Below are 243,793 nucleotides of genomic sequence, written 5' to 3'. Positions count from 1 at the left end.
TATAATAATTAGATATAATATTATGATTGATTATATTTAATATAATAATTATTATCTTATATGATCTTTTATTATATTTATATAATTAATTAGGATAAAATATCATATTATTTTCATAATTTACCCACATGGATTATGAATTGAAATATAATTTGATAGTTTTATCATAAAGATCATTTAAATCTATTTGAATTAAAATTTTAACCTATGAGATTCATTTTTTTTACATGTTTCACATTGCTAAAACATGCAATTTAGACTATTAAACCTTAAATTTTGACATAAGCATTTTGGATTTTATATAATTTCTTAAATTATTAATTTCTTTGACATCTGATGTGACATTCCCAAACTTAGGAGTGATAACCATAAGATATAGAATAAGAGGATTCTCCTCCATTTAGAGTGATGGATATTGATTATACTATTAGGAAAAATAAACCACTTGTAGTCACTAATACCAGTACTCTAGCTATGATCGTGCTATATAAGTAGTGGGAGCAATCCAATCGGCTCAGCGTGATATTTATCAAGAATAAGATAACTGCTAGCATACATAGTTCTGTTGACCGACATGAAAATATTTGAAACTTGCTAAAAGCTATTGAGCAATTTGTCACTTTGGAAAAGGCATTAGCAAGTACCCTAATAATGAAATTTTTCATCCCTCAAACTCACCAATATAAAGAGTGTGTATGAGAATATAATGTAAATATGAGATATTGCAGCTCAACTTAAGAAACTCGAGGTTAATATGTCAAATCTTTCCTAATACACTACATTTTGAACACCCTTCCACATCAATACAAACTTTTTAAGATATCATACAACACATATAAGGACAAATGATCAATCAATGAATTAATGACCGTGTATTTAAGAAGAAAAAGGTTAGTAACGAAGCTAAGTGAAAGTGGATTGGTAACCACTCTTGAGAAGAATAAAACTGATAAAAATCAAGTCAATCAGAAAGCTAATCAGTAGGGAAACCACCCCAAGTTGATATTAAGAAGAAGCAAAATGTTTCTTTTGTAAAAAGATATCAGAGTAATCCAGATATCAACCATTGGAGAGCTACAAAAAAAGTGATGAAGTATCTTCAAGGAACCAAAAATTACATGCTTATGTATAGACATATAGATAATCTGGATGTGATTGATTAGTCAGATTCAAACTTCGTCGGCTATGCTGATTCTTGTAAATCAACATCAAGATACATTTTTATGATAACTAGTAGAGTTATTTCTTAAAGAAGTGTCAAGCAAACCTTGACTGCTACTTCTACCATAGAAGCTGAGTTTGTCTTTGGTTTTGAGGCTACTTCACATGGTGTATGGCTTAAAGAGTTTCATTTCTGGGCTTAGAATCATGAATTCTATTTCTAGGCCATTAATAATTTTCTACGATAATTCAACTACTATCTTTATAATTAAAAATAATAAAAGTAAAAATCGAAGTAAACATATCGACATTAAGTATTTATTTAGTCATAAGAGGACATGTAAAAGAAAAGAAAATTGTCATTGAGCATATTAGCACTAAATTAATTATTGTTGATCCTTTGACTAAAGGCATACCACATCTGAAATTCAAGGATCATGTAGAGAAAATAGGACTTGGTTCCACTTTGTAATTGTATTGAAACTTTTATATATTATGATATTTTCTCATTCATGTGCATATTAATTTAAGAAAATATATTTGTTTTGGAATAAGAATAAACATATGGTTTATTCATTAAGTAATATTATCATATTAAAATTAATTATTAAGTAACTAAATACATCGTGATACATGATGATAATACTCGCTCTTAAAAAACTTATTGATATGATTCATGTATTTGTTTCTTAAGAAAATTATTTGATAAGAGAGAATGCAATCATTCTCATTAAGTTTCTTATTCATTATCATTTTTTTTTTAGAGAATGTAATTGTTCTTGTTAAGTTATCATTCATTATAATCAATTTCTTCATTTATTGTAGTCTAAATATTTTGATTTTTCATGCATTATGAATGTAATCATTATTATTAATTTTTTTATTTAGTATTATTAAATTTTTTTATTATGATCCAAACGTTATAAACTTAAATTAATTTTTGAACGTTACAAAGTTGATAATAATAAACGTTCTTGATGGGAGAACGTCTATATAAATAAGATTTTTGATCTAAAGGCTCTATATCTCTTTAAGTCTTAAAGATTTTCTATGTCATCTAAAGCGAGAGTTCAAAACTTAGAACTGTCAAAATATTAAGAGAAATCAATGTTAAAATTCTTGATAATAATGACTAGAGATACATAATTTTATTAATTTTCTTGTGTTTGGTTTAGAAACATATTTTGATCTTAAAATTTTTAATATTATACATAATCGAGGACTACTATGGGAAACACATGTAACATAATTAGCCTGATTGTGAGAGATCATACATTAACACGAAAAAATTAAAACAAATGAAAAGAAAAGAGAAACTTTTTGCATATGAACATTGTAAGAGTACATTTAAATGTTTGAATTCCCATTGTTATGTTCCACAATCCATAAAAGCTTCCCGAGTTTCAGTAAAATTATTATTATTATTTTTGTTTTTGTGCTTATAATTTAATCTCATTCGGTTGAACTTTAAGAAACGCATTTTATGATAGAATATTGAAGATACTAACCAAGGGTTTAGCGCTGCTTTAGGTTTCGTGTTTGCTGATGTAGCCGGTGGGACCTGCCAATCGCCGGGAGCCACACATAGCATCTCATAAAGATAACAAAAGAAAAGCTCGTCCGACAAAGAATCTTAGTATCCCAGTGCTGCTGGATCACGTAGTTCCCGTCTGTACCACTAGATTACGTCACTCTCATTTGCAATTCCACATCAAGGAAGAAGACAGGTAGCTACGAACAGACTTGAGACTGCGTTCAAACACTTATTATTACCTGCTTCAAGAGCAGATGCTGCATGGACTTCAAGACTCATAAATTAAACTCGAGTTCAGTGACGAGATGACACACAGAACAGGGACGGACTTATTTAGATACCATAGTAACAAAACTACCAATCCACTTGCGGCAGACCGATCGGATCATGATGCCCTGGTCGCCTTGGTGTCAGCTTGTGCCATCGCATCGATGATCACGATACCAGAGGTCGGTGGCTGACACTGAGGAGTCGATGCGAGGGAGGGAGTGGCCTGAGAGTGGTACATCTGAGGGCGGCTTTGGTCGGCAGCAAATTCATAGCCGTGGTTGGCCACCGTCGCAGGGGACTGAGAGACATGGTGGTGCTGCACCACACGATACCCCATTCCGGCGTACGAGTGGGGTTGGTCGGCCGCCATGTGAATCAGCTGTGGTTGCAGTGCAGCGGTGCGATACAGACTCGCCGCCAGTTCGGGCTTTGCAGGGACTTGAGGGACCGCCATGAGAGGTTTTGCTGCTGATGTTAGGGAATTGGGATCACCCATACCGGGCTGCACAGCCGCCAAATTGTATGATGGAGTCGGCTGAACGGGGTAGTAGTACAGGGGAATCTGGGGATCGTGCGGGTGAGCTTGAGGCGATTGCTGGATCGTGTGGGCGGCTATTGGAAAGTACGACGGAACGGGGATGACACCGCCGGCGGAAGGGTGGTGGATGTAATGGGGATTCCCCGGAATATACTGCTGCTGCAGCTGCAGCTGGGGGTAGAGTTGTTGCTGCTGAAACCGCTCCGGCTGCATCGAGGGCAATCGGTAGCTGGCAGCATTGGTGGCCGGAATTGGAACGCCATAGCTTGGATCCGAGAAGACCGAGAGTTCTCTTTTTTGATCAGACGTCGCATTCAAGAACATCGCTCTAGATAATGAGATCAAAGTAAAGTCGCCTTTCTTTTAGGCATAAACGTACTCAAAAGTGAATTTTTTTATCCGGAGGTTAGGGAAAGAAGCGATACCTTGAAACAGGATCGGAGATGGAAGCGTCGATCTCGGTTGGTTTCGGAGGCTGCCGTTGCGGTTTCCAGATGGCGCCACGGTCCGACTTCTCGTCGTCAGAGGCGGAACCTATCCTACGGTATTCGGTGGGGGAGGTGGAGGCGGAGGAAGCAGAGAAGGGGATCAATGGATGGAGTTGCAGTTGGGGTGCGTAAGATGGCTCCTTGAAGTCGTCTTGCAGCCTCTGTCCGCCGGTAGCTACGGAAGCGGAGAGGTTAATGTGGGCGAAGTGGTCATCGAGGCCCGCGATCCCGGGATCGCATAGGCGGTCATCGGGACGGACGCGGATGGGCGGGAGATTGGACAGAGAAGGAGCGGAGGAGGCCGATCCAAAGGAGGAAGTCGAGTCGAGCATCGGCGAGTCTGGGACCGAGTATAGATCCTGGCCGTGGCGGGCGAGCTTGCCGGACGAGTCCGGGCTCGGGAGTGCAAGCTGATCCGGTGGATCCGAGTGGGAGCCGCAGGCGGCGATTGCTGCGCCGCTACGGGAATGCACAGAGGAGCCTTCCTCCAGACCGAGGAGGCAGTTAACGGAGGCGGAGTCGGAGGAGAGGCCGCGGGGCAGGCCGTCAACCTCCATCCCTCCCATGACGCTATTGAGCGCGTCCACGAACCAAGTCTCCGACTTGGAGTCATCCAGCAGCGTCCCGATCGAGGACGCAGGTGACATCTCAGGCTTGGAAGGGAACAGGAACAGCCGGAGGCGGGAGGAGCCGGATGAACATCCGCCCCCAGCGCCGCCTGATGACGTGGCCAGGACGCGGTCGTACTCGTCGATCATGTTGTCGAGGTCCTCGTCAGTGGCGACGGAGATGAGCGAGTCGAGGTCCTCGCTGGGAAGCTGGTACTTGAGGGAAAAGGTTCGACCGCCGAGGAGGGTCCGTGAGAGCTTGGCGCAGATGTCAGCGAGGGCGGAGTGACGGTCGACGACGACGATGCGGGTCTCGCCGCCGAGGTAGCAGAGGGACTTCTCGGTGGGCCGGGGGACGATGCGGCCGCCATAGCTGCACATCAAGCGGAGGCGGCCTGCGGAGGAGAAGGGGGGCTCGTCGCAAGAGTCGAGCGAGTCCGCGTATCCGAGGCCGCCTCCTTCACCAGCGGAAGCCTCGGTTTCCGCCATGGAATCGAGCCAACCGGAGCGGCAGATGGATCCAAAGCGGAGCGGGGTTTGGGTCGTGGAAGGAGGAAAAGCTAAGCTGGGTTATGTAATCTCGTCTTATTTTCTTTCCTACGTGTCCGCGCCTCAGAAAAAGAAATTTTAGCATCATATATATATATATATATATATATATAGAGAGAGAGAGAGAGAGAGAGAGAGAGAGAGAGAGAGAACGAGGTTTCTGGGCCCGTTCGCCATGGATGCGGAAGCAGAGAACTTCTCCTATACAATGGAGGCTGAAATATATATCACAAAATATCATACAAGCATCGAAATCCACGTATTTTCACGTAGGTGCAGATTAAGAACATCTTGGGCTTGCAAAAGTAAGCACACAGATAGAGAGCTTAAAATTAAAGCAACCATGTTCATGCACATGAATTACCGCAGAGATGTAAGCTAGCAGTGTACCATCATCATGTGTCATTTGTCCTATATATTACTATTACGATGAAAGCTTTATTGTTCCACGAAGATCATCACCCATCGGTTCTTGCTAGATCCGAAGACACGCGGGCGAACTCATTCAGCCATGTCACCTATACATCATCTCTGGTCATCCCTGCAGCCGAGCTTGGATCTTTTCTGAGCATCTTATTCCCTCTGAGATCCGAGTACACATGCATGAGAAAAGGTGTGGGATGTATTCCCTGTTAGCTCCGAGACTTTGCTTGCATCTGCTCGTTCTGTAGCCAAAGCAAATCGTTCTGGATCTTGTGAGGCATGTCAGCTTTACGTCTATCCATTGCTTGGGACTATAATGAGAGTCATGTGTGGCATGAAAAGTGACAACCGTATCCTTTTCTACACATCTGTCTAACTCCTTTCTCTTCTCTAAAGAAAGAACAATGAGAGGTATACGTATATGAGAATGACATCCTTACATATGTCTTCATTTGTTTACCCTCCTCGAGGAGAGATCAAAAGGTCGAAGGTTTAAGTCGATGTTGGTAAGGGAGAATGAAACGCAGCAACCCAGGGAACTACAGAAATCAACAGCAAAGATTGCGAGCTCCAATAACACCACTCCTGTCTCATCCTCTTTCTCTCTCTAAGTTGGAAATAGGTGCAAATGCCGCGTGCCACCTGAGACTTCAGATGTCGGCAGTAGTCCTTTTTATTCTTTCTTATTATCCCAACTATTAGTTTTTTCATTAGGTTGCTGAATAACTAAGTATGTTATGTGATTCAAAGAAGTTTTGTGGAGTGTCATGTGATTCCTGTTTCAGTACAGTATTAACATAACAATTGCGTTCGAGAGGGTCATAAGAGAGAATGAAATTTGATGGGGAATAATCGATCTTTAATTAGATTTGGCTTGTCTTAAAATAATTCCAACGACAGTCTTATATATATATTCCTAAAAGAACTTGTCTTTTATTACTCTCATCAATTATCAGAGTAATCTTAATTTTTATATTTTCGAAGAGGATGCTAATATCAATTTGTGTAACGTTATAGTCACTCTCTCTCTCTCTCTCTCTCTCTCTCTCTCCTTTCTTTGAAGGTAACCCTCGAGTGGTCTAAATAGCCAAAGGAAAGCACCATAGCCCGTCAGGGGAGCAAGAATTCATGTGTAAAGTTGAGCAAGCATATAACACAAATGACTAACTCTACAGTGATCAATGCTTGACTACTTTATATGAGCAAAAGGCATTTCCAAATAGCAAAGTCTGGTCAGTGTTTATCTTCATGGTTTCAAACACAACCTCACGGAGGATTGGAAGTCGAGAAAAATGTTGTTCTAATCATTTAACTTCCACGGTGAGTTACTCGAGTACGATAAGAAACCAGCAAGTGGATACAGGTCAGGGATCTGATGATGGCAGATCCAGAGTAGGGTAGAGTCACCTCAGGCGCCGCAGCCTCCACCGCAAGCCGCACCGCACTCGGCCGAGAACCCGTCGCCGCTGCTGTGTATGTGAGTGTTCCCTGCCGCAGAAGCTTTGCCCTTTGAGAATCCATCGGCGCAAGAGAAGATGACAGCTGAGACTGCACACAGAGTTGCGAGAACAATAGCAAACAGCAGAAGAACGCTACCACTATCACCACCACCTCCTGTTTCCATTCTCAGCCACTTCTCATCTTCGAGCAGCGCAAGAGAGGCAGGCGGACGGATATCATGATGAGCAACGCTTGGTGGTCGAGCAGAAGAAGATCGTAATCTTCCCGCGTAAGTCAAATGGACCAGAGCACAACGTATGGCCAGCTGCAATCCAAGGGGTCAATTTGGAGACACCGTGGCGAGTGCGGGAGCTGTTCGCGATCCCATCGAAGGCTCTGCCTCTAATAATGCAGATCGTGTCCACTTCCTCTTCCTTTCGATGGGCACTAAACACAGCCTCCACGGCGCCTCCAGAATCCAAACATATCTCTTCGTGTACGCTACTCGCGGCTTATTGGCGAAGACAGAGGAAAGGCTGCAATCTGTATAAGCACTAAACAAAGCAAAGTTAGTAGCGCAGGATCGAAGGTTCTTTGTATTGGAAAGGAAGGTCACTGCGAAAGAGAAGACATGAGGTAAGAGTAAAAAGAGGTTCAAAGATTCAGATTTATATGAGTTTATAGCTTTCAAATATTTTTTTTTTATTTTTTTAATATTCATCAAACCTTTATAAGATTTTCTAACATGATAACAAAAATGTCCTGTTGGACCTCCAAAAAAAGTCAAAACTGTTATAGCTTCAACTCCATCTCTGTCTCGAAGGGATGCTTTAATGGAACAACACGTCCATCACAGAACAAGATGCCCTCTACGTTATCCGGTTTAAATGATGCTAGTGGTGCTTTCTTTGGATGCCGCTTTCTTACAATGGAGAAATATAAAGCTGGGAGTCACTGTTCATGACAAGACCGAGGCACTTGTGCTGCATGACCAGAGATGTACAGTATAGATCGAAGGGTTCGGTTCGATTTGGTTTCTAATTTTGATTATAGACCGACGGTTCGGTTCTAAATTGGTTAAGTATATATATATATATATATAATAAAAATATAATATTTTTATTACTTGTGGTATGTATAATGGTTAAATAATTAGTTTTGAATCTAATAAATTCGGGTTTAAATCTTTATAACATTATTTATTTGATTAATTTTTTTTATAATTTACATTTTTACATCAATTTTTTTATGTTATTACTCGACAACTCCCCCCTTTCAGTCGAAACCATCTCTCTCACTATTGGTTTTCACTCCTAGGGGCTTCCTCCTCTCCTTCCTTTAGTATAGTATGATCATTGCTACCTTTCATGTTGGTCTTCTATGGGTCGCCTCCTTTTTCGAACTTTTAATCTTATGCTTCAATCTTATGTCGATAGAACGAGTAAGTTGTATAGCATTTACTAGCTAACCTTCCTCTGCGGAAGAGAAGAGAACAATCCACCGATTCGATTACCTTTCGCCAAGCTACAACTCATTCCTATCCGTTTTAAAACTTAAAAGATAATTTTATTTATATAAAAATTATAAAATATAATTTTATTTATAAAATTATAAAAAAATAAAAAAATAATTTTATTTTATATAAAAAATTATAAATTTGACATTTTTTATTTTGAAAAATCGAAACTAGAGACTTTAAAACTGAAACCAATGTTTCTAAACCGTAGATCACATCATATGATTAGTAATTTAGACCGGTTAATTAGATAGGAAAAATGAGTGATCTCAAACCTTAAGGGGAGTTCCAGCGCATGAGCTCCCATTAAGAAGACATCATAATGGACGTAGAGATGACCTGATATTTCTTTCTGCTGAAATGACCTTAGCGGACGTAAGAAGACATCATTGTAGAAGGAAAGATGCAACAAGCAAGCATGTGGTAGTGTGCCTCTACTTTATTCCCGGTGAGGCAGCAGCAGGTCTTTCATGGAATCACGGCACATTAGAGGAGGCCCAATAAGGCCCATTTTAACTTGCTTGCAGATTCAATATCTCAACCTACAAATCAATAGAGAGCCATGCGGTCTCCAGTGGAAATGTGACTCGATCATGTCCTACCACGAATTAAGACGTCGATGGCGACCACAATTAACTATGGCTCGATAGTTTCAATTTTAAATATACTCTTTATAATATAAACCTTAAAAATATTCCTTAAGCTCATAAAAAATGTTTTCCAGAGTATTATTAAATTAGATTAAATTGCTGTAATTTAGGACAGCTGTCGTGGGTTGGGTCCTTCTTTTCCCTTCTTTACCTTCGACGTTTACTTTACTGGTCACTTCAGTCCACTGAACTGAGGCCGATGAGCGATGTTACAGGAGGACGACAACGATCGCTCCCGCTGCTCTTATCCATCCACATTTGCCTGGGATTCCCTTCTTTATTTTGTTTACTAGTAAATGGAATTTACCATTCTTGTAATAGGAAAAAAGTTAATGGAATGTTAGGGTTAATCGGACGGAATCGTGCCATTATTAAAGAGGAAGGAGAAGGCTAAAGGTAAAGCCAAAGGAAAGGCCCTCTTTTTTCTGGCGATCTGTCTAACTGTGGTGGTGGCAGCGGCGGGCATGGCGGGGATATCGGTCATAGTGGTTGTCGTCGTCGCTTTCCTCCACATCCTCGCCTTTGTCCTCGCCATCGGCGCCGAGATGCGCCGGAGTACCGTACGCTGCTTCTACTTCTCTTGCTCCTAGTTCTGTTTCTGTTTCTAGTTCCTCCTGGTATCTGAGGCGGGGTGGTGATGACGAAGGGCAAGGTGGTGCCGGACGAGTACGACGAGCGGACGTTCTGCGCGTACGACTCGGACGCGTCCACGGCTTACGGCCTGTCCGCGTTCGGCCTCCTGTTGCTGAGCCAGGCGGTGGTGAGCGCCGCTACCCGATGCCTCTGCTTCGGTCGGGGCCTCTCCGCCGGTGGCCCAAGGACCTGTGCCATCGCCTCGTTCGTCGTCTCCTGGTGGGTCATCCCTCCCCCTTCTCTCTATAGCATAAAATTTTACCTTTTTGTGGCTGTTGCTCTGGAGATAAAATTTTTCACATCTGACAGTAGAATTATTCTACTCGCTAAGGTAATCGAAGTTGAAGAAGAAGAAGGTGCCTTGTGATTTCTCTAATGGTTTGGTAATAGTTTTAAAGAAGAAAAAAGCCGAAGAACCAACTCACAAACACATGGTGTGCAGAAACCTTCACTTCGAGTGCTAATTACATATTAGCCCCTGTAATTAGTTATCTTTAGCATCCCAATCTTTATATCTTTTAAAAATTATATTGGGATCCCTATATTTACGAAAGTGAAACATTGAGATCCCTATATAGGGTTATAAAAATAATTTCACAGGGTTAAAAAGTAAATAAAATTTTTGGAGCAACGGAGTTAAATGTTTTACTTTCGTAAGTATAAAGATTTCAAAATAACTTTTGAAAGTATAAGGACCGGGATGCTAAAGATAATTAATTACAGAGGGTAATATGTAATTAGTCCCCACTTCGATGATTGTATGCAGACGCAACAAACTAGCGCTGCTTGGGCATGGTTTTATTATTTTAGTTAATGGGGTTATATGGGATCTTATTTAGTAGCTCATGTTCACTCCACAAACAAACAATGCCCAGGTTATAATAGCTTCCTTGAAAGTCAAGCAGCAGCAATTAATGGTTCTGTTGGTAGTATCTTCAATCAAAATCAAGTGATTTATGTAGGATTTGTAAGCAGAATCCCACAACTACATCCAATGATATACATATCCAATATCAAATTCTAATAACTGAGTTTGGTATCAGATAGCTGTTACATAATATTGTAGTGAATCAGTTGGCACATTTAAGTTTATTATTCCTTAATTAGATAGCCAAACAAAATAAATTTGTGAGATAGTGTAAAATACATCTAGTTAGTATATAAGATATATGTATAAAAAACATCGTATTAAGTGGAAGATGGGAAAAAAAAATCTTTCTTTGCATCCTTGATTGCAATATCAAGCTTTTGTGTTAGTTTATGGGCATTTTACTAGATATCATTTTCTGTATGTTTCCCTTGATATAATGATTTATATTTTTAGCTTCATAGAGTAAATCAGAACATTTTGTGTTGTTACTATAACAAGAAAGGTGTTACATGTATGTCTTGCAAGCCCCATTAAAATTTTACTGCTTTGAGGTAATCATAGATAAACTTCTCTAATCACAACTATCAATTGACAAGTGGTATATACACACGTTTGCGAAATTTGTCGATGGTGTTTACTACATTTAATTAGACATGGATGGATGTCTTTTGGTCACGAATAGATGTGTCCATGCAACCTCACAGAAATTGTAAATCAAAATAAAATCAAACCTGTGCATTTGGTTACATTTTCCATTTTTTTTAATCCTGTCAAAAGAGAAACCAAACCTAAGAAATTATACAACTTTCTGTTCGACTTTAATTTGGGGCTAAGAAGCTGCCAGAACAGACATGAGTTAAATTGTATGCAATCATTTATAAAACACTCCTTGACGGCACCAATTTATTAAATTTTATGCCTACAAATATTATGTTGTATGCTCATAATTTGAATGGGATGTCTTTGGTTTGGTTTCTGTATGATTTTTTTTCCTGTAGTCACTTGCTCGTGTGACTTTGGAGCTTTTTATATAATAAGTTTCTGTCTAGTTTGGGTTCTTGAAGTCAAGGCAATCTGATTCATGCTCTTCCATATTTAAAAACTACCATGTGATATTGTTGTATTAATCGCAACCAATATCTTAATTTTCTGGGATAACTACAGATTGCCCCCTGTAGTTAGCTGTCTTTAACATTCCGGTCCCTATACTTTAAAAAGTTGCATTAGCATCCTTGTAGTTATGAAAGTGAAACGATTTCGTCCATTTACCCTAACAACGTCAGTTTTTATCGACGAAAATATAAAAATAAAGGGTAAACAAGTAATTTTAAGTTTGATGATGGACGGTGTTGATGGCAGGATGGTGACGGACGATGGCGTTGCTGGCGTTGGTGGTGGCGGACCCCTCCCCCTCCACCCCCTCCTCGTCCCCAACGTCGAGCAGTCGCCACCCTCCGCTTCCTCGACCACTTCCTCGTTGCTACCCCTCTGCCTCCCCCCTCGTCCTCCCCTTCTTCTCCACCTTGCCCTTGGCATCGTGCACGTTCGCCACCTTTCCTGCTACCATCCTGTTCATAGCTTCGGCCTGAGAAGATGAAGAAGGTGTCATCTCTCTCGGAGCTCAGTTTCGCCGATAAAAAGTCACCTACCCTCCTCTCCAACTTCTTCATCGACATGAGCCACCACTTTGTCGTCGACCTCAGCACTCCCCGCGTCCTGTTGAAGTTCTCCACCAACCACCGCTTCAATGAGTTCTTCGCCTACTTTGACATCTTAAGCGTTGACTTCCGGATGATCGATGAGCAAGAACTTGAAACGCGAGGAGTTGAGGTTGGTCCCCGACCTGATCACCCTGTTCGGCGAAAGCCTCGACAACTTCCATGCGATATATATCAACACCATCAGATTTGACACCACTAGCAGCAGCTTCCCCGACGAGTACCTCGCCAGCGGCGACACGATCTCCTTGAATAGCGCCAAATTGTGTTGCAGCAGGTTTAGTTGCCGACCGTGTTGATGTAGATGTCCAAGTTTTGCCGTCACTGTGTAGTCCAGAGATGCTAGGATCCATGTGCGCGGGAGAAAGGCCGTGGTGTGCTGTAGGTCCAGCATCCCCCCTGTAGCTTGTCGGGTTTGGCATCCACAAGCACCAGCTCGTTCGCCAAGATCGTCTAGGCAATGGCCATGCCCACATACTCAACATCGATCACGGATGTTTGACGTTGAGTGAGAGACAACGACATCGCCTGCCAGATGGGGCAAAATAGGGTCTTGTGTATGTCATCAGTGAAGCTGAGCTCCGAGAGAGATGACACCTTCTTTATCTTCTTAGGATGAAGCTATGAATAGGATGGTAGCAGGAAAGGTGGCGGACGTGCTCGACGTCGGGGGTGAGGGGGGAGAAGGAGAAGGGGAGGATGAGGGGGAAGGCAGAGGGGGTAGCGATGAGGAAGCGATCGAAGAGACGGAGGGCAGTGATCGCTTGATGCCGGGGATGAGGGGGGAGGGGAAGGGATCCGCCACCACTGACGCCAATGACGCTGCCGTTTGCCACCACCGATGCTAGCGACGTTGCCATTCGCTATCGACATCGTCCACCATCGAACTTAAAATTACTTTTTTACCCTTTATTTTCATGTTTTCGTCGATAAAAACTGACGTTGTTAAGGTAAATAAACCTAATCGTTTCATTTTCGTAACTACAGGGTTGTCAATGCAACTTTTTAAAGTATAAGGACCGAGACGCTAAAGGTAGCTAATTACATGGGGCAATCTGTAGTTAGCCCTAAATTTCTTTTGCATTCTAGAGCTACCATGTGAGATTGTTGTATTGATCATTCCAACCAACATATCATAATTTTTTGTTGTACACAAAGTATACACGAATCTTGTTTTCATATATCCTTAATCACTTGCAAGCCCATCATGAGGCAATAGATAGTTTGATCCAACGCATCGGGTTAGGTTTGCCAAAAACTATATGGGTCTTGAGTATTTTAGTTAATTATTCTTTATCGCATCTTCTCAAGGTTAAGCAATTCACATGTTAGAGCTTAGTCAATCTATATTGACTCGACTTCAACCTAGCTTGTATATATCGATTACATCACATAATTTTTAAATACAACGGTATAGATATGGTTCCAGTTTAGTCCAATAGTATTTTGGCATATTTACATGTGGAGTAGAAGTGAATAAATGTTATCTCAAAAAGACTAGCTATCCAGATTCTCAAACGTCATCAATGTGTAGATGGACAAAACGAGGGTCAAGTGTATTAGAATAAAAAGAGACTCTGATGTTCCAACTCGAAAGGTTTGGGTGCACTACATCATGCAGATGTCATGGTGTGCCAGTATATATTGTTTTTGTATTAATCATCAGTTGGAGCAAATTAATTGCTTCATGATTTGAAATGAGTATCTCTACTGTACATGTAGCATGAGCTGCAATTGAAGGATGCAATGAGTATGAGCACACCTCATAGTTCATGGCATTGATTGTACATGTGAGACATGTTCTGTTTGAAGAAATCGTGATTTCATGATTTAAGTATCATATCCTGTTATGTTGATTAAGTTTTACTTATATAGGTGTATCATGGCTCACATTATTAGCTTCTGTATTAAATTCTGTTGACCCTCAGGATAAGTTTTCTGGTGGCCGAAGTTTGCCTGTTGGCAGGATCTGCAAGGAATGCATACCATACTAAGTATGTGGGTTACTTTGCCAAGAAGGACTTGTCGTCCTGCACAGCGCTCCGTAAGGGGGTTTTCGCAGCAGGAGCTACCTTCGTGCTGCTTTCGATGATATCCTCACTTCTTTACTATTGGAGCTACTCCAAGGCTGACATGGGCGGATGGGTGAAGCACCAAAACGAAGGCGGTGTGGGGATGGCAGAATTTGGTCCTGAGAAGAGAGGGCTTGGAAACACAAATGGTTGAAGGTTTCGTCTCTCATTGTGTAATTCTGTCTTCGTATATCCTTGTCTTCTAAGGAACCATAGTTTGTTGGATTTGGGATAAGAGTAAGAGAAGGGGTTTAACACTTCAGTTTGTCTTCTAAAGGTTCTCAATAGTTTCTATGAAAGTTTTGCAGGTCATATAGTACCAGCCATCTCTGACATAAGCGCCAAGACTTGCGTGGGGGCTGAGGTACTATGCTGAAAGTCCAAGTCCAATAACGTGACTCGTCACGGTATCCTCCACGAGCAACTCATCTTGTGAGATAATGATTTAGTTGTATACTTTATGGATAACGATAGAAGCAGGCTTGTCTTCGATGTATTTCAAGTTCGTCAAGTTCTGGACAGAGATGTCACTGTCAGCTCACGAGCACACCAACAATTCACTGCGAATGCTTGCATGCTTCTTTTGCCTCTCATCAGGTTTGAACTCAACTTGTTGTAGCTCCAAAACTTAATGCCTTGTTTCTTGTTTGTATGCAGCAAATAGCTAGTAAGATTATGACGTATCTCTTGCTTCATTTCTATCCATACAACTGATCACTGGAATACAGGAACCTACATGTCCTCATGTCTCCATATCTCTTTCAGTGGTACATGGAACTTAATCAACTTTTGTACTGTGACAGCTCTAATGTGCACTATTTTCTGAGTGTCATGCGAACTTAGCAATACCCCATGCGCTGCACATTTTTTTGTTTCCTAAGGAGACCAAAAATGCATCCCCGTCCATCCTGCATTATTTATTGCATGCTGACAGTTCACCTGTTTTCCGTCCTTCCACTAATGTTTCTTTGATATCTTGTGCCTCACGTTGATTCGTTTTCCATCAAACCAAGATTTTGATTTAGTCCTTTGGTTTGCATGTAAGTTTATCTATTTGGAGTACAAAAAAACATAAATATTATACTAGTCTATCAAAAAATATTAAAATTAAGGAATTAGATTTACCATACAGTAATTAAGGATTTTCCTACAAATAATCAAAGTATTAATTACACTGCTGGAAACCTTTCCTTCATCTTCCTCTCTCGTGCGTCGTCTTCCATCGCAATCCCCGTGGCCAAATCAGACACCTGCTTCACGGATGCGACCAACCACCGACGCGAGCGAGGAAGGCGAAGAGGTGCTTCGCGAGCTTATTGTGGCACGTCAGCTTGCTGTTGGCAGCTCTGACTTCGCCGGATAACCACTCACCACGTGGCGTTCCACCAACCCGATCCGATCCACTCCGTTCGCTCTCTCTCTCTCTAAAAATAATCGATCGAGCTGTTGGCAGCTTTGACTGCGTTCCAATCTCGTCGGCGTCGTCATCATCATCGTCATCGACACTTCATCAGTGACCTAAACCAAACCCATGGATCGATCGCCGTCCTCCCGACATCGATGCGTGACGCGGCGGGGCCTCGCTGTTTCTCTCGTGCATGCATCAAAACGGAAAATAAATATTATATTATTGGGGATAAGGAGGAACACTAAAATTAGAAATAGCTTAAGCATTGAGATCTTTTGAGGGCCACGTTTGCCTCATAAACATGTCATTATAAAGAGGCTGATGCACGCCCCGGTAACACCAAGCAATCGAGGAAGCGAGAAGAACGGACATGGGCTCCCCTGACCTCTCCACCGTCCTTCCCCGCGTCCTCATCGTCTCCCGCCGCTGCGTCCGCAAGAACAAGTTCGTCGACTTCGTCGGTGCGCAACCCTTACCAACGATCCCACCTCTCCCCTCCCGCATCTTCTTGTGATCCTTCTTCTTGATGTGTTGTTGTTGTTACACGCGTGCATGCAATCAGGGGAATACCACCTCGATCTCATAGTCGGGTACGGGGCGGTGCCGGTGATCGTCCCCCGCGTGGCCGGCGTCCATATGTTGCTCGATAGCTTCGAGCCGATCCACGGCGTGCTGCTGTGCGAAGGGGAGGACATCGACCCTTCCCACTACGAGACCGACATCTCGGGGCTGTCGCCCGAGGAGCTGGACGAGATCCGCAACCTCCACACCAGCGACACCGCCATCGACCGCGAGAAGGACTCCATTGAGCTCCGGCTCGCCAAGCTCTGCCTCGAGCGCAACATCCCCTACCTCGGCATCTGCCGCGGCTCCCAGATCCTCAACGTCGCCTGCGGCGGCACCCTGTACCAGGACGTCGAGAGGGAGCTCTCCAAGAAGGACGACGGCGGGGGCAGCACCGCCACCGTCCACATGAACTACGCCGACTACGACGGACACCGGCACGCGGCGCGGGTGGTGGAGAACACGCCGCTGCACTCCTGGTTCCGGGAGTCGCTGGACGAGGACAAGATGGAGCTGGAGGTCAACAGCTATCACCATCAGGGGGTGAAGAGATTGGCGGAGCGGTTCGTCCCCATGGCCTTCGCCGGGGACGGATTGGTGGAAGGGTTCTACGACCCCGACGCGTACAACCCGGAAGAGGGCAAGTTCATCATGGGTTTGCAGTTCCACCCCGAACGAATGAGGCGCTCTGAATCCGACGAATTCGATTACCCAGGATGTCCCAGGGCTTACCAGGTACATCCATAGCTACGCGCATGCAACATCATCTCGATCGAGATCAAGTCTTCGTGTTCGTCTCAACATAATGGCATGGGCTTGGGATCGTGTAGGAATTTGTGAAGGCGGTGATCGCGTACCGGAGGAAGGTGAATCTGAATCGCGCACCCAAGATGGATCAGGAACTGGAGAAGAAAAGGAAGACCATCGTGAGAAGCTTCTCGATTGCCAAGAACTTGTACGACGCGAGGCTCGACATGCCACCCTCGGAGGAGCAGGATCTCGAAGCCGGAGCCGAGTTCCTTGAGGTACTTTTACCGCTCATCATCCGTCAGGAGGAGGACGAGCGTCGACCGTAACAGGCGGTGTTTTGGATCGTCTGACCTTTGGTTCTTCTCTTTTGCCATTAGTCGAACACGGCGTTGAGCATTCAGCAGGAGCAGAGGCTGAAGCAGATGGGCGCGACGGTGAGGAACGCCTCGTCCTACTTGCAGAAGCTTAAGATGAACGAGGGGAGGGAGATGGTGGCGAGGAACGTGATGCGGAAGATGTCGGTGGAGCAGCTGTCGGAATTGCTCTCCTTCTACCACATGATGGGGCAGATCTGCTCCGATGTGTTGGAGAGGAAGATCAAGGCCGCTTGAAGGTTGTTAACACGCCGAATTGGGTCTCCGCCACCGATCTTATTTTCCGTCTCCCTCAGATAAAATTTGTCTCCTGATGGAAACACATGGGATAGACAAAGAACACATTTCAAGATTACATCATTATTATAGAAGGGTGTAAACAGTATGGTGTCTTCTTCTTCTTCTTCTTTCAAATGAAGGCTCTCCCCCCCGCAAAAAAATAAATAATGAGGAGCCCTTTATAATATTCATAATTCTTTAATGTGTTAATAATATAATAACTAATCTGAAAGATGTTGTGTTATGTGCTATTACAACATCTAAATAACTTTAAAAATATTAAATTATTATAAAAATTATTTCTCATCTCTTCAATTTTTATCTTTAATTTAATTTATTTTTTTTCCATCATTTTACATCACCTGCGATGATTAAAAGAAGAAGAAAGAAAATCAAGAAAAAAATTATAAATAAAAAATAAAAAATAAAACATAATTATAAATTAAGAACATATATATCTATTCATAAAAGAATAATATAAAAATAACCTAAAAGGATTACAGATAATAATCTCAAATAATAATTATTTTTGCACGAGACACTCAGACATTTATGTGGTCTCTCAAACAAAAGCATGCGATCTTTCAAGGAACGGGGAGACCAGCTTTGAAGAGAACAAAACGTACCGACAACAGAACACGAGCAGATACACAGATCCTGTCATCAACCTATTAGAAGTGCTCATTATGCTAAAACACAACAGTTTGATTTTGGTGGGCATCGCGAAGGTATCATTGTCAGACATGCCCAGAAAGTAAGCTTATGTTACGGACCAATCTGGACATGTGAACAATAAAATGTCCTTTCAGGTAACCATTCCAACAAAACACACCAAAACATACACCATCATCATCCACCAGGTTATATGGATGAGAAATTATCTCCTTCATGGGCTACCTTTTTTCTCGGTCTGATCATCTTTTGGTTCCTCTTCACAAATTATACCTTCTCTGATCCTTCTTTTTCTTCTCACAGGATTTTGCCTCCTATTACCCCGCTTTTGTGCTTTCACACTTGCTTTTTTATTTTTTGTCATTACTTGCTCCACAACACAGTAGATCGAAGGCCACTGCTAATGTGCATCCCGACTTATTGCCCATGATCCAATTTGAGCACAAATGAAACCAGGGTGATAGTAGTTCTATCTCCTGAATGTGCCGTGCGAAGTGAAGAACCGGTAATCTGGGTGATTAATATTTTGGAGTCGTACCCAATCGTCGGCAGCTTGCATCAGGGAATTCACAAGTTGCATCTCGGTGCCACCATTAGGAGTCCATATGGAACCCCGACACTTGTAAGATGCAAGTCCGAAAACAGGAAGGGAGACCATAGGAACACCATTAACCCCTTGTAAAATTGAAATTGAAGGGCCGGAGGCACCACCATCATCTGCAATAAAACCAGTAAGCACAAGGAATAAGTAAACAAGATTAATATTATAAAACAGCAAAGTAGTGTACTCTCAGGTCTGAGGTCACAAGCAAAACTTTAAAAGCATCTATTTTTAGCATGAAAAATGGTTCATCACTCAAACACAGCTCATTATAGTTGACAGAATCAAACTACATCAATTTTAAAATAAGTTACCATCTACAACAAATCTTCTTCAGTGGATTTCATCAGTTTTAATCAAAATATAGCTTAGATTGATTCTACAAATCCATCATCAATGGATCAGTCCAAAGAATAATAAATTTGAGCTTGAGCCCATGTCCAACAACCCTGAAACAAGTTAAACATTTAACCTTGAATTAAGCTTGGGCATAGACTGAATGAGGCTTCACTTAGATGCAAATTATCACTAGCTAGCCATTTATTATAGGTAGATGAATAGCTAATCTAAGAATTAAGCTTGTTCAATTGATAAATTGTGCAAAGAGGTGAAGTCAACAAAATTTACGCTTAATAATTTTTCAGTCATCGAGTTTGTCTTACAACTTCTAAAGGTCAAAACAACAATGCCAAGTAGCAGCATTGCACATCAATCAATTTAGGACAAAATCATCAAGCCAGAACAAACCTAATTTTGATTAGACCATATTTATCTCAAGCATAATGTATTGTACATGTCCATCTAGTAAGGAGAGGAATAAAAGACAGTGCAAAAGATGATATTTACCTTTCATCAGTGTGGAAAGAGAATGAAAGGTCAAAAAGCAAGCATCCAGATCCTTCAATGTAGGGCCATTAGGAATTCGATATATAGGATACCTTAAACACAAGCAAGCTACACAAAATCAATATTTATTTTTTAAATACAATGTTTTTCAGTCGATCTGAATCTCACCATGCAACTGATATCCAACTGGATGGCAAAAGATCACAACTTCGAAGGGACTTCAATGCAGGGAAACACCGTGCAAGATCTGAAATCTGAAGGAACATACTTAAATAAACATCACAAACAAGACCAGAAAATCGAATTTGTTTTACTTGTGTAAACAAGATGTAAACACCTTATCAGATAAAGGTTCACGAATGAATGGTGGATCCTGTTCAAGAAACTCAAAGAGCAAGTGACCTCGAAAATGTCCAAAATCTCCATCACCACTTGAAGATCCCTTTTGCTGATGCCCATGTTTCTCTCTCAAACATAATTTATCAATCCTAAGATTCAAGGTTCCAGTGACATGATTTGAGTTCCATTCTGTTGAACACCCAAGGCCCTTTTCGTGTTCATAGTCACTACATCCTTCACTACTAGAATCCTGGGAACAGTCACCATCACTTTCCTCACCGTGTCCCCTGTTAGATGGATAACGAAAGTAACATGTTAATATACCTCAACTGCTAGATAAAAGTACCAAAAGATCAAGCATACACTGCAATCAAAAGTGAAAAGTGAATAGTGTATCTCATCCAATATACATATCAAATGACAAAACTTTACATGTTGCTTCCCTGATGATCCATTAAAAAGACAACAAAGTTGCGGCTAGAAAAACAGAATACGTAGAAAGCTACCTGAACAAAGAAAATTGACTGATAGTTGAAAACTTGGAGTGATCAGGACCAAAATTTTAAGACTACGAGTAGTTGGGAAGTCTATTTTTCTCCACCAACAAAGGTTTCAATTTATACCTCAAGTTAGATTATTTGACTGATGCAGAAAATGCCACATCATTTTCATTTAACTCTTTCCACCCTTAACTGCAAGAAATTTTTTATAGTTCTGAGAGCATGTACATGAAGCTCTCGCCAATGCGGGATCTAGAGAGGATCAATATATGCAATCTTTCGTTTAAATATTTAAAGAGATTATTTCCATGACTTAAATCCTGATCTCCCAGATCACAAAGGAGCAATCTTACCGTTGTACCAAGGCCCACCCTCATGGTCAAGACACCAAATACAAAATAAAAATTAATCCACAAAACATATATGCAATCTATCCCACATAGTTCTCAAAATAAATGGATCAAATCACAAGTAAAAAAGCTAAATTTGATTCATAAAAAAAGAATGTAAATCACATAAAACACAGTCCATGCTGAGTCCTGTAGATCATATTCAACAAGGCCCTGCTATGAGCATCAAGAGACTGATCAGCTTCAAATACACTGCTTTTCATTTTCATGGCACACACACTTGACTCCCCGCAAGGCTGGCTCCCCAATCTGAACATTTTCCCAAGCTCTCCAAATAGAATTTTAGAGCTTAAGTAGTTAAAAGATAATACTAGAAAAGTGTCTTCTGCATTTTAGGAAAAAAAGCAATTTAAACAGACCAAATAAATGCACAGTGACCTAGTTATTATTACGATGCTACATGTCGAACAGTAAACAAAACCAATAATTTTTATTAGGAAAATACTAAAAATAACCAATTTTGAGTTGCTTTTGAGGTTGCATTTGCTGAAATGGTATCACTCATTATTGAAATTACTTTAGGAATGTAAGACAATATAGGGGGTTTGATGCTAAACCGCTCCAAAGAAATTATTATTCGGAACCATTGAGATAGAGGTAAGCAAAGATAAACTGACAATTGGTTCTTATTGAAACCATTTATGTTCAACAAATCCTACGCTTTTATGACAGATGATACAAACAAGGCAAAATATACCACCGAGAAAAGTAAACGGAGTTTTTATAAGCTAAGAACATTACGACACGATAGCCATCGTAGACGTATCAAGGAAGCAATGCATCAAGGAACATTCAGAACTTTAGGGTGGCAAACAAAAGCTGTAGTAAGAAAACATACAAAGAAACAAATTAGTTGTTCATGTCAAATTCTGTGGACCGAGATATATTAGAAAGAAAGCATCCGGCAAACACTAATACCTAGAATCAGAAAAGGGCCTGTTCGATTCACCATATAACTGGATTCCAGACAAGTAAGGCACGTAGTACTGGATCACGCTGCCCGCTCCGCTCAGAACCAGCGGAACGCCAGCACCATACGCGCTCCACTCCGTGAACGAGACCCAGAGATCCGCCAGCGCAAAGTACGGCCGGCACTCCTGGTCAGAAGCCCTCCATCCCCTCTTCTCCATCTGCAAGCCAATCAAAGTCAGTCAATCTCCAAGAATCCCAAAGCGACAACAACCAAAAGGAGGAAACTTTCTAAACCTTGGAAGGGTACAACGCCGGGACGGACGGAGTTATGGACTCCAAGAATCGTTTCAAGTTACAAGAATGCGCAACAGAAGGACCCCAAGATGAAACGGACGCGATCCCGGTCTTCGGACAATCTTCCTCTGTTCCTGCTCGGTTCTCCTGCTCACGGGTGCCGGAGACCGACACAACAGCCTCTGCGGAGCTCCCAGAAGCAAAGGAAGGGGCGGGGTAAGTTCCGGCGGCGGAGGTGCTTGAAGACCTCCATGGACTCTGCTGGTAGTGCCGTTGGTGGCTGTGGCGGCTCCACCGTGCCTTATCGGCGTAGCAGACGCGATCCTCCCCATGCCCGCGTCCCAACTGCACGCTACTCCCCAACATTTCCACCAAACTCCAATAACTACAAGGAGGAGCCCTACTTCCCGGCCCAAGAATCCTAAATTCCCAATCCAGAGGGATGAAAAACGGGGGGGTCTCTGGATGCAATCAACCCAAAAGAATCCAAAGGAAAGCACAATCGTATCCAAAACGAAAGATGCAAGAGAGAAACGAGATCGTAAATAGGTGAAGAGAGTGCCCTTGATGGAAAGGAATTCGAGTGACGCAGAGGAGACCGAAAGAAAACGAAAGAACAGGCGAAGGGAAAGAGAATTAAAAGAAAGGAATTAAAGCGAGTATTTCTTTGACTGCCACTCCAACGTTTCTCCGCAAGGCACCCATCTATAATTGGAGGGAGCATTGTGGCCCTCACCACATGTTTCCAATCAACAAGAAGGTAGAAAATGGGCCGCAGCGGCTAACATGGGTAGGACAAGCGAGGTTAGGGGCAGGACGCGGTATTCTTTTTATATGATGATCCTCTGAGACATGTGAGCAGTTGGGGAATGCGCGTGATGGGACAGCACGGGAGGATGACGACGGACGAGGAAACACCACGTGGATGAAAAGAAACGTGTCAGCGTCAGATAAAACGGGGAAGCTACTGGATGGATCGCCCATCCTGTGGAGGAGACGACCCACACGAGTAGCGCGTCACGAAGGCAGCAGTGTAAGCATAAAATCTATATTCATGACATCTGTAATGCGAAAAAAATTTATGTCAATATTGAAATCAATTTTTATTAGATCTAATATATATATTACGATACATATTTTTTATTATTTAAAAAAATAAACTTTATTTAATCACGAGCGTCCCATCCAAAGAGAACTAAATCCTTCTCCTCTCTTTCTATTTTCACATAACCACCTAAATTGATCGATCAAGGGAGGAAAGAGGAAGATTGAGAGAAAAATTTTAATCTCTTAATTGTTATACTCAGATATGTACATGACCCTTAGAGGTCCTGTCTATCAAATACACACTTAACCCCTAGAGGTCCAGTCTATTTATAGACGAGACCAGAGGGTCTAGGATAAGTTATTAGGAGAGTTCCTCCCATCAAGGTTATCTCATAAGGAATCCTACTTTAATTGAATTTTTTTTCTATTGACCAATAACCATAATCAGAATCCAATCATATCTATAATATATCTTACCTAATTAAATAGGACCATATAATCTAATATTCTCTCACTTGACCCAATAATTGATAAGATACAAAAGACTTAAAAATCAAAAATAAATAAATAAAATTTATTTAAAAATAATTTGACTCAATTGGATTCTGAAATTTTAGAAAAAAACTATATACACGTGCGCAAATTTTAAAATAGGCCAATAAGTTCAATAATTATAATAATGCTACATTAAGTCTAACTAATAATATGAGTCATAGCGGTTGTATGCTATTAGTGTCACACTTCCTTCTATGTACTATAATATTGTCAGTCTTTCTTAATGCAGTCCAAAATGACCCATATAATTTGTCTTGTCAAGACAATCCTGTCATCACATTCAACCATAATATGTACATACATAATTGTGAACAGGATAGTAGAAACAAATAACTTTAAGTATATAATCAAGAATGTCAATTATAGTATCCACTCAAACATGAATCACCATATCCTTTATGGGTTGCTCACAAACCCAATCATAAGAATATGTTCTTTCAAAATACTTTAGATCGTAAGTCCTAAGTGAATGGATCAGCAATCAATATAGTGGAACTCAAGTAATTAATTGACATTGGATGTTTTTGGACTCATATTATCTAACCATAAAGTACTTTATATCATAATGCATATAGATGCAATAGTACTTGTCATTCTTAGAGAAGAAAACTACTGCAATGTCATAAAATATCTTCAACGACTTGGTAATTGAGTCTAACTACACCAAGTCTGAGATAAAAATTTTGTAGTCCAAAAATTTGATTAGTGGCCTCAAAGCATACCACAAAATCAACTTCTATTATTAATAATAATAAATTACCCCTCTAATTGATATAGATATTAACTCTAAGGTGGACTTCCTATTATCGAGGTAATTTATACAATTAGCATTTGAAAAATATCATTATTTCAAGCTAATATAATTTCATACATGTGAGCATATAATCCTCTGTCCCTTCCGGATATATTTTCTCTGTAGTCCTTTAGTGTTTTTACTTCTGGATAACTCCAATATATACCCAATATTTTAACTGTAAAAAACTGATATCTTTTCTAACACAAGCTTTAGCATAGACTTCCAACTGCGCATATACAAAGAATATCTTCTTTATCTAATTCTTTTCAAGTCATTTTCAAGCATTTATTATTGACTAGAATTTTGCTTTTATGAGTTACTGAACAAAACTGGACATTAAATCTTTTCAAGACTCGGTTGATATATCCTTTCTAAGACAATCTTTATAATCATTCAGGTCTATCCTTGAATTACTCAATGTTAATAATATAAGATGTCTTATTCATATCAACTATATTAAAACTCTTAGTGACAAATTTCTTGATTTAGTATAATAAATCAAGATCACTATTAGTAAGACAAAATATTATCCTTATATAAGACCAATATAATAAACTTGCTCCCACTGAAATAAATACTGATTAATAGTATTTATCTTAAATATGAAAATAATGATATTAAAAACCTTTATATATCATTATCTTAAAACTTGTTTAAGGTCATAAATGGATTCTTGAATTTGCATATCAAACTTTATATTTTTTTTATTTTCTTTGTAAATAGTAACCCATATAAAGCTAGATCTTTAAAAAAAAATATTTTCATATCATTATGATATAACTCAAACTCATAATGAGTCACTAATATCATGATAATTCTTAACGAGTTCATTAAAAATCTCGTTATAATCGATACATTCTTTATGAGTAAAACTTTTAATCACAAGCCTGACCATTATATCGTTCGACATTGTCCTTTGAGTTGAGTCACATTTATATAATAGACTCTTTTACAATTATTAGACAATTCGATAAATTTATCAGACACTATTCTGGTTATTGATTTTAACTCTTTTTTTTATTACATCATATTACTTTTCAGAATCATTACTTTTCATGACATATGACAAAAATAAGGGAACCATTCTGATTCCTATATCATAATATAATTCTTGTAGATATGCAACATAATAATCATAAATGACATGATTCCTTCCCCTTTCAGATATTCTCAAAGTTGTCAATTATGATTGTTCTACAAGACCATTAATAATGATATCAATGTAATATGGGAGTTTAGTAATGTTATTTTGTTGTTCACTTTTAACAAATCATTTAATGATTTGAGTAACAACAATCTCTCGAATAATAAATGAGTATCAATTTATATCTCCTTTATATCAAAATTAAATTTTGAGATTTTCACTCCATTGATTTGCTATTTTATAGGAATCTTACATTACCAGATTTAATTGTCCTCGTACTATGATTAGAGCAATAAGATATGTACCCCTTTAAACTTTTCTGAATAGATAATAAAATATGCAAAAATAATTATTAAATTTAATTTTCTTTTATATGAGTTGAAGATCCTTATCTCCATAGGACAATCTTAAATATGTAAATATCTTAAGTTAGGTTTCCTATCATTTCATAACTTAAAAGAAGTCATGTAATTTACTTACTAGGAATATCATTCAAGATATCAATAATTGTCCTTGGAGCTTCTTCTCACAATGATTTAAATACAAAAGAATAACTTATCATTGCTCATAATCATATCTATAAGGTACGATGATACCTTTCAGCAACCATATTCTGCTATAACATATTTGGTAAATCATATATCTTATTTTTCCAAGAATCTAGCAAAAGAATTATAATTGGGTTTATCATAAATACCATAAAATTTATCACCCTTGTCAGATATGATAATCTTGACTTTTCTATCTAATTGTCTATCAACTTCATTTATATATACTTTAAGAGTGTAAACGGTCATAGACTTTACATGAATTAGATATATATAATCATATCTTAACGGATTATTTATATGGTGATAAAATGTCTTTTTAACGAGACGAAAGCATAGAGTGATAAACATAACCTCAAGGAGTTTATAAAACTACATTTCATTTCAATATTTAATTGTAGGATCATTATAAACTTATGATTCATATTAATTATGTACAAACTATCATACAGAATTCAAAGGTTAATTTTATTGAATCATAATAAGTTTACAACCTCCAAAAAGGAAAATAATATTCTAATAATTATAGGTAACGAACACAAATTCTCATAATTATAAGAACACAAGAATTTTCAAGATTTATCAAATTGAATCGTCTTTAGACATAAGCGATAAATACAAACTAATATCGCTTTCACTTTAAGATGATTCCCTACATTGATAAATATCTCATTCTCTTTTGATTTTATCTCTCTTCATTTTTTTTATTTTAATAAATATCTATTATTGGTAACATATGTTAAAGCATCAAATTAATTCATCAATAATATCTGTAATATTTTATTTGAACCATATAAAAAAAAGGTTATATGTATACCATTTTCATTTCAAATCAAATCTTATAGTATATTTCTTCTTTACGTAACTTTATTTGTACAAAAGTAACACTTTATTGTGAAGATATTCTTTTATGAGTTTATATAGTAATTATAATGGACTTATGCTTCATCCTTATTTTAGTGTTATCTACTCCTTGAGTAGTACTCAAAATATTATGAGTCTTGAGCTTACAGCTTTATCATTTATTTTGAGGATATAATCTTGAATTTCTCAAATACTATCATAGGTATCAACTAATGACTTATCAGAAAATTTAAATTGATTTCAATAATTTGTGTTCTGTTCAATTAATCCGATCAAGGTCTCACTCACTCAATACAATTTGCATATGCTCAAGCCATTTATTTCAGAAAGTATAGGGACATTTACAAAAATACAATAAATGAAGTACCACTATAATAATATAATATTAATGCTTTGAGTTTCCAAAATATGATGAACTATTGATATCATCTATATTTCACCTTTGGGTGAAATATTGACATATTTAATGTTCACTTAAAATCACTTATGGAGGACTGATACTGTTATGGTAAGTACCTTTTTTAGCCGTGACCTCGGGATCAACGCGGTTGGTTCAGGGGTCCGAATGGCTGGGATCAGGCGTGACTCTTCTCGGGATCTTGGGGTGGCCGATTGCGGGGGTCTGGCTGGAAAGTTCCGCAACGCTGGGTTGGATCGGCTTCAGTCGAGTACCTGCACACAGGTCGGGTCGGCGGTTCGGCCCGACCCCTCCGACGATCAAGTCAGTAGAAGGTTGTAAGGGGGTTTGAGGGTGTTTTTGTGTTGTCTCTCTTCCTCCTCTGTTCGTTTGGAGCCCGTGAGTATTTATAGGTGAGTTCGATGTTACCTGATGTGCCACCCTGCCGAGGCAGGGCCGTACCTCCTGGCGCCTGTCGTCGTCGTGGGCGTTGTGTGGAAGGTCGAGCTGCCGCAGGGTATGGTGAGCCTCAGTCGACGCCTTCCCTTGCCTCGGCCGGTCGGGCGGGGTCAGATGATGAGGTCGTCTGGGTACGGTGAGTAAGGGAGCACATTATGTTGGTGTTAAGGCTCGCCCCCTGGGGCAGTGTGCCGTCCAGGGGTGGCTGACGTCGTGGTGTATTACGTCAAATCCGGTGTGTTACGTCAAATCTGTTTTTATCTCTATCATATACCCCACCCCCCCCCCCCCCCGAAAGGAGCTATGCGTCGGTTTTTGCATGTAGGGGGTCTGATGCATGGCTTCTGGCTTCTGGTGGGCTGGCCACGCGGATCCGAGGGGTACGACGCAGGTGGGCCGGCCGAGCGGAGTTGGACTCGGGGGTCATGGAGCCGAGGAGCACGACGCAGGCGGGCTGGCCGCGCAGGTGTATCCCGGGAGGCATGGAGCCGAGGAGCACGACGCAGGCGGGCAGTCCGCGCAGGCATGGTCTCGGGGAACATGCAACCGAGGAGCACGACGCAAGCAGGCAGACCGCGTAGGTGTGTCTCAGGGAACATGCAGCGAGGAGCACGACGCAGGCGGGCAGACCGCGCAGGCGTGGTCTCGGGGAACATGCATCCGAGGAGCATGACGCAGGCGGGCAGACCGCGCAGGTGTGTCTCAGGGAACATGCAGCCGAGGAGCACAATGCAGGCGGGCAGTCCGCGCAGGCGTGGTCTCGGGGAACATGCAGCCGAGGAGCACGACGCAGGCGGGCAGACCGCGCAGGTGTGTCTCGGGGAACATGCAGCCGAGGAGCACGACGCAGGCGGGCTGGCCGCGCGGGTGTGGTGACGCTCCCTTCAAATTTGGTGGCCGCGAGGATCAAAAAGCTACCGCATTTAATTTCTTTCCTGAGGAGGAGTTGGTTGCTTCCGCCGCACGTCTTCAGGCGTCGAGATCGAGGCGTCCGGATGCTGCCGCTTCGGCGGGGTTGCCACGTCAGGCTTTCATTAAGGCAGAGCGCCTTTGGGTGTTTTTCGATGCGGTGTGACGGTTACGCACGCGCGCAGGTGGGCTGCCGCCCACCCTCGGGAGGCGAAGGGGCACCGGTTCTGGCGGGATATCTCATTTAAATAGCGGACGCCCGATTTTACCTCTATCTTTCGCTGCTGTGTCTCCCCCTTCCGTTCTTGCCGTCTTTCTTCCGGTCGTCCTCCTCGCCTCCAGCGTCACTCTCCTTTCCCGTAGCACCCCTAGTTAAGGTCAGTGAGGATGGCATCCTCTCCCTCCTCCTCTTCTATACATTCCCCCGGAGTTAGGGAGGGAAATCCTCCTCCACCCCTCGTTGAATCATCTGATGGGGAGGCGGCGCGGGCCCTTGAGGTCTTGATGTGGCCACATGACCAGGACTCCTCTATGAGTGAGTCATCACTGGTGGGACTTCGGGAGCGTTACGGAATCCCGGGGGACTATGTTCTTGGCGCGCTTGAACTGGGACGACAGGCGTACGACCCGGTCCTGAAGGGTTTTGCCTTAACCCTAGATGCCCTGGAGGCGGGTTTGCGCTTCCCCCTTCACCCCCTCATCGTGTCCTGCTTGTCTTTCTGGCGGATTTCGCCATCTCAAGTGGCGTCGAACTCTTGGCGTTACTTGGTGGTATTCTTGGGGGAATACCACTACGCCAATATCGCCCCCACCCTCAACCTTTTTCTTTCCTGTTATCGCCTCTCCAAGGGTTCGGGGGGTTACTTTTTATCTGCTCGGAAGGGCTTCCGAGTCGGAGGGGCCCCTTCTAATAATAAAGGATGGAAGGGGAGGTTTTTTTTACGTCAGCCGCGCACAGGACTGGGGTTTCGGAGTTCGTTGGTCCGCGAGGGCGATCGCCAACACCACCCCGTGTTTGGGCGAAGCGGAGCGCCTCGACCTGGGGAGGCTCAGGGAGATTCTCCCCAGGTCCCAGGCCCTCCGGAACATGACCGAGGAGTAGCTGGTCGAGGCGGGTCTCAGCCCGATGCCTCTGGGTACGCTAGTCGACGTTGGGTTCGGGTATTTGCGTCGTTTATCCTTGGTGCTGACGCTTTTCTCATCTTTTGTAGAAATGGTGAACCTCCGGTCACTCCTCGGGAACGACACGCCGCAAGCCCCTCCTCCAGCGTCGCCGACCGACTCGTAGCCCGGCACGAAGGATGCCCCACTGGAGGTCGAGGCCGGGCGCCCTCGGAAGAAGGCGAAGGCGGCGCCTTCAAAGGGGGCTGAGGAGGGCCCCCGTCCGGGCAAGGCTGGGCCTAGCCGGCGTGCGGCTGGGAAGGATCTGCGGTCGACCTCCGTACGTGACTTGTGCTGACTACGAGCCGGGGACGGGGAGTCGTTCCTAATGCGGCTGGTAGGGGAGGTTCCACCCGGGAGGCCCAACGACCCCCTGGTCGCCCGCTGGGGCGGTTTGTCCCGAGGGGACAGGGTGTGGGCCGGAGGAGACACCTCCGCAACGTTCCTTCGTGGCGCGCTTCATCCCGACATGGCTCGAGATTTATACGTCCTGCCCTCGAACGCGTTGCTTAATAAGTCCGCCCAATTTTTGATCTGGGTAAGTACTTCCCCTCTTGCTTTAGTTAGGTTTGTTCGTCTGACGCCACCCCTTTTTAACCCATCCTTCCCTTCCGCAGATCCTTCATTATGCGACGGCCCTGATGGACAGGGTGCGTGACGCCGGCCGGATCATCGGGGGCCTTATCAATCGTAATGCCGAGCTCCACCGCCAGGTCGAGGAGGTCCGTGCCGGGTTGGTCCGGAGGCTGTGGCAACCGCCGAGAGGTGTGCGGCGGAGTCTGAGGCGGAGGCGACTCGCCTCGGGTCGGAGCTCGAGGCCTCGAAAAAAGCAAACGAGGAGCTCCAAAAAACAATAAGGTTGGAGCGGGCCGAGCTCCGCCTGTTGAAGTCGGAGGCAAGCGCCCTCAACAAGAAGCTGGAGGGGGCGAAGGCCGAAGCGAGAGCGACTTCGGAAGCATTGGCGGAGGAGGCCCGCCTTCGACCCGTCAAGGACAAGGAGCTCCTCGAGGCGTATAAGAAGTCCGAGGGGTTCAAGCTTGGGCTAACGCGGACGGGGCGGGTATCCTTTGAGTATGGATACCGGATTGTCACGTCCCGTTTCCGCGTTCGTCACCCCGGCCTCGAGGTAGAGGAGGATCCCTTCACTCCTTACCCCGAGGATCAAAGGGTAGACATGCCCGAGGAGGTCCCTTTTGACGACTGACTGGACGCCTCGTGAAAAAGGGGTTTTGTATTTTTGTTTTCTAAGGCGTTCCGCCTGATTTTGTAAGTGGGGGTCAGGTCCTGTAAGCTTGTTTTTTGAAATGAATGAAAAAGGCATTTTTCCACGCATTTGGCTCCTTACTTCTCTAGTCGGCAAACTCCCTAAACAAATTCCTTATGGCTGTACGACTTCCTTTGCTTTAAACAAAGAATTTCTTAAGGTTCTTAACGTTCCAAGTTCTTGGCAGGGAAGAACCGTCCAATCTCGCGAGTCGGTATGTGCCCGGTCGGATTACCTCGACGACCCGATAAGATCCTTCCCATTTGGGGGCTAGCTTCCCCCTGGCTCGGGTCGGGTCGCTGACCTCGGTCTTTCGCAGGACCAGGTCGCCTAACTTAATCGGTCGGGGTTGTACCTTTCTGTTGTATACCCTTGCGACGGCTCTCTTGTAAGAGAGGGCATTCAGGTGTGCGTCGGCGCGTCGCTCCTCGAGCACGTCGAGGCTGGCCCGAAGTCCCTCGTTCGAGACTTCCTCGTCATAGCTCCTCGTCCGAAGGGTGGGAATAGCCACCTCGGGTGGCAAAACAGCTTCGGTTCCGAACGCAGACTGTACGGGAACTCTCTAGTCACGGTCTTAGGAGTGGTGCGCAGTGACCATAGGACGCTAGGGAGTTCGTCGGTCCAGGCCAATCGGGCTGCGGACACCCTTCTTTTGAGTCCGTCCAAGATGGACCGATTGGTTACCTCTACCAGCCCATTCGTTTGAGGGTGGGCCACCGAGCTGAACCTTAGCTGGATGCCATGATTGGCACAGAACTCCCGGAACCTCCTACCGGCGAACTGAGGTCCGTTATCCGTAATAATGGTTTTGGGCAACCCGAACCGAGTCACTAGGTTTCTCCACATGAACTTCTCCATTTTAAATAATCCACTCCCACGATGATGTACTTCCGCTGCCCCGAAGCCAGTGGGAAAGGTCCGAGGAGGTCCAACCCCCACTGTGCGAACAGCTACGCGCACGCGATGGGGCTGAGCGGGATCGCGGGCTGTCGGGGTGCGCGGGCGTGTTCTTGGCACGAACCGCACAGCTACGCGTAAGCTTTCACGTCCCGGCACATGGTCGGCCAGTAATAACCTTGGCGGATTATTTTGTGTGCCAAGGTTCGCCCGCCGATGTGTTCTCCGCAGACTCCCTCGTGGATCTCGGCCAGGACCGTCTGGGCCTCGTCGGGCTCCAAGCATCGTAGGAGGGGGTAGGTGACGGATCGCCTATAAAGACGCCCACTCTCCTCAGTGTACCACGCGTGTGTACGACGTAGGCGCCGGGCCGCGACTTCGTCGTGGGGAAGGGTCTCATCCCGCTTGAAGCGTAACAGCTCTTGTACCCATGTGATTGGCGCACTGCTGGGGGCCGTAGCCGCTACTTCAATGGCGCGGGCAGGAAGCTCCTCGACCTCCGGCCATGCTTCGTGGGTCGGCTTCGACGCCAGCTTAGCTAGCACATCGGCTCGCTCGTTCTCCTCCCTCGGAACATTAGACAACGTAAAATAAAGGAACTTGGCAGTCATGTCCCTTACCCGTGTCAGGTATTTCGCCATGGTTGGTTCCCGAGCCTCGTATCCACCGCTGAGCTACTCGGACACAAGCTGAGAGTCGGTGAGGACGCGTATAGTAGGCACCTGCATCTCGAGGGCCAACCTTAGTCCTGCTAGGAGCGCCTCGTATTCCGCTTCGTTGTTAGTGGCTTTAAACCCGAAGCAGAGGGAGCGCTCAAACGAGCGTCCGTCGGGGGCGAGCAGAACCAGCCCTGCGCCGGCACCCTTCGAGTTGGCCGAGCCATCCACGTGAAGAATCCAGGCTTCGGGAGGTTGCTCGAGTTCCCCGTCTGCCATCTGCGTTAACTCCACGATGAAGTCGGCTACCGCTTGAGCCTTGATAGCGGTCCTGGGCACGTATCTTATCTCATGTTTGCCGAGCTCCACCGCCCATTTGAGGAGCCGCCCTGCAACATCAAATTTAGATAAGACCTGCCGAAGAGGTTGGTCGGTGATGACCTCCACCGGGTTGGCCTGGAAGTAGGGGTGCAACTTCCGAGCTGACAACACCAGGGCGAGCGCAAGTTTCTCTATTGGCGGGTAGCGCTCCTTGGGTCCGTTCAGGACATGGCTGACGTAGTAGATCGGAAGTTGTTCGCCGGAGCTTTCTTTGATCAGGACGGAACTGACTGCATGTGGGGAGGCCGTTAGGTATAGGCCTAGCTTTTCCCCGGGAGAAACAGAGGCGAGTCGGGGGAGGCTGGTCAGGTGCTGCTTTATTTTTTTGAAAGCTTCCTCGCACTTTGTCGTCCACTGAAAGTTTTTCGGGTTTTTGAGCGCCCTGAAGAAGGGGAGGCAGCGATCGCCCGATCGGGCGAGGAACCAGGACATGGCGACAAGCCTTCCGTTAAGTCGCTGCAGGTCTTTGATCGTCCGGGGTGACTGCATTTCGATGATTGCCTGAACCTTCTCCGGGTTGGCGTCAATTCCTCTTTCGTGTATAATGAACCCGAGGAATTTTCCGGAGGTGACGCCGAAGGCGCATTTTGTGGGGTTAAGTCGCATACCGAACTTGCGTAGCGTGGCGAACGCTTCGGTCAGGTCGGTAATGTGCGCTCCGGCCTCTTGGCTTTTCACAATCATGTCGTCCACGTAAACTTCCATGTTCCTCCCGATCTGATGGGCGAACATCTTATTCACCGTTCTCTGATATGTGGCCCCGGCGTTCTTCAACCCGAACGACATGACCTTATAGAAGTACACCCCTTGATCGGTGAGAAAGTCCGTATGCTCTCTATCTTCGGGCGCCATCCTGATCTGGTTGTATCCCGAATAGGCGTCCATTAAAAGAGAGGCGTGCGTGTCCGGCTGTTGCATCGACCAGCTGGTCGATATTCGGGAGGGGGTAGCAGTCTTTCGGGCACGCATTGTTGAGACTGGTGTAATCAACGCACATCCTCCAGCTTCCATTGTGTTTTTTCACGAGAACTAAATTGGATAGCCATTGAGGATATATGGCTTCTTCTATGAAGCCTGCCGCTAAAAGCCGGCCCACCTCTTCTTGTATGGCATGTTGCCGGTCAGGGGCCTGCCGCCTGGGTTTTTGCTTCACCGGGCGAGCGTCAGGTGGGATGTTGAGGTGGTGCTGTGCGACCCCTGGATCGACGCCCATCATGTCAGATGGGGACCAGGCGAAGATGTCGGCATTTTCCCGCAGAAGACCGACGAGCTGCTCTCGTTCCTGTTCGGGTAGTTCCGAACCAACTTTGATCGTCCGGTCAGGCCGAGCTTCTTGTAGTGGCATATCAACGGTGGATCCCCTTGGCTCGGGATGAGGGGCCAGTTTTTTTGTTTCCCGCGGATCTTCCAGTGGTGGCTCGATCCTGGCCCTCTTGTGTAATGAAACGACGGTCATGTAGCACCGCCTGGACTCTCGGGGGCTTCCCGTAACTTATCCGACCCCAGCGTGAGTCGGGAACTTAATGTTTTGGTAGTAGGTCGAGACGACGGTTCTGACCTTGTTGAGGGTCGGCCGACCGAGTATGGCGTTGTAAGTGTTAGTCATAGGTGCCCAACAAGCCAATCACATGAGTGATGGCACGTGTGACTTGATATAGAATCTTTTTTGCTTATTATATTTTGGCGTATATCACTTTATAACTATTGCATATGTGCATATATATATTGTGATGTCCTTGGATTTGTGCAATGGGAATCGGATCGTGATGAGATCACGATAATGAGATCGATTCACCTTTAAACACATATCCTAAATAATCTCGGTCATAGGTTACTCGAGAGGGACATCGTGATAACCGGACAGACTGGTGTGCTGTATACCCGTCCATTTGATGGATGCAGCTGGTCTCATAGCTGCTCGTGTAGGGACACTAGGGATACAGTACAGGTGCTCATTGGAGAATGAGTTCACTGATTGATCCGCTTACGGAATGCTGGATGGTTGATGATGCCTTATTGTCAGACAGCGATTCCGTAGTCCTAGTGGTATATCTGGTCCTTAGACTTGAGACACCAAGGATGTCCTGTATGAGTGCTCCACTCTTTGATACCAGGCTTATAGGTTTGGTTATCCCAGATCTAGTACAACTGGTCATTGGGAGTGGTAGTCGACCTTACGAGGGCTATTGAGTGTCGATAGAGGATCATCCACTCTCGGCGTCATGAGAGGAATATCCCATTTTTTCTTGCTCAGACAAATCCCTGACCAGGGTCATTCGGGTTGAGAGAGAAAGAGTTGTCCGGGAGAATCCGATTAGAGCGAGACTCGAGTAGAAACCGTATGGGTCTGACAGCACCATGCTCGATATATGGTCTCTGAGATATTAGATGGATGAGGGACTATAGGTACACGATAACTGAGGACAGATAGGTCCAATGGATTGGATTCCCCTGTATTGTCTGGGGACTACGGCGTAGTGGCCTAGTACGTCCATAGTCGATGAGTTAAGTGAATTATTACAGAGATAATAATTCACTGAGTCATGCTCGATATACGGTCTCTGGGATATTAGATGGATGAGGGACTATAGGTACATGGTAACTGAGGACAGACAGGTCCAATGGATTGGATACCCCTGTATCGTCTGGGGACTACGACGTAGTGGCCTAGTACATCCGTAGTCCACGAGTCAAGTGAATTATTACAGAGATAATAATTCACTGAGTTAGAAGAAGTTCTGACGGGTATGACTCACGGCCAGCTCGATATTGGGTCTAGAGGGTCACACACATATGGTAGGTATTGCGATGAGTAGAGGTTCGGATATGAGATATCCGACGGAGCCCTTGTCTTATTGGATGCAGATCCAATACCCACTAGGGGAGGACCCATTAGGGTTTGACAGGGGACCTCTATAAATAGGAGGGATTTAGAGCCTCATAGGCTAGAGTCTTTGCTTGCCTTTCCTATTCTCCTCTCCCTCTCCACCTCAGAGCAGGCCTGAAGTTTTGAGGAGCGTCGTCGCAACCCTGCTGTGTGGATCACCACTAGAGAGGAGGACGCTTGACCTCCTTCACCCTCTCCTAAGGATCTGCAAGGAAACAGGGATATACGATCTCCCTAGGTAACACAATCTACTCTATACGCAGTTTTGAGTTTCGCGGATTTTGCGCACCAATCTTCGCACGACGATGAACATCTTTTTGGGAATCGGAGATTTTGTTTTCTTGTTCTTCCGCTGCGCATGTGATGTCGCCCCCAAAGATTTCCCAACAGTAAGCAGTGGGAAGGTCGACCACCAGAAAAGTGGTCATCACCGTCTTCGACCTCGGTGGGGTCCCTAGGGTCAAGGGCAGAGTAATAGCCCCCAGGGGTGATATCGAATCTCCTGTGAATCCGGTGAGCGCTGAGCACATCAGCCTCATATTCTCCCTGGCCAAGCCGAGCTTCCGGAAGGCATCGAAGTAAAGTATATCGGCTGAGCTCCTAGTGTCGACCATGATTCTTCTCACCTGTGTGTTGGCTACCCTAGCCAATATCACAAGGGCGTCGTCGTGTTCGGGTCGCTCGGATACCCCGGTCGGAAAAGTGATCTCGGGGTTGGGCTCGTGTCCCGGGATTACGTCCGGAGCGGCCCGGGCGTACGCCTTTCTTCCGGACATGGAGCCCCCCCCCAGATGCGGGACCGCCAGCGATTACGTCAATGTGTCGCTCGATGGGGCCCTCTGGGCGAGGTGATCGCTCTTTGTCCGGCAGAAGGTACTGGCTGAGATGCCCTCTGCGGATGAGCTCCTCAATTTGCCTTTTCAGCTCACGGCACTGTTCCATGTCGTGTCCATGTTGCCGATGGAAGCGGAAATATTTTGAACGGTCCGTGAGCTCTCGCGGGTTTCTCATCGGGTGAGGGTCCTTGAGTAGCCCCTTCCCCTTCTCATGGAGAAATATTTCCGTTCGGGACGAATTCAAGGCGGGGAGGGGAGGCCTTGGGTCGGATCTGTTGCTGTCGGGGCGGCTCCGACTTGACCTTTTTGTGCTCTTCCCGCTTCCCAACCATCCATGTCTCCGCGGCGATGAACTGGCTGGCACGCTGAAGCATTTCGGGGATCGCGGCGGGAGGCCGCTCCACGAGAGACTAGAAGAACCTGGAAGGTCGCAGGCCTGTCATGAATGCCTGCATCAACAGAGAGGGGTGAGCCTCCGATAGCCCACGAATTTGCGTCGTAAAGCGGTTCACAAAATGGGAGAGGGGCTCGTCCTCCCTTTGGTTCAGTCCGAGGAGCAATGCCACGGACGGCTTTGGTCGAACGTAAGCTAAGAAGTTGAGCTCGAAATCTTTGGCGAGTTGGTCGAAGGAGGCGACGGTCCCGGCCTTCAGGCTGCTGTACCACGAGCGGGCTAGCCCTCGTAAGGTTGTTGGGAACGTCCTGCACATCAGGGCGTCGGAAGTCCCGTATAGCGCCATCTGGGCGCGAAAAGCGGCCACGTGGTCCGCTGGGTTAGTAGCGCCGTCATACGCATCCAGCGAAGGGAGGCGGAAGTGTGACGGGATCGCCTGATTTTGGAGCTCGGGGATGAATGGGGATCCTTGCTGTCCGTCTACCCCGAGCTCTCCTTTTGACTTACGAACTTCCTACTGTACTTCGTCGAGTCTTTGACTGACGAGGCGCAACTGAGCTCGTAGGGCATTTGTAGAGTCTGCAGACGGAGCCTCGCGCTCGGGGCGGCTCGCCGTGTCTTCTGCCTCCCGGCTCCCGGGCCGAGTTATCGGGTTTCGAGGCGAGCCAGGGAGCTCGGGAAGTGGTACGTGAGTCCGGACGAGGGTCTCCTGTTGCTGCGAAGGCCGAGTCGTATGCGGAGCGGTCCGCTGGGAGACGATCAGGATGATAGTCTGCACCATGCTCGTCAGGGCTCGGACTTGATGAGCGAGGTTGTGAAAGGCCTCGGGTGACACCGGCGATGGGCCGGCGGGTGCGCCGTCGGGAGGTGACAAGCCTGGGTCATTGAACAATCGTCAGTAACGTTCTGACGCCGCTGCGGGGCGTTCGTCACGGGTTTCATCATGCGGGGGGTGTTCCTTCGGGGTGGGGAGCCCGACGGCTGAGGGCTCGCCAAGGTGGATTCGCTGATCGCTTGACATTCGGACGGGCCCTCCTTCTAGAACCAATCTGTTATGGTAAGTAACGTTTTTAGCCGTGACCTCGGGATCAACGCGGCTGGTTCAGGGGTCCGAATGGCTGGGATCAGGCATGACTCTTCTCGGGATCTTAGGGTGGCTGAATGCGGGGGTCTGGCTGGAAAGTTCCGCAACGCCGGGTTGGATCGACTTCAGTCGACTGCCTGCACACAGGTCGGGTCGGCGGTTCGGCCCGACCCCTCCGACGATCAAGTCAGTAGAAGGTTGTAAGGGGGTTTGAGGGTGTTTTTGTGTTGTCTCTCTTCCTCCTCTGTTCGTTTGGAGCCCGGGAGTATTTATAGGCGAGTTCGATATTACCTGATGTGCCACCCTACCGGGGCAGGGCCGTACCTCCTGGCGCCTGTCGTCGTCGTGGGCGTTGCGTGGAAGGCCGAGCTGCCGCAGGGTATGGTGAGCCTCAGTCGACGCCTTCCCTTGCCTCGGCCGGTCGGGCGAGGTCAGATGATGAGGTCGTTTGGGTACGGTGAGTGAGGGAGCACATTATGTTGGTGTTAAGGCTCGCCCCCTAGGGCAGTGTGCCGTCCAGGGGTGGCTGACGTCGTGGTGTATTACGTCAAATCCAGTGTGTTACGTCAAATCTGTTCTTACCCCTATCAGATACTATCATTGTGGAATGATATTGTTACATTTGGGTATACAACCCTAAATTGTAAGAATATCCAAAACAATATCATTCTACCCAATTACATAATTATTTGAAATAGATTCTCCTTTAGGATTATCTAAATCTCATAATTATATGTGCGATCGTGAATATTATTTTATTTAATATCATTTAGGATGAATTCCATAATGTATTTTATAGATTATTGGTCCAGGTCACTTTGGTGGCTACAAGACCAATACAAAAAGATAAAATACAATCTAAAATATCTAATGAATGACATGAACTTTTTTGTAATTCATATCTCATAAGCCTATCATCCCAGGTCAGATAAAACTTAGGAAGATAAATTATAAATAATATTCACTAAATTTCTTTATCCTGATTCATGCTGCCATTACGAATATTATTTTATTTAATATCATTTAGGACTAATTTTATAATATATTTTATAAATTATTGACCCAAGTCACTTTGGTGACTATAGAACCAATACAAAAATATAAAATACAATCTAAAATGTCCTATAAATGATAAAACTTTTATTATAATTCATATTATAAAAATCTATCATCCTAGGCCACTTTAGCAGCTACAAGTCAGATAAAACTTATGAAGATGAATTACAAATAATATTCATCAAATTTCTTTAATTTATGCAAAGTAGTTCAATAATAAAATAACAACCATAATAATTATTGAACATTAATGCTAAGCAGTTCAATAATAAAATAATAATAACCATAATAATTATTGAACATTAATGCTAAGTAGTTCAATAATAAAATAATAACCATAATAATTATTGAATATTAATGCTAAGTAGTTCAATAATAGAATAATAACCATAATAATTATTGAACATTAATACTAAATAGTTCAATAATAGAATAATAACCATAATAATTATTGAACATTAATGCTAAGCAGTTCAATAATAAAATAATAACCATACTAATTATTGAACATTAATAAATAAAAGAAAACTCATATGATAATCATGATAATATATAAATCATGCTTGCCTTGATGAACATTATTTCACAATTTCAAATGTATACGTGTGAATAATTAAATAAATATTCAAGAATAATAATTGGATTTTATTTACCACATGTATAATCAATAATTCATATGAGAAAACTATAAAGTAAATCATAATTTATAATTTTTTTAATCAAAATTAAATCTAATCAAATAATCAAAAATATAATCATGATTAAATTTAATCATAATTATAATAAATCATATTTATCAATTTTATAATTGAGAATATAAACCAAATTTCTCAATTTCATAATGATAAAACTATAAATATTTGATAGGATATAAATAAAAAATATACGATTTATGAAGAGCAGAACTATAATTTGATAAAAATTAAATCCGAAGGTAAAACTGTAAATATGTTGGCAGAACATAAATTGAAATTACTAAATTTACAAAGGGCAGAATTATAATTTTGTAAAAATCTAGCCTCGAGGTCAAAATCATAATTATGCCAAAAACCCTAATTTGCCTTGTCGCCGTCGCTTGCGCGTGCGACGCATCCGCTGCTCGCCCGCGGCCGTTCCTGCTTGCGGATGGTGCGCACGACTGGCCGCGATTGTTGCCAGCGTGCGACCGTTGCCGTCGCGGGGGCTGCCTCTGCCCATGAGCGGCCGCTGCGACGGTTCTTGCCCGCGCTTGACCACCGCCTCGGCGCGACCACTGCCGTTGCCCTCTGTCCACGAGGGCAGCGGCTGCCGCCATCTGCGGCCACTGCCCTTCCGCAGGCATCGCGTTCACAAGCGGTGCGGGATTCCCGTGGTGCCGGCACAGCTAGCAAGCGGACTGCTGCCTACACACGACCGTGATGCGCGGCGGTACTCGACCCTTCGACAACGATCAACAGGGATGATCGTCTTAATAACATCGATGATAATAAACAGTAAATTCATCGATCAAATATATCCGACGAATCATTCAAACATAAATAAAAATAATAGATCTAATATATTTGATCTTAAGAATTTGGCTCTAATACCAATTGTAAGTATAAAATCTATAATCATGCTATCTGTAATGCGAAAATTTTTTTATGTCAAAACTATAATTAAATCTTATTAGATCTAATATATATATTACGATGCATATCTTTCTTGTTGTTCAAAAGAATAAATTTTATCTGATCTACAAACGCTCCATCGTCTGATCTGTCATCGGATCTGAAATATCAATATGTAAGGATTTGCAAAGAGAACCAGATAATCTGTAAAATTATTTCTTAAAAAATCCTATTTTAATTGAACTTCTTTTCTATTAATCAATAATCATAATCATAATCATAATCCAATTATATAAAATTCAATTATATATATAATATATCTTATTTAATTAAATAAAATTACATAATCTAACAAACAATAAACAGTAGATCTAATAATTAAATAAGATTATATAATCTAACAAGCAGCAAGCAGTAGATCGAGAAAAATTCGCCGATGATCGCGGAAAGAGAGGGTTAAGAGAGGGTTGCGAAGTTTCGCCGATGATCGCGGAAAGAGAGGGTCAAGAGAGAGGGTCCCGCACTTCGCAACGGCCCTTTGAATACGGAAAGAGAGGGTCAAGAGAGGGTTGCGAAGTTTCGCCGATGATCGCGGAAACAGAGGGTCAAGAGAGAGGGTCTCGCACGTCGCAACGGCCCTTTGAATATATGATAAACGGACAGAGGAAAACGGGCGGTGCGTCTCGTCTTACCCACAATGGAAGAAGATAAGCTTGCGGGGTCACGTTCTCGTGGATTGTGCGGTGCGTCACGTCTTACGCACAATGGAAGAAGATAAGTATGCAGAATGATGATGATGATGTTGTTTTTGTTAGCCAGTTGGTCATTCTTATCTGTTCATTTTGGTTACTACTTCTCTTCATGTCGAAACATATGAAACGACTAATATTTAAGGAATACTTCCATTACTAACGTCATCACTGCGAGAGCAAGGCAGAGTTCCCGAAGTTGAAACATATGAAACGGATGAACTAGACCGACTCGTATTTAATTAAGAAATACTTCCATGACAAACGTTATTACCGCGAGAGCAATGCAGAGTTCCCAAAGTCGACCGACTACTTGGACACAGAAAGACACGAACCAAATAGCACACTTAGACATAGGACGGACACACTCACTCGACTGCCACAGAGACTTATTTGGATAGGTCGCAAGCTCAGCTATGGGTTTCTCCGGCATGCATCAGAGCTCAGATCTCGATGGACTTCACGTCGGGCTTCTTAACTTCCTCCTTCCTCCTTCCTCCTTAGGGACTTGCCGTCGGGCTTCTTAACTTCCTCCTTCCTCCTTCCTCCTTAGGGACTTGCCGTCGGGCTCCTTAACTTCCTCCTTCCTCCTTAGGGACTTGCCGTCGGGCTCCTTAACTTCCTCCTTCCTCCTTAGGGACTTGCCGTCGGGCTCCTTAACTTCCTCCTTCCTCCTTAGGGACTTGCCGTCGGGCTCCTTAACTTCCTCCTTCCTCCTTAGGGACTTGCCGTCGGGCTCCTTAACTTCCTCCTTCCTCCTTAGGGACTTGCCGTCGGGCTCCTTAACTTCCTCCTTCCTCCTTAGGGACTTGCCGTCGGGCTTCTTAACTTCCTCCTTCCTCCTTAGGGACTTGCCGTCGGGCTTCTCAACTGTGCCCTCAGAACACGTCACGTCACGGCTACTGCTATACGTCACATTACACGAGAAACGAATCTCAAGTCTCTGTACGGCACGACCGGACTCGGTAAACCCGGAATGACATCGCACCGTACGCCGAGCCAGAACCTGCTCGTTCTCCGACTGCCGGAACCTCCTCTCCACGCTGTGCCTTTTGTCGTTCTTCTCCTTCTGCTCCTCGTTCCGCACGCTGCTGATCTGAAGGACCCTGCGTTTCTCCACCTCCTCCTTGTTCACCCCGGCGAGGTCGGCCTTGAAGATGTGGGCATCGAGCGTCTCCTTCCGGTCGATGCGGGTGTTGGCGAAGGCGGAGGTTTCGCTCGCGAAGCCGGGGAAGGTGTTGAAAACGTCGACAGAGATGGGATCAAAGATGTTGCTGCGCCTCACGATCGGCATGGTTGCAAATGCCTTTGAAGGATTTCTGGTGGTAGCGTAGGATGCGTTGCTAAGCTGTGGATTTCTTTTCCTTGTTCTTGGTGAGTTAAGGACGATGAGTATTTTATAGCGTCGATGCCGAGGCAATAAGTCGTTGGTCAAGGTCGGCAGGCGGATTCTGGAAGGTGCTCAAGTCTTCCAGTATATTTCACCTCTGTTCTATTCTTTATTTTGTTTTAAGCCGCCTGATGTGTCATCATCAATCGTTAGGTACCCAGAATAATAATTTTTCTTATCCCGTCTTGCCCACAGAATAGATACTGAATCCAGCGGTAAGTCTTCACCGGTGCATGCATCTGGCCTTGTACCTAATCGTGATCGTGGATGGATCCAGAACGATCGATTTTGACATCAGAATAATTTTTGATTCGGATTCGTATTGTTAGGAACCAAACCGTCGATTCGATTGGTTCGGAAGGTTTTGGTTCCGATCAGAGTCGTTAATTTTTTTTTATTTTTTATTATTAAAAATGATTTAAAATAGAAAAAAATGAATACTTTTATTTTAAAATTTTAAAAAATATATGATGAGTGTAATGATTTAAAAAAATTGATTAAAAATAAAATTATAAAAAATTAGGATCGGTTCGAACGGTTTCGATTTTGATTAGAATTGTTTTTTTTATTTATTTTTAATTAAATTTAATTATAAATATAAAAATTATAATTTTAAAGAATAGGCATATAATTATGACGAGTGCAATGAAAATTTAATCAAATTAAATGGTTATTTGAAGATTCAAATCCAAGTTAATTGATTTTAGACATAAAGATTTAACCTCCTAAGGTACAATGTTTTATGTGTTATTTTTTTTATTATATTTAATTGATTTAAAATTAAAATAATTGGTTTGGAATTGATTGATTTCAATCAAATCATAATAATATTAATAAATAATTCTTTCGACGATCAAGATTTCATCCAAAGAATTATCTTACTTGGTCTATCTGGTCCCACCCAAACTACGTGGACATGACAAGAAAGGCGTAGAGGCTTCTCGAAACGCCCGGAGCACCAATGTCTCGTTTATTAGTGGAATAGATATAATACCACGCTGGAAGCAACCAATGAGACACTTCCAGATGAAGGACTGATCTATCGCCAACGATAAATACACTCCCACCCTCACTTTGGACACCGGAGTTTGCTACATATCTCAGCTTCAACAAGCAGACGCAGCAGCAGCATCTAATATGTCTCTCGTCCACAACATGTTGTTGGGTCGTCACAGCAACATCTTCGATGCACTCCGTGGCTTTCCCTCGGATGACTCCGGCGCAGACGACATCCACATGGACTGGAAGGAGACCCCGGAGGCGCATGTCTTCAAGGCCGACCTCCCGGGGGTCAGAAAGGGGGACGTGAAGGTGGAGGTGGAGAACGGCAGGGTCCTCTCCATAAGCGGCGAGCGAAGCGGGGATCCGATCGATGACAAGGAGAAGTGCGAGTGGCACTGCTCGGAGAGGAGCCGCGGCAGGTTCTACAGGCGGTTCCGGCTGCCGGAGGATGCGAAGGCCGATGAGATGAAGGCCTCCATCGAGAACGGGGTGCTCACCTTGATAGTGCCCAAGCGGCAGATGAAGAAGCCCGAGGTAAGGTCCGTTGAGATCACAGGCGGAGCAGCGAGCAAGAAGAGGGGCAAAGAGAAGGACGTCGTTTGCTGCAGCTTTTGGCCTCTCTGATTTGGGTGCAACTGTTGCCTTGGAAGCTCTCGTTCAGCAGTAGTTTTTGCCAAGTACTTCGAGTGACTTTTGTGGTGTCATTTGCACGTAAATATTGGTTTGTGCATGGTGAGAATGTACAAAAGTGCTTTTGGAATTACAAATCTTAACGTGTTCTACGTATGCTTGAGCCCAAGTCCGACAACCCTGAAACAAGTTCAACATTTAACCTTGAATTAAGCTTGAGCATAGACTGAATGAGGCTTCACTAAGATGCAAATTATCACTAGCTAGCCATTTATTATAGGTAGATGATTAGCTAATCTCCGAATTAAGCTTGTTCAATTGATAAATTGTGCAAAGAGGTGAAGTCGACCAAAATGTACGCTTAATAATTTTTCAGTATGCTTAATAATTTGTCTTGCAACATTTAAAAGTCAAAACAACAATGCCAAGTAGCAGCATTCCACATCAATTTAGGACAAAATCGTCAAGCCAGAACAAACATAATTTTGATTAGACCATATTTATTTCAAGCATAATGTTTTGTACATGTTCATCTAGTAAGGAGAGGAATAAAAGACAGTGCAAAAGATGATAGTTACCTTTCATCAGTGTGGAAAGAGAATGAAAGGTCAAAAAGCAAGCATCCAGATCCTTCAATGTAGGGCCATTAGGAATTCGATATATAGGATACCTTAAACACAAGCAAGCTACACAAAATCAATATTTATTTTTCAAATACTTTTTCAGTCGATCTGAATCTCACCATGCAACTGATATCCAACTGGATGGCAAAAGATCACAACTTCGAAGGGACTTCAATGCAGGGAAACACCGTGCAAGATCTGAAATCTGAAGGAACATACTTAAATAAACATCACAAACAAGACCAGAAAATCGAATTTGTTTTACTTGTGTAAACAAGATGTAAACACCTTATCAGATAAAGGTTCACGAATGAATGGTGGATCCTGTTCAAGAAACTCAAAGAGCAAGTGACCTCGAAAATGTCCAAAATCTCCATCACCACTTGATGATCCCTTTTGCTGATGCCCATGTTTCTCTCTCAAACATAATTTATCCATCCTAAGATTCAAGGTTCCAGTGACATGATTTGAGTTCCATTCTGTTGAACATCCTTCAACAGAATGGAACAGTCACTACATCCTTCACTACTAGAATCCTGGGAACAGTCACCATCACTTTCCTCACAGTGTCCCCTGTTAGATGGATAACGAAAGTAACATGTTAATATACCTCAACTGCTAGATAAAAGTACCAAAAGATCAAGCATACACTGCAATCAAAAGTGAAAAGTGAATAGTGTATCTCATCCAATATACATATCAAATGACAAAACTTTACATGTTGCTTCCCTGATGATCCATTAAAAAGACAACAAAGTTGCGGCTAGAAAAACAGAATACGTAGAAAGCTACCTGAACAAAGAAAATTGACTGATAGTTGAAAACTTGGAGTGATCAGGACCAAAATTTTAAGACTACGAGTAGTTGGGAAGTCAATTTTTCTCCACCAACAAAGGTTTCAATTTATACCTCAAGTTAGATTATTTGACTGATGCAGAAAATGCCACATCATTTTCATTGAACTCTTTCCACCCTTAACTGCAAGAAATTTTTTATAGTTCTGAGAGCATGTACATGAAGCTCTCGCCAATGCGGGATCTAGAGAGGATCAATATATGCAATCTTTCGTTTAAATATTTAAAGAGATTATTTTCATGACTTAAATCCTGATCTCCCAGATCACAAAGGAGCAATCTTACCGTTGTACCAAGGCCCACCCTCATGGTCAAGACACCGAATACAAAGTAAAAATTAATCCACAAAACATATATGCAATCTATCCCACATAGTTCTCAAAATAAATGGATCAAATCACAAGTAAAAAAGCTAAATTTGATTCATAAAAAAAGAATGTAAATCACATAAAACACAGTCCATGCTGAGTCCTGTAGATCATATTCAACAAGGCCCTGCTATGAGCATCAAGAGACTGATCTGCTTCAAATACACTGCTTTTCATTTTCATGGCACACACACTTGACTCCCCGCAAGGCTGGCTCCCCAATCTAAACATTTTCCCAAGCTCTCCAAATAGAATTTTAGAGCTTAAGTAGTTAAAAGATAATACCAGAAAAGTGTCTTCTGCATTTTAGGAAAAAAAGCAATTTAAACAGACCAAATAAATGCACAGTGACCTAGTTATTATTACGATGCTACATGTCGAACAGTAAACAAAACCAATAATTTTTATTAGGAAAATACTAAAAATAACCAATTTTGAGTTGCTTTTGAGGTTGCATTTGCTGAAATGGTATCACTCATTATTGAAATTACTTTAGGAATGTAAGACAATATAGGGTTTTGTTGGTGTCAACAACTTTAAGCCGGGCCTCGGGGTCGGCACGGCTCGGTTCGGGTCGGAATGCGAGGGGATCTTCCTGCGAGGCCCGGGAGTCCGTCGAGTTGGATGGATCCGTTACGCGAGGTCGACGGCGGGACGGTTGTCTTTCCCGGGATGGCCGTCTAGCGGGGTTGCTCCGTCTTCGCACCTGCAGACAGGTCGGGTCGGGGGTCTCGGCTCGACCCCTCCGACGATCAAGTCAGTCAATGGTAGTGGAGGAATTTTCCTCTCCCTTTTCTCCTCAACGAGAGGGTTCTTATAAGGAAGGTTACCTGTCTGAGGTGCCTGCTCGAGAGGAGCAGGATCGTACTCCTGGTAGCGTCTGACATCGGTGTAGACGTGGCGTAAGGTATCGAGCTTGTGCAGGAAGTTAATGTGCCTCGGCCGACGTTCCAGTCTGTTTTAGCTAGGTGCTGTCAAGTCGGCTGAGGCGCGGGGCGTCATCCGGGGGTGCTGATGTCACCCGAGTCCAATCGCCATAATTGCCCTCGTCATATTCCCCCCCGAAGGAGCTATGCGTCGGTCGTAGAGGGGGGTCCGAGGCATGGCTTCAGTTTTAAGAGATTATCCCCACCGGGCGGTTGCCGGTCGTTCATTGGGGGCGCGGAGACCACGGAGTTCGATACTTGAGGACTGGGCCGACGCCACGGTGGTCTCGGACAGCGTGCGACCGAGGGGGGTGACTCAGGCGGGCAGGCCGCGTAGAGGTTGCGGTCTCGGGCAGCATGCAGCCGAGGAGCACAACTCAGGTGGGCAAGCTGCGCAGAGGTCGTGGTCTCGGGCAACATGCAGCCGAGGAGCCCAGCTCAGGCGGGCAAGCCGCGCAGAGGTTGCGGTCTCGGGCAACATGCAACCGAGGAGCACAACTCAGGCGGGCAAGCCGCGCAGAGATTGCGGTCTCGGGCAACATGCAGCCGAGGAGCACACGACCCTATCCCGAAGGGTTTTGCCCTAACCATAGACGCCCTTGAGGCGAGTTTACGCCTCCCCTTGCACCCTGTTATAAGTTACTGCATCTCGTGGTGGCGTCTTTCTCCGTCGCAGATAGCGCCTAATTCCTAGCGATATTTGGTGGCGTTCCTGGGGGAGTGCCATTACGCTCATATTACCCCAACCCGATCTCTTTTCCTCTCCTGTTTTCATCTTTCCAAGGGGTCGGGGGGCTACTATTTGTCCGCTCGGCCAGGCTTTTGGGTTAGCGGGGCTCCTTCCAGCAACAAGGGATGGAAGGAGCACTTCTTTTATGTCTATCGTCCAGAGGGATAGAGCTTCGGGCTCCGGTGGGCCGCGCGCGCGATTGACAACACTGCCCCGACCCTGAACGACGAAGAGCGGAGGGACCTTCGCCGTCTAAAGGAGATACTCCCGACCTCCCAAGTCATTCGAAGGATGACCGAGGCGTGGTTGGTCGAGGCGGGTCTTAGCCCGATGCCTCGAGGTATGCCAGTAGTGGGTAGTGTTAGGGCTTTCCAGAAATCGCGTTCTTGGTATTCTGATCGAGGTCGGTGTTTTCATGCAGAAATGGTGAACCTCGTCGCCGTGCGTGGGGGGCCTTCCTCGTCGGCCGTGTCGATTGGCCGAGCCGAGGGTTGGCTCGAGGGAGGCGTCGGTTCAACTTGAGGTCGGTCGACCTCAAAAGAAGGCGAAGACCGGTATCAAAAGAAAACCGAGCATGCCGTCGGCGCAGCCGGAGGATGGAGCGACCAAGCACGTCGGGTGCGACCGGCGACGGGACCTCGTTCAGGGCGAGGCCGGCCCGAGTAGGGAGGCGACAGGGAAGGCGCCTCAGGAGTCGTCCATCCGCGATTTGTGTCGCCTCCCTTCGGGAGCACCGGGCGAACCTTACCTAGCTCGGGCCATGGGCGAACTTCCGGAGGGCCAACCCTCCGACCCGTTGGCGGCCCGATGGACGGGCCTGACCCGCGGGGACCGGGTATGGGCTGACGGGGAGGCTGCGGCCTTATTTGTCCGAGGGGGGCTCCATCCCGATATGGCTCGGGAACTGTATGTCTTGCCCTCGGATGTTTTGCTGAGCAAGTCTGCAAAGTCCCTGCTGTGGGTAAGTACCTTGTTATTGGGTTCCTTTTTGTACCTGGGCCACAGTTGTCCTGACTCTACTTCTTTGCAGCGTCAGCATTATGCACCAGCGTTGATGGATCGCGTGTGTGACGCAGGTCGGGCACTCGGTGTTTTGATCGACCGTAACGTCAAGCTGCGAAGGCAAATAGAGGAGGTGCACGCGGAGGCGGCCTCAGAGGCGGTCGCGACAGCCGAGCAGCGTGCCTCAGATCTGGAGGCGGAGGTCACGCGACTCAAGTCCGAGGTACAGGCTGCCGAGCAGCGTGCCTCGGATTTGGAGGCCGAGGGGACCCGCCTGAAATCCGAGGTAAAAGTGGCGGAGGAGAGGAATAATGATCTCCAAGCGTTCCTGAGGACGGCACGGACCGAGGTTCGTTTGGCCAATAAAGAGGCGGTTGCCCTCACTCAGAAGTTGGAGGAGGCGCGTGCCGAGGCGAAGAGGGCTTCTGAAGCTCTGGCTGCCGAGATGCAGCAGCGTCCGGAGAGGGACAAGAAGCTGATCGAGGACTATAAAGAGTCCTCGGGCTTTCAGCTCGGCTTGGTCCGGTCGGGGCAGATCACGTACGAATGCGGGTACCGGGTCGCCCTGGCCCGCTTCAAGGCGCGCCACCCCGGTTCGGAGGTCGAAGAAAACCCCTTTGCCTCCTGCCCCGAAGACGCAAGCGTCGACATGCCAGATGAAGTCCCCTTCGACGACAGCTCTGAAGCCCCCAAAGGATAGGATATAAGGCTATAACGGTCTCTTAGGGGATTGGTCTGGCGTCGGTTGACGCTTGTATTTTGCCCGACCCTGTAACCTGGCTTTTATTCGGAATAAAAGGTTTTTGTTTCAGGTTTCTGTTTTGACCGTTTTGTCTCCAACTATACATAAAACTTCCTAAGGTTTTGCACGTTCCACGTTCTCGGCAGAACGCAACCTTGCATGGTTGCGAGCCGATACGTGCCGTCCCTGACGACGCTGCTAACCCGATAGGGTCCCTCCCAATTGGGAGCGAGCTTACTGCGCGCTCGGGTCGGCTCGCTGACCTCGACCTTGCGTAGGACTAGATCACCTAATTTGATCGGTCGGGGTCGTACCCTGCGGTTGTAGATCCTGGCGACGGCTCTCTTGTAGGAGAGGTCTTTCAAATGCGCATCTGCGTGCCGTTCCTCGAGGAAGTCAAGACCGGCGAGTAATCCTTGATATGACGTCCCCTCGTCATAGTTCTCGGTTCGAATCGTGGGGAAGACCACCTCCGGTGGCAGGACGGCCTCGGTTCCGAACGCGAGGCTGTAGGGAGATTCTCCGGTCGCGGTTTTGGGGGTGGTCCACAAGGACCACAAAATGCTTAGGAGCTCGTCCGCCCAAGCCGCTCGGGCCCTAGACACCCTTCTTCTCAGCCCGCTTAGGATGAAACGGTTGGTCACCTCTACTAGGCCATTCGTCTGGGGGTGTGCTACCAAGCTGTACCTCAATCGTATCTTGTAGTTCGCACAGAACTCCTGGAATCGCGCGCTGGCGAACTGGGTGCCGTTGTCGGTGATGATGGTCTTTGGCAGGCCAAACCGAGTTATGATATTTTTCCACACAATTTTTTCCACTTGGTGTTCCGTGATCGTTGCTAACGGCTCGGCCTCAACCCACTTCGTGAAGTAGTCCACCCCCACGACAATGTATCGTCGCTGCCCCGAGGCTGGGGGAAAAGGCCCGAGTAGGTCCAACCCCCATTGCGCGAATGGCCACGCACTGTCAATAGGGGCGAGTGGAACCGCAAGCTGCCGGGGCGTGCGGGCATGCCTTTGGCACGAGACACACCGTAGCATGTAATGTCTCGCGTCTCTGGATATGGTGGGCCAATAGTACCCCTGGCGGAGGATTTTGTACGCCAAGGTTCGCCCATCGATGTGTTCCCCGCAAATTCCTTCGTGGACCTCGACCAGAACCGACCGAGCCTCCTCGGGTTCGAGGCACCGTAGGAGGGGGTATGAGAAGGACCTCTTATAGAGCCATCCATTCACCTCGGAGTACCAAGATTGCACACGGCGCATGCGACGAGCCGTGGCCTCGTTAGTGGGGAGGATCCCGTCCCGCTTGAAGCGTAACATCTCCTGTACCCACGTAGTTTGCCCGTCAATCGGAGCCACTGCCAAGGTCGAGATGGCTCGGGAAGGGAGCAACTCGATCTTGGGCTGGACCTCGAGTTCAGACCTTGAGGCCAGTTTGGCCAGCTCATCAGCTCGTTGGTTTTGGGTCCTCGGCACCCTGGATATCAAAAAGCGAGAGAAGTGAGAGGCTAGGCTTTTTACCTCTGCAAGGTACTTTGCCATGGTAGGTTCTCTGGCCTCGTATCCGCCGCCGAGTTGCTCGGCCACCAGTTGCGAATCGGTGAGGACGTGAATGGACTTCACATGCATCTCGAGGGCCAGCCTGAGTCCGGCCAGTAGCACCTCATATTCGGCCTCGTTGTTGGTAGTCGGGAACCCGAAGCGGAGTGAGTGTTCGAACGAGCGACCGTCGGGAGCTAATAGCACCAGCCCCGCACCTCTCGAGGTAGCCGATCCGTCCACGTGCAGAGCCCATGACTCCCCGAGCTGCTCAGGACCCTCTTCCTCAATTTGAGCCAGTTCCGATATGAAATCGGCTACGGATTAGGCTTTGATGGCGGTCCTCGGGACGAATTGTATGTCGAACTCGCCAAGTTCCACCGACCATTTGAGGAGCCGACTTGCAACGTCGAATTTAGATAAAACCTGGCGGAGCGGCCGATCGGTGATTACCTCGATAGGATGGGCTTGAAAGTAGGGGCGCAGCTTTCGAGCTGTCAGCACGAGCGCCAGAACAAGTTTCTCAATTGGCGGGTACCGCTCCTCAGGTCCGTGTTAGGACTCTAGCTAGGAGAGTCCTAATTGAGAGGGACATTCATGTAAAACCTACCTAAGCCAACCCCTATTAAAGAGGTGAAGAGGCCGGCTAGGGTTAGGAGGTTGTTTCTTAGAGAAGAATTAGGAGTTATAAAATAATAGGAGTCTTGAGCAGGAGTCCTATTAGGAGTTGGTTAGAAGTAGGAATCCTATTAGGAGTTAGGGTTTAGAAACCCTATAAATAGCCATGTATTCCTCCTTTTTTCATAAGCAATAGATGAATATTTTCTGCAGCCTTTGAGCAGCAACTTGGAGGAAGGAACCCCTATAGAATCTGCAAGGGTTCTAACACCTGGTATCAGAGCAGCGTTCTTGGCATCTCGCTGCCCTTCCACAACCATCCATCAACCCTCCACAGCCGCCCAAAGCAATTCCTACAATTGCTTAAAAGATCGTCGCCAAATTCCATCGTCATCTCCACCACTGCAGATCATCTTTTAATCTCCCCGTGAATTGCAACAGGTTCTGGTTTCCTACCTTACTGCTGCTGTAATTTAATTATCCTTATTCGAAAATCCAAAAAAAAAATTTGTTCCTATATTGCTGCATAATCTTTTTATCGTAAAGTTTTCATCTCTACGACAAAAGATACATTGCAGAATTCCAACCGCATAGCACCGTCTGTTTGATCTCGCTACTGTGTTTTTTCTATCCAAATTTCTGCGAAATTTTTATGACATCTTTGACACTTCCTAACAGAAGATTTTCCTTTAGATTTATCAAAAAATTCTTAATATAAACCATTGATCTTTTACGTCTAATCTACAGTACTTGAAAATCTGCACTGTAAAATTTCAGCCGCATAGCACTGTTTGTTTGATCTTGATACTACATTGTTTCTGTCCAAATCTCTACGAAATTTTTATGATAGCTTTGACACTTCCTAACAGTGGATTTCTCTTTAGTTTTGTCGAAAAATTCTTAATATAAACTACTGATCTTTTACATCCAATCTGCTACACTCGAAAATCTGTGCTGCAAAAACTTTCAGCCGCATATTGTTGCCTTAACCTATCAATTTGCAATCTTTTTTGAATGAAATTTCTTATACGCTTTATAGATCATCTTGGCTTCCATCTAAGATTGATCTATTGAGGAATTTATCTCTAAAAATGATTTTGTGTTGCTACAAATTTTTGTCGTAAGTCGCTAAAATTTTTCGACGAGAATTCTTCTATCACAACTTGCACCAATTTTCTTGCTATTACTGCCGAAATTTTCTTGATTAAATTGGACATCCTTGCTGTCATATAAACTGAGATATTTCTATCAATTCCCTCCTCAAAGCTCTCAAGTTTTTGGCGAAAATTTCATCGAGAAACCATTGTTTCTTCGACAACAATTCTGCTCTTATAAGACAACACATATTTGCAGCAACTTCCACTGATTTCTATCGAACCTTTGCTGTCATCTACCATAGATCCAAAACTTTCATCTATAGCCCTAAAACTCTACTAAACCACACCCTCAAACTGCACCCAAAATAGCAACAAAACAAGCCTAAACAGCAGCCTACATCTACCAATCCACCAACCCTTTCGATCATCACTTCTCTCAACCTATACAAGCCTTTAACCCAACAACAAAAAAAAGAACTTAACATCACAGATTTGGAGGCATATACTATGGTATCTAAGGAGGCAATGAATGCTAAATTCGAAGCCTTAGAGGCACGAATGGAGGATAAGATTCGGATGCTCTTTACCGAACTCAGATTGGGCTGACCACTAAGCCCGAAGAAATCACATCAAGGAGAGAGCTTTGCCCAATCGTACCAAGCCCGAAGAGATGACTTCCAAGAGAGGGGATGCTCTATAACCAACCCCAACTATCCACACATGAGGGTGGACTTTCCTAGATGGGAAGAAAGAGACTTGATTGGTTGGATCTAGCGCGCAGAGCGATATTTTCGGTACCAAAAAATCGCGGACGCATCTATGGTGAAAATTGCAGCTATACATCTTGAAGGAGATGTCATACAATGGTTTGACTGGTTTGAACACACTCATGGAGGGCTTAAAGCCAGAGATCCGGGGAGAAGTTAAAGCGCGACAACCATACACGCTTATGGCAGCCATCTCTTTCGCACGATTTCAAGAGGAGCGATTGAACCATGAAGCCCGGAGGACTAGGGTTGCTCATCGACCAAGAATATTGAAGCCCTCAGCCCCCCCTACTATCGACCGAGTCCCTGCACCAAAAAGGTTGACAAGAGAAGAGCTTCGAGAGCGATATGTGAAGGGATTACGTTGGCACTGCGACGAGCCGTGGAGCCACGAGCATCGCTGTAGAAAAGGGAGACTTCTTACGATTGAGCCAGTAGAAGAAGACGTCATTGAATATTCAGAAGAGAGCATTGAACATAAAGAAGAAGATGCGGAAGAAGAGCCACAACTGACCGACGTTACAGTACACGCGCTAGCCGGCTACTCAAACCCGCAAACGATGAAAGTTGGAGGCCTTCTCAAACAACAATCGATCACTGTTCTCATCGACACAGGCAGTACTAATAACTTCCTAAATAGTAAGGTTGTTGTCCGGATGGCCTTACCTATCGAGAATTGCAACAGGTTTGACATTAAGGTTGCCGACGGGTGGATTTTGAAGTGTGATCGTAGGTGCCCGCAGGTGAAACTGTTGCTGCAGGACCACGAGATAATTGCAGATTTCTTCCTCCTCCCTCTTGACGATAATAAGGCCATGCTCAGAATTAAATGGTTGATGACATTAGGTGATGTTTCCTGGAATTTTATGAAACTAATTATGAAATTTTACAGTAAGGGAAAACAAGTGATACTGCACGGGAAACATGGGGGCAATGTAACGACGATTTGCACACGACAAATGGAGAAGGTTTTGCATAAGGCATGCAGCGGCTTTGTGGTACAACTCGAGCAGCAAACTAAGGGAAAGCTAACAGAATTTAAAGGTCCAAACCTACTTCCTTTGCTTGCTGAATTTTCAGATATATTTGACGAACAGTGCAACCTACCTCCTACTCGTCGGCATGATCATTGTATACCGATTCTTCTGGGCAAGCCTCCTGCAAATACTCAGCCATATCAGCATTCATATCTGTGGAAGGATGAAATAGAAAGGATTGTAAAAGAGATACTCGAAACAGGAGTTATTCAGCCAAGTTGCAGCCCCTACTCTTCACCGGTGCTCCTCGTACGAAAGGACGGAACATGGCGATTGTGTGTTGATTACCGAGCTCTCAATGGCATAACCGTCAAGGACAAATATCCTATTCTAGTAGTAGATGAATTGCTAGATGAAAGGGAGCACAAATCTTCACAAAGCTGGACCTTCGATCCGGGTATCATCAAATACGAGTGTGCGAAAAAGGCATACCGAAAACCGCCTTTCGAATACACAACGACCACTACGAATTTTTGCTTTCTTCAACAAAAGGTGGAATATCTTGGGTATATCATATCAGAGGAAGGTGTGATGATGGACCCCTCCAAAATAGAAGCAATGCAAAACTGGCCGACCCCGAGGAACATAAAATTGCTACATGGCTTTCTGGGTTTAACATGCTACAACCACAAAGCCTCCGCCACCTTCGACAAACTTAAGCCAGCCATGACGACGATGCCGGTGCTAGCACTACCATATTTCAGCCGACCCTTCATTATTGAGGCCGACGCATCTGGAGTCGGAATTGGAGCCATTCTCATGCAAGATGGTCGACCACTCACATACACTAGCAAGGCATTGTCTCCCTCCCATCAAAATATATCAACATATGATAAGGAGATGCTCGCCATTGTGCACGCAGCAACGAGGTGGAGACCCTACTTGATCGGTCGACGATTTCAAATTAAAACCGATCATAAAAGCCTCAAGTACTTTTTGGAGCAAAAGATATCATCCCCTAAGCAGGAAAAATGGGTAATAAAACTTCTTGAATTTGATTATGAAATAACTTACAAAAAGGGGAAAGAGAATATTGTTGCAGATACGCCTTCGTAGCTATCCGAGCAAGCTGAAATTTCGGCCGTTTCACTTTTGACCAACGACTTCCTTGAAGATATTAAGATGGAATGGTAGTAAGATTCGAAGACCAATAAGATAAAGAAAAAATTGGAGGAAGCACCAAGTTCCATGGCTCATTACAATTGAGACTCAAAAGAATTACGCTATAAAGGACGCATTGTGCTTGTGACAAATTCTACTTGCATCTTCATGAGCGGATTTTGGACAAAGTTATTCCATATGAAGGGTACTAAATTGCAAAGGAGTACGACATATCACCCACAAACCGATGGTCAGACGGAAGTTGTAAATAGGTGATTGGAGACAGCCCAAAGCCACCCACCAAATATGACTACTCAAGGAGAACTCCAAACCCAGCCAAGTGCCATTATTGATCGACGGATTGTGACTCAATGACGATGACCCACTACTGAAGTGCAAATACAGTGGGCGAACCTACCAACAGAAGATGCCACTTAGGAGAACTATGACGACTTGAAGATCAAATTTCCAGAATTCATGAATCGTCAGCCTCGAGGACAAGGCTGATTTGAAGAGGGTGGGTTTGTTAGGACTCTAGCTAGGAGAGTCCTAATTGAGAGGGACATTCATGTAAAACCTACCTAAGCCGACCCCTATTAAAGAGGTGAAGAGGCCGGCTAAGGTTAGGAGGTTGTTTCTTAGAGAAGAATTAGGAGTTGTAAAAGAATAAGAGTCTTGAGTAGGAGTCCTATTAGGAGTTAGGGTTTAGAAACCCTATAAATAGCCATGTATTCCTCCTTTTTTCATAAGCAATAGATGAATCTTTTCTGCAGTCTTTGAGCAGCAACTTGGAGGGAGGAACTCCTATAGAGTTCCAAGAAGGCCGATCCCCTAAAGAGATCAATCCCAAGTTTAGAATCTGCAAGGGTTCTAACAGTCCGTTCAGGACATGGCTGACGTAGTAGACCGGTAGTTGCCCACCGGTGGCGTCTTTAATCAGGACGGAGCTAACTGCGTTCCGGGAGGCGGCCAGATAGACACTAAGCTTCTCCCCGGGAGAAACTGAGGGGAGGCGAGGGAGGCTGGCGGGGTGCTGCTTTACATGTATGAAGGCCTTCTCGCATTCCTCCGTCCATTGAAAGCTCCTCGGGTTTTTCAAGGCCCGGAAGAAGGGTAGGCAACGATCACCAGACCGAGACAGGAACCGAGATAGGGCAGCAAGCCTCCCGTTGAGCCGTTGTATGTCCTTTATTGTCCGGGGGGTTTGTATGCTGATGATCGCCTGAACCTTTTCCGGGTTAGCGTCGATTCCCCTCTCGTGGATGAGGAATCCGAGGAATTTTCCTGAGCCGACGCCAAAGGCACACTTCACAGGGTTGAGCCGCAGGCCGTGTCTCCGTAAGGCAGTGAATGTTTCAGCCAAATCCGTCAGGTAGTTTACCGTCGCGTGGCTCTTCACGATCATATCGTCGACGTAGACTTCAACGTTTCGCCTGATCTGCCGGGCGAACATCTTGTTTACGGCCCTCTGATATGTAGCTCCTGCGTTCTTTAGCCCAAATGACATGACCTTGTAGAAATACGCTCCCCGATCAGTGAGGAAGGTCGTGTGCTCCTGGTCGTCGGGTGCCATTCTGATTTGGTTGTAGCCAGAGAAGGCGTCCATGAACGAAAGGCGCGCATGCCCGACGGTCGCGTCGACTAATTGGTCGATCCTTGTGAGGGGGTAACAGTCCTTCGGGTACGTGCGATTAAGACTGCTGTAGTCAACACACATCCTCCAGCTCCCATTAGATTTCTTTACGAGGACTACATTGGACAGCCATTGAGGGTACTTGACTTCTTCCACGAACTCTGCTGCCAAAAGTCACTCCACCTCTTCTCGGATAGCCAGTTGTCTATCGGGCGCTATGTTCAGGTAGTGTTGAGCGGTCTTCGGGTCGACGCCCGTCATGTCGGAGGGCGACCAGGCGTAGACGTCGGCGTTTCCCTGTAGGAAGCCGACGAGCTGTTCCCGTTCCTGTTCGGGGAGTTCCGACCCAATCCGGATCGTCCGATCCGGCCGGCCCTTCATCAGTGGCACGTCACAAGTAGGCGTCGTTGGTTCAGGGTGTGGGGCTGGCTTCTTCATTTCCCTAGGGTCCCCCGGGGGTTGCTCGGTCCGCGCTCGTTTGTGAAGCGAGACCGCCGTCAGGTAGCACTGCCTGAACTCCCGGGGGCTTCCTGACTTCCCCAGCTCCGGCGCGGATCGGGAATTTGACCGTTTGGTGATAAGTGGAGATGACGGCCCTGACCTTGTTGAGGGTTGGTCGACCAAGGATGGCGTTATATGCAGTGGGGAGGTCGACTACCAGGAAGGTGGGCATCACCGTCTTTGATCTTGGTAGGGTTCCCAATGATCACATCGATCTGACGCTCGACGGGTCCTTCAGGGCGGGGGGAGAGCTCCTTGTCTTGCTGGGGGTGTCGACCGAGATGCCCTTTGCGGATGAGCTCCTTGATCTGCCGCTTCAACTCCCGACACTCCTCAGTGTCGTGCCTGGTTTGCCGATGAAAACGACAATACTTCGACCGATCCGCTAGTTCCCACGAATTTTTCATCGGGTTGGGAGTCCTGAGTAACCCTTTGTCTCTAATCTGAAGAAATATATCCGTCCGGGACGCACCCAAAGAGGGAATTGAGACATCAATGACGATAGGTCAGGACGATCCAATCTGCGCCTTGGTGCGGCGGACTGTTGTCCGCGGGACGGCTCTGATCTGACCCTCTTGTGCTAGTCCTGCTTCCCGACCATCCAGGTCTTTGCCGCCATGAACTGGCTCGCCCGCTGGAGCATCTCCGGGACCGCAGCGGGGGGTCGTTCTACTAGTGACCAGAAAAACCTGGAGGGTCGCAAGCCTACCATAAACACCTGTATCAATAGAGAGGGGTGAGCGTCCGGCAACCCCCAGATTTGCGTAGCAAAACGATTCACAAAGTGCGAGAGGGGCTCGTCCTCCCTCTGGTTGAGCCCGAGGAGCAGAGCGACGGAGGGCTTCGGCCAGGCGTAAGCTAGGAAGTTGGACTCAAAATCTCTGACGAGTTGATCAAAGGAGGTGATCGTCCCAGTCTTAAGGCCGCTGTACCACACGCGAGCGGACCCTCGCAAAGTTGTGGGAAACGCCCTGCACATCAAGGCATCATAGGTCCCATATAATGCCATTTGGGCGCGGAAAGTCGCTACGTTGTCCGCTGGGTCGGTGGAGCCGTCGTACGCATCAAGAGAGGGGAGCCGGAAGTTCGGGGGGATCGTTTGATCCTGTATCTCGGGTACAAACGGGGACCCCCGGTGCGCCTCCTCGCCGAGCTCCCCTTTGACCTGCGAACCTCCTGCTGAACTTCGTCGAGCCGCCGACTGACGAAACACACTTGGGCTCGCAGGGAGTCTGTCGAGTCCGAGGATAATACCTCGGGTTCCGGGCGGCCCCTCGGGAGTGTTGTCATTCGATCCCCGGGCGGGGTCGGCCCGACCCGAGGGGAGGTTGGTACCTCGGGAGGCGGCGCGTGAGCCTGGGCTAGCGGGTCCTGTTGCCGCAGTGGTTGGATCGCAAGCGTGCGCTCCGGACGAGCGACGAGTAAGATGAGGGTTTGCACCATACCCGTCTGCGCTCGAACTTGAAGAGCGAGATCCTGAAAAGCCTCCGACGATACGGGCGACGGGTCGGCCAGGGGACCCTCGAGTGGTGATAAGCCCGGGTCGTTGAATAACCGCCAGTAACGTTCGGAGGTTGCGGCAGGGTGTTCATCTCTAGGTTCACCCTACGAGGGGTGTTCCCCTGGAGCCTCTCTCGGGTACGACCCTTCAGCCGTCGGTTCATCCAAGTCGACCTGCCGCTCACTCGACATTCGACCCTCCTTCTAGCGCCAAAATGTTGGTGTCAACAACTTTAAGCCGGGCCTCAGGGTCGGCACGGCTTGGTTCGGGTCGGAATGCGAGGGGATCTTCCGGCGAGGCCTGGGAGTCCGTCGAGTTGGATGGATCTGTTACGCGCGGTCGGCGACGGGACGATTGTCTTTCCCGGGATGGCCGTCTAGCGGGGTTGCTCCGTCTTCGCACCTGCAGACAGGTCGGGTCAGGGGTCTCGGCCCGACCCCTCCGACGATCATGTCAGTCAATGGTAGTGGAGGAATTTTCCTCTCCCTTTTCTCCTCGACGAGAGGGTTCTTATAACGAATGTTACCTGTCTGAGGTGCCTGCTCGAGGGGAGCAGGATCGTACTCCTGGTAGCGTCTGACACCGGTGTAGGCGTGGCGTGAGGTATCGAGCTTGTGCAAGAAGTTAATGTGCCTCTGCTGGCGTTCCGGTCTGTTTTAGCCAGGTGCTGTCAAGTCGACTGAGGCGGGGGGCGTCATCCGGGGGTGCTGATGTCACCCGAGTCCAATCGCCATAATTGCCCTCATCAGGTTTGATGCTAAACCGATCCAAAGAAATTATTATTCGGAACCATTGAGATAGAGGTAAGCAAAGATAAACTGACAATTGGTTCTTATTGAAACCATTTATGTTCAACAAATCCTACGCTTTTATGACAGATGATACAAACAAGGCAAAATATACCACCGAGAAAAGTAAAAGGAGTTTTTATAAGCTAAGAACATTACGACACGATAGCCATCGTAGACGTATCAAGGAAGCAATGCATCAAGGAACATTCAGAACTTTAGGGTGGCAAACAAAAGCTGTAGTAAGAAAATATACAAAGAAACAAATTAGTCGTTCATGTCAGATTCTGTGGACCGAGATATATTAGAAAGAAAGCATCCGGCAAACACTAATACCTAGAATCAGAAAAGGGCCTGTTCGATTCACCATATAACTGGATTCCAGACAAGTAAGGCACGTAGTACTGGATCACGCTGCCCGCTCCGCTCAGAACCAGCGGAACGCCAGCACCATACGCGCTCCACTCCGTGAACGAGACCCAGAGATCCGCCAGCGCAAAGTACGGCCGGCACTCCTGGTCAGAAGCCCTCCATCCCCTCTTCTCCATCTGCAAGCCAATCAAAGTCAGTCAATCTCCAAGAATCCCAAAGCGACAACAACCGAAAGGAGGAAAATTTCTAAGCCTTGGAAGGGTACAACGCCGGGACGGACGGAGTTATGGACTCCAAGAATCGTTTCAAGTTACAAGAATGAGCAACAGAAGGACCCCAAGATGAAACGGACGCGATCCCGGTCTTCGGAGTATCTTTCTCTGTTCCTGCTCGGTTCTCTTGCTCACGGGTGCCGGAGACCGACACAACAGCCTCTGCGGAGCTCCCAGAAGCAAAGGAAGGGGCGGGGTAAGTTCCGGCGGCGGAGGTGCTTGAAGACCTCCATGGACTCTGCTGGTAGTGCCGTTGGTGGCTGTGGCGGCTCCACCGGGCCTTATCGGCGTAGCAAACGCGATCCTCCCCATGCCCGCGTCCCAACTGCACGCGACTCCCCAACATTTCCTCCAAACTCCAATAACTACAAGAAGGAGCCCTACGTCCCGGCCCAAGAATCCTAAATTCCCAATCCAGAGGGATGAAAAACGGGGGGGACTCTGGATGCAATCAACCCTAAAGAATCCAAAGGAAAGCACAATCGTATCCAAAGTAAAAGATGCAAGAGAGAAACGAGATCGTAAATAGGTGAAGAGAGTGCCTTGATGGAAAGGAATTCGAGTGACGCAGAGGAGACGGAAAGAAGAACGAAAGAACTGGCGAAGGGAAAGAGAATTAAAAGGAAGGAATTAAAGCAAGTATTTCTTTGACTGCCACTCCAGCGTTTCCCCTCGAGCCACCCATCTATAATTGGAGGGAGCATTGTGGCCCTCACCACATGTTGCCAATCAATAAGAAGGTAGAAAATGGGCCGCACCGGCTAACATGGGTAGGACAAGCGAGATTGGGGGCAGGACGCGGTATTCTTTTTATATGATGATCCTCTGAGACATGTGAGCAGTTGGGGAATGCGCGTGATGGGACAGCACGGGAGGATGACGACGGACGAGCAAACACCACGTGGATGAAAAGAAACGTGTCAGCGTGAGATAAAACGGGGAAGCGACTGGATGGATCGCCCAACCTGTGGCGGAGACGACCCACACGAGTAGCGCGTCACGAAGGCAACAGTAGATCGGGAAAAATTCGCCGATGATCGGAACCCGATCGCCGCGGAAAGAGAGGGTCCCGCACTTCGCAACGGCCCTTTGAATAAATGATAAAAGGGTTCGGGACATAGGAAAACGGGCGGTGCGTCACGTCTTACCCACGATGGAAGAAGATAAGCTTGCGGGGTCACGTTTCTCGTGGATTGTGCACGTGGCCGGTTGACGGAGGGACTTCAAGTATGCACAATGCCGATGATCATGTGAGTTTTTGTCAGCCAGTTGGTCATTCTTATCTGTTCATTTTGGTTACTACTTGCTATACTTCCATTACAAACGTCATCACTGCGAGAGCAAGGCAGAGTTCCCGAAGTAGAAACATATGTAACGGATGAAGTAGACCGACTTATATTTAATTAAGGAATACTTCCATGACAAACGTTATTACCGCGAGAGCAACGCAAGAGTTCCCGAAGTCGACCGACTACATAGACACGGAAAGACACAAACCAAATAGCACACTTAGACATAGGACGGACACACTCACTCGACTGCCACAGAGACTTATTTGGATAGGTCGCAAGCTCAGCTATGGGTTTCTCCGGCAAGCATCAGAGCTCAGCCGCAGATCTCTATGGACTTCACGTCGGGCTTCTTAACTTCCTCCTTGGGGACAGTCACAGTGAGGACGCCGTTCTCCATGGAGGCCTTGACCTGGTCAACCTTGGCGTTCTCCGGCAGCCGGAACCTCCTGAGGAACTTGCCGCTGCTCCTCTCCACGCGGTGCCACTTGTCGTTCTTCTCCTCCTGCTCCTTGTTTCGCTCGCCGCTGATCTGAAGGACCCTGCCTTCCTCCACCTCCACTTTCACCTCCTCCTTGTTCACCCCGGGGAGGTCGGCCTTGAAGACGTGGGCATCGGGCGTCTCCTTCCAGTCGATGCGGGTGTTGGCGAAGGCGGAGGTTTCGCTCGCGAAGCCGGGGCGCGTCTCGCTCAGGGAGCGAAAGGCGTCGAAGGGGAAGCCCTGGAAGGGGTCGAAAACGTCGAGAGAGAAGGGATCAAAGATGTTGCTGCGCCTCACGATCGACATGGTTGCAAATGCCTTCGAAGGATTTCTAGTGGTAGCGTAGGATGCGTTGCTAAGCTGTGGATTTCTTTTCCTTGTTCTTGGTGAGTTGAGTAAGTACGATGAGCATTTATAGGCTCGGATGGATGGGTCCTGAAGGCTCCAGACTGTGCTCGTTGCTGCTTTTGTCGACGCCATGTCGTCAGCGGGGCTCTCGAAGGTGCTCAGGTCTTCCATCGTCTTCCAGTATATTTCACTTCTGTTCTATTGTTTATTTTGTTTTAAGCCGTCTGATGTGTCATCATCAATCATTAGGATCGGTTCGAACGGTTTCGATTTTGATTAGAATTGTTTTTTTTATTTTTAATTAAAATTAATTTTAAATATAAAAAATTATAATTTTAAAGAATAGGCGTATAATTATGACGAGTGTAATGACTTAAAAATGATATAAAAATAAAATTATAAAAAAATTTAATCAAATTAAATGGTTATTTGAAGATTCAAATCCAAGTTAATTGATTTTAGACATAAAGATTTAACCTCCTAAGGTAAAATGTTTTATGTGTTGTTTTTTTATTATATTTAATTGATTTAAAATTAAAATAATTGGTTTGGAATTGATTGATTTCAATCAAATCATAATAATATTAATAAATAATTCTTTCGACGATCAAGATTTCATCCAAAGGATTATCTTACTTGGTCTATCTGGTCCCACCAAAACTACGTGCACATGAGAAGAAAGGCGTAGAGGCTTCTCGAAACGCCCGGAGCACCAATGTCTCGTTTATTAGTGGAATAGATATACCACGCTGGAAGCAACCAATGAGACACTTCCAGATGGACTGATCTATCGCCAACTATAAAGACACTCCCACCCTCACTTTGCGACACCAGAGCGAGTTTGCTACATATCTCAGCTTCAAGAAGCAGACGCAGCGGCAGCAGCATCTAATATGTCTCTCGCCCACAACTTGTTGTTGGGTTGTCACAGCAACATCTTCGATGCACTCCGTGGCTTTCCCTCGGATGACTCCGGCGCAGACGACATCCGCATGGACTGGAAGGAGACCCCGGAGGCGCATGTCTTCAAGGCCGACCTCCCGGGGGTCAGAAAGGGGGACGTGAAGGTGGAGGTGGAGGACGGCAGGGTCCTCTCCATAAGCGGCGAGCGAAGCGGGGATCCGATCGATCACAAGGAGAAGTGCGAGTGGCACTGCTCGGAGAGGAGCCGCGGCAGGTTCTACAGGCGGTTCCGGCTGCCGGAGGATGCGAAGGCCGATGAGATGAAGGCCTCCATCGAGAACGGGGTGCTCACCTTGATAGTGCCCAAGCGGCAGATGAAGAAGCCCGAGGCAAGGTCCGTTGAGATCACAGGCGGAGCAGCGAGCAAGAAGAGGGGCAAAGAGAAGGACGTCGTTTGCTGCAGCTTTTGGCCTCTCTGATTTGGGTGCAACTTCGAGTGACTTTTGTGGTGTAATTTGCACGTAAATATTGGTTTGTGCGTGGTGAGAATGTACAAAAGTGCTTTTGGAATTACAAATCTTAACGTGTTCTACGTATGCTTTGACGTGTATTTTATTTCTGCTATTAGATGCCTTCACTAATGAATGCTAATTATAAATAATTGGATCTCCTCAAGAGTTTGTCGTGGACAATGTGATCTTCCACGTACACACATGATGTGGACGTACACGCAAGTATGAGTTCCGTATATTTAGGTCCAGAAAAATCTGGAGAATCCATCTGGACTTCAACATTCGTATAAACGTCTTGATGACCAATCCTTTACTAGTTGGTCAATTACGAATCAACGTTCTTCCAAGCGAATCACCAGCGAACGATCCAACATTTGGGTCTTCAACGTGCTCCACGGACCAATCCAATTGATGCTGAATTGTGGCCGTTCCAACACGCAAATGATCCCTTCTGCAGGAAATGATGGTGAGGTCAAGTCACCGAAAAAGAATATTATAATATTTATAATATGTGAACGCAACCATAATTATAGAAGAAAGAGTGGAAGAAAATAGAAAAAAAATGTTTTTTGAGGGTCAAAAATGTTTTTGGAAATATATCGCTGAATGAAAATAGAAATATCGAGGTATAAATATACCACCCGGTAGCCGGTGATTTGCAATTCGAAGAACAAGAAACAAACTGTTGTCAGCGGCAGCGGTCGATTCAGTCTTTCTTCTTTCCTTCGTCTCGCTTTGCCTCCTCCGTCTTCCGGAAATTTTTGCTCGAACGAACCCCTCCGTTTCGCCTCCTCTTCCTCGAAGGCTACCATGGCGCCCTTCTCCTCTTAATTTGATCCGTGCCTGCCATATAGCACTTCTCGATTAAGAGCTCTGTGGTTTGGAACCCGAAAGATCGAATCTGCTGCCGGTTGTTTAGCTGAAGATCTCAGCGTCATGCCGGGTGATCTCCACGGGCCGTCCCTTCGCGATCTCCTCTGCAATGCATGCGCTGGGGCGTCCGCCGGTCGGTTTTTCCCTTTCTTCCCTTCTTTCCCATGAGATCTTCCCTCTCCCCCCTCATTCTCTACTTGGAGTTTATTAGAGTGGTAAAATTTATTCTTTTGGATTTACAAATTGGAGTTCATTTGAGTATGATAATAAAAAATAATCGAAAATTTCCTTTTGAATTAGGGGTTTGAGGTTTTTCCTTTTTTGTCTGTTAGGATTTGAGAATCGGCTTCTTAATTTGTCTGTTCTAATAAAGACGAAGAATGGTTGCAGGGATCATTGCAGCGACGTTTGTGTGCCCGCTGGACGTGGTAAAGACGAGGCTTCAAGTGCATGGATTGCCCAATCTTCCACAATCTTCGCGGCGGGGTATGCTCTTCTGATTTTTTTTATTTTTTACTCACTGTCACTACCATTCTCTTGTGAATTAAGTGGTTTTCGATCTAAAGTTAGAATCTTGCTAAGATAATTTTAGCTAGTTATGGTCGAAGCAATTTCCTAGATTGGTAATATGGACGAGGGATTATTGCAACTAATTGTAGCCTGGCAAAATGTTGGGTGAACATTAACTAACACAGCTTTGCAGTAGGCTTTGTTGCTAACTTTTCACATGGTGATCAAAGCATGAATTAGGTTTGACGACTTCAAATTGATGTATAGTAAATCATGGCAATCGATGTCAGTTTCCTATTATGTAAGCTTTGTGGTCCAAGACAATGATGGTTATGTACAGTATAGTAGGATCATTACCCTCTAACATAAAATATTAGCACGATTAATAAATATCATAACATATAGATCAGATGCAGTTTTGCTGATTAAGTTGCTTGTGGACTTTGTATAAGACCAGTGTAGGTTGTCATACCACAGCTGTATGTTAGTGACCTGTCTAGGGAGCTTATCAAAATATGCTTTCTATTCTTGTTTTCATAATGGTTTTCTTCATGATCATGCTATTTTCCAGTTGAATTTTGATAGTAGATGATCTTTTCACTAGTTTTAATATGTTCTCCACCAGTATGTGTTTCATTGTTCTGGTTGAGGCTTGCAATAGATTATCATTTACTACTATTTGAATTATATCATCCTTGCATCCATCAAGTTCATTACTGGTTAAGATTTTGAAGTGTTTGATTTTTTTTATAATTAGGAAGTCTTATCATTTCAAGCTTAGAACAAATAATTAGGAAAGAAGGATTTAAAGGAATGTATCATGGCCTTTCTCCGACAATTTTAGCGCTACTTCCAAATTGGGCAGTGAGTATTTAATCTTGCTTCCAGTTCCTCTTCGTTTTGTTTATACATCTCAAACTTCTGAAAAATAAAATCCACGGATAATAGCTTTGATTTGTGTGGCTTCAGCTATAGGCTTTATTGTTATCTTCATCATAGATGAAGTGATTTATTTAGATAATGTTGTTTCAGTTATTTTGTTCTGATATCACTTTAACTTCTTTTCCAGGTGTACTTTACAGTTTATGATAAGCTTAAAGGGCTACTTCATTCACATGGTTGGTTTAAGATTTTCTTTCCACCATTTCCTTTGGTTGTAGTTCTGGGTTCTTAGAGATACAGTATGGTTTTTCTGCTATAGTCATTTTCATCATCAAAATTTTCCATGCCATGCAAGACTAACATGGACTAGAATTTCAGATGCAACTAAGGTAGACAATCAACTTTCGGTTGGAGCAAATGTTCTTGCTGCCTCAGGTGCAGGGGCTGCAACGGCAGTTGTGACCAATCCTCTGTGGGTTGTTAAGACCAGACTTCAAGTACATTCTCTTATCCCCTTCTCATCTGAGCCAACTTCATGCCAATTTTAGTCCAAGAAGCTTTAATTTGTTAAATTTAATGAGAAGAAAAGTATAAGATAGAACTTTATTTGTGAGTATGTTTCATACACAAACTTGTCTTACCATTATTTTGATGATCTTTCTCTTGTGAACCTTTGTACTTAATGATGCCAAACACTTGCATAGGGGGTTTAATCCATCTAGATTATTTGACTGTGGTAGTGTTTTCCGAGTTTAGCTCTTCTAGACTTCTAATATTTTCGGTTCAACTAGCAGCTCTGCAATGCTTGATGTTTCTTTTGTGTCTGGTGCTAGACTCAGAGGATCAGACCTGGAGTAGTTCCTTACAAAAGTGTAATGTCTGCATTGAGAAGGATTTCACACGAAGAAGGCATCCGAGGGTTTTATAGGTGAGTCAATTCTCTCCATGTACAACTAATTCATGAATTTTCTTTTCTGTTGGGATCTTAATTGTCATGTTCTTGGTGACTGATTTCATGTGGTTAACAGTGGTCTTCTTCCAGCTCTAGCTGGTATTAGCCATGTTGCAATCCAGTTTCCAGTATATGAAAATATCAAATTGCACTTAGCAAACAAAGGTAATAATATCTACCTGATAGTTATTCTTCTTCATTACATGGTGCTCTAATCTTAATTGTTTTCAGATAACACCACGGTGGATAAGCTCAGTGCTGGTAGTGTGGCTATTGCTTCTTCGCTCTCAAAAGTGCTCGCCTCCACAATGACCTACCCTCATGAGGTGCTCCTCCTTCCATCATTATTTCTTTGACATTTTCACTTTATTTTGGCAGATGCAGAATTCAGATCTAGAAAATCTATTTAATTCCAAAAAACTAGAGGGAAAAAGTGAAAAAAGATCTTCTTAAGAGAACTGTACATGAAGCACTGCCACTTTTTGAGCTGGATTTTCATTGATTTTATAAGAAGATTGGACTATTCCAGTCTGTCTACTTCCCCACCGTGACATACACAAGAAACACTGTGATGCCTTGACATCGTCAAAGTTGCCCTCATATAATGAACTGGATTTTCATTCTTCTTGACATGATGTTCTGTTTTAAAGCTACCATGACCAAGATGCCTTCTTTCTCTTTCCTTTTTTTCTGAATCATGTGGCATATTCTTTCTTCAGGTTGTGCGGTCCAAACTGCAAGAACAAGGACATGCTCGCAACTCTCTAACTCAATATGCTGGTGTCGTGGACTGTGTTAAGAAGGTCTTCCGGAAGGATGGCATATCTGGATTTTACCGTGGCTGTGGCACAAATTTGTTACGAACCACCCCAGCAGCTGTTATCACATTCACCAGTTATGAGATGATTCAAAGATTTTTGCATCAATTTGTTCCTTCTGAAGAAAGCCATCCAGAAATAATCCCAGATGCTGGAAGTCAGAAAATGAAGAGACTAGTTTGAAGCACCAGAGATCTAGTTGACAAAGAGAACACTTGCCGCAGGACACTGACTAATAATTCCCTTTCACCTTGACCTGGATCGGTGGCTCTACAATAGGAGTGAAAAGTCAAGAAAACTAATAAGCAGAAATGCTTAAGATAACAATTGATTTTGGTTGTATTCTTTTGCCACATTAGCATAATTGTTGTACTTTTTGTCTACTTCATAGAAAAGTAACATTTGTATTGATTAAATCATTTTGTTATGAGAATTCCAAGTGACAATCTTCACATGGTCACCTCAAGCGACCAGAGATATTGATCTTCATAACCCTTATGTTTATGTTCCTGCTTGGTTGCTTGTTATTTCTTCATTATGACCGGCTCCATTTGTATTGATTACCTAATTCTTTCAAATAATGTTGTTCATGAATCATTTCCATTTTTTCCTAAAACCAAATGAGGTGATGTGCACAACAATAATTCAAATAAATTTCTAAGGTCTCCAGAGTACTACTGTATGTATATCTCAAATTTGATCATCTAGTAGTTTCATTGGTCATTAGAATCATAATTAGGATGTTTCAAACTACATTATTTGAAAGAGACTCCTGTGCGGTCAGCATGCAACTTGTAAAACCTTCACCATTTAGAGAGTTTGAACACTTTCCATGGCATTTTGTCTTCCACAAAACTCCTGACAGCCTTCTTTTGGTACAATCAAGAAAGCTTTGATTGATTGATCAAGAAAATGGTGGTTGATGTGACTCTGTTTTGGCCATTTCTGTATACGTTTGGCAACACCAGGAAGCATGTCAAGAGCTTTCTAATATTCCTTCAACAGGATGATGGAAAACACAGAATCAAATTACAATTGGACTCGACAGATGGGATGGAGTGGGTGTCCAAATGCTTGCAAAGGACATCATTCTACTCCATCTTCCTCTCCCAAACTAATCTTCCAAGACAAAGTAACACAGAAAGTAAGATGATGAACAAAAGAATAGCCTCGTGTCTGCTTGCTTATTTTCCTATGTTCACAAAACAAGCAATCAGGGCAGATGATTTGTGCCTAATAAAACAACATATCGCAGCTCACACCCTATTGTGTTACTCAAAAGGAAGGCTGAGCAGGATCAGGGATTTCATAGTCTTCCAGCTGATACTCTATTGCATTCTCTTCAACTTCATGCCAGGGAAATGGCTCTATCTCACTTTGCTGCATCTGCACATCTGTCGATAAGCTAAATTGATTCAGAAACCCCCACAGGTAATTCAACCTATGCTGAAAACTAGCAATTTGATGTACTCACTCGCTGCAACAATGCTCTGGTCGAAGAATGCATCAGCATCTTCCAAACTATCCCAGTTCCGATGTGCTTCGCGAACCAGAAGGTTCACATAGGCCTGCAAGATAGTTGAGGCAGACTGTCAAAGATGATGAACTGCAGAGAGTATAGGCAAAGAGCTATCGCAGGAGTGCAGTACTTACTCTCTGAGGTTTGCTTAGGCTCTGCAATGTTAGTGTCATGTCGTCGGAGATGATCTCCACGACTTCGCACACGGCGTTGAAGACAAGGCTACACTGCGGGGCTCGGTGGACGTAACGCTTGTCGCCCACCTCGCATGTCTTGGCGTGAGCGACGGTTCCCTCCCACATCCGGTCGGACATCCCCACGCCCAGTATCTGATCCATGAGAGCAGAAGCGTCAGTAAGACTGAAAAGCACTTGGCGCGATGAGGAATGAGGCCGAGTTCGTACGCTGCGAAGGCGATGAGGGTCGACGGCCAGCAGCTTCAGGAAGTCTTGGACCGTGTTGATGTTAACAGCCGACAGCTTTTTGTGGAACGCTCCGTCCTTCCCAATCCTCTCCAGTCGCCATACCTCATCGCCGAGAGCTGGTGGGTAATGCTTCTTGTATACTGGGTTGCGATGGTTCCTTTAGTTAGCCTCCATTGGGAGCTGAATTGATGGTGCAAAAGCAGCAAGATCAAGGATTTCATACTCACGTTCTCCTCTGTGATCTTTGACCATGAAGGGCTCGGTGATGGCTTCTCTGATTCTTGGCGCGTTGTGGCTCCCGGGAACGACTCTGGCACCGATCCTGAAGTGTCGACTCCTTATCCAACTAGAATTGTCAGTGAAGCAGAGGTCGGAGATGGAAGCAGCGCCATCTCTCAATGTGACGTTGACGTCTCCTGTGAGCAGTGGCCTCTTCCCCGTCCTTTCCTTCACGATGTTGTTCTGGAACTCGGCGCCAGTCCAGTCCTCCTGATCCCCCGAAGGGAAATCTCCGTCCAAGACTACTACTTCTACCTTGAGAGGGGATGACAGAGTGGACAAAGGGACCTCGCCGGTGTGCACATCTACGACGACGATCTGGAGCGGCTTACTCTCGATGTCATCTATTTTGCTGCCGGTGAATATGGGAAGTGACAGCTGCTTGTTGAAGGTAAGCTTGAAGCTTGATGATTCTGCTGCTGCTTCGATTTGCATTGGGGTGGACCTGAGGAGGGAATCAATGTTATTGTCTTTGATCGGTCTCGCCATGAACAAAGATCAGATCTTGGATCAAAGACCAGTTGATTCTTTTACCTCTGAAACGAGCGCATGCTGTGGATTACTCCTCGCTCCACCTCCTCTTTCACCTATTTCGCATCAGAAGACCAAAACAAATCATTTAATCCTCTGTTTCTTTGTCATGAACAATCATTGATGCACTGCTGCGAGAAATCTTTCAACTGTTCATCGAGGATTAATTAACAATCGCTTGCATGAAATTAGAGAGATTTCAACGTACCACTCTGCGAAGCAGCGGCTCCAATGCGACGAAGAAGTTGTTCAGGGATTTCGCCATCATCGCCTCTTTGATGACCCTGTCAATGTTAAGAGGAAGAAGATGGTAACCATCAATCGATGCCACAAGATGCCTTTTTGAGGACTTCTTTGCGGAAGATGGAGGATATCATCATAGGCAAAAGCTTGCGCACAAATTAAAATCAGAGGAAGGCTCTCTCATATCAAAGAACCATTAAGCAAAAGTGATAAGAATGGTGAGCGGAGGAAGGCTCTTGAGACTACTAACGTCGAGAATGAAGGCAGGCGTCGCATCTGTTTCTCCTCCGACGGTTCAGACTCTTTGTCAGGGTCATCACGAAGCCTCTTAGCTGCCATTGCTGGAACAGAGTTGGCCGTGGAAGAGCTAAGGTTTAGAGGAAGAAGTCGTGAGGAGCAACCGAGGAATTCGGAGGTCGATGGCGGGGGGTGGGGGGGGGAGGGTGGCCATCAACTTATTGGGAACAGCCGCAACGGGGACGTGTGGAATCAAAGAGACAGTGGAACAGAGGAAGGTACCAGGAAACAACTCCGAAGTTAAGGGAAACGAGTTTGCTCCGTGAGAAGAAGAAGATGGCTTGTAATTAACTCCTGATGTGACGTCACTTCTTCCAACGGTCAACCGTCACGGCCTCTCTTTCTGATCTCCTCTCTCCGTTTCCCACGAACACGCGGTGAAGACCCGTTAACCGTCGCGGTAAGCACACCTCCTCAATGCAAAAAGGCTCTCAGATTAGAAGCTCTTAACGCACTCCGCCATCAATCGGCTGCTGAACGTTCCACCGAACCAATCGGATGAAGACATGAGGGCGTTAACTTCCTTGCCAACTCGCACAAGAAACAATTCGTGATGCAGAAGTGTCCAACGAAAACGATTTCATCAGTAGACTTCGTTGTAACAAAGACAAGGTGGAGATTCTTCTGCCGGACACGGTTTCTTGCATTGGCCTCCGCGTTGAGAGGAGCAGCAGCTGAGACGCGTGAACACGTCGGAGAAGACTTTGACGCCCCCATAGAGCATCGAAGACTTTTGGGCATCCGAAGGCACCGAGATCATACTGGACCGTTTAACGCGTCCGCTGGTATTAATTGTCCTCGTCCTTCGCTTTCATTCTGAAGATATCGCATGGCGAGACTTTTCAATCTCTCTCACTCTCTCTCTCTCTCGTGCTGCGCGTGTGAACTTGAGGAACCGAGTTGTTTTACGTACGTGGCTGTGTTTGACGTCTGCATGCTTGGACAGTCGCGCAGTGTCATCAAGTATTTTTAACATCTGATAGATCATTTTAGGCCCATGATTGCTCAGGTTAGTGAACACAAACCTTGTTTCTTGACCTAATTGTATGGTGGTGTGTGCTCGTTGAGACCTGGAAAGTTATCTCGACCAGTGTAGACTGCTTGCTATTTCCGAGCTTTGATGCGGTTGTTTGATATCCCGTTTTTAAGTAGAAGGAAGAAGAGTCAGATGGTGCGCGGTAGCCATTGGTTTGTCGAGTTCTTTGTTCCAGTGGCATCCGTATTATTCTATCAGTTCAGTTGGGGACATCAACTCTGTCCTCATCATAATCATTATACGTGATTTCTTTCACCTACTGCTACAAGAATATATTGAAATATTCTCGCTTAAGGATTCGTGCATTTAGAATTATAGAAAGAATGAATGGTTTCTTGAGCAATAAAGAGTATTATCTAAATGGCATACCCCTTGATGTTCCATAGGTATAATAAAAGCATCCAAATGAGGAGGATGCTATTAGCAAGGACTTGAGGCAATTATCATCTTGCACAATCCTTGATATATATATATATATATATATATATGTTCCTACGCCTTGGAATAAATACTGAAACCGTCCAACCTTCTGGAAGATGATCGATATAGAAAAATACTTTTAACAGCATCAACAAGGGAGGAAATGTCCCCAAATAGTCCCAGTGGAATTCGAAGTAGACATGTGAAGACTTTGAGGATTCGCCATAACAAGGGGGGTGTGTAAGAGCAGAGCAAATATCTTTCTTTTTTCTCAAAAGGTTTGGTAAATTAATCCCTAGAACAATTAGAAATACGTCCCCATCTCAGGACTTGTGGTGGCCTGCCTCTTTCCTTTTTCTATTACAATCCTTCTTGCATTACAAATTTAATGTTACCAGCTTCCTTGCCGATTATGTTGAGATCAACTTCAACCAGATATTAACGCTTGATTGTACTAATTTATTTCCAGTGTAAGAAACTGTTCAAATCACGTAATATTCTTGTTTGCATGGATTAATCATTGTCATGACGTTATGGCAACATCATAACGTTATCACAAAATTGATAACGGTCATTAACTGATTACCATCAAATTTTTTTTTTACAAAAAGTAAATAACAAAGATTAAATTCGAACTCATAGCCTTACGATAAATTATAAAAATCTTTACCAGCTAATTATGTCGGCTGAAACCTTCAACATTTCACTATATTAATTGATAGTAAAATTGCACAAACAAAAAGAAGCATAGCAGGAGACCAATGTGTAACGGTGAGCACATATATAACTCTGTATCACTATTTTGGCAGCGCATGACTATGCTGGGCTTAGCTTCATCCCAAAGTTTGTTCTGACAAGATATTTCAGATCGGAACATGATTGGTCAAGTATATATTTACACCACAATCTTCTCCGATAATAAAAATACCAACAAGCATATAGTTAATTTACAATCTGAGTTGTGGCAGCGAGTTGTTCTGACCACAAAAAAAAGCCTCGTTGCAGGGGTCTCCAGAAACCAACCTGGCAAAAGATCAACAAGAACTTTCAGGTCCAAAGTGCTACATGGATGATTAACAAAGCGCTAAGCACCGACATAATGTTATTGAAATGCTGAAATGAGATGGTAATTACTGACAACCAAACAACAAAATCATAAGATAGTAGACATGCCACACGGCCAGCAAAAGATGATTCCCTTTCTTTTTTCTTTCTGCAAGGGAGGGAGGATTCGTTTGCTTTCCTCAAGGATCCCAAGAGGAAGATTTCTACCAGAAGAAAGAACCATTGACTGGTTACACCTAAAGCATAGACTCGTCCAACAAAATTATCTACTAGAACACAAATTAGAACTAGGTAAAAAATGGTAAAAGGATATAATTGTGATATTCACAAAAAAAGAATAAAAACATCTGCAACCAACAGAAAGTAGCATGAAATTTATTACGGAACAAGGAAAAATGTGCATCTGGTATTCACACTAACAAGATGAAAATGAGAGCACAAGACAGGTACACGATGACTTAACTCTGTTTCTGCATGCCCACAGAATGTTAGTTGCCCATCGATAACTTCAGTCACCGCCAATATTGAGCCCAACGATGAATGGTCTCAACCATTTGAGGAAACAATGCATTAACACTGTCAGTTATGAGATCCTGGAAAAAATGGATGGCGTCCTCGTCGTCCAGATCCAATCGAAACTTCTCTTGAAGCTAATCACAAACATGACCATTTAATGAATGTATATAACATCTATCAGACTTGGATCTCATATTAAAACAATGAAACAGGATTGGAGTACCTTGAGAATCCCCTTTTCAGGATCAGAAGCTATGTCAGGGATGTTAGAACCAGCCATTAGGTGAAAGAGATTCAATATAAGGTTGCTGGACTTTCGTAAAATGTTGTATGCTTCACAACAATAAGATTTGAACCTTGTATAATATTGGCTGCAATGAAGGAATGAACTAAATCATGATGTGCATATTAGCTTCTAAATTGTAGCAAACTAGATGAAGATGCTGATCCAACAAAAAAATTTGTAACAATTAGGATATAACTTGAGCAAACTTTTAGCATGTAGTTTCATGCATTGATCAATATGACAGTTCATAACATGACAGTGCATTAATATAACATGCAGAATGATGCAAAGCACACGGGAGTTACACCTTTTAATGCTGGGTTTATGTTTTGCCAATGCATAATACTACATATAGCAGAAGCACATCCATTTGTGACTATATGATGTGTCATATATTTGATCATTAAAAGATGAAATACTGGTGAACTTGTAAAAGCCACAATATCTTATTTTATCATGATAATCATTAATTACATGTGCTAAGGGCCATCAGTTTTCTTATCTATTCCATCAAATATTTTGCTCATAATCTTCAGTCTAATACTTTCAGACAAAAAAATACACAAGATAAGAGCAAGAAAACATTATCTAGAGATACATGAATCATGCTTTTTTGATACTCATCCATTGTACACTACTAAGAGCAAGGACTGCTGTCTCGTACCAACCACATTATTGGTCCATGGCCAAACCGATACGTACATTGGTATGTACCAAAGGTTCAAAGAGGGCGGAGTAGAGGAAAGAATAGATGGTGACGTAGGAAGAAGGAAGGAGGAACAAAGAAGAAGAAAAAGGAAGAAGAGGAGGAAGAGGACGAGGAGAAGAGGAGAGAGTGTTCTCGAAATCAGCGGCAATGGGTAGTGATAGGCAATTTACAGCGAAGAGGGCTCATGAAAGTTAGCCCTAAACCTGTAGTTGTTTAATGGTTTTTTTTTTCTCTTTTTAATGGGTCAAACAGGACCATCAATATGGGGGCCTACTGGTTCATACCCCGACTGGTATATACTGCCCGTTTCATACCAGTCCAGGTGAAACCGCATTCCATGACTAAGAGAAAGTAGTTGTTAGTCATCCACATGATCTCAGCAATGTCAAAATGAATCAAACCACTTATAGTACTGCAGCAAACTGCCATAACATATAAAACAGTTGAGAGCAATTTGAATGACCATGTCACGAATTAAATGATGCTTTACAATATGTTCTGGTCCAAGCAAGATTTGTGCTCAGGCATATGCATGCACATGGCAGAGTTTCTCAGAATGAAAATGCACAAAACAAATTTATTCCATATATTTGTGGCAATCAAGAATTTTGGTTTCATCAGCATAAGCAAGGAGGTTCATGACAGTACAATACCATGACAAATTATATGCATTAAGAAGAATCTGCATTTTTATCATCAACTCTATAAAGCATATGTACTACTACATAAAGGTGACAAGTTATAAACAATGAATCAGTATACCTTTCTGCTCCACCCATGGCCTCGACCATTTCTTTGCAAAGCTTCATAGGCGGTGGAAATGGCTTGGGATCTCGACCCAATATAAAGGCAAAATCCACATGAAATAGACGACCATCATCTCTAAGGAGGAGGTTATCCAGATGTCTACAGCCATGATTAACACTTTGGTTTCATTATATCTCAGAAAATTGAAATTGCCATATTGTTTAAAATATATTCAACAATTTGATGAAAAATGATACCAGTGTCAGCATAAGAATTTAAATACAGTTCAAAAAGTTGTAATCACCGAGCAAATAGACAAGACTATTCCAAACATGGAAAAGCACTCTTCCAAGAGAGAAAAGTTATAAACAGAGACTTCTAGAATGGAAAACTAAGACAACACAGCAGACAGTTATTCCACCAGGAATTGTTTCATTACACTAAGTGAATTTTTACTACTCTTTTTGCACCCAAGCTAATGGAACATGAAATGGTTATCAGACAACTATGTGGAAACTGAGCGAGAAATCCAAGTTCACGAGAGTTGGGAGGATTTCTTCCCCTCTAAAGGGCACCTAGAAACTCATGCTTAATGTGAGAAGCCAAGAACCGCTAAGAGAGCTAACCGGCTCAAGAGATGTTTTGCTTGGAAAAGGCACCAGAGGAAGTATTGTATTCCTGTAATGTATTTGACCGTGAGACAGAAAGAAGGATTTTATTACTGGAAGTTAATGAAATATGAAATGGATATTAGAATGTCTGTAATTATTATCCTTAAGTCAGATGGTCATATATACCAAGGCATGTAATTTCGAATAGCGGGCGGTACGTACCGGTACACGGACCACCCGCTACCGGACGTAACGTGCTACAGTGCTATGCTATAGCAGTGCTACAGTAAGAGGAAGAAATATTTAAAACCGCTCGGTAACAATGATACAGTGCTCCAACGGTCAAATTGATCGTTGGAGCCCTTTCTCATAGTATTTATTATTTAAACTCTTCTTCTCTCATATTTCACTCCATTACATTCTCATACTCTCTTAAACTATCTCAAATTATTTTTTTTTCACATTTGTGCTCTCTTAAACTCTACAAAACAACGATTTGTGAATTAAATCGAGGTTAATTTGGGAAGATTAAGAGGAAGATCTTTCTAATCAACATGTATGTTTACATAAGGACAATCCATAATGAACTGAAATACGAACCTTGCACAAGATATTTTTCAAAGCCCGAAAAAGATATGTGATACTATTCTTACCTAATTTACATTGATTTTGTTAAACTTATGCTATTACTATATTTATTTCTAACTTAAAAACCCTATCCTAACTTTTTTTTATTTTCAAGTATTTTCGGAGGGTTTTACACCTAAATTAGGTGTACCGCTCGGTACGCCCTAGCATACCGCTCAGTACACAGTACCGTACCGAGCCAACCTCGAAACACCGGTACGATACAGTATTGCATACCTTGAAATATACAATGACAGCAACAAACATATAACACAAGTATATGGAATTAATTACAGGAATATTGGCTCACAATTGAGCTCTACTAAGAGCAAGTCACTAGTCAGAGTTCTCAAATTCCTAATTTTGATTTCGCATGAAGTCTTCATACCGCTTCCTCTACCACTCCTCTCATCACTTGTATAAGTTGACCCGCCATACTGAATTAGTTCATTTATAACTTTGGACAAGGTCCAGGACACCTAAACAGTTGCCCTCATTTTCTGTCCTCGATCAGAACTACCACTAGTTGGTCATGGACATAACATTTATTCTATTTTCCTAGTAACATTGAATCCATCTCAATATCATCAACTTTGCTACACAATTTTTTTATTTATGTTTGTCTCAGTATCTGCATGCAAAAATTTCAAAAGGCCTGTAAAAGTCAACAATAATCATCCAAGAAAACTCCTTGGTCAGAAAAAAATAAAGAGAAGTGACCAAATGATATACTGATGCCATACTAGCAGCATCAAATGGCATTGTCCTAAATAATCCATTGATTATACTGGTACCCCCTATATTACTCTAAATAAAAACGAAAACGGAAATGTCACTTGACATTGTCCTAAATAATCCATTGATTAGACTGGTCATGCTTAGAAACGGAAATGTCACTCTAAATAAAAAGAATTGCATAAAACACAATCAGATATGATGTTTTCACAAGAAAGGACATGACCAAAAAAGAGAAGCAACCTCACCTGTCACCTATACCCAGTATATATGTGATAACTGAGTAGCCTGCACAACTTTTTATAAATGTTTCAAGGCATTGAGCTGTTATGCCAAATGGTCCATCTTCATCAGGGTGAAACCGCTGTAGATAGCTCACAATACTACGGTGTTCTGACAAAATCTAATATACCATTACCCAGTCAGTGTGTGAAACTAATTATACAAATATACTAAATTCGAAATTAAAAAAATTGTCAAAGACTTAAAATGAATATAAAATTGGTACAATTGGAACAGATGAATATGCTTATTGAACCCATCACTCCAAAATAAAACAACAAAATTGTAGAACATGATACTTATTTGGACCACACCCACGTACTACTACATCAAGTACTCTATGATGCAATGACACCATTAAATTTTATCACACATTATCAGAATCTAAAGTTTGTCGAACACCAAAACACCATAAAGAACCATCTTCATTTTACCATGGTAAGAGCCAGAGAACTTCAGACAAACTCATATATACTAAAATGCTTTGGCATTATAGTAAAAAAATTTCACTTTGATGACAAGATCTTCTCTTGTGCAATGTAGCAACCTTCTTGGGCCATTTCTGCTCTTTAAATGTAAATTATTTTTGTTTGTGAAACATTTTCATAGTAAGAGTGTCAGGTTAGATGGCTTTAATCGGTGGGAAGAGAAAAGTTGCCTACTTTTGGACATATATTGGTATTGACAGCTTAAAAATGGATACATACCTTTTAACCTTCGGCAATATCTTACCTTGACTAAACATCAAAAACTAAAATTAATTGCCCAGGTAAGAAATCTGGTTTACTAGTATCAGCTCTAGATTAGTATCTGACCACAGATAAAGGACAGATATATACACAGGAGAACTCCCATTATTCTAAGGTGTTAATTGGACGACAAAGGATAATAACCTAGAACAGATTGTTGAGATACATGAGCACCTGACTTTGCAAATAATCTAATTTTCCAAAATGCAGTCAAAGGGGCCAAATCTACATATGCAGTCATGTGATAGGATTAGCTTACACATAAAGTTGATTTAATCTCCATATATGTAATTACCACATAAGTGGAATAGATGGCTCCACATAGATATGGTCCACATTAACATAAGCATACTGTCTAATATGTGGTTTATATTTCCTCTTCATCATTGCCTTGCCCCTCCAATCACCTGCCATTTACCATGTGGTAAGGCAGCAAATGGTTGAAACGAAGTAGGAGCCATCTAGACTGTTGGAGAGGACTGAAAACATTGTCACACAAGAAAATAATATTATGTTGTAGAACCTTCACCAACTATATGTTCCAAGAAAAGAATAACCAACCACAACAAGAAACTTCATTAGCAAAAGCATTGCATTTCATAAAAATACAAGCTTCCATAGGCAGTTGTCTACGCATTGCAAGAACTTCAAGTTACCTGTGCAAGGGAGCTGGATGGAATAAATTCTAACATTCCTTCATCTTGCCCAGTAGCAAGAACTTTGTAGGGGGTCAAATGTAAGTCAAGATTTTCCAACTTAAGCAACCGATCCATAAGAGAAACCATTTGAATAACCTGCACCAGTGCGACCAAATCAAATTCATACAGCACGTAACAGGTTCCCCTCGACCAGCATCATGACTACCAATATTAATTTACGGATTTCAAAGTCAAAGTAACACAAGAAAAAGGAAAGCAAATGAACAAAAAATAACAACTTTGTAAAACCATGTAGCTGGGAGCTCCTAATAGAAAGCATTCAATGTAATGTACTCTTCTAAATGTCAACTGTTCTGGACAAAGTTTGCCAATGTGTTTTGGACTAAGTTTAGCCCAAACGCAGGACCTCCCTTAACAGGTAGGAAGCATGTAGGGAAAGAAAAAATTAAGCACACATGGCTGTAGAAAAATGTAAATCCCAAAAAGAGAGTCAGAAGAACAAGTTTAGTTTTGGTTTACAACGTCAGAAAATTATTGTACCTTTAATTAAAAAGGCTCACTTGAATGACTGGTTTTAATAGCCGTGAAAAAAAAAATTGCATCCAAGGTAAAAATGTGACCACTTGAAAGATAAAAGAAAAACCTTGTTAACATCCATAAATAACAGGATGAACCAGAAGGCAAAGTACCAATTCCAATTCAGAAGTCAGAGAGGATAGAGAGAAGCCAAAAGATTGACTTCTATGGGAATTCTAACTTAAGACAATTTGATGTCGGTTTATCTGGCAAAAGAAAATTTTGAACTATGGTTTTAGCATGCTTGGTAACAAATACAGAAACCATAGAAATGTTTATCTAGATGATTTACTGCCAAAAAATAAAAACTAGTTTCACATTTATAAGGGAACACCAGAGAGACCATATGAAAGAACAGATAACCTATAGATATAACATTCCAGAGATCAACATCATAACCATGCAAAAAAAGGGCACGCACACACACACAAGAGTATATGAATATGTGCAGTTATTTTCTTGTGTTTGCCAGAGCATTGGAAAATAAGGAAATTTGAATCTCATCCAACAGAGAGTTGTTGCCAGGGACAAGAATGATAACCCTTAAAAAATCAAGGCATGAGGCTGAAAGGTACAAAATTCTCCTTTTTAGGAATACAATAAAAAAAGCAACCTACCAACTGATCTTGGCGGAGATCATCTCCCTTTTTAAAGATCACTTTACAAGTTCCACCACTGGCTGTCCTAAATGTAAGACGCAAAGGATGCAGTGCACTTTTGAAAATGGATGATTCTGTTGGCACAATACCAGTTATGAGGATGCCAGGAGCCAGTGGTGATCGAATAGGCTAAAACACATCAACAACAATAGAGAACACTAAATTTGTCAATAGAGGAAACAGAGCAATAAACAAGAGAAAAAGATATCACAGGTTCACAACCAACTCTAATTAGCAAAAGAGTAAACCTTGAAGCAAAAACAGCTACCTCATCAAAATAGGTAAGCTCACTAAGGAGTCCAGAAAGAAGCTGCCTTAATTTGTCTATTTTCTTTTGTGTACCACCACGTACATTTCTTACATCCCTCATAATTGAACACAACTGAGCTGTCAATTCCGTCTGACGGACCAAACTTTGCCATAACTTAAATCCATCTTCATCTTGATTTACACCAGCTTCCAACTGTTTATTAAAAAAGAAATTTTGAGATTTTAAAAGCTTAAGAAATAACACTTCATGTAAAAAAACCAAATCTGACCATATTTGTTGAATAAATTGAATCTGTTCTTTTTTTATTTTTCAAGACAAAAAAAGGCAGTTTAATGCATGAGACTCCAACCAATGTGGGGTTTAGGGAGTCGTATTTCCTTTAAATTTGCAATCAGTACTAATTCAGATCCATTTGAAGTATTTGTCATAAAGGCAATGAACTGCCAATAAAAGTTTATATGGGTCTGTCATGCAGAGTTACCTGTATTTTCATGCCCATGCTTCATGTCAGTTTATCAAACACAGCGTTGGACTCTTGTCAAAATCTTTTATTAAAGAAGAGCAACCAAGTGCAAGAGGCTCCAGTTGCTTTTCTTATTTTACATTTTAAATACAAACTATAACAATGATGCATGTTAAGCAACATTGAAATGACCATGTGGCTTTCTGTAAAGTTATCTAAAATATTTAACATTCACACAATATTTAAACATCGGTTTCAAATGTACAACAACAAAACCATAAAGTACCAACTATTTGGGAGTTTCAAATCTACAATATAGACAAATAAACTAGAGTTTTGAACATTAATTATAAGTTGCATATTCAATAATTATCATTGTATTATTAATGAACATAAATTAAAGTCTCTTCAATATTAATTAGGATGATTTTTTAGCATTAAATAGAAAAATAAACACAATGGATGGAATTCTTAAGAAAATGACATGTCATTAGTTGGTTCATAGATACATTGAAAAGGAAAATTCTATCAAAAAAATTGACTAACTTTCAACAGATATGCACCTAAGTTGTTCACTAGACAGTGATACGACAGAAAAAGAGCGAAACCAACTTGTACATCACGATGTGGCATAGAACATCCCTGATGATTTGCTGATGAATCTGATGTGACCAAGCCAGAACTCCCTACATTATGCAAAGGGACAATTGTCCAAGCATTTTAATGAGAGGCTTTCATCTCGATCTTCTAGGGGGCACAGTGGAGGCAAAATTGCCTCAAATGGATGGTCAGATGGGATAAAATGGAACAAGAGAGAGGCCATTTTGAGAAAAGCGACAAGGTGAAAGAGCAGGGAAAAGTAGAGACTGTCATTGAGCAGTGTTAAAGGAGAAGGAGGCAGTGGCCATGCAAACATCGTGAACGTTAAAGAGGTGACAAGCATGAAGTTGCTGGAGATGGAGATATTTGGTGAAGGCGAGAAAATAAGAGATAGCAGGTTAGGTTGGTCCCTCTCCTAAACTGTTCAAGTCTTTGAAGGTTAACAAATTACAAAAAGTGCTAGGTATTTCTGTAGACTTGAGTTGTTGCCTCTAATAGGTTAAAAGACATTCAATATTGTTTTTTAGTTATTTGATCTGATGACTAAATTATAGTACATTAATGCATAGTAGCAATTTTCAGTGGAGTTATATTTTTCCAATTTTAGTGGATCTTTGATATGGCACACAGGTGCCAGTCTCCCTATAATTTTTTATGTTTTTGCTAAGGCTCATTGTATCACAAGAATCCCTCATGTTGGCAAGTGAAACATGATGGCTACAACATCTATACATATATCACCATGTTCGTAATATGACAGACTTTTCTATTGGACCAAGTAATCAAAAAAGTTCATATCTATCATGAGGTTCCACATATGTTTCATGACAGATATGACATCATACCTGACTTGAGACCATGATCATGTAGATAATAACCCAATAAAAATGGTGGCCTTGGATGATATACGAGTATGCTACCAGGCAGAGTGCCAATTGACCAGCCTTGGAAGATTCTAGGTAGAGTGACAACTATGGCATCATATGCTGATGTAGTCTAGTAGGGATAGAGTATAGGCGTAGTGACAACTAAAGACATTGACCGAAATGGCCAGAAAAAATGTCATGTCCATAGCCCTATGATAATTTGGGTAATGATAAGAGATGGTATAAAGCCATTAATCATCTCCAAAAAGTAACTCCAAAGTAGTCCTTTGAAGGAACATCCATGTGCATGACATGTGGCTTCCTATTATGTTCTAAAATTTGCATTACATCATTAACAAAATAATTTGAGAAATAACAGAAAAGAAAGGCATTGCAAAGAAAGTTAAAATTATACTCTCATCATACTATCTTCCAGCATGTCGTAAGTACAATAGTAACGCTTTGCATAAGCAGGATCATGAAGCTCGACTGCTACATACCAACGAAGGAAGCTAGCTATCTCGATATTTGATAAAGCTGTAAAAGTTGGGGAAGAAACAGCACAAAAAGGTTAAATAGATAAAATAAAGGAAAGCCTATACAAATGTTAGGAAATAAAAATATGTTCATAGATAATCATCATCTCAATGATAACAATGAAAAACGTCCAATACCCAATAAAAGAAACGTTAATAGATAACCATTATCTCATAATAATAAAAATGAAAAATGTTCAATACCCAATGAAAGACACTAAGACCAAATCATCAAAGATCCTTGAAGTGAATGAATATTCATTTATCAGTAGAAGAGCAGCATGAAGGAATGTCAACAATCACTCAGCAGAGGAACGAGCAAAGAAGGCAACAATAAGTTGATATTAATTGAGCAAACAGGTACCTAGGATCAAGGATTGTAATCCCATAGTGGGGTACTCTACCGGTCGGAGTATCGACTGGCACACATGTACTGAAGACTCAAAGAGGAACAACAAAAAGGAGAAGAGAAAGTAAGAGGTGGTGGTGAAGGAGGAAAAAGGCGAAAGAAGAAGAGGATAAGGAAGAGGAAGGATGAAGAGGAAGTGATGGAGGAAGAGGAGGAAGGAGGAAGAGAAGGCGATGGAGGAAAAGGAAGGAAGAAGATGGGAAGATGAAGGAGGAGAATGAGGAAGGAAGATGCTGTGGCAGTGGGGGAAGAGGAAGAGGAGGAGGAGAAGAGGAGCATACCTGGTCGGTGATGTGTGGTGGAAAGCAGGGAGGTAGGCAGCGGCAGGGAGATCACATGTTCAGGTTTGCGATTAGGAAGATTAGTGTGAGAACTATTTTTTTCTTTTATATATGACCCAGACAAGACATCCTGAAATGGGTTGGGACCATGTACTGGTTCATGCCGGGACTGGTAAATACCAATCGTAACGTACCAATACAAGTGAAAAGAAGTTCTCTGGTTTAAATTACTTCACCTTCTAACTGTGCTAAGTGACATTGAATAGACAGTTGACATCTCCATCTTGTTACCCGTTATGGTAATCCCAATTCCCAAAATCCTTTAGTAGGGTCAATTTGTCATTTCATAGTTAAGTGATTTCCTCTCTTAACTATCACATGCCTCAATTACCTTTTTGTTCTCTAAGTTTTATATTTTCACAAACAAAAATCTACCAAATCTCAGACTACTTATCCTGATGACCTGAAATGCAAGGGAAAGTATAATTTTAAGTACAAAATATACAATATGCTTACATAGTTAAATATCCACAACCAAAAATGTAAAAAGCAGTCTTGCAACTGTTCTTGGTACTAATGGCACTTGAATTTGTAATGGGTTAAAATAACATACAGCGTTGCACAAGAAAATGTGACAAGCGAGACTTATCCGATCTCTCAAAACGAAGAGCTTGCACTAGCTGAAGTAAATAACATTTGAGTTCCTCATCATCAGCCCTCTCAAGAACACTCACAGCATATGCACGAACCTGTTTAGAACACATTGAACAAGAGGAATTTGTAATTGATAACTGAAGTATCATATCAGAAAATGAATCACGTGCAGTTGTTCATGATAACTAGTAAAAATATTTATGTAATTTAGGTAATTGATCATGTGTGTCAACTTCTCATCCATCAGGATCAGATGTGAATAGCTGCTACTTATCAATATGAAATCACCTCTAATACTAAAAATATCAGGAAGTGGTGTCAATTTGCAGCAACCACTGTCAGTTCTAGATTACATTAGTTGGTTTCAAGATAATCCATATATATGCTCTAAAAGATATTGTTAACATCGCGTATATCATAGAATTATGTTTCATCCATGTAACAAGATCAAATAATTATGAACTCCAACTAAAATGTACAAAGCACTTTTGAAGTCATTCATGGGGGAGATTCTTAGACAATAACGATGAGATGTTGACATGTATTAAGGTAAGCAAAACAAGTATCTTAAAGAAATCTTAAAATCATCAAATATTCTAATCAAATTAGCTGACAATTAGTAGATTGAAGATGAAAGGGCTAATCATGAACAGTACAAGGGATACCATGGTTTGAAGTTGCTTTACGGGTTATATGCGTCCCATATGTTGTAGGATATGATTTTAAGATACATATGCTACGTGTTGCACCTTGAGGAGAACATCAAACCTAAGTGAGAGAAACTATCATGCAAAAACTTATAATTTAACTGTGATGCTCCAACATTAGAAAATGATGATAAGTTATACTGACAAATAAATCTAGAATGGACCTGCCTAGCAAGTTTGTCAAGTGAGATTGCAACATTAAACATAATATTGAAGTGAATTAAAAGTCCAGCCTATTGAATACACTATTTATAAATGAGTACCATCCCCACAATAGACATATCAGATTATCAGATAATGTTTATTAAACTTTCAATGAAAATTGGACAAATATCACTAGTCAATGACACTAAGTATCTAGGCTAAACATTATACAGAAACAACAAAAGCTTTCTATAATCTCACTTCTTCACTTTCAAAAACAGGAGACAAAAGCTCCAATGCATCGGTGACATCAATGGTTTCCCACTTTCCCATCAAATCAATTGCCTGTTTTGCTTCCTGTGGAAGATTTATCATAAATTAAATGGCAGTTAAAAAACCAATGATGAATCTCCTAAATGTGTAATATAGCAGAAAGAGATATATCAGGAACATTTGGTGACGAAATTATACAAGTACAAAATATCAATCATGAAGACTAATATTGTTTCTTTAATGTGCCTAGATAATGCTGAAGCGTTTGGACAGTCATATAACACAAGTACATAAATTTTAAAAAAAATATTAATACTAAAATTTGCATTTCCCAAGGAATGTGCCAACTTCGATGGACATGATGAACAGCTGTAAGAATCTAAGTACCAATATGAAGCTAATATATACAAAAAATACACATGACAGATCTAAAGCACTGAAGCAGCATATTTTCAATGAAAAGATCACATTTAGTCCATATGACAGAAAAAATCTAGAGGTCCAAGTATCAGATGAATGTGCAGAGACCAAAAACTCCAAAATTCACTCTGAAATGTAATCCAACTCTCCTATAATGGGGAATGATTACATGCTAAAATAATTACCATTAGATGAAAGATATTAATCAGCAGCATATGCACAAAGTGCAACATTTCATGGACATATGCAAGATTAATTCACAGAAGACTCAGAGAAGACAAGGAAATACAGCAAATTTAAAAAGAAACAACAATATGATATTGAAGCAGCATCTGAGTGAGCTACAAGATTCTAACCTGAACATCACTCCATTCAACACAGCGTAGAAATTTGGTGAGGGCCTTCTTCTCTGACATCAAAGAAAAACGAAATTTCCACAATAATTGTCTCTCGTCACCAGTTAGTGCACGTGTTGGAGGATACTTCAGGATTCCCTGTATTAACCTTCATGCCAGATCATACATCATCGTAAGCTAGAAGGAAAGGGATAATATTGCCTTTGCATATAGAAGTGCTTTTGTGGATAAAGTTAATCATCATAATCCATACTCATTGGACAAAAAATAGATGACAGCCAGTACTTCCTACATATTTTTTCTGCCTTCAAGCCTAGGGGGAAATGCCTCATAACAGAAGTACAAGATTCATTTGGCATAAAAATAACCTGCTAGGAACTTTCTGTGGTGTAACGTACATAAACTATCTCATCGTCCCCACAACCATGAAAGTGCATTCTTTAGCCCATGTTTCCTGTAGGCTATTTGTTATTAGCCTAAAGGTTCAAGCACAAAGCATAATGAAATTCTTGTGTTAAAAATGTGAAAAAAATGTCAGGTATGGAACAATATCACAGATAGACTACCTCAGAAAAGCAGATTGAAAAAGGCCAGGTACTGAAGGTATAGAAATGCTACATGAAATGATAAATGCCATAATTGCAGTCTAAAATTACCTCCTTTCGTTAACACTTGGTTTGAGATCCCTATCAATAATCCCACGAGTCAAGCTTCTAGCAAGCTTTAATTGCTTGTGCTCTGAAGGATTTGTCCTTCCAACTTCAGGATCCCATACAGTAACAAGCTCATTTGTCGAAGATACAGGGGATGGTGCAAAAAAATTCGCTCCAGACTCCTGCAAGTCAAGCAAATAAATGGGTGATCTCAATTCACAAAACAATGATTCCTGAGTCAATAGATCATTGACAGATTGCATAAACAAATCAAGACAACTTCAACATAAAGGGAAAATTTAAATAGCAAGAACATTTCTATTCCTAATATGCTACATTACTAGAAACAGAAAAATAGACAACCAATTCTCAAGCCACTTTACTAAGGGGTTCAGTCCCTTAAGCCCAAATCAAATAACTAAATATAAATTATTGGATGAAATTCCACTAGTTCAAATTGAAGTTGAGAAAGAGAACCAAATAACATAAACAGATTTAATTTGCAATTGTGCAACAAATTTATGTAAAAATGTTCACCAACACTGAAATTCACTCTTCACCTAGAAACCCAAAAGTATACCAACTATTCCAAGACAACAGAAAAATTAAACCACGTACGAGGTCTTTAATCAGTGCCAAGTAAGCTCTTCCCAAACAATTGTAAATGGATCAAACAAAGAGCATATGGCCTATCAATCACTATTGCCATCATATTTTGCCAACCTCCCCAGCAACATTTATGATACTGAATTCAAGTTTTTCATGAATCAATTGCAGATGCTGGAAGAAAAAATTCCTTATTACATAAAATCTATGCTCATCATGCAGAAGCTATAGAATCTAAGCACCAAGACCTTATTCATCAAACAGCTTTGAAGAATCTAAACAAAGAGATGACAATAGTATTTAAAACAAGGACAGGGCATAGTTAAATCATGCTACGTGGCTAAGCATGCAACAAGCCCTTGAGCAGAAAGCAGCAATACCCAAACTTGTCATTTATTCCCTAATAAAGGATATAATTCTATGTTTCATCTATCAAAACTTTGACAAGCCACTGAACATGTTTGATGACACCCTCACCAGGATTCATATATCATATCCTGAAAGCTAGCTCGAAGAGTGATCCTAACAAGAAACCTCAACATCTATTCTATGCAATTTCATGGCATTAGTAACACAGAACAAGACAAACAAACTGAAAACAGTTACTTCATAACACTATGTAGGAGAAGACTAGATAAACTCCTAAACAGGGTTCACAGGATCAGAATCAATGTCAGGATTGGTGTATGGCCTAGGATCAGTCGAATCAGAATGAGCAAATATTAATCTACAAATCAAAAGTTCAAATAAAAGGAGAAAACAAAGAACACATAAAAAATATATTGAAGAAAATAAAAGTTTGGATACACAAAAGACTATTTTATTACAAAATCTAATTTTAAAATAGTTAAAACTAAAATATAAAAATAGAATGATGAAGGCAAAATTATGAACTCCAGTCTTCATGTGAATTCAAAGACACCCACAGATCCCCTCATCTATTACTATCTCTCTTGCTATCTCTTGCAGCAATAAGAGAAGAAAAAGGCAATTCAATGAAATATAAAGGGCAGCAACAAGACAGGTTATTTGTTTCCCCTTTTCGTCTTCCCTTTCCTCCGACATCATCTGCTCTCTCTTGTTCTATTTCTTAAACTAGCAAAAACATATTTGCTAGAATCCATTGAATCATTATCCTGGATCAGCCAATTCTGTTCAATTTTAAACTGATTCAGCTTGGTGGCCTTGGGCAATTGCCAGCAGTAGTTTAGAAAGTGACAAATCAGGTTCGCAAGTGGCTAATCAAGATCCGCATTAACTGGATCGATCAGATCAGAATTGATTGTTCCGAAGAAGCTGTTCCTTATCACTTGGGAAAAGACTGATATGCAAAACAAGTTAATTCCATAATCTTGTTAGATTATCTAACTTGGTGATGAATAAGACTTCTAGCGCTAAATTTGCATTCATACAATGGAAAAAATATTATGGCAATAAAACATAAAAAAAGAGTGGCCTAGCACATAAGACAATCGTAAAAAAGGTGTGACCTAGTACAGATCCTACCAATGCAAGGTGAGGGGAAAATAAAAAATTGTGCAATTTCATGACTCGAATTATGGTCATCCAAGTTTGTGAAGGATCAACACCATCATGATGCCAAGGCTTGGCTTAAGGTAGAAATAATGCTTTTTTTCTTTTTTTATGTGATGCACATGAAATCTTGATTAAATCACTTGAATATTCTCTGAGAGATTGTATAGTGGTGAAATTGCTACTAACTGCAAAAAGTTCATAGAAGTGATCAATTTCTAAAAGATAAACTTTTCCAAAGTTAACTTTGTAATTACTAAAAAATGATACTTCAATTCTGCCACCAAACTGAAGTTCTGATAAAAATTGCAGCAATCAAACAACAATGTTAATAAATATGTTTTCTGTGATTAGTAAAAAACCCTACAAGATAAAATTACATAATGCAAACAATTTGAGATATTGGCTAACAAATAAAAGCCACTGAACCAATGAGTTCTTAAGAACTAACCTGGAAAACAACCCTGTGCTCAAAGCTGCAAAAGTTTACAACCAAGCTAAGGTGGGAGTTTTCACTCGTAATGCTTTCTCTTTCCTTAATTTTATCAACAGTTTTAAAGGTAAGACGATCCAACCAATCAATCTGTTGTATTTGGCCCCTTTCATACTTGTTTACAAGCCTCTCCAGACGTTCTATCTCACCACGCTCATGCTTGGCGACCTGCCAATTTGTAAGCATTTAAATAGATACATAAATATGGAAAATGTCATGAATGTCGATTTGGTGTAACAAAGTGACAACTAGGGTTCATTGACCATTATTTACATGAAGAAAAGAATTCAACTAAAACCTGACAATAACCTTTCCTGGTGTAGTTGTCGGAATTGCTCCATCTGCCTCTTTTCCAGGCCAAAGTCGAAGCTTTTGCCTCCCTGTTTTCAACTGTTTTTTCCTATTAAAAAGAAAAACTGTTGCTCCACCAACTAAACCATTGTCATTACCACATGAGACATCCCAAACCTACAAGCAAAGAGAGCCATAAACTCGGCTTTTAGAACACTGAAGCCAATCGTGAGCTCAAGAAGATACATGAGGCAAAAATCATTGTAAAATCATAGAAATACTAAAAAAATAGAATTCCATGTGATTCATCAAACCAAAACCAGTGACTTTCTCTAAATCAGGAGAAAAGCTGTAAAAAACAAGTTAACTGTTGAAACTGAAAAATAGATAGTGAATAAGAATATATGAATTTAAAAGAGGGAACCTGGTAGTTTTCTCATTTTGGTAAAAGTTTATTCATATTCAACTTCTATAGTAACATCTTATTAAGGACATCTATGGAGGTGTTGGTACAGATTCAAGGTCAAATTTTTAAATCACATATAGGCAACTTAATATATTTGAAACTTGGAATAGCATATCATAAAGCTGTTATTTAGAAATCCAGGTAAATTTATCAAGGTTTAATTGCTTTGACACCTCGCATGATGAATAAAGTACAATTTACTTAACATCCAACCATATGCAATGCGATGGTAGGCTTTACAGAGGTGCACAAGCAGCAATGACAATATCAAGTAAAGGAACCTATCAACAAAAATTAAAATGAACATACGCTAGTGATAATCCAATAAGTAGTAAAAGAGGCTCTCATACTCCTGTCCTGTGGAGATTCTTGATACGATTGACTCACGATTAATAAAATCAACCTTAAAAGTAAACAGCTTTTGTTAAATCATATTACCCTTTGACAATCATAAGAGATTAGTCATGTGAGCTTCTATACAAAATATTAGCATTTAGCTGCCTCGAGTATCTTGTAAGTACAACAAGCAGTATGCTGTGTGCTGTGTGCTGTGTGCCACAACTCAGTGCCCCACTTAAGGCAGAGTTGCAAATGTAGCACACTTCCAAAAGCATGCCATCACTGATCCCGACCCCCTCTTGCCCCCTGAATGTGTGTCACATCAGCCAGTCACTATTCAAGTCACAACATGAAACAGAACTCATAGAAAGATAGTTACAAGTCAAAGTATAGTTTGTCTTTCTGATATGGTACAAGTTTACTGGGATTGTCAATAACATAAAAAAATTATTGTACAGTGAAACGCATATTAGCACAAAGTAGTGTTGTCATGAGGCAGGTGCTCACATAAGCACCCATGGAGGCGAGGCGAAGCCGAGCACCACAAAATGTTTCAGGTGAGGAGTTTTGATTGGGCTGTTATTTTTACCACTAAAGATGTTCAAAAGGATAATAATAAAGACAAATGCATGTAACTTGTGCCACTTTTTGCTCCAAAGCAGGACAAAGCAGACTTAGCATGCAAGAGGCGAAGGTACCTCGTAGCACATGTGCGATATATGCAGCCGCATATCCTTTGATGAAGAAAATTAAGAGCTCAAACTATGACAAGATGTTGTTTAGCATACCAATCTAAGGAAAAATTGTCCAAGAAAGTTCCTCTCAAAGTGTTAGCAGCAATCTAACAAATCAAATAATCAACCTCCAGAGAATATGGTCTTTAATAACAAAATACTGAAAAGGGTGATAAAAGAATTCATTATTTAAAGGTTGTCTTCCTTGAAGTTGAGGAAGTGAAATTTGCAGAGTAATGCTAAATATAATATGATTTTCTTTTCCTTTTATGTTCACCCAGAAAACTAAGCAAGTAAATAAATGCTTACATAAGTGCACGAAAATGATCTACAGCTTCTAATGCTGAAATCTGAAGAACTCACAGAATTCAAGTTACTATATATATATATATATATATATATATATATATATATATATTATAAAAGCAAAATGGACTGAACAACTTACAGTAAAAGCAAGTTGGGCACGTGAAGTCAGGTCCCGGTACTTTGCAGTCAATGTAATAAGCTCATTCCAGCAATATGGACATCCCGATGCTTCCAACCTGGCATGAGACTGACAAATGTCCTAAATCATGCGATGACTAAGAGATCAAAAAGGTAACATATATAGTAACTAATCATGCATAACATATGCCTGAAAGGTAAAAGGACAAGAAAACCTTGTTTTTGTTGACAATCCAAAAGGAGCCCCATCAATGTGCAAGGTGCACTCCACGAAAATCTCTGCATTTCTGTTCCCAGTCGGCGAATCAATTTCTGAAAAATTGGCAAAAATAGACATGAGACATCCAACAATGGTATCACAAGAAAGAAAACTGAAGAATTAATGTTGCTCAACTTACATGGTCCAGACAATAAAAAGAACAATTAACAAAGCTTTTGGAGATACACACATGAATCCTTTCTCATGACAGATATCTATTGAGGATAGTGTCACTAAATAATTTAATCATCAAGACATCAACGTGACCTTTGTTAGTACTCTTAACCAAGTCTTTTCTACACTCTTCTGTCTCCAACATATTAGATAAATCAGTTCACTTTGTCTTACTAGTGAATCTCTAGGTCCTATTTGGATTAGTTTAACCCTCATTAAATATTTTTATTTGATTATTGGTCGCTGTTACCCTCATTTTTCAAAATGTATAAACAGTTGTTATTCTATTTTTCCTAGTACCACAAGATTTTCATTGTAATATCATTATCTCAACTACAGTTTTACATATATCATTCCTGATCCACAAAACTGTGACCATAAATTATTGACATAGTAGCTTTCACATAAGTTTCTTTTCTGATATAAGCAATTTAATGATTACACAATATTCCGAGTGACTGTCTACATTTTAAACATCTCATTCAAATATATTTATGATGTCTGCTTGATCTCCCCTTTCTCTTTGAAAACCAATTCATACTAAGAGTTTCTAATTCAAAGATCCTCGACTATCGCTTTCAACTATGTTCAATTCTCTCTCCATATTATTTAAGTTACACCTGTGTTTAAAATTAGTCCTACTTAATCTAATATCTTAATCCAAGTATTGTTCTTCGATGGCATCAAATTATTTGTTACCATTCTAACCATGTTGGTCGTCAAAAGCCAGAAATTAGCCTTTCCAAAACATAGCACATGCCAATAATATTTTGGCACAGCACTGCATTGACAGGAGACTCATGAATGTCCTTTCGATGTTCCCACTTGGCCCAATGAGCATGATAATATTTCTTTTACTTTCTAAAGTTGTTTTCATCAATTCTAATTTTATAACATCCCTGTTCTACTCTCTGCTGGAAAAAATTTATATATCATCAAACTTCATATTGGCATGTATCTATATTTGCATTGTTTACCAGTAGATATTTTATGCAAACAAAAAAAATTGAAACATTCAAAATCATGAAACCCTAGGACAAAACAGAAATGAAGAAGACTTACCAGCCGGAGGATTAGGCAGACAACCTTCGAGTCTCTCAATCCGGAAGGTCACGGGAAGATTTATGTCACAAGAAAGGAAGAAACGGAACTCGTTTCCACCCATATTAGAGAGAAAGGTGGCCTATTATCATCGAACAAGAACAAGGGGATGGGATAAGCAGGCGAATTCCAGACGAACACACAAAAATTAAAGATTACCTTCAGGGCTCAGCAAAGGTCGACAAGATAACGGAAAGAAATCGAAGGGATTTCTCCAGATTTCCCCGACGGGAAAAAGAAAAGGACCGCCGCGGCGATCTACTGGAAGTCGTCGGAGATGAGGGAGGCGGCACTGTCGGGGCCGCTGGAAACGGATAAGGAATAGCTTACAGGTGGACTAGATTACTACAGAAAAAAAACGGAGCGCGGCGGCGATCTACTGAAAGTCGTCGGAGATGAGGGAGGCGGCACTGTCCGGCCCGCTGGAAACGGACACGGACCCACTTACAGATGGACAAAATATAACTACGGGAAAGAAACCGAAGGGATTTCTCAAAATTTCTCCCGTTAACAGAACACAGCGATCTACTGGAAATCGTCAGAGATGAGGAAGGCGCCGCCGGAAACGTACACGAAACCACAGGTCGACAAGATTGCAATGGAAAAGAAATCGAAGGGGTTTCTCCAGATTTCTCCCATTCAGGCGATCTATCAGAACCCGTCGGATGTGAGGGAGGCGGACCGTGAAAACGGACACGAAACCACTTACAGGTGACGGTCGATGTCGGCAGACGAAGGGAGATCGCTGACGGCAGAGGAGAGGGGCGGGAGATAAAGGGGAGATTGGCAGATCAGCGCGCGATGAAACAGAGCTCGTTGAGCCGACCCGCTCGCACCGATCTGGTTTAGTCGGACCCTGACTCGAACCGGACCCGAACTGGTTTCACCTGGTTGGGTCCTCCAACCGGCCCAGGCCCATCCGGTCCACAATTTACAGATCATATTACATAATTTAATGACATAATTTTAATTAGTGAGATTAATTATTTATCATCATATTCCTATATTTGAATAAATCCTAAAATTACTTGAACAATATAATTATTAAGATCTGAACAATTCGAATCTTAGCTTTTATGTGTCTGCATAATGTTGTGTGTCGTGCCGCATTAAGGCACTCGTGTAATGGCTTTATTAAATCCAGATCTCTGTGCATCCAATAAATTCTATAGTGCAAGATGAATGAGATAGCTCGACCAACCAGTTTCACTTGTTCTGGAACCACATTTAGTCCATCGTCCTGCGATTAAGCATGGCCTTGTCGGTGAGCGGCCAATGATTGAAGAGTGCTCTACGCTCGACTGATGAGCTCTCTCATGTCTTCTTCTCGTAAAGCAAGCAAACAATTTCCGGCGCACATATTAAAATAAGGAGCAGCTCAGACACTGTACCCAAGAAAATGGAGATAGACATGATGTGAGTCATTGATGTGGGACAACAGATGGAGGAATCTTAAGAGTCTGAGTTTGTCTGGTGTGTGCAGGAACAGTGGCCACCGAGAGTAGCCATCACCAAACCATGGTAGCAAGAGGTCCCCCCCAAGCAACTATCATGGTGTGTTCATCCACTCCGAGCTGCAGGAGGAGGAGTCGAGAGAGCCTTTGAGAGATGCCCGAGAGACGAATAATGGCATCTACCAACACAACTGTTAACGTCACTCCCCGCATGACCTGTAAATCCCCTGTTCATGGGGCCTTTCGTCTTCTGCATCTTTCCCTACCCATGAATGGCCGGCCATCTCCTTTTTCACCGAGGTCGCAAGAGTAAGAGACCACTTCATCTTCGTTCGTCCTTCTAACTTCAGATTATTGAGATGTTTACCTTCGGTTGCCCTCCAAATTCTCGGTAACTACGACGTGGATTCCCACACAACCCAATGATACTATCTCGAAGTTAAAAGAGAGGCTGTCGACGTTGATATCATTGTTCATCTGTCCGACAACGATGACCCGCGTCACAAATGTTCCAACTGCTACCATCCGCCGATTATATCGTTCCGGCGTGGGCACCGTCTTCTTGTCCCCTCTTTCGCCTGTAACCTACAGCTCCCAGTAAAAGACATGCAGTAGAACAAGTCACACTGACAAGTTCCCAACAGTTGGCAGTGCTATCTATATCCCTGCTCCTGATCTCTAATGGTTTCCTGAGACCACCAAGAGACAAAACAACTGGATCTTAAATGACACAGGACGCACGCAACTACCTGAGCATCCAAAGATGGTGTTTTTCCAGGGATTTTGTTTAAGATTTAATTCGACATTAAAGAAAACAGTGACTGCGTGAGTCGACAAGAAAACAACCAAACAAAGCCTCGTTTTTACATGAACACAAACCCCATCATCCAACGGCTCTCAAAGTCGAGTCCTTGCCACAGGAAGAGGAGAGAATTGGGATGGATTGGTGGCGATGGCTCGATCCGACGGTTCAGGCCGTATCCGAGACGGAAGTAGAGTCCGAGTCGAACGAGTCGTGGGAGGGCGAGAGGTCGCCGCCGCCGCCCCGGATGTCTTCGATCATCTTCACCACGCTGCCGATCTTGGGGCGCTGGTCCGGCGCCAGGGCGGTGCAGCTCATCGCGATCCGGAGCATGGCCACCATCTCCTCCTCGATCCCCTTGTACCGCATCAGCTCCAGGTCGAACACCTCCGCCGTCCACTCCTCACGAACCACAGATTGCACCCACCGCGGTAGGTCCGCAGCCGCCTCGCCGCCGACCCCGCCGTCCGCCGCCGGCTTCCCCGTCAGAAGCTCCAGAAGCACCACCCCGAAGGCGTACACGTCCGCCCGCTGGGACGCCCACGGGCGCCGCCCGTCGCCCGGCGCCTCGGGGGCCCGGTACCCGCCGGCCCTACCGGCTACAGCCGCCGCAGGGCACAGGAGGGCCAGCCCGGCGTCAGCGAGCCTCGCATTACACTCCTTGTCAAGTAGGATGTTCGTGGACTTGATGTTTCCGTGCGTCAGTTTCGGCGACCGGCTCGCCTGGTGGATGAAAGCCAATCCCCTCGCTGCCCCCATTGCGATCCGCATTCTAATCGTCCAATCCAGTGGCGTCCTCCCAGGCCCTCGATTCCCTGGAAAGATCAGATTTTAAGTCGATTCCCTGGATGAAATAGCAAATTTTTGAGGCAAATGGGTGCTTGGAGTGGCGACATTGCTTTACCGTGGAGAAGGAAGAACAGGCTGCCGTTGGGCATGTAATCGTAGACGAGAAGCTTCTCATCCCGAGCGTAGTAATAGGCTTTGAACGGGACGAGGTTGGGGTGCCGCAAGCGCCCAAGGATCTCCATATGGCTCTCGAACTCGCGCTTGCCCCCCACGAGGACTTCGCGGAGGCGCTTCACGGCGACGACGGTGCCGTCGTCGAGCACTGCCCTGTAGGCCGTCCCGTAGCCGCCCTTCCCCAACATCTCGGCTGAGGCCCGCAGGAGGTCCTCCAACAGGAACCGCTTCGTTCCCTCGAAGAAGACCATCTTCCCCCTCTCGAATCCGCTCCCAGCCGGAGCACCCGCGGCGCTGCCCTGAGCGGCGTAAGGGCTGGAGGAGTAGACTATCTTTTCCCCCTCGTGAAGGCGGGACGGGCTCTTCCCGGCGAACTTGCGCCAGAAGTAGCAGAAGAGGAAGCCGGAGACGAGGACGAGCACGACAAAGTCGCCCACGACGATGGCCACCATGGCCATTCGGTTCATCCCCGCACGGCTGGCGTCGACGGCGGGGCGTCTCGGAGGGGCGACCTCAGGCCGGGCGGACGGAGAAGATGCCACGACATCGGCGGCGGCGGCAGCAGCAGGAGGAACCGGGGCCACAGTGGTCGCCGAGGGACGGCTGGGTTTGCCTACGAGGACGCGGCAGGTGGGGAGGGGCCCGCCGCAAAGGGCCGGGTTCTCCGCGAATGCGGTAGCGGGGAAGGCGGCGAGCGAGGGAGGAACGCCGCCGGAGAGCAGGTTTGACGACAGGTTGAGGTCCTGGAGGCGTGGGAGGACGAGACCGGAGATGGGACCAGATAGCCGGTTCGAGTCGAGCCGGAGGGTGAGCAGACGGGATAGCCGGTTAAGCGAGGCCGGGACCGGACCAGTGAGGTTGTTGGAGCCGAGATCGAGCCGGTAGAGGCGGACCAGCGAGCCGACCGACGGCGGGATGGGACCGGAGAGCTGGTTGTGGGAGAGAAACAGAAGCTTGAGCGCAGAGAGCGAGGAGACGTTCGGGATGGTGCCCCGGAGGCGGTTCGACTTAAGGCTGAGTACCCGGAGCTGGTCGAGCCGCGTCACGGCCGGGAGGCAGGCCGGGCCGGAGAGGGAGAGGCCCTCAAGGACGAGCCGGTTGACGCGGCTGCCGGCGCAGGTGACCCCATGCCAGGACGCGCACGGCGACGGGTCGGACCGGTTCCAGCTCGCCAGCCTCCCGGCCGAGTCGCACGCGGCCTTGATCTCCAATAAGGCACCCAAGTCTCCGTCCAAAGTGTCCAAAGAAGAAGAGGAAGATGACAGTAGCACAAGAAAATGCAGCAGTAGCAGCAGCGGCATAGATCGAGCCAAATGCGACGAGGAAAACAGCTTCTTCTCCCCCATTTCCTTCCTTCTTCTCCGAGGAGGTTTGGGAAGGAGGAAGACTGAAAGCTGAAAGTGAAGACAAGGCTGTAGTAGTCCGAGTACAAGCAATGCTGCTTTTGTGTTGAGGGTCTCTTTTAGCCTTTGCCTTTCCTTTTCTCTATTCTCTATGATTCAGGGAGTGGCGTGAGGTGAGAGAGAGGGACCTACGAACACTTGGGGAATGGGGCACGAACAAAGCACGGAGCTCAGAGGCGAAGCCATTATTGCCCCGATCACCTTAACTCACTTCCCCCTCGATCTCACCTTACGGTCAAACGATCGCGGACGACGAAGTCAAACTGGAAAAGCAGAAAAAGAAGCTAAAGGAAAAGCCGGGAGACGGATATGTTTCGATGAGAAGATCTATCGTCGCACCACACTCAAAGATCATTGCAGCAGCGCGCAAGAAAAGGGACTGTTATCTTTCTTAGATCTGTAAGCCTGCTGCGGTACGGAGATCGAATATAAGCCAGATGCCTCTCAGATCAAGCCTTGGCTGGGATCCTCTTGGGAACATGTAATGCTGTCGTAGTGCAGCGAGTGAGCTGTGCCGGAGGACAATAATCCACTCGTTTTGAAGAATAAACGATCACGACTATGGAATCGATCCAATTGTGGTACGAACTCGTAGAAAAGCGTGCTAGTTAGGTGTAGATTGCAATACTGTATTAAGATTCGCGCAATCTAACACGAGGAAAGCATTCAGTGGTCGTGAGGGAGGGTGGGAATGTCAATTTTAAATTGAACTCGCTCTGTGCAGACTAGATCGAATCGGAATCAATCGATTTTAACCAGAGAATTGTGGCAAGTTCGAGTATAATTTTCATATGAGACAAATCGGGATCTGAATTAAGACGACATTAATTATCATCGTCCAATCTTAGAAAGAAAATTATTTTTTTTAATGGTAAATGATGAAAATAGAATTCAAATATTATAATAAAAATATTAATATCTTTAATAAATAAATATAATTTAATATTATGATAAACAATAACTATTATTAACTTGGGATCCACCACATGATCTTATGATCCTTTATATTACGTAAAAAAACATGTGTTTGGTTAAGTTCAGAATATTTAAATTTAAATCTATAATTTATATTATGATATTTTTAAATATTTTTATTATCCGTTCTCGTATCACTAACACTAATTATTTCATCTCTTTTGGTTATCAGATTTTCTAAGTATATGCTAATTTAAAATTTTGAGCATCATATCCGAAAATCTTCTAGCATATGTACATACTATCAATCTAAAGTGATTTTTTTTTCATCGTAAGCGATATCTAGTTATTCATAAATTAAAATATTTATTTATTTTATCTTTCTTGGTAACTTCATAAATCATATATATATATATATATATATATATATATATATATATATATATATATATCATATATCATATATCATATATCATATTACACAAAACTCTTGACGTTGCTCGTCATTTTAAATATTATGTTTTTACTATATGAATAATATCTTCATCAACATCTTCATCTCTTTGAATAATTGATCCAATATATCTAAAGCTTCGATTTAAATGGATTTATTATCAATCCAATTTAATTATATTCTCCTATTTGTCTCTAAAAGTATTAAAATAATATCTTATATATTTAGTTTTAATATGAAATATTTAGTTTGTAATGCTTGTCTCTATAGCTAAAATTTATAAATAGTTTAGTTTAGATTCTAATTAACTAAGATAATATCATCAACAAACAACATATACCATCGAAGTTTATTATATAAGTGACTTATAAGGTAATTCATTATTGAGACTTAACATAAATCCTCAATACAAACACGTTAATAGAAAATTCACTAAACATATTTTTATTATTCTAACAACAGTAACTACATTATCAAATATATCTTTAATAACATATTTATTTTCTAAAATTCACCATAATAAATATCTACAAACCCTATCATATACTTTCTCTATGCTAATAAAAAACATATACAATTTTTTTTATTTTCTCCCTATTCTTTTTTATTAATTATCTTAATAAATAAATAATTTGTATGATTGATCACAATACTTGCATACAAGTATAAGTTATTATTATATTACAAATATAACTATTATGCATGTTACTATTGTCAGGTATACTTATGTATATTATTTCATTTATTAGAATGGATGTGATACTATATCGAGTCCCTCGGCTTAATCTTAATACACGAGCAAAATGTGCATAAATATCGATTAAACACCGATCAAAAGAGAGGATCTAACATCAGCTTTGCACTCACAATCTATAGTCTTCAATGCTAAAAACCAAAGCTTTCAAGATTAAGTCCAACGAAGTGGCATGAAATGCAATCCAATCGTAGAGCCCAGTTAAGCCAAACTTGGTCTTCAGCCATCAAAACAAGTTGACTTAGGAAGAGCTTTAGGGAAATATTACAATGTTTAACTAAACAAGAAATTCTTAGATGTATCGACTTTACACACGTATTCCAAAGAAAGTGTACAAATGAAAAATTTTACCATTAACATTTCAAAAGAATGTAGTGATGAGGATAGTAATTACGATAAGACTCGGCTAACATCAACCGACGCCTCACGCCTCGATCGACGTGACAACACCCGGTCAAACGGACCATAACACCGGCCGAGGCGCATTAACGCCTACTCAGGCTCGGTTCTTCATGCTACCATCTCCCCCTGCAAGCGGGCACATCAAACAACAGCAAGCTTCCCTATAAATACCCTCGCACTCTGAACGAGCAGAGGAGGAGGGAGGAAAGACACACCATGAAGACACCTCACACTCTTCTTCTTTCTACCCCCTCCACCATCTATTGATTTGATCGTCGGAGGGGTCGGGTCAAGCCTCCCGACCCGACCTGTGTGCAGGACGACAGACGGAGCGCCTGCCCAACTGAGGAGCCCCGTCCGACGGAGACGGCTGATCCCGTCCTGATCGGACCGTCGTAGCCGACTACCTCGACGAACCCGAGGGCCGCACTGGGAAGATCCCGCCATCCGGACCCGAATCGAGCCGCGTCAGCCCCGAGACCATGGTTCCAAATTGTTTACCACAACATGTAGTAATAGAATTTTTAAGATTAAAAAAATAAAAAAATATATTTGAAAAGAATGAATAATTATTATTTGAAATATATGTTAATAATTATTATTATTAACATATGGTTCGTGCACGACCCCAATGATTCTTGGTTCACAAGAAAAGGAGCAGAGCTTGAGCCCTCCACAAGTCACCTCCCAAAAAATACACGGAGGTCAACTCATACGACGAAGATGATAAGATTCAATAACCTTAATTCTTACAACAGCTAATAATAAACACCATAAAACCTACGGCATGGCAACAACGACAACAGCTGACGAGTTATTTTAGTCGCCGTGCCTGTGGCGGCCACTTGTCTCCACGGACTCGCGTCGCTACGTCTTCCATGACGTCACACGTGACAGCCCTCTTCGCCCCCTGAATTCTTTGACCACCGCCAGTTCCCATCCGATCCCGTGCGGGCCCCGCGAGGCTCCCGCATTGCTTTCCGTTCACTATGCGGGTAGGAAAACGGGTAGAAAAAGAGTGCTGCCCGTCCTCCCGGCGTCTGCAAACCACGTGCCTAGAGGAGGGAACTCGCGCGTCAACTGTCAACGAAATCCGCCCAACACCCATCAACTCCATTGATCCGACGGCCAGGTTTCGTTGTCTCTTCCATCGGACGACCAATGCCCTTTTAAAATTGCCCGCTTCTCGACTGGTTAACCGGAAAGCGTACACCTGCATATGGTACGCACAAAACACCGGAAAGGTCGTGGTCCCACGGAAGCTCACATGACGAGATCACTGCCACTTCAGGGCGTAAGATACGTGCGTAAAGATTACGAGTAGTGTTATATTTTTCTTCGAAACCTCGTGCTCTCCCCACCGTCGGATTAACAATAACACTAACGCAGAAGGGGCAAGAGAGAAGGGATGGTTTTTTAGCTCGCGTTCAATGGAGGGATATGGCGATGAGGACGCCATTTACGACGAGAGAGGAGGGACAGCGATTCGAATCTATGGATCCCTCTTCTTCGTCCTCTTTGCTTGAGCGGCTGAGGAGCTCAGACGGGTCCTCGCCGCTGATCTTCTTCGTCTTCTTCCACAAGGCGATACGGTCCGAGCTCGACCGCCTTCACCGCGCCGCTGTAGCGCTTGCCACGGATGGCGTGGGAGACGTCGAGTCCGTCTCCAGGCGCTGCAGATTCCTCTTTTCCATGTACCAGCACCACTCCAATGCTGAGGACGAGGTGCCTAACCGTTCCTATTTTATGAATCTGGTCAATATGTGTGCTGTTTTATGTGATGCAGCGATATCCGTATTCGACGAGTTGCAGCTCATAGTGAGGTTCGTGGCTCTTGTATTTTGGGATTCGATCGAGTAAAACAAGGAAATTTGCTGTCGTTTAGTTGGGTTTGGTCAGATCAAGATATTTGATCTGATACTGAATCGAAATTGTCCACTAAGGAAAGGATTAGGACAAGAGAAATGCTTGTGAATTCTTAACTGTCGAGATGATTTCCTGTCTTGATAAGCGATGATGCGCCCACATTCATTGCAACTAATTTGTTTATTCGTTAAAGATTGTCTTTTCTGTTGTTTCTGCACAAACATTTTGTTATTGTCCAGTTCTTAAGGATTAAACTGCTCTAACCTTTCTCTCACATTATAAAGTGTCATTTCATGTAATAAAGACAACTGGGCATTGCTCTTGGCAGGTGTCCTATGGGCTTTTGAACAGGACACCGTCTGGGAAGCTTGATTTTCTTATATTTTTTATTAAATGCGGACTGTTATTGTAATTGGGAATAACTAATATAACTTGGTTGTGTTTTCTGATCTTCTGAGAAAGATATGTCTACAATCAAACATCTCATATCATGACAAATTAAAAAAAATGACATTTGTTTTCAATATGATCGCTCAGAAATGAACATGCAGAAACAAATGATCTTGAAACATGTACAATAAAGCTTTGCAGGACTTTTTCCTATGTTTATATATACCTGCATGCATTAGCAGAGAGATATGCAATTCTTTTATGTCATTAATTTTTTCCTTATATTTTCTTGTAGGACAATAATTTATTGGCCCTTGATCAGAGTCCTTTAAAAAGAAACTAATTTTGATAGGTATGCTTGTCTTTGTTTTTGTATTTGGACCGTTAAACTACCATGCCTTCTTGTGCAGCTATATGCCAATAAGACTTGAAAAGCGAATTAGTTAGTGCAGTGTTGGATGGGAGCATAGTTGTCAAATACGCTACGGGACTCTTTCCTGTAGCTGAGGTGATAACCCAATTACAAATTTTGCAAAATTTGTCAAAAATACTTTGACAAATTTATCACAAGGTCCCGACTCAAATCCCGCATTCATCATTTATCCTTTTTCTAAAAAAATTGATAAAATTTATTTCAGTATTTTTTGAGTTAATATGCAAGTAATGTTATTGATAATTAACATTTCAATAAAAGACAACTTTTATAGCACTAACACTAAAATATTCAAGAAACTTGAAATTATATTTCACGTTGCCTAGCAATTAGACTCAAAGTGAATATACAAGTATGTATATATCATCTATTATCTTAATTAAAACAATGTTACATGAATATATTTTCATACAGACACATATATTTGATTTTGTATGTTGTACATATGATGGTCCAGATGAGCATAGCCTAAGCATCTTGAGACTTGTTTAATGCCCAAGTGCTCATGCAATCACCAATGAGAACCAAATGGTTGTTGTCCCATGTCTTGGAATTTCTTGACAGAACATCCTTATCTGTAGGAAAAAACATGTACAGTTTAAATTATGGTTCTTCATAGGATCCTGTCATGTCCTTTAGTTATAAAGTTTTTCATTCTGTTGATTTTGACAACTTAAGTGGCAGAATTCAGAAGTATTCTACTTTCACAGTTATGTGGGGTATGAATAGACAGGCCAATTCTCATGCTTTGACGCTATGCCAACTTACTATCTGATGTGCTGCTGATGATATTTCTTAGCGTGTCAACACCAGTGCTTCATGTTTTTTAATTGCTTGGTAAATACGTGCCATACTGCAAGTTCTTGATGTTCCTATTAAGGATCTCATGTATCAGGCAGCATGGCACTTTACTACATGGTACAATAGGGAGCATAGCAACACAGCACTATGCTGGCATGGTGCTCATACTGGTTAGTACCTCTGCCATGTCAGCTCATGCTGACCAATGTGTACTATTCTTGCACATTCCTTAGGTCTAATGGTGCATGCCTACTTGGTTTCAGACTGTATTGTAACAAACAATGGTTGACAGCCCTTTTTTAGTATATGTGTCATCTTCTATATATCTGTGTCCCTCTTTAACTGACTGTACCCTCTGAAATAACAGGTTGTTTTTCCAGCCCTTGACAAACGTGTGAAGAATGTTGCAAGAACATATTTTCTTGAGCACAAAGGGGAACATGACCTTTTTAAACATTTATTTGATTTACTGGACTTAAATGTTCATAATGACGGCATTGCTAGAAGAGAACTTGCTTCATGTACTGGTGCTATACAAACGTCAATTATGCAGCACATATATAAGGAGGAGGAGCAGGTAGATATTTCTTTAGATATCTAATTGTATAATTGACGTGCATCTTATTTTTGTTTCTATCATATAACAAGAGATCACTGATTTTAAGGACTGGGCTTTGGTTATTGATGCACTATGAAAGATGTGCTCTGTAAGGTTCTGACTGCACCTAGCTGTTACTATACGTGCATTATATAGCTCCTTATTTTGCCACACTCTAGTAGTCTGTCAAAAATCCATGTTCTTAGACATAATTAAGTTGTATTATCGTTTAGTATGTCCTTTTTGTGTCCAAAGATTAGTTGCCAACTTCTCTATCAAAATATTTTTCTTGTTTATGATGGACTTGCTTTTTTTTCGAATTTAATTGGTTTTTTTATGACTGGTTCGTTTCTTGTGTTAGTATCTTGTTCTCGATAACTTGTTAGGAAATGATATCACCATGAACTTGCTTCCTTATTTGTCTGACTATTCTTGTCATAGATTAGTCATTTGCAAACTGGATTTTCTTAGTTTTCTACATCATTATTAGTTGTAATCTTATCATCTATGTTCTGTCCATATGTATGACTTTCTACTTGATTCAAGTTTTTCTCCATTATCCAACAAATGCTGATTTGGTTGTCAGTTTCTTGGTTGGTTCAAGCTCTACATCGTGTAAAAAAATTAACATAACTGTTTTGCTTGTCAATTTCTTGGTTTTGTTGTAGGTTTTCCCACTCTTTATTGAGAAATTTTCACTTAAGGAGCAAGCTGATTTGGTTTGGCAGTTCCTGTGTAGCATCCCTGTGTACATAATGGTAGACTTCCTTCCATGGCTTTCTTCTTGTGTCTCACAGGATGAACATAAGGATATGATGACATGTTTATGTAAAGTAGTACCAAAAGAAAGGCTTCTTCAGCAGGTAAGAATGTGAAACCAGTAGCATGATCTTTGAACTAGTTTACAATCCATTCTTAATTCTAGGCTCCAAAACCATTAGGTTATATTTGAATGGATGAAAGGGAAAAGTTTCACAAACCAGAGTATGAGCCATAATGATGTATCATGGTGCTGCATTGATCATGCCAATACCAGGAAGAGGAAACATGCAGAATCAGATAGCAATTTTGTTGATTCACCAAGGGCACACCCAATAAATGAAATTTTGGACTGGCATAATGCTATCAGAAAGGAGGTTAATGACATTGCAAAAGAAGCAAGACAAATACAACTTTCTCGAGATTTCTCTGATCTATCTACCTTCTATTCAAGGCTTGAATTTGTTGCTGATGTATGCATCTATCACAGGTAAATTATCTTCATGCTGATTCTTTTAATACCTTATTTCTTCTTTTAAAAAAATAGATTAGATTCTATGTCTAGTTTGAAAGCCTTCTGTCATTGGCATCTTAATCTGAATGTCTGGATAAGTTTCTTTGAATGACGTCTCAATCTGAATGTTTGAATTCGGAACACCATATTTTATTGCTCTATCTGTCACTTACTTTGATCTGTTCATTTTTTTTTTATCTTTCTCTAGATTGTTTGTTTTCACTTAGCTGCTTGTCTGGCAATTCATGATCACCATTTGGAAATTGTCTATGTCTAATGTTTTCGGCTTGTAGTTTCGCTCTTCTCTGATAATTTGTACAATTTCTTGTGCAGTATAGCTGAAGATCAAATTTTATTTCCAGCAGTGGATATGCCAGTCTCATTTGTGGAAGATCATGCTGAAGAAAAGAATCAGTTTAACAACCTCAGGTGCCTAATCAAGCGTATCAAATGTGCTGGTGTCAACTCAGTTTCTCCTGAATTTTACTCAAAGATATGTTCACATGCAGATCGTATTATGGCGACTATTCAAAGGCACTTCAATGTTGAGGAAGCTCAGGTATATCTCATATTGTCGGTAGACTACTTTTCTAAGGTCTCCTGAACATGCTCTATTTCATATATTTTTTACTTTCGTAGGTGCTTCCTATAGCAAGGATATCTTTCTCTCCTGAAAAGCAACGGAAGATTATTTATCGGAGCATATGTGTAATGCCACTAAGACTTATAGAGCGTGCTTTACCATGGTTTGTAGCAACACTTTGTGAGGATGAAGCTAGGTCATTCCTCCAGAATATGAAACTGGCAGGTGAAGTTTTTCATTCTTCCTTTAGTATTTTGATGCATGTAAGACGCAAGTGATACTAGTGGAAACCAATGCAATATTATGATTCCACTTTCTGTTTGTGGAATAAATATCACATTGTTGGTGTATGACCTGTCGGACTGTATGAGTGAGGACTGTTGTCATGCTTTCACAAAATAAGAGACCAGAACAATCTGTAAAATAAAATGTATGATTGAGATAATTGTTCAAGTTGCTTCTTACACCACTTCTGCTTTCCGCTTATGTTTTGCAGCCTCATCATCTGAGACAGCACTAGTTACACTTTTTGCTGGTTGGGCATGCAAGGGTCAACTGCACAATATCTCGAGATCTGGCAGGTTTACATGCTTGTCTTTAAAAGTGGCAGATGGTTTCATTCAAGAAGAGAAGGATAAGATAGAACAGAATTGTGGTCAAGCATTCTGTGCATTTGCTTCTCCATTAAGAGAGATATCAGCTGTCCATACAGAGAATGACAAGGATCCTGTTGACCGATGTTGCTTCCCACAATCTTGTAGAAACAATAATGAGGTTGGAAGTTTAGATATTTTAGTTCTCCAAAAGCATTTTTCCAATAAGCAAACTTGCTTTGCTTCTGGATTAGGACTTAACAGCAATAGCCTACCTGTAGATTCCATGTCTAAAAAATCAGAGTGTTCCTTGTCTTGCAATTCTTCTGCTCCTCATATAAACTCAAATCTCTTTTCATGGGAGACAGAAATCACCTCATCCAATTCGGCACATGAATTCAGGCCTATTGATACCATATTTAAGTTTCATAAAGCAATTCGTAAAGATTTAGAATATTTGGATATGGAGTCCGAAAAGCTTATAGGTTGTGATGACTATGAGGCATTTCTTTGCAATTTTAGTGGAAGATTTTGTTTGTTGTGGGGCCTTTATAAAGCTCACAGTAATGCTGAAGATCGTATTGTATTTCCGGCTTTAGAATCAAGAGAAACCCTTCACAATGTTAGCCACTCCTATATTCTGGACCACAAACAGGAGGAGAAGTTATTTTCAGATATATCTGCAGTTCTGACAGAGCTTTCACAATTACGTGAAACGAATAACAAGACATATAAGATGGCTGACACAACTGGAAGTGACTGCAGTTACTCTGTCCATGATATTTGTTGGACAAGGAAGCACAATGCACTTGCTATCAAGCTTCAAAGTATGTGCAGATCCATACGAGTTACTTTGGACCAACATGTTTTTATGGAGGAACTTGAACTCTGGCCATTGTTTGACAGCTACTTCTCTTTTGAGGAGCAAGACAAGATAGTTGGATGCATAATTGGGATGACTGGAGCAGAAATTCTTCAGTCAATGTTATCCTGGGTAACTTCTGTTCTAACAGAAGAGGAACATGACAAGATGATGGAAACATGGAAGGAAGCTACCAAAAACACTATGTTTAATGAGTGGCTGAATGAATGGTGGGGTGCAAGACCTATTTCTTCACATGACCCTGAAGAGGCAAATGTTCTTCCAAAAGGTTTGATGTTGTGTTATTAATAATTTGTATCATAACCTTATCTAGGTCAATAGAATAGTATAGAGACATTTGAAACTTATGTGAGTCTTTTGTCTTCTTTCAATTCACATTATTCTATTAGGAATGGAACAACAAGAGAACCTAGATCAAATTGATCAGACATTCAAGCCTGGTTGGAATGATATTTTTCGAATGAATCAAAATGAGCTGGAGTCAGAGATACGAAAGGTTTCTCGAGACATAACACTTGATCCACGAAGAAAGGCATATATTATTCAAAATCTTATGACAAGGTTTTCATGGATTATATTCATGTTTTTTATACCATTTCTAAACTTGGATCATATGTTTATGTATTTGTGACCTTTGAACTAATTACTGCAGTCGCTGGTTAGCTGCTGCTGCTAAACAGAAATTGCCACATGCATCTACCAGTGAGGACAAAAATGGTGATGTTCCAGGATGTTCTCCATCATATAGGGATCTGGAGCAACAGATATTTGGTTGTGAGCACTATAAAAGAAACTGCAAGCTTCTTGCTGCTTGTTGTAAGAAGCTCTTCACATGCAGGTTCTGCCACGACAGCGTCAGTGATCACACAATGGATAGGTAAATTGTTCTGAAAGCATCTGGTTATAGTCTCAACAACAGAGACAACAACACTTTATTGGTGTCAGTTATTTATTTTCTTTATAAAATACTTATCCTTATGTGAGAAGTTACGTTCATGTCATTATCACCAACATTTTCTATAGTTAACTGATCATTTAGCCAATGGTAGACCTGATGCAAGCCTGGGAGTCCTTATCTCATGAGAATGCTGTTCCCAAGCTTGTCACAGTGGAGGTTTGTCAAGGAAGAAACACCCATGCTGATATAGGTATTACCCATGCTAAGGTAGCATGTAGATGACTGGAGGGAAGATAAGGGAGAAATAAGGTAAGATAAGGTGAAACTATGGTCAACTAACCTGAACTACCGAATACTCCTATCAATTCAAATAACATGCTCGGGAATTTTTTTCCCAATACTCCTTTCCATTCCATGAGGGTCAAATCCTAGAAAATTTAATTTTTTTCTAAGAGTTTTCCATGTATCTTATCGGGCTATGTAATTCCATGCAGGCCTTGATCCAAGACATGCACCACTAACAAAGCTACAAGGTGTACCCTTCTAGCTAAACCTGTATCGTAACTCAGAGCATTTTACGTTCTAGTTCAATATAATTCTGGATATCACTATGATAGAAATGGTTGAATTCTTTGTTGATGACCAGCTCTGAATGTGCATTCACTTTGCATATTTACTTACAAGCGATTACTTACTGTATATAGCAACAAAGTTATATTGGCTCTACCTATTTTTAAAGTCTTCTATGACTGGTTTGCAGGAAAGCAGTGACGGAAATGATGTGTATGCGCTGTCTGAAAGTCCAGACAGTTGGTCCAACTTGCAAGACAGATACCTGTAATGGATTTCCAATGGCAAAATACTTCTGCAAATTTTGCAAATTTTTTGATGATGAAAGGTACTGCACTTAGCCCTAAAATATTTGGATGCATAGTTGATCAGAAGTTTATTCAGAAAACGAGCACGGTTTACTGATCATTATTTTATCTAAGGGTCTCAATGCAACTTTAGCATTGTTCTTCTTCATAGTTTGAACTTTGAACATTGATTTCTGGATTACATAGCTAAGCCAGGATTGGGCCTTCAAATTTTTGCTTGGCGGTCCCTATGGATTTAGTTTGTGTCTGCAAATTGTGTTGCTCAAATAAGTGAACTCTTCTTGTTTAGCCTACATTATATTTTCCATTCCTTTTAACTTCAAAGTTGAACCCATTGGAATGACATGGGATTCCCGAACACCTTTCTGTGAGAGTCAATTGTTTATATTAACTTGCTAGCATAGAATTGCCAGTCAGATTAATTTACCTACTCGATTGTATTCAGTGACTACTAGATATGATTTCCTTTCCTGATATATAAGATTTAAGAAGACATTTACTGTTTTTCTTTCGGTAGAAAATTTTTCATGCTCTTGTAACAACTTTTTAACAGACTTCATGCATAGGTGTGCTGAAAGTTGAAAAAGTCTGTCTGATCGATCGAGTCTGAGTAAAACAATTAGTGATATTGGCACTGATTCTGATTATATGAAGAAGAGCAAATTGAATACATTATCAATACAATAATTTCATATTGTGTTGTTTTTAAATTGGCAACAACTTGCTGATGAAAAAGATGTGCGGGTCTCTTACGAGGTATAACTTAATCATAGTGCTTAAACAAAGATAAAAGAATGGGTGGCCCAAGGCTTCTGCCAATCTGAGACGCTGCGAGCATCATTATATGCAGTCTTACTCCATCAAGCATAGAGCCTGCGCTTAAACATTAATGTGCTTAGACAAAGATGCTGGGTTTAAGTATCTGATATCGCTTACTGCTTGAGTGCAGAAATAAATTTGTATTACACGATAAGGGTCTCTCTGAATTATGTTGGGTCATATTGTTAGTTCAGTTCATTCATATACAACAACTGTCTGATCTTCTGACCTTGTAGCTCTTTGTATTATTTAAAACTTAAAAGAATGGTTTAGAGATGATTTCATCTAGGAGTAAAAGCTTCTCTATGATTCTTTTTTTTCTTTTTCCCTTTCTCTATGATTCTTTACAATGATATATTCTTTTGTTTATAACTGAACTCCTGAAATAATTTATTCTATTTCAGGACTGTATATCACTGTCCATTTTGCAATTTATGTCGCCTTGGAAAAGGACTTGGCATCGATTTCTTTCACTGCATGAAATGCAATTGTTGCCTAGGCATGAAGCTAGTGGACCATAACTGCAGGGAGAAAGGTCTAGAATCAAATTGTCCCATATGTTGTGATTTCCTGTTTACATCAAGTACGCCTGTCAGAGCTTTACCATGCGGCCATTTCATGCATTCAGCTTGCTTTCAGGTGAAAGTTTCTCTTGATACAACGATATGATTTCAGCAATCTTTCTTGTTTTCTTCTCTGATAACTTTTAGGATTGTTAGAGCCTAACTTGCTTTCTGACCTACATAGGCATATGCTTCCAGTCACTATACCTGCCCGATCTGCAGCAAGTCTTTAGGAGACATGACGGTAAGAATCATTCTATTTATTTTATCATCCTCAAGTTTAAAAAGGGCTTTTAGACTGTTATCTCAAGAATTAACATAGTTGTTTGGTTAATTTAAGAAATCTTAGAAAATTTAAGACCTCAATATCTTGAATTTTGCTATCATGATGAGGAAACCATGGATCCATGAAAGAGCATCAATTTCTTACTTGCTCACAAACCCATCAGACAAGTAGGGATGAAGTGTGGTGTCGGTTATCAGGGTGGCAGCTCATGTACCTAATGATCACATAGGCCTTCTTTTCAGGTTTAGGTTCTTTTGAGGATAACGACACATGGTCTTATCATCACTGTCATCAACATGTTACTTTGTTTTACATTTCTGCCTCTGTTTTTAATTCAATCGTGATTTTTCAAAGGTTAATGGCAAGATTTCAGGCACCTAAGTGCAGCACTTACTTCTTTGCTGTAAATGATGCATCTACATACCTTCAGGTCTATTTCGGCATGCTTGACACCTTGCTAGCTTCAGAACAGCTTCCAGAAGAATACGGAGATCGTTGTCAGGTTTGTCATCTTACTCCTGATCTTCTACTGCAGCTCTTCTTAGTATCTAAAACAACATTTCATTTTGCTCATTCCAAGTGATGTTCTTCGCCAGGACATACTCTGCAATGATTGTGATAAAAAAGGGATGTCTCGCTTTCATTGGCTCTACCACAAATGTAGCTTCTGCGGCTCATATAATACCAGGATAATCAAGAATGAAGCTAACTCTTGTCTCACATCAAGCAATTGAAGTTTTCTTTGGGAATTTCTATCTCAATTTTTCAGGTTCAAATTTTCTGTATAATATTATAAATTTTCTTTATCGATAGGGGAATCATCTAGGATTATTTGGATATGTCCAAAGCATACTTACAGATGCATCCATCCCACAGAATCAATTACCTCTAATTAACGATACAAGAGGTAAAGAAATATGTTAATGGGAAAATTTTGTGATAGTTCGGTTCACCTACTTCAACTAGTTGAAGTAGTATCATGCTCTAAAATATGCAATTTTATATTTGTTTTTGCAAAGGGTAAATGGTGAAAGCTAGTTTTGATTTTGAAAAGATATTAATCAGCTAAGTTAGCTAGCAAATAAAATGGTAGATTTTTTGATGTAAGAACAGGACATCAGGTGAAGTTGATGTTTTCTTGAGGCAATTGAACGGTTTATTTTCAACTAGGACAAAGCAGTGCGGAATGTGAATTTATCGTTTGGGATAAGTTCAAGAGAAAATTTTGAGACATCTTCATTGACTTTAATATTTCTATTGGCTATATTTTGAGGAGCTAATTATAGATTATATTATGTAGTTAGATTTTTTTAGTATCTTCATCTGGACTTAAAAAATTTATATTGAAATCCTTATAGTCGAAACATTTAACTTCATTTATTTTAACGTCGTCGGTTTTATCGATGGAAATACTGAAACAAAGGGTAAAAAGGTAAATTTAATATTTCAATTGATGGTGGTGGATTATGTTAGTGGTAGTGGATGACAGTGTTGTTGGAGATTGCAAATGGCTATTATAGATGAGGAGAATAACAACGAGAGGTGAGAGTCGTTTTATATCTCTATCGCTGTCGATACAAATGTAGAGTAGCGAAAGAGTCGTTCAAGTGGCTGTTGTAGATAAGGAGAGGGACGACGAGGGGTGAGGGTTGGTTTGCATCTGTGTTGACATCGACGCAGTTGCTGAGCGGTTATTTCGTCGCCCTGCATTTGCATTGACGACCCTTTCGTTGCTTGACAATTACGTTGACACCAATGCAGATGCAAAGCGATGTTATTTAACGTTTGCATTGATGTCGATGCAGTTGCCGAGTGATGAAAGGACTATCAATGCAATGTTAAGTAACACTTTTGCTACTTGGCAATTACATTGATATCGATGCAGATGCAGAGCGACTCTCACATCTCGTCGTCACTCTTCTCATCCACAACAGTCACTCGAGTGGCCCTTTCTCCACTCTATAACTGCGTCAACGTCGACGTAGTATTCAAGTGATGAAAGGGCCATCGATGCAAATGTTGAACGACTCTTTTATCGCTTGACATCTGTGTCGGCATTGATGTGGCCCTCACCTCTCGTTGTCGTTCTTTTCATTCATAATCACTCGTAGCCCCCAACGATGTTATCATCCGTCACTACCAATTTAAACATTAATATCTTTTTTATCATTTATTTTTATATTTTCATCGATAAAATCGATGACGAACTAGATATTTCACTTTCATAATTATTAAGATTATAATGTAAACTTTTTAAGTTTAAAAATTAAAATACAAAGATGTCTATATTGGGTAATATACCTCATTTTGATATATCTTAAAATTTTGCAGATGGACGTCGTGTTGTATGAATTTGAGATTTGGTATCGTTGGTGTATTTTACCGATGATAACACTTATAAATAATGGGTCTAAATTTGAGGCCAAATCGAACGAACTCATCGACAATTACTTATCAATCCATCATAATCCATCTCAATGTGCTCGAGTCGTTCGCCACCGTTAGTCGAAATATAAATAATACTTTCTAAGCTATGATGGCTGCAATTTAATATCTAATAATAACGAATTGGCGAAGAGACGTCACCAGTGAGATCGATCACGGATTCGAATCAACTCAGGCCCAATAACGATGGGGTCCAAAAGCTCCAACCCCTTTCCCGGCGACTTCGTCTTCCGTTCTGTCCCCAACGTAAGAACCTCCTTCCTATAAGTCCTCGTGGCTGTGACCCCAATGAGCAGTCCGAGACAAGAAAGATGGATGGTTTCTTGAGCATCAAAGGCTTATGCATATTGCCTTTTTATGACTTAACCCGATAGGTAGCCGAAGAAAGATGGTTTCTTGAATGCTTATAGCTTTGTTGTTTACCTTTGCTCCGTCGAATTCTTGGAAGACAACCATATTCTCCTCCTCCTCCGAGAGAGAGAGAGAGAGAGAGAGAGTAAAGCGCCTTGCTGCCGTTGCTGCTTCGCCTTTTTCCTCCGTTCTTAATACTTCTTTCTCTTCTTCCCTCGAAGCGGCCTCGATTAGGGTTCTCGAGAGGAGCAAGGAAGCATGCCGTCACGATAGCTCACGGTTGCGAGGTGGGATTCGACACCGTCCCAAAGCGATCCAAATAATGTACGAAGTATGTGTCTCAGTAAACATGCTTAATTACATGTTACACCTGTATAATAATGAAAGTAAAATATCTATGTTATTTATCATAATGTCATCCATTTTACTAATAAAAAAAAAATTTAATATTTCAGTTGGTGATAATGGACAACGTCGGTAGTGTTAGACAACGACATCGTTAGGGGTCGCGAGTGATTATTGTGGATGAGGAGAGTGATGATAAGAGGAGAGGGTCGCTCGATATCTATGTCAGCATCGATGTAGTTGACAAACGATAAAAAGGTTACTCGACATCTGCATCAATATTAATGCAGGTGCAAAGTGACGTCACTTGATAACTGCATCGATTCTGATGTAGAGTGACAAAAAGGTCGTTTGATAACTGCATCGACGTTGACGTAGACGTAGATGCAGAGCATCGAAAGGGTTGCTCGACAACTATATCAGTATCGATGCAAATGCAGAGCAACCCTCACCTCATGTTGTCTCTCTTCTCATCCACAACAGTTACTCACGATCTCTAATAGCATTATTTCTACCATCACCGATGTCGTCCGTCACTACTAATTATAACATTAAAATTATCTTTTTATCTTTTATTTTTATATTTTTGTTAGTAAAATCGATGACGTTAGAATAAATAAACCTAGATATTTCATTTTCATAACTATAATGATGCCAATATATCTTTTTAAAGTACTGGGATTGGGATACTAAAAATAACTAACTACAGAGGATAATTTATAATTAGCTCCCCGATAACACATATTACCTCTTGTACTTAGACCTTATTAGCATCGTGATCCTTATATTTAAAAAAACTATATTAAGATCCTTATAATTTTGAAAATAAAATAAATAATCATATTTACCTTAACGCTGTTAGCTATATTGACGGAAACCCAACATGTGACATCACATGCTAGATCAACAATGAAAATAATGAGTAAAAAGATGATAATTTCAATATCCCTTCCATTTCAACATATGAGATGTTGAAATTACCTTTCTGTCGGTAAAATCGTTAAAAACGAAAAGGATGTTAAAATTATCTTTTTACCAATCACCTTCGCAAACCAAATTAGCATGTGATATCACTTGTGTTTTCTATAGCCGATGGTGTAAACAAAAAAGTGATTATTTATTTAATTTTTAGAACCGTAGAGATCTTAGTTTGAATTTTTAATTAGAAAGATCGTGATGCAAATAAAGTCGCACTTCAAACCACTTACGATTCATCGTGCCCACCACCGTACTGTTGGGTTGGTAAGGAGACAGGTAACGATGGTTATAGGTAACGATGTATAACCATTCATATGTATTGTTCTTTTGAATGAATATTATTAAGCTTACGAAAACTTTTTATAAAATTGTCCCAACATTGGACAAGAAAAAATTTAAAAGCTCAAGAAAATCCTAAAGAAAATTAAAGATTTCTACGACTAAGGAAGCCACATACGCATGCAACGATCTTTATCGTTGGGATCGAGTACTATATTTATCCTTTCTCTCGTCTCATCGGCCATATTCTCCCTTGTCTTCTAATTAATAATCATCAAACCATATATATCATATCCAAAGTTTTCACCATGCGACCCGCAAGAACATGAAGAACGTTGAAAGAGCGTGAGTAACAAAGTCTGAAATGTTTCAAGAGCGCAAGTGACGTATCGCATGAATCCAAAGAGACATCCTAGTGGCTGAAATGTTAAAATTGCAATAGGCATAATATAGTCGATTTGGATATGAATGTGGATACAAGCTACCTTCACTCCAAGAAGGTAAGATCAAACAGGCAACTCAGGTGGATATGGAAAACAGGACAGAATGAAACAAGCAAGAAGCTTGCGAGCTTTCCAATAACTAGCTTGTATTACAACAAACAACAGTGAGAAAAGGACAGCACTTATGTACAGATTTCCATCGGCAAACCGAGGAAGCAGGTTTGCTGATTGCACAATGTTTTCTCTGCATTGCAACAACAAGAATGTGATGGGCAAAAACTTAATACATACGCCCAACTACGGCTATAACTGCAAAATGAATTTGGAATGCAAATCCTCTCTTGCATGCTATAGGATTTTGATTAAGCTGGTGCGGTGAAGCCTACACTAGAGACGGTGAGGAAGCAAATTGTACCTGTCCTTCAGGTCACTGAAATGAGTTCGAAATGAGAATAAAAGTGCACCGGCAGTGTTCATCATCTTTCACTACCTGCAAATCTACAAAATGAAGCAAAATTAGGCAAAGCTAATAGAAGAATCCTTTGCGTTAATTGAACTCATAGAATAGCAGAAAGTGTATTTTAGTTACATGCTGAGTTTGACAAACCCTTCCTTAAGTTAGCTAGCTTTTGCATTTTATTCCACTGCCCTCTGCCTAAGAAGTGGGGAGAAGAGACCAGAGTCATGATAACACATTGAGCTGTCTAAACCATCAGTCACCTGAAAATATCCTCAAACAAGTTCTATAGGATCTGTAGGCTTCTAGTGGTATGAGGCTCGGACTGATTATCCATAATCTAGATATCCTGTTTCAACTGTTCATCCAGCTTCCCATGCACCTGACAAAAGAATGGTTTTAACATCATGGGTTTGTTAATATGTATATCTACATTGAATTAATTTAGGTGTAGGCTCTCCAAGAATAAGTAAACCAGGCACTTCAGTGTCGCTGATTATGCCTCCAACTTGTATCTATGGCTACTGTCACATTAGAGAATCAGAAAAGAGAGAGAGAGAGAGAGAGAGAGAGAGAGAGAGAGAGGATGACTTTGACTTCAATGGCTAGCCCTAACAATGAAGCCAGTGGAGAACTCTGATGACGGGCAACGATTCCTGCAACAATGTGGATAAGACAAGCTGTGCCAAACTAATATGTGCTTGTAACAGCCTAATATTATGAATTTCTATGCTGCTCCATGCTCTTTCAGTTGTTGACCAATGTCTTTCTCAACATGCTTCCCAGCATATGATTGACCAACATGAGTGGCGTGATTTCTACATGTATAATTGGCAGGTGGAAGAATGAAAATTTTAAACCAAAGAAAATTCTCATCATATCACATATTTTGACTTTTTAATTCAAATTAAAAAGTATGCAATAATTTGAATCATAGTGACTACATTTGACTGTATATTACAATAAATTAGAGAAACTTAAACGATCAAAAAGATGACCATGAGCGGAATATGATCAGGTCAAGAGCATGCATAATAAACATTCTTAAAGCAAGAGTATATTCGAGTTCTCATGGTACTATGATTTGCAACTAAAAGTGATTCTTGCTCTCTAAACAATCCAAAAGCATTTGCATTCATAGACCTTTTCACATATATTAAATTATCTGGTCATTAATGTTCTTTACTTGTTTTAATCGATGAAATATACATGATTATCCTATGAAAGCACTTGGCTAACATCCTCGCTGTCTGGTTCACTAACTGTTACAACCCCTAGTTCAAGTGGATTGAACTGATTGTAATGACTATTAAGTTCCTGATAATTTGATTTCAATCAATACTATAGTACTGCAACATAAGATCAATATTTACCTGTACAATAGTGCTACAGCAGTTGGGGACCTGTTTCAGAATTGGCTGGTCTTAGTATTCCCAAATCACCCTGGTCCCAACTCTGAAGGTTGTGCATACAAATTGCTTTGAACCGTCTGTTGATTCTCATGCTGAGAATGTTGCTGCTCCTGCTGATGCTGAGGTTGCTGTTGTTGCTGCTGCTGTTGCTGCCACTGCCCCCCAACATCTTGACCATGCAGTGGCACACCTCCTGGCAATTGATGTGGTACTAAGCTCTGGCTGGAAGAAGGCACTAAAGCTTCACTCCCCACTACATTTTCCTGTGCTGACCTAACCATTTGAGCCGTTGGAGGCGGTGCATCTGTATCATATATTGGCTCTGGATTCCACAGGGTTGGAGATGAAACCGCAGGTGCACTAGTGCCTGAATCACTACCCTGAGTAATTGATGCACTCGGAACTGTCTTATTAACTGGGCCCTGATCAGTTGATGATTGCGCCCTACCATCAGAGTTCATCTGCCGATTTTGCTGAAGCATTATTCTTTGAGTGCTTTGTTGAGATTGATTCATATAACGCTGCTGCGGTTGTTGATGTTGTTTAGGCAAAGAGACTGAAGAAGGAATTGGAGCTTGCTGAGAAGTTAACATGTTATGGCTGGGTGAACTTTGAGCAGAGCCTTGATTGCAGGTATCAGAAATTGGTGATATTTGCTTTGTTGACTGTGGAAGTGGATGAGGGTAGATATTTGTTTGACTTCCAGGTTGATGCAATGCTGGGTTCAGACCTGGATTACCAGGAAAAAATCCTTGGCCCTGCTGCATCATATGTTTATCAGAAACTTGGTTCTTAGAAGTTGTTGAAAAGCCACTAATTTGAGGGGTGTCTGCTGATAAGTTATGATGAATTAACACGTTCCCCCTGCCTAATCCTTTCATAAGTTTGACTTGCTGTTGAGACTGTTGCCTTTGCTGCTGTTGTTGTTGTTGTTGCTGCTGCTGCTGCTGTCTTGGCTGATGATGTTGAACCTGTTGCCGTTGTCTTTGCTTCATAATCTGATTTGACATTCCAGGTGGTGGGTTCCTTGATATACTTTGCTGCTTCTGTTGACCTTGTGAAGAAGATACTGGAGTCACAGGAGAACATGGCTGTGATTGCGGTTGGATCTGTGAATTATTTTGAATAGGTGACACTGCATTTTGTACAGAGATATGGTGTTGTTGATGAGGCATCAACCGTTGTTGGAGTTGCCTCTCTTTAGCAACCCGGATGGCATATGCCTGCTGCTGAGGGCTCGAGTGGTTTGTGCCTTGTATGTGATGATGGTGAGGGTTTCCAAGCATGTGTGCTTGTTGCAGCATCTGATGAGATTGTTGGTGTTGTTGAACTGGAAATGTCTGAATTGGTGCAGGAATCACTGCATTGGAAAAGGAGGCGCCCAGACCATTGAAAGGTGGAACAGACTGCCCATTCGCTTGTGAGGCTTGCATCTGTATTTCTTGCATCATCATTTGCTTATGTTCCTCTGGATTTTGACCAGGCTACACAAAAATAGATTTTAATATCACTCACCACCAAAAGTGCATTATTCTTTATAAAGTATAAAAAGATTATTTCCATTTTTTTGTCTTTGGACCATGTTTGTGATTTCTAATGCATGTTTACAATTGTTATGGACCATTCCAAATCAACTCAAGCTAAAAGTCTAAAATAAATTTGAGCCAACAAGGATACAAATAAAAAGTATTCTTAAAATTGATTCTAAGTCAAAGGACTAGTGTAGCAATCAATTAATCTCTTAGTGTATTATCTTGCATGAAACAAACCATACCATATGACGAAAAAATAATCAAACCAAAGTATTAACAGTAGGTACTAAGTCCAAAAATATGGAAACATTATATCATTGTTTCCTGTTATAGAACTTTTGAGGTATCACAATTTTCTCACTCAAATTATTGACACCCTCACCAAAGCACTACTATGTAATGCCCATAATTCATGGTTTGCAATGTGGGACTAAACCAAGGAAATTCCATTGCCACATGTCAGCTCACACAAAAAGGCCTGCTGAAAGTGATTTGATACTACTTGTGATGATCCAAGAAAGTCATTAGCCTAATAACTATATGATACAAGTCTTGCCACACAGCTCAAAATCCTTAATGTAATAATAGCGCACCAAGTCCATATATGGAAGTCTATCCTCAAATTATTTCCTAATGTTAAAGTACAGAGATAAGTCTATCTACTTATTCCAACATATTAGGAGGAGCATTCAAGTATTCTACTAATATAAACATTCCTTCATCTATAAATGGACTATATTTATAAAATGTCAATATGATAGACCAAAAATATCTTCCCTCCCTCAGAACCCTAGTTTTAGTTGCAAAATTTGCAGCCCATCTACATTTCGGAGTTAAATTTGATGCCAACATCAATATAAAAACATAGAAGCAGGGGTTAACATGTTCATTGTACTGCAGGACTTATTGTGGCACATACTACACTGTCACAAAATTTCCATGTGGTAGAAATCCATGGATGAGCCAATCACAGATATGTAACAGACAGTATCAGTGGCAGGTCTTGGCATAAATACCACCGGGTCCAGCACTGACCCTCACAGAAAGGTCAGTATGTGCAGAACTCATAGGGTTCATCTGATACGTTTGAAGACTACTTCAACATCTCTCATTTTTTGTAGCTAATACTGTGCCTATAGCAACAAGCAAATGCCAGAAACAGGCATGAACAGGAGGGTAACCAATACATCCAGCAATATGTCAATGGTACCTCAATCCTTACGACGAGGCTAGTAGGTAAATGCTCATATCAAATGTAAGATCTGATGAACGAATACAATAATATAATGGCCAAGTAACTCATTCCTACAGGCAAATACTAGCTAAAGGAAAGGCTATGTTCACCCATCAAAGGGGAAGAGAAGGAACTACCAAGGTCATTCTAAACCAACAGAGTGATATGAGATCTGTTGCAAGTTCATATCTTCTCATGAAATGCAAGCTCAACATCACTTGTAGAAGATTACCCTTAATCTGGTGAAATGCAAGCTTCCAGAGTCACATAATAACATCACTTGTCTACTAGACACTTATGCAGTGCTTTATAAGATGTTATTTGTTTTCTTTCTAGTCAATGTTATTCATTTTATCTCTCAAACTATTTTAGGTCCTGATATGGACTGAACATGGACATACACATTGTCCCTCTGTGGGCTGATTCGTGAAAAACCATTCAGATGGCTAATTCATAAACTCTGCAAAACAAGTGATACTACATGGTTTTAGAATTGCCTTAGCATGGTCTTTAATGTGTCCCTATTGTCAGTGAAGTGCAAGTCATGACTCAAATCATCAAGATTGCAGTTACTATTCTAAAAATAGTTGACTAACACAAAATGGTTCTTATAAAAAATAATGATAACATATGCAGAAAATAAATCATGGTACAAATGTTAAGCGACATAAATTGGTGCAAGCAATTGCAAAACTCACCCGAAGCATCTGCAGAGGATCCCGTGGCCGCATCATTGAGTTTCCTGGGCTAGATACAGAACCTGGATGCACATTCACAGAATTTGGCACCCCATTTCCACCACTCGAAAGAATATTTCCAGTGGAAACTATGTTCAACATGCCTGGGGAACTTAATCCTTGAAATGCTGGCCTTGTCATGGGCATTCCTCTGTTCACCCCAGACATCATCCCCATACTACTAGCTACAGGCAACATTCGAACACCACGATCAACCCCCATTGGCAAAGCTCCAGGTAATGACATACTAGATTGCTGAAGGGTTCTTCCAGAAAGCATTTGGCTATACTGCTGCATTCTTTGTGGATCATCAACAGGTAAGCTAGATGGTCTTGGCACACCGTACCTCTGGGAATCCCTAAGGCAACATATTTTATTTATATAATCACTAAAAGTACCATGACAGAAGAAAGTTTGGATATAAACAGTAGAAAACTATTTTCAGAGGTCAACCAAAATGAGAAAAAGATTGGATACTCTGATTCTGAATACCTAGAAGAGGGATTCAATGGAGCAGAGGTTGAAGGTAAGCTGCTACTGAGGACCATACCAGGAGATCCTTGTAACATGGTGCTAACACTTGACGTAGAAAGGATAGAAGTCATAGAACCTTGATGACTTGGGACTGGTAAGCTACCAGTATGAGTACCCTGATATGCCATAGGAAAAACATCTGTGCTTGAAGAAACCGATTCACAAAAATCAAGTGGTCTGTGCAAACACCAAAAGAAATCTCAAGTGATTAAGCCAGCAAAAACATTAACAGGTGGAAAAAAATGAAAAACAAATAGGTAAGAATAACAAGCATAAAGCACATAAACAATTTGATACAACTTACGTTAGAATACCTCCACTCAAGTTGTTTGGGCATACAAGTGAAAGAGCAACTACATGGGAACTATGAATTGGAGTCATTTGTTTCCCTTCCTGAATATCAGTCTTCATGAAATACAAAGTCATAAAAATGAGGAACTATGATAGCATGCTTTAGTAAAGAAAGAAGTAATTTAAATAGAAAATGACATGAAATAAAAGGAACCAAAAACGTATTCTGCAGAGTAAATTGATGCCATATTCTCTGAACCCAAAACATTAGTATTGGCACAAACTACAACTAAAGAAAACTAACTAATAATTTAGATAAAACAAGATAGATTTAGTTTTAAACTACAAGTATCTCAGGCACATCGCATGATGTTTCTTAATCCAAGTTATAACAACTTAAAGAATACAAAGATGTTTCCAGTCTTTTAGGCAATACCAAGCTGAAACTAGACAATTGAAATCTAATTTTGCCATGACCATAAAGGCATTACTATAAGATTAACCAGGATAAAGACACAATGTCTACAGGAAGACAGCTTCTGTCAAAGCAAAATGATTTTATCAAAATGTGTCTTCGAAAAATGAGGAAGTATGATAGCATGTTTTTGTAAAGTAATAAAGTAATCTAGACAGAAAATGACAAAATAAACCGAAAACAAAAACATATTCAGCAGAGACAATTGATGCCTTATTCTTTGCACCCAAAAAAAAAAGAGAAGTGGCAAAAAATACAACTAAAGGAAACCAACTGACAATTTAGATAAAACAAGATAGATTTAGTTTTAAACTACAACTCAGGCACACCACATGATGTTTCTTAATCCAAATTGTAACAACTTCAAGAATATAGACATATCCAGTCTTTTAGGCAATACCAAGTTCAAACTAGACAATTGAGATATAATTTTACCATGACCATAGAAAGACACTGATAAGATTAACCAGGATAAAGACCTGATGCCTACAGGCAGACAGATTTTGTCCAAGCAAAATGATTTTCTCAAAATGTGTCTTCAGAATATCCTCTTCCATTGGTCCCTGAAGACGCTGAAACAACTGTCGTGCACTTCCCTGATGTTGCAACGTAAAAGATGCATAACATTAGAAATGCTTGACACCGACCATCAACAGCATAAGCAGAATTTTGTGCTTTCAGCAAACAATTAACTGGAAAAGAACTAGTGCATGTCTCAGAAGGAGCACCATCAGAGGCCTTGCCTTTGGAATTCCAGGTAGACTGGATGGATATGGCTGAGATGAACCAGAGTCTTCTGCACTGTCAGCCCCATCACCAGCACTTTTGTCCATCAAAAATTTGTGTCGCTCTTTGCATTCTTTGGGTTTGCGGAAGATACACTAGTACATGGATGCATACATATCATAAATCCTCAGAACAAGGGGGCAAAGAATTTGATTTTCCAAAAAAAGTAGTATTTAAATGAACTGATTCAAGAAAATGTGTGAGAATGTGTTTAGGAAGATTGCCATTACAAGATAAACTAAATTTGCAAGAATAGATGCATATTTTATAATAATACTATGAAGAAGGAAGAAAATATGTAAGCATTCAAATAAAGGTGATCATGTAAGAAATCAGACATAAAGCTAGAATTAAAAGTGAAACCAAACACACAAGAAAAGAATTACTATAGCAAAATGATATAGGTCCTCGCAAATATGGTAGCTTGAGTATAAATTTAACATCAGAACTTCACCTTGAACTGGAGGGTATTGTTGATTGCATCACTAACTAGCTCCCAGTTTGGACCCATATCATGAACAAGGACAACAAGTGCCTGTTATCAACATAATATGATATTCAAAGAGCATTTTTGTTATAACAGAAACAATGGTGCAAATGACAGAATAGAACAACAACCTGATCCTCAAAATTTGTCCATGGACCTCCCGATCCAGATTGCCCAGCAGTCATCTATCTCATGGAACAAGACTTTTCAGGAACCAAAACTAATAAAAGTGTCAAGCTAAATATGGAAAACCAACTCATTTCATGTCATATTTCTTTAATGATGAGGACAAAAACATTTTTCTTCTATTTTCTCCACTAAGAATGCAAGTCAAAAGACACAGCTAGAACTAATTTTACCTAAGCACAAAAGGTGCAGACTGACAATAAATTCCAAAATAAAGGATAGCATATATGAATCTGAGTATATCTTGAAAGATAAAACTACATTATAATCCAAGAATTGCAGCCACCAAAAAAATCAAAACAAAAACTCATAAAGCAAAAGATATACCTTCAATCCCTTTTTTCGTGCACGATCCCGAGTGGCAATGATTTTGATAAGTTTATTCGAATTGGACATATTACTCATCTGGGAAGCAACTGGTGAAGGCAACAACCCAGTCACTGGAGTAAGTGCATCAGGGGAAGCCTCTGGCATTTGCTTCAAAATTTTGGTCTTCTTAGCAGCATGTTGTGCGTAAACTGTAACCACGTAACAAAGATCCTTTAGGAAATATCCATGTCAAATAATGAAAATTATTTAAAAGATCTAATTCATAATGATAAAGAAGTCAAAAGAAATTACCACCACCTCCATTTGTATCAAAATTTTGAGACTCCATTCTCTTTTTAACATGTTCCTTCTGAAATACATAGTTAAGCATATAAAATTACAGCAATGCAAAATAATCATGCAATGACTTGATGGAAAATGAGAGGCATGATAATGGTTTGAGGACTCACTAAACACATTGGAGGACTTAATATAGCATTCGTTCTAAAAAAATAAACTATCCGAAATTGAAAAGTAAAACAGAGAAGAAATAGACAATGAAAAATCAGAAATAATGACCACATAAATAAGGACCATGAAGAGGACATACTCTAGAAGACAAGATCTACATGGATGTTATGTGATGCTCCCTCTCTTTAAAAAGGCCACAACCAAAATGCCGTTCGAACTGATTAAAGTAAAAAGAAAAAAGAAAAAACATATTACAAACACAAATCACCTGCTCATGCTGAATCATGGGTTCAGCTTGCAACCTTTGCTCATACGATGACCCCTGGATTGAACCCTGCTATATTACAAAATATTACTTAACTAACAAGAAATGTGCAAAAAAAGTGCTCAGGCACAAAGGTCCTTACCTTTCCAGGAACAACTAAAAGACCAGGTTCAGCCAAGTTTAGTGAATTCTTATATCCTAAATGCTTAGGCTTCTTCTTCTTCTTTTTAGATTTTGAGGATATTTCATTACCATCATATGGCAATTGCCTCTCAAAGTCTACTGTAGTCTCAACACCCAAATTTTTCCTGGACATAGATCCACCATGCAATGAACTCTGGTCATCTAGGAAAGAACTTGTGTCTTCACTTGAAGCATCTGTTTTACTAATTGCTCGTAGAGGCCCAACAACTCCAGAAGGATAAGGACTGACACCCCGCTGCCTTGTAGCTGTTCTTACACGTTTTGTTGGAAATGAACCAACACTAAAGGTACTTGAAGTTCTTTTCCCATTTAATATAAAAGGTTGATTTCCTGATTTGCTTTCCAAGTAAGGTTCATAAGAAAAGTCACCACCACCTTCATTAAGCCTTGTGGCAATGGATTTTTGTTGCATGTGTTTTCTCTTCTTCTGGGAAAGTTTTGATGATGAGCCTGCTTCAAACATTCCAGGCAGAAGATAGGTGCCTGTTTCACCTTCATCCTCTTCATATACATTTTCCTGAGGTCCACCTATATTTAACATATCTACTGTAATAAGTCCCGCATGTTAATATCAAATTGAAATACTTGACAGTGAGGACAGTTACCTGCCACAGAATTGCACATAGAGGTCTCACAATCATCTTGATGCACAGTACCATATTTCTGGAAAAAAATCAATTAAACATATAATTTGGGGTTAATTGGGTATTATGCTTTAACATTGAAATTAAATAATATTGCTAGAAGACCCAGCCAGCTGAGTCTTTGCTACATACAGAAGTCACTTTAAGAGGATATACAGGACAGACATGCAAATGTCTTTCATGTTTCACCCATTATGAAAATCATTTATCATTCATTTGGAAACTCTGGGATTGTACAACAAATGTCCACAAAAGAACATAAGGCAAAAAAAATTGAACAGCAAAAGTCTGACCAATTATGACATTTTACCAACTAGATAATGTCTTTTTATAATATTTCCAGTGTCCACAATAATTAGATTTGAAACTGTAAAAAAGGCAATACACATTTTTTCCTTAAATCAGTACATACTAGTCCAAACGGTATTTCCTTAAAAATGGTGGAAACAAACTAAACATGGTAACAAAGATTCAGGACCAAAGTAGCCTGATTGGAAATCAGTAATCCCCTTCTTCCGCTCATTGAAATCAGCAATGTCCCAACTGACACATTTCAACTTTAAGAAGATAAAATACAATATTACTCATTGAAATTTTTAAAGAAGCACATAATTTTATCACTTGATATTAGAATAATTGTGACAGGGTAAAGGTGATAGAAATGTCCATAATATTATGTCAATGTCCCTTTTCTCATAGAAGAACAACCCCAAAATAACCAGAAGCTTTTTAATCAATACCATAGTCTCCAAGAATGGTTCTTTCAAGTACATCTATATTATCACGTCATTCAATAAACATTTGGTGATTTGTATAATAAACAAATTGTTCATCACCTGGTAGAGACATTAGTTAATCATTGATTATGATATTGTTTGTTTTTTATGGTGACAACTGACAGCCATCATTTGACGTTTCAGATACCAGACCCATGATGGTCCCCGGCTGGACAAGACCATGCCTCCTCCCAACATAGTGCACCAGTTTATGCTATGACACTTTTTAAGATTTGAAGTATACACAATGTTGAGTGGCACATGTCATGGTCCATGCGCTGATCCAAAAGGCCCTCATACAGTATGTAACAGTATATATCAGTCCAAGCGAAACATAGAATCATACCGACAACATAGGTAAAGATAGGGCAATCCTTGGAGCCATGGTATGCTTGCTTGATTCCAACTACATGGCAAGTGCTCGAGTCACAAAAGCAATCTCTCTCCGTGCATAGTAAGCCTGTGTGTTTGACCTTCCCTTACATTGGCCACCTTTTGGCTAAAATTCTTCCTTGGAGATTTTTCAAGATAAGATGGTGCGTTGTGGTCATATGCATCTTGATCAGTGAAAATTCTCTAAATTCTTTTGGGGTCTGAATTAATATTCCCAAGCCAGGTTAATTGTAATATGTCAAACATTTTTTTGACATTCATAGTTAAATCTGATAGACGATATAATTTTATTGTTATAGTGTTATATGAAATAAATGATGACAGACAAAAGAAAAAACTAATGTTTACCTTGTAATGCATCCACTGGGACTCCATAGATTTTCTGTATGCCTGCATCGCACCAGAAGGTACTGTATAGAAAAGACTTTCCTGCAGAAAATACAAACCAGTGTGAGATCCACATCACGTGTCAGAGGGTACAACTTGCATGTTAAAGGCAAATCATTTGGAAAACTTATACTGCTACTCCAACCAAGGGGTACCACAAACACAAAGCAGATGTAAGAAGACTTTCAGCTAAGAACAGTTCCTTGATCCAACAGAAAAATGTCAAAAGAAAATAAAATTGTTATACAAGATACGAAAGACTCTAGTCCTTACTTCAGAAAGTTGATCTTCCCAAGTTATTTCCAAAATGCCCACATCATTTTGTCTATCAGGAGTAGTTGGTGCTTCAGCCAAGGCAGAATGACTTGATATGCTGCCATTATATTTCAGCATCCTAACTGCATAGTCCAAGACAGTATGACGGTCCTGTTCGAAAAAGAAAAATACCATATTAGACACCAGCAAAGAATAATCACATGAAATGTTAAGGTCCATAAATATGCAATGAAATTCTTCAATATGACTAACATTGGGCCATACACACCAGGTATATATACTTAAAAAAAGAATGTAACAGTATCAGGTTCAAGAAACTAAGTCGACTCGCCAACAACTAAAAGAAAACACTTCACAGTATTTTCCTCCTTTTTAGCTACTAGTGGTCCACATCCACATCCTAGATTATCTGATATCCTTGTCAGTCTAGTAACCACTTTTGTCAGTGACAGTCTTGGTTCTGCTATGGGCAATGACATCACAGTAAGGTTGCTTAAATGTGTGAGAGAAATTTTTTGCTAGCATCACAGATAAGCTGCTCCTTTACGGCCTGGACCACCTGGTTAACCACAGTTCAAGTTACGAAAATAGTCTTTTTTTTGTAGAGATAAGGCTATGTACATAGACTCTTCTAAACCTTGCACTACCGCCACCCTTACATTTAAGAAATTTAAAATTTCAAAAGGTGATTACTTCACAGGCATCTATAGATTAATGACAGATTTTTTTTTCAATACAAATGGTCTAAAATTCCCTTAGGGCTTGGAAAAGAACATCAGCATAAGGAAAAACAGACTAACCATTATAGCATACTTTTCATAGACTCAATAGCACTAGAAAGTTCAAATTATTAGAATCGGTGTTGTTATTCACACCATGGATTCAAACACCAGTCTGATTCCATCTTCAATAGCCCATCAGACCAGCATGATTCCAATATACTGGACGGTATACAGACTTCTGTTGCTCGATATTACTGAAGATATAGTAACAACAAATGGTGTATAGGGTGGAGGGAAACCATATGTACTGATACCAAGACTTGGTTGGCTCATAAATACCATCAGTATGTCCCAGCATAAGTAATAAAGCATACACCTAAAAACACCTCAAAAAGGACAAGCTTTAGCTGTTAAAATTAAAGAAAAATCAACTAAAATATTTCTCTCCCATGATACTTCAATAATACCAAAAAAAAAAACAAATGGTACGAAAAATTGTATCTAATAAAATTCAAGCAGGTGACAATGATTGGCAACATTAGGAGTTTGCAAAAATATTGATGTGATCAGATTCTTATGGAACACAAAGAAGTGAATCAGTTTTATGACAGCATAGTTATCCAATATGTGAGAATATTTGTGGAATCCAAACTTACAAAGAAATACATGCAAGGAACATTATAAAGGATGAAAGTCATGAAACCAAGTTACGAAGTATAACTTGACTAAAAGTGATAATGACTCGAACCAGCTTCTGTAACATGATGATGACATGATGTTAGAAGTAGAAGCATGAAGCATTTCATGTCTAGTCAAATAAATTCATAAAAAACACCCAAAAAAGAAATTCAAAAAAGAAAGATTGCAGGATTGAATAAAAGAAAAGAGAAACATATTCAGAAAAATAGCTTTATCACAATCCATTTGCATAACCATGAAATGACCTACATAACAATGTCTAGTACCAAATCTCCAACCTGGTCTCTCTCCATTTCAGCCACCATGAAATTTGATGAACTGAGCCTATATAATTTGCATTCATGATGGATTGCATTAGGTGTAGTGTCACCCATACGGAGAGCCTCAGCTGCATGCCAGAAGTGCATAACTGCCTTGGCTAGACTTCTAGCCACGTTTCTTTGCACGCGCAATATGTTTAGCTGGTCAAATTTTCCTCGACCACAAGAAGCAATCAATCGAGAAACTTGTGAAGCAGCTGCAGTCTTCCACAATCTCTCCTGTTTATATACAATGAGTTCAAGAATCCTTAAAACCAAAAGTTTAGGTAATAGTGTAAGAATGAACTCAATAAAATGCACTACTCAAAACATCTAAACATGTGCCTTTTGTTGTATATTTGCGTCTATAGAATAAAAGAAAGAAAACACAATAAAACACTGTATGGAGAGTTTGTATCAAACCTGCATGAAATCATTTGCCATCCATGTCATTTCCTCAAGCACAAAATCCCAGTGACATTTTTGTTGCTTCTCGAAATATTTACTATCAGAAGACAGCTCCCCAGCACTTTTGAACCGTGCCTGAGAAATAAAATGTATAGGAGTTTTCTAGTTAGAATATCTCATGTATCTTACATATTCCATACAAATGACTAGATACGAACCTCTATTAATCTGGCCTCTTTCAATATAGCATCTTCATGTGCCTTTTTGTGACTTGCAGTGGAAGTCTGAATCTCAGAGGTAGATGTAGAACTCCTTTTTATCAGGACAGCTTCTTGAGAGCCAGAAGTTGAGGACAACAATAAGCTTGTTTTGATGCAATTTGAATCAGCTAAATTATTATCGATTTTCTTTTCTGGCTCACAACTGATTTCACCATTCAGTTTCACAGGTTCAGAGTTGGTAACAGGCAAAACTTCAATTTGAGCCTCAGTTCTGCTGTCACATCCATCATCTTTCAACTGAACAACTGAGTTGCTGAAGTTTAATTGAAACCTAGATGCATCATTAGGATTAGTGGGGTCATCGGCATTAGTTAGCTCTTCTTTTAAAGACCTGTTATCTGGCACAGATGTGGTCGCTTCAGATGTCTGTTTTAAGTCTCCTCCTGAACTACCATCAGTTGTCCTCGGCATCAAAGACTGACCGCCATCTGTATTTTCATGAATGTCACAAGTGCCATTTGCACAAAAAAAATTTTCTGTGATATCCACATCCAAGTTTTGATTGATATTGTCTGCAACAGAAATTTTATGACACAGATCATCCTCATCCAAACTGGTTATTGATTTATCTGTTACACCACATCCATTGTCATTTTCAGCACCACATGTGACTTCCTTACTTTTGTTAGCCTCAAGGGGGGCAGAAATTAAATCAACCGAAAGAAAATCATCCTTCCTGATAATATCACACAACTGAGAGGAGGTACCATTGGTAGCTTTCTCAGCAAGAGATGAATGTTGATTATAGGAGTCACTTCCCTGCAGATTTTCAGTAATTTTAACTTCTTCTACCCCTTGGGGCGATCCATCCATTACTGTGTCAGGACATGTGTCATTGTGTTGCATCATGTCTAGCTGCATATCCACTTGATCATCAGGAGCTAAAGCCTCAGGTACAACAGCACCATCTGGATTTGCTGCCTTTGGGTTTGAAATGGAAGAAGCAGCATGGTTTTGTGCTTGTAACTCTAATAAAGACCCTTTTGTACCCCTAGGACTAGGTGTGTAGGAAGACGTAATGGAAGCTCTATTGCCATGTCGAGAACCGGAATCAGTCAAACCTAAATTGGTACAATCACGACCTGTTCTTGATCTATTACGCCGCGCATATGCCTGGCTTTTAGCTCCAAGACGAAAAATAACAGAGTCCTCCGTATCTTTTGCATTATGACAACCATCAACATGAGAAGATTGTTCTAAATGAGAAATACTACCTCTTTTACTTCTATGTTTAGCATTTTTCTCTCCATGCAATTTGTTGTTTTCTCTATTCAAGAGTAATAAATTGTCTCCGATGTTAGGCTCACGACCGACAGAACCACCAGGTCTCCCACTGCTTTCAACTGACTCTCCATGTGGTGAAGCAGCCAAGGTAAAGCTACCTTTAGCTTCACTGTCGAGCAAAACCGGAAAAAGAGAAGAATGGAAATAGAGGCAGATATGAAATTTTTATGTTTAATACTAAACACACATCTAAAACAACTTAAATAGATAAATGAACAAAACCTGGTAACATATGGCTCAGCAACTTGATCTGTAAGAGAAGTAGATTGTACACTGATTGAAGCTGCATGAATAAATTTAAAATCCAATGGATTCCCCCCCTACATTAATCAGAAGGGTTTGACAACATTAAGAAAATATTGAAAGTCAAAATTAAATCAATAAATCAGCATGATAGATCATTAAAATATTGATGTGGAAATACTTTCTCAAGGAATTCCAACTCCTTTTTCCGCTCTTCACGTATGCCAAATTCTTGCCTGTAATAAGCACATTAAAAAATTTAACCCTTAGAAACTAAAAACTGTAATCAGCATACAGGATCGTGTCATTATCAACATACTGCAGATCAGCCTGTGCCTTCTCAATTGCTGCACGACGTGGTGAAGTTTTGGAATCTACACCAAGTCCACAATCTACAACACCACCCATGGGCTTGATCTCTGCATTTACCGGAAGAGACAACCCTGGGCTAAGCCCATGCATACCTGAATGTCAAGTTTCTTGACACATCAGTAAAGGAATAGATCCATAACTAGTTCAGACATTTGCACAAGTTCTGCAAGCCAAAAGAGGAATACAGTCAAAACTCAAAAGCATGCCAAAAGTGCAAAATAAATGAAATTGCAGAAATCACATGCAAAAGAAATAAAAAAAGAACAGAATGCCATAGATTTAAATATTTAATCAAATAACTACAAGAAATGAAGAGCAACATTTATATCCAGAAGAATCTTAGCCACAATTGTAACTGTCTTATACACTACTACAAAGTTCACTGTAATGTTTGATATAACTGCACAAGCCACAAAAGCTAGACACAGCCTAATGAGTTATAAAGAACTACGTAATTTCCATTCCAGATCAAAAAGTTATGCAGATCATTGTAGCACCAAATATCAAAAAGGTAATCATAGTTACTTAAAATTTTCTAGTTTCCTCCTTTGACATCTGCCCTTTATTATTCCAACTCATATCATCACAGCTATATACCAATTAATATTAAGTGCACCAATCATCCAAAATGAACTATAGAATTACCATTGAACAAAACAGTCAATTAATGGTCGACATATGAAAAGTCCATCTGCCGAAAAGGGAAGATCAATTAACACCCTGTACCATTTTATTTAACATCAGACGCCTTCAACAACAAATAGTGAAATGATTAATTGAGACTCATATGGCATCTATTTAGTCTCTGACGCCCCAACAATAAATAATGAAATAATTGAGGAGACCCATATGGCATCTATTTAGTCTCTTCTGGAAGTGCACAGCAAGAACTTAGCAGATAGAGACCAAGGTAATCATATAATAACTCAAGGAATTTTGATCTATACTGGTGTATCAAGCCCTGCTCGGTATGGTACGGTACGAACCGAGGCATAATGTACCGTTGGTACACCCAAAAAGAGCCGAAAAACCTCCAAAAATACCTAGAGGTAACGATCCAAAAATACTAAGGTGTACCGACTGGTAAGTGTCAATAACGATCGAAATCCGAGGCATACTGACTGATACACCTCAATAATGAAAAAAATCCAATGTGTACAAATCAGTACCGAGGCATACTAGTCGGTATGCACCGGATTTCGATCGTTACCGCTCGAGACCTTGTATCACCCGATACGAGGTCAAAACAACGGTACCACCCGATAGAGGGTGGTCCGCATACCAATATCCTCTCGGACCGATACATACCGTCTGTACCGAGCGATACACATCGAAATTGAGAACCCTGTAAGAACCCCTGACTGTCTACTCGGGACAGGTTCTGGGTCATCAAAAACATCGTCATATCAGGATTGACTTGAATCTGTGTGTCACTAAGGGAAAAGGAAGTATAATTATGGAAATAACCATGAACCAATAAAAATGCAAGTGAACAGATTCGGATTAAGCCTAACACGTGCCAAACAGTGAGATGTAATTAGACCTTAAAAGCTGACAAGAATGGCAGAGCTGAGTTGCCGAATCAAGGAGAGAAAATGTCACATCTTATGTGGCATGCGCTTACTTCTGCATGATATGTTGGCCACTTACAAGAGAAGATAAATAACTCCTAGCAACCTGAAAAGAAATTAAAGGCTGCACAAGAATGTAAACCCACATTTACACTATAAAAAAGAAACTCGAAAGTAGTTTTCCTCTTAACATGAAAAGAATAGAATACAACAATGTCCTATACAGTTCCAACTACCAACCATATGCAGTCATACACCTGAATATTTTTTCCTTATTGAGCTAGGCTGATAGCAGCATGACTAGTTAAGCCAAAAGCCATCATATCTCTTTTTAAAATTTCAAATAAAGTTTTCTTAGATCTTCACAAACCTCTTCTCACACCACAATCCTACTTGGCTCACCTTCTATAACTGGTACATCTAAAAAATTCCCCCTAAACGAAAAAATAAAAAAGAAGACAGATTGCAAGATTTAGGTGCAGCTACGAACCTGTCAGTCACAAAGTGCATATAAGACCAACCAAGCCATGGGCTGCTTTTCTTGTTAGTTCCATGAACACAGTTACTCCTGTTTTCTAGAATTTGGTAAAAATGTGCCTAGCATGTGCGAACACAGAGACAAAATACTGTACCATTTGACATGGAAACCTGAGATAGCAAAATTTGATTCCTTGGTACACTTCCATCGGCGAGGTTTCAAACAGATATGTTCTTTTTCTTGATGTCTCCAATATATATTGATTTCCCCATATTAGAACAAAACTAAGGCGTTTAAGTAAGTCTCTTTAAGATACGACTTTCCATGCAAAACAAGCTAATTCATATCGTGCCTGATAAAAAAATCTCAATCCTAACGAGTAAACTTCAGAAATTAGTACTTCAAAACAAAATTATTTGCGTCCGGAAATCACAGCAGAGCCGGGAAGGACCTTTGCAGGCAAAATGAAGAGCACCAAGTCGTTCAGCACACCAAAAGAGCAACAATTCAATAGAAATGAGAGGGCCCCTGCAAGAGTACAGGCGTAAGTCGTCCTCGTAGGCGGAGGGAGAAGAGAAGCGCCGTTCCCCGACGTCAAGTACAGCTCACGAAGGAGAAAAACCTGAAAATGATCGGGGAAGGGTAATCGGGGAAGAATGAGCTTCCCGGAGGACGAACGAAGGGGGGGATTAAGGCTACGGCTATAGCTAGAGACACGGTTAGGGCTCGACGCGGGAAGGAAGGGGAGGAAGCGCCAACAGTGGGCAAGATGGATAATAGGACTTCGCTATCCGGGGGTGGAATCCGAGGAATCGCCGGAGGAGACCGAGCAGGCAGAGGGCACTTAGGGTTCTTGGGATCGAGGCTTATTAGGGTTCGCAATCGAAGTCGAAAGGGGGAACGAAGGCGAAGGTCGGGAAGGGGAAGACTGGGAGGAGATGTAAGAGGATTGCGTAATTGGTTCGACCGGACAGTTTTGTCGTTAGGGTTCGAAGATGCGGCCCGACTCAAGCCGAGCTCAGTCTGAGGCGTATAGCGCATTCGGATTCTAATAATGGATCCGAACTTGATATGGAGGAGTTGAAACCCGACAATATCCGAAGAGAAAGAAAGCATCGAACGAACGTCGATTTCGAAAGCAGAGATGGTCGGGGACAGGACAAGAAACGGGTCTGAAAACGTGAAACCCGGGTCCGAATATCCACGGACGCCGCTGAACTCAACTTTGGATTTGTTAACGGGTATGGTGTCTGGTTATCAAATGGTTGAATCGAAAAATCGAAAACCGAAATATGATCAGCTGTGTTAAGAAGTCGAAATAAATTGATTGGCATCGTCGGTTTTGGAATGACCTGTGTGAATCAATTGGATTAACTAAAATTAATCTGATTTTGTACATATAACTAAGATTATTTAAACATCTTTATTTTTTTTATTATCTATGTTAATATTGTAATCTAAAAAGCAATCATTTTTCTCTTTTGTGTGCTCTCTCGATCTCTCCTTTCGTATATATTATTACCTTCATCTATTCTCCCTTTGTTCATCCCACAAACACAACAAGAATAAATTCCTCGAAAATTAAATTATCGAATACCCTTTTTATAATTTTTAAAAATATTTGTTTTGATTTGATGTCTTAAATTTTGCACGTGCTTGTTAGTTAAATCACAATAATTATGTAAGATAAATTATTTATTTTATATAATTGAACAATTTATTTTGGATTGGATTGATATAATTATTTCCTATGTATTGTTGCATGTTATTTAATCAGGATAAAAGTTTATGTCTATGGTATTTAGTTGATATTATTATTTTTTATCCCATTCTATATAATTTAAATTTTTATTTAATATTTATATTATATAAATTTTTATATATTAAAAAGATTTTAAATTAAGCATGCCATCCAACCCGTTGACTGACCAATGACCCATATGGACGGACAGGATTTGAAATGAGTACTAATAGGACCGAAAATTTCGCCTAATGAACGGTTACGAAATAATCGGTGTTATTCAATAATCGAACTCCCTCGCGATGGAAAGAGGCTCATATGAAAATGATTTATCATATTATTCAATAAAATCAAGTAAAAAATAGAAATAGTATTACGTCAGCTAAAATAATTACAAGAATGTGACCTAAAATACAGCGGCCAATGAATCGAACTCATTCACGACCCAAAGCCTTTTGCCAGCCCAAGAAACAACCGGACGTCCAACAAGTTTCCAATCAATCCGTGGCCGCCGCGTCAGGAACCGGTCTCGATAGGGAACGGGATCGAGTCCCTCCTGCACCGAACCTCCTCTGCGAGATCTGGATCAAACCGTCCGCGAAGCTTCCGTACCCGCTCACGATTCCGACTGCCTGCTGCACCATGGTGTCCTGTGCGGCACAGGAGAGGACCGCGACTCGAGAGCAAATCGTTGACCATGATCCACCCCGCAACCACGCTTTTTCCTCCTTCATTGTTCTCATTCTCATCATCATCCTTCATCGTACAAGATGACTGCTTGCTGTTTAATCCGTTTAGCATCACTACTTTATCCATCAGCAATGGAAATCGAAGCAGCAATCAGATAAATACACGATGAATCTCTCTACTTCTGTAACAAAGATATGGGCGCTAATGAATGATTGCTTCGAAGTACACCAACGGCAGCGAACAATGAGAAGTACTAAAATAGACCAGTTGAATAGAAGTCGGCTCTTACCGAAAGAACAACTGTAAAAGAGCTCTGCTGCTGCAATGTATTGGAGCGATGGAAGTTGGAGAATTTAGAGATCAATCAACGGCGACGAGGGATTAATGACTAAGATAGCGTCCTCGGCGGAGCGGAGAAGGGAAGGACTGACATCAGCAGAGATGACCTTGCCTCTAATCGGGGACCTTGTATGTGTCGAGGGTGATCTCCGACAGCCATGAACCGGGGAACAACAACTGGTACGAACACAAAAAAATCACATAAAATTCTAATCCTTGTATCATAAGGAAAGAAAGAATCGTTTCTTGTCTACTATTTCGGAGAAAAGCAGAAGGGAAGAAAAAGATGCTTTTTTTAATCTACGGACGATGATAAAACATCAACAACGAAAGAAACAAAACCGGATTCTTCGACGAAATAGAAATTAGGTTATTGAATTAGGCAACGAAATGATGCGGAGAACAAAAAGGACTCACATCGAGCTGTTTCTGGACGAGGCGGGGGCGCTTTCGGGGCCGCCGGCGAGCCCTGTGCCCCGTCACCGCGTAGATGTCCTCCTCGATCTCCTCCCTAGTGAGGGTAATCGAGAACTTGGTGCGCTCTTTTGGCTCCGTGCACCCCGACCTCAGCCGCACCGCCCTCTTCTCTGCGGCCTCCGGTCGCGACGCAATCGCTTGCAGCTCGAACACCGCCGGAGCTCTAGATCTCCGTCGTCTCGTCCTCAGCTTCGAAGGCCGAGCCGCAGCTGACAACGACGGCTCCGCTTCCGCTTCCCTCTCTGGCTCAGTCTGGGTCTCCCTGCCCTTAGGAGGCGGCGGCATCGGTGGTGGAACTACCAGCTTCATCCGGTCCGCTGCCTCCCGGAGGTGAACCAATAGCTTCTCCCTCACCTCCTCGATCCCGCCGTCGTCATCACCGCCACACTCTGGGACACATATTCCGCCACCCACCGCCTCGGAGGATGTCCGGCAGGCTGCCCCGCCGCCGATGGCCTCGCCCTTTCCGTTGACGCTCATGCAGCGGAGCACCCGCTGGTTCCCACATGTCTTCAAGATCGGGAAGGAGAAGTTACGAAGGAGGTGCCCCTGTGGCACGTCGAATCGCCGAGGCTGCGCCTGAGAATGCGTCGACGACGTGGCAGCCTCCGACGGCCTCCTGGCCGTCTCCGCCGAATACACCGTGGATTCGGAGGCCCCCCCAGTCGTTGACATGACCCGTCTCTTGAGGTTCTCACAGGGGAAGAGCAGGAGGCCTCCGTGAGTCGGAAACCGCTAGTGTGAAGAAGAGGTGTACGACGTTTTAGGTCGAGGATTGGATGAAGGAAGAAAGAGAGAGAGGAGGAAGAGGCGGAGAAGCGGGCGGTGTTCCTTAAGCGAAGAGGGGTTATAAATGGAACGAAAAAGATATCGAAGGAATCGTTACAACTTCGCTAAGTGGTTTCGGACACACGCAGCACGGCCAAGCCAATAGAAAACTGCCACATCGTTGTTCGAGGACTATGGAACGATTGATTTTACCGTTTAATCGACGTCTCGAGAATGGAACGACGTGGAAATTTCCAAATGAATCAGCTTTAGGATGCGGGTGTGCTGCGCCACGCACCGAGCTTTCGGGGTTTTGCTGTTATTTCAGCGTCGCGCTTTCCCTCTCCTCGTTTTGAATGGACACTGTGGTCCACGTCGCATGTCACGTGAGCGTTTTCCATACAACCCAGACTTGGGACTGTGCCGGCGGGAACGCATGTGTCGCACGTGTGAAGACTACGTCAAAAGGAAGCCGCATGTCTCACGTTACCCGTTTGTTGCCGCATCGCAATGGATTGTCTTGATGGTGATGGGCTCGCTCTTTGGCTGTCTTCAACGGACATAAAGTGGGTCGGGTTTGAGTCGTACGCGAATCAATTGAATTCATACCCGAAATGGTCCGGTCTGCTTTTATACCCTCACCAGACTCACGGAACGGCGAACCAAACGTTGTACCCACCAGGCAATCAGAGCCGTCGAAAGAGTCGACGCATCGGCCGGTCACGACAAGTAAAACGACACTTTTCCTACACGTGTTACCGATCTGATGAATCTCTACGAATCAGAAGGCGGGTATGTCTCAGTGGACAGAGAATCAAGTGTCGACGGACACCTATTAGTGTCGTACCCAATCGTACACCTCGACACGTTTCAAGATACAATTGGTCAAGCTTCCAGTGAGGGTGCTCGTTCGTGTCTGCAGTCGGGTCCGGGTCGGCGTCAATTAATGCTCTTTCCCATTTGATTAGGTTGTTTGTCTGGAAACCCGCGAGAAAGAAACCGAGAGCGCATCCTAACGTTTTTGACAGGAGGCTCCCAGTTTTGCTTTCTTCCGCCTCGCTCGCTCTTTGGATCGCGAGCCGAAGAAACCCTGTCGATGATGATAGTCGCAGAGAAGGAAGGGATTGCAAGAGCAGCCAGAGGCCCGGTAGCGGATTGCCCGGCTGCCTCGCCTATTCCGCCGCTAAATTCCCGACCCCGCCGCCTCCACAATTTCTCCTTCCCGACCCTCAGCTGGCGTGGCCAGCGCTTCCTCCGCTGCTCCAAACTCCCCAGCGGCGCCACCGCCGAGCTTCCCGGATCGGCCGATCGCGACAACAGGACTTCCCAGATGAAATCTTCCCCTCCGAGGCCGTTGCCGGGGTTTCGGGATTCGAAGGAGGGGGAAAGGATAGGGAGCGAAGGACGGGAGGCGGAAAGGGACACCCCTTGTGCGGCGGCTGGGGCAGAGTCCACTAGGCCCTGGAATTTGAGGACGAGAAGGGCTGCTTGTAATGCACCAACCGAGCGGGCTCTGGCAATGGAGAAGATTAATTCTCCGGTGAAGACGATGAGGCTACGATCAGATGAATCGGAGAAGGGTGAGACGAGGAAGTTCTCGATCTCGCTTTCTCGACCGGAGATCGAGGAGGATTTTTTCGCCATCAAAGGCAGGAAACTCCCTCGGCGGCCAAAGAAAAGGGCTAAGATTGTTCAGCGGGAACTCGATGTAAGTGATTCTTTCAGGGAGAACGAAAGTTTATTCGTTGATTTTTGATTGATTTGATAGTCTTGGCTATGGTTTAATTCCTTTACGTGCTTTCTTCCCCAGTAATTTTTCATTTACATGGATTTTTATGCAGTCACTTTTCCCTGGCTTGTTGTTGTTGTCAGAAATAACTACAGACTCGTACAAAATTGTCGAATAAGGTGGCGTACAATTCCTTTTGTTATGGTTGTGCATATAAATAGCAATGCCCTTTTCAATAATTTTGCGTTATTTTTCAAACCAGAAGCTGTATGCATTGCTTTTGTTTGCAGATCTTGGAGGATTCCAAAAAGGGAGGTGCTCTTGTCAGAAAGCTTCAAATTGTTGTCTATTCTTGGAGTGTTGTTTGTAATCATGACCAAGGTTATGTAGAACACCTCGATAATCTGTAAATTATGTGATTAAATAAATAAACACAAAAAATTCTACTTTGCAAGGCTCTCCCTTTACATTGTTGTTCAATTGAATTCTATGTTGAATTTCTTTTGGATTTCAAAATTGCTTTACTTTAGGAGAAAACTGTATAAAGGATTAGTTAGGACTCGTGTATAATGTATTTTACTTATTGCCCTGCTTTGGGATGGGATGGGTTTTAGCACTTTTGATGCAAGTTCATATTTGTTGGTATTGAAGTATCTCATTATTCAAATTTTTCAGGAAAAACACAAGATTGAAGCCATTAAGTATCAAATATACTAGCTACTAGAGAATATGTCGTGTCAGTGAATTTTGCATACATTTTATCTAAGACAATTCTCAAGGGGCGAGGATGCAGTTTTCTTTTGCTAGTTCTTTCTCTTTTGTTGCACTCAGGCTAAGTTCATTATTGATGTTAAGGAAAAACCTGGGATCTCAACACAATTCTGAGGGTGTAACTAAATAATAAGAGATTGAGAAGAATAGAGAGAAGACATAAGACAGATTTTACATGGTTTGGTTTTGAACCTACTCCAAGAGCGAAGAGCAAATATATTCACTGTATTATAGGGAGAATATAAACTACTAGTGACTTCTTATCAAATCCCCAGACCTTTTTTTTAAGGAAAAAATAAACTCATCTTTTTTTAAGGGCCTCTCGGAAAGGGCTCAGACCCAAAAATCAGCTCTCCCATAAACTTGGGGTTCAAACACAAAATGTAAACTTGATGGTGCCTTGTAAAGTGAAATTGCTTAGGATGCTATGGTGTACTTTTTCATGAACATACATGGTAAGTAATTTATTTGGAAGATTGATCGACAAAATATTAGTTATTTGTTATTATCTGATTTTGGGTCAGTGTCAGAGGTATGATGTACTCAGCACTTGAGGGGTCTATTGTACATTGCCTCTGAGGTGGTTTTTGATCTATGGACAAGTTATGCAATTTGTAGAAGCCATTGGTGATGATTCAGAATTGAAATGTTCTGAGTTCTGACACATATATCATTGCCCTGATTCTGAGCTCATGTTATGCTTATGCTTCTCAATTTAATTCAAGAAATTACCGTGCAACACCTAGATATATATTTCCAGTTCCAACTAATTTGAATAACTTCTCAACTGCCTTGGAGCATCATTGAACTGTTTCTTCATGGTGATAAGAAGCATCTAGACGAGTGCCAAGTTTTCTCTGATTGTTTTTTAAAAGGAAATTACAATTACCGAGTTTAGGACCTGAATGTTTTGTCGTTGTTGCTGAGTGACATCCAATGTGACTATTGGTTCTATCTTATTGGATAATGATTAGTATGACTTCCTTTTTTGAGAACTTTCATTCTTAGTTTTCTCACGTGGCACATTTCTGCATCATTATGTTTAAGGTGAGGGTCACACTGATATCGAGTGTTTGGTGGATGTTATGAGAAAGTTTTCATAGCATGTCTTAAAGTTCCATTTGTAGTTTTTCATTCTTGCTTCCTGTGCATCAAAGTTCACCATCTGGTTTCATGCTTCAGGTATATTTTGTAATTCGGAAGGAATAAGCTACCTATCCTGTTTTGCTTGTTACATGAGTTGCTTTGTAGCTTTAAGACATTGAAGAGCCACGTTAAACCCAAACCTTAATTTAGAACATTCTTCTTAAACCACTAAGGAGCAAGTTTTTTTAGTATAACAGATGTTTGGTATTTACCACTTTCTGCTTTCTATGCCATTCTTTCTTCATCGCTTGTCTTGGAACTAATTTGTTATGACCAAAATACATTAATTCATGTTGTTAAGTTTTTGATAAAGGACTTTCATTAGAAGTGATCAATGAGAAAGTATCGGTTGTCGCAAAAGCCAAATTTCTCTATTTCTGGCACAGATCCTCCACCCCAGTCAACAGTTTGCCCCAAAAACAGGTGAAGTCTGTTCTTTCTAGTAATGTGTTAGCGAGACAATAGGCTTGCCACTTCTGAACATTTTGTAGAATGTTTGGTGCCATACAAGAATTTAGAACATTCTTCTTACCAGCTCTGTACATTGCCTTTTTGTCTGCAGTGATACCAACTGATGATTTGAATCGCCGTCTTGATTCTTTTATGGTTCTTGTAGATGCTGCTGCTGTTCCAGTTACAGATCACGAATTTTCTACCATTCAGTAAATGCTAAAATGATTCAAAATCTACAGGTTTGTGTTTAGAGAGGATCAACATACACCTGCTGAAGGAAAAGATGGGAATGTTGAACATCAAAATTTATTCACAGAAAGGGTGAGATTGAAGAGTTGACAGATTCATGTTTCACTGCAGAGCAGAATTGTTCTGTCGTCAGTGTCTTCTTCATCTCTTGCATGGCTGAAAGTCGTATCCTTCTTTCCTTTACCAAGTAGTAGCGGTGTTTGATTTCTTCACCCTTGGCCTCAGTTGCTTCCTGACTAATTGAGTTCTTAGTTCATGTTTATGCCTCACTTAATCCAAAGTTGATTTCTCTCTCTATCTGAAACAGGAAAAGGATGAAGCTACTGGTTTGTTCATCCGCAGAATTCAACGTCGGATGTGATCAGGCTTCCGCATCATGTTTACAGCACAAAATGGGTGACATGTCTATACATCTATGATGGTGTTAGGTCGAAATCCTCTCATTTGATTTCTCCATGTCAATCGCATCAGTCCTATCTGTTGTGTGGGCAACGATAGCAACCCAAGGATTCGGTGGAATCGACAACTTCAGTTCTGTGGAGGTAACTATCTTGATATTATTTTCCTTCGCCAAACAATGAGCTCACGTCGTCGACAGGGACTCCGTTGAACATAGTTAGCAAGGTACACACCGTTTGATGGATACCGTAATGGACCATCAATCAAATGCTTGACTCAAGAATTGGAGTCCGAATCATTAGGTCTGATCGTTGGAATAGGTAGGTTCTTCATCGAATCACATGTGATTGTCTCATTAGACTTTCACATGACAAAGAATAAGCGAGTTGGTCACCAAGTCCCATTCGAGATCTTATTCGCACAGTATTTATGAGTCTACCCATTCAAAATGGGGGAAGTCAAACATGCAAAATAGTCTTAACGCGTATGGCTTAGTCGTCATCAGCTTAAACTTGGCAGCCATCGATCCCGTCTGATAGACACGATTTAGTTGATTTTGAGCGATTAATGGGTACGGGCTAAGATGTAAGAACAATATTTGATGTAGGATAACAAAATATCTATAATAACATAATCCTTAGATTGGTCTTTATTCGAAATATACGTGATTGTTATATGTACTGACACAGCTTCATCATTTTGATTGGTTTGGGTGAAGGTGCAGTTCGAAGTTGTTGGAAGTGAACCCGTCACACAGTACGTGAGGACGAAACCGGCACGTATACGACCCGAAATTTCCTGCGTCAACCATAAGACGAATTGCAGCAAGTAATCGGATGGTCTCCTCCATATATCCATCCTCGACGCCATTTGCCTGCATCCTGTCTGCAGCTGACCCGAGCCAAAATATCCTGCAGGATCCTCTTCGATGGAGTCGACGATGTGTGGGTGCTGGAAGAGGAGCGGGAAAGGAAAGGGGGGAGGCGGAGGCGGCGACGAGGAGCAGCAGCAGTCGTCGCCTTGGAATCTGTTCATCGATCTCAAGGTGTTGGAGGCCGCTACCGATAACTTCTCAGAAGCCAATCTCCTCGGACAGGGCGGCTTCGGCCCCGTTTATAAGGTATATCGCCTCCCTTAGCTCATCCTTAACAATCTTGATTGCTGGATTTGGTTCTACAATTGGTAGAATGGTTTTGTCAGCCAGATGATTCTTCATAACGTCTTGTTGACGGTGCACACGTTGTATCGTCACTGCCTATCGAGATCGAATCACTACGCCTTTCCTGTGTGTTCTGTTGTTCTGTCACGAGTGAGGAGTTATTGTGAAGTTCTGCTGCTGTTCGAGTCGTAAGTACTACGCCGCGACCTTTTTGACCATCTGAAACTGTTGACTCGATTTGGTCTGTTTTCACACGGAGCCTACAGTAATAGCTATCTCTTGTGGACACACATAGAACATGAGGAGCTGTTCTTCCTTCTTCACCACTTCGGTTAGATCTGTACATTTCTTTCCTTGCGTAATGGCATCTGCTGGGCTTTTGCCCTTCATCTCTCTCTCTCTCTCCAAAAAGAACATGGAACATAAGTCGCTATAGGAAGAAAACTTTAACAGACCATGAATAAAGGTGTCATATTGGAAAAAGTTTATGATTAATGACTCATGAAAATTGATGGATGGATGTTGGACCAATTAATGCAGGGGGTGATGAAGAATGGGCCGGAGATAGCAGTGAAGAAGCTGTCGTTGCACTCTCGGCAGGGGGTGCGGGAGTTCACCAACGAGGTCAGGCTACTGCTCAAAGTCCAACACCGGAATCTGGTTTCGTTGCTCGGCTGCTGCGTCACCTCCGATCAGAAGATGCTCGTCTACCCCTACTTCCCAAACCGAAGCCTCGATCACTTCCTCTTTGGTTTGCATCTCACCTCTCTCTCTCTCTCTCTCTCTCTCTCTCTCGCTCACACACACACACAGACACAATTTTAGTCATCATGTACCTAAGCAACTTTGTGCATTACAATAAGCATTTTTATTATGCATCAGTAACGTTGTTTCACATACTTCTTACACTCATTGATCAAATATGCATAGACTAAATAAAAAGTTGAATGATAAATTCATACATCTCTATGTGATACGATAATTGATGTTGAAAAATAAAACTTTGATCACATCAAAACAATGAGCGTTGTAAAAAGAATATTTGACAGAAGGGGCACAAGGATTCCATTTTTTTGGAATAGATATACATTTCTGTCACCCTTCATGAGAAATCCTGCAGCAAGAGGCTTATCTTGCACTGTGATGAAGGCAGGGAATCACATCTATGGCGTTTTCATGAACGGTTGGGTGCTGGTGGAGCTCAATTAAAGGAATCAGAGTGAATGAGTTAACCAGGAATCTCAGGTTTGAGAAGAGAAATAATCTTCTTACTCTTGTTTAGTCAGTATCTCCAAGAGGTCTATCTGACTGGGTTTGATTAGGTTCTAGTTTCTATCAACATAATCAAGTGGTGGTAGAGAAGAAGCAGTCAACCTGCCTGTTGTTGATCATTGTGCTTACCAGTAGATAAATATCTGATCAGGAAAAAGACACAATCAGTAAAGCATATTGATTCTTGCTTCCGTTTTAGGTTGGAAGTCCACACAATCACTTCCCACTTGCAAATAAGATTACATTGTTTTGCCTTGGTTTTAAGTATGCTTCTGACCTGTATCTTGTCTTGTTTCTATTTCATAGATTGGTTTATGAGCCATAAGAGTTGTGGCCATCCATGATGCAATATTTTGCTTACTTTGGTCAACTGCTCTGTTTTGTGGAGCAAACACAAATCGGATATTACATTATAATTAAGGATGACCTGAGGTTTATTGCTTGCTAACATCAGATAAGCGCAGAACGGCATCGCTGGATTGGTCGAAACGTTTTGAGATTATTGTGGGAGTGGCAAAGGGCCTTCTGTACCTCCATGAAGAGTCTCCAGTGAAGATCATCCACAGGGACATCAAAGCCAGCAACATTCTACTTGATGACCGATTGAACCCAAAGATAGCTGACTTTGGCATGGCGAGACTCTTCCAAGGGGATGATACGCATGTCAATACATTTAAGGTTTCTGGTACCTAGTGAGTTCTCCAAGGATGCCGTTCACATCCTTTCCCCGAGCTGTTGTGACTTCTTGCGGAATCGATTCTTGTGATCCTGACGCAATAAGAACTTGCGTTTGCTGCAGCGGCTACATGGCACCGGAGTATGCACTGAGCGGCTATCTGTCAGCGAAGGCTGATGTCTTCAGCTTTGGGGTATTGATGTTGGAGATCGTGAGCGGGAGGAAGAATATCGACAAAAAGCTGGACGAAGAGCGGATCGACCTACTGAGCTACGTAAGTTCAAGCACATACCATCGTAGGAATCGTGTTCTGGGTGCTAAGATGCTTCTTTGGCTCCGATGCTTACAGACATGGAAGCTCTTCGAGGAAGGTAAAGCATTGGAGATCGTGGATCCTAGTATTTCCACTTGGGACCGTGATGAAGCCGCATTGTGTATCCAAGTCGCACTGTTGTGCTGCCAAGCCGTGGTTTCTGTCAGACCTGAGATGCACGGTGTCCGTCTCATGCTATCGAGTGAGTCGTTCTCGTTGCCGAAGCCAGGAAGGCCTGGAACTCGTGGAAGAGAAGGGCGATGGACAAGCACCGCCACATCAACTCTCACCAGGACAAGCGCAAACAGTACTGCTGCTTCCACTGGTACTGATGCCAGCAAGTCTTCTTCCATCTTTTACGGCATAGCTGAAGACTTCTCTCGCAATTCTATCTCCGTATCGTTTACTACGGAGGGCCGGTGAAATGAACTCTTTCTCCTTCCCACTCTCTCTCTCTCTCTCTCTCTCTCTACTTTTCTTGAGCACCTGGACGTATTAGTACATTCAAGAGTTCATCTATCATAATTCAATCCACGTTAGATGGCATAGTGAAGATTTAACCCAGCATGGCACGGTATGATGACGAAGTATACCGTGGAACTCATGGAACAAATGCACTACTAATCGCTTCCATGTGGCCGTTTTCAATGTAGAATCCCATGCACCGACACCCACCCCTGCATGGCATTGATTCCCTGCTTCGAGGCAATAATAATGCATGGGTCCCACACCACTTGCCCGATTTACTCAGCTCCAGAATTAGATTCCCAAGCCAATGACATGGCCAACTGGATCTACTGCGAGTTCCGAGACGTGTTTTTCTCCTCCTCGATATGCTGATGCTACCAGGCGTACACAGTTCACCATGAAGACAACGGTGCATGATGCTGCAAACGAGTACGTACTTCGGATAGGGTGGCATATGCTTGGTTTGTCCGTGACGCAAAACTTAAACGTGCTTGATACAGACCAGGCTTCTTCTGCATTAAAGTAGCAGAGCCTTGGATCCATCATGGGGTGCTTCATACTCTCTCTCTCTCTCTCTCTCTCTCTCTCTCTCTTTGAGTTCGGTTCCAATAGCTTCTGAAGATTGCTGCGTCTGCCATTGCTATCGATTAGATTTATGGTGTTTAGTTAATTGGGTGGTGATGTTATTAACGCAACACATCGATTGCCGTCAGAAATTAATTAAGTACCGAAGATGAGATACAGCAGTGACTGCCGCTTTGCGTGTAGAGGTGTCATTGGCCACATTGCTTCCTGCCCAATTCGTTTCATTCGCAAGTGGGTCCGCCCCGCGATTCAGGTCACGATTGGCCGACGTTTAAGGGCGTCGAATACGCCATTCGTTTCTTGCTTCGCCCACCGACTCGTCCATATTTTCTTCATCTTTTTGGTGAAATTTCAGAGATCTAAATGGAACTTTGGGAACCCACAAGCTTCCAAGTAATTCTTCTTTTGTGCACGACTATGCCATGCTTTGCCCACAGAATCCTACAAAGATGAGGCAAAACATAATGCTCTCTCTATCAAACAAATCAAAAGAACCGCTCCACAATCAATCCTTCTATTCTATCTCGATTTCCTCGTGCGAGGAGCAGATGCTCACACACACGCATCTCGGTGTGCTTTAGTTATAGTGTTTGACAGATCAAAAGAAAGGATTTGTTCTTTGGATCATTCGATATGATTCAACGGGTTTAACGTGGGAGAAGCCGAGTAGTTCCACAATGGAACGCCAACTCGCTCTCTACACCAATCCGAGTCTCTGCAAGTTGTTCCTTTGGAATTGCAAATATCTAATCAATGTTTTTTCTGTGAAATAACACTAATAAGTTTGTCTGATTTATGAAAAGAAAATAAATTCCTGTATTTCCCGTGCCGTCTATTTTACGATACGTGCAAGTTCGTGCGGGTGGAGGTGGAACGAGATCCAATGTGTATCCACCGTCCAAAGTCCGAACCATCAAACACGGCGTTTGAGGTGACAGCTCATGTTCATCCTTATCATAAATACCGTCTCATCTCGGCCGTCGATCAACGCCACCTTCACCGCGCGCCATAACTACCCGGGCCCCATCACCAACCTCTCCTTTTCGATCCAACGGACAGCACATTAATGGCGAGCGACCGTATCCGGTTATTTCGTGATTTCTTCAAATGTCACGGGTGGACTGCTATTGAGGCGCCCACCCCAAGTCATACGAGTGTCTAAAACGGGTGCCCCATACCGAGTCACCGTCGCACTCGTCCCGTTACGTCGCGTTTGGGGCCGCCGCGGCTTCCGACTCGACAAACCGGCTCGGCTCAGCTCGGCTCGGCTCGGCTCGGCTCGGGGCCAGTTGTTATTATAAAGGGAAAGGATCGACGCGGCTGGCGTCAGGGGAGCGGAGCCGCCTCGCCGCGCCTCGCTTCGCCTCACGGTCCCTGTTGTCCCACCCGGGCCCATCACTGCTCCCGATCCTCCCCGGTTTCCCTCTCGGCTTTAAAATCCTCGAGGCCGGCGCTCGTCAATGGCGGACCGCAACCTTCCTCGCCCTCTCTTCGGCCTACGGCTTTGCCTTTGCTTAAGTTTTCGGGCTCCTGATCAGGTAGAGGAGGCCATGGAGGCGCCGCCGAGGCCTCTGCGGTTGCGGTGCTCGGTCCAGAACTACGATTGGGGTAGATTCGGGGAGGAATCGACGGTCGCGCGGCTGTTCGAAGGCAACTCCGGGTCGGAGATTGAGTTGGGCCGGCCCTACGCCGAGTTCTGGATGGGAACGCACGAATCGGGGCCGTCCTTTGTGGTGGCGTCACCAGAGGCGGCGGTGGCGGAGGCAGAGTGTTTGGCGCCCGGGGTGGTCACGCTCAAGAAGTGGATTGGGGAGAACCCTGGCGCGCTGGGTGTGAAGGTCGTGCAGAAGTGGGGGAAAAACCTTCCTTTTTTGTTCAAGGTTGCTTCTTTACTCTATCCGCTCTTTCTTTTTCTCCTCAATACGACTGCGATTCTTTGAGTCGGGTTTGATACTGTTTATTCATTGATCCTGATGTTCTTTCGCAGTTTTCTATTGTTAAGATTCGTGTCTTTTTGTCTTTTGGTGTTGAAATAGGCTGTTTGAAGTTCTTCGCCATTAAATTACTATTTCTTTTTGTTCTCATTCGATCGGTAATAGGTCTTGTCGGTAGCCAAAGCGTTGTCGATACAGGCGCACCCCGATAAGGAGTTGGCAAGGATGCTTCATAAGATGCGGCCGAGTGTTTATAAGGATCCTAACCATAAACCAGAGATGGCGATTGCTTTAACCGAGTTCAGGGCGCTGTGTGGTTTTGTCAACATTGAGGTACATAATGAAGTTTTCTTGTCTTACTTCAGGATTTATTGGTTGTTTTCTGATCAATTCGTCTTAACCTGTCATAATCGCCTTTTTGAAAAATCTTGTTGTAGTGTGATGATTACTTTCCTCCAGAGTCACCTTTTTTTTGGGGGGGGGGCGGGGGGAATATCTCATTGTTAATGATTAAACACATGAAAAAAATTAATATGAAATGTGTCATCTATACTGACAGCTTATATTTAGTCTACCATGGTACTTCACATGTTAGGCTGTTTTTTGTGTGCCTTTTTTCTTATTTGATTTGAACAGAAAAGGGATAGAAAGTTATAACATTGGCTTCCTCAAGATCCCAAATTTGATGGTTTCTAATTACCTTCATGATCCACACTGAATTTGTTTTATGATTAGTGTTATAAAACTTACTGGTTTAACAAGACATCTTGGATTCAGAATGTAAGAAGGACTGTCTTTCCAGATTCATAACTTTATGCTACCTTATGGCTTATTGGGCTGAACAACTAGATGGACATGTGAACTTTACTTCCTTCTCATTGCTTTAGTGCAGCCATTTGTACTCCTGATGCCACTGTTGGAATCAACAGAGTTTCAGACTCTTGCCTGATGCTATTTAAATTGTTCATACAGCATTCTGTTTTATGTGTTCTTAGCTTATCTTACCTAGGCATGCTTAAAAAAGTTCATCCAGGATATCTTTGCCACTTTGCTCTTAGACGTTATCTTATTAGGACATACTTTTGCATATGTTGATTCTTATTACAAAATCAATTCTGAGTACTTTATTGACCTTCGTTACTGCTTTTTTTACTCAAGTTTCAAGCATCTCATGCTTTTTTCTGGTAGCTAGATATTATTCATGGCATATGAGCTTCCTTGTTTCCCAGATTTTAATCACAAAGACCTTCCTAGACTTCACATTTGCTACCCCTCTAATCTTTGATGACTTTTTGTTTATGCCTTTCCTTAATCAACATTTCATGCTTTTAATGCCACTCTTGTCTGAGTACCCTGTTTAAATACACGTGAAACATGTTAACCCATGTAGTCTTTTCAAATGATGTATTATGATATTCTTTTTATCCATGTCCTATCATCAATCTTGCTATATGCTGACCTGCCCATATTTCATGGTTGCAAATCTTCACATGTTTTCCTCCTCTTCTGGAAGAAGTATCTGATGTGTATTTTATTGAAGAAGTTTGTGAAGGCTTTTTTTCTCTCCCATCTTCTAAATAGTAACTTTCATCTATGATATATCAGTTTCCAATCGTTAATACAGATATCATAAGAAACATTGGGCAGACAGTTATGTCCATGGTATCTTGTAAACCTGCAGGAGCTCAAGGATGTCCTTGTTGGTGTACCAGAAATTACAGAGCTGATTGGTAATGAGGAGGCAAGCAAAATTATTGGCAGCAAAGATCTAGATGGATATTTGGATGCAAAAGCTCTTCTGCGATCAATCTTCACTAAGCTTATGTCAGCAAGTAAAGAGGCTGTTTTGGAACTGGTTCCTAAACTAAAAGATCGTTTAGATGTTGAAAGTAAGGTAAACAGAATTATCTGTTATTAAGCAAACTTTATGTTTGCCTTCATAATTCTGTACTTATAGCATGATTCACTCTGGTTATTGCTGATTGCAAGCTAATCTGATAATTCTAGATGGAAACAAGAACACTTTTCAATTTCTGTTATTATAAAAGGCTCGACTTGGTGTACCTGCCAATCTTGTTTTTTCTCTTTTTGATGGCGATCTTTTTGTTGATGCTATGGAACTTATACATCTTGCATAATAATTTCTGGCATTCTCGAGGCATGCCTAACATCCAGTTCTTTATCCATATCCTGGTTATCACCGTGTATTTGAGTTGGCCCGTTATATATTTCTGTGAGGAAAATTCTTGTTTGAAGGTGAAGGAAGCAAGTCTTGGCCTTCTTGTATGGTTATAATGTTTGTAATAAAGTTCATATTTTGACGCTGTTGCTAATCACTAGTTCTTTTTTGTTTAAAGACCAATACATTGAGGCCTTGTATCTTTATGCGACAGAACTGAAAGATTTTGGATTATTGATATTGGATTGGGGAAATGGGATCATGCTATGTGGATTCAGTTGGCATATTGTATCAAATTCTTATGTTTCGTTTGCTGCATTCTTAAGAGTTAATATTTCGACTAGATGTTGTGATTGTCCTGTCAGATTTTGACATTTAGGCCTTTATTACTAATCCTGTTCTAATAATTACAAGTTTCTATGATGTGAACTGTCATAGTGAGTTACGTCAGTTGTTTTCGTCCTTTAAAAATTGATTATATGTTCTGTTCTTTTATGTCTTTTTCTTAAATATAGGACTGTCCAGAAAACATTTTAAGTAGACCTCTGAAGCACCATTGCTGAATCTAGAATCATCTAGACTAGAGTTCCAACACAAATTATAGGTGGAAAGAGTGTAAGTCATCCAATAGGCAAAAAGTAGTTTGCTGTCCCTAACTATTTCCTTTATATCTTGCCTTTGCCTTCAGTGGACCAGTGCCAAGATGTGGAGCGCAGAGTGTTTTTCATTTGGGAATGTTGTTTAAACTATATTGACTATGTCTCTCAGATCCAAAGATATACAGGTGTCAAGGGTACTTTGTTTATTTATGATTTAGACTGTTTCAACAACTGTAGGTTAACCTGTCGAGCAAGCTATTCCTTTCTATTCCTCAAAGCTTCTTCCTGTAAACCCTTTGTCACATTTGCTAGGCGGACCTTTTTATTCATCTTCTGATAGTTTTTGTTTCTTCCAGCAATTATGGGGGCATAATTTCTAATTTTGAATATCTCGATACTTATGAACAGAACTCTACTAGTTGTTGTAACTAGTAAGAGATGCATTACAGTAGGTTGGCATGTGTTATGATGTAAATGGTGATGTTCACATGATAGTTTATTTGATAATAATGATCTTCATGAGCTTGCCACTTTACATATTTAGACAATTGTTATCAGGTCAAACATGGTGATCAATTAATGTAGATTAGGTGGTTTACATTGATCTGGACACAATTAGCTACATTCTTTAGTCAGTTATTGAAGTTTCTTTCCCTCCCTTGTGTAGAGGGTAAGTGGTGTCTTAAAATTCCAATTACAAGAGTAAATGAAGGTACTGGAACATTTAGGATGAGTTGTAGTGATTGGTTTGAGTTATCTTAGGTTAGTCTAAGAATGACAAATTACTTACGGCAGTTTGTGTCAGGGTAAAGGCAATGTTTCAAGGAGGATTTGGTCAAGGTCATGGATAAATGTTTGGACTGAGACAATGAAATGTTGGGGTGAAAAAGAATATGGACCTAGCATGCAAAATAATAGGGAGAATGTGTTATGGACAGTAGCAAAGGATGTTGGAAGATGACAAGCAGTCAAGTGCATCTTGATGTTTGAGCTTGCTTCAAGATCTTTGAAAGCATATAGAAATCTGCTAATGCTAGAAAGTATTATCTGAAACACCTTTAAATTTAATTCAGTCACTTGACAATAACTTGTGAGAAGCTTTAATACTTGGATGATTGGTTAATTTTTTTTATATTACAGATGCTGACGTTCTACTCACCTGATATAGGATCACTAATCTGAGAACCTTTTCTATGCTAAACTCTTCATTTTATGAAACATTTTAAGTTCACACATATTTCGTTTTTTGTCATGATTGAACTAAGTGCTCACTTTGCCATTAAATATAATATGGATGAATATACCTTATTACCAGAAGTGATTTTAATACTATTGAAGTATGCAATGCAAAGATAACTGCAGGTGGATATATATATATATATATATATATATATATATATATATATATATATATATATATATATATATATATATATATATATATAACATGTTGTAATATATTGAACTTTCAGGATGGTTAGCACTGTTTTCTAATGTTCACTCTAAATGATCTTTTTCGTTTAAGATGGTATATATCTCATCAATTATTCTCTCCCCTGATGAAACAATTAGCTTTTTTTGAAGATAATGGCAGCTAGCTACATTAGGGCTGAGATAAATTATATTGGAACTTCTCTGTTCCCAGCTTTGGCTGTTTTTTGACTGTACAATTGTGAATTATTTTTATCCCTTCAATCAGATTAGGACATTAACGGAGAAAGAACAGCTTGTATTACTACTGGAGAAGCAGTATCAAGCTGATGTTGGGGTCATAGCAGCCTTCTTATTTAATTATGTGAAGCTCAGCCCAGGCGAAGCACTGTATATTGGCTCAAATGAACCTCATGCTTATATTTCGGGCGATTGTATTGAATGTATGGCTGCTTCAGACAATGTTGTGCGAGCTGGACTGACAGCTAAGTACATAGACGTGCCAACTCTTTGTTCAATGCTAACATACAAACAGGTCTGTTAATTTTAATTTAGAATTTTCTTTCTAAAATATGCTCTTATTTTATTGCTTAGGAAACCATTAATGGCACATGACATGTTAGTAACCTATAGCATATTGATTAGTGATCTGTGCCTTTCATTTTGTGATGTCTCTAATAATTGTCTTGTGTTGCCAATGCTTTGGCGAATGTGTCTGAAGAATAATTGGGAGTTTTCTGGTTCTGTGAATTTTTTCAGGTAACATAACATTAGATAGACCTTTTGTATATATGTCAAACAAAACGGTACCATGGTTGTTGTTGGATATCATTGTATATAATCTTAAGCTCATATACTGCACTTATATTTGGTCATCATTAACAAGAATTTTTACCAATCTTAAGGACTATAATAGTATTTCTTTCCATTTACTAATGGTTGGTAGCTAAGGAGATGTGAAATCTGCTATTATTTATAGCAAAATTGTTTATACAAATTACAGAAATTAGGTTGACTATTATGCTTCTTTTTGGATAGACCAACTTGAATCAACTCAAGAATCATTAACATGCTTTTTACACATAAAGGATGTTTTAGGTGTTGGTGTTTTAAATATTGTGTTAGCACATCCTAACCCTCTTCTTAGTCTTGCATGGATTCTCTATGAATATTTGTGTTGAAAGATGAAGATTACGTTAGTTTCCATACTCTATGTAGTAGCCTCATCGGTGCACAATTCTCTGATTTTATATTCTATTGAGGTGACCAAGAGGAAATGATCAATTTCTAGTGGAGATTGAAACATTTATATATTTTTTAGGTGCAATAAGATGACAAAGTGTGATGAACACAAGCATATCTTAAACATATGCATAAGTTGTTGGAAATTGGGTTATGCAATATCGTTATGTAGGTTTTGATGTTGTACCATTATTCCCTTGTCTATCATTTCACTATTCTAGTTGTTCTTGTACCTTTTCATTTGCACCTGTCTATTATTTGCCGTGCTCCTTGAGGTAAGTATCATGTAACATCATAGCTTAGTTTTTGATGCTTATTAAATTCATTTTCCAGGGATTTTAGCTGTTTATGGTTTTTAATTTTGTGATTGGTTGATGGTCGTATGTTATGATGTGGGAATGATCGATTATGCCACCCATGGGCTATGACTATCTACTCTGTAGAGTCTCAATGTTTATAGATTGCACGTGGATGAGGAGCTTGCTCTTCTGTAAATATTAATTTAACCACATATATTTTTGTTTGTTTAGACCATTCAACTAATTTACCTGTTTAGTAAACTAGCATAGTGTTTTTTTACAACTTGTGCAGGGCTTTCCTGAAATTCTTCGAGGGGTCCCCATATATTCTTATGTTTCACGATATACACCTCCGTTTGATGAGTTTGAAGTCGATCGTTGCCTATTGCCACCAAAAGAGTCTGTTGTGTTCTCTGCCATTCCAGGGCCCTCTATATTTGTTATCGTGGCCGGGGAGGGCACAATGCAGATAAGTTCTCCAGCCGAGGAAAGAAAGGTCATTCAGGGGGATGCATTTTTTGTGCCAGCTCAAAATGAGATTAGGCTGATTGCTAGTGCTGATGCACCGATTCATCTGTATCGAGCTGGAGTAAACAACCGGGTCTTTGGTTAGCGCATACTTTAATTTCAACAATACAAGGTTAAATATTGAGACGTCCACGATCGTCACAACTATGTGATCAATCTTAGTTCACATGTATCATGGAGTGTGCCGGAAGAATAAAAGAAATGTTCCCTTGATGTATAGCAGAACAACCGATAAATTGATTTTTAGTTTGGAATCTGCAGATTTGGTTGTTTGAGATATTTATAGTTTACCTAGAAAAAGTAAAAAGTGTTGCTGAAGCATGTGGTGGAACGGTTAATTGCAATAATATTCATATTATTTGTACCTTGTTCCTTCTTCTGATGTTGAAGTTATGTCATTGGAAAAATATGAACTTAAGAAGGTGTGCCTCCAAATATTGAACTTCTTCTTCTGATGTAGAAGTTATGTCATGGAAAAATATGAACTCAGGAAGGTATGCCTCCAAATATTTAACTATGAAGACAGGTTTTTCTATTATGTTTCCAAACTTGAATGTTGGAGTGGAGATAATATATGTTGTTTTGCTTCAATTATCACTGTGCTGATTTTTAATTGAGTAAGAGTGGCATTTTCTTCTTGATAAGTTAGGCCTTTCTGTCATCTTCCTCTCCCGCTGGATCATGTAGGCAATGACGAGGAATTCTACTTCTGAAAGCAAAGCTCACCCCGTTGTGTTGATCGTCAACGCACGTCTTGATCTTAACATGCCAAAGCATTCGGAGAGAGGTCGGTCAAAAAGATGAGCACGACGCATCGCCAAGTCTAATCACCAAAACTTCTCTGAAGAACACTCCGATTCGACGTTCAGATGCGATCTTTCACCGGTTAGTATGTTAGAGAAAGCGCCTCGAACGACATCTCTTCCATCCCTGCGTCATGTCCTTGTCACCGAGAGTTGCTTCGGTGAGGAAGACGGCGACCTGGAACAGCTCTCGATCGGCGATCAGAACAGGGCTCTGAGTCGTGTGGCTTATGCGCCTTCGCCGCGTGAACTCTTCCGGGGGTTTGGTACTGGAATTCTACGGAGATGTCTCGTCAACCTCTTTCCTCGACCGCACCGGTGTGCATCGGTTGTGTCATCCTCCTGCGTTTGGTCGCTCGAACCACACAAAGTCATCATGAGCAGCATCGAGGAAACATCCTGAAATGAAATGAGAAAAATCAAGCGATGCCATTAATCCAGTATTTCTAATAATCGAAAGAATTGAGTGATATAGATTGGGCTATGTTTTTGGATTGAATTAAGGTTAGATTCGATACATATTAACTCCGACCTCATTATTATTCAATTTTTAATTATATATTCTTGTAAATTTTAATGTAATATATAAAATTAGTTAAATAATTAACAATGTATTTTATTTTGAACTAAAACAAAGTTATAATATTAAAAAAAATAAAATACCTTTAAAATTATTACCATCCTAATGGGTTTTATAAAGAGTATTATATATATATATATATATAATATCAACATCGTTAACGTGACGCATATTGTCCAAGAGAAGAGGTGACTAAAGGAACTAAACAATGACCAAAGTTTTGGCGACCTCAAGTCATCCCGATTGATTGGCTGCCTATTTCATGTCACGTCATATCATCTCACTCCTCGATCTTCGCATTTTTCCCACGTGCCATTAGAGTCGCCATTTGCAAATTGAGATTGGTTACACCCTTCAAACTTCTTGATTTAGGTTCGAGTGGGACCCGCAAATGTACCGTGGAAGGACCGAGGGAGATAATTTCGTTGAATCTTATCATCTTTGCTTTGATTTGCGCCTCGTTTTAGATCGTCGGCCACTTTTTGTCATGCCATCCTAAGCAAGTGCAACAACATTATCTATTCTAATATATTATGCATACTTTTGGCTTATTAATTTACATGAGGCTAATTATATATATTTTTATTATACTTGGACTCATTAATATATGATCCTCATATTTAAAAAATTTATATAGTTTTAAAAATAAAATAAAATAATCTTATTTATTTTAACACTGTTAATTGTATTGATGAAAAACATAATGCATGACATTGAAAGTGAAAGAAAAATTATATAATTTTAACTTCGCAGAAAATAGAAAAGATGTTAAAAAAATATTTTTACCTTGTGTTTTCTATCGATATAACTAACGACGGTAGATCAGATAGAATTATTTATTTCACTTTCAGAATTATAGGGATCTCAATATAGATTTAATAAGTATAAAAATCATGATGCTAATAGGATCCAAATATAAGAGATAGTATGTAATTAAACTTTACATACAATATCTATTCAAATCTAAAGCAATCGATCAATCTATTCAACTCTAATATCTATTAAAGCCTGACTATTATGATTACGATGTTATCGTGTTCACTTAAACATACACTCATTTTTACACTTGAAACTAAGTTTATTTTAAAAAAAAATAACTTAAACATAAAAAAAAATTTATAAAATTTAAATATTTAGATATGACCATAGTATAATTTTGTAGGATTTTTCACTCGGTACGAATTCACTCTGAAAGAAACAATTATCTTTGGATCAATTGCATAATATAGAATTGACGATAGTTTCTGACACGACAAGACACATCATCTATCTATGGAGTGCTTCTTCGAGATGGACCGCCGAGAGAATAGATGAAAGACTTTGGTGCAATACTAGTCTTAAAGAAAGAGGAAAAGACAATGTGATAATAGGATTCATAGTTATTTCCATGGACGATGATAATTATAACCCTTGCAATACGTTAAGATGTGCGACCAGTATTCGCTGCTCTTTACAAAAGAAAGACCCAATTCGTTCGTCGGAGTCACCCATCACACCTCGTAGAGATGATGGGGGCATCAAACCCCTCTCACCCCTCATTGCGTCTGACCCACCATTCTTCCGTATGTCACGCCAATGATGCCATCCAATCATGTAAAGACGCTTCCAAAAGAAATTCCTGTAGTTGCCAACTCGACTGTCCTTTACAATTTATACTCAGGGAACAACTTGACAATAATAATTAAGGCCATTTCAACCTCTTAAATTTGATAATAAATTATTTAAGTTTATCTAAAATAATATTTATATTTTTAAAAATATAATATATAAGTTTATCTCGTCAAGTTTGAGTTAATATATAAAGTTAGATATATTAACTCATAATAGACTATTAATATAATGATACGTATAATTTAAGTTTTAAAAAAAATATTTTAACCCTTGTGGTTTTGGTCATGGACCACTTAAGCCCTTATGATTTTGCTCGTATCTAAAATAATCCCTACACTTATAAAAATATAGTATATAAACCCCTCATGTTAAATCTAAGTTAAGAAATGTTAGAGTCGGTTGATGTAATATGCTAACTCATAATAAACCATGAATATAATAATATATATAATTTAAATTAAAAAATTAAGACTATCATCAATGGGCGGAATAGGCGTCGTCATGGAAGTAACCACGAGCAACAACACTGAGTCGTTGCTACCTAACAACGCGTCATACGCACACAGCCTCTCCCATGCTAACAATAAGCTTAAGACCTTCCGGTCCTACCTCATGGGATGTGCGTCGACTAGTTTAACGTTATGTATGCAATGGTCTCCTAGTCCCTCTTACTCCTAGACATCTTCGTCTCCACCCCCTCCCACTTCATTCTCTCCCGTGCTCCCACCCATTGTGCCTACGATGTGGTGGTTTAGCTCTCCCTTATCTCTGCCTTCGGTCTCTCGTAACTCTGTTTCTCCATCTTCGTCTATCGCTATGACCTCCACTGTTTCATCTTCTTTGACAAAATAGTTTTTTTTTTTACTTAAATTATATATATCATTATATTAATAATTTATTGTGAGACAGCATGCCATGTAAGTATATTCTAATGTCTATCAACTTAAACTTAACGGGAGGAGCTTATATGCTATTTTTTTTAAAATATATTGATTATTTTATATACAAATAAAACCACAAGCGATTACAAAATCATAGAGGTTAAAATATTTTTTTTAAAATAATTATATGTATCATTATATCAAACATTCGTTAACTAAGACTTGACGGGAGGGATTTATATATTATATTTTTAAAAATATAAGAATTATTTAAGACATAAGTAAATCATAAAAATTTAAATGATATCAAAATTAAATTAAATGGGCTAAAATCAATCTTAATCCTAATTATTATTGTGTTATGTAAGAAGAAGCTGCATGCCACACTTTCCATCCATGGCTGCTGTGTTGTGAACTCAAGTCAACAATTCCATCATCCATGCCTTTCTGTACCCCACTCGATATCCCATCATCTGCTTCTTTCGGCCAAAAGCAGTTTGAAGAAGAAGATGTGAAGTCTTATTCGAGGCCCCAAATGAAAGAAAGAGAAAAACATGAGGAACCTTAAGCCACATATATCTATGGGAGTCGTGACCAAAAGGATTAATAGATTCTACCCCATCCACGTATTCAGCATTCCATACAGTTCATCCATGCTCCACAAGCTGTCTCCCACGCTGTTCATGCAATTATTGTAAGTAGCCGTGCAACCGGATGTTGCATAGCTATCTGCCGATGCCGTCATGGGAGGTAGGCGGCAGGCTCCTAAGCTGTGGGCGTTGTCGTCGGAGCTGCCACTGTGGAATGGACTGAACTCGATGCCACTGAGCTCGGCCACCGGCTTCCACGAGGATTCCGGCAAGCCTGAGACTTGGGCTGATGAGGTGCTCGGGTTGCGAACCTCTGCTCCTGATAGCTCGTACGAGCTGCGACTCTCGAATCGGCAATGCGTGCTGGGTCGGAACAACTCTTGGACGAGGTCTCGGGGAGGATGGTCGATCGCCGTGGCGGTCGTGTCGGCATGCGGAGTTTGCGCGGGCTGAGGAGAGATCGTCTGCTCCAGCAACCTCGGCGTCCAGCACCATCGTACTGCATCACGAAACACGGTGCTGTTGGCGTCGATTTTGAGCTGCCTTGCTTGCTTCTGCGTCTGCGTCCTCCAGTAGTTCTTTATCTCGTTGTCGGTTCTCCCCGGTAAGTATTGTGCAATCCGTGACCACCTACATGTAAACATCATGAGAGTAAAGGAAAGCTACAACAACGTAGTTGGATCTGATGCCATGTTGATTGCCGGTTAGGCTGTAAAAAATTACCTGAGGCTTAGAGCCTCGATGATTACCTGTTCCCCCACTTGGACTGGAGTTCGAGGATCAGGAGCTGTTCCTCGGGAGAGAGATTGCCTCGCTTTATATCGGGCTTTAAGTAGTTCAACCACCTCAAACGACAGCTCTTGCCGGTTCTCTTCAAGCCTATACGATCAGCAGAAGGTTAGTCATAGATAGATCATGAAAGGTAGGTGAGATGATGATCGATTACCTGAGCACCTAGCGAGCAGGTTCCAGCGACCTTCGCCGTGAAAGGCAATGTAGTGGACGAGGAGAGTGTCCTCCTCCAGAGTCCAGGGACCTCTCCTTAGCTTCATGTCCTCATGTTTGTTGGATGATCCCCTTTTCCCAGACATTCTTGCTCTCTACGAGGGATTCTTGCAGAGGCTACATGGAAGAGCAAGAGAGCCGAGTTCCCAAGATTTATAGACCACTCCAAGGGGCCCAAAGACTAGCAGTGATTCGTAGGCCTCATTCGGATGTGGCTTGCTTTTTTTGACTCGTGGCAAATCTTAAAAGGAATTCTGATGCTCCGAGTCAAAATCTTGGTTGAAAAAACAGGAGGTGGAGGAATATAGACAAAGCGATTCAAGTTTCTTCGGGGGATTGGCAACTTTTTCTAGATTCTCTCATGTGGAAACGTGTTTCACCAAACAAGTTCTCTGCAAGGCGTGACACTGTTGAGTTCAGATTTCTGGGAGGAAGAAGACATTAAGCGGCGGCGTTCAAGGTGCTGGAATTATAAGAACATGTTCCCTTCGAACTCAGTTCTCATTAAACCTCGATGACGGGAACATCTTTTCCTGCACATGCAGTACTGGTGCTTCGATTAGCCTTCTTATCATATCAGTTTGTAAGTGCTTGCTGATATCATAACCTATATGCAAGAAACTAAAGCAGATGTGTAGGCTGTGAGTAGCACAGTCTATTCGACTTCATATTTGGCCAATCTTATGGTTATTTTCTTATTTCATCCGGTGCTTTGGATATATATATATATATATATATATATATAAAGCTTTTCATGGACCACAATTCCATTTCAAAGCCTAGAAAGCCTAAGGCTAAGTGAAGGACTCCACAAAATGATGATTGCATGTACTAAAGCCTGCAAGAAAGCTTTGTTAAAGCTCTGCAAATCCAAGTTGGCTAAGGTATTGTCTAATTCCATACTAAATGACAAAAGCATTGTCGATCATCTAAGGTGATTGCCACCTCAATTGTATATCCTCATTGTAAGATTTACTGCCATCAAATAGCTGTTTAGTGCAGACACAACATGATACATGTCGAGACAGCACAGAGTATCTTATTCCCGCTGGATTTCTTTGTGAGAAATTTCCTTGGAGACTATATATTCCTTAACAATCCCACAAGCATCTTACGCTTGTTATACCCAAAGCAATGGTTGAGAAGGATGGAGCAGTATCGGATCAATCATATGTAAGGTATGTCCCATTGCCAGACAGTAATGTGAAGCCCTGCAGCAGATTCTGGCAGGACAATCCATGGCGAACTCCTCAGATTCTGATGGACTTGCAATTGGAGATCGTTGGTGAACTCCTCGGATGAAACAAGCGGAGAAGGAGAGACCGAGTGGTCCATTTATCTGATTTCATTCGCTTGGTTGTGCTCAACTGGATGAAATCCTAAGCACAACCTGGTCGGCAGGTGGTGACAACGCTTGACGTGCTTCCCGGTTGGAACTTCTCACTCTCCCATCAGTCCAATCTCAAGAGTCATGTCAGTCATCCAGTGATGCCAAAGATTGAAATGAGGATAAGAAGAGGGATAAGAAATGGCAGCATCACTTTGGCCAACTCCACCAGGAACACTAAATTAATCACCAAATGATGCTTTTATAGCTGGATCATTGTACAAAATTATTCTTCTTTAAGTGAGAATACTGTCAACAGCAGTAGTCTTGGAGAAATCAGCATATCTAGATGACGATTGCTGCTAAATTTAAAGCCTGCATTGTGCTACTTTGTTGGTTTGGCATGCCCTGCTTTAGTAGCGTATGATTGTAGGAAGTAGGTGGATCATGTGTTGTTTAATCTAAGAGATGTTAGATTACAAGCATGGTTATTCAAATCTATTCGAAGATAGCTCAATTGATTGTGTAAACAATGATTAAAGTCTTCGGCTACCTAAACAAGAAGAACAGCAAATTCCGAGCACTTCCTGTTACCTCTGCAATTCCTTGGCATGCACGAATTCACACAAAGCAATTCGATGTTTTAAATGTATCATTTGGAAGTCTCCATCATAAGAAGAAGAAAAGAGAGAGAGAGAGAGAGAGAGAGAGAGCGAGAGAGAGAGAAGTATTACCGACTAGGAAGTCCACGATCCACATGATACTTGTGATTGTTTCAACTGACTTCAGGATTGGCTGATGGTGACGACACCCATAATAGTGAAGATAATACCTCTTCTGTTCATAAAGGACAAGATAAAAGAAAGATGATGGAGGAGAATGGCATCACCTCTTCTCCTTTTTTGTCAGATGTTCATTGTGGATTCTGTAGATGAAGGCTAAACCAGCTGGTTGAAGTCAAATGGGATATCTATAGCTTAACACCATACGGAATCGTCGTCTATGGAATGGGCCGAACATAACTATGGATTAGGCCTCAATTAAGCAATCACCTGCGTATATTATATATATATATATATATATATATATATATATATATAATTATTATTATTTGTTTTTTCTGTCTCCTTTCTTCTCCCGCTCCGGTGACTTCTCTGCATCATCAGGCTCGAGGGAGTTAGAGATCGTCTGTTGATAGTGGACATGAACTCAAAGCTAATGGGCGGAGGAAAAGGGAAGGCAGAATAAGGCAAGAAATTATCTCAGCGAGGACCATCAGATCAGAACCTAATTTAGATTTCATCTTATGACCAGAATTGCAAAGCAAAGGCAGCAGAGAGAAGAACGCTGCAGGTACTTCCCATAACCATTAAAGAGCTCGATCTCTTCGATGGTTATGGAGAGATGCACAAGATATAAATGCAGTGGGTAAACTTCAATTCAAAGGTTTTACTGATCACACCAAACCTAGTTCTTATCTCTGAAGGACCGCTTTGATTGCGTGATGCAGATATCTCCCTAACTGCAAAACCAGAGCCATGTCTTGCAGAAAGTGCCGATTGCCCCACCCTCTCTCTTTATGTGGAACGAGCCAAAAGAAGTCTCTCTCTTTACTATGCTCGATAACTCAATGCTGTATGTAAATATGCACCTTCCGATACCCAGGCCTCGTACTTCATCATGTGTACGTACGAGTATTCGGATGATAGTTCTCTGTCCACCTATCATTTTCCATGCACCATAATATCGAGGCAAAATGCTCGAAATGTTGCAGGAGGATGTACCCGTGGGCGGATTCATCACCATATTAGAGTGGATAAGCTATGCGGCTCAAACAAGTATAGTTGGTAGCAGTTGGTGTACAACGATGGGATTATTGTGAGGTGGGCCTGTAATTTATGTGGGGAGTTTGACTGATAAGAAAGTTCTAGTTTCGGGGTCAATTTCCTATTGCATCTCTCTGTATAATAATGAAGAGTAACTAATGTGGACTTCTCCAAATCTTTCTCAGTAAGACTCACCGTTGACTGATTATATATATCACAGTATTTTCTACCAACCTGACTAAGTTGAGGCATTACAGAGGAAGAACGTAATTGTAATACTGGTGCCAATTAGAAGTACGTAGAACCTTTAGATTCTGCCACAGATTGATTCACCGCAGCTTCGAACTCTAGTTTGATCTTTAGACGATATTGGATGTAAAACTGGGATTCATAACTGAGCTGACAATGCATGGTCCAAAATGAGGATCAACATCCAAGATAAGGGACGGGTTTTAGATTATGGAGCCCCATAGACATCCTTCTTACTGTTCGGAAGTCTCACGCCGTCCGCTCCACCTCCACTTTCCACTGTGGCTTCCAGCTACCACTGTCCTGTGATCAAATGCTCCTCATAAAATTTTCTAGCACACGAATCCAATAATTGTGGGTACAGTCTGCGAGGAGAAGCCACAAGAACATCAGCGACCGAAACTGGATGTGCCACGTGCCCTGCTTTTGCATTGGCGACTACTGCAGCGCAGCTAATTCATACACGTTCAGAAACCAGGTTATATAGGAGGCCTCCGAGGCCCCCCGCCCTTCCCTCCCTCTTATACTTATCCTCGCAGTCTTCTTTGGTACCGTTGGGGTCGTCCGTTCTGCATCCATGGGGGAGTTCGCGGACGCGGAGAGATTTGAGTGTCTTAAGCCCTCTCTTCCTTTCATGGAGATGGACACCAACTTGGAGCTGATGAGGCAGCTCGCGGAGCTCAATGGCTCGGCTATGCACAGCCCGAGCATGGGATTGATGGATTACTCCGAGGAGTACTACTTGCCTCATCAGTCCGAGTTCTCGATTCCATATATCGATGACTTGACCGGTCCGCCTGCAGAACGCCAAAAACCCATTGCGGAGTCGCAGCCTGCGGGATCTGTTGGAGAGCAGAGTCATGGAGGCAGGAAAAGGAAGATGATCGCGGAATCGAATGCGAGTTCCCACAACTTTTCAGAGGTCTACTCGGTGATTGGATCGGCAGAAGTTAACACTGAGAAAAAGAACGTACGTACAGTTGTACGCTCTCTTGTCAAAGTCCTTGCGAGTTAATTGTTGGGAGCTCATGTTGTCTCGTTTTCCTTTCAGGGGTCCGAGAGTGGGAGAAGACGCAAAAGCAATTCGAAGGAAGCAGGGAAGCCAAAGGAGGTAGTCCATGTGAGGGCAAGAAGAGGCCAAGCCACTGACAGCCACAGCCTAGCTGAGAGGGTAAGCACATACCTTTCATTTTGTGACAATGACTCATGCTAGCTTTTAGATAGTGTAACTTTTCCTTATTGATAGCCTGTTGTTGATACAAGACCAGATTAATTAGCATGTAACGCTTTGATGAGCTTATGATCATATATACTGACATGACTTCAGGTGAGGAGGAGGAAGATCAATGAAAGAATGAGATGTTTACAAGACCTTGTTCCTGGATGCTACAAGGTAGTTGCTAAAGCTTTGGTGATTCCACCTTCAATTTTCTGAAGCAACTCCATGTGTTCTTTTTGCAGACGATGGGTATGGCAGGGATGCTGGATGAGATAATCAACTATGTGCAATCACTGCAGAACCAAGTTGAGGTAAGAAGCCATTCATTCATTCGCCACTTCTCAAAATGTTGTTCTCATATCTATTCTGTTCATTCTACGCATGTAGACATCTAATTTTTGATGCTGACGCAGTTTCTTTCGATGAAACTTTCGGCTGCGAGCTCCTTTTACGACTACAGCTTGGGTGTGGAAGCCATCGCAATAACTCAGGTGAACCTCCAGAGAGAACTCAATAGTTTTACCCACCACATGTTATGCTGTCCAAGCTAATAGAATAGTCAAAAGACTGTTCTACTTTAGGAGATGTGGCACACATACAATCTAGCTAGGATGGTTGGAGAGGACGAGATTCTAACAGTCTTGTCAATCTTCAACTATGTCGGGAACCTATGTGAAAGAAGTTTAACTACCTCTGACATTAAACAAGGTGATCGATAATACTAAAGAATGGTCGGGATGCATATATTTATATATACCTGAAGCTGAATGGATGATGCAACACAACTCGTTTGTGGCCTCCCACAAGCACACAGATTTCAACCAAGCTTTCTGACTCTTTCTTGTATCTTCGAGTCAAAAGTTGTAGAGAGAAGATGAGTGGAGGATGCAAGTGGGACAAGCAACAGGCTGTAGATGCACATACGATGACATGAAACGAAGTCGATGATTGATGGGTTGATGAACTGTGTTTCTCATGTTCTTGCAGGTGGATGGAGCATACGAGGGGGAAGAGGCAGAGAGAGCGCAGAGAAAGGGACATGGGGATTGCACCAGCGTCCACTCAATATCGATGCCCTCCTTTTGACTCGGCTTTCGGCTCTTGGCACTTCCATGTCTCTGACCACATACATTGCACTCTCGCTTCCTCTCCCAACCTCAGCTCAAGAAGTCTATTTCCCGGCATCCATGCATGGCTCACGTGCATACGAGCTATTTGCTTTCCTTCGCACATGTGTGGGCCTTAGCAAAACTCTCTCTCTCTCTCTCTCACACACACACAGACCAATCTGTTCCTTTTCATTTGGTCATGTATGATTGTATTCAACCTCTTTGTCGGTTCCATGTATTGTCATCGTCACATAGTAATATATTGGACTCCTATTGTTATTTTCTTCTCCCGTTTTACGTTCTGCCATCGACTCTGAGCCGTCAAATCGTTCCATACTTCCTCGGAGAAAGCTGCTTCTACTCATTGAATGGTTAATCCGATATACAAGCAGGTCAAACAGTGCTGGTGACAAACGCATGCAGCTCACACCGACGATTGAGATGTGTCATGGACGACAAAGATGTGAAGATGGTTGCCACTACCAGTGCTGGTGATAGAGGCGTACCGGAGAGAAACCTAATCCTCGATGCACACAATACGTAAGGGATGGCGTCATGAGCATTGGACTATCCATATCGTTGACTCACATGTTAATGTAGTAATCATAGTTTAGCAAGAAACAAAGTGACATAATTGCTTGAAAGCAATACATTCCTTCTTGTTAAGGTGGCTATCCTATCCAGCGTTAGCTAAGGTGATGACGGCCATCAATTGGCGATTGGACATGGATGGCGTGCATGGCCATGTTGGGTAGGACATGGCCATGATCTCAAGTAAAATTGATTGGGATTCTAATGCAAACATGCGAACAATTCGGTGCACAGAAGACGAAATACTTGTCTGTTATACACAGAGGTATCGATGAAACCACATCTAGTTAAACATTTCTGTCGAAGGTAAGTCCAAAGCGATCGTGATCGCAGCCCGCGACGGCCGACGACTGTGAAAGCAACATCTAGAAATTGTGACATCGAACATCCAAAAGCCATGGATGAGACGAAAACCCAATTCATATTAGGTATAGTAATTTGTATTGAACGGTTTGATTATCATGCCAAATTGCAGGAATTGATATCAGAACAGATAATTGTACACCATATTTCATCAATAAAGTTTTTTATTTTTTTTCAGAAAAAAGCAAAGGTGATGGGTTTTTGAGATTTCAATCACACCACAACACTCCATCACTGTAGCAATATATAAGGACTCTCTCTCTCATATGCTTGGCATCATAAGTAGATCCCTCCTGACCACTCCTCAGGGAGAGGCATACCAATTGCCATGCAGCTTCCCCAGCTCTGCTATCTTCATTCTTGATGGCGACGACACATTTGTTTGTTCTCCATTATAGCTAGCTGTGGAGATAAGAATTAGCTATCTTAGTTGGCGGATGATAATCGTTGGTTGAAACCTGCAAAACCTTTGTTACGAGAAGGAGAAATATCTTGAGACCAGATGGGAATATGTGAACATTCGGCGCTTGCTTTTGTCTGCTTCGTCCACATCTACTGAAATTTCAAACTATATTAATTAACCGATGCTTCATCCTCTCCACAGAAGAACACTCCAAAACCGTCGTAGTCGCGGCCTGTAGTTTTGCATGGTCCAGCGAGATGACTGCGGACTGCGAGAACGACATCTACGAATCGGCTGATGCCAAGCAATGGAGATGGTGGAAAAGAAATTTTGGGTAGTGGATGCGATCCATCGAGCGGATGGAGAATTGAAAGCCGGGTTAGAGAGTTAGCCAAATGCGTTGCACTTGGGTGTTGAGAAAAAGGTCGGTTTCCTTTGGGAGGGGACAACGTTCTGTGGTCCCTCAGGCGACTGAGTTATGCGTGGTGAGGAGCCCTCCGAGCCGCGCTATGGGGAGGGATAGAGACGAGTCATAATCTCCTTTTGTTTAGGCCTTCTAAACCATTTTACATCCCTTTGTAAGGTGGCATGCATGAACCGAGGAAGGGCAGCTGTGGTCCACATTAGCTATATAGGTTGAGATCATTAGAAATGAGCAGGATTTGGCTTTTGCATAGTTCGGCAGAGATAGAGAGAGATTGAGGATGTAATATGGCCAAGTTCAGAGGCACCAGAATGTGGAGAGCTCTTTGATGCCTGATGGGAGGTTGCAGGTGAGTGGTCATGGAGTCTTCCTCAAGAGGAAAGTGGTCGATGGACCCTGTATGACTCAAAAACCCTAATCAACTCGGTACATGAACATCCTCACGTGGGCTCCGAGATGGTGGGAAGCACAGGGCCTTCGTGCTCAAAGGTTGCTGCTCACACTTCAGGGTTGACAGTGGGCGAGATTGAGATAACGTTTCTTTAACGTTTGATCCATACTAAGCACCAATGCATGTATGTGGACACGTACATAACAAGATAATGGCGATCTCAAATCGGAAGAGCTGCGAAGAGCTTCGGGCAATGGAATTCCAGGAAATGATCCATATAACGACAGCAGATGGGCTCTGCAGCTGAGACAGCCCATAATACATAGCTCACTTCCCAACGCTATCATTACAAATTATTTTCGTTTCTTTGGGTTGGGGATTATCTTGACAAGTAGTATGACTTGAATAATCTATTAGTTAAATCAAGAGATGCCGAGGTGCACGTTCTACCAATAGTTAATTATTACTATGTTTATTAGAAGGTGTCAGCCTTTTTTTTTTCTTTAACATAGTCAATAAAGATCTCGATAGTTTATCGAAAGATATCGATATGTTATTCTTGTGTCGGATCTTGTAAGTTCAAATCATAATTTATTTCTGTTTTCTTCTTAGACAGAGATTACGTGGAGACGAAAACAAGTAATAATATATTTTATTTACAACGATCATAAAAAACTTAGGGTTGTAGATTCAAATCTTTGGATGGAGGTGTGTTTTGGGATGCCAAAGTATATGCTCCATCCACATCCAAGTTCTCGAGGGTCCCTTTCCTGCATTCAACTCCTGGTTGAGGAGGAAATGCTGCTCTGAACTAAGCATGTGCCACACATGTTGACATTTTGGCTTCTGATTAGGTGATCCTCCCTTTTAGCATTGATCCCAGTAGAGCTGTCTCAAATGTGACTAATTAGCTGGGGAACAGAACCATACCATAACATGTGCAACACGAAGGGTCTTTTACTATCCTCTCACCAGCAAGACAACAACGTGTGCACAGATCACGATACTACAGAAAGACTATACTACACTACTCTAAGTTTCTTGCAAGATCTGATTCATACGTTCATAAGAGAGTTTATGGTAGGTAGTGATAGGGATAAAAGTGGCGATGTGACACGCCTTGACAGCATCTTTCTGAGCGACACGTTGCCCGAGGCACGCCATACCCTGCAGTAGCTCGGCCTCCCACGCCACCGAAGATACAGTCCTACCCTGCAGACAACCGCGTCAGGTAACATCAAACTTCATCTATAAAAACCCCCAAAACTCTAAAGAGGGAGAGAGGAACTCACTCAGACACAAAACACTCAGAGGCTCTTCTTCTGCCTCATCCACAATCCCCTCCACATCTTTTTCTAACTTGATCGTCGGAGGGGTCGGGCCGAGCTCCCGGCCCGACCTGTGTGCAGGTGCGAGACGGTGCCGCCTCTTCCTGAAGCAACGGCGGAGCTGCCTCCCCTACCTGTTGACCATTGCCTTCTGGACCCGGACCAAGCCGCGATGGCCCCAAGGCCACGGCTGAACAGTTACTGACCGTAACAGGTAGCATTTCCTTTTCGCCATAAATCTTTTTAATGGAAGCCGAAGGCAAAGCATGGAATTGTCAAAACCTAACATGGTGAAGACTGGTATCAGTAATAAGCGATTGCACCAGTTATTATCTTATCCAAACTTCAGGACCACAACAGATGCATCACTCTGCGGCTCTTTTGTCTGTCTTATCGTAGAAGCGATGTCCAAAGTCCATTAAATCATGGGAATGCTATCAGCAGATCTCTTGCCATGATCATGTGAATCGAAGTTATTTTTTAGCATAGGATATGTGAATCTCCCCTGCACTTCAACTTCATGGGGTTTTTTACCGATGGTTGCTTCCATCGTGAAGCCAATATACATGTGTGTATGTATATATATATAGAGAGAGAGAAAGAGGGGTGGGGGGGAAGGGAAACCGAAGCGGGAGACGTGCAGAAGAAAGAAAGATGGGTTTCTTACTCTTCCTCCGCGTCTTCTTTCTTCTGCTAGTAGCAGGAGCTCCAACCGCGCAGGCCTGGGGGAAGGAGGGGCACTACATGGTCTGCAAAATAGCAGAGGTGACATGAAATCTTACATTGATTTTTACTGATCTCTTGAGTTCATAAACCACAGATCAAAGAAATCTTGTATTGTGACAGAAATATCTCACGAAGAAAGCGTCAGCAGCGGTGTTAGACCTTCTGCCGGAGTCTGCCGGAGGGGATCTGGCGGCAGTGTGCTCGTGGGCGGATGAGGTGCGGTTCCGGTACCGATGGTCGAGCCCTCTCCATTATGTCAATACTCCAGGAGTCTGCAACTTCGAGTATTCAAGTAACATTAGCAACCTTCCTACCCGCAATCCCATCTTATTTATTTCCAGAGAAGGAAAATTCTGAAAGAATTCAGATACAATAAGCTAGTTTTTATCTTATTGCTTAGCACGGTAGCTCATGTTAGACATCATTCATGCCATTAGAGCTGATCGGAGACCGAACATGGTCTCTGCTCTGCTCTGCACCGAATCAGTTCTTCTCGGTCAAAATTTAGCGGGAAGGCTAAACCTCCTGTTGACTTATCTACTCAACGATGAACATGGGAGATTAACTAAGGGTTGGAGAAGAAGACTGGACCAATTTGGGTTCCTAAATTGTCCTCGAGGCAATTGCTGTTGTTGTTGCTGACACGGGATTTGCATGATAGAGTTGCGTACAAGACATTCAAAAACACATCCATGTCAACATGCCTTTTCTCAGGGATTAGGGAACTCCCCAAGACCTTAAAGTCTGCTTCGTCGAAGCGATCTAACACCTTAGTTTGCATCTCCCTTTTTGCCTGATCGTGCCGGCACTCGTGCAGGGGATTGCCACAATTCAAAAGGTGTGCAGGACATGTGCGTGGTTGGAGCAATTAACAACTACACTACGCAGCTTTTGAGCTATGGCGATGCATCGAGTGGATGTAAGAACAGTCTGCCATACTGTTTATGTCCTCTGCAACCTAACTACAATGTTTGGTTTCTATGGATCAGATAACCTGACAGAGAGTCTCATGTTCCTCGCACATTTCGTGGGAGACGTACATCAACCACTCCATGTAGGATTCGCGGAGGATGCGGGTGGTAATACCATAATCGTCCATTGGTACCGAAGAAAAAGCAACCTTCATCATGTTGAGTAACTTCCACATCGGAGAACCCGAAGCTTTTGAACCTTATAATGGTTGCCCAGATGTTGACATGATTTTTTGGTTGTACATGGCAAGGTGTGGGACGTTAACATAATAGAGACTGCCATGCGTGACTTCTACGACAATGATCTGGATAGCATGATCGAGGCCATCGAGATGAACATCACTGTAAGTTCATGAGTTCCCAGCTTACCTTTCTCCAACAGCACTTTAAAACATGATTTTGTTTTCCAGAATGAATGGTCTGATGAAGTCAGTGGATGGAAGCGATGCAGTGCAACAACGTCGATGACTTGCGCTGACAAGTGAGACGAAATTGACATAGCATGATATCATATCGTTACATTTGGAAGCAATGATGGCATTCTTTGTATGATGTATGTATAACGGCTGCAAGCTTTTCAGGTACGCCTCCGAGAGCATAAGATTAGCTTGTGACTATGCTTATAAGGATGTCGAGCAAGATTCCACTTTAGGAGGTAAGCCAACTGGGCATTACTGCAAACAGGGTATTGGAATCGAAACTAAGCAGATATATTTTAAGGCGATTAGCTCTCGTAATCGATCGTTTGTGAGCTGCAGATGATTACTTCTTTTCTCGGCTTCCTGTGGTGGAGAAAAGAATAGCACAAGCTGGTGTGAGGTTGGCATCACTACTCAACCGTGTTTTCCGTAAAACAGAAGAGGAGGAAGTTCTACAGCTCGTGGTGCAGAGTGTAGATGAAGCCCATGCGATATGACTAGCTGCTTAGACGCCATCCATCCTCTTATAACTCAGCAGGTTTCAGATCATTACCATCGTTTGTTGATCCCACGAAGATTCAAACTTGATATCAATAATAGGAGCCAAGTATTGGATTCTCTTGAAATAATGTAGAAGATGCTAAATTAGTTGAATTCTGCATCTGTATCAACTCTTTTCTGATTAAGCGTCGGAATCATGGCATTTTTATTTTTCAGAATATTCATATGCAATATGAAGATTGGAAAGAGAGCGAGAACTAATAGTTCCACATCGGTGAGAATCGAAAGGGTTGAGTTGGGGTTCAATCTAATGTATGTCGAACGATTATATTGAGAACAATATAATCTTAACAAAGAACTGCCAACAAAGTCCTGCATTCATGAAGACCAAGTAATCTGCTCTGGGATTGTTGTATATATATGCCTTTGTGAAGAACGCCGTTGAAGATTGCAATGAACTCTTTTGGTAGAAAACAAGTTTGACGACGGCTCCTTTGTTTATGTCAGAGCCTTTGAAGTTTATTATGGAGCAGCTAATCTACTTTTCACTGGGTGGATTTGAGAGGTGGAACGTAATCTAACTAGCTTTAGGATCCACCCGAAAACCAAAAGAAGAGCAGGAAGACAGTTGGAAATTTCGCGCTCGTAGACAACAAAAGAACAGAAAACATGCGAGTGTATTGATCGTTGCTGCATATATAGCTCTGCTTAAGCAGAATCTTTCAATCGTGTAATGTTATAAGCAGATTGATGTATAGTGCAACTCCATCATGATCGAGCATGAAACTAAAGAAACAATTTAAGCGCATGATTACAGGCGATTCACAACATAATAAATTAAAAGATCTTGGCATGCAACTAAACATCAGTATCCAATGAAACAGAGCCTGATTCCTCGTTCCTCTCCTCTCCTAACGTAGCAAAGAATTAATCGAATCTTATTGGCAACACTCGGCAAGCTTAATCAGCTGCCTGAGCTGGACGAATCAACCAACAAAAAGCAGAAAAAGAAAAGATATGTCGATCGAGAAGAATTATTGGCCATCTATCATGTGTTCGGCGCTCCTTATTGGCATACCCAAGGTGTTAGTACTCGTGGTACGTCTTCATCGCATCCGTGTAGGGAGGCGAGATGGCGCTGCCCATATTGTGGATGGAAGGCGAGAGCATGGACGAATCCGGATATCTGTAGAATGGCATCGATGAGCAGATGAAATCCTCAGAGGTAGGAGTGAACATTGGGATCTCTGAGAAAAAGGGATTCGGTGGCGGCAACGGTTCGAAGGCGATCGGAGAAATCGCACCGACGGAAGTCAATGATGAGCAGGTGACATGCACATCGCCCCCCAAGCTGCTATTCTCGGAGGAGGAGGATGAGTCGTCGGAAGCGGAGACAGCAGCCCGGTTGCTGTCCTTGTGCAGACGCGAAGCGTTGGCCGCGGGGGGTGCAGGTGGGAGGGAGGACGAGATGTCGTCGTTGGTGGAACGGGAGAGGCCGGTGAGTTTCTGGACGAGCGCCATGAAGTCGTGGGCCTGCGTGTGGATGACCTTGGGCGAGTGGGTGTAGATGATGACGGGGCGGTGGCGCTGCTGCTGCTGAGAGGAGGCGTTGGTGGTGGTGGAGGAAGATGAGGAGGAGGAGGAAGCCTTGTGGATGAGGTGAGAATCCTTGTGGATCTTCAGAGGGGCGGGGCGGGAGCCATGGATCTCTCTGGACGAGGGACTCATGCTGAATTGTAGGAAGAGGAAGAGGAGGGAGGGGTGGATGATTGAAGGACGGACGGACTAAGGAAGAGATGTCGATCTTTGTTCTCGTTCTGGAGAGGCTTGGCTTGCTTTGTTGGTGTTCGGTGGGGAGGCAAACGTATATATGTGCTTATATATATATAGGAAAGGAGGGAGGGTGGCGCCAGCCATGTTGACCGCAGACAAAAGGAAAGGAGGAGAAATTATTAATGGTGGGGTGGGAGAGGAATGCAGGGAAAACAGGGGAGGAAGTTGGGGTGAAGGGTACATGTTGAGTTGAGAGGGGATGGCGGAGAGAGAAGGGTGGTGGGTTATGGATTTGGAGCCTTGTTATTAGGGGAGGGAGTTCGGATCACGTACAACATCTTTGCATTTGCATGTGGGCAGTAGTCGATGTGTTCGTTGTGTGTGTTTGAGGGAAGGAGAAAGAGCGATTGATGGGCAGGTTGGTTGATGACATCAGATATTGGATCCAGATATATCGGATTCGGGTTGCACGTGCATGCACCCAATATAAATCCAACACACGTGCACAGATGCAGCTTCTTCCTTCCCGGAACCATTGTATATGTTTTGAACGTCGCCGGAAGACCAGTGCAAGGTTTCCCAGTTGAACTTAACATTAGTCAATAAACGTTCTCCGCAATATAATAACACTTGACATTAATTAACACCGGGCGTTGGTAGGAGAGATGGATGTTGAATGGATCAAACGCCGCATTAGTCCGACCACCGTGATCCAATTGCTGCTGCATGTCATTACTATATATCTCAATTAATTGATGTATATTAGTCGTGCTCTTTCTTGGTACTTTCGAAAGCGATGGACTTATAATAATCGTCACACACTACAGTCCAATTAACGAACACTCATGCCATGGCATTGTTAATTTGTCGCAGGTCACTTTGGACTGTCGCGTCGGTCTGACTTCCAAACGGGAGTTCTAATAGCCCTTTTTATCTTATAGGGTGGTTTGAGTTATATTGATCATTACGGTGGGAAACGAAGAGGTTCAAAAAGCTAATCAAACATGTCAAGCCATGGCCGTGGTAACAATTACAGGCGCCGTCAATGGTGGAAGTCAACGGGATCGTCATGTATGACACGTTGCTTCATCTCGTTCGTCCCGTGGTGATTGATGCATGATGGAGAACGTAATTTAAAGTTTGATCCTTTATCTGTATTCAATACGGACCACACGATTTCGTTTACCTCTTCTGCTCGGGGTAAAATGTTGACTCCGCCTTAGTCAATGGTCTATCTTCTCGACTACGTGTACGTGCACTTCTCTTTTCTTGTTTTCCCCCAAGTGCGTGAGCGCATCGCATGCCAAACGTCCTTTGCATGTTGGCATAGCGATGAGATGACTTCGTATCACTCCAACATTCGACGTGGCATTTAATTTGAACCTCGCTCGAGGACAAATTAATTACTCTCGTGTCCGTAAGGTTGCATGTAGGACTTTTGCACAGACAGAACCCGGTCCATTTTTCTCAATTGGATCCGGTCCTAAAAGTGTTGGCCTAATTTTGGTTAAGCCCAATTGGCACGGCACGTATATAATATGGTCTTAGCTGCTTACAATAATATTTGTGGAATCTGCAGAGCCGCACCAAAAGATTTCGTACATCCAGTGGAGCTTCTGTTGCTAGATCTTGCCTGGCCATGGTGGCCCCCATGTGCAGCCTCCCCCATCAGCCTTCCACAGGTCATGATATCCACATGGATGGCGACTTGAGAGCCCCTGCAGTCCAAAAGGACTAAAGCTCCCTACCATTACAGCCACTATCTCAGCCTTTTCTCTGACTCTTATCTCACATCTACAAACTCTCCGCACCAAAATTTCTATGGAGGTGTTGACTCTGCCACCCTCTCGTATCAACCACATTGCTTGATGTCGGATGGATGGACTATCGATAGATATCCACATCAAGTCATACATGATTAAGATCGAATGAGATAGAACCACAATCGACCCACTGATTCTTGGAGTCTTGGTTCTGATTCAGTGTTTGGACGAAGATTTATATGTGGGCTGTGGGAAGACGACGTCGATCCATATAACTCAGACCGGCAGCCGTAATCGACACACACTTACAGACAAGACAGCTGGTGATACTGCCGTACCCCATACAGCACTGGACGGTAACCTACTCTACGTTGTCGTTTACCTCGTGAGCTGAGCTCACCTAAAAGATGAAGCATCTTTGGATCAAGAAGGAAGAAGATGACGATTAATAGTACGTGATTAGGTTCATCGGAGACCGAAGGAAAAGAGACTCCGGTTTGGAGGAGAGGGAAGAAAAGATGTGGCAGCATAAGGGAATCTGTGCTTTGTCTGGGGACATTCGTCCTCTCCATACATAAGTGGTTATTGCAACTGTGTATCTATCTATCACCACTTGATATGGAAATACTGAGTGGTGTCAGATGACCTTTCTGTGATCTCGAATTAATTCATCGAACAGGACAAACGACATGCAGCTTTCACTGGATTGGCCAATCATACCTCCCTTCCTCTCTATCGGCCAACGGGTAACTCCACGATCCTTCTTTTTGACAGCAAAGCTTCTGCTGCTGAAACGCCATCGCCGCTTACCAACCCTAATGAGACAGTGAGGTGAAGATTGGCTATGGGTGGAAAACGACAGGTGCTATCAGAACAGCTCATCAGCAAACACAGACACAAACGAAGGCAGGCATTGTAGATATGAAGTCGGTGCAGTACATGACCTTCTGTTTCCAGGTCGCACCACATAGTTATTAAATTGGATTAATGTGGAGGTTTGTTTGTACTGCAAGCGTGGTGTCAAAAAGAAGGGAAATCAAACGACGTTGGGACGACACAGCATGACACAGAGCCGGGATTGTTACCGAGGTGCAGGTGCAGCTGCAGGTGCTCGACGAGCGTCTGGCAATGCGAGACAAAGTGAAGACGCAGAAGGGAAGATGTCAAATCACGTGAGGTATGGTCACAGTAAAAGCCCCCTTCCGTGACATTAATATCCCAGCCGAAAGCATCATCCAAGTCCACCACTGTCAGCGATGCATGTGGCAGCAGCAACATTGTCCATCACATAATGTCGCGTTACGCAGGAGCCACTTCTCTCTATATCGTCTTGCTTCTCTGTTCACTATTACCGTAAGGTTGCCGCGAATTAAAAGAGAATATGGTATCTTATTCCTGCATGCACGCTGACTTGCAACCAAGATGCCTCTGGTTTTATCAGTAATTCAATGAAGCAATGAAGGTTGTTCCCATGGATTTACCAGACGAAGTCTGACTAGCTACATCTTACGTATATAGAGGTCAATCTCTCCGTATATATGTGATGCGTGCAAGCATAACCAATGTCTGTGATAGATTTTGTAGAACACTGAACCTCTGTAGCTTGGGGATCATATTAACTAGGAGGAAGAACGCAAGCGAACTTTTGTGTTCCTCGGTTAGTAGCGAGCATTTCCATCGCACACCTGTTGAGTGATTTCTGATGTTTTACTCCATCGATTACCAAAGTTCAACTGGGAAGCTTTCCTCGTTTCAACCACTGATGCAACATGACTAGTGCTAATTTGCATCGACATATATAGCTTTATTAACAACTAGTATTTCTGTAACGAAGACCGTATGAATGGTTTCATCTATCATTGTCTTTTTTTTTTCTTCATTAAAGAAACAAATGTTACGGAAAATCCGTCAAAACTACTCCACCTCATGTTTTTTTTATCTGAACTAAAAGTTAATTTGATCATACCAATAGATGATTAAGAATAAAAATGAAAATAAGATAAAGGATTCTAATTCTCAGATTAAGGGGAGGTATAGGATGAGTATCCAATATGATATATAGCCGTCACCTATATCAGAGACTGTAGATTCTTAACCGAATAACAAGCGTCACTTTTTGGAAGAGGTGGCATTTGTCCAGAAATGGAAACAAAGGTAGGTGTTTGTTCATGCAGGGTGCTCACCTGATCGATCAGTCACTGATGAGGACAAAGATATGTGTGAAGCAGCTGTGAGAGGTGAGTAGAGTAGGGTTTTGAGTGGGGAGAAGCAGCAGCAAAGGCTACGTCCCTCTAGAGACATCGTTGTCTCATCCAAGAGACAAGTGAAAAATGACATGATCCCACATAGCCAACACTCCATATTCTTCTAATAGTCACAGAAACCAAAGGAAGAGAGAGAAGAAAGAGAAAGCGACGGCTGTGCAGCGATGAAACTGATAGAGAACTTTCGAGTGTCTCTCGATGTCCTCGTTTTAAGACCACTGCTTTGCCTAGCTATAGTGAGTGCCTGCGGTGTCGAAGTAGAGAGTTAAACTTGCTTTTGCATCGCCATAACTTTCACCATCTCCTTTTTACCTTCTGTTGCTGGATTTCTTTGTTCGGTTGTTTCGTCCTTGGGCTTCACTTACATGTACGCCTCTTCCTTCCTTCCTTCTTTGAGGAGCATAGTTGACGACTTCGCTGCATTCCTTAATTCTGTTTTCTGGTTGCAGGAGAACAGAGGTGAACTCCTTGGACCTCAACAACTTCCCGGAGGAACATGGGAAGGAAGCGTTTGACGGAAGCTCCCCTTCCACGGCCATCGACAGTAGGTTTTTAGAGGAAGAAGCATTACTTAAAACTGAAATGCATATGAAATATTAATTTCGCAGGGATTAAGAAGAAGAAGAATGGAGGAAAAGATGAGTCTTATAAGGTATACGAGTGCCGGTTTTGCTCGCTCAAGTTCTGCAAATCTCAAGCATTGGGTGGCCATATGAACCGGCATCGACAAGGCATGAAGTTGCGCTATAAGCTTATTACGCTAATCGATCGAATTCCCTTCACTGAATATGATGCGTAGCCTGTCATGTTTAGTTTATCGTCATCTTCATTTGGCTAATGCCGCATATCGTACTTCTATTCTTGATTTTAAGTAGAGAGGGAAGTCGAAACGCTGAATCGTGCTCGCCAACTCGTGTTCAGCAATGAAGGTCCGGTCGCCGCCGCTGCCGCCGTTCACATGGGGTATGAAATGAGATCACCATTAGGCGAATTATCTACCTATTCATTCTTATTGTGAATGAATCTAAATTGCTGCATTGATCCTGTTGTCGTTTTCCTCTGGGCAACAGCTTGAGCGATGCTAGTTATGGAGTCTCGCAGACTATACCTCTGGGAGATTTCCAGCACGGAGGCGACAGTATCTGCGAGCAATTTCTACCAGTTTTCCACATTCCACCAACACAATCGCCACAACCACCGCCGTTTTGTTCATGCATTGGCCCTTCCATCTCGTCACACTCAGACCCCTACATCCGAGACTACGATAATGGGCGTGTCCCAACAGCGAGGTGGCGCCACCAGCATTATGTCTCAGCGACTGCCAACTTCACGTGCTTCGGAGTTCCTCTGGCGAACACATCGCAAATGGATGGAGTGGTAGCACAAGTTGTCAGGGACAACATGAGGGGCCACTGGTAACTACGAAAGATGCAAGGAAGCGGAGCTAGCTGCAGCCATGGACATGGCTAGTCGGTGGTTTCCTTTTCTCCATGGACTGATCCAGCTATGGATTCCGATGTTAAATTGGTCGTTCCCAGCTTTCATGAGTTCCTTTACGATCGCCATTGTCATGGAAAGGGGAGACATGAGGTGAAATCGGTGTCGGAATTCACATATTTTGTGCCTATTGTTAACATCTTTTCGGACTGCCGTGCTTTGTCTCCGAGTAGCTTTGGTAAATGGATGGATGTAAAACGACGATGGATATATGTATATATATATATATTCTTATTAAGAGCCTCTCACACCCAACAACAACAACAACAACAATAATAATAACCTCTCACACAGACACAGTCACTCTAAATGGCAACACCTTTGCAGAGCCAGATCTTGGTTGAAGGCTGTTAATATATATACAACATATGCAAAGGCCTCGAGATCGAATGCAGGAGTGAAGGGTTTCAACCCATATGTTTTTAGATATTTATAGAGATTTTGCAATGACTTTTTATTATTTACAACTTTATTTTTAAAATATTTTGATGTTTCTAAAATACCCCTATGTGAATATGGGTAATGAACATACACTAGTGATAACCACGAGGAACGAATGGCCTCACGAGGGCCATTAGTAGAAGCGACAACTAGTGGGCCAGTTGTTTAGGTGGTCACCAGAGCTTAATTGCCTCGAGACCCCTTAACATTGGAGGCTTCTTTGAAAGGGGCTGTGAAGGAGACCAAGGAAAAGAGTAAGCATTAATACGATGGAGGTTCACGAAGGAAAAGGCAAGGGAGCTGTAGATGCAAACAATGGAGGTGGCATCAATAGTAAGCGAAGAGGCATTGAATCGTCAAGGGGGCGACAAGTGATGTTGGCAGCCAACTAAGAGGTGGCAAGTTGTGTTGCCTCTTTCTACACCAATTGAAGAAATGAAAAGAAAAGAAGAAGATTATATTGAAGAAGCTTTATTAAAGAAATATTATTGAAGAAGCTTTACTTGAATGCATCAATATGTCCCTATCCTATTTATACAGATTAGGATGGAGGATTTCCCTTAACAGAATAAAGGATTTCCTCATATAGTTCGAAAAATCTTATCTGCTATTATGCCCCCGTAAGATGGTGCTTCTGTCGAGGATACCAATCTTGAATTGATACAAAGTAAACAGTTTACGAGCCAGAGACTTCATGAGTAAGGGAAAAGCAAATCGTTGTTGCTGTTGTTGCTATTGCTGCGACTGCGACGACGACGATGACGACTGCAGCAGAGGAGAAGCTATAGTAGAGGAGGAAGCTGCAACGATGTCTGTAGTAGAGGAGAAAGCTGCTCTGCTCTACGAAGGCAAGGGAATGGCTGTGGAGCCTCGCTCGTCTCACTTGCTCTGATACCATGATAGAAATGAAATAGGAAGAAGAAGAAGATTATATTGAAGAAGCTTTAGCTTGAATACATTAACATGTCGGGGATGATAGTAAGTAGAGAAGAAGAAAAAAGATAAGATGGATAATAGTTGAATTATAAATAGTAAAATAATATTTTATTATTTTTAATTGATTGTTAATAGCATGGGAGTTGTTAGTAAAAATGTTTGTGAATAGTCATATTCTTCTTTTTTCTATTTATTTATGTCGAGTATTTTTTATATTTTTAAAAGATAAGATTACCCTTGTCATCGCTTTACTGCCTTTACCCCACCATCCTCTCACTCGCGCTCTTCTATTGCCATCGAGGCACCGATAAAGCTTTGATAGGGCTTCCCCTCTCTCCTCCCCTGTATATTTCAATGTGCTTCTTTCTCAAGATACTCTGCTTTCTAAATTAAGTGACGATGAGGGATAAAAGTGACGAGGTGAAAACGACGGACGAGGGGCGAAGGCGAGGGCACATTTTGCTAAACTCGATCTCTCTGGAACTGCTATGCTCTGATCTCTCCCGAGCTACTCTCTCTCTTGATCGAGGGTGAGGGCAATGGATGAGGGGTGGATGCGACGAAGTGAATATCATGAGTAATCTCATTTTTTTATAAATAAATAGTACTTTGTAGGAGCAAACCAAAAAGAGGATATTCCATTAAAAAAATGGGTGAAAACTTGAGATTAATTTATGGTTCTTATTTTGTATCTTTTTTTAACAATAAAAATAAATAATTAATAAAGATTAAGAAACAACCCAATACCATCGGTTTATGTATCTAAAGAACGCGTCTCCTCAACCAAGATAATAGACATTCGAAATATTGTAGAGTGTTACTTATATATTCCTTTTAAAATTTATTTTCTTCCATAAATATCACATTAAACCGCGTAAAAGACTTTCTTTCACGAACTTAAACTTAGGTCATATTCTGTTTATTTATTTATTATTATTATTATTTACAATCATAAAAAATAAAAAGTTCCTCAATGTTCGCAATATATGTACTCAGATTTCAACGGATGGAAATCGTTGGCTCTCCGTCTCAACAGGCTCGAGTCAATCATGCTTATCGTCCGATCACCATCGCCTCGCTGCTGAGGGAGTCAAAACTCGTTGGCTCTCCGCCTCAACAGCCACGCAGAATAGTGACGTTGTAGCCCGTAGATTGGACGCTTCTCTTATGCATGAAATGCTCATTTTTATCGTACTGGATTGGAAAATCCTACACGGCGCAAAAGAGAATATGCTTCTCTTATGCATGAAATGCTCATTTTTCTCATACTGGATTGGAAAATCCTACACGGCGCAAAAGAGAAAATAATAGAGATTCATGAGACATTTTGTCTTCCAATTGGAGAGGAACACAGTGGATCGCTTACTGCAAGTGATTTTTATGGCCATTTTTATGAACACAGTGGATTCCTATTGTGGCCGGTCGTATTGCCAAGGCTTCAACACTGGTTTATGGCCGATCAAAAACGCTTGATCTCGGACGACAACGTCCGTCACTCGTTTGTCACGTCCATTTCCGTGCACCCTGTAGGTTTTTCGCCTTAGCGTCAAGAAGCTGGCGACTCCAAGATAGGAGATGCATGCATTCTACTTTGCTTTCCCCGCGAGACGCGTGCAAGTACGACCATGTTAGAGAAGTTCATGTTTGGTTCTCCGACCGTGTGGGTCTTTATATGCTGCCATGATCTCCTCCAGTTACACACAGTGTGGAGAATGATAAATATGCTGTTCGTGGGGGCATTCAATTAATTTTCAAGAACACGATAACGTCGCTTGTATATTATATAAGTCCAATTGCCGCAGCCATCATTTAACTCACCATTTAAGACCTAAATAGTTGGTTTTATATTTTTATTAATTTGTGGAGTAGGGAAAGAAGGGCTCATAAGTTGGTCGGATCATCCTTACCCTCAAATGTGCTTTTTTGAGCTCACGAGTTTCGAAATGATAAAATCGTATTAGTACACCCATTACTCAAAGCGAATAATTTCTTACGAGACCTCGCATCAATGATTGATAAAATATTAACTTATCAAATTAGTGTTAGAAAGAGGGCCCTAAGCCATTGACTTCCCTAAGTGAGGGAGTGCTGATAAGGATATTTAGCCCTATATTGATTGAGGAGTAGAGGAGCTAAGAGCTCATAAGTTCTTTTTTAGTTCCAAAAGAGTAAAATCATACGACTACGTCCATTGTCCAAAACGAATAATTCCTCACAAGTTCGTCACACCAATTACTGATCAAATATTGGCATATCAGTTTCTTATCATTGCCAAAGTTCAAGGAGATTAGTATGTATGTATTATTCTTGTTATAATTAATGTCATTATTGTTACTAAGATGAGTTTGCATGATTTTGTCCTTTTAGGATAGAAGATAACTTTAGCACTTGTAAGATTTTAATAGTTAATAAGACCTTTTTTTCTAACCCCAAAAATGATTGAAAGAATATTGATGGTTAACTTTATATCGACGAACTTGACTTGGTTTGAGCCTAATCTATGTAGAAAGTGTTGAAGGCACTTGATGTTTTAAGCTCTCGAGGAAGAGTTGTCCCAAAGCACTTTTCCTACACAAAGTCTGATATCGAGAATGAGTTCTTAACATGAACCCTTCGATGAGAAAATTAGCCTGATATACATTCAAGAGTAGTGATATATTTTGCATAATAAAAAAATAAGGAACCCATGATAAACTAACTCATAGTATTTATGTAACAACTTACTCCTAGTCTCACCCATATCCTACATATATGACTAAGATAAGATGTTACTTTTTAATTCTTTTATTGTTATCACTAAGAGTATAGTAAAAAATTAGACAATCTAAAAAGTAAAACAAATTAATTTACTAAAAAAATTGATAGAGTTCCCTTTTACATAGTGATTTTAACATTTGTGCATAATTATAACCTTTAACCAAAAGAAATATATAGTACATAATATGTCTAAAATTTATACACATATAAATACTCACAAGTCATCGTTAATATCTGCACTAAGCTTGCATGTACTTACTTCTAATCCAATCACTTCGATAGGGTACTAGTATTTTTGCTTATAAAATAGGATATATATTGAATAATCACTCAATAAATATAATTTTTTATAGTTTTATTTAGATGAGTATATATCATGTTATGTATATAATATTTTAAAATCATCAACATAAAATATTTAATAATAAACACATCATCATATAACTTCTTCAGCAAGCATAACTGTACAACATAACTTATGCAACATAAAAAGGTAAAATTCTACATCGAAATAATTTAAAATACTTATATGGATATTTTTTATATCCCATATCATAACATATATATATATATATATATATATATATATATATATATATATATATATATATATATTACATATCGTAATATATTCATGAACTCTCACACCACACATCAAAGAAAACACGTGCACTCTCACATCGCACATCATCATATATACATATAATATAATTTTATTTTAATTCTTATATTTCTATGCTCACAAAATATATACACTATATTTCTCTTATGTCTAGTTAATGATAATCATATCATTTGAAACATATTTTCTAAAATATATTATGAATATGATAATTTATACAATCACTATTTTACAATAAATAAAACTTATACTTACCTAATTTAACTCAAAAATAAAAATAATAATAAAAGATTATATTCATTAATGATCCAGCATACTAGGGAGTAGTACACATATCAAATTGAGAGCATAATATCATGAAATGCTTTAATCAAGAAACATATCTATTAAATTATTAATTTATAATAATTCATAATAATAATTTATAATTTTTTTGGATAAAATTCCAAACTAAATAGACTATGCTCAACCTAAAAATTTATCTAAATATTATCGTTAATTATTTATAATATGCTATATAATCAAATAAACTGGTTAGTCTCATTTAAACCATCACATAATTTTGTAAAAAAAATTTACTTCACCATTTTAACTGAGCAAACAATCTTGAATTTTTATGAAATTTTATAAAAACCTGAGAAATATATAAAACTAAATACACACTAATTTTTAACTTCAAATAGAATTATTAGAGGCTAAATTATCCTCCTAATTCACTACCAATACCTATTTTGAAATTGAGTTGGACTATTTGAAATTATAAACGTTTGTTCACAAATGTGATATTCACTCAATTTCAAATCTCACAAAACTATAAATAATTTTTTTTAAATATATCAAAGGCACAGAGTCTAATCATCTCATTAAAAAAGCCAATTCAGATCGAATAGAATCCCTTTTCAAAAAATAAAATATTTTGAGTACCTCATATTAGGCCACCCGTAACTCTGTAGCCATACTAGAGGTTTTAGAATCACAAGAGAATTATACAAAATATATCTAAAAATTAAATATTAATTCAAAGTGTAGGTTACTCAATAGTAGTTGAAAACATTATCATATAATCTATAAAACTAAAATCTTAGATATAGTAAAGGAAGAATTGGGCTTTCTTACCTCAACCATTTTTATAACTAAGGTTTCCTAGTCTCCATGAGAAAAACTAAAAATATAGTTGAAGAAGAAAATAAAGGATCATGAGTTATCAAGTTGGTAAAGAGGATGAGACCAAAATTATTGGGAAACAACAGAGAGCATCACATATGTAGTAGAAAGTAAAAACAAAAACTAGTTTCCTAAAATAATATTATCTAATCGTCGTGCGAAGATTGTGAGCGAAAAACTCGAAAGCGATAAAATCGCGTAACTACATAAAGTAGTTGAGACATTCTCACATAGGGGAGATCATAGATCCCATAATCTGCAGATCTCAGTCCGTGGATGAAGGAGCTCTTGCAAACTCTTCTCTAACGGTGATCTATACAACAGATACGACGACGACACACCTCTTCACGCAACACTTTCTTTCCTCACGGTCGTGCATTATCACACCACAATAACCAAGGAGGGATCAGTCTCTCTTGTTGTCCTCTCACACCAGAGAAGAGGTAGTCAACTAGAGAAAGAGGCAGGGAGGAGGTGAAGGAGATGGCAACAATAGGGATTTAGCCAATGATCCGTTAAGCCCCAACTCCTATATACAAAGATCCCTCTTTACTTATCCTAATGGATCTGCCTTAATGGGTATTGGATCTTCATCCAATTATTCTAACTTAATGAATATTATATAATCATCCAATAACCACTATAAGCTCTATTGAGTCTCACTCAATGGATCCAATAAAATAATAATTTATTGGATATATTATATTCAATCCTCTACTTATCACGTTATTCACCATATGTGTATGACCATCTAGGCTCAATATCGAGCTGATCGTGAGTTACACTTATTAGAACTTTTTATAACTCATTAAATTATTATCTTAATAATAATTCACTTAATTCATCGACTATGGACGTACTAAGCCACTGTGTCATAGTCCTTGGATGATATAGGGGGGTCTAATCCATTGGACATGTATGCCCTTATTTACAATGTATTTATAGTCTCTCATATATCTAATATCCCAAAGATCATATATTGGGCATAGTGTTATCAAGTTTGTACGAAATCTATTCAAGTCTCACTCTAATTGGATTCTCTCGAATAACTCATTATCTCTAATAATTCATCATAATCCAATTTACTATATCTATGGATTTTCCTAAGTGAAAGCCCACGAGATATTTCTCTCATGATATCGAAAATGAATGATATTCTATTGACACTCAATTACCTTCGTAAGTTTGGTTGTCGTTCTCAATGACCATATATACTAAATTCAGAACTTTCAGACCTATAAGTCTGGTTTCAAAGAACGAAGTACTCAAATAATGTATCCTTGGTGTCTCAAGTCTAAGAACCAGACATACAACTAAGACTACGGAATCATTGTCTTACGTTAAGTTATTATTAACCATCTAACATTCCGTAAGCAAATCATTCAGTGAACTCATTCTCTAATGAGCACCTGTGCTATATCATTATTGTTCCCACATAAGCAGCTATGAGATCAGCTACTTTCATCATATGGACGGGTATATAATACATCAGTCTGTCTGGCTATCTTGATGTCTCTTTCGAGTAATCTATGATCGAAATATTTAGCGATATGTGTTCATAGACGAATTGGTCTCACTATCATAATCTCATCATGATCCAATTCTCATTGCATAAATCTAAAGACATCACAATATATATTTATCACATAATAAAAAATAAAAAAATATATAATAATAATAACAATAAAAAAATATTGTGTAATATATCACATGTGTCATCACTCACGTAATTAGCTTTTTGGACACATGTAATTAGCAAAAATATAATAGATAAACTTAATAAGTTATCTTAAAGTATAAGTGTAGATCGTTGAATCCTATTGGATGTTATTTTAAGTTTTTTTATTAATATAATTATAAGATTTTATTAACTTTAATTGAGTATAATTTTATTTGATAAATATTATATTTTTATCTAAATATATCAATAAGTTTAGTATAACACTCTTCTTTAATTTATATTTTTATTTAATTTTTTATTACTCCATCCAATAGATAAACAATTTATTATTCCTCACACACATGATGTTTATAATTTAAGCTTCCTTTAATCATATTGAAACTAATCGAGCTTTTGTGATTCACTTAAGGTCAATTACAATTGAATCGTCATTTCTAATCACTATATGTATCATTATTATTATTATTATTATTATTATTATTATTATTATTATTATTATTATTACTTAATCTAATATTTAAATTCGTTAGCATACTTAAACTTATTACGCCGAATGCCCATATATTTTTTTAACAAAATATACTTCAAGTAAATATTGATCCTTATGCATGTTCAACCAAAATTTCTTACAATATTGAGAATAATAGTTTTGGAAATAATATATTTCAACTTTAAAAGTTGACAACTGAACATATTATTTACCATATTTATGAAGCATAACATCACAAATCATATCAATAAGTAACAATAATATATATATTTATATTGACATATTATTTATAATTTAATGTATATAAGAATCTCGATATTTGGTATAATAAAAAATATTTAAAAGTATTTTTATTCGATTTTACTGACATAATGAAACTATCGATTAAAGTTTTTTGTTCTTTTATGCTAATTGTGACGTGACATGTTATCTTATTATTATTTGATAATATTGACAGCAATTTTGATATTACTCTATCATTATGGTTATTAGTATGCATGAATTAATTATGTGTCTAACATATTAATTTCGATCAATTATTATATATTTTATTATAAATAATAAATAATAAATAATAAATACAGGATTCGAACTTACGATTTTATGATAAACTATTAAAGTTCTTCCCATCTAACTAAATGATACTTTCAATTATTATTTTTTTTACCGATACAATACAAATTAAGTAGTAAGAGAATGATGATGAAGAAAATTAAAAAAATATATTTCGTTGCAATCAAAATCTGAAAAATGTGTTACACAACAATGATGAAGAAACTGCGTCGCTCTCGTTTTTGCCATTCATTTGTAAGAACATGAATTGATTCACGCGGAAGACGCAATAGGAGACTCTGTTTTGGAGACTCTGATTCATCCTCCAACATGCGGACATCTATCTACGTGATCCCATGATGACAATGATCGATCAATCCTACATCCACCTTCCAAGCTTATATAGTCCGCAACTCCTTCCCCTTCCAACCGTCTGCTCCATCGCACTCGCTCGTTCTTCCGCTCCGTTTGCAAGCCAGCTTTCTTTTGGAGCCTTTCTGCCTGTAGAGAGAGAATTTGCTGTAAGTTGCAAGTTGTCGATACCAGATGAGGAAGAGCTGCAACGGATGTCGAATCCTGCGGAAGGGCTGCAGCGACGGGTGCACCATCCGGCCCTGCCTGCAGTGGATCAAGAACCCCGAGGCGCAGGCCAACGCCACCGCCTTCCTCGCCAAGTTCTACGGCCGCGCCGGACTCGTCAACCTCATCAACGCCGGCACCGAACACCTCCGCCCTGGTATGTATATATCTCTTGCGTCAGGAGGAATTTGAGTGATGATGATCGTTCTACTGTAAAGGCTGGGAGTTGAAAGCGTCGTGCGTGTGTCTCTTTGTCAGCCATATTCCGGTCGCTGTTGTTCGAGGCTTGTGGGCGGATCGTTAACCCGGTATATGGCTCGGTGGGATTGCTTTGGTCCGGCAGCTGGCAGCTGTGCCAGGCGGCCGTCGAGGCGGTGCTCAAGGGGGCGCCCATCATCCAGATCTCGTCCGACTCCGCCGCTGGCGCTATTCCGGCGTTCAAGGCCCACGACATCCGCCATGTGTCCAAGAACCTCAGCGCCGGTGTCGTACCCGGGGACCTCCACGAGGTCGCCCCCAAGTCACGGACCCGATTCAAGCGCTCGGCCGGAAGTCCAGCTGCGCTGGTCGTCTCGAAGCCGGGGCTCTTCCGACGGGCGGCGAGCCACGAAACGGAGGAGGAGGCTAGCCGCGAGGACGGGAGCGCGTTCTCGGCGGAGGGATCGCACGTGATCCTGGGGGAGCCGGAGGGCGTACGGCTGGACCTGAGGCTTGGCCTGGAGCCGGAGAACCGGACCGGGGAAAGAGGAGCGGAGGCGAAAGTGCGGGGCGCGTCGCCGTCGGACGCGCGACCGGTGGGGCCGAGGCTCAGCTTAGCGGCATGACCCGTGGAAGTGTGGTTGCGGTCGGACCTTCCATTCTCTTACTCTCGGGGCCCGCAGCGGCATGCGAGTGGGTGGACCGGAAGTAACCTCAGTTCGACGCTTAGCGGGGTTTAATTTTGTTTTAACCTCCCTCCCTCATAAAATGTGTAGCGTCCGCCGCCGCCGCCGTCTATTTCGATGCGGTGTGGATGGGGCTATAATGTAGTCTGGCATCATATTAGGTTCATTTTTCATAGGGGTGTCACGAGCTCGTCCTACATAAGTTTGGCATGGAGGGATGGACAGCGTTGCAGCCGCCGTCATCTTCCTCGACATCCATTTTGCGTGATGTAATTCGAACGTCGAAAGCAGGCTCTCGACGCTTCCACTAGCTATCTTCTGGTGCATGGCCCCTGTCACATATACGGCAAATGGACAACTGTGAGTTGATTTGAAGGTGGCATCGATGCAGAGCCTTCCTCCACCTCACGTCCATTTCCCGGTTGCTTAATAGGCGATGGGTGCATCGGGCATGATCGCAGTTGGAGGGCGGTAACTAAACTCGTAGGTCTCGTTCGGCGCCGTGCGTCAACTCACAGCTCGGACATGGTGTTCATTCGAGTCGCAATACACAAGATAAGTTGTAGGAAGCATGTATCGTCGCTTCATGCAGGAGATAAATGCATGCTCTGTGGTTTAAAGTATGGTCCACGAAGGCCCATCAGACCGAATGATAGGAGCAATTAGATCAAAGGCCGGACCGAGATTTGTTGTTGTCTTGTGCACACTCCGTATGGGGCTATGCACACAGACATGGATCGTATGGGGTGGATTGGCTCAGATGAATGATCGAAGCGTGGGTTCGGTCTTGATTCAGATGCTAGAATACTTGCTTGGTGGCGGCTGATTCGGGCATTATACGTGATAACAGCTAAGAATTCTGATCATAATAGTTTTTTTTTAACTATACAAGGAAATACTGGCTCACAGATGAATCTCCAATTATCGTAGTTGGAAATCCTTGTTGAAAATTGAGGAGCAAGAAAAAAACAGAATACTACGATACGAATAAAAAGAATCATTTTGACTCAAGAAAATTGATGTAATATTTAAAAATAGAAGAATTGACAAGAACGTAAAATGCACATGTTCTATATCTACTTGCTTCACAATTCTTCCTCGAAATGGGTATAAATAAGATCTCGCAGCCTGCTACTGCAGCAGTCTCTCTCTCTCTCTCTCTTTTCCTTCAACCCTTCGTTCGTTAAAGTCGAAGCCATCTCCATCAACATCATTAACGTCGTCTCGTTCATTTCTAACAAGTCTGTCATCTGAGGCATGCAGCAGCAGATGATAGCAAGAGAGTTATAGCGTACAGAGGCAGTCTTGTCATTGATCTTCAGCTTCCTTTTCGTCAACCTTCAACGATCTGAGCTTCCTCAAAGTACAAATCTACGGTTCCTTCTCCCCTGCACAAAGCGAATTGAAATTTCTGGTAGACTTTGACTCCACACTTTCATCAATATCCTCCCTCCGACGGAATTGAAACTGTTTGAGTTGACCCATTTTAAAGAAGAATCCAGTCACTCCTACACCAGCTTTTCTAACAGTATGTTGGGCACGCAATTGAATGGACATAATGGAGCCTTCAGCTATGCAAAGAAGTTAAGAACAACACTGTGATAATAATGGAGCAACATTGCTGCTGCGCCAATTGGACTTATTTGTTGTCTTTTGCTATCATTCATCAATCAATCGTACGTAATAATAACCTTGGTGTTTCACACAACTCCTGGAGTAATCCAAGTCCCTTCTCTCGTCACCAACATATATAATGCTTTGCATTACCTCTGTCATCTAATCCAGCAAATGTTAAATTATATGACTCACAGTTAAGATAAAGATATATTAAAATTCGAACAATAAAAAAAATATAATCCACGAAGGTTATTATTAAAATTTATTTAAAAAAATAAAAGAGAGAAGAAAAGTTTTTTTTTTTGTGTATATATACTTTACGATGTTCGATGTATTTGACTCGATAATATTATTCGAAGATACAGACTTTGTTCTCGATCTATGATATTTTAAAATAGATTAACTAAATTATTTTATGTACGATATTTTAATCTAATAGTAAAAGAATGCAGTGTCTAATTTCGATATCCTCTTCCACACAATAATGACAACTTGAATTATTGCAAGGAACAGGAGATGGTGGCCTTCATAACTGAAGAGCGAGAGGAAATAGAGAAACAGTGCAAGTGATGATGGAATAGCGGAGGTAAAAGAGGAGATTGTGTGGAAGTGACTAAACGAGGGAGACAAGGCCTGGTAAAGAGATGATGGAGGCAGCTGGGGGGCCATCAAGAATGGTGGGAGAATAAAAGATGATGATCACGGGATGATGACATGTAGATGAGGTAAGAATGATAGGGTAAATGGTATATATGGACGACGATATAACATGCTGGTCGTATACATGTACATATGGATATGGATATACACACGGAGAAAATGTCACCTACGTAATATTAGATACACGTATAGGTATATATATGTTATACCAGTGGAACGAATAAGCCTCAAGACATGTGAATCTACATGTAGCACCGTACGGGGTTGCCCTATAAATAGGGAAGATCGCATCAGCATTACCGCGTGTGGATTCACATGTTTTGGAGCATCAGCGCCATGCCACGTTCAATACGCAAATTGAGGAAACAATGTCGGCGCAACACCCTCCGCCTTAATCGGCTCCGTACCTCCTCGCCCCCAACAAAACGCCATGGACATTGACGGATGCAAACCCAATCTTCAAAGGCGAAACGCTAAGGACTCCTTCGAGAGAGCTCAGCATAGCGTAGCGTCGCTTAGCTTCTTCTTCTTCTTCTTCTTCTTCTTCTTCCCATCTACCTCGCCGCCCTTGCATTAATGTACATATTGTTGGCAAAGAAGCTCCACACTTTCTGTTCGGCTCATGTCATCGGTGGCCGCCGCGAGGAGGAGGAGGAGGAGAAGGTTTCTCTTTTGTCTAATGATCCTTTGTAGCGTGTGGGTGTTCTTCCGACTCCAGGAAGGGGCAGAGGAAATTCCCATGTTCCGAAGAAGGCTGGGGTTCATACTACACAAGGAGACGGCGGCGGTGACCGGAAAGAGGCCCACTCCATTGAAGTCGCCACCAGCGGGAACCGACGACCGTTTCAACGACAGCAAGCGACAGGCACCGAGCTGCCCTGATCCCCTCCACAACCGATAGCTTGCCTTCCCAGGAGATCTGCTGTAATCAACTTGTAGAGGTTCCTTCCCTCCCCTTGTGTTTCTCGCTGTCCTCCCCCGTTCCCAACGTGCTTGAGCCTCTTTGAAGGGAGAAGGGTGAAGGACGTAGATCGCTGCTTTTATTGTTTCTGCCGTTTTGGCTTGGATATTTGTGGAGCACAGGTAGATTTGAAGCGTTAGAATATTAGAATCAAACAAGGCACCGTAATTATTGATGAATCTATTGCGTTTTGTTGGATTTGTTGCATCTTTCAGTTTGAGTGCATGGGAGTAGTAACCATAAAGTGGCTTTCCTTTTTGATTTCTCATGCTATCGAGATTCACAAAGGAGACCGATGCAATTCTTTTATTACAGATTCCAACCCCCGCGGGTTTGAACGAAGAAAAGGAATATAAATCGAAAGAAATATGATGATTAGTATGGCAAATAGGGAATTTTCCTTATATTTCTTCTGTTTTCTAAAATTTTATTTTGGGGTGTTGACTGGCGACCGGGTTGCGATAACAGTTCATGCCGACACCAGCAACGAAAAGGTCAAAGAGCCACGACCATCTCTGGACTTGGTAAAAGATGTCAAATCCACATGTTTGGAAGCTTGTAGATTCTCTGAGTAATAATGCTGATGCTTCGACGTGGCATATATATATATATATATATATATATATAGATGTAAAAAGAACATCTTTAAGAGTAAAAATGTCATGTCAGCACGTAAACCACAGGATGTTTGTCCGTTCAACTTGATCGTGGAGAGTAGCGAATGACGGATCTGTTTAAGATGCTGCAAGAAAAGTGAAGGCATCCGGTCTTAGCGTTTTGTTTGGCTTCGCTCCCCTTCTATGGTGCTTTTTTTGTTTTTCTATGGATCACTTGGATGGTTGAAGATAAAATAAATGAATCCTTGGAATCATATATGCACTGGTGGAATGATGTGACGCCAATCGGACAACCCGAATCATGATATGATGATGTTGTGGTGGATTGAGAGGGTTGAGACGGGTGGAATTTAGATCTTATGTCGTATGTATGAGTAGTTCTTTTGCTGTGAAAACCTCGCCTGAGTGATGTGTCTCGCAGAAGACATTTGAAATGCGATTGAGTATAGGCATTGAGAAATGAGCTTTTGTTTGTCGAGTTTCCAACACATATCTATGAAACGAGTAGTACTCTGGACTCGTATCGCTTGTTTTATTATTATATGCAAGACATACATGGGGCCTTGGTGGCAACAACACATGCATGCTCTGTACTTTTGCACCATGGCATGCATCCACTGGAGAGCAAGTTTGATCATTTCCAGGTGGCATCCTCTGGATTCCAATAACCTGCCGCATATATGACTCGAAATAGTACTGCAAGCATAGTCTTTGTCTCCCTTTGATTAATCGATTGATAGGGATGGTTGAGGAGGGATTGGATTCTTTCGTTCCTAGATTTAGAACCAACTTGCCAGGGTTAATTTTCAAAGTGACTCCTGTTGACAGTGTCCTCTCCGCGAAGCGTGGCCATCTGCCGTAGGAAAACATAAACATGCATTGCCACTGGTACTTCAAATGGCAAGGCATAGGAGACACTGTGATTGCGTTTGCAATTGGCACTTCAAAGCGTACGGGAGTGACCTCCCGATTTAAACGCTTAGCTTGCTTTTCTGATTTCTGTTAGTTCAAACAGTAATTGCACCTTGAAGAAAATACCATTGCATTTTGAAGGTGCAGTTTACAAGGAAACTCATTCGGCCAAACATCCAGCAGAAGTTTAAAAGTCTAGTCTTACCGAACAGCCTTAATATCCAGGCAAACCTTCACTTTGGAAACCAAAACCATTACTCCATTGGTGATGAGCTCCGTCCAGTTATATTATAATGTCGATTACAATTCCGGGCCAAAACTAAGAACCAAGACCAAACAAAAATAGCTACTGCATCAACTGGAGTCTCTGTACTTGGTGGCATGTAAATAGCTAAGCATCAGAAGACACAGAGGTCGGATGTCGGATTCTTCTGCACTATGAGGATAGAGGATAGAGTTCCCAACATCATTCAAGCATAACCAGTCATTCCAACTGTTGGGTTTGGTTTGTTGGTCTTTCGTGCAGCCTGACCCGTAGCTTTTGCGAAATACATGTAGTAATACACATTGAGAATCATGGTGAAAACCACAAAGACAGCTCCTGCAATGAACACTCCTTTTCTCAGAGACTCGCAGGTCCAGTTCTGAGCATAGACCACATGCCGGTACTTGGTATGGTATGCATTTTTTGTAGCACCAGCGATTAGACAAGCCTCAGCGATTAGGAAAGTTAGCCTGACAAATAATATCAAGTTCTTTAGTAGTACATCTTTTTCCAACAAGCACATCCAAATGTAAATAAAATCAATGATTATATATAAAATGAGACCTATCAGCAAGGAAGGTACCATGAAGAGGCAAAATATATTATCGACCACGCTCTATTTCCACCAGGAGCTAAAGGTTTGCCAAAACACATGCATTTTGTGACACCCATAAGTAGTGATTGGCTGGACAGAAGGAACAAGAAAGCACCAACTCCATAACCTGTAGCTACATCTGAATCATAAACGCAATAAGTGGCATTGAACTTGTCCGTCTCTATGGTACCCTGTCAAGAGGAAAAGACATGAACTTGGACCTCAGAGCAACAATGAGAAAAGGGATATATTGAATGCAAGAAGACAGGAGACTATGTTTTACAAGTCATTAAAACACATTGGTCTGGCACATACTTCTGAACAGAATTTGCAGTTTACCCAGAGATATTAAATAATAAGTCAAAAGGACCCGCAAGCCCAAACTAGTTGCATTTTACTTTCATAAAGCACAAACTGAGAAAATAACACTCATATATTTACTAACTTAAAAGAAAATTTGAGGACATGCTTCCAGATTAAGGTTGCAGCTAATCAACAAATCATGCCAAACTTGTGAGCATCCAAAATTACAAAGAAAAAAATGCCCATAATTTTAACAGAAATCCTCAGCTACACTACTACCAAATTGACAAAAAAGCAACAAATAAGAGGAAAAATACATCCACCAGATATAGGCTAATATAATGATGATCAAATTAACTAAAGAAATGAAAAGATTCTCAGTATTTGTTTGAGATAGGTGCAGTATGTAACTGGGGAAACAGAAATCCTCAGCTACACTACTACCAAATTGACAAAAAGGCAACAAATAAGAGGAAAAATACAATACATTAAGTATCCACCAGATATAGGATAATATAATGAGGATCAAATTAACTAAAGAAATGAAAAGATTCTCAGTATTTGTTTGAGATAGGTGCAGTATGTTACTGGGGAAACAGAAATTCTCAGCTACACTACTACCAAATTGACAAAAAGGTAACAAATAAGAGGAAAATACAAAACATTATGTATCCACCAGATATAGACTAATATAATGAGGATCAAATTAACTAAAGAAATGAAATGATTCTCAGTATTTGTTTGAGATAGGTGCAGTATGTTACTGGGGAAACAGAAATCCTCAGCTGAACTACTACCTAATTGACAAAAAGACAACAAATAAGAGGAAAAATACAATACATAAAGTATCCACCAGATATAGGCTAATATAATGAGGATCAAATTAACTAAAGAAATGAAAAGATTCTCAGTATTTGTTTGAGATAGGTGCAGTATGTTACTAGGGAAACAGAAATCCTCAGCTGAACTACTACCAAATTGACAAAAAGGCAACAAATAAGAGGAAAAATACAATACATTAAGTATCCACCAGATATAGGCTAATATAATGAGGATCAAATTAACTAAAGAAACAAAAAGATTCTCAGTATTTGTTTGAGATAGGTGCAGTATGTTACTGGGGAAACAGAAGTCCTCAGCTACACTACTACCAAATTGACAAAAAGGCAACAAATAAGAGGAAAATACAAAACATTATGTATCCACCAGATATAGACTAATATAATGAGGATCAAATTAACTAAAGAAATGAAAAGATTCTCAGTATTTGTTTGAGATTGTTGCAGTATGTTACTGGGGAAATCTTGTTGGCCTTTGAACCTTAAAAACAAAGCAGCATCCATGGAGACAATCACTCCTCATTATACAGATATACAAATCTGAACCAGAATTTTAAAAGCTCTTCTTGTTTTTTTTTAATTCCGAGCCAAGCATTAATTTTAGTGACTCCTAGATGTCCTTCAGAACACCTGCCATGCACAATCTTGTCAGCACCTGCTTGAGCAAATCAACAGAAATGGAAATTGATTATTGCTCAGTCTCTAACGTCATCCACATGTCCCCCACGTTCTATCTGCATCCTAAGCTTCAAATCTTGTAAATGCTTCATATGCCCAATTTTTTTGTCATCAATGTACCCAAATCATTGATAGCAACTTCGTATTGATTATGCCACCTAGGCTACCAATGTACACTTGTCTGAGCTGATGCAAGCCCTCACTCGAAAAAAGAGAACAATCCACATGAGGATGTCCAAATCACCAACAGGAGGATCCTAAAAACCCTTTGTTCCTCAAATAATTTTCTCATCTACTTTACTTTGAGGCCATGGAGAGCTCTTGATCATGGGTCAATCTCATAATACCTTGTGTGTCAAGAGTAAGAAATTTAATATACAGAAACAGTAGTGATGTACTACTAAGAATCATGCAGATGCAAGAACACAAGAATGTAGCGTTTAATGACTAAACCACTAAATTAATTTCATGTAACCAACACAAGAATCCCGATCTGCTACTCTACATTCTTGTCGAACGACTAGCCGACCACCGACTACGAAACTCGAAACCACGTCTTCAAGAAGCAAGATATAGAGGTTCTATCTGATTCCGCAACGAACACAGGAACAGAGGAAACAGAAGCCAGATTAACATCCCATCCAACTATCGGAGGCATTGGCACCCGATACGAAAGAGGGATCGAGGGAACAAAGCATAAAGTGGGAGAGAGAAGAGGAGGGAGCGATCAGTTACGGTGCTCCTGCGGCGTTCGGCGGCGATGGCGAAACCGAAGGCAGTGAGGCAGAGGGCGACAGCAAGGATCTGCACCAGCGTCGACCCCTTCTCTTCCATTCTCCGCCGCCGAGACCCAACCCAACTCTCCTCCTCCCTCTCTTCTCTTTCTTTCTCTTTCTCAACAAGAAAGCAACAGACTCGAGAGAGAGTGAGTGTGTGAAGTAGAAAAAGAGTGTGAATGTAAAAAGAGTAAAGTAGGGAATAAGGCGATGCAAGCATGTAGCGCGGTGTCTATTCACACAGTCCGGGGACCCCACCTACGACGTGGCTCCCGAGTACTGGCCCGCTCGCGGGATGCGTGGGTGGATCGAGACACTTGATCACGCGGGTCTTTGTTTGATGCGGTGCGCGGCAGTCGATGGATGATGGATCGAAGGGTTGGGGTAAAAGGTCGGGCATACTGGGCCTCGACAAGCCCATTTGCAACCGTCCGATTTTATGACACAGAAACACGATGGGAGGGTTTCAAGATTACGCCTTGGAAACCATCGTATAAGCCGCTTCGTCTTCCTCATTTGCATGTAGCGAGTACTTCTCATGAATCAACAGTGCTTTTTATCTTGCAACCACACTCGGGACACCGGAATCCAGAGTGTCGCTACGAAAAAAGAAGAATAATCCGTCGACTGTAGGAGAACAGGCAACAGCAGGTGGGCATCAGGTACTAAGGGCAACTCGAGTTATCTAATAAATTAATAAATATAATATTTCAGGAAAAAGAAAAAGGAACCTAATGCTCATCCACTTTGTGGTACGTCATGGAATGGAATGGCTTCCACCCAAGTAAATATAAGGTTCTTTTCGCTCTCTGCCTGCTATGAGTGCTGGTCTAACACATGGGAAGCACATGGGTTGCAGACCGACACAAACGCTAAGGCCTGCTTAGTACATACGTACCTTCCTTTAAGCTCTAACCTCCTCGCCCATGGCAAAAACCAGAATCAGATCTTACGGGTATTCCAAATTGACTACAAAAATTAAGGCATAAAATGAATTTTATGACAGTGATTTCAAATTCAAGAATTAATGGCCTAAATTTATAGTTTATTAAATATATTAATTTTTTATAATTAAATTATAATCGAAACTGACTGACGATTCTAAAATCAGCACTGAAACTGTTTGAAATTGATGTACTCCAAGGAAGTCTCTTACTCGGAATTCGGAAGTATGTGGTGAGATTGAAATGGTTGGGAAGATGCCACTTTCCGACGGACTACTCGATGATGGAGAGAAGATTGGTAGGTAATATCTCTAAAAGTCAAAGAAATAATTGATACTGCTGTCTGACGCTTTCAATGTAAGCAACGTAGCGAGTGGCCCGAACATGAGACTGGTGGTCTCGGATCCCCCAATACCTACTGCTTGTACAGTATTCTTACGTTGTTACTTTGACGTGGTTGCAGGCCTGCGTTTGCTGACTTAATGCCTGTGCGACATTTAAGCACCATTACTATCGGAAAAGACAGCTGACTCACCCTAAAGATATGTCTCTCTCTCTCTCTCAGGACCTGAGAGTCATCTTGGCCAACCAGCCATGGGCGTCGGTCCCATGAATTCACGGGCAATACCATGACATCACGCAACACGCCCTCGTCGGATCCCAACCTGTTAAGCAACCATGTGATTCAAACACGGATTTTGAGCAGCATAAAAAGAAAGATTTATGTAGCATGTCTTTCTCACAGACAAGATTGCCTGAGACGACGTTCGACCCACTGGTCCACCTTCGTTTTCTAGTGTCAAAGTCTTCCAAACCAAACCGAATTCACACAGAAAACACATAAGAAAAAGACTTGGGATTCTACAGCAGAAGAGAAGAAGCAATGACTAGTTCTTATGGAATTCTCAAAGCCAAAATGAAAAGCTAGAGCATCTCTTCGTAAAAGACATAGCATGTGGACTCCAAAGAAACATGAAGATTCCTAAAGAATGTAATAGGTTAACAGCAGAGGTATTCCCGTTGATCCAAGTAGACAGATGCCTGAAACAACTGCTGGAGTTGGAGATTCTTCAGATGATTGTTTTAGGCAATCAGATTTTTCCAAACATGAAAAATATATAAGCATATATTTGACAGGAAATATGCAGATCTTGGTAGCATTAGAAAGATGGGTATAGAACTATTTCATTCCATTGAACTGTGAATATGTGATAGCTGCACACAAACAATAATGCAGGAGCCCTTGTAAAATCTGCTTCAGTTACTAATACAAAGAAGAAGAGGGCTGCAACATGAAGAGAAATTTAGCAAAAATTTCCAGGAACTTGAGATCAGGAGGCAGTGGACAGACTAATCATCATGATAAATATTTTTAGGAATTTTAGTTATATTTAAATTAAATTAAAACTCCTTAGTGAATCAATATTTGTTTCTATAAATATAGAGCCTTAAGAGTTTTGATGAGAGAAAGAGTCAAGATACATAAGGGTGATAATCTCTAAGGCTTCTAGAGAGAATTGAAAGAGTTCTTTAAGTTTACTTAAAAGGTGAAGAAAAAAATCGAACTAGAGTAAGGATAACTCAAAGACCTTGTAACTGTTCTCATATATCAAAGGACATGATTTTTTTTTTCGTGGATGTAGAAAGGGATTTGTCGAACCATGTTAATCCTACGTCGACCTTCAGATATATTATTTTAATTATTAATTATTGATGAATTTTTTTTTAGCTTATGATTTTAGACTTTTTTTTATTTTTCTTCCCAACAAAATAATATCATAGCTTAAAAGATTCAATGATTAGAGATTCACATTGAACAAGTGAAGCCGTACTTGAATAGAGATAACTCAATAGCATCGTAGATATAGATAAGAATTTACCAAATCATATTAATCTTACATCGATTTTTTAATATATTATTTTAATTATTAATTTTTTATTGATTTCTTCATTGATTTTTTATTGTTCTTTTCAACCCTACCCAACAGTAAGGACAGCATATTATCTAGTCGATTTAAATAAGACCGTCTTCCCTAGTCGTGACAAGTGACGCATACTTTTTAGTTGTGATGACTTGGCCACTCTGCAGATGAAGACTGGTCTTCCTGTTGACCCAACCACCAAAACAAGTCATAAGATAATGCCCTCTTGGCTCATACTACATTAAGCAAAGCTCACAATATCATAAAACTTTATGAATATAATAGTTTAGAGAATAATCAAACCCAATCAGATTTTTCCTAGTAAAAGATACAAAAAAGCTAATCAGCTATATATTGTACTACCATCAGTGGCATTAGTTCTTCTACTATTAGTGCTCTATCCATCCATTCCATTTGCCTTTGTGTATGGCTTACTGACATTTCTAGAGCAAGCCCCTGATTGCACAAACCACCTCTTCGTGGCCTTTAAGCTCAGTTACCAAGACATGTTGATGCATATTAATTATAAGTATCCGTCAAGTTTTTCGTCCTACAAATCAAGTTGCCCATGTTGTTGATACTATTGCCACCTACCCTGTATGATTCTTGAGAAACTACTGCAGTAAACACTTGCAGTTAGATACCATTACTGGGACGAATGACTAATGATCAGTAGAAATTTGAGCTGGAAGGAAGGGAAAAGTCGACCTGAGCATGAATCAAGAGGAAGGTGTTGGATCTGATAGAACTCACTAGTAAGATCATCGAACAATGAAAATAAATTAAGTTCTCACAATTGCTTGTATATATAAAACATGCTTTCATTAAGAAATAAACGAAAAAGGTCCATTACTTTATTAATGAGATGTTCACTGCACTATACAATCTAATGAGACATATGCGGTGGTGCAAATAATGAATTAACAATTTCATCCACTAGAACAAAAGTATCAGACAAATAAAGATCAATTTGGACAAAGGAAGATAATCCAATAAGGATTTGACCATTTTATTCGATTAAAGATTGTAAAGGTAGATAGGGCTACGCAACCCCTTATTCATTCAGACGATGTATAGTATCTTAGAAAGGCAAACGAGAGGTGAGGTTACCGCTTGTGAGTCGATGTGACCTGAAGGAATTAAGCGAGCGCTCGAGCCCAGGGGGCGGTAGCTGCACCGGGATGAGGACTCACCGCTGCCAGGCTCTCGGGATCCGGGTCGGCGTTGAGATCGAGGAGCCTCGGTGCGACGATATCCGTAGGTCCGGCCGGATCCGTCGAAGCCGGCGGCCTCTGCTCCGCGGCCACACCCGTGTCGCCGTCGTCTTTTGTGTTGCCGTGCCCGGCGAAGTCCTCCCACGCGAACTCCGGGCTCCACCTCGTCGACGTGGGCGCCGGCCTTGGCCGGGAGACGAGGCACCGCAGCGCATCGCGCGTTCGGCGGAGGATGGCGAAGAACTCCTCGACCTCGTCGTCCGTCGCCGCCCGACGCCTGTCATGGAGCCGCTGCGGGGACGACGGTCGCGGTCTCGACGGCGGACGGCCGTCGTCGTCGCCGCCTACTCTCCTCTTCCGATTCGACGGTTCCATCTTACGGACGGGAGACGGAGGAGGAATGGAGAAGGCCAGAAAAGGAGAGCAACAGAATTGGTTTCTATTCTTCAATCGGTGTGAATGGATGACGACAATAATTAAAAGGGATCAACCAGTGGTGACGTATACATTAAATACAGTGGTAACTACGAACTGCATAACGGAAAAGAAATAACGCTAACTACAAAATTTCATAGTTCTTTTAGTTAAATTTACACTCCCCTACAAAAAAACCCTTAAATTTTTATTATTTTCAGCCGCGTATCACTTTTACTTTATTCATTCAAAACGCTTCAACTTTATTATTTTATCTTAACCCATACCTTATCGTGATTGTCTTTAGCATTATTGCTTGTCACTTTTGTCCTATTATTATTGTTTTTCATGTTTCTATTTATTACTTTCGTCTTGTTATCTCCACCTCTTATGACTATTCCCTATATCATGTTCTCGTAGAGGTCACTAAAGTTCTCGAGCGCATCTTCACTCTTGTTAGTCGCCTTTGTTCCATCGTAATATCATAACACCTCGTACCCTCTTCATTGATGTGCTAGGAAGGACTATAACTATAATCTCACCATTCTTTTTTCGCTTCTCATTTTTTATCGTCCATTAGATGATTCTAGGAAGCCTCGTCATTTGAGACACCATCCTTTAATATTATGGATGTTAATAGCTTAATTATTTGTCGAGTTGAATCAAAATTGAATTGAACTGCTCTCTTTAAATCAGATCTAATTATTGTTTAACTTAGATCAAAATTGAATCGGACTAAAATCGAAATCGAACCAATTTAAATCATCAATTCTGTAACTTTAATTTTTTATTTAAAATTAATTTTTAATATTTACTAAAAATTTTAACCGTTTGAATCGAAACCAGAACGATTAGTTTCAATTTCGATTCCAAAATCGATCCAGTTACGATTTTTTATTTCGAATAACTGAAATCATAATAATATTTATCGTAGTCTAACTAACCTACTTGAAATTATATTTATCGAAAATCGTAATAATTAAAGAGTCAAAGAATACCTTTATATGTAGACACACGTAAGAGAGAGAATGTGATTCCCCTTCCACCTGATGTACTGTGTATCACGTCAGCATTCCACGGGTCTACCACCCACAAAGAACAAATAGAATGACCCGGTCCAAACGTAGACGGTTTAAGGAAGGCCGAGAGAATCCGGTCGGCGCGTTGCGTCCATCGTATAAACTAAACGTACAATTCGTTTGGTTGTATGCGTAGCTTAATTCTTTAATCGCCAAATGTTCGTCTCGAACTGACTCGGGGCATCCAAGGGTCCCACCTTCGCTACTTACTTCGTAAGATTGTTCATGACCATATCGGAAAAGAAAACGAAATTACACCCCTAACCCGACTAATAATTCAATTATCTCGATCCCATCTAAACTCGAACCAAATACTCGTTTTTCACCCCCCCAAATTCCGATTAATAATATGGTAATTTAACTTTAATGGATCACTAATTGATTTATCAAGAAATTTCTTTCTTGTAAAGACATTAATAGTGTCAAGCTTTCGATAACTCCGAATCCAAAAGGATTGTATTATTGCTAAAAGAGAGAGAGAGAGAAATGTCTCGTTGTTTCACAGATGAGAATAACCAGTCTTGTAGAATCAAACAACCCGTGTCTTGTCAATGTTCTTTACGAAGCTGAAGCAAGCGCAAATATGTGGGATTCTCTCATTACTTTGGGGAGGAGAAACGTACCTGCGAATTCGTCAACTAAAGCTGTGTTGATCTTCGAATATGGACGAATGATTTTTGTTTCCGCCTCTCCTAGAGAATTTGTGTTCGAAATACTATTGTTCTTCAAAGAGTTATGTCATAGGCAGTCACCTGTATAGATTTGAGCTTTGGATGGAATGACACTAATCGAGATAGCAAACGATACCAGAATTAAAGATAGTTCTTTGTCCACACCCGAGAGAGAGAGAGAGTAATATAAATACAGTACTGTGAGCAAGAAGATTCAGATGAGATTACACATAAAAGGGTTGGAGGCATTCGGAAGAGTGGCGGTGCACATGAACGAAGAAGATGAATGACGGAATCCTATACAGGCGGTGGGTTCGCACTGATAACTAAGAGAAACACACACCTTTACCTAAATAAAAGGGAAACACAACGACAAAGGAAGACGTCACGAATACCAAATCCACTTCGAACAACATGAACTTGGCGTCGGAATGGTTACTAAGTCAAGCCACACCGAAATAACACCGGAAATTAAGCTTAACATGCATTAAAAGGATGAGGAGACCGCCCGGTTCCGTCACCGCCGCCGCCGAGGCTCACCGTTCGGTCATTCTTCGCGGGCGGGCTCGGCGTTCAGATCGAGGAACAGACCTGGGTTCCCGTTCTCCGCCACCGCATCCTCCACCTCGTCCTTCGCGGTCACCTCCCTCGATCTTCCTCTCCCGCCACTGGTCTCCGTCGTCGCGTCCATGCCCCTCCTCCTGCTCCTCCTCCTCCTCCCGGCATCATCGACGGCGCCGCCCGACTCCTCGAAGTCCTCCCTCTCGAACGCCGGCCGCCACCTCCACGCCCGCTGCCTCTCCCTCTCCCCCTTCGCCTCGCCGCCGCTCCTCGCGGCGAAGAATCTGGCCGCCTCCCGCATTCGGCGGAGGATGGCGAAGAACTCCTCGACCTCGTCGTCGGTGACCTCCTCCTCCGCCACCCGGCGCCGCCGCGTGCGCCTATCCTCCTCCGTCCCATCGCCCCCCGGCCGCTTCGTCGTCGCCATAGATCAACGGTTGACTGTTCCCTCCCCGTCGTTTCCTCTGCGAGCGGATGCAAAAGAATTCGCAGACAAAATAAATAGGAACGTCTGACAGAATATACATTTATTTATTTATTTATGCGGACAAGGAAATAATTTTTAAAAGAAAAAGAGAAAACGAAAAGTTGTCGAGGCGATAGATCTGAAGTGACGACGTCATACCTGCTCTGATGACGTCAAGACGGTGACGTCATTAGGTCGATTGCTGATGGCCCTTCTCTTGGGCAGTGGAGGGGTGATGATACGACGGGAAGGAGGAAACGTGTTCGTTGCCCCACCATGTAAAGCTATTCACGTGCACTACGGGTCGCTGGTCCGCAGGATAATATACTTCGTTGTGGTGCATACTATTATTAGGTGTAGATCTAACACGCACACCTTATCTGATAGATTTTTTCCTTTTTATTTCGGTAATTTCCACCACGAATAAGGATCGTGAAGGGAGTTCGAAAGGACTGCGGTGACAAGTAAGAGAGTTCTTTGACATCCATGCTAAGTATCCATGCAAATACCGGCGTACGAATCAATTTTTGGAAGCAATTCACGGAAAGAATCTCCAATGTTGCAACAGGATAATGTCATTGTCGAATGTTATTAAAGGTGTTGATGCTGCTTACGCTTTTCTAAAACAAAGCATCGAGCACTTTGGACTCTCTGAATCGCTTTAAAAAGATGTGTGTTTCTCTCGCGTAGTGGAAAAAAAAAAAGAACAAAAAGGAATGGAAGGCGTATGGCCACATACGAGGTCTCTCTTTCTCGGTGCTTGCATGCGTCCTCGTCCGATACAGTGCTTGAAGGAGAGAAAGGTTTCGTCTCTCCGACAAAGAATCCAATGCACGCTAATCATAATCCGAGCAAATCATGGCTTTCGATCGTGAGAAATGCATCGTCTAATTCATGCCGAAGTCGTGAGAAATGCGCCATGCAGAGACCACCTCGGGATAGTCGTCTCCTACCGTGAGAAGAAAGATGGAACAATTCATTCCGTGCCTCGTCCATCATGACTTGGACCAAATGGCAAGTCACGTTTTGAGGGGGTGGAAATATCGTGGAAAACGAAACATGACTCTTGCGGAGAAGCCAAGAACACACAATACACCTCTCTCTACCGCTTCTCTCTTCTACGTAGCCCAAGAACCCAATGGTCGAGGCTGGTTTATAATAACGACAGGCAGTGAGGCCCAAATCCGGATCCGAGTCAAACAGCTACAGCTTGCTTGTCGGCCTACTGACAACAGTACCGATATCCCTTCACACCCTCCTACCGTTCCACCGTGAAATGAAGTCACAGCTTCCCCTTCAGGTCCACAGCCTCCACTCCACCATCCTTCTCCGGGCCCTGTAGGACGGGGCATCTCCTTTTCCTGCAGCCCCAGCGCCCGATGGCCCTTCGCTTTTGCAACCACTTTAATCACTACGAACGTCCCGACCTCGGCACGCTCGATCACATCGACAGCCGCCTCGATATTCCACACCCAATCACATCATATTCTCAGAACACGGTAACAAAATGATATCTCCGAGCATTTACATTCGTTAGTACACAACATGCAATACTCGGACGCGGGACTTGTGGCTCCCCGAGATCTACAGCGTAGGGCGACTGGTTTAGAGTTCCAAGGAGGAGACACGGATGGCGTGGCTCTCACATGGGGGCTGTCGATATGGACAAAGCGACTCGTCCCCTTCCTCGGAGTGGTGGTCTCAACTCAGCTTCACATGAGCGGAAGCGCACCATCGTCCGCTCTCGGTCACGGCGTGCGCTGCCCTTGATGGACCCCGCCGCTGTCCGTCCGGCTATGATCTGGCGACAGCAGCCGGAGATAGGTGATGCAGTAGAACGTACAGAATCCTAACAGGCGTCTGAGAAACAAACAAATCCATAGTAGATTGTATGATAAGAAATTACAATGGCGTGCAAATTACCTTTTCGGGTAACTTTTGTTAACGTGACTTGGCCCGAGAATCCGCTAGTTGTTTGCAGAAGAGAGCGTCTTCTTTTATGCTAAAGAAACGATCCGTTGATTCTCCACCAATAATTCCAATGTTGGCATTAGTCCATGAAGACATGACCACCACCATGTCTGCCGAGATCAAGTTATAATTCCTGTCCAATTGGACTCACACGACAATCATCAAGAACATGATGTATTTTTTGGGGGTGGGGAGGTTGGTTGAGATTATTTAGCATCAAAAGTTGGCATGTTTGTGCGTTCAATGGTCAATGACAAAGCCGTGATCCACGAACCAACAACTGATAGACGCCAAACATTATGCTTATCTTGATGTCTTGTCACTTCCTCAGCATGACCCAGTCACTGCCATGCCGCGATCATAAAACTAGCCTTGATTGAAGGTAAGGATAAGATGCCAAAAGTACATCACAGTGGGAGAATCAAATCCCTGGAGATCATCTCTCTCTCTCTCTCTCTTTCTTGTTATCTTCTCCATTAGTTGGTTACTATGTGAAAATAGAGTCAAGAAAAGGCGGAGAAAATAGAGAATTGCTTTCCTTTTTTTCTTCCGTGGATGGGTCCCTAAGAGAAGGCCCACCCAGCTCACTAGCAGAGACTTCACGTGTTTGGGATGACGATGATACTGAAAGACTGACCACCTTTGGGGTCGTCACTTTCTATATCTACTCTTACCACTCCCAGCTCGTACAATGTAGCAGCCAACAGTGGCTAAGCTCCTAGAGTTGTTTTGTTTGGCCAGTCCCATCTCCTATAATGTGGAGAAGAAGGATGTCATCCTCTTCCTCCTCCTCCCCTTCTCTTCTGCACCTTGCTCTCTGCTGTGTTACCACTCTCTTTGCTCTTCATTTCAGTGCTGCAGCCAAGCCTCCGAAGGTTGGTTTTGGCTATCGCTTGGTTTCCATCGATGAGAGCACAAACGGAGGTGGATTGAGAGGGTATCTCCAAGTGAAGCAGAGCACCTCCACTTATGGCCCCGATATCCCCCATCTCAGGCTTTTTGTGAAGTAAGGGAACAAATACAAGTATACTTATAATTTCCTTTTAGACAAGACATCACGGAAACAACAAGATGGTTTATCAGTGTATAGATAATATATTTAATGACCTTTTAGACCATAGATCTTTAACCTCTGCTGCATTTCCATCTCTTTCTTTCCCCTTTGCTGTGTTCCTTTGCGCAACTCTGTTGAAAGGTCATGAGTTGCTCGTAATGCTGACAAAATTTGTCGGGGAAGTACACCTTCAAGTGGTTTATCACTGAGGTGTTGTAGAAAGCATATCATCTTCTGCTTTCTTTCGCCTCTACCAGCATACATCTACGAGCAAATCATGTTCTGCTCGTTTCTCAAGTGACTTGATGCCTTTTGTCGAACATCAAATGGGTTTCTTTTTATGAAGATTTCTTGGACCAGTTTTCTACTTTCAATATTCTGGGTATGATCGTACTGTTTCTCACATTTTGATCACACGAGGATGGTGTTATGGTGTTCTTGTTGCTTAGCTGAGTCTCTCTAGGGGCATACATTTATGCATCTAAGATTCAGGGAGAAAGAAGGCAGTGTGGGTGTCGTTTTTCTTTTTTGTCTTCGTTTTTGAGGAAGATGTTCGCGGATACAGCCTCCAAGCATGTTCTTAATTCTAGGAGATGATCTTTGAGAGCAAATCTTAATTGTTTATAGTAGAATGTGTGTTGTATAGGAATTCTTTTATGATGGTCTTGTATAGAAATCTATGGCGGATCTTTACAGCTGTTGTTAATCATTTGTAGGCACGAAACCCAGGATCGATTGAGGGTTCATATCACTGATGCGGAAGAACAAAGATGGGAAGTCCCCTACGACTTGCTCCCGAGAGATCAGCCCCCGCCACCGGGGGCGAAAGCTTCGTCTTCTCCCTTCACGGCGTCGGAGTACGCAGGGGGCGATCTCATCTTCAGCTTCACCTCCGATCCGTTCACGTTCGCGGTGAGGAGGAAATCCAATGGGCAGACGCTGTTCGATTCGAGTTATGGCACCATGGTCTTCAAGGACCAGTATCTCGAAATCTCCACTCATCTGCCCAAGACAGCTGCACTGTACGGGCTGGGGGAGAACACGCAACCCGGTGGGATACGGCTCCGCCCTAATGACCCGTACACTCTCTACACCACCGACATCTCGGCCATCAATCTCAACACCGACCTCTATGGGTCTCACCCGGTGTACATGGACTTGAGGAACGAGGGAGGAGAAGCCACCGCTCACGCAGTCCTGTTGCTCAACAGCAATGGGATGGATGTCTTCTATACAGGGAGTTCTCTCACCTACAAGGTCATCGGAGGCGTGCTCGACTTCTTCTTCTTCGCCGGGCCGTCGCCTCTGGCGGTCGTGGATCAGTACACTACGCTGATCGGTCGTCCTGCTCCGATGCCATACTGGGCTTTAGGTAAACCATCATATTTGTTCTTACGATCGATAAGCATATCTAATCCCTTAATGCAGAAGGGATTTAGGTTGGCGTTGCATATGATCTGTCGCCGGCACTTATATCTCCACTCGAACTAAATGCGGATGCGACGTATCTTTGGTATAGTTCTGTTTTGTCTCAGCTCTCAAAGCTTCCTTTTGTTTCCACACAGGCTTTCACCAATGTAGATGGGGCTATCAAAACCTGTCCGTGGTGGAAGGAGTCGTGGAGGGTTACAGAAACGCCCAAATACCTCTGGATGTGATCTGGAACGACGACGATCACATGGATGCAGCCAAGGACTTCACGCTCGACCCCGTCAACTACCCCCGGCCGAAGCTCCTCGAGTTCCTCGACAGAATCCACTCGCGGGGCATGAAGTACATCGTCCTCATCGATCCCGGCATCGCCGTCAACTCCAGCTACGGTGTCTTTCAGAGAGGAATGGCCAAAAATGTGTTCATCAAATACGAAGGCAAGCCGTACTTGGCTCAAGTGTGGCCCGGACCCGTCTACTTCCCCGACTACCTGAACCCCGACGGCGTCTCGTGGTGGATCGATGAGATTGCCCGGTTCCACGAGATGGTGCCGGTGGACGGCCTCTGGATTGACATGAACGAGGCTTCCAACTTCTGCACCGGGAAATGTGAGCTCCCGACCAACCATTCGTGCCCGATACCTGGATCCACCACCCCATGGGTTTGCTGCTTGGATTGCAAGAACCTGACAGATACCAGATGGGACGACCCGCCTTACAAGATCAACGCTTCAGGGTCTCGAGCTCCGTTGGGCTTCAAAACGATAGCCACGAGCGCCACGCACTACAATGGAATTCTGGAGTACAACGCACATAGTTTGTATGGCTTCTCCCAAGCCATTGCTACGCACAAGGCCCTCCAAGGCCTTCAGGGCAAACGCCCCTTCATTCTTTCCCGCTCCACTTTTGTGGGTTCGGGAGCGTACGCTGCGCACTGGACGGGTGACAACAAGGGCACTTGGGACGACCTTCGCTACTCCATTTCCACCATGTTGAACTTTGGGCTCTTCGGCATGCCCATGGTCGGATCGGATATCTGCGGGTTCTATCCGGCGCCGACGGAGGAGCTCTGCAACCGCTGGATCGAGCTGGGTGCGTTCTATCCCTTCTCCAGAGACCACGCCAACTTTGCTTCACCGAGGCAAGAGCTGTACCAGTGGGAGTCGGTGGCAGAGTCGGCAAGAAACGCTTTGGGCTTGAGGTACAAGCTGCTTCCGTATCTGTACACGCTGAACTACGAAGCTCACACCACCGGTGCGCCGATGGCGAGGCCCGTCTTCTTCTCGTTCCCCAATTTCACGTCGAGCTACGGCCTCAGCACTCAGTTCTTGCTGGGGGCCAGCGTCATGGTATCTCCGGTCTTGAAGAAGGCTGCGACATCCGTGAAAGCAATGTTTCCTCCCGGGACCTGGTACAGTTTGTTCGACATGACCAAGGCTGTGGTGTCGCAGGACGATCGCTTCGTAACACTCGATGCTCCTCTGAACGCGGTCAACGCGCATGTGTACCAGAACACTATACTTCCGTTGCAGAGAGGGGGAACCAACTCAAAGGAGGCAAGAACGACGCCGTTTACTCTGGTCGTTGCCTTCCCCTTCGGAGCCACCCAAGGAAACGCAAAAGGGAGCGTGTATGTGGACGACGACGAGCGGCCCGAGATGAAGCTTGCGGAAGGAGAGGCTTCCTTCATCGAGTTCTACGCCACTGTTAGCGGGAGCACGGTGAAGGTGTGGTCGGAAGTGGAAATGGGAGCCTTCAGCTTGGAGAAGGGACTGCTGATCGAGAAGGTGTGTGTGTTGGGACTGCAGGGGAACGGACAGGGGCTCGTGGTGGAGGTGGATGGTGAGCCTTGGGCTGATGCTGCCGGTGCTCACTTTACCGAGTCTCATGCAGTGATGCATCAAGCGAAGCTGGAGGGTGGTGGGAGTAAGAGAACCAGCATGATTGTGGAGGTCGGAGGGCTATCGCTGCCTCTGGGGAAGACGTTCTCCATGACTTGGAAAATGGGGATCAATGAATGAGTCGAGTTTATGTCGATCTAACTGGTGTTTACTTCTATCTCCTAATGCACCTCTGCTTCTTCTTCCTTCGTTTCTTTTTCTCCCATCCCCCCCCTGTGTGGCTGTGCGAGGTTGAACATAATCTTTCTTTTAGCAAAAAAAAATTAGCGAAATCGACGTGAAACTATCTCATTGTTTGAATTATTTATATGTGTGAGAGGAAAAAAAATATCTCAACTAAGAGGATAATTATGATTGAATATATTTATATCAGGTTTGGTTCATATCCTAAAAGGATAATCCTAATCCGTTTAATTTAAATTCATTATTGAAATATTCCCAAATTTATATATGAATAGAAATATATATATATATAATGTATATATAATATGGTATCACGCGGATCACTCCGTGGGAACAATATAATGTCACACGTCTCATCATTGTTTGCAATCGAGTGCACATGTTAAGGGTTCTGTAGCCATTTCACGCGGACCACTCGGTGGGTGGGAACATTACGATGTCACACGTCTCCCATCATCCGCTTCAATCTACAAGCAAACCCAATTCGTGGGTGTGGTTTCTTTTGCCGACATCTCGTGCTCGGCTTGTGGCCGGACGTGAAGCCGCGTTTTCCTTTCCCCTCCTCATCTTAAGCAAGCATGACAGGATGGGTCCCACACATTGGGGGCGGGTCCCGTGCGATTAATCGCTCGTTGGAGACGTGCGCGCAGTTCTTATCTCGTGCCATCATGGAATTATTTTCGGAGACGTACCACCGGAAGCTGAGTCAATGTGCAGGTGCCTGATAACGACTCGAAACGCTGTTCCTTTAGAAAAAGCTTCTTGATAAGAAAATGGTTGTTGGCGATAGATTAATGAATTAAGTGTTTAAATTAGATATGTTAGAAAATATATTAGATATATTATAAGATCATAGTTAATTAAATTAGATATATTACAAAAATATATTTAAAAATTTTAAAATATTATTTTGATGGGACTGATTTTCTTAATTACTTATCATAAACTCTTTATTTTCAAATTTAAATAAATAAAAATTTTAAAAATAAAAAACATAATATGTGAATGCAGATACATAAATATGCGAATATAATCTTAAACTTTTTATTCTCACTTATAAATAAATATAACCTTCTAGAGACAATATAATGTTTGAGTACACATATGTTGATGCACAAATATGTAGATAAGATAATACGTAAATAATCTATTTATCCTTAATTCAATGCTAATAGCGATCTTGTAAATGATAGAAAGAAAAGAGAATAACAAATCTAATTCTCCTCATGTATTAATATTGTTATAGTTTTCGGATTCAATAATAATACGCTTGTAGATCAGATAAAAATTTTATGAATAATATCAAAATTATGCATCATAAATTTAATTTGTTTTTATATATATATATTTTTTATAATAATTTTTTTAGAATAAAAATATAAGGATGAATTTTATAATAAAGTCTTGACAGATTAAAATAACGTGAGAGGGCAATCATGATATCAAGGAGCATGGATGACTGTCATAATTGATGGGTACGTTCAACTCTACATCGGTCGACGAATAAAAGAATCAAAATCTTGTATCGACCAAGAAATTTCTATTCTTAGAGCTCCAAGAAATTTCATGTGTGAACAAAGGTTTAATATTTCCGCGTCTCAAATCTGTTGCTTTCCTGCGACAATTTCTTGGGTTGTGAAGGGGACGAGCACTGAGGGGCGACGCCATGCGTCAATTGGGAACCTCCTTACTTGGGCAAGAAGGAAGTGGGAAGGGGACGAGCGAAGAGGGGCCGATGCCATGCGTCAATCGTGGCGTAGAAGACCGGTCGGAGCTTTCCTCGGCCAATAATAAACACCCGGAAGCTTCGACATCACGTACGGCGGTGAGGTCCAACCGAAGGAAACTGCTTACCCACCGCCGGTACCGCGTCCTCGTCCGTTCCTTGCAACTCCATCCCATGTCGCGAACTGGTTCTCCACTCTCTCGAGGCAGAAAAGAAAACGTGTGTTCGGACATTGCATGCATTAACGAGAGGTGACGTGACAAGAAATTCCACGCAACCCATGCCATGTGGCAGCGACAACTCTCGCTGCGAGAGCGATGCGGCTGACATCCTCTTCTCTGCACCTCATATTTCCCAAGTGAACCTCATAAATCGCATTGCTTGTATTATCGAGAGAAAATAAAAAATGTCGAATTATACGTATCAGATTCGACCCATAATAAGTGATAGGATCTAATAGATTTATCAATGTACCAAAAATCCACAATAATTTGTGTCGAAATTTTAATTAGATAAATCTAAATCCAAATGACGAGACTTAATATATAGCGATTATACGTTAATTAAACATATAAATATTTGTGGAGTTATTCTTAAATAGTTTCCTAATACAATTAAATTATACAGGCATCGCTCTGTTTCCCCCTTCTCTTTCTCTCTCTCTCTCTATATATATATGGTACGACTGCCTCTGTTTCGCCAGTCGCAGGAAACACAGGAATAGAAGCGGAGATGAAACGAAAGAGCGCGCCAGATCACGAGGTCCTCTCGGATTTTCCCGGCAAAGCCCAGCGGCGGGCGAAGGAGTGGGAGGGCACGAAGGCGAGGGAGGCCGCAGAATCGACGGAGAAGACACGGGAGACTCCGGGAGAAGACGAAAGTCTGGCTCACGCCGCGGCGGAGTCTTCTCCTTCCTCGACGAAGGAGGACGGAACCGTGGAGTGGGACGGGGAGGCGGAGTTGGGTGGCGTGTCCGGGTGCTGGTGGTGGTGGTTGTGGTGGGGCGTGGACGAGGAGAAGCTCTCGGGTTGGTTCCCCTTCGCGGACGAGGACTTCCTCCGGTGTGAGGACAGGGGAGGAGGAGAGGCTGGGAGCCTCGTCCTGTGGGAGGAGGAAGACCATGACATCTGGGAGCTCCGGCGCATCCACGAAGTCCCCAATGCAGCCCGACAATAGGGCATTTTCTTTCCGGTTTATGTGTTTCTTCTTCCGCACACAACGTAGAATTTGATACTCAGAAATGAATGCATTCTTCTTCGGTTGGTTGTGTATGTTGTCCTCCTGCGTTGTGAGAAAGATGTTGATGGATCTGCTGCTGCTGTTGCCGGTTATCGAGCTTTCTCAGCGGATTCTCCATCGGCCGTCGGCATTACTCCCTCGGCGGTACAGTTGGTCCGGGAAAGGCCAACCCGTGAGACTAATCTAACACGGCCCAATATTCTTGCAGCCCAACGATCCGTATTACTTGCGGTGCGGTGTAATCCAAGACGGCGGCGTGAGGAAAGAACAACCCGATGGGACGCACAGTTTTGTGCCACTGTCATCTACTTAACATGTTTATATTCTCACGCCTACTTGAATCCAAAGGTTTATGGTTAGATGGCAAGACTCTACTTATTATTATTATTATTATTATTATTAGAAGATGGCGTGCATCGCGTGGATTTAATGATGGTTTGGTGAGTAGATGCTCGTATAACTTTAGGGTTTGTGCTGTGGAAGGATGGAAGATGATTTATTATTATATAAAAAATTTAATATCAAAATTTAAAATTAAATAATCATAGATCAAAATTTTAGATGTATCTATCATTCAATATCATTCAGAAAATTTTTATCTAATCTGTAAGTATATTCTCGATCAAAAAGTTATATAGCAATACCGATCTAAAAAAAGAATTAGACGCATGTTTTCTTCTTTTCATATAATTTTTTTCTATTGAATTTTTAAGAAATCTTATCCTATTATTATCTCTTAAGAAATCATTTTTTTTATTAGTCGATAATTATAATTAAAATCTGATTATATAAAAAATATATCCCATCTGATTAGATAGATTAACATAATCTAAATCATCAGCTAAAACAAAATTAGCGAGTGTGAGAATAGGAAGTAGGTATTCGACACACATTGTACATGCATCGCACGTAGAACAGTACAAGTAGCACTGATGGATTCATCCTTTAGCGCAGTTTCGAGGTCGTCGGTTGACGATCTTTATCTATTCCAATAATATCTAAGTGCGTGATGCGAAGTTTTTGGAAGATGGCAAGCAAGTCGAGAGCTATGTAGAAATTGTGAACAGAAGATGAGGAGGGAATCGTGTGCGTGTTCAATCGACAAATTACCTCGTCGTGCTCCTCAAGATTCCATTCATCGTATTGGTTTGACTCCCAAGTTCAACCCAAAAGTCTAGTTCAGATGATGTCGCACGCGTTTATGCTTTACTTCTCTTAATTCTCGACAGCTGATGCGGACTTTTTATAGCTTCTACGAAGCTAACCGGACTTGCACGGCGTGTTTTGTTGTAGGTATTGAGAAACTTTTCCGGTTGGCTTTATGTTTCTTTTTTTCCATGTAGAAAACCTAACCCGACAACATACGAAAGGCATTAGATTCTTTGTTCTATTTTGAATGGTCGAGGAAGGTTCGTAGTCTCTTTTGGTCATCCCAAATTTCAATCTTAATTCTCTTGCTTAGTTCATTATTATTATTATTTTATTTTCGATTGGTTTTATAATGATATCTTTCTCGTCTGTTAGAATTTTTATTTAAAAAATAATATTAAATCGAAAAATATCGAACCCAAACCTAATATGATTTGATGTTTTGATTTAATAAAATAAATATTATAATAATATTATATACTACATAGGAAAGAGATCGACCACACGGGATCGTTTTTATCTTCAAGGCATCTTATCCTAGTCTAATAAAACAAGAGAAAGTATAAGTTCTCATTTAAAATAAAAATAATAATAAAATAGAAAGATGACTAGTTAAATGATCAAATCTTATTTCTTCTAAAAAAAAATAGACCTATGCTGAATCATATATCTCAAACAATCATTTTACGATAATGCTAATTCGATATCAACATCAATACTCATATAAATAAACGTGTAACTAAGTTTTTAAAGTCGGTGTAAATCTTCGTATGATTATTCGATCCACATCTTCACGATTCAAAATTATTGATGAGTAAATGTGTTGTAATTGATGAGTCGACACGATTTGATCCATGGATCAATATCGGGAGTCTTTTATCGATCGAACTGGATGTCGAGGTTGGTTGAACCCTCGCGACGGGATGTTGATCAATATTTCTCGATTCGAACATCGTTCGTGGGAAGCGACAGAAATTACACATGTACTAAGTCTTTAACCCCATCGACAAAACTTACACACTACTTATTTCAAATTCCCTACTAATTTAAGTATCAAACGATTCTTCGCGAGATTAGTACTCCAAGAAGCTTGAAAAGGATCTAAATACGAAGGCGGAAGAAAACAGAGTAGAAGGTTTCTCACGTACCTTAGTGTTGAGGAAACCAAGAATAGAACAGAGTGTGAACCCAAAGGAGGGCGACACGTGTCACGCATGATCTACTGTTGCTTTTGAACTCATGATAGCGAAGCATCATCGACGGTGTACGTATGCATCACCGTCGAGCTGGAAAACCAGTCGAGTCGAGCCGAGCGGATCCGCTTCGAATCAAGCGGTAGGACCCATTACCCCTGTGGATGGAAGCTAGCCGTTGTTTGCAACCCAAACTCCATTAAGACCCACCTAAATCGGAGGGACCGTCGGACTGCACCACTCGTCACTGCCTTCAGCACCCGTACATGGGAGTAGGAATCGTGTTCATCGACACAAACGAAAGAAACGGGAGCGGTAGATTAGAGGATGGACCAAACACCCATAAATCGCTCACAGCTGGCTGCACCTCCTCATCAATTTCTTCTTGCAGGGTTTGGGGTCCACGTGTCTGTACCGCGTGGGACAAACTCCCCAACAGTTTTTATCATGTTGGTACTAATAATCTAACTCGTAATCTCCGGTTATTTAATGGATTCCATCCGCAACTATTTTCTCCAAGTTATGTATACAAAATATATCTCGAAATATACATCTAATTAAGAAAATATATCTGTACTGTCACTTTGGTTTTCTTTATTTTTGGGAATCGAATTAAAAGGAGAAAATAAAAATACATATAAATCTGGCCTCGTGTTTCCCGAAGCCCTCCTCGTGCGACGCACCTCTCGTCACGTGAACCGGCGCGACCCAAACGAACGTGGACCGATGGCGACCTTTACAATCCCCCCCATCTGTTTAACGTATCGCCATGTGTTGCAGCGGTAGATATTACTTTTACGAAGCCATAGAGCTTAGCCGCCGAGCGGTGGGTATCGTTCGTCATTTTGGTGTTCGAGAGGGTGCCATTCACGAGATTACACCCTCCCTCCCGTCTTATCCAACCATTTCTTCGCAGCCTCTTCTCACGACGTTTGCGTGCTCCTCATGTGCAACTGACCGTAACCTACCCAAGACCAGTAGCCAGCAGCTCGTGACCTGGAGTTTGGCTAATTCCACGCCGGCGTTGGAGCCAGCAAACAAACCTGCCTTCTGCCGCGGTACCGGAGCAGGCGCGCGAGTTGGTTCGGGCGGGTCCCACCTCAATTCCCCCCCCCCCCTCCTTTTCTTATGGGCCCCGCACAAAAAGGCCAAGATAAAAAAAAAAAGTCTTTGTACCATTGGATTCCCACGTGACATAGAGCTGACACGCGTGGACCGTGGTGTCGGGGAAAGCGGAGCCGGCTTCCATCGGCTAAAACTCGCCATCCTTCGGCTCGGATTCGACTCCGCGGTCTCGAATCCTCCGCACGGCGACCTAACCCAACGCACGCAACCACCCCCGCCGCTCACGACCTCTCACGTGTATCGTAACGTCGGCACGTGACCCCGACATCGTCACGTCCACATCTCCCTTAAATGAGTGAACGATTCGATGTCGTGCCAACGACGATCGCCACCACCCACCTCTTGTTCCTTAGCGTGTGGGGGCTCCACGTCATTGTATCGGGCGCATTAATCAGATCATGGAGCGTCAGCAGGAAATCAAGGACGATGCTTCGACATGACCTCCATCTCCGGATTCTGTCCCGGTGCTAAATCAAGCTCTGTAAGCAAGCAAACCGCACTTATTTCAGCGGTCCTTTTCGCGTGCACCTGATTTAGCTAGCCAAGCAGCCAACACGGCATGATGCACCAATGGGATGGATGGGACGACGTGGACGGACCACTAACCACTGCTGGTGCTGTTGCTTCGACGTATTAATTGGGAGAAAAGGATTTGGAACGATCCACAGAGGTCGCCCTGCATGCAGGAATTAAAAGCCGGACGGACCAGTCGTTGGTGCCACGTGGTTTTGTGTGGGTAGGGGATGGAATCGACCTAACCCGTCAGGCTTCTTCTTTTCTATTCCCCGATTGCGTGTCCGCTGAGGAGCGCGTTTGGACTTGTGGTGCGGCAGGCCTCGCCAGGACTTACTGGGCGTGCGTGGACTTGACTCGACGTCGACGAAAGCACCCGAAAGCGATGGCATCCGCTTTGCCGAGGGCTGGACATTGATCCCTTGTAAAAAACCCTAGCATTCCTGACGTTCGAGTGGGCGGAGAGATCGAGGTTCCAAATCCGAAACCCACCATATGCCAATTGCACGTTACTCCGAAAAAGGGTAGGCATCCAAAACTGGGCGTGGCTGAGCGCGACTGCGAACCTAACGTCACCGCAGCACACAGTGAGCAAATGGAGTAGTAGGCCAGAGGCTTGGACCTAATCCGCAGGTCGGAACGTGGATTTAGTTCGTAGACCCACAAACGATGTGGCGCTCAACACGAACCGGCAAAACCATGTGCAACTACACAGTGAATCCGTTTTGCAGGGCGAACGCCCGACCTATAATGGGAATTTTGGGTGGTGGTGAAATCACCACCGTATTTTGTATCTCGCTCTTATCCTCGGCAGCAAAAATCAACGCACGCCGAACGAGCCGAAAGCCGAGCCGCTGAAGATGTGGCGCGCTGGCGGTGGGACGACTCCCCCCGCGGACGCCAAACCCGGACTCGAAATCCGTTTGAAGACGGACGCGTCCAGGAAATTAAATTTGGAAAAGGAAACGGGGAAAGCTTTGCGCCCGTGACGGTGACGGTGACGGTGACGATGACCGTGGAATTCCCCCCCTCTGTTCCCACGCCTTCCCTAGCGGTCGCTTTCTCCTCGTCCCTCGTTTTTGCCTTACCTTTTACTCTCTCTCTCTCTGTTCTTTTTATTGAGTGTTAATGCCCGTTATATGGTCTTCTCGCCAAAAAGCCCCTGGAAAATTAGACACCACCCTCGTCCCTATATAAACACCCACATCAAACCCCCCCGGCCCTGCCCAAAACACCCTGAACCTTCCCACTGTACCCTCACCTTTTCTTGGTTCGCTTTATTTTATCTTCCCATAATAGCCCCATTCCCTATCGAATTTTCTTCATGGAGAGCTCCGGTGAACACAAGCGCCTCCGCGAGGAGGACGCCGACGAGTTGGAATCGCCAGAGGTCAAGCGTCTTCGGGCGGATCTCCTCTTCGACATACTTGATGACGACGCCGGCGCCGGGGACCAAGACCTCGCCTCCGTTATCAAGAGCTTGGAGGAGGAGATCGCCCTGCCGTCGCCGCCTCCGAAGCAACAGCTGGTTCAGGAACCGTCGGCCGTGGCGGGACAACCCGACCTGGGGTACCTCCTAGAAGCCTCCGACGACGAGCTCGGCCTCCCGCCGACCGCCGCCCTTTGGTCGGTCGACGAGGCCGGGGTGGCCCCGGGGGCGTCGGAGCTGGGGTCCGTGGCCGAGCCGGAGGGCGGCGCCGGGTTGGGACAGATCTGGGGGTTTGACGACGCCATCGACGGGTACGAGGGGTTCGGCCTCGGGATTCGGCCGGATGAGAGGGAGGCGGCGGAGGATGGCCTGGTGTTGGACGGAGGGTTGTTCGACTACGGCGACGAGATATCCGGGCCGTACGACCTCTCGTGGCGGCCGGAATCGCTTCCGGCCGTCTGACACAGTCGTCGATGGATCTCGCTATTTTGGGTTTTTCTTACTTCTTTTATTGTAAAAAGCCTTTTGATTTTAGATAAAATATGGAGGAAGAAGAAAAGGACATTAGGCACACAAGTGATTCCGTCTTTTCTTTCCCCTCGTCCGATGCGAGTTGAACGGTCTGATCACGTTGGTTTCGCTGAGGTGCGATCCGTTTTGCCAACGGCTGTGATGGCCTATGGCTTTACCCGACGCCTTCTCTTTCTCCGGTGCGCCAATAAATCGCGAGATTTTTAATAGTTCGTGAGATATTTAAGAGAGAGAGGCAACGCGTCAGTCGCTGAGTCACGTGCGGTGCAGATGGAGGAGAGAAATGGGGATAAAACGAGAACGTTGAAGCACGACTTCTCGGTCTTGTGTCATGTCATCATCTTCGTAAGTCGAAGGGAAAAGAATCCAAAACTAAAGGAGAGACTCATGACAAAAGCTTTTCACCTTTTTCATCCGACCGTGATGTGAGATCGATTGCGTCTACACATCAACATTCGTGCAAATAGTAATTCTGCTTTCGTTTTTGATGCAACCTCACGGATAATAGTTATCCCATTACAAACTGTTCAGAGTGGCTCGTTCAGCACGACACGAGTTAGGACGAGGTGAAACAGGTGGGTGGGTTGGTGGGTAGTCGGTAAGAGCATGTCATCGTGAGTAGGAGAGTTTCCACTGGGTTCATCAACGTCGTCGTATTTTATTGCTGCTCTCTCTATCTCACTCTCTCTCTCTCATTCATTGCAGGATTTCCGATATCCGCAGGAATAGACAAATCTATTTGTTAAAGTCCACAAGAAGAGAGCGAGAGAGAGAGAGAGTGTGTGTAACAGGAAACTCTTTGGGGTCTCGGTCCCGTAATCCACTCGGTACGAACGGATGACCGGACGGTGCAGCAGATGAGGCCCCAGCCAGCTGTGGGCGAGTGATTCAGAGGCGGTTGGGTCACAGCTACTTCTGCCATTTGAATCGTCCTTTTATGTAACACGATTCCTACTCCGTGTACTGACTGACTGGAAAATGGAGTCACGCGATTGGAGTGACGACTCTTGCAGCGGGGACCCACCCATGCTGCGATCACTCGAATGGCCTTCGGTGTCAGCCCTTGACTGGGGAGGATCACGGAATCGAGAAAGTGGTCCCTTTTTTCTTCCTCTTTTTAAGATTTCTGATGGGAAGTACGTCATCGGCTTCCCGAAATCGTAATACGTGTCATGATATTTCTGATTCCAATAGATGCCACCGCCTCGTCAACCTTCCTTATCATGTGGCATGTGGGCGTCACCGATGCCTCCGTAGATTACATGACAAAACCTTCCCCTTCGCGTCCAATCCATGAGGTGGACAATTTCTTTTTCGCTGTGACGGTAATTAATTATGGGTGTCATGCCATGTGGCCCTTCTTCCACTTCTGGAGGCATTGATTGATGGGTGCGGGGACTAAATATCTCCCCGACACTTGCACATTTCCTCCCCTGCTCTGTTGGCTACTGCCGTCGAGGAAGCAGATGACGAACTGGCTTTATCCTCCGAAGCTATGCAAGGAAACGTCGACACGTCCACTGCTTCTGACCCTGAAAACAAAGATTTGATCCATCTCTTCCTTGTGGCTCGCATAAATATTACAACACCACACTAGAAATGAAACTTCGCTCGATCGATGAATCGAGACGTCATCATCTTACAATGAATAGACTTGATGGTGCATTTGGGAAGAAGATATTTTACGAGTATGGGCTGTGACGTTATCGATTCCTCCCCTTCTAAGGGCTTCTGGATTTATACCTGCCTTGTGAGCTGCAACCACGCCGATAGCTTCCCAGTAGTTCTGGACTTTCGTCTACAAAGTGAAATCACTTGGTTGTTTAAACCAGAAGAGCAATACGAGATGGATCTCAAGGATGCAATACGTACCGCTCGAATGCCGACCTTCTCAGGCGCATCTTTGAGCACTGTTTCGTTCTCCTGAACCGCAACTATCAGAGGCTGCAACGTGTTCAAAAATCAATATCTATCTAACAAATAAATAGCTAACAAAAGTGAAAAAGGAGTGAAAAGGTATGTGTGGTGTATTACGTCGAATAAGAATTTGCTTGTCGCTAATGAGAAACAATCACGATATATTTTACCTTATTATTTTTCGCTCTTGCAAATGCAAGAGCACCATCTCCGCCACAGGCATCAGCAGGAAGAATTACACTGTCAACATCTCCAGCTATTAAGTAACCGTCATTGTAGGATCTGTTCTCCGCTGTCACGTACTGGGGAGCTGCACTTAATCCAGCAAGCACGCAGGGTAGAAAGGTGTAACCAATCTGTAGCATAAAGAGATTTAGAAGATTAAACATAAAAGCATAATCATTGGGTGTCAAAGAAAAAACAATACATCATAGTAGAAGAAACATATTACACCTATGAAGGATTAAATATGCAAATTAGACAGTCAAACGACATTCCGTTGCGAATTTAGCGGAGGATTCAAATGACCAGGTTTAACACGATTGAAACCGATTACAGGATCATGATCACCAAGCGATTCCAATCCAGAATGCACTAGACAAGTCTGATTTCTACACACACAATCACACATATGTATTCCAGAATCCAGAAAGTGTATTGTCTAGTAAATTTCATTCATATTGTGCTATGTGCTATGAAGTATCATGATATTCAATGACAATTGAGACAACATGCACCTCTATATAATACCAAAATTTCTTTTTCCCCTAACATATATTTTGACTACTTAGTTCCTGCACCAGGACATGACTGAGACATATGAATTTTACCAAACCTTTACGACGGCCTGTAGAAAACTTCCAGTACAAGCACTTTCCTGAAAATCTCACTGCCATTTGCAAGCTTTCAGAATGAGATTCACAAAACAGAGATGTTGCTTCAGAATTAAATTACTTGAGGCAACTACGATCTCTGGAACTCCCATACTCTTTAATGGCTGTTGACGTGTGTGATGAAAGCATGGCCCTACTCATAATACAAGAATAAAAGGTGCTTGCTTCCAAGCTTACAAATTCCGAATAAGGTAAATAAAGGGAAAGATCTAGCATTATCAATGCTAGATAGTGACGACTCCTACAAGTGTGGGTATCCCTGATAAAAGCCTCAAAAGAAGGTATACTATTTCTTGAAAACACTAGAAATTGAGTCAATAATCTTCTCATATCATCTGCATTGGACATGCCATGCATGTTGGACACCAAAACTTATCTGAATTGGCAGTCCCAACAACAAATCAAACCTGAGACGTAGGGTTTACTCTTTTTTCTGATCTTGATCAGGATACAGACAGTAAATACTATGTAACACTTATTCCCGAGCCAACCTATAGTCTTTCAATTCATAACATACTTCTAGCTATTTTATATAACCTTTAGCTGCTGAAGAACTTGTTCCCACTTTTATATATCTCTACAGCATAAAAAAATTTACTTTGGTCACAAACACAATATATCTGTTTCAAACAGAAGACGATTCCAGTTCTGTGCATACTCAGAATTTAATATTCTCCAGATAATCATATCTCATATGAAACAAAAACCATTCCAAAAACTACCAAAATTGATTTTTTTTATCTATTAATATCAACTTAACGATAAGAGCATTATAATTCTTGAATGTCTCATGTGAGTCAGAGTAAGGATGGATTCCCACAATTTGCAAGTTAGAAGTATGTTTTATTGCATAAGTACATAAATGTTACTTTCCAATGGAACATAACCAAGTTTCAACAACAAGAACAATCAAATTGAGTCATACAATGAAATAATCATGTATTAGTACAAATTTTCAATAAGCACTTAGTAATTTTCCATAAACAGAGTTGTTTATTAATTTATTTTTAGTATTTTTATTCAGAAATGTTTAAGAGAGAGAGAGAGAGAGAGAGAGAGAGAGAGAGAGAGAGAGAGAGAGAGAGAGAGATGACTTCATTGTGAATTAGATAATTTATTCTCACATAGGACTCCCATATATCCCTCTTATTATTCTTATCAAATTTATGAGTTTCAAAAATGATATAAGCAGGTCTATGAATTCATTAGAATGCAAGGATGAAAAAAGCAAAATTATTAATAAGCATCAATCCACCTAATATTACTTCTATTAATGTATCTTACTTGCCTCTTCAGCAGCAGATCTTGGGGACACTGAAGAACTTAGAGAATCAGGAAATAATGCAGGTGCATGAGCACAAGGTATCTGAAACTCCTTCACGACAAGATGGCTGATGACTGCTTCAACTCCAGCCAATGTATCTATCCCCTTCATAGCATATTTATAATCATGTCAAAATAGATTTGGAAGAGGAGCAACTATACATACAAGTTACTGTTAAAATGAACATGTGGGAGGTTGTTCCACCAATTCTCCACTGGAGAATCTCTTGCAAGAATACAATTAATGACAGATGATTACCAATTAATAGACTCTTGAATCACATAAAATTACATCTATTTTCAGAAGCTACATACATGAAATTGTTTGAGCAGGTTGATCTTGTAATTGACTTATGCCTCAACACTCACAACGAGACATGCAATTCCAATGGTGGAATGAATATGAAATAATATCACCTATCAACATCGCTAAGAAACCTAACCATGAAATAACTATCATCCTGTTGTTACTATTGTCACTAGGGACCATGTCAGTGGAAATATGAGATGGATCATCACCATCAAAATGACCAGAAAAAGATGGAATTACCTTCCCTTGCCGGTAATCTTCTGTTCCTTCGTCATCATCTGGGAAACGCCCCACCACTGCCACTGCATTTACTTGTGACTGGCTAACTAGAGTGTGCACAGCTCTTAACAATGAATCAGGGTGCTGAATCCTTCCTGTTGACTTCCCACAGTTGGGATCAATCCATTTTTCAACCTACAGGATGGACATTCAGCTGTTTAAAAACTTGCCTCTTTGCTTTAGCTTCATTTGGCAAGAAGCATGCATCATTTGTAGTTATCTAACATGTTATGTTGCATGTTTCTGATTGTTTTTTAAGTATCAACACAATGGATTAACTTTAGAGGAAGGAATTCCATTAGAAATTAAAGTTTACCAAGCATTTAATCCAGAATGAATAATCTATAATGTTTCACTTCCAAAAGCCGTAACATCTGTACTTGGAAAGTTACTAAAAATTTAATATTCTATAATATTATTAGAGGTGATGGCAGCCTCTTCCAGGAATACCATGCAAAAGCACATAGTAGTTAAGTGAGTAGAGACCAAACACATTGATCTCTTGTTTCTTCATTCTTTGCAGGTATAAAATACAGTTTATCTGCTTTTTAATTCTTCTTGTCTCATAAAAATGAATATATTTTCAGTAGGAAAAGTGGATTCCCAAATAGGAGGGTTGCTCTTTTCATTAGACATCTACTCTATTTCCATGACTAACTGCAGCCTAGATATGAGAACTTTCCTAAGGTATTAACCTTTAACCATATTCAGCTGTCTTCAGAAAATAGCTCAATGGTTAATTCTTTTGAATATTAAATAACTCCAAGAGTAAGAAGTTAAGATCTCGACAAAAGCAGCCATTAACTTGCTTTTATATTGGCTGCAATTGCTTTGGAAACAGAATATGTCAATATATGCCTGTAGCATAAGCATTAACTGGTTTTTCTGACATAGTTCCATGTACTGAATAAGAAATTACTTAGCCAAACATATTTTTGCACTCAGCAACATCTATTTCGCATGATGCTTCTTGAAAAACCCAACAAATTACCAAGTATATTTTCCATTACAAACAAACAAAAATACCGTATGCCTATGGTGCATCCGTTCCACCTAACTCTTTATTTACCACCAAAAGCACATAACAACCGAGAAAATTTTCCTAAGAATATTTCCAAATATATTTGTTAAATCAAACATCCTTCATATTGTTTGCCTTGATGGTATGGATTACTGTAGCTAATACTTGTTATTCATCCGCACAGCTTCTTGTCAGGTTTCATCAGTGATCAGTGAGTAAGAATACAGTCTCAGTTAATGTTCTTAAATATTTAGTTAGGTTGCATCAGTAGTCATAAGATCAAACTGAATCAGTTATTGTTCTTAAAAACTGTAGTATCATAAGATCAAACCAAATCCGATGCATCATAAAACACCAAAAGGAGTGATCATGTTATCCTATGTCTTCTCCAAGGAGAAAAAGTTTCCAAGAATAATCATCGATTAGGAACAGAATATGCAGATATGGTATTTTCTTGTCTACCATATTGCAGGAACTGCGTTTTGTTACCACTTATACCACATTTGGTCAAAAGATTCACCATTTTAACTTCTATGAAACATAGTACGGATTAGATCGTGAAATGTAGAAAAGCAGAAAAACACTGTCAACATCAAATAGTGTACAAGGGAAACCAGACATCTAATTTTAATTAACATATTCTAATCTGATCAGTGGAGACCACAAGAAAAGACATGAACCATAATTGAAGACCTAATCAACCTGATAATTGATTCTTCCTATTGGGAATACCTTCAAAGGAGAATCTGTGACAATGTATTCCATGAGAGGCAAGCCTAGTGAAGCTCTTGCAGCATCCGCAACTTGTAAATGGCGAATTCGGAGTTCCTCCTCCATCCCAGCATCAAATACCAAACCTATCTATGTATCAAACAGAGATCCATCTCAGTTTGCTGAGTATAAGGAGATAAAAGAAATTTTAAAAATAATAGATTCTGAATCTATCTCTAGAATTTGCAGCATCCAAATTAATTCTGACTATAAAACATATGCTTGGCTTGTCTAACAGTGCCCAATTTTGTTTAAAGTTTCAAAGGGACCTTCATTCTGTACAACTGAATATCCATTCTCATCTCTCTGAACTTCTATTTATTATTTTTACGACATGTTCATGTTGTCGGGTACAACAATATCTGCTTCTTTACAGTTTGCTACTGATTCTCATCTAGGAACATGCAAAAGAAATACTTGCTCATATTAAATCTAGTATATATCTGGAAAGCTTTTTGTGGTTTATCTTCATGTGCCAAGACATAACTTGTGTGCAATCAGTAAAAAATTTGCTGATTTCATCCATCATACTCTGTAATACTGTGATCACGGTTGACTGCTTGGTACTGTGGCTTTGTAATAATATGATCACAGTTGAGTGATCGACGATGCAGCTGAAACATACCTTATTTTGGTGGACAGGTTGGAGAGCCCACAATCCTTCAGCAAACCTATCGAGCGCATACCCCTCCACGTAAAGCACATTTGGCATCGGCCAGTACAGCATAGCTGCGTTCAACACCTATCGTATCCAGCTTCAAATGTGTGACGAACGCTAATGATAATACTATCTATACATAAATAATATCAATTAATGTCACACGACATGTTTGATCTTACGAAAATTGTACGTGATTAACGTGTCAGCATGTCATACATTCCTCTTTTAAACAAAGGTGAATAATAAGAATTCACAGAACCAATGCAAGATTAACATGGCATGCTCATTCACGACATGGATAAAGGAACAAACACGAAACGTCAATGTTCTTGTAAGAAAGGAAGATAAGTGGTTGTGACAGTGGGAAGTATCGGAAAGGGGGGAGTAGAAAGATCAGTTGTTATTACATTGGGATGAGAGATGACGCAATCAGCAACGGAGGCGAGGGTTCGGGCCACGGGCAAGGCGTCGCCGGCGAACCCTCCGATGGAAGCCCCCACGCCGGTCGGGACGATCAGAACCGTCGTGTAAGCTCTCCGAAACTGTGGGCGGGCAAGAAAATTTAGAGGCCCCCGAAACCGGCAACCGCTGTTAGTCCTTTTGAGCCCAAAAACAACAGAGAAAAGAGGGGGGGCAAAAAAAGCATATATGGGTACACAGAGAGATACTTTGGGATAAGACGAAGTGGAGAAGCAAGAGAGGCGGAAGATCGAAGGTGACCGCGCTACGGAGATGGAGGGCAAGGACAGACGGCGGGATGCTCCTGCGGGCGGGACGGGAGGGCGGCACCAGAGGAGTGCCATCCTGGAGGAGGCAAAGCGGCCAATACAACCGTGGCGAGAGAGTTGGGGTAAGGAGGGGGGCGCTTAGCCTATAAGGGGGCGCGGATGCGGGTCGACTTTACGGATCCGAACCCGTAACTATTTGATTGCCGATTGCGCTCATACATTTTACGGTCACTATTATAACATATATCTGTGACAACTGAGTGTTAATTAATATCACATAAACTAGAAAAAAAATAAAATAGTAATTTGGTCTACAGGAACTTAATGCTATGCGGTAATATGTGTGATAGGGCACAGTTTGTTAACCTTTCTTCTAACAACTGCTCACAAACACATCAGCATCAAGATGAATATAACGGACTACATCGACGATGATGCAAAGATCAGGACGGTGCCGACCGGATACAACGCTACCCCGTAAAGATCGAGATGGCACCAACCGAGTACAACGCCGCTCCGTAAAGATTGGGACAACACCGTTAGAGTACCGCGCCGCCCTGTAAAGATTGGGACGACATCGACCGGGTACAATGTCGCCCCATAAAGATCGTGACAACATCGACCAAGTATGATGCGGCCTCCACAAAATCGGGACGGCACTGTGGCACGAAGGACGCCTGATATCTGCATGAGAAGTAAGCTCGTTGCTTGATGGGTCGACAACCATAAATATGTCAGGTACGGCTAGTCCCCATGAGTAGAGTATAAAAATCCATTGTCGGGCCAAGGGCGTTTTTCTTTTGGGCTCGTTTTCCACTGAGTTCTAATAAAATCTTCAGAGGGGTTGAATTGAAAAATCCTCCTCCCGACTCGACAGCCACGATGTAAAGGTTCACTAACAATTTGAAAATGCAGTCTTAAGGTTCTTCTTCCCACTAAATCATCCATACAAAAAAAAAGAGAAGAAAATAGATGAATAATACTTAAATATGTTAAAAATAATAATTCATCACATATTACCGTATCATAACATAATTATAAGTTTTATGAAGGACCCATTTGTAAAAAGTTAAAACCATAATAAAAGAGAAATTTTTAAGATTTTTTAAATTTATAATTTATAACTACTTAGAAGGCTTATCGATGGGGAACCAAGAATGATCATGGATCATGGAAGTATCAAGATCTTATTCTATTAATCTTAGATATGTTCTTGACTTTTTAAGGTTTTTAGTAATCATGTCATAGAGTTGATGTATGAATAATTTAGTGGATATCTGGATCTATTTATTTTCATAAGTCATAATTTAAAGTAGTACGAGAAATTTGTATCGATTAGAATTTGAATGTTGTTGTAAGGATATATATCTTGATAGGATGATGATGATCGGATTCTTGCAACAAGCAGAGCCATGGCTTACTGCCAGCGCATGATTGTATCCGTGCACCGATTTGGACTGCGGTGTGCGGTGGTGGTGTCATGAAGGAAAGGTCGCGGTCAAGCAACCTTGCCGAAGGAAAAGACACAAGAGATGTAATTAATAGGAACGGGTAGAGAAAGAGGAAGAGAGAAGGAAGACGGGAAGAAGAAGAAGAAGAAGAAGAAGAAGAAGAAGAGGAAGAAGAACAAAGGCGAACAGTAAGGAGAAAGAGAAGAGAAAGAACATAGTTATACATAAAAAGATTGATCACCTTGGCAAGCCAAGCTGGCAATACCAAGCAAGAGGAGAGGAGATTATGATGTCGCCAACCATGTTATGAGGAAGATGGGATCAGCAGATTGGGAAAGAACAGAAGAAATTTTGGTTGCTGTCACTCAACCACAGATTGTGGGCGACGAAGGGAAGGAGAAAGTAAGTCAAAGCAAAAGATGAAAAGTGAGGAAGGAAGAAGAACAAGATACAGAGATTAAAAATAAATAAATAAATCAAGAGAGAAAGACAAGAGAAGAAATGTAAGGGGAAAAAATGAATTAAATTACGCATTAGATTTTAAGATTTTTTATGTGATTTTAATTTGTATTTCTCATGTGATTTAGAAAAAGATTAAGAATTCTTGTCGTGATTTCAAGATTTAGAAATTTTTTTTAATATATATTACTAATGATCTGTGAAATGTTTTATTATTTAAAAGTTTTGAAAATATATATTACGTATCTTTGCAACCATTGAAAATGTATATGTTTGTTTTATAACTATTATTTGAAATAAGTATTGGCCCACAAAATATTTTATGGTTTAAAATATTATAAAATTCTTTTGCAAAATTAGTTCTAAAAATGCTATATGTTTCGGTAAAATATTTTATAAAAATCCAATCAAAAGTTTGATATATTAGTTTCTTCTGAACTCCGACACAAAAAGATATATATTATAGAGGTCAAATATGATTTTGAGCCTTGTGACGAGGATATAACATGGTTAAGTTGTCATTGCAAAAACGATATTTGTTCGGCAAATTTTGGGTCTAAGACACGTAACAGTCGACGCCATACGCCAAGTCAAAATCCGTACTAAGGCATTGCTTGGCACGCCACGTCTCGAGAATCCCGAGACAACATCGCCCCTAAGACACGCCAAGTCAGAATCCGTAACAAGGCACTGTTCGACACCACACGTCAGGTCAGAATCCATACTAAGGCGCTGCTCGACACGTCACGTCTCAGGAATCCCAAGACGACGCCGCCCCCAAGACACGCCAAGTCAGAATATGTACCAAGGCGCTGTTTGGCACGTCCACCACGCCAACTTGCGTACGACCGAATCACGTACAGTAATATAAAGACCTATGGCTAGCATCTGGCCAAAGGGAGGAGAGGTAAAAATCAATTGAATACTCCACTAACTTGCTCGTTGGAGGGGCCAAAGTCGGGAATCACCCGACGAAGGCCATTTTTGCAGGAAAGCGGTAGCCCACGACCCGCTAGCGTCTCAACCCGGGAATCACCATCTAGTGTACGAAGACATGCTACCAACCACCTCAGAAACAGAGAGATGCAACTCGACATAAACGGTGCACAGATCGACACACCAAGGAACGCTAATCAACACCCTGTCGCGAGGGCTCGATCGACCTCGGCATCCAGCTCAACCGACAGAAGACTCCCGATATTGACCCGTGGACCAAGCCGTGCTGACTCACCGGCCACAGCACATTTGTTCACCAACAATTCTAATACGTGATATATATATATATATATATATATATATATATATATATATATATATATATATATATATATATTCATCATATAATCTTATAATTGTTCGTGCTTATCCATATTTATTATTACATCTTGACAATAATTATTAGATGATTCATAGACCATTACATGGTTACATGGTGTTGATTCATGCACGGAATATATTTGAGGCCATGGTTTGCTTTTCATTTTAGAAGACCTAATACTTAGTTATGAACAACACAAGGTTTTGTATTCTTAAGTTACCTAAGATTATTTTAAATTGTTGATTAGCTTAGTTAGAAAATACTTAAATAACTTTGTCACTTTTGTCTTTTATTCTTTGCAAACAAAGAATATATATTCTTTAAATCAAACTCTTATGACATTTATTCTTCCCAATCCTCCTCGTGATATCTTTGTTTGATACGAACAATCACAAGAACACCCGTGCATCATATTTTACATGAATCATCAAAATTAAAATGTCGAACCATCCGATGGACTCGCATGTTTTTTGATTGGATGCTTATATTATGGTTCATTTCAAAGTAAACTTCTTCTTTTACAATTTATAGTACAAGATTAAAAAAAATAATAATTAGAACAAGTCAACCAAGATACCTCAATTCAATCATCAAAATTAACCTCAATAGAATCATAAAAAGAAACAAAAATCATCATCAACATGGTAGAAGTTAGATAGTTCGTGTAGGTCATAAGAACACAAGAATTGCATTTTTTTTTTCCAAAAGATTATTTAATTAAATAATATATATGATGGTTATAGGTGGAATCGAATATAAGATACAATTATAAATCGAATGTCTCAATAAAAATAAAGATCATGTTTTTATTACATTGATAGAATTGTATGTTAAGTGCATCGACGCAAGCATTAATCTTTCCGCGATGGACTTCTAGCATTTTAAGGTAACATGATAATGGAAAAAAGGGACAATATCGCTTTTGTTAAGTAGTTTCTCTAATAAATTTTTTTACGATCAACGATTTTATTGTCGGAATGGGGAGGGGAGACTTTCTTATTTGACCTACATTTTTTGTAAGAGAGAAATGGTGATTAAATCTTTATATTTCTAACTCTATTAAGTCAAATTTTAATAGATCAAATACGTCATAGAATCATTAAGTCAATGAACTTAGATCAGGATTAATATATATATATATATATATATATATATATATATATATATATATTTGATGACATCATTTAGTATTATATTGGTTGAGGAGTAGAGGAACCAAGGGCTAATAAGTCTGTTGGGTCTTCCTTACCCATTTTTTGAAACTAACGAGCTTCGAAAGAACAAAATTAAGCTCGAAAGAACAAAATTGTGACATGTACATTCATTACCTAAAACAGATAATTTTTTATGAGTTTATAATTTCACATGAGTATTGCATATTGTGGATCGACTAAATGTTCCTTTATTAGATTGGCACTCAAACAAAGAGCAATGAGCCATTAGCTCCTATACGGGAGGGATCACTGATAAGATTATTAAGTTTGTTAAGGAGTAGGGAAACCAATGACCCATAAGGCCATCATAAGGTCATCGGGTCTCCCTTACATTTAGAGATTCATTTTAGAGCTCATGAGGGAGGGGTATACTCATTGCTCAAAGTGAATAATTCCTCGTAAGCCTATGGACGACACCAATAACAGACCGACCAAATATTTTCTTATCATATTTGATTTTTTATTTGGAGATAGTTTGATTTATATGTCAATAAGAACGACTTAATAATACAGTATAAATTATAAGCATCAAGGAACTTACAAATTCTTCCATAATTTTAAAATATAAAATCATCGATTCCTTTGGATTCGATTTTTTCATTTTTATTTTTTTTCAAAAAAACTTGTTGATTTATTCTCATTATTTGGCTCTCGAGTAAAAAACATGACTTTTTATTATTTACTATGGATTCGATAATTATCATAAGCACTTATTCGAAGCACATAAAAATTACCCATCTACTTAGTTATGTTTAGCATCACAATCTCTATATTTTTAAAAAATTATATTATCATTTCTATGCTTACAAAAGTAAAACATTCAATTCTATTTTGTTTACACCATCGACTATGTTAACAGAAAATATCGCACTTACTATCATGTGTAGAAATGATGCTAAAAAGAGATAAAAAAATATAATTTCTATCCTCATCATCCAAAGAGATTAATTTCATATAAAGATAACTAATGTCAAAGCTTCATTATCCTCCCTCTAGTTTTATCTTTTCCTTTAGCTTTATTATCCTCCCGGATTGCCTACCCAATGACGACGTCGGTGATGATCCTCATTTCCTACACCATCCCATTTCTTCTATTTCGCTATCCTCTCGAATGACCTATTCAATGATTGCTTTGCTTTCCTAGACTTCGGCTTTATTATCCTTTCGAACGGTCTACTCAATGGTGGTGTTGACGATGCGCATAAGGCCAGTGGCTCTATGTGAAATTAATCTCTTTAGACGATAAGAATCAAAATTTTTTATTTATTCTTATTTAGTATCTTTTCTATACATGGCAGCACAATGCGGTAGCTTTCGTTGGTAGAGTCGACAATGTGATTAAATATTTTACTTTCGTAAATATAAAAATATCAATATAATTTTTTAAAATATATGAATCAAAATACACATAATATGCCTCAATTTATTTATGTGATGAGTTTAGCAAGTCGAGTACTCCCTACTTTTAGTCTAATTTAAATTCTATTTGGACGGAATTTGATATCTAAACTCAAACCTAAATCTAAATTACTCTATTCACTCCAAATTCAATTAGAAAAAAGACTAAAATTCGAGTCAACTGGATCCTACTGATGTCATATACTTAGGTTCTTATTAATTATTTTATAATCATAACAATATACCGTCTCATATTTTTATTCGAATACATTATATCGATAAAAAGAACAAAATAATTTTTTTTGTTCGATTTAATTATTATTATTTCCCATAATGACTTTATGCGAAAAAGAAAAAAGTCCAGCCTCTCGTTGTCGGGTCAAAGAGTTCCAAGCCGCGAACGCCATCCGTCGGATGCGTCGTTGACACGGCGGCTGGCGCACTTTGCTTTCCTGATCGGGAAAACGGACCTGCCTGCCACGCCGGGTGGTGGGTACAGCCACGAGAGAGAAAGAGAGAGAGAGAGAGAGAGAGAGAGGATAGTCGAGGAGGCGTGCGCGTTCGCGGTCGCGTGGGCGCATCATCGCAGCCGTGGAAATGGGGATGTGGTCCTCCCCTCTCCCATCAGCGTCAGCCGTTCCGACGAGATGAAATGAAGCAACCACTGGTGCTGCTCCCACGCCGCCTCCACCTCGGCCTACGAACTTCCCCTTCTTATTCGGCGAGGTAAAAGTTGATGGCGACAGAGATACTGATTAGCGCGGATTCGCCTCTCCCCTCCCCTCCCCCCCATTCTTTTAAAGCGAAGCATAATAGGTTGTTTTGCTTCGTATTCGTAGGTCGTCGGGCCGATCGGCGATGACGCCTCCACCGATCCTCTCCCTCGTGCTGCCCTCCGAGACCGGTCGGGTCCTCAGCATCCAATCTCACACGGTCCAGGTGTCCTTCTATTCCTTTCGTGGCCTCTTCTTTCTTTGTTACTCTTCTTGATCTCGTGCTTTTATGCGCCTTCTTTCCAGGGCTTTTCACAAGGTAGCTGAACTTTTTGATTAGGGTAGTTCTTGTTCTTGGTTAAGAGAATCTGATGACACAATTCTATGTGGTTTCGCCATTGTTTAGGGCTCTGGCTGGAGCATGCTTGAGTGACACCATGGATAAGAATGTTCTTTTTAGTATATAAATATCCCCATCGGCTGCAGGGGAATCTTCTTGAGTGTCCATTTCACGTGGTTTCTGATCACATTTTCACAACTAAGTGATCGATTCATCTAGTCGTGATGCAATTGTCTGCTTTTGAAACGCGCTTCGTCACTATAGATGGTAGATGGTAGATGGTAGAAAGAATCATAAACTGAAGAAAATTTTGTCTTCCTTTTGCGATGTCACTCTTTATATCATTGTTCTGGTCCAGGATATGTGAATGTGGGTTGCCTATAGTTGGTCTTGTGGTTTGGAGCATTAGAAGATGTCATTATGGCAGCCAATAAAATCATGCAGCTCTAAGGCATTACCTTCTGAGTAGCATCTCTACGGGGCAGTTTAATGTACTCCTGGTCAATACAATTCTCTGAGCTATCAGTCTTAGACTACCCTGATTATTTTCTAATCTCTTTACATGCCTATCATTGGATTTGCTAAGTAACAAGATATTAGTTATGTATTACTTTAACCGAAAAAGAAAAATAACATCTGTTTTAACTTAACAATTATAGGTGTATCAGAATTACGTTTCATTTTTTATTACCAGTACTTGTTTCTTCATCAGAGTTGATACTTTATATTGTCATCATGCTAATTCATGCTTTAGGCTTCCTCTTTACCTCATCATATATAGGAGCTACAACAGCAGTCCTGATAGACATAATTCCTTGGTGTGGTTAGCTGAAAATATGGAATGAAAGTCAACTTGATTAAATAAGGCTCATCGATTTTTACAGTTCATGGTGGGATGGTGGGATTTTATCTACTACTTTTTGGCTGCTAGTCATGGTAGTTTTTCTCTGGTTACATCATTGTCATAATGCTTGGACTCTGTTTCTTTGTTTCCAGGGATATGTTGGCAACAAATCTGCTGTCTTTCCTCTTCAGCTACTTGGCTATGATGTGGACCCTATCAACTCAGTTCAGTTTTCGAATCATACAGGCAAGCTGCTTTACATAACTTCCTTCCGACAGTCTCGGAATCAGAGGCCTCATTTACGGTGCGATATTATTTGCTGCTGTGTACGAGTGCATGGTTGAGCGGTGCACAGTTTGGATCAAATTCAGTTAGTGGTTTAACCAATAGTTGATTTTGCAGGATATCCAACATTTAAAGGGCATGTTCTTAATGGCCAACAGCTGTGTGATCTGATTGAAGGCCTTTCAGAAAATCATCTATTATATTACACCCATTTATTAACAGGTTGGCCTTTTATTTTATGCTGCATTGCTGTTGCTCAGCAATTTTGCAAAACAAATTACCTGTTGAAGATTTAATGGATAAAGTGACATTTTTCTTTACTTATTTAACATTATCATTTGTTTATTTAAACTTGTTTTTCATCTTATAGCGGAATTGTCTTATTTTTGTGTCTGTTTTTTTTGTCATGCAAAAATAGTTCGCACCATCAAATCGAGTCAAATGAGTTTTTAGTTATGCAGGGCAGTGATAGTTATCATGTACAATTCACATTTCCAACCATGATCATGGGATCTCTGGACAAAATCAGAGTTCAATGAGCAGTAAGAAGGGCCCATAGACTTAGCGTCCGCTGTAATACCAGAAGCTTCTTTATGGATACCAATTAAGGTGTTGATATTAAGCACTTGTATTTTTAATCAGACAAAGGCCATCTTCATCAACAAAGAAATATTTTGGGGATGTGGATCGATTATACTTCTGGAAATTGCAAAAAAGAAAAAAAGAAAAGAATCTTTTGGCAAGCTTCAGATATCAATTTGCTATTGTCTCTGGAGAATAACTGTTCACTGTACGAAGGAGCCCATGTTGTAATTGAAGGGTAGGAGGGAACAAGTGTACATATGATGTCAAAGTGGAATTCAACCTATCATCCGATAGTGCTTTCCATAAACAATAAATAGTTCTTTAGGAGGATCTATCAAACAAAAAGTGTTCCAACCTATCTTGTGTTATTATGATGACATCAAGAATTGTTTCAACCTGAAAGCACCAGGTTCTAAACAGAACTCAAAAAATTAGGAAAGTAGTAGTTACTGCACAACTGATCAGTACAAGATTCTACTTCTAAATGCTATGATGCGATTTCCAAGATGAAGAACAATGTAGGCAATGACTTTGTAGAGACTTGAACATGCACCATATGTGAATGTTCATGTCCATTTATGGGATTAATGTATAATTCCAATTTAAAATGTGTGCTACACGCTTGATGTTCCTTAATGTTGAAATTGTTAACTGTCATTCTTTAGCATAGATGTGATGTTATGTATTTGAGTGACATCTAGTGTATTAAAAAGTTTTGTTTCTATGAAGTTATCATTGAGGTTTAGCAAGTCTTGTTTGTATTTGCATGCCACTATTTATTGTAAACCTATATGTAAATTCTGGAAAAATGTATTAGCAGCAAATGCATTGTTTTTATCACAGATCTTCTATCATTTTATTTCTGCACAGTAAGTTCTCACAAATTTTGCAAGTCTGCAGGTTATATTGGTTCAGTTTCATTTCTGGAAATGGTATTACAAGTTGTGGAGAGACTGCGGGTGGTCAATCCTGGACTTCTATATGGTTAGTTTTTGACAAACTTTCTTTTTCTTAAACAAGCACAGTGTTTGACTTGCCATGCATTACAAGGCTTGATGGTAAATTTGTCTTAATTCTCTAAGAAGCATCCAAACTTTTGATTTTCTGTTATGGGATACTGAGAGAGTGTATTGGTCAAGTTATATTTTGACTTTACTCGATTTTTTAAAAAATGTATGATTAACAAATTTGATTACTGTACAATGGCAAAAGATAGAGATCAAAATATTAAAAATAATGAATTGTGAAATATATTTATCAATGTTGAAATGATATCTAGATGATATACTTATGTTCTCATGTAATCTTCCTATTTCGAATTGAGCCTGTGTAAAAGAAATAAACACCTTAGTTGACTTAACCATCTGAATGCAATAGATGGTTGTTCTGGAAATATTTACTTGAGCAAGATGTTGGAGAAATGAGAAATTCCACATGAGATTTTCCAGAAAACCAATTTATACAGGAGTCCTTTAACTATCTTTGAGCCTGGAGCCTCTTTTATACTTTCAAATTTAGGGAAGTAACCTTACAAAGTTTGGTCAAATCTTCTGTAAAACTCTATTTTGAGTTGTACCAGGTAGCCTGTTTGTAACTGTTGGTATAATTCTTCAGTGATGCTGTTGATAGGGTATACTTTCACAATATTTTCTCATCCTGGAATTTATTAGACTTCTTCTTACTAGTTTGTGATCCTGTTATGGGAGATGAAGGAAAGCTATATGTTGCACCTGATCTGGTTTCTGTATATCGTGAGAAGGTCAGTTATTGACAGCTCGTCTTCTACTTTGGCACTTGTTGTTACTTCATTTGTTCTGAAATCTCTTTAATATTGGTTTATATACAGTCATTATCGGTTTTGATGGTCTGTAAACTTATTTCATACATAAGTTAAATTTGGATTTGAATGAAATGTGTTACTTTAATTTGGGATAAATCATGCCTGATATTGATATCTGAGAAGCATAAAATTAATCTTTTGGGCAAATTGGATGGAAGTTTTCAAAACAATAGTACATGAAAGTGATGAAAGCATATGCAAACTACTGAACAGTCAGGAAGAACTAAAAAATGCGATTATATATATATATATATATATATATATATATATATATATATATATATATATATATATATATATATTGGGGATAAGACGCCACTCCAGCAGATTACTTATTATGCTGCTTGGCTCCTCCAAGTTTATATTAAAGGCTTTAGAGTTTCCAATTGAATAAAAATCACTGACACCAAGGAAACCAACTGGCAACCCACTTGGTGGATGGTAGAGCACTTCCAACGAGATGACTGTCATCCCGATATGCTAGCTCCTCAAGAGAAAATCCACTTTGTTAGAGATGACAGTAAGTTACACATAATTTTTCGGTTCACCTTCACAATTTGCTACCATATGCAACTTATGGAAATCACAAAACAAAACAAAAAAAGACCTGTATTTGTCTTCTATTGAATTTATAGAGCTTCCCAGTATTTACTATATTATGACTTGAACAAGACCTTCATATCAAGTTGTTCCTTCGGCTATATATATCAGACTTGCTAGATAGTAGATAGTGCTTTCCATTTTTTTCCTTTCTTTTCTTTACTACCTTATTAAAATTCAGCTGGAAAATACTAACAATATTCCTTGGTAGGTTGTTCCTGTTGCTTCAATGCTTACCCCTAACCATTTTGAAATCGAGCTGCTAACAGGATTGAGGTACAATTGCATTTTTCTTGTTTGAATTATCTTGATAAAGCCCCATGAAAAAATTCTTAGGATATCAAATCATTAATTGAGAGGACTGGATAGCATTGTAATCCTTAGGTTTTGTAATGTAACATTTGATCAGATGGTCAATTGCTGAACTTTTCATTTTGGATGTTCTAGTAGAAATCATCTATGGTGCTGTTTGAACTAGGATTTGCAAAAGGAATACTCATGTTTCCACGTGTTCTTGGAAAAGGAATCTTGCTTCTAATAAGCTGGGAATTGAAAAAGGATAAGCTAGAATATATTTTTTGATAATGAAGGAGAAAGAACTATTTTTGTTTGAATTCTTTTAATAATATTTTTTTATTTTGTAGAATTACATCTGAAAGTGATGGGTTGAAAGCTTGTAATATTCTTCATGCAGCTGGACCTTCAAAGGTTTATTTTTATTACATGAAAGCTACTCATTTACCTCCCTTTGCCTAATTTTAGATTTGACTAGCTGGATAGACTTCTCATGCAACCATACACTAATTTGTCTTCAAATTTTGAAAATGTTACTTGTGCTTAAGTAATTGACTTCTGGAATTATAAATTGCACTCATGTGCCATTTCACATTTCTTCGTACTTTACATATGCGTACATGCACCCTTTAACACTGATCATTGGATTAATTGACAATATTCTTCAGTTAACACATGTTTGCACAATGCTGGTTGGGTGTTCCCTGCCATGCCATTGGGCATGTTGTAGTGGTGGCCTTGTGGAGTAGAGCTCATGTTGGCTGGCATGTAAAGATTGAAAACCTTGGCTTGCATGCAGACACTTGTTTTTTGTACCAAGCATTTGATAGAAACCAAGTTTGTAAAATTACAAAGAAATTATAAACGGTTTAAACAAAAATATTTCTTTCTTTTGATTGTTTTAGGATTAGGCAAAATGATTTGGATATGAATGTCTTTATATTATGGAATTATTTGAAAGGTTGTGCCTTCTTGGAGTGGTACAGTTGTCCATGGTGGTCACGACATATTGGGTTTTGAGTTGCGGAACAAGCTCTTTGCAAGTGGGGTTAGTTTTATGGACATTTGATCCATCATAAACCACATAATGACTATTGACACCTTATTTATTGATGGATATTTTTCAGCATTATTGGAAAATGCAAATAAAAGAGTGCATTTAGCTGAAGTATTGCT

General features: G+C 41.6%; 31 protein-coding genes, 1 long non-coding RNA gene and 2 pseudogenes across 51 annotated transcripts in view; 16 read left to right on the top strand and 18 right to left on the bottom strand.

The window, feature by feature from the left end:
- Positions 1 to 2,911: 2,911 nt before the first annotated feature.
- Positions 2,912 to 5,212, bottom strand: LOC135598770 (uncharacterized). Its single transcript, XM_065093071.1, has 2 exons — positions 3,929 to 5,212; positions 2,912 to 3,831 (listed from the first exon to the last, which is right to left on the bottom strand). Exons 1-2 carry the CDS (start codon positions 5,086 to 5,088, stop codon positions 3,081 to 3,083), a joined length of 1,911 nt encoding a protein of 636 aa, XP_064949143.1. The 5' UTR covers positions 5,089 to 5,212; the 3' UTR covers positions 2,912 to 3,080.
- Positions 5,213 to 9,568: 4,356 nt separating this feature from the next.
- Positions 9,569 to 15,154, top strand: LOC135598769 (uncharacterized). Of its 2 annotated transcripts, XM_065093070.1 has the most exons (4): positions 9,569 to 9,737; positions 9,824 to 10,029; positions 14,328 to 14,627; positions 14,780 to 15,154. In XM_065093070.1, exons 1-3 carry the CDS (start codon positions 9,642 to 9,644, stop codon positions 14,623 to 14,625), a joined length of 600 nt encoding a protein of 199 aa, XP_064949142.1. In that variant the 5' UTR covers positions 9,569 to 9,641; the 3' UTR covers positions 14,626 to 14,627; positions 14,780 to 15,154. The 2 variants fall into 2 exon arrangements, with proteins under 2 accessions (XP_064949142.1, XP_064949141.1); XM_065093069.1 differs by lacking the exon at positions 14,780 to 15,154 and having other exon boundaries at positions 14,328 to 14,733.
- On the bottom strand, positions 12,323 to 13,259 carry LOC135598275 (L-lactate dehydrogenase-like; annotated as a pseudogene).
- Positions 15,155 to 16,181: 1,027 nt separating the features above from the next.
- LOC135598768 (putative glutamine amidotransferase GAT1_2.1) lies at positions 16,182 to 17,952 on the top strand. The gene is made up of 4 exons (XM_065093068.1): positions 16,182 to 16,340; positions 16,442 to 17,178; positions 17,274 to 17,468; positions 17,571 to 17,952. The coding sequence occupies exons 1-4, from the start codon at positions 16,250 to 16,252 to the stop codon at positions 17,802 to 17,804; spliced, it is 1,257 nt and encodes a 418-aa protein (XP_064949140.1). The 5' UTR covers positions 16,182 to 16,249; the 3' UTR covers positions 17,805 to 17,952.
- A 552-nt stretch (positions 17,953 to 18,504) lies between these two features.
- Positions 18,505 to 23,058, bottom strand: LOC103991904 (uncharacterized). Its single transcript, XM_065093067.1, has 6 exons — positions 22,421 to 23,058; positions 22,133 to 22,344; positions 20,303 to 20,591; positions 20,134 to 20,219; positions 19,966 to 20,057; positions 18,505 to 19,235 (listed from the first exon to the last, which is right to left on the bottom strand). The coding sequence occupies exons 1-6, from the start codon at positions 22,784 to 22,786 to the stop codon at positions 18,988 to 18,990; spliced, it is 1,293 nt and encodes a 430-aa protein (XP_064949139.1). The 5' UTR covers positions 22,787 to 23,058; the 3' UTR covers positions 18,505 to 18,987.
- Positions 23,059 to 37,631: 14,573 nt separating this feature from the next.
- Positions 37,632 to 37,961, bottom strand: LOC135597950 (uncharacterized). The gene has a single exon (XM_065091462.1). It carries the CDS (start codon positions 37,959 to 37,961, stop codon positions 37,632 to 37,634), a length of 330 nt encoding a protein of 109 aa, XP_064947534.1.
- Positions 37,962 to 42,300: 4,339 nt separating this feature from the next.
- Positions 42,301 to 43,482, bottom strand: LOC103991914 (uncharacterized). The gene has a single exon (XM_018825975.2). It carries the CDS (start codon positions 43,385 to 43,387, stop codon positions 42,617 to 42,619), a length of 771 nt encoding a protein of 256 aa, XP_018681520.2. The 5' UTR covers positions 43,388 to 43,482; the 3' UTR covers positions 42,301 to 42,616.
- A 932-nt stretch (positions 43,483 to 44,414) lies between these two features.
- On the bottom strand, positions 44,415 to 62,824 carry LOC103995117 (uncharacterized; annotated as a pseudogene).
- Positions 44,621 to 45,271, top strand: LOC103991917 (18.1 kDa class I heat shock protein). Its single transcript, XM_009411457.3, has one exon. The coding sequence runs from the start codon at positions 44,621 to 44,623 to the stop codon at positions 45,107 to 45,109; it is 489 nt and encodes a 162-aa protein (XP_009409732.1). The 3' UTR covers positions 45,110 to 45,271.
- LOC103995125 (uncharacterized) lies at positions 48,290 to 50,331 on the top strand. Its single transcript, XM_009415652.3, has one exon. It carries the CDS (start codon positions 49,191 to 49,193, stop codon positions 50,316 to 50,318), a length of 1,128 nt encoding a protein of 375 aa, XP_009413927.2. The 5' UTR covers positions 48,290 to 49,190; the 3' UTR covers positions 50,319 to 50,331.
- Positions 62,825 to 62,960: 136 nt separating the features above from the next.
- On the bottom strand, positions 62,961 to 63,755 carry LOC135598767 (18.1 kDa class I heat shock protein-like). The gene has a single exon (XM_065093066.1). It carries the CDS (start codon positions 63,662 to 63,664, stop codon positions 63,194 to 63,196), a length of 471 nt encoding a protein of 156 aa, XP_064949138.1. The 5' UTR covers positions 63,665 to 63,755; the 3' UTR covers positions 62,961 to 63,193.
- Positions 63,756 to 64,479: 724 nt separating this feature from the next.
- LOC135598766 (18.1 kDa class I heat shock protein-like) lies at positions 64,480 to 65,219 on the top strand. The gene has a single exon (XM_065093065.1). The coding sequence runs from the start codon at positions 64,600 to 64,602 to the stop codon at positions 65,086 to 65,088; it is 489 nt and encodes a 162-aa protein (XP_064949137.1). The 5' UTR covers positions 64,480 to 64,599; the 3' UTR covers positions 65,089 to 65,219.
- A 563-nt stretch (positions 65,220 to 65,782) lies between these two features.
- On the top strand, positions 65,783 to 69,648 carry LOC103991957 (nicotinamide adenine dinucleotide transporter 1, chloroplastic). Its single transcript, XM_009411508.3, has 9 exons — positions 65,783 to 66,127; positions 66,385 to 66,480; positions 67,262 to 67,368; positions 67,574 to 67,622; positions 67,765 to 67,883; positions 68,220 to 68,314; positions 68,415 to 68,503; positions 68,570 to 68,664; positions 69,058 to 69,648. Exons 1-9 carry the CDS (start codon positions 66,058 to 66,060, stop codon positions 69,337 to 69,339), a joined length of 1,002 nt encoding a protein of 333 aa, XP_009409783.2. The 5' UTR covers positions 65,783 to 66,057; the 3' UTR covers positions 69,340 to 69,648.
- Positions 69,649 to 70,130: 482 nt separating this feature from the next.
- On the bottom strand, positions 70,131 to 72,590 carry LOC135598765 (protein SAR DEFICIENT 1-like). The gene is made up of 8 exons (XM_065093064.1): positions 72,404 to 72,590; positions 72,119 to 72,194; positions 71,914 to 71,966; positions 71,328 to 71,824; positions 71,080 to 71,240; positions 70,810 to 71,004; positions 70,631 to 70,724; positions 70,131 to 70,550 (listed from the first exon to the last, which is right to left on the bottom strand). The coding sequence occupies exons 1-8, from the start codon at positions 72,490 to 72,492 to the stop codon at positions 70,432 to 70,434; spliced, it is 1,284 nt and encodes a 427-aa protein (XP_064949136.1). The 5' UTR covers positions 72,493 to 72,590; the 3' UTR covers positions 70,131 to 70,431.
- Positions 72,591 to 74,668: 2,078 nt separating this feature from the next.
- On the bottom strand, positions 74,669 to 95,965 carry LOC135598764 (phosphatidylinositol 3-kinase, root isoform-like). Of its 2 annotated transcripts, none has more exons than XM_065093063.1 (19): positions 95,913 to 95,965; positions 95,165 to 95,285; positions 93,885 to 93,981; positions 93,671 to 93,767; positions 91,702 to 91,860; positions 91,351 to 91,560; positions 88,764 to 88,942; positions 88,108 to 88,255; positions 87,320 to 87,415; positions 86,167 to 86,302; positions 84,743 to 84,864; positions 82,396 to 82,590; positions 82,086 to 82,256; positions 80,890 to 81,027; positions 79,451 to 79,605; positions 77,245 to 77,388; positions 75,711 to 75,858; positions 75,435 to 75,621; positions 74,669 to 74,929 (listed from the first exon to the last, which is right to left on the bottom strand). In XM_065093063.1, the coding sequence occupies exons 2-18, from the start codon at positions 95,265 to 95,267 to the stop codon at positions 75,484 to 75,486; spliced, it is 2,436 nt and encodes an 811-aa protein (XP_064949135.1). In that variant the 5' UTR covers positions 95,268 to 95,285; positions 95,913 to 95,965; the 3' UTR covers positions 74,669 to 74,929; positions 75,435 to 75,483. The 2 variants fall into 2 exon arrangements, with proteins under 2 accessions (XP_064949135.1, XP_064949134.1); XM_065093062.1 differs by lacking the exon at positions 95,913 to 95,965 and adding an exon at positions 95,363 to 95,502 and having other exon boundaries at positions 74,766 to 74,929.
- Positions 95,966 to 97,407: 1,442 nt separating this feature from the next.
- LOC135598763 (probable leucine-rich repeat receptor-like protein kinase At1g68400) lies at positions 97,408 to 100,135 on the bottom strand. Its single transcript, XM_065093061.1, has 2 exons — positions 98,364 to 100,135; positions 97,408 to 98,274 (listed from the first exon to the last, which is right to left on the bottom strand). Exons 1-2 carry the CDS (start codon positions 99,766 to 99,768, stop codon positions 97,628 to 97,630), a joined length of 2,052 nt encoding a protein of 683 aa, XP_064949133.1. The 5' UTR covers positions 99,769 to 100,135; the 3' UTR covers positions 97,408 to 97,627.
- Positions 100,136 to 103,753: 3,618 nt separating this feature from the next.
- LOC103992001 (zinc finger protein BRUTUS) lies at positions 103,754 to 114,205 on the top strand. 5 transcript variants are annotated; one of them, XM_065093058.1, is made up of 15 exons: positions 103,958 to 104,075; positions 104,902 to 104,958; positions 106,208 to 106,417; positions 107,107 to 107,301; positions 107,380 to 107,687; positions 108,045 to 108,270; positions 108,351 to 108,519; positions 108,791 to 110,038; positions 110,160 to 110,331; positions 110,423 to 110,647; positions 111,429 to 111,566; positions 112,770 to 113,004; positions 113,113 to 113,172; positions 113,645 to 113,716; positions 113,811 to 114,204. In XM_065093058.1, exons 3-15 carry the CDS (start codon positions 106,388 to 106,390, stop codon positions 113,946 to 113,948), a joined length of 3,216 nt encoding a protein of 1,071 aa, XP_064949130.1. In that variant the 5' UTR covers positions 103,958 to 104,075; positions 104,902 to 104,958; positions 106,208 to 106,387; the 3' UTR covers positions 113,949 to 114,204. The 5 variants fall into 5 exon arrangements, 4 of the variants coding, with proteins under 4 accessions (XP_009409829.2, XP_018679061.2, XP_064949131.1 ...); XM_009411554.3 differs by lacking the exon at positions 104,902 to 104,958 and having other exon boundaries at positions 103,754 to 104,075; positions 113,811 to 114,205; XR_672238.3 differs by lacking the exons at positions 104,902 to 104,958; positions 112,770 to 113,004; positions 113,113 to 113,172; positions 113,645 to 113,716; positions 113,811 to 114,204 and adding exons at positions 110,820 to 110,977; positions 111,163 to 111,201 and having other exon boundaries at positions 103,765 to 104,075.
- A 3,951-nt stretch (positions 114,206 to 118,156) lies between these two features.
- On the bottom strand, positions 118,157 to 137,241 carry LOC135584734 (chromatin modification-related protein EAF1 B-like). Of its 10 annotated transcripts, none has more exons than XM_065093050.1 (24): positions 136,720 to 137,241; positions 134,167 to 134,382; positions 134,029 to 134,083; positions 133,827 to 133,924; positions 132,258 to 133,713; positions 132,055 to 132,174; positions 131,599 to 131,871; positions 129,909 to 130,061; positions 129,597 to 129,677; positions 128,041 to 128,098; positions 127,374 to 127,963; positions 127,235 to 127,303; positions 126,808 to 126,865; positions 126,514 to 126,704; positions 126,132 to 126,185; positions 125,968 to 126,048; positions 125,471 to 125,608; positions 125,207 to 125,323; positions 124,266 to 124,366; positions 123,920 to 124,138; positions 123,389 to 123,785; positions 119,886 to 121,408; positions 118,776 to 118,894; positions 118,157 to 118,553 (listed from the first exon to the last, which is right to left on the bottom strand). In XM_065093050.1, the coding sequence occupies exons 2-22, from the start codon at positions 134,307 to 134,309 to the stop codon at positions 119,951 to 119,953; spliced, it is 5,910 nt and encodes a 1,969-aa protein (XP_064949122.1). In that variant the 5' UTR covers positions 134,310 to 134,382; positions 136,720 to 137,241; the 3' UTR covers positions 118,157 to 118,553; positions 118,776 to 118,894; positions 119,886 to 119,950. The 10 variants fall into 10 exon arrangements, with proteins under 10 accessions (XP_064949122.1, XP_064949123.1, XP_064949124.1 ...); XM_065093051.1 differs by lacking the exon at positions 118,776 to 118,894 and having other exon boundaries at positions 136,720 to 136,796; positions 136,891 to 137,241; XM_065093052.1 differs by lacking the exon at positions 118,776 to 118,894 and having other exon boundaries at positions 134,167 to 134,311; positions 136,720 to 136,796; positions 136,891 to 137,241.
- A 1,123-nt stretch (positions 137,242 to 138,364) lies between these two features.
- LOC135598065 (uncharacterized) lies at positions 138,365 to 140,341 on the bottom strand. 3 transcript variants are annotated; one of them, XR_010481483.1, is made up of 3 exons: positions 139,456 to 140,341; positions 138,989 to 139,215; positions 138,365 to 138,880 (listed from the first exon to the last, which is right to left on the bottom strand). XR_010481483.1 is itself a non-coding variant. In XM_065091588.1 (2 exons), the coding sequence occupies exons 1-2, from the start codon at positions 140,188 to 140,190 to the stop codon at positions 139,153 to 139,155; spliced, it is 798 nt and encodes a 265-aa protein (XP_064947660.1). In that variant the 5' UTR covers positions 140,191 to 140,341; the 3' UTR covers positions 138,365 to 139,152. The 3 variants fall into 3 exon arrangements, 1 of the variants encoding a protein (XP_064947660.1); XR_010481484.1 differs by having other exon boundaries at positions 138,365 to 138,812; XM_065091588.1 differs by having other exon boundaries at positions 138,365 to 139,215.
- Positions 140,342 to 143,718: 3,377 nt separating this feature from the next.
- On the top strand, positions 143,719 to 148,989 carry LOC135598761 (cysteine-rich receptor-like protein kinase 44). Its single transcript, XM_065093047.1, has 7 exons — positions 143,719 to 145,173; positions 145,749 to 145,858; positions 145,948 to 146,150; positions 146,730 to 146,940; positions 147,916 to 148,153; positions 148,261 to 148,411; positions 148,487 to 148,989. Exons 3-7 carry the CDS (start codon positions 145,959 to 145,961, stop codon positions 148,871 to 148,873), a joined length of 1,179 nt encoding a protein of 392 aa, XP_064949119.1. The 5' UTR covers positions 143,719 to 145,173; positions 145,749 to 145,858; positions 145,948 to 145,958; the 3' UTR covers positions 148,874 to 148,989.
- A 1,889-nt stretch (positions 148,990 to 150,878) lies between these two features.
- LOC103992093 (mannose-6-phosphate isomerase 2) lies at positions 150,879 to 158,079 on the top strand. Of its 2 annotated transcripts, XM_009411687.3 has the most exons (5): positions 150,898 to 151,383; positions 151,603 to 151,770; positions 153,119 to 153,331; positions 155,915 to 156,181; positions 157,480 to 158,079. In XM_009411687.3, the coding sequence occupies exons 1-5, from the start codon at positions 150,964 to 150,966 to the stop codon at positions 157,798 to 157,800; spliced, it is 1,389 nt and encodes a 462-aa protein (XP_009409962.2). In that variant the 5' UTR covers positions 150,898 to 150,963; the 3' UTR covers positions 157,801 to 158,079. The 2 variants fall into 2 exon arrangements, with proteins under 2 accessions (XP_064949118.1, XP_009409962.2); XM_065093046.1 differs by lacking the exon at positions 151,603 to 151,770 and having other exon boundaries at positions 150,879 to 151,383.
- A 4,007-nt stretch (positions 158,080 to 162,086) lies between these two features.
- On the bottom strand, positions 162,087 to 163,611 carry LOC103992104 (transcription factor MYB62). The gene is made up of 3 exons (XM_009411698.3): positions 163,127 to 163,611; positions 162,930 to 163,059; positions 162,087 to 162,810 (listed from the first exon to the last, which is right to left on the bottom strand). Exons 1-3 carry the CDS (start codon positions 163,269 to 163,271, stop codon positions 162,204 to 162,206), a joined length of 882 nt encoding a protein of 293 aa, XP_009409973.2. The 5' UTR covers positions 163,272 to 163,611; the 3' UTR covers positions 162,087 to 162,203.
- A 3,478-nt stretch (positions 163,612 to 167,089) lies between these two features.
- On the top strand, positions 167,090 to 169,087 carry LOC135598760 (transcription factor bHLH75-like). The gene is made up of 6 exons (XM_065093045.1): positions 167,090 to 167,557; positions 167,639 to 167,758; positions 167,915 to 167,980; positions 168,049 to 168,117; positions 168,220 to 168,297; positions 168,794 to 169,087. Exons 1-6 carry the CDS (start codon positions 167,165 to 167,167, stop codon positions 168,890 to 168,892), a joined length of 825 nt encoding a protein of 274 aa, XP_064949117.1. The 5' UTR covers positions 167,090 to 167,164; the 3' UTR covers positions 168,893 to 169,087.
- A 3,935-nt stretch (positions 169,088 to 173,022) lies between these two features.
- On the top strand, positions 173,023 to 175,242 carry LOC135598064 (endonuclease 2-like). The gene is made up of 8 exons (XM_065091586.1): positions 173,023 to 173,180; positions 173,262 to 173,433; positions 173,959 to 174,060; positions 174,131 to 174,270; positions 174,364 to 174,456; positions 174,523 to 174,593; positions 174,694 to 174,767; positions 174,871 to 175,242. Exons 1-8 carry the CDS (start codon positions 173,070 to 173,072, stop codon positions 175,026 to 175,028), a joined length of 921 nt encoding a protein of 306 aa, XP_064947658.1. The 5' UTR covers positions 173,023 to 173,069; the 3' UTR covers positions 175,029 to 175,242.
- A 585-nt stretch (positions 175,243 to 175,827) lies between these two features.
- Positions 175,828 to 176,946, bottom strand: LOC135598062 (VQ motif-containing protein 20-like). Its single transcript, XM_065091585.1, has one exon. It carries the CDS (start codon positions 176,758 to 176,760, stop codon positions 176,119 to 176,121), a length of 642 nt encoding a protein of 213 aa, XP_064947657.1. The 5' UTR covers positions 176,761 to 176,946; the 3' UTR covers positions 175,828 to 176,118.
- Positions 176,947 to 179,629: 2,683 nt separating this feature from the next.
- LOC103995139 (zinc finger protein STAMENLESS 1-like) lies at positions 179,630 to 182,251 on the top strand. The gene is made up of 5 exons (XM_065091461.1): positions 179,630 to 179,745; positions 181,282 to 181,376; positions 181,441 to 181,563; positions 181,708 to 181,795; positions 181,903 to 182,251. The coding sequence occupies exons 1-5, from the start codon at positions 179,630 to 179,632 to the stop codon at positions 182,249 to 182,251; spliced, it is 771 nt and encodes a 256-aa protein (XP_064947533.1).
- Positions 182,252 to 191,387: 9,136 nt separating this feature from the next.
- On the top strand, positions 191,388 to 192,517 carry LOC135598061 (LOB domain-containing protein 41-like). Its single transcript, XM_065091584.1, has 2 exons — positions 191,388 to 191,708; positions 191,810 to 192,517. Exons 1-2 carry the CDS (start codon positions 191,519 to 191,521, stop codon positions 192,373 to 192,375), a joined length of 756 nt encoding a protein of 251 aa, XP_064947656.1. The 5' UTR covers positions 191,388 to 191,518; the 3' UTR covers positions 192,376 to 192,517.
- Positions 192,518 to 197,422: 4,905 nt separating this feature from the next.
- Positions 197,423 to 200,813, bottom strand: LOC135598759 (uncharacterized). The gene is made up of 3 exons (XM_065093044.1): positions 200,618 to 200,813; positions 198,051 to 198,253; positions 197,423 to 197,937 (listed from the first exon to the last, which is right to left on the bottom strand). The coding sequence occupies exons 1-3, from the start codon at positions 200,714 to 200,716 to the stop codon at positions 197,673 to 197,675; spliced, it is 567 nt and encodes a 188-aa protein (XP_064949116.1). The 5' UTR covers positions 200,717 to 200,813; the 3' UTR covers positions 197,423 to 197,672.
- Positions 200,814 to 201,905: 1,092 nt separating this feature from the next.
- LOC135598758 (uncharacterized) lies at positions 201,906 to 205,256 on the bottom strand. Its single transcript, XR_010481702.1, has 2 exons — positions 204,635 to 205,256; positions 201,906 to 202,267 (listed from the first exon to the last, which is right to left on the bottom strand). It is a non-coding gene; the product is annotated as an uncharacterized LOC135598758 (long non-coding RNA).
- A 1,820-nt stretch (positions 205,257 to 207,076) lies between these two features.
- LOC135598060 (protein NIM1-INTERACTING 2-like) lies at positions 207,077 to 208,002 on the bottom strand. The gene has a single exon (XM_065091583.1). It carries the CDS (start codon positions 207,888 to 207,890, stop codon positions 207,450 to 207,452), a length of 441 nt encoding a protein of 146 aa, XP_064947655.1. The 5' UTR covers positions 207,891 to 208,002; the 3' UTR covers positions 207,077 to 207,449.
- A 2,587-nt stretch (positions 208,003 to 210,589) lies between these two features.
- LOC103992152 (alpha-xylosidase 1) lies at positions 210,590 to 214,470 on the top strand. Its single transcript, XM_009411757.3, has 3 exons — positions 210,590 to 210,906; positions 211,671 to 212,326; positions 212,520 to 214,470. The coding sequence occupies exons 1-3, from the start codon at positions 210,656 to 210,658 to the stop codon at positions 214,403 to 214,405; spliced, it is 2,793 nt and encodes a 930-aa protein (XP_009410032.2). The 5' UTR covers positions 210,590 to 210,655; the 3' UTR covers positions 214,406 to 214,470.
- Positions 214,471 to 222,584: 8,114 nt separating this feature from the next.
- LOC135598757 (uncharacterized) lies at positions 222,585 to 223,418 on the top strand. The gene has a single exon (XM_065093043.1). It carries the CDS (start codon positions 222,738 to 222,740, stop codon positions 223,302 to 223,304), a length of 567 nt encoding a protein of 188 aa, XP_064949115.1. The 5' UTR covers positions 222,585 to 222,737; the 3' UTR covers positions 223,305 to 223,418.
- A 1,422-nt stretch (positions 223,419 to 224,840) lies between these two features.
- Positions 224,841 to 231,380, bottom strand: LOC135598756 (uncharacterized). The gene is made up of 10 exons (XM_065093042.1): positions 231,217 to 231,380; positions 230,956 to 231,090; positions 230,513 to 230,629; positions 229,849 to 229,977; positions 228,057 to 228,230; positions 227,472 to 227,612; positions 225,461 to 225,646; positions 225,246 to 225,317; positions 225,017 to 225,171; positions 224,841 to 224,905 (listed from the first exon to the last, which is right to left on the bottom strand). Exons 1-10 carry the CDS (start codon positions 231,349 to 231,351, stop codon positions 224,854 to 224,856), a joined length of 1,296 nt encoding a protein of 431 aa, XP_064949114.1. The 5' UTR covers positions 231,352 to 231,380; the 3' UTR covers positions 224,841 to 224,853.
- A 6,162-nt stretch (positions 231,381 to 237,542) lies between these two features.
- Positions 237,543 to 243,793, top strand: part of LOC135598755 (pyridoxal kinase-like) — a 10,220-nt gene continuing 3,969 nt past the window's right edge. The window contains exons 1-8 of one of the 2 annotated variants that reach the window (XM_065093041.1): positions 237,543 to 237,842; positions 237,956 to 238,055; positions 239,166 to 239,259; positions 239,416 to 239,520; positions 240,784 to 240,867; positions 241,569 to 241,642; positions 242,535 to 242,599; positions 242,968 to 243,031. In XM_065093041.1, the coding sequence (XP_064949113.1) occupies positions 237,769 to 237,842; positions 237,956 to 238,055; positions 239,166 to 239,259; positions 239,416 to 239,520; positions 240,784 to 240,867; positions 241,569 to 241,642; positions 242,535 to 242,599; positions 242,968 to 243,031 (660 nt within the window). In that variant the 5' untranslated portion in view covers positions 237,543 to 237,768. The remainder of the gene's footprint in view (positions 237,843 to 237,955; positions 238,056 to 239,165; positions 239,260 to 239,415; positions 239,521 to 240,783; positions 240,868 to 241,568; positions 241,643 to 242,534; positions 242,600 to 242,967; positions 243,032 to 243,793) is intronic. The other variant, XM_065093039.1, reaches the window with a different exon arrangement.

Source organism: Musa acuminata, chromosome BXJ2-1 (assembly GCF_036884655.1).
Source record: "Musa acuminata AAA Group cultivar baxijiao chromosome BXJ2-1, Cavendish_Baxijiao_AAA, whole genome shotgun sequence".
Lineage (NCBI taxonomy): Eukaryota > Viridiplantae > Streptophyta > Magnoliopsida > Zingiberales > Musaceae > Musa > Musa acuminata.
The sequence above is the reverse complement of the archived record's forward strand: the minus strand, read 5'-3'. Positions and strand labels throughout refer to the sequence as shown.

Coding starts and splice junctions, on each gene's coding strand:
- LOC135598761 (XM_065093047.1), top strand. CDS start 145,959: ATGGAGTCGACGATGTGTGGGTGCTGGAAGAGGAGCGGGAAAGGAAAG. Junction 146,151..146,729: donor GCTTCGGCCCCGTTTATAAG/GTATATCGCCTC, acceptor CAATTAATGCAG/GGGGTGATGAAGAATGGGCC. Junction 148,412..148,486: donor GGATCGACCTACTGAGCTAC/GTAAGTTCAAGC, acceptor CGATGCTTACAG/ACATGGAAGCTCTTCGAGGA.
- LOC103991914 (XM_018825975.2), bottom strand. CDS start 43,387: ATGCCGATCGTGAGGCGCAGCAACATCTTTGATCCCATCTCTGTCGAC.
- LOC103991917 (XM_009411457.3), top strand. CDS start 44,621: ATGTCTCTCGTCCACAACATGTTGTTGGGTCGTCACAGCAACATCTTC.
- LOC135598062 (XM_065091585.1), bottom strand. CDS start 176,760: ATGAGTCCCTCGTCCAGAGAGATCCATGGCTCCCGCCCCGCCCCTCTG.
- LOC103995125 (XM_009415652.3), top strand. CDS start 49,191: ATGCCGTCGGCGCAGCCGGAGGATGGAGCGACCAAGCACGTCGGGTGC.
- LOC103992104 (XM_009411698.3), bottom strand. CDS start 163,271: ATGTCTGGGAAAAGGGGATCATCCAACAAACATGAGGACATGAAGCTA. Junction 163,060..163,126: donor CCTGCTCGCTAGGTGCTCAG/GTAATCGATCAT, acceptor CTGATCGTATAG/GCTTGAAGAGAACCGGCAAG. Junction 162,811..162,929: donor CAGTCCAAGTGGGGGAACAG/GTAATCATCGAG, acceptor GTTTACATGTAG/GTGGTCACGGATTGCACAAT.
- LOC103992093 (XM_009411687.3), top strand. CDS start 150,964: ATGGCGGACCGCAACCTTCCTCGCCCTCTCTTCGGCCTACGGCTTTGC. Junction 151,771..153,118: donor GTGGTTTTGTCAACATTGAG/GTACATAATGAA, acceptor GTAAACCTGCAG/GAGCTCAAGGATGTCCTTGT. Junction 153,332..155,914: donor GTTTAGATGTTGAAAGTAAG/GTAAACAGAATT, acceptor CCCTTCAATCAG/ATTAGGACATTAACGGAGAA.
- LOC135598756 (XM_065093042.1), bottom strand. CDS start 231,351: ATGGCACTCCTCTGGTGCCGCCCTCCCGTCCCGCCCGCAGGAGCATCC. Junction 230,630..230,955: donor GCGTCATCTCTCATCCCAAT/GTAATAACAACT, acceptor TGGATACGATAG/GTGTTGAACGCAGCTATGCT. Junction 228,231..229,848: donor TCACAGATTCTCCTTTGAAG/GTATTCCCAATA, acceptor TCCATCCTGTAG/GTTGAAAAATGGATTGATCC.
- LOC135598760 (XM_065093045.1), top strand. CDS start 167,165: ATGGGGGAGTTCGCGGACGCGGAGAGATTTGAGTGTCTTAAGCCCTCT. Junction 167,981..168,048: donor TTGTTCCTGGATGCTACAAG/GTAGTTGCTAAA, acceptor TTCTTTTTGCAG/ACGATGGGTATGGCAGGGAT. Junction 168,118..168,219: donor CACTGCAGAACCAAGTTGAG/GTAAGAAGCCAT, acceptor ATGCTGACGCAG/TTTCTTTCGATGAAACTTTC.
- LOC135598764 (XM_065093063.1), bottom strand. CDS start 95,267: ATGGGTGGAAACGAGTTCCGTTTCTTCCTTTCTTGTGACATAAATCTT. Junction 88,256..88,763: donor CCAAGTGTTAACGAAAGGAG/GTAATTTTAGAC, acceptor TCTGGCATGAAG/GTTAATACAGGGAATCCTGA. Junction 87,416..88,107: donor TTGAATGGAGTGATGTTCAG/GTTAGAATCTTG, acceptor AATCTTCCACAG/GAAGCAAAACAGGCAATTGA.
- LOC135598770 (XM_065093071.1), bottom strand. CDS start 5,088: ATGGCGGAAACCGAGGCTTCCGCTGGTGAAGGAGGCGGCCTCGGATAC. Junction 3,832..3,928: donor ATCTCCGATCCTGTTTCAAG/GTATCGCTTCTT, acceptor CTCATTATCTAG/AGCGATGTTCTTGAATGCGA.
- LOC103991957 (XM_009411508.3), top strand. CDS start 66,058: ATGCCGGGTGATCTCCACGGGCCGTCCCTTCGCGATCTCCTCTGCAAT. Junction 66,128..66,384: donor ATGCGCTGGGGCGTCCGCCG/GTCGGTTTTTCC, acceptor GAATGGTTGCAG/GGATCATTGCAGCGACGTTT. Junction 67,369..67,573: donor CGCTACTTCCAAATTGGGCA/GTGAGTATTTAA, acceptor CTTCTTTTCCAG/GTGTACTTTACAGTTTATGA.
- LOC135598763 (XM_065093061.1), bottom strand. CDS start 99,768: ATGGGGGAGAAGAAGCTGTTTTCCTCGTCGCATTTGGCTCGATCTATG. Junction 98,275..98,363: donor CCTGTTCTTCCTTCTCCACG/GTAAAGCAATGT, acceptor TGATCTTTCCAG/GGAATCGAGGGCCTGGGAGG.
- LOC135598065 (XM_065091588.1), bottom strand. CDS start 140,190: ATGTCAACGACTGGGGGGGCCTCCGAATCCACGGTGTATTCGGCGGAG. Junction 139,216..139,455: donor TCGTCCAGAAACAGCTCGAT/GTGAGTCCTTTT, acceptor TGTTCGTACCAG/TTGTTGTTCCCCGGTTCATG.
- LOC135598061 (XM_065091584.1), top strand. CDS start 191,519: ATGAGGAAGAGCTGCAACGGATGTCGAATCCTGCGGAAGGGCTGCAGC. Junction 191,709..191,809: donor CACCGAACACCTCCGCCCTG/GTATGTATATAT, acceptor TCTCTTTGTCAG/CCATATTCCGGTCGCTGTTG.
- LOC135584734 (XM_065093050.1), bottom strand. CDS start 134,309: ATGCATGGGCTTAGCCCAGGGTTGTCTCTTCCGGTAAATGCAGAGATC. Junction 129,678..129,908: donor GGGAAGATCAACTTTCTGAA/GTAAGGACTAGA, acceptor TATTTTCTGCAG/GAAAGTCTTTTCTATACAGT. Junction 124,367..125,206: donor TGTCTGCCTGTAGGCATCAG/GTCTTTATCCTG, acceptor TATTTCATGAAG/ACTGATATTCAGGAAGGGAA.
- LOC135598768 (XM_065093068.1), top strand. CDS start 16,250: ATGGGCTCCCCTGACCTCTCCACCGTCCTTCCCCGCGTCCTCATCGTC. Junction 17,179..17,273: donor GATGTCCCAGGGCTTACCAG/GTACATCCATAG, acceptor GGGATCGTGTAG/GAATTTGTGAAGGCGGTGAT. Junction 17,469..17,570: donor CCGGAGCCGAGTTCCTTGAG/GTACTTTTACCG, acceptor TTTTGCCATTAG/TCGAACACGGCGTTGAGCAT.
- LOC103995139 (XM_065091461.1), top strand. CDS start 179,630: ATGACACAGAGCCGGGATTGTTACCGAGGTGCAGGTGCAGCTGCAGGT. Junction 179,746..181,281: donor AAGATGTCAAATCACGTGAG/GTATGGTCACAG, acceptor TTCTGGTTGCAG/GAGAACAGAGGTGAACTCCT. Junction 181,377..181,440: donor CCCTTCCACGGCCATCGACA/GTAGGTTTTTAG, acceptor TTAATTTCGCAG/GGATTAAGAAGAAGAAGAAT.
- LOC135597950 (XM_065091462.1), bottom strand. CDS start 37,961: ATGGCGCTATACGGGACTTCCGACGCCCTGATGTGCAGGACGTTCCCA.
- LOC135598766 (XM_065093065.1), top strand. CDS start 64,600: ATGTCTCTCGCCCACAACTTGTTGTTGGGTTGTCACAGCAACATCTTC.
- LOC135598765 (XM_065093064.1), bottom strand. CDS start 72,492: ATGGCAGCTAAGAGGCTTCGTGATGACCCTGACAAAGAGTCTGAACCG. Junction 71,241..71,327: donor CAAAGATCACAGAGGAGAAC/GTGAGTATGAAA, acceptor ATCGCAACCCAG/TATACAAGAAGCATTACCCA. Junction 70,725..70,809: donor GCCTAAGCAAACCTCAGAGA/GTAAGTACTGCA, acceptor ACTATCTTGCAG/GCCTATGTGAACCTTCTGGT.
- LOC103992001 (XM_009411554.3), top strand. CDS start 103,791: ATGGCGATGAGGACGCCATTTACGACGAGAGAGGAGGGACAGCGATTC. Junction 107,302..107,379: donor AAGAAAGGCTTCTTCAGCAG/GTAAGAATGTGA, acceptor CAAAACCATTAG/GTTATATTTGAATGGATGAA. Junction 110,332..110,422: donor ATTCAAAATCTTATGACAAG/GTTTTCATGGAT, acceptor TAATTACTGCAG/TCGCTGGTTAGCTGCTGCTG.
- LOC135598064 (XM_065091586.1), top strand. CDS start 173,070: ATGGGTTTCTTACTCTTCCTCCGCGTCTTCTTTCTTCTGCTAGTAGCA. Junction 174,271..174,363: donor GAAAAAGCAACCTTCATCAT/GTTGAGTAACTT, acceptor GTACATGGCAAG/GTGTGGGACGTTAACATAAT. Junction 174,594..174,693: donor TCGATGACTTGCGCTGACAA/GTGAGACGAAAT, acceptor CAAGCTTTTCAG/GTACGCCTCCGAGAGCATAA.
- LOC135598060 (XM_065091583.1), bottom strand. CDS start 207,890: ATGGCGACGACGAAGCGGCCGGGGGGCGATGGGACGGAGGAGGATAGG.
- LOC103991904 (XM_065093067.1), bottom strand. CDS start 22,786: ATGTTGGGGAGTAGCGTGCAGTTGGGACGCGGGCATGGGGAGGATCGC. Junction 20,592..22,132: donor AGGCCCTTTTCTGATTCTAG/GTATTAGTGTTT, acceptor TCCATCTAACAG/GGGACACGGTGAGGAAAGTG. Junction 20,058..20,133: donor AGTTGGATATCAGTTGCATG/GTGAGATTCAGA, acceptor CTTGTGTTTAAG/GTATCCTATATATCGAATTC.
- LOC135598767 (XM_065093066.1), bottom strand. CDS start 63,664: ATGTCGATCGTGAGGCGCAGCAACATCTTTGATCCCTTCTCTCTCGAC.
- LOC135598759 (XM_065093044.1), bottom strand. CDS start 200,716: ATGGAAGAGAAGGGGTCGACGCTGGTGCAGATCCTTGCTGTCGCCCTC. Junction 198,254..200,617: donor CCGAACGCCGCAGGAGCACC/GTAACTGATCGC, acceptor TCCTCTTGACAG/GGTACCATAGAGACGGACAA. Junction 197,938..198,050: donor ATATATTTTGCCTCTTCATG/GTACCTTCCTTG, acceptor ATTATTTGTCAG/GCTAACTTTCCTAATCGCTG.
- LOC135598757 (XM_065093043.1), top strand. CDS start 222,738: ATGGAGAGCTCCGGTGAACACAAGCGCCTCCGCGAGGAGGACGCCGAC.
- LOC103992152 (XM_009411757.3), top strand. CDS start 210,656: ATGTGGAGAAGAAGGATGTCATCCTCTTCCTCCTCCTCCCCTTCTCTT. Junction 210,907..211,670: donor CATCTCAGGCTTTTTGTGAA/GTAAGGGAACAA, acceptor AATCATTTGTAG/GCACGAAACCCAGGATCGAT. Junction 212,327..212,519: donor GATGCCATACTGGGCTTTAG/GTAAACCATCAT, acceptor GTTTCCACACAG/GCTTTCACCAATGTAGATGG.
- LOC135598769 (XM_065093070.1), top strand. CDS start 9,642: ATGGCGGGGATATCGGTCATAGTGGTTGTCGTCGTCGCTTTCCTCCAC. Junction 9,738..9,823: donor CCGAGATGCGCCGGAGTACC/GTACGCTGCTTC, acceptor GTGATGACGAAG/GGCAAGGTGGTGCCGGACGA. Junction 10,030..14,327: donor GCCTCGTTCGTCGTCTCCTG/GTGGGTCATCCC, acceptor GTTGACCCTCAG/GATAAGTTTTCTGGTGGCCG.